The 255,759-nt window shown below is 38.9% G+C and overlaps 270 non-coding genes and 1 pseudogene across 270 annotated transcripts; all 271 read right to left on the reverse strand.

The window, feature by feature from the left end:
- Positions 1-35,658: 35,658 nt before the first annotated feature.
- On the reverse strand, positions 35,659-35,873 carry LOC140120173 (small nucleolar RNA U3). The gene has a single exon (XR_011853574.1). It is a non-coding gene; the product is annotated as a small nucleolar RNA U3 (small nucleolar RNA).
- Positions 35,874-36,279: 406 nt separating this feature from the next.
- LOC140120152 (small nucleolar RNA U3) lies at positions 36,280-36,494 on the reverse strand. The gene has a single exon (XR_011853556.1). It is a non-coding gene; the product is annotated as a small nucleolar RNA U3 (small nucleolar RNA).
- Positions 36,495-36,900: 406 nt separating this feature from the next.
- Positions 36,901-37,115, reverse strand: LOC140120296 (small nucleolar RNA U3). Its single transcript, XR_011853682.1, has one exon. It is a non-coding gene; the product is annotated as a small nucleolar RNA U3 (small nucleolar RNA).
- Positions 37,116-37,521: 406 nt separating this feature from the next.
- On the reverse strand, positions 37,522-37,736 carry LOC140120021 (small nucleolar RNA U3). Its single transcript, XR_011853453.1, has one exon. It is a non-coding gene; the product is annotated as a small nucleolar RNA U3 (small nucleolar RNA).
- Positions 37,737-38,142: 406 nt separating this feature from the next.
- Positions 38,143-38,357, reverse strand: LOC140120281 (small nucleolar RNA U3). Its single transcript, XR_011853668.1, has one exon. It is a non-coding gene; the product is annotated as a small nucleolar RNA U3 (small nucleolar RNA).
- Positions 38,358-38,763: 406 nt separating this feature from the next.
- Positions 38,764-38,978, reverse strand: LOC140120317 (small nucleolar RNA U3). The gene has a single exon (XR_011853703.1). It is a non-coding gene; the product is annotated as a small nucleolar RNA U3 (small nucleolar RNA).
- A 406-nt stretch (positions 38,979-39,384) lies between these two features.
- Positions 39,385-39,599, reverse strand: LOC140120010 (small nucleolar RNA U3). The gene has a single exon (XR_011853442.1). It is a non-coding gene; the product is annotated as a small nucleolar RNA U3 (small nucleolar RNA).
- Positions 39,600-40,011: 412 nt separating this feature from the next.
- Positions 40,012-40,226, reverse strand: LOC140120284 (small nucleolar RNA U3). Its single transcript, XR_011853670.1, has one exon. It is a non-coding gene; the product is annotated as a small nucleolar RNA U3 (small nucleolar RNA).
- Positions 40,227-40,632: 406 nt separating this feature from the next.
- On the reverse strand, positions 40,633-40,847 carry LOC140120031 (small nucleolar RNA U3). Its single transcript, XR_011853461.1, has one exon. It is a non-coding gene; the product is annotated as a small nucleolar RNA U3 (small nucleolar RNA).
- A 406-nt stretch (positions 40,848-41,253) lies between these two features.
- On the reverse strand, positions 41,254-41,468 carry LOC140120157 (small nucleolar RNA U3). The gene has a single exon (XR_011853560.1). It is a non-coding gene; the product is annotated as a small nucleolar RNA U3 (small nucleolar RNA).
- A 406-nt stretch (positions 41,469-41,874) lies between these two features.
- On the reverse strand, positions 41,875-42,089 carry LOC140120261 (small nucleolar RNA U3). Its single transcript, XR_011853650.1, has one exon. It is a non-coding gene; the product is annotated as a small nucleolar RNA U3 (small nucleolar RNA).
- Positions 42,090-42,501: 412 nt separating this feature from the next.
- Positions 42,502-42,716, reverse strand: LOC140120155 (small nucleolar RNA U3). Its single transcript, XR_011853558.1, has one exon. It is a non-coding gene; the product is annotated as a small nucleolar RNA U3 (small nucleolar RNA).
- Positions 42,717-43,122: 406 nt separating this feature from the next.
- LOC140120055 (small nucleolar RNA U3) lies at positions 43,123-43,337 on the reverse strand. The gene has a single exon (XR_011853484.1). It is a non-coding gene; the product is annotated as a small nucleolar RNA U3 (small nucleolar RNA).
- Positions 43,338-43,743: 406 nt separating this feature from the next.
- LOC140120159 (small nucleolar RNA U3) lies at positions 43,744-43,958 on the reverse strand. Its single transcript, XR_011853561.1, has one exon. It is a non-coding gene; the product is annotated as a small nucleolar RNA U3 (small nucleolar RNA).
- Positions 43,959-44,364: 406 nt separating this feature from the next.
- On the reverse strand, positions 44,365-44,579 carry LOC140120262 (small nucleolar RNA U3). The gene has a single exon (XR_011853651.1). It is a non-coding gene; the product is annotated as a small nucleolar RNA U3 (small nucleolar RNA).
- Positions 44,580-44,991: 412 nt separating this feature from the next.
- On the reverse strand, positions 44,992-45,206 carry LOC140120153 (small nucleolar RNA U3). Its single transcript, XR_011853557.1, has one exon. It is a non-coding gene; the product is annotated as a small nucleolar RNA U3 (small nucleolar RNA).
- Positions 45,207-45,612: 406 nt separating this feature from the next.
- LOC140120044 (small nucleolar RNA U3) lies at positions 45,613-45,827 on the reverse strand. Its single transcript, XR_011853474.1, has one exon. It is a non-coding gene; the product is annotated as a small nucleolar RNA U3 (small nucleolar RNA).
- Positions 45,828-46,239: 412 nt separating this feature from the next.
- On the reverse strand, positions 46,240-46,454 carry LOC140120045 (small nucleolar RNA U3). Its single transcript, XR_011853475.1, has one exon. It is a non-coding gene; the product is annotated as a small nucleolar RNA U3 (small nucleolar RNA).
- Positions 46,455-46,860: 406 nt separating this feature from the next.
- Positions 46,861-47,075, reverse strand: LOC140120032 (small nucleolar RNA U3). Its single transcript, XR_011853462.1, has one exon. It is a non-coding gene; the product is annotated as a small nucleolar RNA U3 (small nucleolar RNA).
- A 406-nt stretch (positions 47,076-47,481) lies between these two features.
- On the reverse strand, positions 47,482-47,696 carry LOC140120160 (small nucleolar RNA U3). The gene has a single exon (XR_011853562.1). It is a non-coding gene; the product is annotated as a small nucleolar RNA U3 (small nucleolar RNA).
- A 6,642-nt stretch (positions 47,697-54,338) lies between these two features.
- LOC140120174 (small nucleolar RNA U3) lies at positions 54,339-54,553 on the reverse strand. The gene has a single exon (XR_011853575.1). It is a non-coding gene; the product is annotated as a small nucleolar RNA U3 (small nucleolar RNA).
- A 412-nt stretch (positions 54,554-54,965) lies between these two features.
- On the reverse strand, positions 54,966-55,180 carry LOC140120263 (small nucleolar RNA U3). The gene has a single exon (XR_011853652.1). It is a non-coding gene; the product is annotated as a small nucleolar RNA U3 (small nucleolar RNA).
- Positions 55,181-55,586: 406 nt separating this feature from the next.
- LOC140120033 (small nucleolar RNA U3) lies at positions 55,587-55,801 on the reverse strand. The gene has a single exon (XR_011853463.1). It is a non-coding gene; the product is annotated as a small nucleolar RNA U3 (small nucleolar RNA).
- A 406-nt stretch (positions 55,802-56,207) lies between these two features.
- LOC140120175 (small nucleolar RNA U3) lies at positions 56,208-56,422 on the reverse strand. Its single transcript, XR_011853576.1, has one exon. It is a non-coding gene; the product is annotated as a small nucleolar RNA U3 (small nucleolar RNA).
- A 412-nt stretch (positions 56,423-56,834) lies between these two features.
- Positions 56,835-57,049, reverse strand: LOC140120265 (small nucleolar RNA U3). The gene has a single exon (XR_011853653.1). It is a non-coding gene; the product is annotated as a small nucleolar RNA U3 (small nucleolar RNA).
- A 412-nt stretch (positions 57,050-57,461) lies between these two features.
- Positions 57,462-57,676, reverse strand: LOC140120176 (small nucleolar RNA U3). Its single transcript, XR_011853577.1, has one exon. It is a non-coding gene; the product is annotated as a small nucleolar RNA U3 (small nucleolar RNA).
- Positions 57,677-58,088: 412 nt separating this feature from the next.
- On the reverse strand, positions 58,089-58,303 carry LOC140120034 (small nucleolar RNA U3). The gene has a single exon (XR_011853464.1). It is a non-coding gene; the product is annotated as a small nucleolar RNA U3 (small nucleolar RNA).
- Positions 58,304-58,709: 406 nt separating this feature from the next.
- On the reverse strand, positions 58,710-58,924 carry LOC140120337 (small nucleolar RNA U3). Its single transcript, XR_011853722.1, has one exon. It is a non-coding gene; the product is annotated as a small nucleolar RNA U3 (small nucleolar RNA).
- Positions 58,925-59,330: 406 nt separating this feature from the next.
- Positions 59,331-59,545, reverse strand: LOC140120151 (small nucleolar RNA U3). Its single transcript, XR_011853555.1, has one exon. It is a non-coding gene; the product is annotated as a small nucleolar RNA U3 (small nucleolar RNA).
- A 406-nt stretch (positions 59,546-59,951) lies between these two features.
- On the reverse strand, positions 59,952-60,166 carry LOC140120178 (small nucleolar RNA U3). The gene has a single exon (XR_011853578.1). It is a non-coding gene; the product is annotated as a small nucleolar RNA U3 (small nucleolar RNA).
- A 412-nt stretch (positions 60,167-60,578) lies between these two features.
- On the reverse strand, positions 60,579-60,793 carry LOC140120051 (small nucleolar RNA U3). The gene has a single exon (XR_011853481.1). It is a non-coding gene; the product is annotated as a small nucleolar RNA U3 (small nucleolar RNA).
- A 406-nt stretch (positions 60,794-61,199) lies between these two features.
- Positions 61,200-61,414, reverse strand: LOC140120370 (small nucleolar RNA U3). Its single transcript, XR_011853755.1, has one exon. It is a non-coding gene; the product is annotated as a small nucleolar RNA U3 (small nucleolar RNA).
- Positions 61,415-61,826: 412 nt separating this feature from the next.
- Positions 61,827-62,041, reverse strand: LOC140120179 (small nucleolar RNA U3). Its single transcript, XR_011853579.1, has one exon. It is a non-coding gene; the product is annotated as a small nucleolar RNA U3 (small nucleolar RNA).
- A 412-nt stretch (positions 62,042-62,453) lies between these two features.
- LOC140120180 (small nucleolar RNA U3) lies at positions 62,454-62,668 on the reverse strand. Its single transcript, XR_011853580.1, has one exon. It is a non-coding gene; the product is annotated as a small nucleolar RNA U3 (small nucleolar RNA).
- A 406-nt stretch (positions 62,669-63,074) lies between these two features.
- LOC140120358 (small nucleolar RNA U3) lies at positions 63,075-63,289 on the reverse strand. The gene has a single exon (XR_011853743.1). It is a non-coding gene; the product is annotated as a small nucleolar RNA U3 (small nucleolar RNA).
- Positions 63,290-63,701: 412 nt separating this feature from the next.
- On the reverse strand, positions 63,702-63,916 carry LOC140120041 (small nucleolar RNA U3). The gene has a single exon (XR_011853471.1). It is a non-coding gene; the product is annotated as a small nucleolar RNA U3 (small nucleolar RNA).
- A 406-nt stretch (positions 63,917-64,322) lies between these two features.
- Positions 64,323-64,537, reverse strand: LOC140120181 (small nucleolar RNA U3). Its single transcript, XR_011853581.1, has one exon. It is a non-coding gene; the product is annotated as a small nucleolar RNA U3 (small nucleolar RNA).
- Positions 64,538-64,943: 406 nt separating this feature from the next.
- Positions 64,944-65,158, reverse strand: LOC140120161 (small nucleolar RNA U3). Its single transcript, XR_011853563.1, has one exon. It is a non-coding gene; the product is annotated as a small nucleolar RNA U3 (small nucleolar RNA).
- A 406-nt stretch (positions 65,159-65,564) lies between these two features.
- LOC140120304 (small nucleolar RNA U3) lies at positions 65,565-65,779 on the reverse strand. Its single transcript, XR_011853690.1, has one exon. It is a non-coding gene; the product is annotated as a small nucleolar RNA U3 (small nucleolar RNA).
- A 412-nt stretch (positions 65,780-66,191) lies between these two features.
- LOC140120182 (small nucleolar RNA U3) lies at positions 66,192-66,406 on the reverse strand. Its single transcript, XR_011853582.1, has one exon. It is a non-coding gene; the product is annotated as a small nucleolar RNA U3 (small nucleolar RNA).
- Positions 66,407-66,812: 406 nt separating this feature from the next.
- Positions 66,813-67,027, reverse strand: LOC140120321 (small nucleolar RNA U3). Its single transcript, XR_011853707.1, has one exon. It is a non-coding gene; the product is annotated as a small nucleolar RNA U3 (small nucleolar RNA).
- A 406-nt stretch (positions 67,028-67,433) lies between these two features.
- On the reverse strand, positions 67,434-67,648 carry LOC140120266 (small nucleolar RNA U3). Its single transcript, XR_011853654.1, has one exon. It is a non-coding gene; the product is annotated as a small nucleolar RNA U3 (small nucleolar RNA).
- A 412-nt stretch (positions 67,649-68,060) lies between these two features.
- On the reverse strand, positions 68,061-68,275 carry LOC140120183 (small nucleolar RNA U3). The gene has a single exon (XR_011853583.1). It is a non-coding gene; the product is annotated as a small nucleolar RNA U3 (small nucleolar RNA).
- A 412-nt stretch (positions 68,276-68,687) lies between these two features.
- LOC140120185 (small nucleolar RNA U3) lies at positions 68,688-68,902 on the reverse strand. The gene has a single exon (XR_011853584.1). It is a non-coding gene; the product is annotated as a small nucleolar RNA U3 (small nucleolar RNA).
- Positions 68,903-69,308: 406 nt separating this feature from the next.
- On the reverse strand, positions 69,309-69,523 carry LOC140120267 (small nucleolar RNA U3). The gene has a single exon (XR_011853655.1). It is a non-coding gene; the product is annotated as a small nucleolar RNA U3 (small nucleolar RNA).
- A 412-nt stretch (positions 69,524-69,935) lies between these two features.
- Positions 69,936-70,150, reverse strand: LOC140120014 (small nucleolar RNA U3). Its single transcript, XR_011853446.1, has one exon. It is a non-coding gene; the product is annotated as a small nucleolar RNA U3 (small nucleolar RNA).
- Positions 70,151-70,562: 412 nt separating this feature from the next.
- Positions 70,563-70,777, reverse strand: LOC140120035 (small nucleolar RNA U3). Its single transcript, XR_011853465.1, has one exon. It is a non-coding gene; the product is annotated as a small nucleolar RNA U3 (small nucleolar RNA).
- Positions 70,778-71,183: 406 nt separating this feature from the next.
- Positions 71,184-71,398, reverse strand: LOC140120012 (small nucleolar RNA U3). The gene has a single exon (XR_011853444.1). It is a non-coding gene; the product is annotated as a small nucleolar RNA U3 (small nucleolar RNA).
- Positions 71,399-71,804: 406 nt separating this feature from the next.
- LOC140120186 (small nucleolar RNA U3) lies at positions 71,805-72,019 on the reverse strand. Its single transcript, XR_011853585.1, has one exon. It is a non-coding gene; the product is annotated as a small nucleolar RNA U3 (small nucleolar RNA).
- Positions 72,020-72,426: 407 nt separating this feature from the next.
- Positions 72,427-72,641, reverse strand: LOC140120331 (small nucleolar RNA U3). The gene has a single exon (XR_011853716.1). It is a non-coding gene; the product is annotated as a small nucleolar RNA U3 (small nucleolar RNA).
- A 406-nt stretch (positions 72,642-73,047) lies between these two features.
- LOC140120268 (small nucleolar RNA U3) lies at positions 73,048-73,262 on the reverse strand. Its single transcript, XR_011853656.1, has one exon. It is a non-coding gene; the product is annotated as a small nucleolar RNA U3 (small nucleolar RNA).
- Positions 73,263-73,674: 412 nt separating this feature from the next.
- LOC140120322 (small nucleolar RNA U3) lies at positions 73,675-73,889 on the reverse strand. Its single transcript, XR_011853708.1, has one exon. It is a non-coding gene; the product is annotated as a small nucleolar RNA U3 (small nucleolar RNA).
- Positions 73,890-74,295: 406 nt separating this feature from the next.
- Positions 74,296-74,510, reverse strand: LOC140120269 (small nucleolar RNA U3). Its single transcript, XR_011853657.1, has one exon. It is a non-coding gene; the product is annotated as a small nucleolar RNA U3 (small nucleolar RNA).
- A 412-nt stretch (positions 74,511-74,922) lies between these two features.
- On the reverse strand, positions 74,923-75,137 carry LOC140120015 (small nucleolar RNA U3). Its single transcript, XR_011853447.1, has one exon. It is a non-coding gene; the product is annotated as a small nucleolar RNA U3 (small nucleolar RNA).
- Positions 75,138-75,543: 406 nt separating this feature from the next.
- On the reverse strand, positions 75,544-75,758 carry LOC140120013 (small nucleolar RNA U3). Its single transcript, XR_011853445.1, has one exon. It is a non-coding gene; the product is annotated as a small nucleolar RNA U3 (small nucleolar RNA).
- Positions 75,759-76,164: 406 nt separating this feature from the next.
- Positions 76,165-76,379, reverse strand: LOC140120332 (small nucleolar RNA U3). The gene has a single exon (XR_011853717.1). It is a non-coding gene; the product is annotated as a small nucleolar RNA U3 (small nucleolar RNA).
- A 412-nt stretch (positions 76,380-76,791) lies between these two features.
- LOC140120323 (small nucleolar RNA U3) lies at positions 76,792-77,006 on the reverse strand. The gene has a single exon (XR_011853709.1). It is a non-coding gene; the product is annotated as a small nucleolar RNA U3 (small nucleolar RNA).
- A 406-nt stretch (positions 77,007-77,412) lies between these two features.
- Positions 77,413-77,627, reverse strand: LOC140120270 (small nucleolar RNA U3). Its single transcript, XR_011853658.1, has one exon. It is a non-coding gene; the product is annotated as a small nucleolar RNA U3 (small nucleolar RNA).
- Positions 77,628-78,039: 412 nt separating this feature from the next.
- LOC140120187 (small nucleolar RNA U3) lies at positions 78,040-78,254 on the reverse strand. Its single transcript, XR_011853586.1, has one exon. It is a non-coding gene; the product is annotated as a small nucleolar RNA U3 (small nucleolar RNA).
- A 412-nt stretch (positions 78,255-78,666) lies between these two features.
- On the reverse strand, positions 78,667-78,881 carry LOC140120188 (small nucleolar RNA U3). Its single transcript, XR_011853587.1, has one exon. It is a non-coding gene; the product is annotated as a small nucleolar RNA U3 (small nucleolar RNA).
- Positions 78,882-79,293: 412 nt separating this feature from the next.
- LOC140120333 (small nucleolar RNA U3) lies at positions 79,294-79,508 on the reverse strand. Its single transcript, XR_011853718.1, has one exon. It is a non-coding gene; the product is annotated as a small nucleolar RNA U3 (small nucleolar RNA).
- Positions 79,509-79,914: 406 nt separating this feature from the next.
- On the reverse strand, positions 79,915-80,129 carry LOC140120271 (small nucleolar RNA U3). The gene has a single exon (XR_011853659.1). It is a non-coding gene; the product is annotated as a small nucleolar RNA U3 (small nucleolar RNA).
- A 412-nt stretch (positions 80,130-80,541) lies between these two features.
- On the reverse strand, positions 80,542-80,756 carry LOC140120190 (small nucleolar RNA U3). Its single transcript, XR_011853588.1, has one exon. It is a non-coding gene; the product is annotated as a small nucleolar RNA U3 (small nucleolar RNA).
- A 406-nt stretch (positions 80,757-81,162) lies between these two features.
- LOC140120334 (small nucleolar RNA U3) lies at positions 81,163-81,377 on the reverse strand. Its single transcript, XR_011853719.1, has one exon. It is a non-coding gene; the product is annotated as a small nucleolar RNA U3 (small nucleolar RNA).
- Positions 81,378-81,783: 406 nt separating this feature from the next.
- Positions 81,784-81,998, reverse strand: LOC140120273 (small nucleolar RNA U3). Its single transcript, XR_011853660.1, has one exon. It is a non-coding gene; the product is annotated as a small nucleolar RNA U3 (small nucleolar RNA).
- Positions 81,999-82,410: 412 nt separating this feature from the next.
- On the reverse strand, positions 82,411-82,625 carry LOC140120147 (small nucleolar RNA U3). The gene has a single exon (XR_011853551.1). It is a non-coding gene; the product is annotated as a small nucleolar RNA U3 (small nucleolar RNA).
- Positions 82,626-83,037: 412 nt separating this feature from the next.
- Positions 83,038-83,252, reverse strand: LOC140120191 (small nucleolar RNA U3). Its single transcript, XR_011853589.1, has one exon. It is a non-coding gene; the product is annotated as a small nucleolar RNA U3 (small nucleolar RNA).
- A 412-nt stretch (positions 83,253-83,664) lies between these two features.
- On the reverse strand, positions 83,665-83,879 carry LOC140120036 (small nucleolar RNA U3). The gene has a single exon (XR_011853466.1). It is a non-coding gene; the product is annotated as a small nucleolar RNA U3 (small nucleolar RNA).
- A 406-nt stretch (positions 83,880-84,285) lies between these two features.
- Positions 84,286-84,500, reverse strand: LOC140120162 (small nucleolar RNA U3). Its single transcript, XR_011853564.1, has one exon. It is a non-coding gene; the product is annotated as a small nucleolar RNA U3 (small nucleolar RNA).
- A 406-nt stretch (positions 84,501-84,906) lies between these two features.
- Positions 84,907-85,121, reverse strand: LOC140120192 (small nucleolar RNA U3). The gene has a single exon (XR_011853590.1). It is a non-coding gene; the product is annotated as a small nucleolar RNA U3 (small nucleolar RNA).
- An 8,584-nt stretch (positions 85,122-93,705) lies between these two features.
- On the reverse strand, positions 93,706-93,920 carry LOC140120004 (small nucleolar RNA U3). The gene has a single exon (XR_011853436.1). It is a non-coding gene; the product is annotated as a small nucleolar RNA U3 (small nucleolar RNA).
- Positions 93,921-94,326: 406 nt separating this feature from the next.
- On the reverse strand, positions 94,327-94,541 carry LOC140120259 (small nucleolar RNA U3). The gene has a single exon (XR_011853649.1). It is a non-coding gene; the product is annotated as a small nucleolar RNA U3 (small nucleolar RNA).
- Positions 94,542-94,947: 406 nt separating this feature from the next.
- On the reverse strand, positions 94,948-95,162 carry LOC140120297 (small nucleolar RNA U3). The gene has a single exon (XR_011853683.1). It is a non-coding gene; the product is annotated as a small nucleolar RNA U3 (small nucleolar RNA).
- Positions 95,163-95,568: 406 nt separating this feature from the next.
- On the reverse strand, positions 95,569-95,783 carry LOC140120022 (small nucleolar RNA U3). Its single transcript, XR_011853454.1, has one exon. It is a non-coding gene; the product is annotated as a small nucleolar RNA U3 (small nucleolar RNA).
- Positions 95,784-96,189: 406 nt separating this feature from the next.
- On the reverse strand, positions 96,190-96,404 carry LOC140120193 (small nucleolar RNA U3). The gene has a single exon (XR_011853591.1). It is a non-coding gene; the product is annotated as a small nucleolar RNA U3 (small nucleolar RNA).
- Positions 96,405-96,810: 406 nt separating this feature from the next.
- LOC140120194 (small nucleolar RNA U3) lies at positions 96,811-97,025 on the reverse strand. Its single transcript, XR_011853592.1, has one exon. It is a non-coding gene; the product is annotated as a small nucleolar RNA U3 (small nucleolar RNA).
- A 406-nt stretch (positions 97,026-97,431) lies between these two features.
- LOC140120195 (small nucleolar RNA U3) lies at positions 97,432-97,646 on the reverse strand. The gene has a single exon (XR_011853593.1). It is a non-coding gene; the product is annotated as a small nucleolar RNA U3 (small nucleolar RNA).
- A 406-nt stretch (positions 97,647-98,052) lies between these two features.
- LOC140120255 (small nucleolar RNA U3) lies at positions 98,053-98,267 on the reverse strand. The gene has a single exon (XR_011853644.1). It is a non-coding gene; the product is annotated as a small nucleolar RNA U3 (small nucleolar RNA).
- A 406-nt stretch (positions 98,268-98,673) lies between these two features.
- On the reverse strand, positions 98,674-98,888 carry LOC140120196 (small nucleolar RNA U3). Its single transcript, XR_011853594.1, has one exon. It is a non-coding gene; the product is annotated as a small nucleolar RNA U3 (small nucleolar RNA).
- Positions 98,889-99,294: 406 nt separating this feature from the next.
- Positions 99,295-99,509, reverse strand: LOC140120298 (small nucleolar RNA U3). The gene has a single exon (XR_011853684.1). It is a non-coding gene; the product is annotated as a small nucleolar RNA U3 (small nucleolar RNA).
- A 406-nt stretch (positions 99,510-99,915) lies between these two features.
- Positions 99,916-100,130, reverse strand: LOC140120282 (small nucleolar RNA U3). Its single transcript, XR_011853669.1, has one exon. It is a non-coding gene; the product is annotated as a small nucleolar RNA U3 (small nucleolar RNA).
- A 406-nt stretch (positions 100,131-100,536) lies between these two features.
- LOC140120197 (small nucleolar RNA U3) lies at positions 100,537-100,751 on the reverse strand. Its single transcript, XR_011853595.1, has one exon. It is a non-coding gene; the product is annotated as a small nucleolar RNA U3 (small nucleolar RNA).
- A 406-nt stretch (positions 100,752-101,157) lies between these two features.
- LOC140120198 (small nucleolar RNA U3) lies at positions 101,158-101,372 on the reverse strand. Its single transcript, XR_011853596.1, has one exon. It is a non-coding gene; the product is annotated as a small nucleolar RNA U3 (small nucleolar RNA).
- A 406-nt stretch (positions 101,373-101,778) lies between these two features.
- LOC140120199 (small nucleolar RNA U3) lies at positions 101,779-101,993 on the reverse strand. The gene has a single exon (XR_011853597.1). It is a non-coding gene; the product is annotated as a small nucleolar RNA U3 (small nucleolar RNA).
- Positions 101,994-102,399: 406 nt separating this feature from the next.
- Positions 102,400-102,614, reverse strand: LOC140120256 (small nucleolar RNA U3). Its single transcript, XR_011853645.1, has one exon. It is a non-coding gene; the product is annotated as a small nucleolar RNA U3 (small nucleolar RNA).
- Positions 102,615-103,020: 406 nt separating this feature from the next.
- LOC140120202 (small nucleolar RNA U3) lies at positions 103,021-103,235 on the reverse strand. Its single transcript, XR_011853598.1, has one exon. It is a non-coding gene; the product is annotated as a small nucleolar RNA U3 (small nucleolar RNA).
- A 406-nt stretch (positions 103,236-103,641) lies between these two features.
- On the reverse strand, positions 103,642-103,856 carry LOC140120299 (small nucleolar RNA U3). Its single transcript, XR_011853685.1, has one exon. It is a non-coding gene; the product is annotated as a small nucleolar RNA U3 (small nucleolar RNA).
- A 406-nt stretch (positions 103,857-104,262) lies between these two features.
- On the reverse strand, positions 104,263-104,477 carry LOC140120023 (small nucleolar RNA U3). Its single transcript, XR_011853455.1, has one exon. It is a non-coding gene; the product is annotated as a small nucleolar RNA U3 (small nucleolar RNA).
- A 406-nt stretch (positions 104,478-104,883) lies between these two features.
- On the reverse strand, positions 104,884-105,098 carry LOC140120203 (small nucleolar RNA U3). The gene has a single exon (XR_011853599.1). It is a non-coding gene; the product is annotated as a small nucleolar RNA U3 (small nucleolar RNA).
- A 406-nt stretch (positions 105,099-105,504) lies between these two features.
- Positions 105,505-105,719, reverse strand: LOC140120257 (small nucleolar RNA U3). The gene has a single exon (XR_011853646.1). It is a non-coding gene; the product is annotated as a small nucleolar RNA U3 (small nucleolar RNA).
- A 406-nt stretch (positions 105,720-106,125) lies between these two features.
- LOC140120292 (small nucleolar RNA U3) lies at positions 106,126-106,340 on the reverse strand. The gene has a single exon (XR_011853678.1). It is a non-coding gene; the product is annotated as a small nucleolar RNA U3 (small nucleolar RNA).
- Positions 106,341-106,746: 406 nt separating this feature from the next.
- LOC140120005 (small nucleolar RNA U3) lies at positions 106,747-106,961 on the reverse strand. Its single transcript, XR_011853437.1, has one exon. It is a non-coding gene; the product is annotated as a small nucleolar RNA U3 (small nucleolar RNA).
- A 406-nt stretch (positions 106,962-107,367) lies between these two features.
- LOC140120290 (small nucleolar RNA U3) lies at positions 107,368-107,582 on the reverse strand. The gene has a single exon (XR_011853676.1). It is a non-coding gene; the product is annotated as a small nucleolar RNA U3 (small nucleolar RNA).
- A 406-nt stretch (positions 107,583-107,988) lies between these two features.
- On the reverse strand, positions 107,989-108,203 carry LOC140120053 (small nucleolar RNA U3). The gene has a single exon (XR_011853483.1). It is a non-coding gene; the product is annotated as a small nucleolar RNA U3 (small nucleolar RNA).
- Positions 108,204-108,609: 406 nt separating this feature from the next.
- On the reverse strand, positions 108,610-108,824 carry LOC140120148 (small nucleolar RNA U3). Its single transcript, XR_011853552.1, has one exon. It is a non-coding gene; the product is annotated as a small nucleolar RNA U3 (small nucleolar RNA).
- Positions 108,825-109,230: 406 nt separating this feature from the next.
- LOC140120019 (small nucleolar RNA U3) lies at positions 109,231-109,445 on the reverse strand. Its single transcript, XR_011853451.1, has one exon. It is a non-coding gene; the product is annotated as a small nucleolar RNA U3 (small nucleolar RNA).
- A 406-nt stretch (positions 109,446-109,851) lies between these two features.
- On the reverse strand, positions 109,852-110,066 carry LOC140120144 (small nucleolar RNA U3). Its single transcript, XR_011853548.1, has one exon. It is a non-coding gene; the product is annotated as a small nucleolar RNA U3 (small nucleolar RNA).
- A 406-nt stretch (positions 110,067-110,472) lies between these two features.
- Positions 110,473-110,687, reverse strand: LOC140120295 (small nucleolar RNA U3). The gene has a single exon (XR_011853681.1). It is a non-coding gene; the product is annotated as a small nucleolar RNA U3 (small nucleolar RNA).
- A 406-nt stretch (positions 110,688-111,093) lies between these two features.
- LOC140120204 (small nucleolar RNA U3) lies at positions 111,094-111,308 on the reverse strand. Its single transcript, XR_011853600.1, has one exon. It is a non-coding gene; the product is annotated as a small nucleolar RNA U3 (small nucleolar RNA).
- Positions 111,309-111,714: 406 nt separating this feature from the next.
- On the reverse strand, positions 111,715-111,929 carry LOC140120360 (small nucleolar RNA U3). Its single transcript, XR_011853745.1, has one exon. It is a non-coding gene; the product is annotated as a small nucleolar RNA U3 (small nucleolar RNA).
- A 406-nt stretch (positions 111,930-112,335) lies between these two features.
- On the reverse strand, positions 112,336-112,550 carry LOC140120029 (small nucleolar RNA U3). The gene has a single exon (XR_011853460.1). It is a non-coding gene; the product is annotated as a small nucleolar RNA U3 (small nucleolar RNA).
- A 412-nt stretch (positions 112,551-112,962) lies between these two features.
- Positions 112,963-113,177, reverse strand: LOC140120375 (small nucleolar RNA U3). Its single transcript, XR_011853760.1, has one exon. It is a non-coding gene; the product is annotated as a small nucleolar RNA U3 (small nucleolar RNA).
- Positions 113,178-113,589: 412 nt separating this feature from the next.
- LOC140120042 (small nucleolar RNA U3) lies at positions 113,590-113,804 on the reverse strand. The gene has a single exon (XR_011853472.1). It is a non-coding gene; the product is annotated as a small nucleolar RNA U3 (small nucleolar RNA).
- A 406-nt stretch (positions 113,805-114,210) lies between these two features.
- Positions 114,211-114,425, reverse strand: LOC140120371 (small nucleolar RNA U3). The gene has a single exon (XR_011853756.1). It is a non-coding gene; the product is annotated as a small nucleolar RNA U3 (small nucleolar RNA).
- A 412-nt stretch (positions 114,426-114,837) lies between these two features.
- Positions 114,838-115,052, reverse strand: LOC140120205 (small nucleolar RNA U3). Its single transcript, XR_011853601.1, has one exon. It is a non-coding gene; the product is annotated as a small nucleolar RNA U3 (small nucleolar RNA).
- A 406-nt stretch (positions 115,053-115,458) lies between these two features.
- Positions 115,459-115,673, reverse strand: LOC140120163 (small nucleolar RNA U3). Its single transcript, XR_011853565.1, has one exon. It is a non-coding gene; the product is annotated as a small nucleolar RNA U3 (small nucleolar RNA).
- Positions 115,674-116,079: 406 nt separating this feature from the next.
- Positions 116,080-116,294, reverse strand: LOC140120037 (small nucleolar RNA U3). The gene has a single exon (XR_011853467.1). It is a non-coding gene; the product is annotated as a small nucleolar RNA U3 (small nucleolar RNA).
- A 406-nt stretch (positions 116,295-116,700) lies between these two features.
- On the reverse strand, positions 116,701-116,915 carry LOC140120164 (small nucleolar RNA U3). The gene has a single exon (XR_011853566.1). It is a non-coding gene; the product is annotated as a small nucleolar RNA U3 (small nucleolar RNA).
- Positions 116,916-117,321: 406 nt separating this feature from the next.
- On the reverse strand, positions 117,322-117,536 carry LOC140120274 (small nucleolar RNA U3). The gene has a single exon (XR_011853661.1). It is a non-coding gene; the product is annotated as a small nucleolar RNA U3 (small nucleolar RNA).
- Positions 117,537-117,942: 406 nt separating this feature from the next.
- LOC140120165 (small nucleolar RNA U3) lies at positions 117,943-118,157 on the reverse strand. The gene has a single exon (XR_011853567.1). It is a non-coding gene; the product is annotated as a small nucleolar RNA U3 (small nucleolar RNA).
- A 406-nt stretch (positions 118,158-118,563) lies between these two features.
- Positions 118,564-118,778, reverse strand: LOC140120016 (small nucleolar RNA U3). The gene has a single exon (XR_011853448.1). It is a non-coding gene; the product is annotated as a small nucleolar RNA U3 (small nucleolar RNA).
- A 412-nt stretch (positions 118,779-119,190) lies between these two features.
- On the reverse strand, positions 119,191-119,405 carry LOC140120046 (small nucleolar RNA U3). The gene has a single exon (XR_011853476.1). It is a non-coding gene; the product is annotated as a small nucleolar RNA U3 (small nucleolar RNA).
- A 406-nt stretch (positions 119,406-119,811) lies between these two features.
- LOC140120038 (small nucleolar RNA U3) lies at positions 119,812-120,026 on the reverse strand. Its single transcript, XR_011853468.1, has one exon. It is a non-coding gene; the product is annotated as a small nucleolar RNA U3 (small nucleolar RNA).
- A 6,642-nt stretch (positions 120,027-126,668) lies between these two features.
- LOC140120206 (small nucleolar RNA U3) lies at positions 126,669-126,883 on the reverse strand. The gene has a single exon (XR_011853602.1). It is a non-coding gene; the product is annotated as a small nucleolar RNA U3 (small nucleolar RNA).
- Positions 126,884-127,289: 406 nt separating this feature from the next.
- LOC140120207 (small nucleolar RNA U3) lies at positions 127,290-127,504 on the reverse strand. The gene has a single exon (XR_011853603.1). It is a non-coding gene; the product is annotated as a small nucleolar RNA U3 (small nucleolar RNA).
- A 412-nt stretch (positions 127,505-127,916) lies between these two features.
- On the reverse strand, positions 127,917-128,131 carry LOC140120275 (small nucleolar RNA U3). The gene has a single exon (XR_011853662.1). It is a non-coding gene; the product is annotated as a small nucleolar RNA U3 (small nucleolar RNA).
- A 406-nt stretch (positions 128,132-128,537) lies between these two features.
- On the reverse strand, positions 128,538-128,752 carry LOC140120039 (small nucleolar RNA U3). The gene has a single exon (XR_011853469.1). It is a non-coding gene; the product is annotated as a small nucleolar RNA U3 (small nucleolar RNA).
- Positions 128,753-129,164: 412 nt separating this feature from the next.
- Positions 129,165-129,379, reverse strand: LOC140120058 (small nucleolar RNA U3). The gene has a single exon (XR_011853487.1). It is a non-coding gene; the product is annotated as a small nucleolar RNA U3 (small nucleolar RNA).
- A 406-nt stretch (positions 129,380-129,785) lies between these two features.
- On the reverse strand, positions 129,786-130,000 carry LOC140120167 (small nucleolar RNA U3). The gene has a single exon (XR_011853568.1). It is a non-coding gene; the product is annotated as a small nucleolar RNA U3 (small nucleolar RNA).
- A 406-nt stretch (positions 130,001-130,406) lies between these two features.
- On the reverse strand, positions 130,407-130,621 carry LOC140120208 (small nucleolar RNA U3). Its single transcript, XR_011853604.1, has one exon. It is a non-coding gene; the product is annotated as a small nucleolar RNA U3 (small nucleolar RNA).
- A 412-nt stretch (positions 130,622-131,033) lies between these two features.
- LOC140120168 (small nucleolar RNA U3) lies at positions 131,034-131,248 on the reverse strand. Its single transcript, XR_011853569.1, has one exon. It is a non-coding gene; the product is annotated as a small nucleolar RNA U3 (small nucleolar RNA).
- A 406-nt stretch (positions 131,249-131,654) lies between these two features.
- On the reverse strand, positions 131,655-131,869 carry LOC140120338 (small nucleolar RNA U3). The gene has a single exon (XR_011853723.1). It is a non-coding gene; the product is annotated as a small nucleolar RNA U3 (small nucleolar RNA).
- Positions 131,870-132,275: 406 nt separating this feature from the next.
- Positions 132,276-132,490, reverse strand: LOC140120149 (small nucleolar RNA U3). The gene has a single exon (XR_011853553.1). It is a non-coding gene; the product is annotated as a small nucleolar RNA U3 (small nucleolar RNA).
- A 406-nt stretch (positions 132,491-132,896) lies between these two features.
- LOC140120301 (small nucleolar RNA U3) lies at positions 132,897-133,111 on the reverse strand. The gene has a single exon (XR_011853687.1). It is a non-coding gene; the product is annotated as a small nucleolar RNA U3 (small nucleolar RNA).
- A 412-nt stretch (positions 133,112-133,523) lies between these two features.
- On the reverse strand, positions 133,524-133,738 carry LOC140120043 (small nucleolar RNA U3). Its single transcript, XR_011853473.1, has one exon. It is a non-coding gene; the product is annotated as a small nucleolar RNA U3 (small nucleolar RNA).
- A 412-nt stretch (positions 133,739-134,150) lies between these two features.
- On the reverse strand, positions 134,151-134,365 carry LOC140120052 (small nucleolar RNA U3). Its single transcript, XR_011853482.1, has one exon. It is a non-coding gene; the product is annotated as a small nucleolar RNA U3 (small nucleolar RNA).
- A 406-nt stretch (positions 134,366-134,771) lies between these two features.
- Positions 134,772-134,986, reverse strand: LOC140120372 (small nucleolar RNA U3). Its single transcript, XR_011853757.1, has one exon. It is a non-coding gene; the product is annotated as a small nucleolar RNA U3 (small nucleolar RNA).
- A 412-nt stretch (positions 134,987-135,398) lies between these two features.
- Positions 135,399-135,613, reverse strand: LOC140120339 (small nucleolar RNA U3). The gene has a single exon (XR_011853724.1). It is a non-coding gene; the product is annotated as a small nucleolar RNA U3 (small nucleolar RNA).
- Positions 135,614-136,019: 406 nt separating this feature from the next.
- On the reverse strand, positions 136,020-136,234 carry LOC140120373 (small nucleolar RNA U3). The gene has a single exon (XR_011853758.1). It is a non-coding gene; the product is annotated as a small nucleolar RNA U3 (small nucleolar RNA).
- A 406-nt stretch (positions 136,235-136,640) lies between these two features.
- LOC140120026 (small nucleolar RNA U3) lies at positions 136,641-136,855 on the reverse strand. Its single transcript, XR_011853458.1, has one exon. It is a non-coding gene; the product is annotated as a small nucleolar RNA U3 (small nucleolar RNA).
- A 406-nt stretch (positions 136,856-137,261) lies between these two features.
- LOC140120209 (small nucleolar RNA U3) lies at positions 137,262-137,476 on the reverse strand. The gene has a single exon (XR_011853605.1). It is a non-coding gene; the product is annotated as a small nucleolar RNA U3 (small nucleolar RNA).
- Positions 137,477-137,882: 406 nt separating this feature from the next.
- Positions 137,883-138,097, reverse strand: LOC140120169 (small nucleolar RNA U3). Its single transcript, XR_011853570.1, has one exon. It is a non-coding gene; the product is annotated as a small nucleolar RNA U3 (small nucleolar RNA).
- A 406-nt stretch (positions 138,098-138,503) lies between these two features.
- LOC140120359 (small nucleolar RNA U3) lies at positions 138,504-138,718 on the reverse strand. Its single transcript, XR_011853744.1, has one exon. It is a non-coding gene; the product is annotated as a small nucleolar RNA U3 (small nucleolar RNA).
- Positions 138,719-139,130: 412 nt separating this feature from the next.
- LOC140120210 (small nucleolar RNA U3) lies at positions 139,131-139,345 on the reverse strand. The gene has a single exon (XR_011853606.1). It is a non-coding gene; the product is annotated as a small nucleolar RNA U3 (small nucleolar RNA).
- A 406-nt stretch (positions 139,346-139,751) lies between these two features.
- On the reverse strand, positions 139,752-139,966 carry LOC140120276 (small nucleolar RNA U3). Its single transcript, XR_011853663.1, has one exon. It is a non-coding gene; the product is annotated as a small nucleolar RNA U3 (small nucleolar RNA).
- Positions 139,967-140,378: 412 nt separating this feature from the next.
- Positions 140,379-140,593, reverse strand: LOC140120361 (small nucleolar RNA U3). The gene has a single exon (XR_011853746.1). It is a non-coding gene; the product is annotated as a small nucleolar RNA U3 (small nucleolar RNA).
- Positions 140,594-141,005: 412 nt separating this feature from the next.
- On the reverse strand, positions 141,006-141,220 carry LOC140120324 (small nucleolar RNA U3). Its single transcript, XR_011853710.1, has one exon. It is a non-coding gene; the product is annotated as a small nucleolar RNA U3 (small nucleolar RNA).
- Positions 141,221-141,626: 406 nt separating this feature from the next.
- Positions 141,627-141,841, reverse strand: LOC140120253 (small nucleolar RNA U3). Its single transcript, XR_011853642.1, has one exon. It is a non-coding gene; the product is annotated as a small nucleolar RNA U3 (small nucleolar RNA).
- A 412-nt stretch (positions 141,842-142,253) lies between these two features.
- On the reverse strand, positions 142,254-142,468 carry LOC140120335 (small nucleolar RNA U3). Its single transcript, XR_011853720.1, has one exon. It is a non-coding gene; the product is annotated as a small nucleolar RNA U3 (small nucleolar RNA).
- Positions 142,469-142,874: 406 nt separating this feature from the next.
- On the reverse strand, positions 142,875-143,089 carry LOC140120277 (small nucleolar RNA U3). Its single transcript, XR_011853664.1, has one exon. It is a non-coding gene; the product is annotated as a small nucleolar RNA U3 (small nucleolar RNA).
- A 406-nt stretch (positions 143,090-143,495) lies between these two features.
- LOC140120336 (small nucleolar RNA U3) lies at positions 143,496-143,710 on the reverse strand. Its single transcript, XR_011853721.1, has one exon. It is a non-coding gene; the product is annotated as a small nucleolar RNA U3 (small nucleolar RNA).
- A 406-nt stretch (positions 143,711-144,116) lies between these two features.
- On the reverse strand, positions 144,117-144,331 carry LOC140120278 (small nucleolar RNA U3). The gene has a single exon (XR_011853665.1). It is a non-coding gene; the product is annotated as a small nucleolar RNA U3 (small nucleolar RNA).
- Positions 144,332-144,743: 412 nt separating this feature from the next.
- Positions 144,744-144,958, reverse strand: LOC140120362 (small nucleolar RNA U3). The gene has a single exon (XR_011853747.1). It is a non-coding gene; the product is annotated as a small nucleolar RNA U3 (small nucleolar RNA).
- A 412-nt stretch (positions 144,959-145,370) lies between these two features.
- LOC140120325 (small nucleolar RNA U3) lies at positions 145,371-145,585 on the reverse strand. Its single transcript, XR_011853711.1, has one exon. It is a non-coding gene; the product is annotated as a small nucleolar RNA U3 (small nucleolar RNA).
- Positions 145,586-145,991: 406 nt separating this feature from the next.
- On the reverse strand, positions 145,992-146,206 carry LOC140120211 (small nucleolar RNA U3). Its single transcript, XR_011853607.1, has one exon. It is a non-coding gene; the product is annotated as a small nucleolar RNA U3 (small nucleolar RNA).
- A 412-nt stretch (positions 146,207-146,618) lies between these two features.
- Positions 146,619-146,833, reverse strand: LOC140120285 (small nucleolar RNA U3). The gene has a single exon (XR_011853671.1). It is a non-coding gene; the product is annotated as a small nucleolar RNA U3 (small nucleolar RNA).
- A 406-nt stretch (positions 146,834-147,239) lies between these two features.
- LOC140120017 (small nucleolar RNA U3) lies at positions 147,240-147,454 on the reverse strand. Its single transcript, XR_011853449.1, has one exon. It is a non-coding gene; the product is annotated as a small nucleolar RNA U3 (small nucleolar RNA).
- A 412-nt stretch (positions 147,455-147,866) lies between these two features.
- LOC140120040 (small nucleolar RNA U3) lies at positions 147,867-148,081 on the reverse strand. Its single transcript, XR_011853470.1, has one exon. It is a non-coding gene; the product is annotated as a small nucleolar RNA U3 (small nucleolar RNA).
- Positions 148,082-148,487: 406 nt separating this feature from the next.
- LOC140120018 (small nucleolar RNA U3) lies at positions 148,488-148,702 on the reverse strand. The gene has a single exon (XR_011853450.1). It is a non-coding gene; the product is annotated as a small nucleolar RNA U3 (small nucleolar RNA).
- Positions 148,703-149,114: 412 nt separating this feature from the next.
- Positions 149,115-149,329, reverse strand: LOC140120050 (small nucleolar RNA U3). Its single transcript, XR_011853480.1, has one exon. It is a non-coding gene; the product is annotated as a small nucleolar RNA U3 (small nucleolar RNA).
- A 406-nt stretch (positions 149,330-149,735) lies between these two features.
- Positions 149,736-149,950, reverse strand: LOC140120213 (small nucleolar RNA U3). Its single transcript, XR_011853608.1, has one exon. It is a non-coding gene; the product is annotated as a small nucleolar RNA U3 (small nucleolar RNA).
- Positions 149,951-150,362: 412 nt separating this feature from the next.
- LOC140120060 (small nucleolar RNA U3) lies at positions 150,363-150,570 on the reverse strand. The gene has a single exon (XR_011853489.1). It is a non-coding gene; the product is annotated as a small nucleolar RNA U3 (small nucleolar RNA).
- Positions 150,571-150,976: 406 nt separating this feature from the next.
- Positions 150,977-151,191, reverse strand: LOC140120020 (small nucleolar RNA U3). The gene has a single exon (XR_011853452.1). It is a non-coding gene; the product is annotated as a small nucleolar RNA U3 (small nucleolar RNA).
- A 412-nt stretch (positions 151,192-151,603) lies between these two features.
- On the reverse strand, positions 151,604-151,818 carry LOC140120007 (small nucleolar RNA U3). Its single transcript, XR_011853439.1, has one exon. It is a non-coding gene; the product is annotated as a small nucleolar RNA U3 (small nucleolar RNA).
- Positions 151,819-152,224: 406 nt separating this feature from the next.
- LOC140120170 (small nucleolar RNA U3) lies at positions 152,225-152,439 on the reverse strand. The gene has a single exon (XR_011853571.1). It is a non-coding gene; the product is annotated as a small nucleolar RNA U3 (small nucleolar RNA).
- Positions 152,440-152,851: 412 nt separating this feature from the next.
- Positions 152,852-153,066, reverse strand: LOC140120340 (small nucleolar RNA U3). Its single transcript, XR_011853725.1, has one exon. It is a non-coding gene; the product is annotated as a small nucleolar RNA U3 (small nucleolar RNA).
- Positions 153,067-153,472: 406 nt separating this feature from the next.
- LOC140120214 (small nucleolar RNA U3) lies at positions 153,473-153,687 on the reverse strand. The gene has a single exon (XR_011853609.1). It is a non-coding gene; the product is annotated as a small nucleolar RNA U3 (small nucleolar RNA).
- Positions 153,688-154,093: 406 nt separating this feature from the next.
- On the reverse strand, positions 154,094-154,308 carry LOC140120341 (small nucleolar RNA U3). Its single transcript, XR_011853726.1, has one exon. It is a non-coding gene; the product is annotated as a small nucleolar RNA U3 (small nucleolar RNA).
- A 406-nt stretch (positions 154,309-154,714) lies between these two features.
- LOC140120279 (small nucleolar RNA U3) lies at positions 154,715-154,929 on the reverse strand. Its single transcript, XR_011853666.1, has one exon. It is a non-coding gene; the product is annotated as a small nucleolar RNA U3 (small nucleolar RNA).
- A 406-nt stretch (positions 154,930-155,335) lies between these two features.
- Positions 155,336-155,550, reverse strand: LOC140120006 (small nucleolar RNA U3). The gene has a single exon (XR_011853438.1). It is a non-coding gene; the product is annotated as a small nucleolar RNA U3 (small nucleolar RNA).
- A 406-nt stretch (positions 155,551-155,956) lies between these two features.
- On the reverse strand, positions 155,957-156,171 carry LOC140120326 (small nucleolar RNA U3). Its single transcript, XR_011853712.1, has one exon. It is a non-coding gene; the product is annotated as a small nucleolar RNA U3 (small nucleolar RNA).
- Positions 156,172-156,577: 406 nt separating this feature from the next.
- LOC140120342 (small nucleolar RNA U3) lies at positions 156,578-156,792 on the reverse strand. Its single transcript, XR_011853727.1, has one exon. It is a non-coding gene; the product is annotated as a small nucleolar RNA U3 (small nucleolar RNA).
- A 412-nt stretch (positions 156,793-157,204) lies between these two features.
- LOC140120171 (small nucleolar RNA U3) lies at positions 157,205-157,419 on the reverse strand. Its single transcript, XR_011853572.1, has one exon. It is a non-coding gene; the product is annotated as a small nucleolar RNA U3 (small nucleolar RNA).
- A 406-nt stretch (positions 157,420-157,825) lies between these two features.
- On the reverse strand, positions 157,826-158,040 carry LOC140120318 (small nucleolar RNA U3). The gene has a single exon (XR_011853704.1). It is a non-coding gene; the product is annotated as a small nucleolar RNA U3 (small nucleolar RNA).
- Positions 158,041-158,452: 412 nt separating this feature from the next.
- Positions 158,453-158,667, reverse strand: LOC140120258 (small nucleolar RNA U3). The gene has a single exon (XR_011853648.1). It is a non-coding gene; the product is annotated as a small nucleolar RNA U3 (small nucleolar RNA).
- A 406-nt stretch (positions 158,668-159,073) lies between these two features.
- Positions 159,074-159,288, reverse strand: LOC140120215 (small nucleolar RNA U3). Its single transcript, XR_011853610.1, has one exon. It is a non-coding gene; the product is annotated as a small nucleolar RNA U3 (small nucleolar RNA).
- A 412-nt stretch (positions 159,289-159,700) lies between these two features.
- LOC140120343 (small nucleolar RNA U3) lies at positions 159,701-159,915 on the reverse strand. The gene has a single exon (XR_011853728.1). It is a non-coding gene; the product is annotated as a small nucleolar RNA U3 (small nucleolar RNA).
- A 406-nt stretch (positions 159,916-160,321) lies between these two features.
- On the reverse strand, positions 160,322-160,536 carry LOC140120280 (small nucleolar RNA U3). Its single transcript, XR_011853667.1, has one exon. It is a non-coding gene; the product is annotated as a small nucleolar RNA U3 (small nucleolar RNA).
- Positions 160,537-160,948: 412 nt separating this feature from the next.
- LOC140120216 (small nucleolar RNA U3) lies at positions 160,949-161,163 on the reverse strand. Its single transcript, XR_011853611.1, has one exon. It is a non-coding gene; the product is annotated as a small nucleolar RNA U3 (small nucleolar RNA).
- A 412-nt stretch (positions 161,164-161,575) lies between these two features.
- On the reverse strand, positions 161,576-161,790 carry LOC140120217 (small nucleolar RNA U3). Its single transcript, XR_011853612.1, has one exon. It is a non-coding gene; the product is annotated as a small nucleolar RNA U3 (small nucleolar RNA).
- Positions 161,791-162,196: 406 nt separating this feature from the next.
- LOC140120047 (small nucleolar RNA U3) lies at positions 162,197-162,411 on the reverse strand. The gene has a single exon (XR_011853477.1). It is a non-coding gene; the product is annotated as a small nucleolar RNA U3 (small nucleolar RNA).
- Positions 162,412-162,823: 412 nt separating this feature from the next.
- Positions 162,824-163,038, reverse strand: LOC140120008 (small nucleolar RNA U3). The gene has a single exon (XR_011853440.1). It is a non-coding gene; the product is annotated as a small nucleolar RNA U3 (small nucleolar RNA).
- Positions 163,039-163,444: 406 nt separating this feature from the next.
- LOC140120327 (small nucleolar RNA U3) lies at positions 163,445-163,659 on the reverse strand. The gene has a single exon (XR_011853713.1). It is a non-coding gene; the product is annotated as a small nucleolar RNA U3 (small nucleolar RNA).
- Positions 163,660-164,065: 406 nt separating this feature from the next.
- On the reverse strand, positions 164,066-164,280 carry LOC140120344 (small nucleolar RNA U3). The gene has a single exon (XR_011853729.1). It is a non-coding gene; the product is annotated as a small nucleolar RNA U3 (small nucleolar RNA).
- Positions 164,281-164,692: 412 nt separating this feature from the next.
- On the reverse strand, positions 164,693-164,907 carry LOC140120172 (small nucleolar RNA U3). Its single transcript, XR_011853573.1, has one exon. It is a non-coding gene; the product is annotated as a small nucleolar RNA U3 (small nucleolar RNA).
- A 406-nt stretch (positions 164,908-165,313) lies between these two features.
- LOC140120319 (small nucleolar RNA U3) lies at positions 165,314-165,528 on the reverse strand. The gene has a single exon (XR_011853705.1). It is a non-coding gene; the product is annotated as a small nucleolar RNA U3 (small nucleolar RNA).
- A 412-nt stretch (positions 165,529-165,940) lies between these two features.
- Positions 165,941-166,155, reverse strand: LOC140120308 (small nucleolar RNA U3). Its single transcript, XR_011853694.1, has one exon. It is a non-coding gene; the product is annotated as a small nucleolar RNA U3 (small nucleolar RNA).
- A 412-nt stretch (positions 166,156-166,567) lies between these two features.
- On the reverse strand, positions 166,568-166,782 carry LOC140120345 (small nucleolar RNA U3). The gene has a single exon (XR_011853730.1). It is a non-coding gene; the product is annotated as a small nucleolar RNA U3 (small nucleolar RNA).
- A 406-nt stretch (positions 166,783-167,188) lies between these two features.
- On the reverse strand, positions 167,189-167,403 carry LOC140120219 (small nucleolar RNA U3). The gene has a single exon (XR_011853613.1). It is a non-coding gene; the product is annotated as a small nucleolar RNA U3 (small nucleolar RNA).
- A 406-nt stretch (positions 167,404-167,809) lies between these two features.
- Positions 167,810-168,024, reverse strand: LOC140120011 (small nucleolar RNA U3). Its single transcript, XR_011853443.1, has one exon. It is a non-coding gene; the product is annotated as a small nucleolar RNA U3 (small nucleolar RNA).
- A 412-nt stretch (positions 168,025-168,436) lies between these two features.
- LOC140120220 (small nucleolar RNA U3) lies at positions 168,437-168,651 on the reverse strand. The gene has a single exon (XR_011853614.1). It is a non-coding gene; the product is annotated as a small nucleolar RNA U3 (small nucleolar RNA).
- Positions 168,652-169,063: 412 nt separating this feature from the next.
- Positions 169,064-169,278, reverse strand: LOC140120056 (small nucleolar RNA U3). The gene has a single exon (XR_011853485.1). It is a non-coding gene; the product is annotated as a small nucleolar RNA U3 (small nucleolar RNA).
- A 406-nt stretch (positions 169,279-169,684) lies between these two features.
- On the reverse strand, positions 169,685-169,899 carry LOC140120223 (small nucleolar RNA U3). Its single transcript, XR_011853615.1, has one exon. It is a non-coding gene; the product is annotated as a small nucleolar RNA U3 (small nucleolar RNA).
- A 406-nt stretch (positions 169,900-170,305) lies between these two features.
- LOC140120224 (small nucleolar RNA U3) lies at positions 170,306-170,520 on the reverse strand. Its single transcript, XR_011853616.1, has one exon. It is a non-coding gene; the product is annotated as a small nucleolar RNA U3 (small nucleolar RNA).
- Positions 170,521-170,926: 406 nt separating this feature from the next.
- Positions 170,927-171,141, reverse strand: LOC140120225 (small nucleolar RNA U3). Its single transcript, XR_011853617.1, has one exon. It is a non-coding gene; the product is annotated as a small nucleolar RNA U3 (small nucleolar RNA).
- Positions 171,142-171,547: 406 nt separating this feature from the next.
- LOC140120227 (small nucleolar RNA U3) lies at positions 171,548-171,762 on the reverse strand. The gene has a single exon (XR_011853618.1). It is a non-coding gene; the product is annotated as a small nucleolar RNA U3 (small nucleolar RNA).
- Positions 171,763-172,168: 406 nt separating this feature from the next.
- LOC140120254 (small nucleolar RNA U3) lies at positions 172,169-172,384 on the reverse strand. Its single transcript, XR_011853643.1, has one exon. It is a non-coding gene; the product is annotated as a small nucleolar RNA U3 (small nucleolar RNA).
- Positions 172,385-172,796: 412 nt separating this feature from the next.
- Positions 172,797-173,011, reverse strand: LOC140120309 (small nucleolar RNA U3). Its single transcript, XR_011853695.1, has one exon. It is a non-coding gene; the product is annotated as a small nucleolar RNA U3 (small nucleolar RNA).
- A 406-nt stretch (positions 173,012-173,417) lies between these two features.
- Positions 173,418-173,632, reverse strand: LOC140120228 (small nucleolar RNA U3). Its single transcript, XR_011853619.1, has one exon. It is a non-coding gene; the product is annotated as a small nucleolar RNA U3 (small nucleolar RNA).
- Positions 173,633-174,038: 406 nt separating this feature from the next.
- Positions 174,039-174,253, reverse strand: LOC140120346 (small nucleolar RNA U3). The gene has a single exon (XR_011853731.1). It is a non-coding gene; the product is annotated as a small nucleolar RNA U3 (small nucleolar RNA).
- A 406-nt stretch (positions 174,254-174,659) lies between these two features.
- Positions 174,660-174,874, reverse strand: LOC140120229 (small nucleolar RNA U3). Its single transcript, XR_011853620.1, has one exon. It is a non-coding gene; the product is annotated as a small nucleolar RNA U3 (small nucleolar RNA).
- A 406-nt stretch (positions 174,875-175,280) lies between these two features.
- LOC140120347 (small nucleolar RNA U3) lies at positions 175,281-175,495 on the reverse strand. The gene has a single exon (XR_011853732.1). It is a non-coding gene; the product is annotated as a small nucleolar RNA U3 (small nucleolar RNA).
- Positions 175,496-175,901: 406 nt separating this feature from the next.
- On the reverse strand, positions 175,902-176,116 carry LOC140120348 (small nucleolar RNA U3). The gene has a single exon (XR_011853733.1). It is a non-coding gene; the product is annotated as a small nucleolar RNA U3 (small nucleolar RNA).
- Positions 176,117-176,522: 406 nt separating this feature from the next.
- LOC140120230 (small nucleolar RNA U3) lies at positions 176,523-176,737 on the reverse strand. Its single transcript, XR_011853621.1, has one exon. It is a non-coding gene; the product is annotated as a small nucleolar RNA U3 (small nucleolar RNA).
- Positions 176,738-177,143: 406 nt separating this feature from the next.
- On the reverse strand, positions 177,144-177,358 carry LOC140120231 (small nucleolar RNA U3). The gene has a single exon (XR_011853622.1). It is a non-coding gene; the product is annotated as a small nucleolar RNA U3 (small nucleolar RNA).
- A 412-nt stretch (positions 177,359-177,770) lies between these two features.
- Positions 177,771-177,985, reverse strand: LOC140120048 (small nucleolar RNA U3). The gene has a single exon (XR_011853478.1). It is a non-coding gene; the product is annotated as a small nucleolar RNA U3 (small nucleolar RNA).
- Positions 177,986-178,391: 406 nt separating this feature from the next.
- Positions 178,392-178,606, reverse strand: LOC140120293 (small nucleolar RNA U3). The gene has a single exon (XR_011853679.1). It is a non-coding gene; the product is annotated as a small nucleolar RNA U3 (small nucleolar RNA).
- A 412-nt stretch (positions 178,607-179,018) lies between these two features.
- Positions 179,019-179,233, reverse strand: LOC140120232 (small nucleolar RNA U3). The gene has a single exon (XR_011853623.1). It is a non-coding gene; the product is annotated as a small nucleolar RNA U3 (small nucleolar RNA).
- Positions 179,234-179,639: 406 nt separating this feature from the next.
- On the reverse strand, positions 179,640-179,854 carry LOC140120145 (small nucleolar RNA U3). The gene has a single exon (XR_011853549.1). It is a non-coding gene; the product is annotated as a small nucleolar RNA U3 (small nucleolar RNA).
- Positions 179,855-180,266: 412 nt separating this feature from the next.
- Positions 180,267-180,481, reverse strand: LOC140120349 (small nucleolar RNA U3). The gene has a single exon (XR_011853734.1). It is a non-coding gene; the product is annotated as a small nucleolar RNA U3 (small nucleolar RNA).
- A 406-nt stretch (positions 180,482-180,887) lies between these two features.
- On the reverse strand, positions 180,888-181,102 carry LOC140120233 (small nucleolar RNA U3). Its single transcript, XR_011853624.1, has one exon. It is a non-coding gene; the product is annotated as a small nucleolar RNA U3 (small nucleolar RNA).
- Positions 181,103-181,508: 406 nt separating this feature from the next.
- LOC140120234 (small nucleolar RNA U3) lies at positions 181,509-181,723 on the reverse strand. The gene has a single exon (XR_011853625.1). It is a non-coding gene; the product is annotated as a small nucleolar RNA U3 (small nucleolar RNA).
- Positions 181,724-182,129: 406 nt separating this feature from the next.
- LOC140120350 (small nucleolar RNA U3) lies at positions 182,130-182,344 on the reverse strand. Its single transcript, XR_011853735.1, has one exon. It is a non-coding gene; the product is annotated as a small nucleolar RNA U3 (small nucleolar RNA).
- Positions 182,345-182,750: 406 nt separating this feature from the next.
- Positions 182,751-182,965, reverse strand: LOC140120235 (small nucleolar RNA U3). Its single transcript, XR_011853626.1, has one exon. It is a non-coding gene; the product is annotated as a small nucleolar RNA U3 (small nucleolar RNA).
- Positions 182,966-183,371: 406 nt separating this feature from the next.
- On the reverse strand, positions 183,372-183,586 carry LOC140120351 (small nucleolar RNA U3). Its single transcript, XR_011853736.1, has one exon. It is a non-coding gene; the product is annotated as a small nucleolar RNA U3 (small nucleolar RNA).
- Positions 183,587-183,992: 406 nt separating this feature from the next.
- Positions 183,993-184,207, reverse strand: LOC140120352 (small nucleolar RNA U3). Its single transcript, XR_011853737.1, has one exon. It is a non-coding gene; the product is annotated as a small nucleolar RNA U3 (small nucleolar RNA).
- Positions 184,208-184,613: 406 nt separating this feature from the next.
- Positions 184,614-184,828, reverse strand: LOC140120236 (small nucleolar RNA U3). Its single transcript, XR_011853627.1, has one exon. It is a non-coding gene; the product is annotated as a small nucleolar RNA U3 (small nucleolar RNA).
- Positions 184,829-185,234: 406 nt separating this feature from the next.
- On the reverse strand, positions 185,235-185,449 carry LOC140120238 (small nucleolar RNA U3). The gene has a single exon (XR_011853628.1). It is a non-coding gene; the product is annotated as a small nucleolar RNA U3 (small nucleolar RNA).
- Positions 185,450-185,861: 412 nt separating this feature from the next.
- LOC140120049 (small nucleolar RNA U3) lies at positions 185,862-186,076 on the reverse strand. The gene has a single exon (XR_011853479.1). It is a non-coding gene; the product is annotated as a small nucleolar RNA U3 (small nucleolar RNA).
- A 406-nt stretch (positions 186,077-186,482) lies between these two features.
- On the reverse strand, positions 186,483-186,697 carry LOC140120294 (small nucleolar RNA U3). The gene has a single exon (XR_011853680.1). It is a non-coding gene; the product is annotated as a small nucleolar RNA U3 (small nucleolar RNA).
- Positions 186,698-187,109: 412 nt separating this feature from the next.
- On the reverse strand, positions 187,110-187,324 carry LOC140120239 (small nucleolar RNA U3). Its single transcript, XR_011853629.1, has one exon. It is a non-coding gene; the product is annotated as a small nucleolar RNA U3 (small nucleolar RNA).
- Positions 187,325-187,730: 406 nt separating this feature from the next.
- On the reverse strand, positions 187,731-187,945 carry LOC140120146 (small nucleolar RNA U3). The gene has a single exon (XR_011853550.1). It is a non-coding gene; the product is annotated as a small nucleolar RNA U3 (small nucleolar RNA).
- A 412-nt stretch (positions 187,946-188,357) lies between these two features.
- LOC140120353 (small nucleolar RNA U3) lies at positions 188,358-188,572 on the reverse strand. Its single transcript, XR_011853738.1, has one exon. It is a non-coding gene; the product is annotated as a small nucleolar RNA U3 (small nucleolar RNA).
- Positions 188,573-188,978: 406 nt separating this feature from the next.
- On the reverse strand, positions 188,979-189,193 carry LOC140120240 (small nucleolar RNA U3). Its single transcript, XR_011853630.1, has one exon. It is a non-coding gene; the product is annotated as a small nucleolar RNA U3 (small nucleolar RNA).
- A 406-nt stretch (positions 189,194-189,599) lies between these two features.
- Positions 189,600-189,814, reverse strand: LOC140120354 (small nucleolar RNA U3). The gene has a single exon (XR_011853739.1). It is a non-coding gene; the product is annotated as a small nucleolar RNA U3 (small nucleolar RNA).
- Positions 189,815-190,220: 406 nt separating this feature from the next.
- On the reverse strand, positions 190,221-190,435 carry LOC140120355 (small nucleolar RNA U3). The gene has a single exon (XR_011853740.1). It is a non-coding gene; the product is annotated as a small nucleolar RNA U3 (small nucleolar RNA).
- A 406-nt stretch (positions 190,436-190,841) lies between these two features.
- LOC140120241 (small nucleolar RNA U3) lies at positions 190,842-191,056 on the reverse strand. Its single transcript, XR_011853631.1, has one exon. It is a non-coding gene; the product is annotated as a small nucleolar RNA U3 (small nucleolar RNA).
- A 406-nt stretch (positions 191,057-191,462) lies between these two features.
- LOC140120356 (small nucleolar RNA U3) lies at positions 191,463-191,677 on the reverse strand. The gene has a single exon (XR_011853741.1). It is a non-coding gene; the product is annotated as a small nucleolar RNA U3 (small nucleolar RNA).
- Positions 191,678-192,083: 406 nt separating this feature from the next.
- On the reverse strand, positions 192,084-192,298 carry LOC140120357 (small nucleolar RNA U3). The gene has a single exon (XR_011853742.1). It is a non-coding gene; the product is annotated as a small nucleolar RNA U3 (small nucleolar RNA).
- Positions 192,299-192,704: 406 nt separating this feature from the next.
- Positions 192,705-192,919, reverse strand: LOC140120242 (small nucleolar RNA U3). The gene has a single exon (XR_011853632.1). It is a non-coding gene; the product is annotated as a small nucleolar RNA U3 (small nucleolar RNA).
- Positions 192,920-193,325: 406 nt separating this feature from the next.
- Positions 193,326-193,540, reverse strand: LOC140120243 (small nucleolar RNA U3). The gene has a single exon (XR_011853633.1). It is a non-coding gene; the product is annotated as a small nucleolar RNA U3 (small nucleolar RNA).
- A 412-nt stretch (positions 193,541-193,952) lies between these two features.
- Positions 193,953-194,168, reverse strand: LOC140120305 (small nucleolar RNA U3). Its single transcript, XR_011853691.1, has one exon. It is a non-coding gene; the product is annotated as a small nucleolar RNA U3 (small nucleolar RNA).
- A 412-nt stretch (positions 194,169-194,580) lies between these two features.
- On the reverse strand, positions 194,581-194,796 carry LOC140120306 (small nucleolar RNA U3). The gene has a single exon (XR_011853692.1). It is a non-coding gene; the product is annotated as a small nucleolar RNA U3 (small nucleolar RNA).
- A 405-nt stretch (positions 194,797-195,201) lies between these two features.
- LOC140120244 (small nucleolar RNA U3) lies at positions 195,202-195,416 on the reverse strand. The gene has a single exon (XR_011853634.1). It is a non-coding gene; the product is annotated as a small nucleolar RNA U3 (small nucleolar RNA).
- A 412-nt stretch (positions 195,417-195,828) lies between these two features.
- On the reverse strand, positions 195,829-196,043 carry LOC140120245 (small nucleolar RNA U3). The gene has a single exon (XR_011853635.1). It is a non-coding gene; the product is annotated as a small nucleolar RNA U3 (small nucleolar RNA).
- A 406-nt stretch (positions 196,044-196,449) lies between these two features.
- Positions 196,450-196,665, reverse strand: LOC140120307 (small nucleolar RNA U3). Its single transcript, XR_011853693.1, has one exon. It is a non-coding gene; the product is annotated as a small nucleolar RNA U3 (small nucleolar RNA).
- A 406-nt stretch (positions 196,666-197,071) lies between these two features.
- LOC140120300 (small nucleolar RNA U3) lies at positions 197,072-197,286 on the reverse strand. Its single transcript, XR_011853686.1, has one exon. It is a non-coding gene; the product is annotated as a small nucleolar RNA U3 (small nucleolar RNA).
- A 412-nt stretch (positions 197,287-197,698) lies between these two features.
- LOC140120246 (small nucleolar RNA U3) lies at positions 197,699-197,913 on the reverse strand. Its single transcript, XR_011853636.1, has one exon. It is a non-coding gene; the product is annotated as a small nucleolar RNA U3 (small nucleolar RNA).
- A 405-nt stretch (positions 197,914-198,318) lies between these two features.
- Positions 198,319-198,533, reverse strand: LOC140120247 (small nucleolar RNA U3). The gene has a single exon (XR_011853637.1). It is a non-coding gene; the product is annotated as a small nucleolar RNA U3 (small nucleolar RNA).
- A 412-nt stretch (positions 198,534-198,945) lies between these two features.
- LOC140120250 (small nucleolar RNA U3) lies at positions 198,946-199,160 on the reverse strand. The gene has a single exon (XR_011853638.1). It is a non-coding gene; the product is annotated as a small nucleolar RNA U3 (small nucleolar RNA).
- A 406-nt stretch (positions 199,161-199,566) lies between these two features.
- LOC140120379 (small nucleolar RNA U3) lies at positions 199,567-199,781 on the reverse strand. Its single transcript, XR_011853764.1, has one exon. It is a non-coding gene; the product is annotated as a small nucleolar RNA U3 (small nucleolar RNA).
- A 406-nt stretch (positions 199,782-200,187) lies between these two features.
- On the reverse strand, positions 200,188-200,402 carry LOC140120251 (small nucleolar RNA U3). Its single transcript, XR_011853639.1, has one exon. It is a non-coding gene; the product is annotated as a small nucleolar RNA U3 (small nucleolar RNA).
- Positions 200,403-200,814: 412 nt separating this feature from the next.
- Positions 200,815-201,015, reverse strand: LOC140120061 (small nucleolar RNA U3; annotated as a pseudogene).
- A 406-nt stretch (positions 201,016-201,421) lies between these two features.
- LOC140120003 (small nucleolar RNA U3) lies at positions 201,422-201,636 on the reverse strand. The gene has a single exon (XR_011853435.1). It is a non-coding gene; the product is annotated as a small nucleolar RNA U3 (small nucleolar RNA).
- Positions 201,637-202,048: 412 nt separating this feature from the next.
- Positions 202,049-202,262, reverse strand: LOC140120367 (small nucleolar RNA U3). The gene has a single exon (XR_011853752.1). It is a non-coding gene; the product is annotated as a small nucleolar RNA U3 (small nucleolar RNA).
- Positions 202,263-202,668: 406 nt separating this feature from the next.
- LOC140120286 (small nucleolar RNA U3) lies at positions 202,669-202,883 on the reverse strand. The gene has a single exon (XR_011853672.1). It is a non-coding gene; the product is annotated as a small nucleolar RNA U3 (small nucleolar RNA).
- Positions 202,884-203,295: 412 nt separating this feature from the next.
- LOC140120024 (small nucleolar RNA U3) lies at positions 203,296-203,510 on the reverse strand. Its single transcript, XR_011853456.1, has one exon. It is a non-coding gene; the product is annotated as a small nucleolar RNA U3 (small nucleolar RNA).
- Positions 203,511-203,916: 406 nt separating this feature from the next.
- On the reverse strand, positions 203,917-204,131 carry LOC140120025 (small nucleolar RNA U3). Its single transcript, XR_011853457.1, has one exon. It is a non-coding gene; the product is annotated as a small nucleolar RNA U3 (small nucleolar RNA).
- A 406-nt stretch (positions 204,132-204,537) lies between these two features.
- LOC140120377 (small nucleolar RNA U3) lies at positions 204,538-204,752 on the reverse strand. The gene has a single exon (XR_011853762.1). It is a non-coding gene; the product is annotated as a small nucleolar RNA U3 (small nucleolar RNA).
- Positions 204,753-205,157: 405 nt separating this feature from the next.
- LOC140120376 (small nucleolar RNA U3) lies at positions 205,158-205,372 on the reverse strand. Its single transcript, XR_011853761.1, has one exon. It is a non-coding gene; the product is annotated as a small nucleolar RNA U3 (small nucleolar RNA).
- Positions 205,373-207,219: 1,847 nt separating this feature from the next.
- LOC140120310 (small nucleolar RNA U3) lies at positions 207,220-207,434 on the reverse strand. The gene has a single exon (XR_011853696.1). It is a non-coding gene; the product is annotated as a small nucleolar RNA U3 (small nucleolar RNA).
- Positions 207,435-207,840: 406 nt separating this feature from the next.
- LOC140120287 (small nucleolar RNA U3) lies at positions 207,841-208,055 on the reverse strand. Its single transcript, XR_011853673.1, has one exon. It is a non-coding gene; the product is annotated as a small nucleolar RNA U3 (small nucleolar RNA).
- A 406-nt stretch (positions 208,056-208,461) lies between these two features.
- Positions 208,462-208,676, reverse strand: LOC140120311 (small nucleolar RNA U3). Its single transcript, XR_011853697.1, has one exon. It is a non-coding gene; the product is annotated as a small nucleolar RNA U3 (small nucleolar RNA).
- Positions 208,677-209,088: 412 nt separating this feature from the next.
- LOC140120150 (small nucleolar RNA U3) lies at positions 209,089-209,303 on the reverse strand. Its single transcript, XR_011853554.1, has one exon. It is a non-coding gene; the product is annotated as a small nucleolar RNA U3 (small nucleolar RNA).
- A 406-nt stretch (positions 209,304-209,709) lies between these two features.
- LOC140120314 (small nucleolar RNA U3) lies at positions 209,710-209,924 on the reverse strand. Its single transcript, XR_011853700.1, has one exon. It is a non-coding gene; the product is annotated as a small nucleolar RNA U3 (small nucleolar RNA).
- Positions 209,925-210,329: 405 nt separating this feature from the next.
- On the reverse strand, positions 210,330-210,544 carry LOC140120364 (small nucleolar RNA U3). The gene has a single exon (XR_011853749.1). It is a non-coding gene; the product is annotated as a small nucleolar RNA U3 (small nucleolar RNA).
- A 406-nt stretch (positions 210,545-210,950) lies between these two features.
- Positions 210,951-211,165, reverse strand: LOC140120302 (small nucleolar RNA U3). Its single transcript, XR_011853688.1, has one exon. It is a non-coding gene; the product is annotated as a small nucleolar RNA U3 (small nucleolar RNA).
- Positions 211,166-211,571: 406 nt separating this feature from the next.
- On the reverse strand, positions 211,572-211,786 carry LOC140120291 (small nucleolar RNA U3). Its single transcript, XR_011853677.1, has one exon. It is a non-coding gene; the product is annotated as a small nucleolar RNA U3 (small nucleolar RNA).
- A 406-nt stretch (positions 211,787-212,192) lies between these two features.
- On the reverse strand, positions 212,193-212,407 carry LOC140120288 (small nucleolar RNA U3). Its single transcript, XR_011853674.1, has one exon. It is a non-coding gene; the product is annotated as a small nucleolar RNA U3 (small nucleolar RNA).
- Positions 212,408-212,813: 406 nt separating this feature from the next.
- LOC140120312 (small nucleolar RNA U3) lies at positions 212,814-213,028 on the reverse strand. The gene has a single exon (XR_011853698.1). It is a non-coding gene; the product is annotated as a small nucleolar RNA U3 (small nucleolar RNA).
- A 412-nt stretch (positions 213,029-213,440) lies between these two features.
- Positions 213,441-213,655, reverse strand: LOC140120315 (small nucleolar RNA U3). The gene has a single exon (XR_011853701.1). It is a non-coding gene; the product is annotated as a small nucleolar RNA U3 (small nucleolar RNA).
- Positions 213,656-214,060: 405 nt separating this feature from the next.
- On the reverse strand, positions 214,061-214,275 carry LOC140120365 (small nucleolar RNA U3). The gene has a single exon (XR_011853750.1). It is a non-coding gene; the product is annotated as a small nucleolar RNA U3 (small nucleolar RNA).
- A 406-nt stretch (positions 214,276-214,681) lies between these two features.
- Positions 214,682-214,896, reverse strand: LOC140120303 (small nucleolar RNA U3). Its single transcript, XR_011853689.1, has one exon. It is a non-coding gene; the product is annotated as a small nucleolar RNA U3 (small nucleolar RNA).
- A 406-nt stretch (positions 214,897-215,302) lies between these two features.
- Positions 215,303-215,518, reverse strand: LOC140120156 (small nucleolar RNA U3). Its single transcript, XR_011853559.1, has one exon. It is a non-coding gene; the product is annotated as a small nucleolar RNA U3 (small nucleolar RNA).
- Positions 215,519-215,924: 406 nt separating this feature from the next.
- LOC140120289 (small nucleolar RNA U3) lies at positions 215,925-216,139 on the reverse strand. The gene has a single exon (XR_011853675.1). It is a non-coding gene; the product is annotated as a small nucleolar RNA U3 (small nucleolar RNA).
- Positions 216,140-216,545: 406 nt separating this feature from the next.
- Positions 216,546-216,760, reverse strand: LOC140120313 (small nucleolar RNA U3). Its single transcript, XR_011853699.1, has one exon. It is a non-coding gene; the product is annotated as a small nucleolar RNA U3 (small nucleolar RNA).
- Positions 216,761-217,172: 412 nt separating this feature from the next.
- On the reverse strand, positions 217,173-217,387 carry LOC140120316 (small nucleolar RNA U3). Its single transcript, XR_011853702.1, has one exon. It is a non-coding gene; the product is annotated as a small nucleolar RNA U3 (small nucleolar RNA).
- Positions 217,388-217,792: 405 nt separating this feature from the next.
- Positions 217,793-218,007, reverse strand: LOC140120366 (small nucleolar RNA U3). Its single transcript, XR_011853751.1, has one exon. It is a non-coding gene; the product is annotated as a small nucleolar RNA U3 (small nucleolar RNA).
- A 406-nt stretch (positions 218,008-218,413) lies between these two features.
- Positions 218,414-218,628, reverse strand: LOC140120328 (small nucleolar RNA U3). The gene has a single exon (XR_011853714.1). It is a non-coding gene; the product is annotated as a small nucleolar RNA U3 (small nucleolar RNA).
- Positions 218,629-219,034: 406 nt separating this feature from the next.
- On the reverse strand, positions 219,035-219,248 carry LOC140120057 (small nucleolar RNA U3). The gene has a single exon (XR_011853486.1). It is a non-coding gene; the product is annotated as a small nucleolar RNA U3 (small nucleolar RNA).
- A 412-nt stretch (positions 219,249-219,660) lies between these two features.
- On the reverse strand, positions 219,661-219,875 carry LOC140120369 (small nucleolar RNA U3). The gene has a single exon (XR_011853754.1). It is a non-coding gene; the product is annotated as a small nucleolar RNA U3 (small nucleolar RNA).
- Positions 219,876-220,281: 406 nt separating this feature from the next.
- On the reverse strand, positions 220,282-220,496 carry LOC140120363 (small nucleolar RNA U3). The gene has a single exon (XR_011853748.1). It is a non-coding gene; the product is annotated as a small nucleolar RNA U3 (small nucleolar RNA).
- A 406-nt stretch (positions 220,497-220,902) lies between these two features.
- On the reverse strand, positions 220,903-221,117 carry LOC140120378 (small nucleolar RNA U3). The gene has a single exon (XR_011853763.1). It is a non-coding gene; the product is annotated as a small nucleolar RNA U3 (small nucleolar RNA).
- Positions 221,118-221,529: 412 nt separating this feature from the next.
- On the reverse strand, positions 221,530-221,744 carry LOC140120027 (small nucleolar RNA U3). The gene has a single exon (XR_011853459.1). It is a non-coding gene; the product is annotated as a small nucleolar RNA U3 (small nucleolar RNA).
- Positions 221,745-222,156: 412 nt separating this feature from the next.
- LOC140120320 (small nucleolar RNA U3) lies at positions 222,157-222,371 on the reverse strand. The gene has a single exon (XR_011853706.1). It is a non-coding gene; the product is annotated as a small nucleolar RNA U3 (small nucleolar RNA).
- A 412-nt stretch (positions 222,372-222,783) lies between these two features.
- LOC140120330 (small nucleolar RNA U3) lies at positions 222,784-222,998 on the reverse strand. Its single transcript, XR_011853715.1, has one exon. It is a non-coding gene; the product is annotated as a small nucleolar RNA U3 (small nucleolar RNA).
- Positions 222,999-223,404: 406 nt separating this feature from the next.
- On the reverse strand, positions 223,405-223,619 carry LOC140120368 (small nucleolar RNA U3). The gene has a single exon (XR_011853753.1). It is a non-coding gene; the product is annotated as a small nucleolar RNA U3 (small nucleolar RNA).
- Positions 223,620-224,025: 406 nt separating this feature from the next.
- On the reverse strand, positions 224,026-224,240 carry LOC140120059 (small nucleolar RNA U3). Its single transcript, XR_011853488.1, has one exon. It is a non-coding gene; the product is annotated as a small nucleolar RNA U3 (small nucleolar RNA).
- A 412-nt stretch (positions 224,241-224,652) lies between these two features.
- LOC140120252 (small nucleolar RNA U3) lies at positions 224,653-224,867 on the reverse strand. The gene has a single exon (XR_011853640.1). It is a non-coding gene; the product is annotated as a small nucleolar RNA U3 (small nucleolar RNA).
- Positions 224,868-225,273: 406 nt separating this feature from the next.
- Positions 225,274-225,488, reverse strand: LOC140120374 (small nucleolar RNA U3). Its single transcript, XR_011853759.1, has one exon. It is a non-coding gene; the product is annotated as a small nucleolar RNA U3 (small nucleolar RNA).
- A 412-nt stretch (positions 225,489-225,900) lies between these two features.
- Positions 225,901-226,115, reverse strand: LOC140120009 (small nucleolar RNA U3). The gene has a single exon (XR_011853441.1). It is a non-coding gene; the product is annotated as a small nucleolar RNA U3 (small nucleolar RNA).
- Positions 226,116-255,759: the final 29,644 nt, after the last annotated feature.

Here is a 255,759-nt window from a genome sequence, read left to right on the forward strand (position 1 = left end):
TATTTTATGCAATAGTGAAACACAAAACTATCAAGAAGTGTAAAGAAAAGTAAACTATATATGCTTTTGCAAATTTTTGCTAATTAAAAAAACTTAAAAGTGTCATATATATGTATGTTCAGCCCCCTGAGCTAACACTTTGCAGTACTAGAGGCTGGAATGTTTGCCCAATCTTCTTTGCAAACCAGCTCTAGTTTAGTTGTTTTGGTTGGAGAATGCTTGTGAATTTTCAAGTGAAGCTGCAGCAATGAAGGTCTGGACTTTGACTGGGTCATTATAACACATAAATATGCTTTGAATTAAATCAATTCATTGTAACTTTTGCCAGACCTTTTAACATTTTGTCTCACCCGACCAGAGCACCTTCTTCTATATAACCAAAATGAATCATACCCTAGATTAAATCATCTAGTACACCTTTTAAGCAACAACAACCAAAGTACCAACAAAGAAAAGATCTGTAAACTTAATCAATAAAATATTAACTTTATTATAATTCCAATACACAAAAATTCATAATTGTGTATCACATAGATGGGATAATCTGGACAAGGAACAAAATAGCCCCAGATGGAATAGAGCAATCACAAAATACATAAACCACCCCTAGTAGGCCCAACAACCAAAAATATGCCTTTTTAATAAAGAATAACAATATTTTAAAACGAAAGTAATATACAAAAGGTGAAGAATTTCCTATTTGGAAAACCCATACATCTATAATCGCATTGTGGGGATCATTGACTCAATGTATCTCCAAACTGGTAAGTATTATTCAGGGCACTGAGCTATAGCACTTCAAATGAACTCAAAATCAACATTTTTATTGATTTCCCTATTTAGTTTTGGTCATTTTAATATATAATATAAATAGTCTCGGGCAAAAGGGACGACTATGGCGATGCTTTTTGTAGTGTACAAGAAAGATTTTTTTTTTATTATATGGAGAAATGTAATTGTATTTTTATGAATATTTAGCAACCCAGGATATGGGTCGCAAGAGCACCCGTGACAGCTTCCAATTGGTTTGTAGGTGTCTTTTTTCCCAAGAGTAGACACTGGTGTTGTTTTCTAAACCTCTTTCTTCTCCCTCGATAACATGATATTAGAAAGTCAAACCTAATGAAGTATTTGTTATGCGAAAGGTATTGTATTTCATCATATTGTAACTTGTTTTGACAATACAGATTCTTTATTGATAAACATTGGCCTTCATTTTTAAATTAGTTAAATACGGATGTACTGCATAACTTTTTCTCTAGGGATTCCACTGAGAAGACTCTTTTGGATACAATCTATACCCTCTGGACATACAGCACTTACTTTATAAACATACTGGAGAATTAAGAGTTTTTGGAGACCTACTACATTCAGATATAGCACAACTGGCTGAACTCCTTTATTCGCTAACCAGACATCTGTAATAAAAGACAATACAATAGAGTCCATGAACATGTAATTTGTGTTGATTTACTGGTAATCAATATTGGCAATATCCTTTGGGAAAGGAAAGCATTCTAGTAAGCATTCTGTTTGAGAGAGTAGACCTTCGGTGCCAAAAGTGGAACATGTTTAGTTGGAAACCCCTGTCACAGAAAGGAAAATGGCTGTAAGTGTTATGTTCAAAACTTAACTTTTATTAATTATAGATACAGATGAATAGAGGAACCCATCCCAGATGTTCCAAACCTGCGTAAAGTCACTACACTGATATAAGGCTAGAGTACAAGCTATTAGACCAAAAAGACACAAAATATGTACAGCTTATAGGATAAATAAAAACGTAACTTTTACTCAATATACATTAAAAAAAACAGTAGTGAACTGTACTAATGGTTAATCTTACCCAAGATGAGGAGTGGCAGGTCACAAAGGTACGGAGTGCAGGATCAAATCTCCCACTAAAGGGAAGCAATCAGTTGATGGTACACTGGAATATAAAACCCTAATTTACTTTATACTGCAAAGTTTAACCCTATTTGGGGCCCATAGACTTCCACCCTTACAGGGGCAGTACCAGATACTTTTCCTGTCATGGCAACGGGTATGCCCAATAATTATCCATAAGTTACATCCTATCAATTTTTGAGTATTATTTTGACTGAATGATGATTACCTATGAGTGAGTATTGCAATTACCATAGTCACGGCTCCTGGATCTATGATAAGTGTGCTTAATTTTGATGGCAGATTTCCTATAAATCCACTACAGCAGCACATGCATGGAGTACACTAGATTGGCTTCCAGCAGCATATGACTTCACATGTCCTCCACTGACTAGTTGGCAGTACTGGCAGGGGACAGGGGCCCAGCTAAAAAGAGGCACCACACTCTATCTAAATGGGATAAAACCAGTGTGGGTATTTTCACAGTTTTAAAAATTAACACCATTGTATCCCTCTCTCTCCCTTTTCCCACATGATTCCAGTGATGCTTGTATGGATACAAACAAACACACTGTATACATACATACGAAGACTGATTCTGCAGGCTACTGTCTGTTTGTAACCATATGTCTGTTGACATGCCGTCAGTGCTTAGTCTCTGTTTACAGGGTGACCAAATGACCTCAGATGCTTTGATCAAACTCGTGTTACAGCATTAATGGCGCATGTGCAAGACATACTGAGAAGTAGGATGAGACAGAGGTGTAATCATAGTTGTACCTCATAACGATTGGGGTGTTCTGAAGCTGAGAGCTTGACTTAAGCATGTAGCTGTGACTTTAGCAGCTTATTTGTGTTACACATGTGTTTTGAAAAGCTGCACATTTTTTTTTTCTTTTATAATTTTTTTTATTTTTATATACAAACGTAAATACAAAGGCAATCTGAGAGTAGTATTGGAAAATCAGCACCTTAGTACATAGCATTTCCTGTGAGAACCTTGTACTGGGGCAAAAGCTGAGACAATCTCAAACACCATTCTAAAGGATGCATTTTAGTTGGCTATCAAAATACATTAAGTTCTCAGACACATAAAAACATAGGACATGAATGAACTAAAAAGAATTGTGAAATAAAGTGCCAGTGCACTGATAATCTATTCAGGTTGTCTACCACAATATACCAAAATGTAATGTAGTGCTGGTATTCGATAGATCAGCTCATCGCGTCCCCTTAATATAGCCATTTTTTTTCCATAGTTTGTAAATACTTTGCATACCCTTAGTATCTTATAATGCCCTAGGTACATCTATAGACATAATAACATAATATACTGTTGCTCCTCTATCGTGTGACCCTCCCTTTGCCTCTCTCAAAAACAATGAGATGCAGGGCGATAGATATCTTTGTCGCCCCTCCCACCTCATGTGTGTCCCACCCACCCCCGCCCCAAGACCCAATCTTCCCCTCCCTCTGCCTGGGAAGAAGGAAAAAAAAGAAGAAAAAAAAAAAAAAAAAGCTGCACATTAAGAAGTAGTTTAATTGAAAGCTGCTAAGATGCAGTAAGGGTTTACATGTAAGCGTTTACTTAGCAGACATATTTATAGTACATTTTATATTTTTTAACCATCATGAATCAGTTTATGTATTTAAATGAATAACATAATATATATAATGTTACAAATCTGTCATGAATAATTAATATTGTTTATGCACAAATGTCACACGTTATGGTTTAATCATCAAATAAACCCTTTTGATCTGCAAAGGGAAATGCTTTAAATTCAAGCAAAATCTATACAGAGTTTTCTTCACATTGTGATTTTCTCTTAGGGAGATGGGACTAGCATACTGTGCTGCATGTACTATTTATATGTTAGAAGCTCCATTTTCAACAATATTTTTTGTTCCCTACAGAGTTTTGCCTGATGCATAATGTAATTTTATTGTCACTCTAGAATCTATTTTATCCCTACATTTTTGTAATCTCACAAAAAGAAAAAAAACAACAAAAATTACTAATTGTTGTTATATATCTTGTTTTTTTTAATCATTATCGGAGCGTAAGACCTGTAATTAACCTCCTGCTGTGCGAGAATCTTACTCCCTTTGTGTCAATAACAACATCAGATCTCTTGTTGTATTTGTCTCATGACTAAAAATGTCAACTAATACTGAGGTAACAGAAATATGGAATAATATTTAGTTGACAAATTTGCATCAGTGGGAAATGAGTGTGATTTAGGGGCTCTTTCATATTGACGTTGTTTTTCACATCCGTGGTTCAGTGATTTCCATGCCTCCAAAAGCCATTGTTTTCAATGGGTATTTTCACATTGGCTTATTTCTTCACTGATCCATTATCCGTGTAAAAAAATTGATACCTGTTTTTTTCACTGATGTGGATCACGGAAGGCCATAGAAATTTGTGGGTCCACAAAAAATCAGGTGAAACGTCATCAGATTCACTAATTAGGCTGTGCTATATTTTCAAAGCAATGTGACAGGGCTACCATATGCCGGTTACTGTTATTTTTATTCTAAATAAATAATATACTATCTATACACAGTATCTATCTATACTATGACTATGGTGATAACGCATTTATAGAGGTTTTTTCCTTATTTGCCCAATTTTATTGAATCAAAATTTTATTTGACTAAATCTTATTTGTTTTAGTATTGTCATTAGAGATGGGCGAATCGATTCGAAAAAAGTGGAATTTGTTTCGAATTTCAGGAAAACTTCGATTCAGCACGAATCCGAAGTTTACAGTGATTCGTGGGAACAATTTTGTTCCCCCTTTATTAACAAAATGGCTCAGAGCACAATGGGGCAGATTTATCAAGCTGTCTGAAAGTCAGAATTTTACCAGTGCTCATGAATATTTTAAAGGGGAGCTGTGATTGGTTGCTATGGGCAACTAGAAATATTCTGACTTTCAGACAGCTTGATAAATCTGCCCCAATGTGTTACATGGGGCATAGAACTCTTGGAAGAAGAAAGGAACACCCTGGATCACACGTGCAGACATGTAAGACAGTCAACGACCGACAGATGTCACAGCCCTGTAAAAACAGATGGCCAATCCTGTCGTTTTACACTGCATGTGCTGTCTCTAGCATCTAACTGCTTTGCTCAAAGTCCAGGGTATCGGTTTTGGGGGATCTGTATACCCCAAATTCCAATTCTTTGTTGTTCCTGAAGTTGATATCAAGAAATCCATGTCAAATCCACATAGTTGGTGGAATGATTTTTTCTCAAATCCAGGGTGTCGGTTTTTGGGTTTCTGTATTCCCCAAATTTCAATTCTTTGTTGTTCCTGAAGTTGATATCGAGAAATCCGTGTCAAATCCACATAGTTGGTGGAGTGATTTTTTCTCAAAGTCCAGGGTGTCAGTTTTTGGGTTTCTATATTCCCCAAATTTCAATCCTTTTTGTTGCTAAAGTTGATAGCAAGTAATCTGTGTCAAATCAGCATAGTTGATTAACCAATATTTCAGACAGAGAGGTGGCAGCTGGAGCAGGCACAGTAAGGGGATGTCGCAGCAGGGGTGACTATGTGAGGCCAGAACTGCTGGTGTCATCTAGCGGCAGTGTGTTGACAAAAAACCCAAAGGTACTCGATTAGTTGACAAGGTCATCCACTTCCTCCCAAATGACATCTGACTACCCCAGCCAAGAGTCCATGGGTACGTCAGATACAACCCTTAGTTGGCATGGCACAAGAGCAGGTCAGCGGCCCTCCCCTGTCCTCAACCAGCCTCTGTCCTGTTCATTTCCCTCAGCCAGAGATATACTAACTAGGTGGTCTGTGCTCAGCGCCACCATACAGCAAGGACGAACTCTTTGAGGACAGTCAGCAGCTGCTTGGCAGTGATGAGGTGGGGCAGACATATGCTGCTTCGTGCAGGAGGCGGGAAAATAGAGATGTGAAGAGTGGCACGGGAGGTTATGTTGCACGTGCAAGTCAGGCTATGCAGTATAGCAGTGACAGGGAAACACAAATCGATGATTCCTCGTGGGAGCTGGGTAAAGCAAGGGCTTCATCATCATCATCATCAGGAGAAGAGGGTGTCAGCTTGCACGTCAGTCAGCGAAGCAGACACCAAGTCACTACTGTGGCTGTGAGTCAGCAGGGTGGCAGCAGTGCAAGGACTAAAGCCAAATGGCTTTGAGGTACATAACCCGCTTCACATTTCCAGGTAAGCAGTGGCACAGGGGCTCAACGAGGCAGCGGCATTAGTAGTCACTCAGTGAAGAGTGTTGGCGGTAAAATCACCCACTCAGCGGTGTGACAGTTTTGTGTTAAGAAACCAGAGGGGCCGAGCGTGTGTATATGTAGAATCTGCAGGCAGAAAGTAAAGCATGGGCAGGAAGCTAAAATTGGCACCACAGCCCTGCGTCAACACATGCAGCATCACCATCCAATGGCCTGGCAGAAAAGTGTCTCAGATGTGGTGGTTCATCCTGCCGCTGCAGCAACAGCAGCGGCACCTAGTGGCACACATGCCGTTTCAGCCAGTCAAGGCTCCAGCACCTCTGTTGAAGGGAGCTGTTTGTCTTTGACATTATCTCCTGGTCCAGATGCTCCTGCTCCCCGCTACGCATGGCACCAGCAGTCGATGAAGGAGGCGATTACAAAGAGACAACTCTATGCGTCCAGCCATCCTAAGGTGCAGAAGCTGACTGTACTCCTGTCCAAGTTGTTTTTACTGCAGTCCCTCCCTTTCCAAGTTGTGGACTGCACCCTGATGGCTTGTGCCGAACCGAGGTGGAGAGTTCCAAGCCGAAATTTCTTTTCCAAAAAGTCAGTACCAGCCCTTCACAAATAGGTGGGTCAGTCCTTGAGCTTATTGTTTTTTTCCAAGGTGCACGGCAGCGCGGACATGTGCAGCTGTAACTATGGTCATGGCCAGGACATGTTGCCGCTTACTCGTCCACGTTGTCAAATGCTGCTTCTGCTCCAATGTCCACCTCATCTTCCACCAACTCAGCCTCCACAAGTCTAAGTGCTGCTCCATCATACCACACATGCAGGGCACATAGGTGTCACATAGTTCTACACTTGGTGCTCCTGGGTGCACGGAGAACTAGTTACCGCTGAATAGTCAACATCCTGCATAGGGGTGACTTTTGGCTCTCCACCCTCTTGGACCCTCGCTACCGGTCCAAAATGGGTGCCTTTTTTCCAGCTGCTGAGAGGGAGGAACAACTAGCGTACTATAGAGAAATACTGTGCAGACAGTTGGCCGCTGCCAATTTGTGCCATTGTCCATCCTCTGTCAGTTCTGACCAGGGGATTCCTGGCAGTCATCGCTCACGTACTACTGCCACGGCTGCTGTGGGGAGATGGGGGTGGGGTAGGAGCAGTAGCAGCTCCATCAGTAGCAGCTTAAGTCTGAAGTCCTTAAAAAGCAACTTCCTTCACCCACCTAGTGAGTAGGTTAGCCACCAGCAGCAGCAGGACATGGAGCAGTCCCTGCACCAGCAGGTGGTGACCTACTTGGACAGCACTGTACCACCCCAGGTAGAGGATCCCCTGGACTACTGGGCAGCCAAACTTGATGTGTGGCCCCAACATGTGGAGTTTGCAGTAGAGAAGCTGTCCTACCTGCCCAGTAGTGTGGCGTCAGAGTGGGTGGTAAGTGCGGCGGGTGCCATTATTACCCCAAGGAGAACCTGCTTGTCCACCCGTAATGTGGAGAGACTGACCTTTGTCAAGATAATTTAGGCGTGGATCGGCCAAGATTTCAACACACCAATGACTTATGCATCACATTAGATCATTCATGACACCTCCCCGAAATGTTGAGAAATGAGTCTAGATTCTAACTAGCTGCCTCAGCCTCTATTCTGATGCTGCCACCTGCCTTATGCCACACATCTGCTGCCAGTTGCTCCATCTCCCTCCCACCATCTTTACCAGGGACTGGAATTGTCACCCAACTCCACACTCCACTTTCTGACCCCCTGCTGCTGCTGCTATCGGAACCTCCACACTCTGTCTTTGTGCCACACTGTGGCCTACCATTTTGCTGCCACCACCAGAATTTGTCAGTGTGCCACTCTCTGGCCTCATGCTGCTGTTACTGCTGCCACCGACCTACACACACTGTGATTGTGCCTCTCTCTGATTGTGCCTCTCTGCTGCTGCCACCTCCCCACTTTGTCATTGTGCCACTCTGTGGCCTACCATGTTGCTGCCAGCTCTAGAATTTGTCATTGTGCCACTTTGCGGCCTACTCATGCTGCTACCAACTGACCACTATCTCCCTGGAACACCCTGTGATTTCCATAATGCTGTTTTCACCCACCACCACTCTATGACATTGCCACTACGTTTGGTTTTCCCCTTCATTTCATCAGAAGGAATGAAAAGATTCAGGATTGATAACCAAAAGCAGGAGTGGATACAGAATACAGAGGACATGCAAATATCCCTTTTACTGGTCATCTCTGTTTTGGATCAACTCCTGTTTGTTATTGGCTTTAGCAATACTGATGGATTATTGACTGATTGAAAGCGGACACTGACGGATGAAAAGAAGTGCAAAATGATCAGTGATGTCAATGCTAAATTACTGCCAACACCCTCTCCACTCTTTTGGGGGGTTTGTATCAGAACAGGTTATGTAATTATCTATGGAATTATCTGATGTCAGTGTAAAAAGAGTGCACTCTTTGATGTTATAATAGGATCTTGGCCCTCAGTTCAGTCCTTTTGAGCTGGCACAGACGTTACTTTGTCAGGCTGCGTTCCCGCTTCACTTTTTTAGTCAAGTTGATCCCAGTAAGTGCCCATGGAATTGAAGAGTGAAGCGATTCTAAGAGTGGTGGCTGTCATGTGCATGCCATACTAAAACACAGCATTGTTTGAAAACCAAATCACGCTCCCTTTGCATATTTGAGCATGGGACAACGTTTTACAACACCCTACAGGCTCTCTGGAGCCAGGAAATACCTGTTTTTTTCCCAACATAACGTGATTCGTCATGATTTGATTCGGGTCATACTTCTGTGTTTTTTGAGTCACAGAGCTGGTTAGGGCTTTTTTTGCATGTTATTTATTGGTAGAAATGTGGGGCATACATCTTTTTTAATAATTTTTCAGAACATTTTAAAGGATTTAATGATAAAACACAATTCTTGTCACTGACTCAACTAATATTGGATTCTGCATATAAATTAACAATAGATCACTGGTATACGGAAAATAGATTAAAACTTAACTTAATGGCGTATTATTAAAAAAATGGTAGACACTAATTTAGAGAAAAGTAATGCACTGTATACAATAGCCAGTGCATCGTTGTTTTCATTCCACACTGTAGGGATTCGAACAGGGATATCATTTCTAGCATATGATAGGCTAGCTGCTATCTGTATAGCCTTTATGAAATATAGTCCTATGCTCCCCCTACTGACCAACCCGTAACATTACATCACTAAAAGTGTCTTCAGTGTGAGGTTGAAATAGATACATCATTGATGCACTTTTGATGTGAAGATTTGTAAGACATATGATATGAGAGTGCATATAGGAGGGTGTTGTGGACATATTGGGCTACATTTACTATCAACAGTGCAAACTGCACTAAATTCATCTTGCCTGTGTAGTCTGTAGGGAGTGCCATATTCAGAAGGTCTGATTCGAGCAGGTACATTTCGCTTACATGCCATGGTAATTCTTCATTGTGGAGTGTAATCTGAATTATCCTAGATTGTTGGTGATAGAGTAATATACAGCTGACACCCGCAGCTTCTGTCACTGGCTCCACTTCTGAGCCAGTGCCAGGAGCATGACCTAATAGTACTGCAAGGGTTGGGAAGTCCCCTCCTCCTATGCAGTACTATTACATCCACTTTGGGAAAGGGGGTCAATAATATTTTACACTGTAGACACATTATAAATGAAATACAATAAAAATAGATGAGAACTTTGGCTGTTTTTTCATGCTTCATTGACATCTGTTTATGGAATACTGATGGTATTAAGCTACTCATAAAATAATATGGACAGCTGAGTGAATATATACAGCTTAAAGAAGAATGTTTTCAAACACTAATGTTTTCTTTGTATTTATATTTCTACCACTGATAATGATATTTACATTTTTTTTAAATAGTTGTTCCTCTAATGAGATACATTGCTTGGTCACTCAAAAAATAATTGTGAATTGGCAGGTCAGTTTGACATTAATATGATTTGACTGGATGCCAGACCAAGTAAGATTGTGTCTCATTTAATGTTTCCCATGTTAAATATTTAGGACACATTTAAGGCATATGCCATAGATATTAGAATGAGATAAATGAGATATGTAATAATAAATTGATGTAACATTATACATTGACGTCTAACAATATGCCCATGCTGGGGTTGAAAGTAAACAAATAAAATATGCACAGGTTTACAATGATTGTGAATAACTACATATAAATAGTTAAAGAAGGAAAGAAAAAGAAAGTTTATTCAGCTCACCCACTTCTTACAGCCTCATGTTGGATGCCGGTGCACGAACAAACTGAGCCGGATCAGTGCATAGTTGAATGAGGGAAACGGTGAATTCAGCAACCAGGCATAAAGAGAAATGGTGATAGTAAAAACTTGACTTTATTTCATCCTTTAACCCCTTACCGACATGTGACGTAGTATTACGTCACATGCCGGGTCTCGGTACATGGAGACTGCTCGCGGGCCGAGCCCTCTCTATGGGTGGTAAGTCTTTGCTGCATACTGCGAAGACCCGAGGATACTTTGTTTTAACTCATTCATTACAATGTGCTATCAGCACATTGTAATGTATGAGGAGTAAAATCCCCATATACTGCCATACTTTAGTATGGCAGTATATGATAGGATCTTACAGACAACCTAGGGTTAAAGTACCCTAGGGAGTCTGAAAAATAGTAAAAATAAATAAACGGTAAAAATCATAAACACACTAGGTACCGCCGCGTCCAAGAATGCCCGATCTATAAAAATATGATAACAGTTTTTCACTGCGTTTTAACCCCGTAACGGAAAATCGTGCCCAAAGTCAAAAATGGCAATAAAAAGTGATCAAAAGGTCACACAGGCCTAAAAATTATATCATTGTAAACGTCATCAAAATCCACAAAAAACGGCACCACCCACAGCTCCATACACCAAAGTATAAAAAAGTTATTAGCCCCAGATAATGGCAAAATCCCCCCAAAAAGTTTTGTAGAGGAGGTTTTAATTTTTTTAAATGTATGAAAACATTATAAAACCTATATAAATTTGTTATCCCCGTAATCGTACCGACCCAAAGAATAAAGTAGACATGTCATTTGGGGCTTACAGTGAAATCCGCAAAAAATCCAAGCCCACAAGAATACGGCACAAATGCGTTTTTTACCAATTTCACTGCATTTGGCATTTTTTTCCCGCTGCCCAGTACACGGCATGGAATATTAAATACCAACATTTTGAAGTGTAATTTGTTACGCAGAAAATAAGCTGTGACATAGCTCTGTACATGGAAAAATAAAAAAGTTACAGATTTTTGAATGTGGGGAGTGAAAAATGAAAACGCAAAAACGAAAAAGGGCTGCGGCGTTAAGGGGTTAAAAGTAGTTAAAAGAGGTACTATTGTGGAAAAACGGATGTGTTTCGAACTACGTATAGTTCTTAATCATAGTCTAAACATCACACTGCATGAATTGATTATATGTGAAAAGGAGCGGAAATGGGCAGCACACGGGTCACTGATTACATCAAAAGGTAATGGGCGGAAATAAAGATACATTACAACTAAAGGAAAAACACGCAAACAGACAAATTAGTATACATATATTAGATCATATCTTGACTTGAGACCATGAGGAACTCTGGTTTTCGTGGTCATGATCCAAAAAGCCTCTCTATTATGGAAGGCTTTGACCCAGTCCCCGCCTCTTTTGGGGCGAGTGACTCGTTCGATAGGTACAACACTAAGCTGTGAAGTTTCTCCCTTATGTATGTCCTTACAGTGCTTAGAAACAGCTGAAATATTCCACATACATGTATTGTGGGATGAACAAGAAGAATCCAATCGTGCCCTAGCTATGTGTTCTGCAATTCTTTGTTTCAAGGTGCGTTTAGTGCTTCCTATGTATTGAAGGAAGCAGGTAGTACAAGTAATGGAATACACTACATATGTGGTGTTACAATTTATAAATGAGGGAATATTGTCATTTGTATTATTTCGTATAGATGAGGCAAATTTTGTTTTTAAGCGCACTGAGGTTGGACACATTTGTAACTGCCTTTACTAGCAAGCCACAATTGTTTTGCACAAGTGGAGGTAAATAAGTTTGAAGATAATAAATCTCCTAAAGTGGCAGAATTTCCAGCTGAAAAACGACATCCTTGTTTAAGTATTTTGTATAAGATAGGATCTTGAAACAAAATAGGTATGTGTCTTTTAACCCCTTAAGGACCAGGCCCTTTTTCGTTTTTGCGTCTTTATTTTTCATTCCCCACCTTAAAAAATCTATAACTTTTTAATTTTTCGACGTAAAGAGCTGTGTATGGGCTTGTTTTCCGGTAACAAATTGCACTTCATAGTGGTAGTATTCAATATTCTATACCGTATATTGGGAAGCGGGAAAAAAATTCTAAATGCAGTGAAAATGATGAAAAAAGACATTTGCGCCATCTCTTGTGGGCTTGGTTTTTACAGCTTTCACTGTGCGCCCCAAATGACATGTCTACTTCATGCATGTCTACTTCAATATGATCACGGAGATACCAAATTTGTATAGGTTTTATAATGTTACATACATTTACAAAATTAAAACCTCCTGTACAAAAAAAAAAATTCTTCATTTTGCCCTCTTCTGGCGCTCATAACTTTTTCATAATTTGGTATACATAGCTGTGGGTAGTGTCATTTTTTGTGACTTTTGATGACTTTTTCAAAGCTTCTATTTTTAGGTCTATACGACCTTGTGATCACTTTTTATAGATTTTTTTCTGTTTTTCAAAATGGCAAAATTTGCGACATTTTGCGACTTTGGGCGCTATTTTCCATTACGAGGTTAAACGCAGTGAAAAAACGTTATTATATTTTGATATTTTGGGCATTTTTGGATGAGGTGATACCTAATGTGTTTATGATTTTTACCGTTTATTTATATTTATAGGACTTCTAGGAAAAGGTCTGTGTTTTGAAGTTTTATGTTTTTATAATATAATTTTTTTAAAACTTTTTTTTATTTATTTTTTTTTACTATTTTTCAGACTCCCCAGGGTACTTTAACCCTAGGTTGTCTGATTGATCCTACCATAAGGGTACGTCTTATTGCGCTATGGGGTTAATTATTTGTATTATCTGATTATATTGGAATGTAAAATCTGTAGAAAAAGTAATCTTTTTATTTTGTGAAGATCGATCAGAATATAATAGTTGGGACCTGGATTTACTTTGTAAAGTTTCTTTGGTTCATTTAATGAGTGTTTTGTTGTATCCTCTAAATGCTTGGTTATATGAGTGGAGGTTTGTAAGTAATGTTACTCTTGTGTGCATATGCGCTTGGCCCTAATGAATTCTCCTTTGGGCAAATTCTTGACTACATGGGGTGGATGTCAGCTACTAGCATGTAAAAGGGTGTTTCCTGCAGTAGGTTTTCAATACAAATTACATTAAACTTTTTGACTTTCAGCAACACCCATTAAACATAAATCCAAAAAGGATATTGTAGTAGGAGATAAAGAGGATGTGAATTGAATATTATAATTATTGCTGTTAAGATATGTGATGTAGGAAGCAATAATTGCTCCCCCCCACTATTTATGAAGGCCAGGCAACTGCATCCTCCAAGTGCAAGTCATATAACGGGCAGGCACTGGAACCACAAGCATTGGCAACAACTGTACGTGGTGGTGCACTCCGAAGTGTTGTATCCAGATAGAACCAAATCATCCAAAGGAAAAAGGAAGAAAAATGGGTCACTCACCAATAATGTGGATTTTATGAGAGACGGAGAGATGTCGGTTACGCCACAAATGATGGACCGTTTAGCGCTAGAAGCTTTTTCTCAGGTCTGTGAATACAGAAAATTGGACCAGCACTGCACAAAATGAAGTCAGGTAAAACGTCTAAGGGTCAAAGCAAAAGCAAAAAACCCTTTTTTGTAACTTTTTTGCAATCTGCTTGCATTATATATTGGTACCGCATTCTCCCTAGCCCACAACAATCCCTTATATTGTTGTATCTCTTTTTGTGTTACAGAAGGCTTTAGTCTCCAGGGAGTGGGGGGAGGCTGGTGCTCCCAGGATCACTAACACTATCACATGTTTGGTTTGCCTGTGGTAGATTATTTTGTGACTCTGTTCACATTTTTTAATGGTTTTTATTCTCTTTTTTTGTGTTGTGGTGTTTTTTGATATATGAGTAAAGAATGTATTGTCTTGGTCACTTGGCATGTATCCTTTCTTTTTCTTGTGTGCGTGTTCTGGCTTTGTTACCATACAAGATGTACAAAACCTTCACCACACGTTTAAAAACAAAGTAACACAGCAAATCATTACAAGCACCTATTTACCTTAACCCCTTAGCAATCTGCGCTGTACTTGCTCCCGTGATTAGCGCTCTGACCGGCATCGGGGTTAGCGGGTTGTCAGCAGTAATCTACCGCTGACATCCTGGGGTAACACCCGCGGTCAGAGTGGGCTCCGATCGCGGGTGTTTAACTCGTTAAATGCCCCACGATCGGCACCCCGAGCCGTTTTCGGGGGGGGGGGGGCGGTAATCGTTGCTATGGTAGCCATGCGGTCCGATCAGTACCCCAGGGCTGCCTGCTGGCACTGCCTGAAAAATGGCGTCTTTGAGGTATAGCATAGGCTGACACTGCTAATACCCTGCAATACATCAGTATTGCAGAGTATTATCATGAACAAGCAATCAGATGATGTCATCATGATGTCCCATGGTGGAAATATTAAAAAAGTAAAAAAAACTATGTTTTTCAATAAAAAATAAAGTAATAAATCAATAAAAATGTCCATAAGCCCCATAACATCTAAAAAGACATATAACGCTAAAAAAAGTCTAAATCATAACACAAACCCCGCATATATAGTATCACTGCCTCCATAACAACCCGGAGAATGAAATTAAATCATTATTGAACCCGTACAATGAACGTCTGAAAAAAAAACTTTTAAAAAACCCCAAAATTATGATTTTTATCTATTTAATCCAACAAAAATGTAATATAAAGTGATCAACAAAACTTATGTACTCCAGAATGATACGTTTGCAAAGCACAACATGTCCGGCAAAAAACAAGCCATCAACCAGCTTTGTAGCTAAAAAAGTAAAAAATGTTATACCACTTGAAAGAGGCGATGCAAAAATGATAGATTTTTCCCCACATTAGGGTTCTATTTGGCAAATTTAGTAGAACATAAGAAAAAAATATTCTCGTATCCCCGTAATTGTATCTACCCATGGAATAAAGATAACATGATTATTAGGCTATACAGTAAGCAGCAAAAAAAAGGAAAAGATCCAGTACAGAATTGATGCTTTTCTACTCCTGACCTCAAACGAAAGTTCATAAATTTTCAACAACAGGGGATACCAACCCCAAAATAGTAACACTGGAAAGAGAATCTCCGCCACATAACAACAAGCAACGGCCACATAACAAATTTTAAGATGAGTTTTATCTTTTGGAAATGTGTACATTTAGGGCTAAATGAAGGTATAACCGACAAAATTTGACCATTCTAAATTTAAACTCCATTTTGATTCATTTACTATAAAGATCTCAAAGGGTTAAGAATCTTTCTAAAAGCTGTTCATTGATAGTTTGAGGGGTGCAGATTTGAAAATGGGTTTATTATGTAGGGTGGTTTAAATGCTAAATATTTAAAATTTCATTCAAATCCATAATTATCCCCAAAATAGTAAATTCTGAAAAAACAGAAAATCAATATTCTTTTTGTAAGCCACGTGACATCAAAATAAATTATCCAGACATTTAAGAAATTATGAAAATGTAAAGTAGACATATGGTAAATGTTATTCAGCAACTTATTTAGGTGGTAAATATATCTGCCTGAAAACGTGATGAAAACGTTATTTTTGTAAATAAATGCTAAACTTATCAGCCAACATTTACCAATAAAATGCTCAGCTCCAATCACAGCTCCCCTATAAAATATTCTTGTACACTGTTAAATTTAAAGCTGAGCTGTGATTGGTTGCCATGGGCAACTAGAAATATTCTGACAGCATGACCAATCACTGCCACAGTGTTTAATACAATCCCAGGTCAACAAAATTTAATCATTAAAGCACACACCATGATCGTCATGCCATGAACTACAACATCATCTACGAACTTGGTAGGCCACAAAGTTTTTTAAAAAGACACTCCACAGGCAATGAAAAAAAGGCATTTATTCTTCATCATTAGTGTTTTATTTAAATAATTTTTTGCAAGTTTTTGAAAATATTAAACACACTATAAAAAATGTTACACACCTGCCTTACAAAATGTTCCAAAAATGTTTAAGTAAATTTTAATAACAAAAAAGGGCTCAAAGATGAAAATGCATTTCATCGGGGTATAATAAATTTTGTCACAAACACCAAATACTTCACAAGCTTCATTTTCTTATAGTACTAAATGGCATAGTGTGGAAAAAAAATGACACAGTGTGTGCCTTCCAAAGATTGAGCTACAGCAATGTTTGGAACAATTGGTCATATGTGCCTTTGGTGTGGTTGCCATAGTGTTTCGTCTACACCAAAAAATTGGACCACGGGGCAAGGTAAGCTACAGTAATGCAGGCGGACTATGTTTAGTTTGTCAGAATTAACATGAATGTAGTATAAATTATTTTAAGTAAGATAAAACAAAGTACATTTAGCATAAATTTATTAGCATAATTTAATTAAAAAAAAACATTATTCCAACAGATCACAAGGCAATCTGTCACAGAGACAAACATTAGCTACAGCTTTCTCTGAAGCTCAAGCTGAAAGCCCGCAAAATCCATCTTCTGAGGAAGAGGAGGAGGTTCTGAATATTCAAGAGGAAAACCAGCCGGAAGTTGAACCAGAGTTTTCACCAGAAAGACCAGCTGCGCCACCACCACTACCAACTCATGGAAGGCATGCTTTAAGACGACAAACCACACGTTGTCTCAATCAGCAGTCTCTTGCTTTGGAAGGTGAAGCAGTTAAACTATTGCGACAAGTCAGTAACGAAGACATGTGTGATAGATTTGCAACTTTAGTAGCCAGACAATGTTGTGAACTGCCTGTGGAGAAAAGAAGCAATTACATAATTTTAGTATTAAATGTAATAGAAATGTATAAACACATGAGCTTGACATGGATATGTTGACAAGTAAGATGGGACAGGTTTTTCAACAACATACAGTGTTGCTTATGATCTACTGGACCAAAATAAAGAGAGGCAGACACAGCACACAATGGTACCTCTGCAAACTGAATTTAGTAAACAGCCTCAAGCCTCTACCACTAGTCAGCCTGCAAATTATTATATGTCAATGCTGAACCATAGTGAACCAACAACCTGGCAGCCAGTGACTTGAACATCTTCGGCATTAGAAACCGTTGCACCATTGCCAGAGTCAGATTTTGAGACGACTCCAATGTTGGTGCGTGAATACTCACTCAATGTACTCCCTAAAGAATAACACAGTTGGATATATATATATATATATATATATATTCCAGTTATGGAGGAAATTTCCATTTCTTTTAGTCCGTGAGTCAGCACACATATGGGATTTATCCCCTAGGTACAACTCAGAAGAGAACAGGTTAACAAGCAGTAGTAGACAATTAAACAATTAGTGTCTTGGCTGACTCCGCCTATATAAGGCCGGAGCACACACACAACCCTTGTATGGTATATAGCAATAATGTTTCATCATTTAAGGGCGGGAAAGTTGTGCTGCCTCATGGACTAAAAGAAATGGAAATTTCGGTCAGCAAATTTCCTCCTTCTTTTTCGTCCGTTCCGCAGCACACATATGGGACGTACCAAGCAGTACTTATGGGGAGGGATCTTAGTCGCCTGCTGAAGCACCACCTTGTGTAAGGCTGAAACCTTCGGAGGCAGAGAAGTCCATCCTGCAGAGATTAATAGACGAGGATGGAGAGGACCACGTGGCTGCTCTGTAGAACTGATAGACATGACAGAGCTCAGCTAAAGAAGCTGATGTAGAGTTGGCTCTCAGCTGGTCTGGAGCTTCATGACCAGAGAGCATCTCATGGAGTCAATGATCCATGTGGACAATTTGCCCCCTTATAAAAATTATTTGAAAATGTATTGTTTAAAAGAATTGTTCTGAAGACTGTAGAAATCGTTGGATGAAGGCTGAGCAGGAAAGTAACATGATGCTTTTTGGCAGAATCTTAAGGTAGGAATCCTTGAAGGACATTGCTTGGAGTTCTGCAGTCCTCCTGGATGATGTCGTGGCCATCAAGCATGAACATGATAGGCTGCTTTTGAGGATTCTTCTGGCATTAGGCTTTTAGTGCAGCCAGAAGATATATCCTTTGTGAGTAGGCGCCCTGGACCTCCACTCAGCGCCAGCCCGGATGTGTTATGTGATGTCACATGTCTTCATTAGAGATGAGCAAGCACTAAAATGCTCGGGTACTCGTTATTTGAGACGAACTTTTCCCGATGCTCGAGTGCTCGTCTCGAATAACAAGCCCCATTGAACGAGAGCATTTTTCAAGGGGACCAAGGGTCTGCACAGGGAAGCTTGGCCAAACACCTGGGAACCTCAGAAAAGGATGGAAACACCATGGAAATGGACAGGAAACAGCAGGGGCAGCATGCATGGATGCCTCTGAGGCTGCTTAATCGCACCATTATGCCAAAATTATGGGCAACAGCATGACCATGACAGAGTGACCGAATGAGGCTAGATAGCATCTAAAACATCCAATAATTGACCCTGACACTATAAGGGACGGCATGCAGAGGCAGCGGCAGCAGTGGCAGGCTAGAGAGTGTCATGGCGACATACCCTAAATGAACTCAGGTTTCACCAAAGGACGTGAAATGATTTCCTATGTGAACAAAAGGTTGACGGTATATTTAGTCGATAACACAGCATGGTGGCGACATAGTGACCAAGTTCCATAACGTATCTGGTGAAACACCCGAAAAAATGAGCCTGACACAGCTCTTTTGATAAGGGGACGACATGTGGAGGCAGCCATGGAGACGACTTCCATGATTAAGAGCGACAGTATGGGGCATTCATATTGCGCTGCTATGATTGCAACTTCAGGTCTCCAGCATGGCGGCGACAGATGGGCCGAGTTCCACTATGTATCTGGTGAAACACCTGAAAATTCTGCCTGACACAGGTCGTTTGATAAGGGGATGATGTGCTGCATATCCTCTCGTGCTCCAGCGTCTGGGGTATAGAGAGTTGAAATGAGACATTGGTGGACGCTGTGGAGGATCGTGGAGGCAAAATGGACAGGAAACAGCAGAGGCAGCATGCATGGATGCCTCTGAGGCTGCCTAATCTTGGGATGGAGCTGGCGGTCCACTGCCAGGCGAGATTTCGCCTGTCCAATCCCCTGTCTCTCGGCTCCTCCCCACCCAAAATGGGCCTGGGGGCCAGAAGCGTTTACTTTGAAAAAATTATAATTTTCAAAGCAGGCCGGGTCGTTTGAATATTTCACCTAGGAATAATGAAATAGCATAGTGGTTCTATTTTTAATTGTTTTTACGGAAATGGTTCCATGATTAAGAGCGACAGTTTGGGGCATCCATATTGCGCTGCTATGATTGCAACTTCAGGTCTCCAGCATGGCGGCGATAGATGGGCCGAGTTCCACTATGTATCTGGTGAAACACCTGAAAATTCTGCCTGACACAGCTCGTTTGATAAGGGGACGATGTATGGAGGCAGTGAACTAGTAGTAGATTAAAGGTGCTGCAGTTAAAACTATGTTAGTTGGATCTTAAGATGGAGCTGGCGCTCCGCTGCCAGACGAGCTTTCGCCAATCCAAGCCCCTGTCTCTAGGCTACTCCCCAAACAGCACTTCTAAGAACCTTTTGTATAAGATCAAGTGTCGTAGCATTCTTATAAGTTTGGGATATGGCGGGTGAGGGGAATGTAAACAGATGCGCAAGAAGCGCTGAAATAATATCGGTAAATGATAAAAGTTTGCCAGTATATTTTGTGGATTACACAGCAGGGTGGCGACAAAGTTAACAAGTTTGATGTGGAAGCCATAAAAACAACCCAAAATTCTGCCTGACACAGCTCGGTTACTAAGGGGACCATGTATGGAGGCAGTGAACTAGTAGTAGATTAAAGGTGCTGCAGTTAAAACTATGTTAGTTGGATCTTGAGATGGAGCTGGCGCTCCGCTGCCAGGCGAGCTTTCGCCAATCCAAGCCCCTGTCTCTAGGCTACTCCCCAAACAGCACTTCAAAGAACCTTTTGTATAAGATCAAGTGTAGTAGCGTTCTTATAAGTTTAGGATATGGCGGGTGAGGGGAATGTAAACAGATGTGCAAGAAGCGCTGAAATAATATTGGTAAATGATAAAAGTTTGCCAGTATATTTTGTGGATTACACAGCTGGGTGGCGACAAAGTTAACAAGTTTGATGTGGAAGCCATGAAAACAACCCAAAATTCTGCCTGACACAGCTCGTTTGATAAGGGGACCATGTATGGAGGCAGTGAACTAGTAGTAGATTAAAGGTGCTGCAGTTAAAACTATGTTAGTTGGATCTTGAGATGGAGCTGGCGCTCCGCTGCCAGGCGACCTTTCGCCAATCCAAGCCCCTGTCTCTAGGCTACTCCCCAAACAGCACTTTTAAGAACCTTTTGTATAAGATCAAGTGTAGTAGCGTTCTTATAAGTTTAGGATATGGCGGGTGAGGGGAATGTAAACAGATGCGCAAGAAGCGCTGAAATAATATCGGTAAATGATAAAAGTTTGCCAGTATATTCTGTGGATTACACAGCAGGGTGGCGACAAAGTTAACAAGTTTGATGTGGAAGCCATGAAAACAACCCAAAATTCTGCCCGACACAGTTCGTTTGATAAGGAGACCATGTATGGAGGCAGCTATATGGACGACTTTTGAAGGCAGCTATGGCGATGACGTGTGGAGGTAGCAATGGAGACAACGTGTGGAGCCAGCTAAAAAGACGACATGTGGAGGCTGCTATGGAGACAATTTAATTTGGATAGTGCCTGTATGTGGCAGTCCAAAAAAGTTTTCAAACCAGAGGTGCAGGTAGGTGGTCCTCCAGAAAAATAAATAAATTGAGTGCCTGTATGTGGCAGTCCAAAAAAGTTTTCAAACCAGAGGAGCAGGTAGGTGGTCCTCCAGAAAAATTAAATAGATTGAGTGCCTGTATGTGGCAGTCCAAAAAAGTTTTCAAACCAGAGGAGCAGGTAGGTGGTCCTCCAGAAAAATTAAATAGATTGAGTGCCTGTACGTGACACTCCCAAAAATTGCTTAAAACAGAGGACCGGGTAGGTGGCCCTCCAGAAAAATTAAATACATAGAGTACTATAGCTAGAGCCAGTTGGCCCTGGCAAAAAATAGCCAGTTTCCTATGCTTTAGTGTACAAAGAGGAGGAGAAGGAGGACAATGAGGAGGAGGAGTGCATACATTATTCAGGTTGAGCTTCTTTCACCTGGTGGAGAATGAAAATCCGGAGAAATCCAGGCTTTATTCATCTTGATAAGCGTCAGCCTGTCAGCGCTGTCAGTCGACAGGCGTGTACGCTTATCGGTGATGATGCCACCAGCTGCACTGAAAACCCGCTCGGACAAGACGCTAGCGGCAGGGCAGGCAAGAACCTCCAAGGCGTACAGCGCCAGTTCGTGCCACATGTCCAGCTTTGAAACCCAGTAGTTGTAGGGAGCTGTGTGATCATTTAGGACGATGGTATGGTCAGCTACGTACTCCCTCACCATCTTTCTGTAAAGATCAGCCCTACTCTGCCGAGACTGGGGACAGGTGACAGTGTCTTGCTGGGGTGACATAAAACTGGCAAAGGCCTTGTAAAGCGTACCCCTGCCAGTGCTGGAAAAGCTGCCTGCTCGCCTACTCTCCCTCGCTACTTGTCCCGCAGAAGTACCGTGGGTCCAGGAGAGTGAATACCCAGTAATCGGTGCTGGAATAAATTCTTTGAACGCGAGGGTCACGGGATAGGCAGCCTAGCATGAAATCTGCCATATGCGCCAGAGTCCCAACGCGCAAGAATTCACTCCCCTCACTGGCCTGACTGCCCATTTCCTCCTCCTCCAACTCTTCTTCTTCTGCCCATACACGCTGAACAGTGAAGGACTGAATAATGGTCCCCTCTTCTGTCTCGCCACCATGCACTGAGAAACAGACCTAAGGGTGCTTTGGCTATCAACAAGGGAATCTTCTTCCCCCGTCTCTTGTGACGAGCGCAAAGCTTCCGACTTCATGCTGACCAGAGAGTTTTTCAACAGGCCAAGCAGCGGGATGGTGAGGCTGATGATGGCGGCATCGCCACTGACCATCTGTGTTGACTCCTCAAAGTTACTCAGCACCTGACAGATATCAGACATCCACGTCCACTCCTCATTGTAGACTTGAGGAAGCTGACAGACCTGACTACCAGTTCTGGTGGAAGTTGACATCTGGCAGTCTACAATCGCTCTGCGCTGCTGGTAAACTCTGGATAACATGGTTAATGTTGAATTCCACCTCGTGGGCACGTCGCACAACAGTCGGTGAGCGGGCAGTTGGAGGCAGCGCTGCGCTGCCCTGAGAGTGGCAGCATCTGTGCTGGACTTCCTGAAATGCGCACAGATGCGACGCACCTTCGTGAGCAAATCAGACGGATTGGGGTATGTCTTGAGGAAACGCTAAACTATGAGATTTAACACATGGGCCAGGCATGGCACATGTGTCAGTCTGCCGAGTTGCAGAGCCGCCACCAGGTTACGGCCGTTGTCACACACAACCATGCCTGGCTTTAGGTTCAGCGGTGCCAGCCACAGATCAGTCTGCGCCGTGATGCCCTGTAATAGCTCTTGGGCGGTGTGCCTTTTATCGCCTAGGCTCTGCAGTTTGAGCACCGCCTGCTGTCGCTTAGCGATGGCACTGCTGCTGTGCCTAGAGCTACCGACTGATGGCGCCATGCCCACGGATGGTAATTCGGAGGAGGAGGTGGAGGAGGGGTGGGAGGAGGAGGAGGCATAGTAGGCCTTTGAGACCTGGACCGAGGTAGGCCCCGCAATCCTTGGCGTCGGCAGTATATGACCAGCCCCAGGGTCAGACTCGGTCCCAGCCTCCACCAAGTTAACCCAATGTGCCGTCAGCGATATATAGTGGCCCTGCCCGGGAGCACTCGTCCACGTGTCCGTGATCAGGTGGACCTTGTCAGAAACGGCGTTGGTCAGGGCATGGATGATGTTCTCTAACACGTGCTTGTGCAGGGCTGGGACGGCACATCGGGAAAAGTAGTGGCGGCTGGGGACCGAATACCGAGGGGTGGCCGCCGCCATGAGGTTTCGAAAGGCCTCGGTCTCTACCAGCCTATAAGGCAGCATCTCCAGGCTAAGCAACTTGGAGATGTGGACGTTGAGGGCTTGGGCGTGTGGGTGGGTTGCGCTATACCTCCTTTTGCGCTCCAGCGTCTGGGGTATGGAGAGCTGAACGCTGGTGGATGCTGTGGAGGATCGTGGAGGCGAAGATGGGGTTTTCGCACGGGAGATGTTTGGGCCGTGGTCCTGGGCATGGGGCTGACTAGCAGATGACACAGGGGAAGGAGCAGTGGTGTGCCCGGCCGGAGGTGAACGGGCTTGGTGCCATTGAGTGGGGTGTTTAGCATTCATATGCCTGCGCATACTGGTGGTAGTTAAGCTAGTAGTGGTGGAACCCCTGCTGATCCTGGTTTGGCAAAGGTTGCACACCACAGTCCGTCGGTCATCCGGTGTTTCTTTAAAGAACTTCCAGACTTCTGAAAATCTAGCCTTCGCCACGGGAGCTTGACTACGGGCAACATTTGGCGCTGATGCACCAGCTCTGGCCCTGCCTCTCCGTCTGACCCCACCACTGCCTCTTCCAACCTGTTCTGGTATAGGACTCGCCTCCGTCTCAGAAGCACTGTGTTCACCCGGCCTATCAACCCAGCTTGGGTCTGTCACCTCATCATCCTCCGATCCCTCAGTCTGCTCCCCCCTCGGACTTCCTGCCCTGACAACAACTTCACCACTGTCTGACAACCGTGTCTTCTCATCGTCCGACACCTCTTTACACACTTCTTCCACTACGTCAATAATGTCATCATCACCCACAGACTGCGACCGGTGGAAAACCTGGGCATCGGAAAATTGCTCAGTAGCAACCGGACAAGTGGTTTGTGACTGTGGGAAGGGTCCAGAAAACAGTTCCTCAGAGTATGCCGGTTCAAATGCCAAATTTTGCTGGGAGGGGGCAGACTGGGGGGAAGGAGGCTGAGGTGGAGGAGCTGGAGGAGTGCTGATTTCGGTGACATGGGTGGACTGCGTGGAAGACTGACTGGTGGACAAATGGCTAGAAGCATTGTCCGCAATCCACAACATCACCTCTTCGCACTGTTCCTGCCTCAACAGTGCTCTACCACGAGTCCCAGTAACTTGAGACATGATAAACCTAGGGAGTGTAGCTCTGCGTCGTTCCCCTGCTCCCTCATCAGCAGGTGGTGTCTCACCCTGCCCAGGACCACGGCCTCTGACCCCTGCAGTAGTTGGACGCCCACGTCCACGCCCTCGTCCTCTACCCCTAGCCCTCGGGTTAAACATTTTCCAAATTAAAGTGTAAACTTAAAATTTTTTTTTTTTGTGTTTTTTATTTATTTTTTTTTAAACAAAACGATGCTATCCTATTGCTATGGCTAGTTTCTAACCTACACTGACAGCACACAACTGGATTTTGTGCTGTGCCTGATGACTTTGAGCTATAAAAAGAAATAAAGGTAAAAAAAAATAAATCAGCAGACTCTGCCTAATTCTAATCAAACCCCTAATAAATTGTCCCACTTCGGTGTTTAAGGTGGATATGTGTGTCACTAAGAGCTAAACACAACGGCAGCAAGTCTCCCTGCAAATTCCTCACAATATGGTACTAGCTGCACTACTAATGCCAGCAAGCCCAGCCACAAGCAAACAAAAGAAAGGAAAATATAACGCTATTGTAGGCCTAAGTAAGCCGTTGGGGTTCTCCTATGGCTATTTTCTAGCCTACAGTGAAAGCACACTGCTTTGCAATATGACTTTGAGCTATAAAAAGAAATAAAGGTAAAAAAAAATAAATCAGCAGACTCTGCCTAATTCTAATCAAACCCCTAATAAATTGTCCCACTTCGGTGTTTAAGGTGGATATGTGTGTCACTAAGAGCTAAACACAACGGTAGCAAGTCTCCCTGCAAATTCCTCACAATATGGTACTAGCTGCACTACTAATGCCAACAAGCCCAGCCACAAGCAAACAAAAAAAAGTAAAATAAAACGTTATTGTAGCCCTAAGAAGGGCTGTTGGGTTCTTGTAGAATCACTCCTGCCTAACACTATTCTAATAGAACAGCCTAACGCTTTCCCTGACCAGCAGCAACTCTCTCCCTAGCGGCATCCAGCGAGAGAATGATCCAAGCAGCGCGGGCAGGGGCTAGTCTATTCCACCTGATCTGGCCAGCCAACCACTGCTATCGACGTGTAAGGGTACCACGTCATGCTGGGTGGAGTGCAGAGTCTCCTGGCTTGTGATTGGCTCTGTTTCTGGCCGCCAAAAAGCAAAACGGCGGGAGATGCCAGTTTCTCGAGCTGGCGAAATACTCGTCCGAGCTTGATGCTCGTTCGATCATTAACGTACTCGAAACTGCTCGTTGCTCGGACGAGTATTTCGCCAGCTCGAGAAAATGGCATGTTTGCTCATCTCTAGTCTTCATGTAGGAAGAAGATAGGACGGCCCACTGCCTGGACACACAGGTGGAGCCAGGTGCAACAGGCTTAGGGACAGGCAGCCCTCTCAGCATTGCGGCTGCAGCAGCTATGGTCAATGGGGCCAAGCCCGCCTAGGTACACGACGTGCATAAATTATGATTCGTCAATGGGTCTTGGGCTGGCCATTAGCATCACTGCTATGGTTGCTACGGCGATAGTAACGCCACTGATAGCGAGTATTCTGGATATCAGAAATATGACTGATATCAAATGTCAACAGTTGAAGATTTGCCTCTGCTTAGGGCAGGGTTTTGCATTCTCTTGTAAGTTGGAGACTTCAGGAACCTTTTTATAGTAAATGACTTATGTAGGCAGCAGCACATTGTGATTGCTGCAAACGAGATAGACGTGTTAGAATAATAACATAGAAGTATTGTAACGCTGGTCTGATTGGCTCACAGCTCCCGATGAATAGAGGACAATATCTTCTTGAGTGTTCCATGACTTATAATCCTCATCATCTCCTACATGGGACCCCAGCCTCAGAAAGACGTATCCCTCTGGCTAATGTGCGAGGATGAAGAATCCAGCCTTTTTTTTGCCATAAATTATTGTGACTGGTTCCTTCACTTCAGATATGGGCTTTGCTCATTGCACTACATCTATGGTAACAGGCATTTGGCCAGTGCTCTTGTCACTCACTAACTTTTGTTAGCTGATATCAGGGGAAATATTTCAAAAAATACATTTCTAGACTTTCATTACTCTTCTTCAAATTTGAAGTTTAAGATTCAGAATGTCCATGGAAATAACCAAGTCCTCCAGGTATGGAACCTTTAAGGACATGACTGGCAATACAGTGGCCTGGAGTCTGAAGCGCTATCCCGATGTTCTCCTGATGTGGAGGCAGGATGGGAATATGAAGATCTGATAGGACAGTTGATGCAGCGCAGTGATACCTCTGAGGCAGAGATATACAACTAGCAGATTGCTGGTCAGGATCTGTCAGGTGGGAAGGTTACAGAGTGTATACTTGATGTATTGTAGAGGACACCAGGCGTCTGATAAAGACTTTGGCCAATCTGAAGAGAAGGACCTCCTTCTTATTGTTGAGATTCCACCAGACCAGATGCACTCCCACGGTTTTGAGTTAAGTGGCTTTTTACCTACTCATGGAAGGTATTGCCTGTGTCTGAACCGACCCTGTGAACCAAGTCGATGTGATGGAATGACAACTCATCCTGCTCTTCCTGGATTTTTGAGTCTTTAGATCTTGAAAATTCAAATAATACTTTTGGTGGAGCGTCCTTATTCCAGAGCTTTGTCCATACAGCTCTTCTTGCCACGACCAAAACAACCAGGACTTCAGAGGAATCCTTAATGCTGGTAATAGAAGCATTAGATAGCTATTGTGAAAGGTCACATGGCCAGTTGTGGCACAGAGTAGGATTTCATCCCTTGGTCACTGGACTTCTAATGCCGTTATCAGGTGTGGTCCATCCACGCTGAAGACAGACAGGACTGGGTGAGTAGGGAATACGTCATAAGTGACTGGAAAGTAGAATCATCCTTTCCCTGTTGTTTCCCTTCAGGATCTTTAGTGGATTCTACTGGTGGTTACATTCTCCTTCCTAAGAAGGAAGATCTGGTCTGGGTCATCAGATTTAATCTCTGAGATTTAATATTCCTATAAACAAGAATCTGCAATAGAGGATGATGTCTGGAGATCTAGAAGAAAATGAGATTATCCATGATAAGAAGGCTTGGGCCTGGGATCTGTGTGGATCTCTGGATCTGTATCCTGGGGTAACACAGGAGAATAGATATAAGACTCATTCTTAATAGGCAATGGGTGAGGACATAACCTCTGCCTACTTTTCCTCCTCTTTCCACCTCTCATAATGGTGTGTGACAGCCGCTCAGGAGAAGACGTCTAGTGAAAACACAAAGGACACATTAGTATGAGGTAAAAATGTGTACAGACAAGCCATATGCAGCCAACATCACTGTATGAGGAGTTCTGCTGCCGGGATATGAGACGATCACTCTCCAATGCCATTCATGTAGAGCAGACTATGGAGAACATACATAGAAGCAGAACTTAGAGATTCTGGTATCAGTCTGCTCTGTATCATTATTACACTATGTCCCTATCTATACAGATCATAGATACCTGCACATTTCACCAGACAGAGGTTGTGGGTACAGTGTATAACACACAGGCCATGCTCATTACTTACCGGAGGCCGAGTACACGCTCATCACATACCAGAGGCTCATTACATACCGGAGGTCTAGTCCAGAGAAAATGGTTAGTAAATTCAGTGTAAAGATCACAGATTATACACATAAAATACCAGTAGAATATGCAGGGCTCACAGACTCTGCATATAAACCCTGGAGTCAGGGCGCAGGAGTGACTTGAAATGCAATTAGCAAGGTAGACATTATACCTGAGCATTCAGTAGGTAGACATTATACCTGAGCATTCAGCAAGGATACATAGGAGACATTAGACCTAAGCATTCAGCAAGTAGATATTATACCAATGCATTTAGCAGGGATACATAGGAGACCTGAGCATTCAGCAGTAAGACATTATACCAATGCATTTAGCAGGGATACATAGGAGACCTGAGCATTCAGCAGTAAGACATTATACCAATGCATTTAGCAGGGATACATAGGAGACCTGAGCATTCAGCAGGTAGACATTATACCAATGCATTCAGCAGGGATACATAGGAGACCTGATTATTCAGCAGGTGGTCATTATACCATTGCATTCAGCAGCAATACTTAGGAGACCTGAGCATTCCTCTTACCTTGTCTTGCAGAGGGCAGAGGATATCTGGCAGCTGAGACCTTCTGTGAGGTTGCATGATATGACTGCAACGGGTGAATGCAAATTGAAAATGCACCAATACATAGCAATGGCTGACACATGTGCACAAGAAACACCAGAATGTCCAGGACAGGATGCAGGCCAACCAGGTGCTCACAGTCTATATCCCAGGAGCTGACATGTAATGCTCCCTGTACTGCAAGTGATAGCAGGACATGCAGAAATCTGTGTACAACATGTGGTAACCGTGTAAATACTGTACAATATGCAGAGATCTCCAGCAGGAGAAAACAGGTTAAAAAACCATATAACATATAACACAGGAGGATGAGAGACCAGCGGCCTGGTATACAGCCTGGATATACTCACTGATACAATGTGCTGCCTCCATCCAGATGAACAAATGGTTAATACCAGGAGCAGCGCTGGGCTGAGGCCTATGCAGGAGGCGATCTAAGCGTCCCATGGTGAGGCACGCAGGGTGATGAACCACAAGGCCCAGCAGGGAGGAGATGCAGGAGCGATCTCATGTGTCAGTGATGTGTAGTAGATACTCAGCACAGTCTGTATTATTACCCCTGTAAGGGCAGGATAGCTGTACGGGCTCTTACCTGGGCTGCGGCCTATGCAGGAGGCGATCCAGGCGTCTGATGGTGAGGCACGCAGGGTGATGAACCACAAGGCCCAGCAGGTGGGAGATGCAGGAGCGATCTCATGTATCAGTGATGTGTAGTAGATACTCAACACAGTCTGTATTATTACCCCTGTAAGGGCAGGATAGCTGTACGGGCTCTTACCTGGGCTGCGGCCTATGCAGGAGGCGATCCAGGCGTCTGATGGTGAGGCACGCAGGGTGATGAACCACAAGGCCCAGCAGGTGGGAGATGCAGGAGCGATCTCATGTGCCCGGTACATGGTGGCCAATATACACCACAGCCTCAGCTATTACCCCTGTAAGGACAGGATAGCTGTACAGGTTCCTCCAGGCCAGAGACCAGCAGTGGTGTGTTATATAGCCTGAGCTGCTGCCTATGCAGGAGGGGATCCAGGCGTCTGATAGTGAGGCACGCAGGGTGATGAACCACACGGCCCAGCAGGTAGGAGATGCAGGAGCGATCTCATGTGCCGGGTACATGGTGGCGGATACACATCACAGCCTCAGCTATTACCCCTGTAAAGACAGGATAGCTGTACAGGCTCCTCCGGGACGAGGGACCGGGTGCAAGCGTATACAGCCCGGGCCGGTCCATCCAAGTGTTCTGTGTAAAGACACAGAGGACCTAGAAAACTTATTATCTAGATAGTTGTTGGTTGGTTGGTTGGTTGGTTGGTTGGTTTTTTTTTTTTCCTGTGTAGACACACAGGACCTGAACTCTTCTCTCATTCCTAAGAGAAAAAGAAATACAAGGGTTGTGTGTGTGCTCTGGCCTTATATAGGTGGAGTCAGCCAAGACACTAATTGTTTAATTGTCTACTACTGCTTGTTAACCTGTTCTCTTCTGAGTTGTACCTAGGGGATAAATCCCATATGTGTGCTGCCGAACGGACGAAAAAGAAGAGGCCATTTCATGATTTTTCAACGGAGTGGATCCTTTTTATTTTACAAAAATTGGAGTTTGGTTGTTTTCTGAAAAAATTTGCTTATAAGATTCTAGTGCATTTGAATTATAATCCTTAACTAAGATATTTGTTCAAAACCAGAATACAAATAAATGGCCAGTGTTTTGTGAATTATTTAGATATGTTAAGTATTTAAATTTGGTGCAAAATGTTATCAACAATGTTGAAGGCAACAGTAATATGATTTGTTATTCTGCCTGGAGATGTGGAAAGCATACTGTGTGCGGAGAATGTAGATGCAGAGCAGCAACCCATAATAATTAAAATACAGCAACAATAATGTACCCATGTTAAAATATTGAGCTGGTATAATAATTTACCTATGTTTGTTGACATCGGTGTTTACATTTTCCAGCGATGGCCATTGTTATAAGTGTATGACGACTATTCATCTGTTTTACCACATATGTCTTCCCTTATGAGGTGTGCATTTGGCCTATAATGCATAGCTGATTTTCTTTGTTTTTTTTTAAAGGATAAGCCTCAAGTTGTTAGAGTTTATCCAACACAAAGCTTTAGAGTTTTGTAAAAAAAATATTTTATGTACAAAAAATGAAAATGGTTACATTCACCATTCAAACACTTGATCTTTTTTTATAAAGCACAGAAAAAAGTAACATTTAATCATAATGACCCTGTCAAACCTAATCATATTGCCAAGCCACTGCACATTCTGTAGAACTAAAATACTTTGCAACATAGTTCCTTAAACACCAGCCAGATGCTACATTGCATACACAAGAGTCTTGTGTACTCTGCTGTATACATGGTGGCTCAGCTGCAGAAATGGCATGGGACACAATGCCTTTCCATGCAAAATTGTGGAGTGCACAGCAAGCTTTTACCACAGCGTCCACATTATTTAGGGCCAAACAAATGGCTGTACCCAAAATGCACCATTATATGTCAACTATACGTCTAGCCCGAGACAAACGAATATTATATATTCGTTTGACTGGAGTTAGCCCGTGCTGACAATATGTCCTCAGCAAATGTGGGGATATGGCAAAAGCTTCAACTCCTACAAAAAAAAAAAGTAGGGGATGTGTAGTGGCAGGCAATGGTGCAGCGGCATGGAGGTTATGATGTTGCTCCAACAACATTTTGCCCATGTCTGACTTCTCTAAGATGGGTGAATCATTTGTGCTCCCAAACACACCCACATCAATAGCCACAAAATGGATTGGCTATCCACAATAGCCAAAAGAACAATGGAAAAATTTCTTATAATTATAAAATTGAGAACCGGAATGTGGTTGCTGGATGACCCGGACATGTTTGCCATCAATGGCAATTGGGAATTGTAATTGGGAAAATCTGCCTCTTTGTCAATGGCAGCAATCTCCAGCCACTGCCTTTGTGTGGGAACGGGCAAAACGAGAGGTTGCAGCACCATCCATAAATTTTTCGAGATATCTTGCACAATCTTACAGATGGTGCTTCCCCAAAAGAAAGTGAGGTGTAATGTTGAATACTTGTCACCTGAAGCAAGAAATCTAAAATGTAAAAAAAAATTTAAAAAAATTTAAAAACAACATAAATAATGTGTAAATAAATGAAAGCAACAAAATATTTTATTAAAAAAACCTATACAAATGAGCTGGATGAACTATTGGCTCAATAGTTGTTAATGGAGCATTGCGTCCCTCTGGATCTTATGCATACAGACCAACATATATTTTGCAAACCCTTCAAAACTCAAAAAAAAATTAATATAAATGCACAAAAATACTACAGTATTTGGACCAACACAATCTATGAAAACACAACAATTATGGTAAAAACAACCCAGACACCAACAAAAATCAACAAAAAAAGGGCAACAATAAGAAAATACCTTAAAGTAACAAGTAAGCGCTCTTCAGCCGAAACACTTTGCCGCATTATGGTACAAGTGTACATAATGTGTGGTTCCCCCAGCGAAAGCAAGTTATCAAACTGCTCTATGGATAGCCGAGAAAACTCCATGAATTTTGATGGATACCTTTAAGACACAAACAAACAAACCTAAATGAAACATGTAAAAATAATAGCAGACAACAAAAAACATAAAAAAATTACCGTCTGAGCTCCAAATAAAAAACAGTGAAATGGCCATGCACATCATGGTTTCGAATATGGGGATGAATCCACATTCTGCCTTGATTTGGCCGACATTTCTTAAGTATAAGAAGAAAGATCTGTTAGAACAACTATAAAAATATACAATCAAATGCAAAATTAAATAAATTATAAAATAAGATATACCTTGCATCACCTTGAGCGACGTCAGTAAGAAATAGAAAGCAAAATGGCAATTGAAGCTGCCAAAACAGATTTTGAAACAGGCATAGTTCGAACAAAAGTATTACACTCACCGGCCACTTTATTAGGTACACCATGCTAGTAACGGGTTGGATCCCCTTTTGCCTTCAGAACTGCCTCAATTCTTCGTGGCATAGATTCAACAAGGTGCTGGAAGCATTCCTCAGAGATTTTGGTCCATATTGACATGATGGCATCACACAGTTTCCGCAGATTTGTCGGCTGCACATCCATGATGCAAATCTCCCGTTCCACCTCATCCCAAAGATGCTCTATTGGATTGAGATCTGGTGACTGTGGAGGCCATTTGAGTACAGTGAACTCATTGTCATGTTCAAGAAACCAGTCTGAGATGATTCCAGCTTTATGACATGGCGCATTATCTTACTGAAAGTAGCCATCAGATGGAGGGTACATTGTAGTCATAAAGGGATGGACATGGTCAGCAACAATACTCAGGTAGGCTGTGGCATTGCAACGATGCTCAATTGGTACCAAGGGGCCCAAAGAGTGCCAAGAAAATATTCCCCACACCATGACACCACCACCACCATCCTGAACCGTTGATACAAGGCAGGATGGATCCATGCTTTCATGTTGTTGATGCCAAATTCTGACCCTACCATCCGAATGTTGCAGCAGAAATCGAGACTCATCAGACCAGGCAACGTTTTTCCAATCTTATACTGTCCAATTTCGATGAGCTTGTGCAAATTGTAGCCTCAGTTTCCTGTTCTTAGCTGAAAGGAGTGGCACCCGGTGTGGTCTTCTGCTGCTGTAGCCCATCTGCCTCAAAGTTCGACGTACTGTGCGTTCCGAGATGCTCTTCTGCCTACCTTTATTGTAACGGGTGGCGATTTGAGTCACTGGGTGGCAATTTGAGTCACTGTTGCCTTTCTCAACAAGGCATTTCCACCCACAGAACTGCCGCTCACTGGATGTTTTTTCTTTTTCGGACCATTCTCTGTAAACCCTAGAGATGGTTGTGCGTGAAAATCCCAGTAGATCAGCAGTTTTTGAAATACTCAGACCAGCCCTTCTGGCACCAACAACCATGCCACGTTCATAAGCACTTAAATCACCTTTTTTCCCCATACTGATGCTCGGTTTGAACTGCAGGAGATTGTCTTGACCATGTCTACATGCCTAAATGCACTGAGTTGCCGCCATGTGATTGGCTGATTAAGTGTTAAGAAATTAAGTGTTAACGAGCAGTTGGACAGGTGTACCTAATAAAGTGGCCGGTGATTGTATATAAATTTCAAAATTCCAAACTCGCCAAAAACACAGTAGATAATACAGTATGATGTTGCCCTATCTTTTTGGAACAAAGCCAAATTCTTTTATGATTTTTTTGGATTTGAAAAGCAATTGATTTCAGCTGATTGGGATTAGAAAACACATTTGAAAAATGGTCTTTGGATGCGTCCAAAACGCATGCGCTTTCAATGCGTAAAAAATGCAACGCACCGTGTGAATGCGCCCTCGGCGTTTTGCTGCATCTGAATGAAACTAGTGGTCTAGTTTCCACTGTGTTCTGTAACTAGGGATCCATCGCCAGTAGGAGCCAATTATGTTTGTTTAGGGACTCTACCCAAAAGTAATTGCAAACCTCTTTTCCTGCATGTCTTTATCCATTGGTGGTGTAATTATTCTATATCTATGTAACAAGTCAGATCGTTTCACTTTCATTACCTTAGAATGGGATTTTTTAATATGTGTAGAGGATAAACTCTAGCTCTCAAATAGGTCTCCAAATAGTCCGCTTGAGAGTGGAAGGTGTCCTCCTCACTATTTATTCTTCGCAATCGCAACATCTAACTGTAAGGAATACCATCTTTTGTGTGTGAAGGATGAAAGTTTTTATAATGTAAGATCGAGTTGGTAGCTGTCCGTTTTCTATATCCCTCAGTTGACAACCCTTCTTTCCCAATGACCACAATGACATCTGGAAATTCCAAGGATTCTTTACTAAATTTAGATGTAAATTTCATATTCATATTATTTCTTTTCAGGTATGTGACAAAGTTATAAAATTCTAGTTCTGAATCATCTCATACTAGGAAAACATCGCCCACATACCTAAAAAAAGATTTGATGGATCTAATGTATGGGTTGTCAACTGTAAATACATATCTCTTTTCAAAAAACGCTAAAAAGATATTAGCAAAGATTTCTTGCTATCAACTTTAGCAACAAAAAAGTATTGAAATTTGGGGTATACAGATTCCCCAAAACGGACACCCAGGACTTTGAGCAAAAATCACTCTACCAGCTATGTGGATTTGACACAGATTTCTTGCTATCAGCTTTAGCAGCAAAAAAGTATTGAAATATGGGGTATATAGATCCCCCAAAACAGAAACCCTGGACTCCATCGGCTTCTAAGTACAAGCAGCTAGACGCTAGAGACAGTGTCAAACGACTGAATTGGAAATCAAGTGTGTTCCTTTCCTCTTCCTGTTCTCTGCCCCATGTAACATGTTGTACTTGCAACCATTTGCTAATAAAGAGGGGAAAAAAACATTCAATACCACGAATCACCGCAAACTTTGGATTCACGCCAAATTTACGTTTTCTGGAAATTTGGCGAGCCCACTACAGGCCACCCATGCATGCCCCTTCATGCTTCTTCACACCTCACTGGCGTTAAGGTGGCGGATTAGGGCAAATAATCACAAGTTCTACCAATAAACTAGCATTTGCGATTATTTCAGAGCCTCTGAGCCGCTGACGTGGCGCAGAGGTACTGATAAATCTGCCCCCATATGTTTTGAAATTTATTTTAATGGAATTCTTAGTCTATGTAACTGAGAATGGCTAAAACCAGTTTCTCAGCGGTATAGAAATCCCAATTTGATTGTTGATTTTCAGTTCTGATTTCAAACATGCTTCTGTTATGTACACTAAGAATGGATCAAAAGTTTTTACATGAAAAACACATTTTAGGTTGTTACTGTTAGACAGACCAAGAAAGCTTCTGGGTGCATAAAGTCTAAAGTACCAATAACTATTTTTTTGTGCTTTAAACTGCTTTTCACATAGAAATGTCCACTCTGAATAAGCTTTCCTCCGCTGCTTCTTTTGGAAAAAGAAGAGCACAGTCATCAAAAGCAGGCAACCACTGCCTAAAACAGAGCTGCCAACTGCCTTCATGCTCAGAAGAAAGCCCAAAAACTCATCATCGTGGAAGGTGGGTTTGGACACTTTCAAGCACATTCATCTCTCAAACAACTGTAGAAATGATCCCTGAAAGTATAATCCTGAATGTTGAAATTTGCCGCTTTTGCCAACCGTTTCTTTCTCGGCTTTCAACTTATGGCTACCTCAGTCTCCAAGATTCACAGTTTCGACATAAAACGTATGAATCGGGAGCCAATGGAAACATTATGTTTTGACATTTATTTTAATAGATTTCGTAGTCTATGTAACTGAGAATGGCTAAAACTAGTTTCTCGGAGGTATAGAAATGCCAATTTAATTGTTGATTTTCAGTTCTGATTTCAAACATGCTTCTGTTATGTACACTAAGAATGGATCAAAAGTTTTTACATGAAAAACACATTTTAGGTTGTTACTGTTAGACAGACCAAGAAAGCTTCTGGGTGCATAAAGTCTAAAGTACCAATAGCTATTTTTTTGTGCTTTAAACTGCTTTTCACATAGAAATGTCCACTCTGAATAAGCTTTCCTCCGCTGCTTCTTTTGGAAAAAGAAGAGCACAGTCATCAAAAGCAGGCAACCACTGCCTAAAACAGAGCTGCCAACTGCCTTCATGCTCAGAAGAAAGCCCCAAAACTCATCATCGTGGAAGTTGGGTTTGGACACTTTCAAGCACATTCATCTCTCAAACAACTGTAGAAATGATCCCTGAAAGTATAATCCTGAATGTTGAAATTTGCCGCTTTTGCCAACCGTTTCTTTCTCGGCTTTCAACTTATGGCTACCTCAGTCTCCAAGATTCCCAGTTTCGACATAAAACGTATGAATCGGGAGCCAATGGAAACATTATGTTTTGACATTTATTTTAATAGATTTCGTAGTCTATGAAACTGAGAATGGCTAAAACTAGTTTCTCGGAGGTATAGAAATGCCAATTTAATTGTTGATTTTCAGTTCTGATTTCAAACATGCTTCTGTTATGTACACTAAGAATGGATCAAAAGTTTTTACATGAAAAACACATTTTAGGTTGTTACTGTTAGACAGACCAAGAAAGCTTCTGGGTGCATAAAGTCTAAAGTACCAATAACTATTTTTTTGTGCTTTAAACTGCTTTTCACATAGAAATGTCCACTCTGAATAAGCTTTCCTCCGCTGCTTCTATTGGAAATAGAAGAGCACAGTCATCAAAAGCAGGCAACCACTGCCTAAAACAGAGCTGCCAACTGCCTTCATGCTCAGAAGAAAGCCCAAAAACTCATCATCGTGGAAGGTGGGTTTAGACACTTTCAAGCACATTCATCTCTCAAACAACTGTAGAAATGATCCCTGAAAGTATAATCCTGAATGTTGAAATTTGCCGCTTTTGCCAACCGTTTCTTTCTCGGCTTTCAACTTATGGCTACCTCAGTCTCCAAGATTCCCAGTTTCGACATAAAACGTATGAATCGGGAGCCAATGGAAACATTATGTTTTGACATTTATTTTAATAGATTTCGTAGTCTATGTAACTGAGAATGGCTAAAACTAGTTTCTCGGAGGTATAGAAATGCCAATTTAATTGTTGATTTTCAGTTCTGATTTCAAACATGCTTCTGTTATGTACACTAAGAATGGATCAAAAGTTTTTACATGAAAAACACATTTTAGGTTGTTACTGTTAGACAGACCAAGAAAGCTTCTGGGTGCATAAAGTCTAAAGTACCAATAGCTATTTTTTTGTGCTTTAAACTGCTTTTCACATAGAAATGTCCACTCTGAATAAGCTTTCCTCCGCTGCTTCTTTTGGAAAAAGAAGAGCAAAGTCATCAAAAGCAGGCAACCACTGCCTAAAACAGAGCTGCCAACTGCCTTCATGCTCAGAAGAAAGCCCAAAAACTCATCATCGTGGAAGGTGGGTTTGGACACTTTCAAGCACATTCATCTCTCAAACAACTGTAGAAATGATCCCTGAAAGTATAATCCTGAATGTTGAAATTTGCCGCTTTTGCCAACCGTTTCTTTCTCGGCTTTCAACTTATGGCTACCTCAGTCTCCAAGATTCCCAGTTTCGACATAAAACGTATGAATCGGGAGCCAATGGAAACATTATGTTTTGACATTTATTTTAATAGATTTCGTAGTCTATGAAACTGAGAATGGCTAAAACTAGTTTCTCGGAGGTATAGAAATGCCAATTTAATTGTTGATTTTCAGTTCTGATTTCAAACATGCTTCTGTTATGTACACTAAGAATGGATCAAAAGTTTTTACATGAAAAACACATTTTAGGTTGTTACTGTTAGACAGACCAAGAAAGCTTCTGGGTGCATAAAGTCTAAAGTACCAATAGCTATTTTTTTGTGCTTTAAACTGCTTTTCACATAGAAATGTCCACTCTGAATAAGCTTTCCTCCGCTGCTTCTTTTGGAAAAAGAAGAGCACAGTCATCAAAAGCAGGCAACCACTGCCTAAAACAGAGCTGCCAACTGCCTTCATGCTCAGAAGAAAGCCCAAAAACTCATCATCGTGGAAGGTGGGTTTAGACACTTTCAAGCACATTCATCTCTCAAACAACTGTAGAAATGATCCCTGAAAGTATAATCCTGAATGTTGAAATTTGCCGCTTTTGCCAACCGTTTCTTTCTCGGCTTTCAACTTATGGCTACCTCAGTCTCCAAGATTCCCAGTTTCGACATAAAACGTATGAATCGGGAGCCAATGGAAACATTATGTTTTGACATTTATTTTAATAGATTTCGTAGTCTATGTAACTGAGAATGGCTAAAACTAGTTTCTCGGAGGTATAGAAATGCCAATTTAATTGTTGATTTTCAGTTCTGATTTCAAACATGCTTCTGTTATGTACACTAAGAATGGATCAAAAGTTTTTACATGAAAAACACATTTTAGGTTGTTACTGTTAGACAGACCAAGAAAGCTTCTGGGTGCATAAAGTCTAAAGTACCAATAGCTATTTTTTTGTGCTTTAAACTGCTTTTCACATAGAAATGTCCACTCTGAATAAGCTTTCCTCCGCTGCTTCTTTTGGAAAAAGAAGAGCACAGTCATCAAAAGCAGGCAACCACTGCCTAAAACAGAGCTGCCAACTGCCTTCATGCTCAGAAGAGAGCCCAAAAACTCATCATCGTGGAAGGTGGGTTTGGACACTTTCAAGCACATTCATCTCTCAAACAACTGTAGAAATGATCCCTGAAAGTATAATCCTGAATGTTGAAATTTGCCGCTTTTACCAACCGTTTCTTTCTCGGCTTTCAACTTATGGCTACCTCAGTCTCCAAGATTCCCAGTTTCGACATAAAACGTATGAATCGGGAGCCAATGGAAACATTATGTTTTGACATTTATTTTAATAGATTTCGTAGTCTATGTAACTGAGAATGGCTAAAACTAGTTTCTCGGAGGTATAGAAATGCCAATTTAATTGTTGATTTTCAGTTCTGATTTCAAACATGCTTCTGTTATGTACACTAAGAATGGATCAAAAGTTTTTACATGAAAAACACATTTTAGGTTGTTACTGTTAGACAGACCAAGAAAGCTTCTGGGTGCATAAAGTCTAAAGTACCAATAACTATTTTCTTGTGCTTTAAACTGCTTTTCACATAGAAATGTCCACTCTGAATAAGCTTTCCTCCGCTGCTTCTTTTGGAAAAAGAAAAGCACAGTCATCAAAAGCAGGCAACCACTGCCTAAAACAGAGCTGCCAACTGCCTTCATGCTCAGACGAAAGCCCAAAGACTCATCATCGTGGAAGGTGGGTTTGGACACTTTCAAGCACATTCATCTCTCAAACAACTGTAGAAATGATCCCTGAAAGTATAATCCTGAATGTTGAAATTTGCCGCTTTTGCCAACCGTTTCTTTCTCGGCTTTCAACTTATGGCTACCTCAGTCTCCAAGATTCCCAGTTTAAGTTTCGACATAAAACTTATGAATCGGGAGCCAATGGAAACATTATGTTTTGACATTTATTTTAATAGATTTCGTAGTCTATGTAACTGAGAATGGCTAAAACTAGTTTCTCGTAGGTATAGAAATGCCAATTTAATTGTTGATTTTCAGTTCTGATTTCAAACATGCTTCTGTTATGTACACTAAGAATGGATCAAAAGTTTTTACATGAAAAACACATTTTAGGTTGTTACTGTTAGACAGACCAAGAAAGCTTCTGGGTGCATAAAGTCTAAAGTACCAATAGCTATTTTTTTGTGCTTTAAACTGCTTTTCACATAGAAATGTCCACTCTGAATAAGCTTTCCTCCGCTGCTTCTTTTGGAAAAAGAAGAGCACAGTCATCAAAAGCAGGCAACCACTGCCTAAAACAGAGCTGCCAACTGCCTTCATGCTCAGAAGAAAGCCCAAAAACTCATCATCGTGGAAGGTAAGTTTGGACACTTTCAAGCACATTCATCTCTCAAACAACTGTAGAAATGATCCCTGAAAGTATAATCCTGAATGTTGAAATTTGCCGCTTTTGCCAACCGTTTCTTTCTCGGCTTTCAACTTATGGCTACCTCAGTCTCCAAGATTCCCAGTTTCGACATAAAACGTATGAATCGAGAGCCAATGGAAACATTATGTTTTGACATTTATTTTAATAGATTTCGTAGTCTATGTAACTGAGAATGGCTAAAACTAGTTTCTCGGAGGTATAGAAATGCCAATTTAATTGTTGATTTTCAGTTCTGATTTCAAACATGCTTCTGTTATGTACACTAAGAATGGATCAAAAGTTTTTACATGAAAAACACATTTTAGGTTGTTACTGTTAGACAGACCAAGAAAGCTTCTGGGTGCATAAAGTCTAAAGTACCAATAGCTACTTTTTTGTGCTTTAAACTGCTTTTCACATAGAAATGTCCACTCTGAATAAGCATTCCTCCGCTGCTTCTTTTGGAAAAAGAAGAGCACAGTCATCAAAAGCAGGCAACCACTGCCTAAAACAGAGCTGCCAACTGCCTTCATGCTCAGACGAAAGCCCAAAAACTTATCATCGTGGAAGGTGGGTTTGGACACTTTCAAGCACATTCATCTCTCAAACAACTGTAGAAATGATCCCTGAAAGTATAATCCTGAATGTTGAAATTTGCCGCTTTTGCCAACCGTTTCTTTCTCGGCTTTCAACTTATGGCTACCTCAGTCTCCAAGATTCCCAGTTTCGACATAAAACGTATGAATCGGGAGCCAATGGAAACATTTTGTTTTGACATTTATTTTAATAGATTTCGTAGTCTATGTAACTGAGAATGGCTAAAACTCGTTTCTCGGAGGTATAGAAATGCCAATTTAATTGTTGATTTTCAGTTCTGATTTCAAACATGCTTCTGTTATGTACACTAAGAATGGATCAAAAGTTTTTACATGAAAAACACATTTTAGGTTGTTACTGTTAGACAGACCAAGAAAGCTTCTGGGTGCATAAAGTCTAAAGTACCAATAGCTACTTTTTTGTGCTTTAAACTGCTTTTCACATAGAAATGTCCACTCTGAATAAGCTTTCCTCCACTGCTTCTTTTGGAAAAAGAAGAGCACAGTCATCAAAAGCAGGCAACCACTGCCTAAAACAGAGCTGCCAACTGCCTTCATGCTCAGAAGAAAGCCCAAAAACTCATCATCGTGGAAGGTGGGTTTGGACACTTTCAAGCACATTCATCTCTCAAACAACTGTAGAAATGATCCCTGAAAGTATAATCCTGAATGTTGAAATTTGCCGCTTTTGCCAACCGTTTCTTTCTCGGCTTTCAACTTATGGCTACCTCAGTCTCCAAGATTCCCAGTTTCGACATAAAACGTATGAATCGGGAGCCAATGGAAACATTATGTTTTGACATTTATTTTAATAGATTTCGTAGTCTATGTAACTGAGAATGGCTAAAACTAGTTTCTCTGAGGTATAGAAATGCCAATTTAATTGTTGATTTTCAGTTCTGATTTCAAACATGCTTCTGTTATGTACACTAAGAATGGATCAAAAGTTTTTACATGAAAAACACATTTTAGGTTGTTACTGTTAGACAGACCAAGAAAGCTTCTGGGTGCATAAAGTCTAAAGTACCAATAGCTACTTTTTTGTGCTTTAAACTGCTTTTCACATAGAAATGTCCACTCTGAATAAGCTTTCCTCCGCTGCTTCTTTTGGAAAAAGAAGAGCACAGTCATCAAAAGCAGGCAACCACTGCCTAAAACAGAACTGCCAACTGCCTTCATGCTCAGAAGAAAGCCCAAAAACTCATCATCGTGGAAGGTGGGTTTGGACACTTTCAAGCACATTCATCTCTCAAACAACTGTAGAAATGATCCCTGAAAGTATAATCCTGAATGTTGAAATTTGCCGCTTTTGCCAACCGTTTCTTTCTCGGCTTTCAACTTATGGCTATCTCAGTCTCCAAGATTCCCAGTTTAAGTTTCGACATAAAACTTATGAATCGGGAGCCAATGGAAACATTATGTTTTGACATTTATTTTAATAGATTTCGTAGTCTATGTAACTGAGAATGGCTAAAACTAGTTTCTCGTAGGTATAGAAATGCCAATTTAATTGTTGATTTTCAGTTCTGATTTCAAACATGCTTCTGTTATGTACACTAAGAATGGATCAAAAGTTTTTACATGAAAAACACATTTTAGGTTGTTACTGTTAGACAGACCAAGAAAGCTTCTGGGTGCATAAAGTCTAAAGTACCAATAGCTACTTTTTTGTGCTTTAAACTGCTTTTCACAAAGAAATGTCCACTCTGAATAAGCTTTCCTCCGCTGCTTCTCTTGGAAAAAGAAGAGCACAGTCATCAAAAGCAGGCAACCACTGCCTAAAACAGAGCTGCCAACTGCCTTCATGCTCAGAAGAAAGCTCAAAAACTCATCATCGTGGAAGGTGGGTTTGGACACTTTCAAGCACATTCATCTCTCAAACAACTGTAGAAATGATCCCTGAAAGTATAATCCTGAATGTTGAAATTTGCCGCTTTTGCCAACCGTTTCTTTCTCGGCTTTCAACTTATGGCAACCTCAGTCTCCAAGATTCCCAGTTTCGACATAAAACGTATGAATCGGGAGCCAATGGAAACATTATGTTTTGACATTTATTTTAATAGATTTCGTAGTCTATGTAACTGAGAATGGCTAAAACTAGTTTCTCGTAGGTATAGAAATGCCAATTTAATTGTTGATTTTCAGTTCTGATTTCAAACATGCTTCTGTTATGTACACTAAGAATGGATCAAAAGTTTTTACATGAAAAACACATTTTAGGTTGTTACTGTTAGACAGATTAAGAAAGCTTCTGGGTGCATAAAGTCTAAAGTACCAATAGCTATTTTTTTGTGCTTTAAACTGCTTTTCACATAGAAATGTCCACTCTGAATAAGCATTCCTCCGCTGCTTATTTTGGAAAAAGAAGAGCACAGTCATCAAAAGCAGGCAACCACTGCCTAAAACAGAGCTGCCAACTGCCTTCATGCTCAGACGAAAGCCCAAAAACTTATCATCGTGGAAGGTGGGTTTGGACACTTTCAAGCACATTCATCTCTCAAACAACTGTAGAAATGATCCCTGAAAGTATAATCCTGAATGTTGAAATTTGCCGCTTTTGCCAACCGTTTCTTTCTCGGCTTTCAACTTATGGCTACCTCAGTCTCCAAGATTCCCAGTTTCGACATAAAACGTATGAATCGGGAGCCAATGGAAACATTTTGTTTTGACATTTATTTTAATAGATTTCGTAGTCTATGTAACTGAGAATGGCTAAAACTCGTTTCTCGGAGGTATAGAAATGCCAATTTAATTGTTGATTTTCAGTTCTGATTTCAAACATGCTTCTGTTATGTACACTAAGAATGGATCAAAAGTTTTTACATGAAAAACACATTTTAGGTTGTTACTGTTAGACAGACCAAGAAAGCTTCTGGGTGCATAAAGTCTAAAGTACCAATAGCTACTTTTTTGTGCTTTAAACTGCTTTTCACATAGAAATGTCCACTCTGAATAAGCTTTCCTCCACTGCTTCTTTTGGAAAAAGAAGAGCACAGTCATCAAAAGCAGGCAACCACTGCCTAAAACAGAGCTGCCAACTGCCTTCATGCTCAGAAGAAAGCCCAAAAACTCATCATCGTGGAAGGTGGGTTTGGACACTTTCAAGCACATTCATCTCTCAAACAACTGTAGAAATGATCCCTGAAAGTATAATCCTGAATGTTGAAATTTGCCGCTTTTGCCAACCGTTTCTTTCTCGGCTTTCAACTTATGGCTACCTCAGTCTCCAAGATTCCCAGTTTCGACATAAAACGTATGAATCGGGAGCCAATGGAAACATTATGTTTTGACATTTATTTTAATAGATTTCGTAGTCTATGAAACTGAGAATGGCTAAAACTCGTTTCTCGGAGGTATAGAAATGCCAATTTAATTGTTGATTTTCAGTTCTGATTTCAAACATGCTTCTGTTATGTACACTAAGAATGGATCAAAAGTTTTTACATGAAAAACACATTTTAGGTTGTTACTGTTAGACAGACCAAGAAAGCTTCTGGGTGCATAAAGTCTAAAGTACCAATAGCTATTTTTTTGTGCTTTAAACTGCTTTTCACATAGAAATGTCCACTCTGAATAAGCTTTCCTCCGCTGCTTCTTTTGGAAAAAGAAGAGCACAGTCATCAAAAGCAGGCAACCACTGCCTAAAACAGAACTGCCAACTGCCTTCATGCTCAGAAGAAAGCCCAAAAACTCATCATCGTGGAAGGTGGGTTTGGACACTTTCAAGCACATTCATCTCTCAAACAACTGTAGAAATGATCCCTGAAAGTATAATCCTGAATGTTGAAATTTGCCGCTTTTGCCAACCGTTTCTTTCTCGGCTTTCTACTTATGGCTACCTCAGTCTCCAAGATTCCCAGTTTCAGTTTCGACATAAAACTTATGAATCGGGAGCCAATGGAAACATTATGTTTTGACCTTTATTTTAATAGATTTCGTAGTCTATGTAACTGAGAATGGCTAAAACTAGTTTCTCGTAGGTATAGAAATGCCAATTTAATTGTTGATTTTCAGTTCTGATTTCAAACATGCTTCTGTTATGTACACTAAGAATGGATCAAAAGTTTTTACATGAAAAACACATTTTAGGTTGTTACTGTTAGACAGACCAAGAAAGCTTCTGGGTGCATAAAGTCTAAAGTACCAATAGCTATTTTTTTGTGCTTTAAACTGCTTTTCACATAGAAATGTCCACTCTGAATAAGCTTTCCTCCGCTGCTTCTTTTGGAAAAAGAAGAGCACAGTCATCAAAAGCAGGCAACCACTGCCTAAAACAGAGCTGCTAACTGCCTTCATGCTCAGAAGAAAGCCCAAAAACTCATCATCGTGGAAGGTGGGTTTGGACACTTTCAAGCACATTCATCTCTCAAACAACTGTAGAAATGATCCCTGAAAGTATAATCCTGAATGTTGAAATTTGCCGCTTTTGCCAACCGTTTCTTTCTCGGCTTTCAACTTATGGCTACCTCAGTCTCCAAGATTCCCAGTTTCGACATAAAACGTATGAATCGGGAGCCAATGGAAACATTTTGTTTTGACATTTATTTTAATAGATTTCGTAGTCTATGTAACTGAGAATGGCTAAAACTAGTTTCTCGGAGGTATAGAAATGCCAATTTAATTGTTGATTTTCAGTTCTGATTTCAAACATGCTTCTGTTATGTACACTAAGAATGGATCAAAAGTTTTTACATGAAAAACACATTTTAGGTTGTTACTGTTAGACAGACCAAGAAAGCTTCTGGGTGCATAAAGTCTAAAGTACCAATAGCTACTTTTTTGTGCTTTAAACTGCTTTTCACATAGAAATGTCCACTCTGAATAAGCATTCCTCCGCTGCTTCTTTTGGAAAAAGAAGAGCACAGTCATCAAAAGCAGGCAACCACTGCCTAAAACAGAGCTGCCAACTGCCTTCATGCTCAGACGAAAGCCCAAAAACTTATCATCGTGGAAGGTGGGTTTGGACGCTTTCAAGCACATTCATCTCTCAAACAACTGTAGAAATGATCCCTGAAAGTATAATCCTGAATGTTGAAATTTGCCGCTTTTGCCAACCGTTTCTTTCTCGGCTTTCTACTTATGGCTACCTCAGTCTCCAAGATTCCCAGTTTCAGTTTCGACATAAAACTTATGAATCGGGAGCCAATGGAAACATTATGTTTTGACATTTATTTTAATAGATTTCGTAGTCTATGTAACTGAGAATGGCTAAAACTAGTTTCTCGGAGGTATAGAAATGCCAATTTAATTGTTGATTTTCAGTTCTGATTTCAAACATGCTTCTGTTATGTACACTAAGAATGGATCAAAAGTTTTTACATGAAAAACACATTTTAGGTTGTTACTGTTAGACAGACCAAGAAAGCTTCTGGGTGCATAAAGTCTAAAGTACCAATAGCTACTTTTTTGTGCTTTAAACTGCTTTTCACATAGAAATGTCCACTCTGAATAAGCATTCCTCCGCTGCTTCTTTTGGAAAAAGAAGAGCACAGTCATCAAAAGCAGGCAACCACTGCCTAAAACAGAGCTGCCAACTGCCTTCATGCTCAGACGAAAACCCAAAAACTTATCATCGTGGAAGGTGGGTTTGGACACTTTCAAGCACATTCATCTCTCAAACAACTGTAGAAATGATCCCTGAAAGTATAATCCTGAATGTTGAAATTTGCCGCTTTTGCCAACCGTTTCTTTCTCGGCTTTCAACTTATGGCTACCTCAGTCTCCAAGATTCCCAGTTTCGACATAAAACGTATGAATCGGGAGCCAATGGAAACATTATGTTTTGACATTTATTTTAATAGATTTCGTAGTCTATGTAACTGAGAATGGCTAAAACTAGTTTCTTGGAGGTATAGAAATGCCAATTTAATTGTTGATTTTCAGTTCTGATTTCAAACATGCTTCTGTTATGTACACTAAGAATGGATCAAAAGTTTTTACATGGAAAACACATTTTAGGTTGTTACTGTTAGACAGACCAAGAAAGCTTCTGGGTGCATAAAGTCTAAAGTACCAATAGCTACTTTTTTGTGCTTTAAACTGCTTTTCACATAGAAATGTCCACTCTGAATAAGCATTCCTCCGCTGCTTCTTTTGGAAAAAGAAGAGCACAGTCATCAAAAGCAGGCAACCACTGCCTAAAACAGAGCTGCCAACTGCCTTCATGCTCAGACGAAAGCCCAAAAACTTATCATCGTGGAAGGTGGGTTTGGACACTTTCAAGCACATTCATCTCTCAAACAACTGTAGAAATGATCCCTGAAAGTATAATCCTGAATGTTGAAATTTGCCGCTTTTGCCAACCGTTTCTTTCTCGGCTTTCAACTTATGGCTACCTCAGTCTCCAAGATTCCCAGTTTCGACATAAAACGTATGAATCGGGAGCCAATGGAAACATTTTGTTTTGACATTTATTTTAATAGATTTTGTAGTCTATGTAACTGAGAATGGCTAAAACTCGTTTCTCGGAGGTATAGAAATGCCAATTTAATTGTTGATTTTCAGTTCTGATTTCAAACATGCTTCTGTTATGTACACTAAGAATGGATCAAAAGTTTTTACATGAAAAACACATTTTAGGTTGTTACTGTTAGACAGACCAAGAAAGCTTCTGGGTGCATAAAGTCTAAAGTACCAATAGCTACTTTTTTGTGCTTTAAACTGCTTTTCACATAGAAATGTCCACTCTGAATAAGCTTTCCTCCACTGCTTCTTTTGGAAAAAGAAGAGCACAGTCATCAAAAGCAGGCAACCACTGCCTAAAACAGAGCTGCCAACTGCCTTCATGCTCAGAAGAAAGCCCAAAAACTCATCATCGTGGAAGGTGGGTTTGGACACTTTCAAGCACATTCATCTCTCAAACAACTGTAGAAATGATCCCTGAAAGTATAATCCTGAATGTTGAAATTTGCCGCTTTTGCCAACCGTTTCTTTCTCGGCTTTCTACTTATGGCTACTGATAGGGATGGATCCTATATCCCCTTATGCTCCCCCTTATTCAGAACATATTTATGTTATATCTCTCAGGTCATTCTTAGGAGAATTGAGCTGAATAAATATGGTTGCATAAAGAGTATAAAAATAAAGCCTCACAAGGTACAGTCAATGCAGGTGACCAGAAAGAACCTTGGCCGGTTATTAATACTCTTAATTACAGGACTTCTGATTAGTATCAAGGAATAATAACCATTAAGGTAGCTTGTGCCAGCTCGCACCTGGCACTTAATGGGAAAATCAATAATGGACTTTATTCACCCTGATATGCCCTGCAAACTAGAACATATGTTAATTATTAAATATAGTTAAATGAAAACTGACCAATTGTTATAATATTTCCTAATGGTTCAATGAAACTATCCAATAATTGTAAGACAGCTTAACATGTAAACGCCCTTCTTTTGGGTATATAAGACGATGTCATGCACCAATAAAGCAGAGTTTTATTCAGAGAACCAGGGTGTGTTCTTGTCTGAAATTCTCGGCGAGCTCGTCATCATCCTGAATTTGGCTCCTCTCCAATATACTGAATTGTCCCCATTGAGGACTACCCTAACAGTAAATGGCGCTTCCAATCGCGGGGCAGTTGGAAACAGATTGACTTCAGTACTGCAGACCCGGCAACACAACAGGCTCTTTGGCAGCGGACACACAGACAACCCCGGGGATGGTAAGAACCTTATTCTTACACAAACTTCTCTGTGTCTCCTCTATCTCAAAGTCTGCCGCCGGATTTACGGTACGTTATAGATAAGTCTTTCTTCTTACTGCTCAATATTTATTGACAAAGAACCGTAGAATATCCCTGAGATAATTATAAGAGTATATTGGAGAAGGTTTATGTTTGTGCCGCTATTATATGTTGTTTGTTTATGTTGTTGTATGAATGGTGTATGACTGATATGAGTCCACCTCGAAGGCAACTCCTGGCCAGAAAGACTAACCTCTTCCCGTAATACTGGCTTGTCCGGTTTGCGTGTGAACAAGACGCCCCTGCTGGCTGGTTTAAGTTGCAGATTATTGTCACTTCTCGGAGACTGTTAGCTGAAGTCAGAAGAATTGTTTAAACCCGCACTAGAACCAACTTTCATCATAGTAAGCTGTAAAAGCTTAGTTAATCTTACACTCTGGCTGATGTATAAGAGATATGTATACGCTAAATTTACTTTGAGTTTCTTCCGTGCTTACCCAAGGAGCCTAGGGGATTTAGTGACGTGACTCCAGTGTAGTCACTTGGCCAAGTCACAAATCATATTAAAGGGCCTGCACACCAACACACTGAAATATGCTCGTTGAGCTCAGTTATAAATAAGTGGGTACCGCAAGTTGCAGGACAATAGAGTAAAGGCAACCTAGGTAGTTGTGGGCTTCATAGCCATAATACGGAAAAGGGCGTTTTAGAGGCAGCCAGAGAAAAAGATAGACCTAAAGACAGCAAATGTATTTCACACCAACGGGTACTTCTGACTAATATTTCCGGGATATAGCAGGTGGAATAAGGGATAACATTTATTTTGACAAGAAAAGACCTTATAAGCAGCTTTAGGAAGTAATAAGCAAAGGTATAAAAATTAAAAAAAAAAAAAATAAGAAAAATAAAGAAATTAAAAATTAAAAATGAGTACACGTGCTCAACAGTTGGTTAATACTGTATGGGAAGCACTATCAAAAGAAGCTAAAAAAACACTTCTTAGCAGAACTGATGGATTGGTGTCAAGAAAGGATAATAGAGACACTTCTGGATGACGAAGATCCAAATAGTACTGAAGAACAAATCTGGGACCAGGTTGTACAGGCAGCAGAAACAGCTGAGCTAGGTCAAGTAAAATATTTCCCAAGGAAATGTTCCCAACAGAGATTCAAGTGTCCCACTTGTAGGAAACTATGGGACCTTTTAGGAGAAGTTATAAACGTTCAAACCCCTCCCATAGGAACACCAGTACAATTACCACCCAGTGTCCCCATTCTTTCAGGGTCTCAGAAAATGGTTACACTCCATTTTCCAGATGGTAGAACAATTCACTTGTTAGTAGAACCTAATGTATCTGAAACAGTTACCTACCAGACACATGTGAACCCATCTCACTCTTCTGTTGGCACCTTGTATACACAAGGAGCTGAAGGGATTGAAGAATGCAGAATATGCCCAGTACCCTATCATTCCCCATGACTAAAATATCACGATAATTCTACAGATGGGTTTCCCCTGGGTCCAAAAATTTTGGCTGCATTTACTTTTAGGAAACAATGATATATTTGGTTGATGTCACCACTAGGAGTCCGAAAATTTTAATGGTTGGTTTTCTAAATTTCATTTCAGGAAAATGTTCTTTCTGACACATGAAGGTAATCGAGTCACTAAGTAACACATGGGAGTTTAGCTATGTACTACTTTGAGTAGAGTATTGTATTAGAAGTCTTGGATCTGCTATGTCTGCACCCTCATGCAACAATTGTATAAATGATTAGACACATAGCTTTTCCAACTTTCCACAGAAGCCTAGAAGCCTTCGTTTATTTCCACTCCTTTTAGCTGCAGCATCAGGTAGCTGACTCAACTAAATCCTATTACATGTAGGCGTTTTATTATATTGTATTGAATTAAGTCAAAAATATTATAAGAATTTAAGTTCAGAGACTGCTTCTGAAATTATACCCCATTATGTAGTAACTACTTCACCATTTCCATTTTGCATAATTTACAGAACTTTTTGAATATAATGCAGCAAACTTTCTCTTCCTGTTTAGAAACTTACATTGCAAATTGCAGCACTCATGGCAACAAGATTTTAAGTGCTTGACATTGAATCCAGATACCTTAGTTCCCATTAATGTGATTGATGCAATGTCAACAGGGGGGGAAGGTAGATAGAAAGTATAATATAGGAAACCTTGCTCAACAAGGTATCTTTGTTTAACAATACTTTTTGGCATTATGTTTTACCGTTGTTTTACCATTTTAAACATTTTTATTTTATGAAATACCTTCTTTTTATGATACAGTCATCTAATGAGTAAACAAAGGGGTTTTCGGAAAGTCATCCGATGTCTTGCAATCACCACTATAGCTGTTTGGTACCATTTCAGTCTCATTTTGCAAGTAGTCAGAGGGTATAGGATATCATACGTATAAATTTGTGCTGCATCATTCTGGTATTTATATTTAAGAAACTTCTTTTTATTGTATTTGTGATATTGTTTCAAGTTTAATAATTAAAGAAGAGCTTACTGAATAAGATGATATATGAGCAAATAAGACCTGTAACCATACACTGTGCTGTCACTAGACTTTATACCACTGCATTCTTGAGTCAGGCATGAAAAATTATTTTTATCATTCCTCTTATTTTTAAATCATAGCACAGGAAACTTAAGGATAATAATCAGATTTCAAGTTTTTGTAGACGGATAAAGCCAGCATCGGAGAGGACGGACGGTTCCACAGTGGGTATGAAGTGGTCACACAACATGGTGTAGTAAAAGCAGAACCACTCCTTCCTCACATGTCTGCACAGGAGGAGGAGCTGAAGGCCCTCATTGGAGCGCATAGAGTAATGTCTCAGGTAAATACATACAATATTGTAGGGAGAAAGACAGGGACTTCCTCACCTCCATAGGTAGACTAGTAGAACATGAGAACATAATCAAATAACTGATGGAACATTGTATATTACACAAGAAGTTGACATAGTAAAGGTAAAAGGCACATACAAAACTGGCCACTAATGAGGCACAAGGCAACCACAGGGTGAATAAAGCGGAAAAGGTGACAACCAGGAGGACAAGAGCGGCAGAGGTCCCAGAAACCTCACAGATCAAGGTAAGCACTGAGCCTAACCATGCATTTGACTTCAGTATTTTACAGTCTCTGACCTGGCAAACCACCGGGGAAGAGAGGAAGATCTGGTCGAAGGCTGGCACTCGGGAAGAGTCTGATCTGTGGAAGCTGGGGAGAGAATATGCCTACCAAGATCTATGTACCCTATGATGGCTGAAGCTGCTCAAGGTCCAACTCACCTGTTTAAAGAAGCTATGTGCTCTCTAGTGGACATACAACGCTCCACACCTGGGGTTATTACTACCACAGCCAGGTTTACAAAAGCATATCTCACATGTGCATAACTACGATAATATAGGAAAAATCACACACCTAGACACCTCTATCTGTTCCAATGACTGCTAATTGACCTCATGCAACTAACCAAGGTTGGTAGTATGCTCTTGTGTATGTTGATCTGTTCTCAGGGTGGCCGGAAGCTCTCCTGATGCGTGAAGGAAACTTCTACAGAAGAATTAAAATTAGTGAAATTTCTGTAGATTTGGCATAACAGAGGTAATTAAAATTCAGCAAGATATGCAAAGGATAGACAATCTATACCTAATTTAAATAACCAACACAATAGAGTGAAGTAAAGAATTGACTAAAGGGAATAGGGCCTATTAGTCTTCTCCAAAAGACAAAGGTCTCTATTGCTTGAAATATATATATATATACCAGAAGGGAGGGCCCCAACAAAGTATTTCCATGCTAAAAGCTATCCCAATATAGGAAAATGAGATCACAGAGAGGCATCACAGAACAAAAATACTAGAGGATAAATAATGACAAGATAATTATAAGTAAATCCAATTGTATAGCATTTGCCACTGCCAGTTCTAACGAATACATCATTTAAACTTTCTGATGACCCAAAAAGACTCACAACATACTGTGTATTTTAGCTATGTGAAGGGCTTCGTATGAGCCCATTTATTATCTATGTATTGTTTTTTTAAGTTGCGCCCACCAGTCATAACATACTGGGTAACCCCATGAGTAGGAGAACAATCCGTGTTTCCAGGAAACTGGTAAGGTGAAACATGAAGCTCAAACTTAGATTGCTAAGTAAACTGGGCCGAGGAGTAAGCTAAATGTAGCTCATTGGTGTAAAGAGAAGACTGCTCCCTAGATCCAAGAATGTATATAGATGATATTCGAATTCCAAGAGATATCTCTGATAAGTTTAAAGCAGGAAACTTAATAACTGCAGAGCTGGAATTAGTTCTCGATTGGTCAACATATTGACTATTGATATTTTGACTTAAAGATTAAATAAATATAGATATGTCCTTAGTATAAAAAGGAGGGGTTAAGAATTTGGATTTTATCATTGTTTTTTTTATTTCCATAATATAGTCAAATGTTGGAACATTAGCACCATGATCCGAAGAACTTGCAGGAAACTCCAGCATTGATGATATTTTTACCCACCGGTTGGAGTTTTGGCTGAGAAAATGGAGCAGTATGGTCTGGTCTCTTCATCTCGTCAGCCGTCATGACAGCATCACAAGTCACCTTTTGTTACTGTATTGCTAACTTACTGTAATAAGGACTTACATAACGACTGATTGAAACATCCATCACTAAGACCGTGTATCCACTAGGGAGATGATGATGAAGGAGAGAGAGTGTTGTGAGAATAAAATATGAGGTTCTCTCACTCTGGGGAATTCAGTGAAGAAACATAATTTGAAGTCTGACAGTGGTCTTTTACCATTGAAGTACGTAGGGTGAGGAGAGGCTCATATTTGTTCTCAAAAGGAGGGATTGATAGGGATGGATCCTATATCCCCTTATGCTCCCCCTTATTCAGAACATATTTATGTTATATCTCTCAGGTCATTCTTAGGAGAATTGAGCTGAATAAATATGGTTGCATAAAGAGTATAAAAATAAAGCCTCACAAGGTACAGTCAATGCAGGTGACCAGAAAGAACCTTGGCCGGTTATTAATACTCTTAATTACAGGACTTCTGATTAGTATCAAGGAATAATAACCATTAAGGTAGCTTGTGCCAGCTCGCACCTGGCACTTAATGGGAAAATCAATAATGGACTTTATTCACCCTGATATGCCCTGCAAACTAGAACATATGTTAATTATTAAATATAGTTAAATGAAAACTGACCAATTGTTATAATATTTCCTAATGGTTCAATGAAACTATCCAATAATTGTAAGACAGCTTAACATGTAAACGCCCTTCTTTTGGGTATATAAGACGATGTCATGCACCAATAAAGCAGAGTTTTATTCAGAGAACCAGGGTGTGTTCTTGTCTGAAATTCTCGGCGAGCTCGTCATCATCCTGAATTTGGCTCCTCTCCAATATACTGAATTGTCCCCATTGAGGACTACCCTAACACTACCTCAGTCTCCAAGATTCCCAGTTTCAGTTTCGACATAAAACGTATGAATCGGGAGCCAATGGAAACATTATGTTTTGACATTTATTTTAATAGATTTCGTAGTCTATGAAACTGAGAATGGCTAAAACTCGTTTCTCGGAGGTATAGAAATGCCAATTTAATTGTTGATTTTCAGTTCTGATTTCAAACATGCTTCTGTTATGTACACTAAGAATGGATCAAAAGTTTTTACATGAAAAACACATTTTAGGTTGTTACTGTTAGACAGACCAAGAAAGCTTCTGGGTGCATAAAGTCTAAAGTACCAATAGCTATTTTTTTGTGCTTTAAACTGCTTTTCACATAGAAATGTCCACTCTGAATAAGCTTTCCTCCGCTGCTTCTTTTGGAAAAAGAAGAGCACAGTCATCAAAAGCAGGCAACCACTGCCTAAAACAGAGCTGCCAACTGCCTTCATGCTCAGAAGAAAGCCCAAAAACTCATCATCGTGGAAGGTGGGTTTGGACACTTTCAAGCACATTCATCTCTCAAACAACTGTAGAAATGATCCCTGAAAGTATAATCCTGAATGTTGAAATTTGCCGCTTTTGCCAACCGTTTCTTTCTCGGCTTTCAACTTATGGCTACCTCAGTCTCCAAGATTCCCAGTTTAAGTTTCGACATAAAACTTATGAATCGGGAGCCAATGGAAACATTATGTTTTGACATTTATTTTAATAGATTTCGTAGTCTATGAAACTGAGAATGGCTAAAACTCGTTTCTCGGAGGTATAGAAATGCCAATTTAATTGTTGATTTTCAGTTCTGATTTCAAACATGCTTCTGTTATGTACACTAAGAATGGATCAAAAGTTTTTACATGAAAAACACATTTTAGGTTGTTACTGTTAGACAGACCAAGAAAGCTTCTGGGTGCATAAAGTCTAAAGTACCAATAGCTATTTTTTTGTGCTTTAAACTGCTTTTCACATAGAAATGTCCACTCTGAATAAGCTTTCCTCCGCTGCTTCTTTTGGAAAAAGAAGAGCACAGTCATCAAAAGCAGGCAACCACTGCCTAAAACAGAACTGCCAACTGCCTTCATGCTCAGAAGAAAGCCCAAAAACTCATCATCGTGGAAGGTGGGTTTGGACACTTTCAAGCACATTCATCTCTCAAACAACTGTAGAAATGATCCCTGAAAGTATAATCCTGAATGTTGATATTTGCCGCTTTTGCCAACCGTTTCTTTCTCGGCTTTCTACTTATGGCTACCTCAGTCTCCAAGATTCCCAGTTTCGACATAAAACGTATGAATCGGGAGCCAATGGAAACATTTTGTTTTGACATTTATTTTAATAGATTTCGTAGTCTATGTAACTGAGAATGGCTAAAACTAGTTTCTCGGAGGTATAGAAATGCCAATTTAATTGTTGATTTTCAGTTCTGATTTCAAACATGCTTCTGTTATGTACACTAAGAATGGATCAAAAGTTTTTACATGAAAAACACATTTTAGGTTGTTACTGTTAGACAGACCAAGAAAGCTTCTGGGTGCATAAAGTCTAAAGTACCAATAGCTACTTTTTTGTGCTTTAAACTGCTTTTCACATAGAAATGTCCACTCTGAATAAGCATTCCTCCGCTGCTTCTTTTGGAAAAAGAAGAGCACAGTCATCAAAAGCAGGCAACCACTGCCTAAAACAGAGCTGCCAACTGCCTTCATGCTCAGACGAAAGCCCAAAAACTTATCATCGTGGAAGGTGGGTTTGGACACTTTCAAGCACATTCATCTCTCAAACAACTGTAGAAATGATCCCTGAAAGTATAATCCTGAATGTTGAAATTTGCCGCTTTTGCCAACCGTTTCTTTCTCGGCTTTCAACTTATGGCTACCTCAGTCTCCAAGATTCCCAGTTTCGACATAAAACGTATGAATCGGGAGCCAATGGAAACATTTTGTTTTGACATTTATTTTAATAGATTTTGTAGTCTATGTAACTGAGAATGGCTAAAACTAGTTTCTCGTAGGTATAGAAATGCCAATTTAATTGTTGATTTTCAGTTCTGATTTCAAACATGCTTCTGTTATGTACACTAAGAATGGATCAAAAGTTTTTACATGAAAAACACATTTTAGGTTGTTACTGTTAGACAGACCAAGAAAGCTTCTGGGTGCATAAAGTCTAAAGTACCAATAGCTATTTTTTTGTGCTTTAAACTGCTTTTCACATAGAAATGTCCACTCTGAATAAGCTTTCCTCCGCTGCTTCTTTTGGAAAAAGAAGAGCACAGTCATCAAAAGCAGGCAACCACTGCCTAAAACAGAGCTGCCAACTGCCTTCATGCTCAGAAGAAAGCCCAAAAACTCATCATCGTGGAAGGTGGGTTTGGACACTTTCAAGCACATTCATCTCTCAAACAACTGTAGAAATGATCCCTGAAAGTATAATCCTGAATGTTGAAATTTGCCGCTTTTGCCAACCGTTTCTTTCTCGGCTTTCAACTTATGGCTACCTCAGTCTCCAAGATTCCCAGTTTAAGTTTCGACATAAAACTTATGAATCGGGAGCCAATGGAAACATTATGTTTTGACATTTATTTTAATAGATTTCGTAGTCTATGAAACTGAGAATGGCTAAAACTCGTTTCTCGGAGGTATAGAAATGCCAATTTAATTGTTGATTTTCAGTTCTGATTTCAAACATGCTTCTGTTATGTACACTAAGAATGGATCAAAAGTTTTTACATGAAAAACACATTTTAGGTTGTTACTGTTAGACAGACCAAGAAAGCTTCTGGGTGCATAAAGTCTAAAGCACCAATAGCTATTTTTTTGTGCTTTAAACTGCTTTTCACATAGAAATGTCCACTCTGAATAAGCTTTCCTCCGCTGCTTCTTTTGGAAAAAGAAGAGCACAGTCATCAAAAGCAGGCAACCACTGCCTAAAACAGAACTGCCAACTGCCTTCATGCTCAGAAGAAAGCCCAAAAACTCATCATCGTGGAAGGTGGGTTTGGACACTTTCAAGCACATTCATCTCTCAAACAACTGTAGAAATGATCCCTGAAAGTATAATCCTGAATGTTGAAATTTGCCGCTTTTGCCAACCGTTTCTTTCTCGGCTTTCTACTTATGGCTACCTCAGTCTCCAAGATTCCCAGTTTCAGTTTCGACATAAAACTTATGAATCGGGAGCCAATGGAAACATTATGTTTTGACCTTTATTTTAATAGATTTCGTAGTCTATGTAACTGAGAATGGCTAAAACTAGTTTCTCGTAGGTATAGAAATGCCAAATTAATTGTTGATTTTCAGTTCTGATTTCAAACATGCTTCTGTTATGTACACTAAGAATGGATCAAAAGTTTTTACATGAAAAACACATTTTAGGTTGTTACTGTTAGACAGACCAAGAAAGCTTCTGGGTGCATAAAGTCTAAAGTACCAATAGCTATTTTTTTGTGCTTTAAACTGCTTTTCACATAGAAATGTCCACTCTGAATAAGCTTTCCTCCGCTGCTTCTTTTGGAAAAAGAAGAGCACAGTCATCAAAAGCAGGCAACCACTGCCTAAAACAGAGCTGCCAACTGCCTTCATGCTCAGAAGAAAGCCCAAAAACTCATCATCGTGGAAGGTGGGTTTGGACACTTTCAAGCACATTCATCTCTCAAACAACTGTAGAAATGATCCCTGAAAGTATAATCCTGAATGTTGAAATTTGCCGCTTTTGCCAACCGTTTCTTTCTCGGCTTTCTACTTATGGCTACCTCAGTCTCCAAGATTCCCAGTTTCAGTTTCGACATAAAACTTATGAATCGGGAGCCAATGGAAACATTATGTTTTGACATTTATTTTAATAGATTTCGTAGTCTATGAAACTGAGAATGGCTAAAACTCGTTTCTCGGAGGTATAGAAATGCCAATTTAATTGTTGATTTTCAGTTCTGATTTCAAACATGCTTCTGTTATGTACACTAAGAATGGATCAAAAGTTTTTACATGAAAAACACATTTTAGGTTGTTACTGTTAGACAGACCAAGAAAGCTTCTGGGTGCATAAAGTCTAAAGTACCAATAGCTACTTTTTTGTGCTTTAAACTGCTTTTCACATAGAAATGTCCACTCTGAATAAGCATTCCTCCGCTGCTTCTTTTGGAAAAAGAAGAGCACAGTCATCAAAAGCAGGCAACCACTGCCTAAAACAGAGCTGCCAACTGCCTTCATGCTCAGACGAAAGCCCAAAAACTTATCATCGTGGAAGGTGGGTTTGGACACTTTCAAGCACATTCATCTCTCAAACAACTGTAGAAATGATCCCTGAAAGTATAATCCTGAATGTTGAAATTTGCCGCTTTTGCCAACCGTTTCTTTCTCGGCTTTCAACTTATGGCTACCTCAGTCTCCAAGATTCCCAGTTTCGACATAAAACGTATGAATCGGGAGCCAATGGAAACATTATGTTTTGACATTTATTTTAATAGATTTCGTAGTCTATGTAACTGAGAATGGCTAAAACTAGTTTCTCGGAGGTATAGAAATGCCAATTTAATTGTTGATTTTCAGTTCTGATTTCAAACATGCTTCTGTTATGTACACTAAGAATGGATCAAAAGTTTTTACATGAAAAACACATTTTAGGTTGTTACTGTTAGACAGACCAAGAAAGCTTCTGGGTGCATAAAGTCTAAAGTACCAATAGCTACTTTTTTGTGCTTTAAACTGCTTTTCACATAGAAATGTCCACTCTGAATAAGCTTTCCTCCGCTGCTTCTTTTGGAAAAAGAAGAGCACAGTCATCAAAAGCAGGCAACCACTGCCTAAAACAGAGCTGCCAACTGCCTTCATGCTCAGACGAAAGCCCAAAAACTCATCATCGTGGAAGGTGGGTTTGGACACTTTCAAGCACATTCATCTCTCAAACAACTGTAGAAATGATCCCTGAAAGTATAATCCTGAATGTTGAAATTTGCCGCTTTTGCCAACCGTTTCTTTCTCGGCTTTCAACTTATGGCTACCTCAGTCTCCAAGATTCACAGTTTCGACATAAAACGTATGAATCGGGAGCCAATGGAAACATTATGTTTTGACATTTATTTTAATAGATTTCGTAGTCTATGTAACTGAGAATGGCTAAAACTAGTTTCTCGGAGGTATAGAAATGCCAATTTAATTGTTGATTTTCAGTTCTGATTTCAAACATGCTTCTGTTATGTACACTAAGAATGGATCAAAAGTTTTTACATGAAAAACACATTTTAGGTTGTAACTGTTAGACAGACCAAGAAAGCTTCTGGGTGCATAAAGTCTAAAGTACCAATAGCTACTTTTTTGTGCTTTAAACTGCTTTTCACATAGAAATGTCCACTCTGAATAAGCTTTCCTCCGCTGCTTCTTTTGGAAAAAGAAGAGCACAGTCATCAAAAGCAGGCAACCACTGCCTAAAACAGAGCTGCCAACTGCCTTCATGCTCAGAAGAAAGCTCAAAAACTCATCATCGTGGAAGGTGGGTTTGGACACTTTCAAGCACATTCAGCTCTCAAACAACTGTAGAAATGATCCCTGAAAGTATAATCCTGAATGTTGAAATTTGCCGCTTTTGCCAACCGTTTCTTTCTCGGCTTTCAACTTATGGCTACCTCAGTCTCCAAGATTCCTAGTTTCGACATAAAACGTATGAATCGGGAGCCAATGGAAACATTATGTTTTGACATTTATTTTAATAGATTTCGTAGTCTATGAAACTGAGAATGGCTAAAACTCGTTTCTCGGAGGTATAGAAATGCCAATTTAATTGTTGATTTTCAGTTCTGATTTCAAACATGCTTCTGTTATGTACACTAAGAATGGATCAAAAGTTTTTACATGAAAAACACATTTTAGGTTGTTACTGTTAGACAGACCAAGAAAGCTTCTGGGTGCATAAAGTCTAAAGTACCAATAACAATTTTTTTGTGCTTAAAACTGCTTTTCACATAGAAATGTCCACTCTGAATAAGCTTTCCTCCGCTGCTTCTTTTGGAAAAAGAAGAGCACAGTCATCAAAAGCAGGCAACCACTGCCTAAAACAGAGCTGCCAACTGCCTTCATGCTCAGAAGAAAGCCCAAAAACTCATCATCGTGGAAGGTGGGTTTGGACACTTTCAAGCACATTCATCTCTCAAACAACTGTAGAAATGATCCCTGAAAGTATAATCCTGAATGTTGAAATTTGCCGCTTTTGCCAACCGTTTCTTTCTCGGCTTTCAACTTATGGCTACCTCAGTCTCCAAGATTCCCAGTTTCAGTTTCGACATAAAACTTATGAATCGGGAGCCAATGGAAACATTATGTTTTGACATTTATTTTAATAGATTTCGTAGTCTATGTAACTGAGAATGGCTAAAACTAGTTTTTCGAAGGTATAGAAATGCCAATTTAATTGTTGATTTTCAGTTCTGATTTCAAACTTGCTTCTGTTATGTACACTAAGAATGGATCAAAAGTTTTTACATGAAAAACACATTTTAGGTTGTTACTGCTAGACAGACCAAGAAAGCTTCTGGGTGCATAAAGTCTAAAGTACCAATAGCTACTTTTTTATGCTTTAAACTGCTTTTCACATAGAAATGTCCACTCTGAATAAGCATTCCTCCGCTGCTTCTTTTGGAAAAAGAAGAGCACAGTCATCAAAAGCAGGCAACCACTGCCTAAAACAGAGCTGCCAACTGCCTTCTTGCTCAGACAAAAGCCCAAAAACTCATCATCGTGGAAGGTGGGTTTGGACACTTTCAAGCACATTCATCTCTCAAACAACTGTAGAAATGATCCCTGAAAGTATAATCCTGAATGTTGAAATTTGCCGCTTTTTCCAACCGTTTCTTTCTCGGCTTTCAACTTATGGCTACCTCAGTCTCCAAGATTCCCAGTTTCGACATAAAACGTATGAATCGGGAGCCAATGGAAACATTATGTTTTGACATTTATTTTAATAGATTTCGTAGTCTATGTAACTGAGAATGGCTAAAACTAGTTTCTCGGAGGTATAGAAATGCCAATTTAATTGTTGATTTTCAGTTCTGATTTCAAACATGCTTCTGTTATGTACACTAAGAATGGATCAAAAGTTTTTACATGAAAAACACATTTTAGGTTGTTACTGTTAGACAGACCAAGAAAGCTTCTGGGTGCATAAAGTCTAAAGTACCAATAACTATTTTCTTGTGCTTTAAACTGCTTTTCACATAGAAATGTCCACTCTGAATAAGCTTTCCTCCGCTGCTTCTTTTGGAAAAAGAAGAGCACAGTCATCAAAAGCAGGCAACCACTGCCTAAAACAGAGCTGCCAACTGCCTTCATGCTCAGACGAAAGCCCAAAGACTCATCATCGTGGAAGGTGGGTTTGGACACTTTCAAGCACATTCATCTCTCAAACAACTGTAGAAATGATCCCTGAAAGTATAATCCTGAATGTTGAAATTTGCCGCTTTTGCCAACCGTTTCTTTCTCGGCTTTCAACTTATGGCTACCTTAGTCTCCAAGATTCCCAGTTTAAGTTTCGACATAAAACTTATGAATCGGGAGCCAATGGAAACATTATGTTTTGACATTTATTTTAATAGATTTCGTAGTCTATGTAACTGAGAATGGCTAAAACTAGTTTCTCGTAGGTATAGAAATGCCAATTTAATTGTTGATTTTCAGTTCTGATTTCAAACATGCTTCTGTTATGTACACTAAGAATGGATCAAAAGTTTTTACATGAAAAACACATTTTAGGTTGTTACTGTTAGACAGACCAAGAAAGCTTCTGGGTGCATAAAGTCTAAAGTACCAATAGCTATTTTTTTGTGCTTTAAACTGCTTTTCACATAGAAATGTCCACTCTGAATAAGCTTTCCTCCGCTGCTTCTTTTGGAAAAAGAAGAGCACAGTCATCAAAAGCAGGCAACCACTGCCTAAAACAGAGCTGCCAACTGCCTTCATGCTCAGAAGAAAGCCCAAAAACTCATCATCGTGGAAGGTGGGTTTGGACACTTTCAAGCACATTCATCTCTCAAACAACTGTAGAAATGATCCCTGAAAGTATAATCCTGAATGTTGAAATTTGCCGCTTTTGCCAACCGTTTCTTTCTCGGCTTTCAACTTATGGCTACCTCAGTCTCCAAGATTCCCAGTTTCAGTTTCGACATAAAACTTATGAATCGGGAGCCAATGGAAACATTATGTTTTGACACTTATTTTAATAGATTTCGTAGTCTATGTAACTGAGAATGGCTAAAATTCGTTTCTCGGAGGTATAGAAATGCCAATTTAATTGTTGATTTTCAGTTCTGATTTCAAACATGCTTCTGTTATGTACACTAAGAATGGATCAAAAGTTTTTACATGAAAAACACATTTTAGGTTGTTACTGTTAGACAGACCAAGAAAGCTTCTGGGTGCATAAAGTCTAAAGTACCAATAGCTATTTTTTTGTGCTTTAAACTGCTTTTCACATAGAAATGTCCACTCTGAATAAGCTTTCCTCCGCTGCTTCTTTTGGAAAAAGAAGAGCACAGTCATCAAAAGCAGGCAACCACTGCCTAAAACAGAGCTGCCAACTGCCTTCATGCTCAGAAGAAAGCCCAAAAACTCATCATCGTGGAAGGTGGGTTTGGACACTTTCAAGCACATTCATCTCTCAAACAACTGTAGAAATGATCCCTGAAAGTATAATCCTGAATGTTGAAATTTGCCGCTTTTGCCAACCGTTTCTTTCTCGGCTTTCAACTTATGGCTACCTCAGTCTCCAAGATTCCCAGTTTCGACATAAAACGTATGAATCGGGAGCCAATGGAAACATTTTGTTTTGACATTTATTTTAATAGATTTCGTAGTCTATGTAACTGAGAATGGCTAAAACTAGTTTCTCGGAGGTATAGAAATGCCAATTTAATTGTTGATTTTCAGTTCTGATTTCAAACATGCTTCTGCTATGTACACTAAGAATGGATCAAAAGTTTTTACATGAAAAACACATTTTAGGTTGTTACTGTTAGACAGACCAAGAAAGCTTCTGGGTGCATAAAGTCTAAAGTACCAATAGCTACTTTTTTGTGCTTTAAACTGCTTTTCACATAGAAATGTCCACTCTGAATAAGCTTTCCTCCACTGCTTATTTTGGAAAAAGAAGAGCACAGTCATCAAAAGCAGGCAACCACTGCCTAAAACAGAGCTGCCAACTGCCTTCATGCTCAGAAGAAAGCCCAAAAACTCATCATCGTGGAAGGTGGGTTTGGACACTTTCAAGCACATTCATCTCTCAAACAACTGTAGAAATGATCCCTGAAAGTATAATCCTGAATGTTGAAATTTGCCGCTTTTGCCAACCGTTTCTTTCTCGGCTTTCAACTTATGGCTACCTCAGTCTCCAAGATTCCCAGTTTCAGTTTCGACATAAAACTTATGAATCGGGAGCCAATGGAAACATTATGTTTTGACACTTATTTTAATAGATTTCGTAGTCTATGTAACTGAGAATGGCTAAAATTCGTTTCTCGGAGGTATAGAAATGCCAATTTAATTGTTGATTTTCAGTTCTGATTTCAAACATGCTTCTGTTATGTACACTAAGAATGGATCAAAAGTTTTTACATGAAAAACACATTTTAGGTTGTTACTGTTAGACAGACCAAGAAAGCTTCTGGGTGCATAAAGTCTAAAGTACCAATAGCTACTTTTTTGTGCTTTAAACTGCTTTTCACATAGAAATGTCCACTCTGAATAAGCTTTCCACCGCTGCTTCTTTTGGAAAAAGAAGAGCACAGTCATCAAAAGCAGGCAACCACTGCCTAAAACAGAGCTGCCAACTGCCTTCATGCTCAGACGAAAGCCCAAAAACTTATCATCGTGGAAGGTGGGTTTGGACACTTTCAAGCACATTCATCTCTCAAACAACTGTAGAAATGATCCCTGAAAGTATAATCCTGAATGTTGAAATTTGCCGCTTTTGCCAACCGTTTCTTTCTCGGCTTTCTACTTATGGCTACCTCAGTCTCCAAGATTCCCAGTTTCGACATAAAACGTATGAATCGGGAGCCAATGGAAACATTATGTTTTGACATTTATTTTAATAGATTTCGTAGTCTATGAAACTGAGAATGGCTAAAACTCGTTTCTCGGAGGTATAGAAATGCCAATTTAATTGTTGATTTTCAGTTCTGATTTCAAACATGCTTCTGTTATGTACACTAAGAATGGATCAAAAGTTTTTACATGAAAAACACATTTTAGGTTGTTACTGTTAGACAGACCAAGAAAGCTTCTGGGTGCATAAAGTCTAAAGTACCAATAGCTATTTTTTTGTGCTTTAAACTGCTTTTCACATAGAAATGTCCACTCTGAATAAGCTTTCCTCCGCTGCTTCTTTTGGAAAAAGAAGAGCACAGTCATCAAAAGCAGGCAACCACTGCCTAAAACAGAGCTGCCAACTGCCTTCATGCTCAGAAGAAAGCCCAAAAACTCATCATCGTGGAAGGTGGGTTTGGACACTTTCAAGCACATTCATCTCTCAAACAACTGTAGAAATGATCCCTGAAAGTATAATCCTGAATGTTGAAATTTGCCGCTTTTGCCAACCGTTTCTTTCTCGGCTTTCAACTTATGGCAACCTCAGTCTCCAAGATTCCCAGTTTCGACATAAAACGTATGAATCGGGAGCCAATGGAAACATTATGTTTTGACATTTATTTTAATAGATTTCGTAGTCTATGTAACTGAGAATGGCTAAAACTAGTTTCTCGTAGGTATAGAAATGCCAATTTAATTGTTGATTTTCAGTTCTGATTTCAAACATGCTTCTGTTATGTACACTAAGAATGGATCAAAAGTTTTTACATGAAAAACACATTTTAGGTTGTTACTGTTAGACAGACCAAGAAAGCTTCTGGGTGCATAAAGTCTAAAGTACCAATAGCTACTTTTTTGTGCTTTAAACTGCTTTTCACATAGAAATGTCCACTCTGAATAAGCTTTCCTCCACTGCTTCTTTTGGAAAAAGAAGAGCACAGTCATCAAAAGCAGGCAACCACTGCCTAAAACAGAGCTGCCAACTGCCTTCATGCTCAGAAGAAAGCCCAAAAACTCATCATCGTGGAAGGTGGGTTTGGACACTTTCAAGCACATTCATCTCTCAAACAACTGTAGAAATGATCCCTGAAAGTATAATCCTGAATGTTGAAATTTGCCGCTTTTGCCAACCGTTTCTTTCTCGGCTTTCAACTTATGGCTACCTCAGTCTCCAAGATTCCCAGTTTCGACATAAAACGTATGAATCGGGAGCCAATGGAAACATTATGTTTTGACATTTATTTTAATAGATTTCGTAGTCTATGTAACTGAGAATGGCTAAAACTAGTTTCTCTGAGGTATAGAAATGCCAATTTAATTGTTGATTTTCAGTTCTGATTTCAAACATGCTTCTGTTATGTACACTAAGAATGGATCAAAAGTTTTTACATGAAAAACACATTTTAGGTTGTTACTGTTAGACAGACCAAGAAAGCTTCTGGGTGCATAAAGTCTAAAGTACCAATAGCTATTTTTTTGTGCTTTAAACTGCTTTTCACATAGAAATGTCCACTCTGAATAAGCTTTCCTCCGCTGCTTCTTTTGGAAAAAGAAGAGCACAGTCATCAAAAGCAGGCAACCACTGCCTAAAACAGAACTGCCAACTGCCTTCATGCTCAGAAGAAAGCCCAAAAACTCATCATCGTGGAAGGTGGGTTTGGACACTTTCAAGCACATTCATCTCTCAAACAACTGTAGAAATGATCCCTGTAAGTATAATCCTGAATGTTGAAATTTGCCGCTTTTGCCAACCGTTTCTTTCTCGGCTTTCTACTTATGGCTACCTCAGTCTCCAAGATTCCCAGTTTCAGTTTCGACATAAAACTTATGAATCGGGAGCCAATGGAAACATTATGTTTTGACCTTTATTTTAATAGATTTCGTAGTCTATGTAACTGAGAATGGCTAAAACTAGTTTCTCGTAGGTATAGAAATGCCAATTTAATTGTTGATTTTCAGTTCTGATTTCAAACATGCTTCTGTTATGTACACTAAGAATGGATCAAAAGTTTTTACATGAAAAACACATTTTAGGTTGTTACTGTTAGACAGACCAAGAAAGCTTCTGGGTGCATAAAGTCTAAAGTACCAATAGCTATTTTTTTGTGCTTTAAACTGCTTTTCACATAGAAATGTCCACTCTGAATAAGCTTTCCTCCGCTGCTTCTTTTGGAAAAAGAAGAGCACAGTCATCAAAAGCAGGCAACCACTGCCTAAAACAGAGCTGCCAACTGCCTTCATGCTCAGAAGAAAGCCCAAAAACTCATCATCGTGGAAGGTGGGTTTGGACACTTTCAAGCACATTCATCTCTCAAACAACTGTAGAAATGATCCCTGAAAGTATAATCCTGAATGTTGAAATTTGCCGCTTTTGCCAACCGTTTCTTTCTCGGCTTTCAACTTATGGCTACCTCAGTCTCCAAGATTCCCAGTTTCGACATAAAACGTATGAATCGGGAGCCAATGGAAACATTATGTTTTGACATTTATTTTAATAGATTTCGTAGTCTATGTAACTGAGAATGGCTAAAACTAGTTTCTCTGAGGTATAGAAATGCCAATTTAATTGTTGATTTTCAGTTCTGATTTCAAACATGCTTCTGTTATGTACACTAAGAATGGATCAAAAGTTTTTACATGAAAAACACATTTTAGGTTGTTACTGTTAGACAGACCAAGAAAGCTTCTGGGTGCATAAAGTCTAAAGTACCAATAGCTACTTTATTGTGCTTTAAACTGCTTTTCACATAGAAATGTCCACTCTGAATAAGCATTCCTCCGCTGCTTCTTTTGGAAAAAGAAGAGCACAGTCATCAAAAGCAGGCAACCACTGCCTAAAACAGAGCTGCCAACTGCCTTCATGCTCAGAAGAAAGCCCAAAAACTCATCATCGTGGAAGGTGGGTTTGGACACTTTCAAGCACATTCATCTCTCAAACAACTGTAGAAATGATCCCTGAAAGTATAATCCTGAATGTTGAAATTTGCCGCTTTTGCCAACCGTTTCTTTCTCGGCTTTCAACTTATGGCTACCTCAGTCTCCAAGATTCCCAGTTTCGACATAAAACGTATGAATCGGGAGCCAATGGAAACATTATGTTTTGACATTTATTTTAATAGATTTCGTAGTCTATGTAACTGAGAATGGCTAAAACTAGTTTCTCGTAGGTATAGAAATGCCAATTTAATTGTTGATTTTCAGTTCTGATTTCAAACATGCTTCTGTTATGTACACTAAGAATGGATCAAAAGTTTTTACATGAAAAACACATTTTAGGTTGTTACTGTTAGACAGACCAAGAAAGCTTCTGGGTGCATAAAGTCTAAAGTACCAATAGCTATTTTTTTGTGCTTTAAACTGCTTTTCACATAGAAATGTCCACTCTGAATAAGCTTTCCTCCGCTGCTTCTTTTGGAAAAAGAAGAGCACAGTCATCAAAAGCAGGCAACCACTGCCTAAAACAGAACTGCCAACTGCCTTCATGCTCAGAAGAAAGCCCAAAAACTCATCATCGTGGAAGGTGGGTTTGGACACTTTCAAGCACATTCATCTCTCAAACAACTGTAGAAATGATCCCTGAAAGTATAATCCTGAATGTTGAAATTTGCCGCTTTTGCCAACCGTTTCTTTCTCGGCTTTCTACTTATGGCTACCTCAGTCTCCAAGATTCCCAGTTTCAGTTTCGACATAAAACTTATGAATCGGGAGCCAATGGAAACATTATGTTTTGACCTTTATTTTAATAGATTTCGTAGTCTATGTAACTGAGAATGGCTAAAACTAGTTTCTCGTAGGTATAGAAATGCCAATTTAATTGTTGATTTTCAGTTCTGATTTCAAACATGCTTCTGTTATGTACACTAAGAATGGATCAAAAGTTTTTACATGAAAAACACATTTTAGGTTTTTACTGTTAGACAGACCAAGAAAGCTTCTGGGTGCATAAAGTCTAAAGTACCAATAGCTATTTTTTTGTGCTTTAAACTGCTTTTCACATAGAAATGTCCACTCTGAATAAGCTTTCCTCCGCTGCTTCTTTTGGAAAAAGAAGAGCACAGTCATCAAAAGCAGGCAACCACTGCCTAAAACAGAGCTGCCAACTGCCTTCATGCTCAGAAGAAAGCCCAAAAACTCATCATCGTGGAAGGTGGGTTTGGACACTTTCAAGCACATTCATCTCTCAAACAACTGTAGAAATGATCCCTGAAAGTATAATCCTGAATGTTGAAATTTGCCGCTTTTGCCAACCGTTTCTTTCTCGGCTTTCTACTTATGGCTACCTCAGTCTCCAAGATTCCCAGTTTCAGTTTCGACATAAAACTTATGAATCGGGAGCCAATGGAAACATTATGTTTTGACCTTTATTTTAATAGATTTCGTAGTCTATGTAACTGAGAATGGCTAAAACTAGTTTCTCGTAGGTATAGAAATGCCAATTTAATTGTTGATTTTCAGTTCTGATTTCAAACATGCTTCTGTTATGTACACTAAGAATGGATCAAAAGTTTTTACATGAAAAACACATTTTAGGTTGTTACTGTTAGACAGACCAAGAAAGCTTCTGGGTGCATAAAGTCTAAAGTACCAATAGCTATTTTTTTGTGCTTTAAACTGCTTTTCACATAGAAATGTCCACTCTGAATAAGCTTTCCTCCGCTGCTTCTTTTGGAAAAAGAAGAGCACAGTCATCAAAAGCAGGCAACCACTGCCTAAAACAGAGCTGCCAACTGCCTTCATGCTCAGAAGAAAGCCCAAAAACTCATCATCGTGGAAGGTGGGTTTGGACACTTTCAAGCACATTCATCTCTCAAACAACTGTAGAAATGATCCCTGAAAGTATAATCCTGAATGTTGAAATTTGCCGCTTTTGCCAACCGTTTCTTTCTCGGCTTTCTACTTATGGCTACCTCAGTCTCCAAGATTCCCAGTTTCGACATAAAACGTATGAATCGGGAGCCAATGGAAACATTATGTTTTGACATTTATTTTAATAGATTTCGTAGTCTATGTAACTGAGAATGGCTAAAACTAGTTTCTCGTAGGTATAGAAATGCCAATTTAATTGTTGATTTTCAGTTCTGATTTCAAACATGCTTCTGTTATGTACACTAAGAATGGATCAAAAGTTTTTACATGAAAAACACATTTTAGGTTGTTACTGTTAGACAGACCAAGAAAGCTTCTGGGTGCATAAAGTCTAAAGTACCAATAGCTATTTTTTTGTGCTTTAAACTGCTTTTCACATAGAAATGTCCACTCTGAATAAGCTTTCCTCCGCTGCTTCTTTTGGAAAAAGAAGAGCACAGTCATCAAAAGCAGGCAACCACTGCCTAAAACAGAACTGCCAACTGCCTTCATGCTCAGAAGAAAGCCCAAAAACTCATCATCGTGGAAGGTGGGTTTGGACACTTTCAAGCACATTCATCTCTCAAACAACTGTAGAAATGATCCCTGAAAGTATAATCCTGAATGTTGAAATTTGCCGCTTTTGCCAACCGTTTCTTTCTCGGCTTTCTACTTATGGCTACCTCAGTCTCCAAGATTCCCAGTTTCAGTTTCGACATAAAACTTATGAATCGGGAGCCAATGGAAACATTATGTTTTGACCTTTATTTTAATAGATTTCGTAGTCTATGTAACTGAGAATGGCTAAAACTAGTTTCTCGTAGGTATAGAAATGCCAATTTAATTGTTGATTTTCAGTTCTGATTTCAAACATGCTTCTGTTATGTACACTAAGAATGGATCAAAAGTTTTTACATGAAAAACACATTTTAGGTTGTTACTGTTAGACAGACCAAGAAAGCTTCTGGGTGCATAAAGTCTAAAGTACCAATAGCTATTTTTTTGTGCTTTAAACTGCTTTTCACATAGAAATGTCCACTCTGAATAAGCTTTCCTCCGCTGCTTCTTTTGGAAAAAGAAGAGCACAGTCATCAAAAGCAGGCAACCACTGCCTAAAACAGAGCTGCCAACTGCCTTCATGCTCAGACGAAAGCCCAAAAACTTATCATCGTGGAAGGTGGGTTTGGACACTTTCAAGCACATTCATCTCTCAAACAACTGTAGAAATGATCCCTGAAAGTATAATCCTGAATGTTGAAATTTGCCGCTTTTGCCAACCGTTTCTTTCTCGGCTTTCTACTTATGGCTACCTCAGTCTCCAAGATTCCCAGTTTCAGTTTCGACATAAAACTTATGAATCGGGAGCCAATGGAAACATTATGTTTTGACATTTATTTTAATAGATTTCGTAGTCTATGTAACTGAGAATGGCTAAAACTAGTTTCTCGGAGGTATAGAAATGCCGATTTAATTGTTGATTTTCAGTTCTGATTTCAAACATGCTTCTGTTATGTACACTAAGAATGGATCAAAAGTTTTTACATGAAAAACACATTTTAGGTTGTTACTGTTAGACAGACCAAGAAAGCTTCTGGGTGCATAAAGTCTAAAGTACCAATAGCTACTTTTTTGTGCTTTAAACTGCTTTTCACATAGAAATGTCCACTCTGAATAAGCATTCCTCCGCTGCTTCTTTTGGAAAAAGAAGAGCACAGTCATCAAAAGCAGGCAACCACTGCCTAAAACAGAGCTGCCAACTGCCTTCATGCTCAGACGAAAGCCCAAAAACTTATCATCGTGGAAGGTGGGTTTGGACACTTTCAAGCACATTCATCTCTCAAACAACTGTAGAAATGATCCCTGAAAGTATAATCCTGAATGTTGAAATTTGCCGCTTTTGCCAACCGTTTCTTTCTCGGCTTTCAACTTATGGCTACCTCAGTCTCCAAGATTCCCATTTTCGACATAAAACGTATGAATCGGGAGCCAATGGAAACATTATGTTTTGACATTTATTTTAATAGATTTCGTAGTCTATGTAACTGAGAATGGCTAAAACTAGTTTCTCGGAGGTATAGAAATGCCAATTTAATTGTTGATTTTCAGTTCTGATTTCAAACATGCTTCTGTTATGTACACTAAGAATGGATCAAAAGTTTTTACATGAAAAACACATTTTAGGTTGTTACTGTTAGACAGACCAAGAAAGCTTCTGGGTGCATAAAGTCTAAAGTACCAATAGCTACTTTTTTGTGCTTTAAACTGCTTTTCACATAGAAATGTCCACTCTGAATAAGCTTTCCTCCACTGCTTCTTTTGGAAAAAGAAGAGCACAGTCATCAAAAGCAGGCAACCACTGCCTAAAACAGAGCTGCCAACTGCCTTCATGCTCAGACGAAAGCCCAAAAACTTATCATCGTGGAAGGTGGGTTTGGACACTTTCAAGCACATTCATCTCTCAAACAACTGTAGAAATGATCCCTGAAAGTATAATCCTGAATGTTGAAATTTGCCGCTTTTGCCAACCGTTTCTTTCTCGGCTTTCAACTTATGGCTACCTCAGTCTCCAAGATTCCCAGTTTCGACATAAAACGTATGAATCGGGAGCCAATGGAAACATTATGTTTTGACATTTATTTTAATAGATTTCGTAGTCTATGTAACTGAGAATGGCTAAAACTAGTTTCTCTGAGGTATAGAAATGCCAATTTAATTGTTGATTTTCAGTTCTGATTTCAAACATGCTTCTGTTATGTACACTAAGAATGGATCAAAAGTTTTTACATGAAAAACACATTTTAGGTTGTTACTGTTAGACAGACCAAGAAAGCTTCTGGGTGCATAAAGTCTAAAGTACCAATAGCTATTTTTTTGTGCTTTAAACTGCTTTTCACATAGAAATGTCCACTCTGAATAAGCTTTCCTCCGCTGCTTCTTTTGGAAAAAGAAGAGCACAGTCATCAAAAGCAGGCAACCACTGCCTAAAACAGAGCTGCCAACTGCCTTCATGCTCAGAAGAAAGCCCAAAAACTCATCATCGTGGAAGGTGGGTTTGGACACTTTCAAGCACATTCATCTCTCAAACAACTGTAGAAATGATCCCTGAAAGTATAATCCTGAATGTTGAAATTTGCCGCTTTTGCCAACCGTTTCTTTTGTCGGCTTTCAACTTATGGCTACCTCAGTCTCCAAGATTCCCAGTTTCGACATAAAACGTATGAATCGGGAGCCAATGGAAACATTTTGTTTTGACATTTATTTTAATAGATTTCGTAGTCTATGTAACTGAGAATGGCTAAAACTCGTTTCTCGGAGGTATAGAAATGCCAATTTAATTGTTGATTTTCAGTTCTGATTTCAAACATGCTTCTGCTATGTACACTAAGAATGGATCAAAAGTTTTTACATGAAAAACACATTTTAGGTTGTTACTGTTAGACAGACCAAGAAAGCTTCTGGGTGCATAAAGTCTAAAGTACCAATAGCTACTTTTTTGTGCTTTAAACTGCTTTTCACATAGAAATGTCCACTCTGAATAAGCTTTCCTCCACTGCTTATTTTGGAAAAAGAAGAGCACAGTCATCAAAAGCAGGCAACCACTGCCTAAAACAGAGCTGCTAACTGCCTTCATGCTCAGAAGAAAGCCCAAAAACTCATCATCGTGGAAGGTGGGTTTGGACACTTTCAAGCACATTCATCTCTCAAACAACTGTAGAAATGATCCCTGAAAGTATAATCCTGAATGTTGAAATTTGCCGCTTTTGCCAACCGTTTCTTTCTCGGCTTTCAACTTATGGCTACCTCAGTCTCCAAGATTCCCAGTTTCGACATAAAACGTATGAATCGGGAGCCAATGGAAACATTATGTTTTGACATTTATTTTAATAGATTTCGTAGTCTATGTAACTGAGAATGGCTAAAACTAGTTTCTCTGAGGTATAGAAATGCCAATTTAATTGTTGATTTTCAGTTCTGATTTCAAACATGCTTCTGTTATGTACACTAAGAATGGATCAAAAGTTTTTACATGAAAAACACATTTTAGGTTGTTACTGTTAGACAGACCAAGAAAGCTTCTGGGTGCATAAAGTCTAAAGTACCAATAGCTATTTTTTTGTGCTTTAAACTGCTTTTCACATAGAAATGTCCACTCTGAATAAGCTTTCCTCCGCTGCTTCTTTTGGAAAAAGAAGAGCACAGTCATCAAAAGCAGGCAACCACTGCCTAAAACAGAACTGCCAACTGCCTTCATGCTCAGAAGAAAGCCCAAAAACTCATCATCGTGGAAGGTGGGTTTGGACACTTTCAAGCACATTCATCTCTCAAACAACTGTAGAAATGATCCCTGAAAGTATAATCCTGAATGTTGAAATTTGCCGCTTTTGCCAACCGTTTCTTTCTCGGCTTTCTACTTATGGCTACCTCAGTCTCCAAGATTCCCAGTTTCAGTTTCGACATAAAACTTATGAATCGGGAGCCAATGGAAACATTATGTTTTGACATTTATTTTAATAGATTTCGTAGTCTATGTAACTGAGAATGGCTAAAACTAGTTTCTCGTAGGTATAGAAATGCCAATTTAATTGTTGATTTTCAGTTCTGATTTCAAACATGCTTCTGTTATGTACACTAAGAATGGATCAAAAGTTTTTACATGAAAAACACATTTTAGGTTGTTACTGTTAGACAGACCAAGAAAGCTTCTGGGTGCATAAAGTCTAAAGTACCAATAGCTACTTTATTGTGCTTTAAACTGCTTTTCACATAGAAATGTCCACTCTGAATAAGCATTCCTCCGCTGCTTCTTTTGGAAAAAGAAGAGCACAGTCATCAAAAGCAGGCAACCACTGCCTAAAACAGAGCTGCCAACTGCCTTCATGCTCAGAAGAAAGCCCAAAAACTCATCATCGTGGAAGGTGGGTTTGGACACTTTCAAGCACATTCATCTCTCAAACAACTGTAGAAATGATCCCTGAAAGTATAATCCTGAATGTTGAAATTTGCCGCTTTTGCCAACCGTTTCTTTCTCGGCTTTCAACTTATGGCTACCTCAGTCTCCAAGATTCCCAGTTTCGACATAAAACGTATGAATCGGGAGCCAATGGAAACATTATGTTTTGACATTTATTTTAATAGATTTCGTAGTCTATGTAACTGAGAATGGCTAAAACTAGTTTCTCGTAGGTATAGAAATGCCAATTTAATTGTTGATTTTCAGTTCTGATTTCAAACATGCTTCTGTTATGTACACTAAGAATGGATCAAAAGTTTTTACATGAAAAACACATTTTAGGTTGTTACTGTTAGACAGACCAAGAAAGCTTCTGGGTGCATAAAGTCTAAAGTACCAATAGCTATTTTTTTGTGCTTTAAACTGCTTTTCACATAGAAATGTCCACTCTGAATAAGCTTTCCTCCGCTGCTTCTTTTGGAAAAAGAAGAGCACAGTCATCAAAAGCAGGCAACCACTGCCTAAAACAGAACTGCCAACTGCCTTCATGCTCAGAAGAAAGCCCAAAAACTCATCATCGTGGAAGGTGGGTTTGGACACTTTCAAGCACATTCATCTCTCAAACAACTGTAGAAATGATCCCTGAAAGTATAATCCTGAATGTTGAAATTTGCCGCTTTTGCCAACCGTTTCTTTCTCGGCTTTCTACTTATGGCTACCTCAGTCTCCAAGATTCCCAGTTTCAGTTTCGACATAAAACTTATGAATCGGGAGCCAATGGAAACATTATGTTTTGACCTTTATTTTAATAGATTTCGTAGTCTATGTAACTGAGAATGGCTAAAACTAGTTTCTCGTAGGTATAGAAATGCCAATTTAATTGTTGATTTTCAGTTCTGATTTCAAACATGCTTCTGTTATGTACACTAAGAATGGATCAAAAGTTTTTACATGAAAAACACATTTTAGGTTGTTACTGTTAGACAGACCAAGAAAGCTTCTGGGTGCATAAAGTCTAAAGTACCAATAGCTATTTTTTTGTGCTTTAAACTGCTTTTCACATAGAAATGTCCACTCTGAATAAGCTTTCCTCCGCTGCTTCTTTTGGAAAAAGAAGAGCACAGTCATCAAAAGCAGGCAACCACTGCCTAAAACAGAGCTGCCAACTGCCTTCATGCTCAGACGAAAGCCCAAAAACTTATCATCGTGGAAGGTGGGTTTGGACACTTTCAAGCACATTCATCTCTCAAACAACTGTAGAAATGATCCCTGAAAGTATAATCCTGAATGTTGAAATTTGCCGCTTTTGCCAACCGTTTCTTTCTCGGCTTTCTACTTATGGCTACCTCAGTCTCCAAGATTCCCATTTTCGACATAAAACGTATGAATCGGGAGCCAATGGAAACATTATGTTTTGACATTTATTTTAATAGATTTCGTAGTCTATGTAACTGAGAATGGCTAAAACTAGTTTCTCGGAGGTATAGAAATGCCAATTTAATTGTTGATTTTCAGTTCTGATTTCAAACATGCTTCTGTTATGTACACTAAGAATGGATCAAAAGTTTTTACATGAAAAACACATTTTAGGTTGTTACTGTTAGACAGACCAAGAAAGCTTCTGGGTGCATAAAGTCTAAAGTACCAATAGCTACTTTTTTGTGCTTTAAACTGCTTTTCACATAGAAATGTCCACTCTGAATAAGCTTTCCTCCACTGCTTCTTTTGGAAAAAGAAGAGCACAGTCATCAAAAGCAGGCAACCACTGCCTAAAACAGAGCTGCCAACTGCCTTCATGCTCAGACGAAAGCCCAAAAACTTATCATCGTGGAAGGTGGGTTTGGACACTTTCAAGCACATTCATCTCTCAAACAACTGTAGAAATGATCCCTGAAAGTATAATCCTGAATGTTGAAATTTGCCGCTTTTGCCAACCGTTTCTTTCTCGGCTTTCAACTTATGGCTACCTCAGTCTCCAAGATTCCCAGTTTCGACATAAAACGTATGAATCGGGAGCCAATGGAAACATTTTGTTTTGACATTTATTTTAATAGATTTCGTAGTCTATGTAACTGAGAATGGCTAAAACTCGTTTCTCGGAGGTATAGAAATGCCAATTTAATTGTTGATTTTCAGTTCTGATTTCAAACATGCTTCTGCTATGTACACTAAGAATGGATCAAAAGTTTTTACATGAAAAACACATTTTAGGTTGTTACTGTTAGACAGACCAAGAAAGCTTCTGGGTGCATAAAGTCTAAAGTACCAATAGCTACTTTTTTGTGCTTTAAACTGCTTTTCACATAGAAATGTCCACTCTGAATAAGCTTTCCTCCACTGCTTATTTTGGAAAAAGAAGAGCACAGTCATCAAAAGCAGGCAACCACTGCCTAAAACAGAGCTGCTAACTGCCTTCATGCTCAGAAGAAAGCCCAAAAACTCATCATCGTGGAAGGTGGGTTTGGACACTTTCAAGCACATTCATCTCTCAAACAACTGTAGAAATGATCCCTGAAAGTATAATCCTGAATGTTGAAATTTGCCGCTTTTGCCAACCGTTTCTTTCTCGGCTTTCTACTTATGGCTACCTCAGTCTCCAAGATTCCCAGTTTCAGTTTCGACATAAAACTTATGAATCGGGAGCCAATGGAAACATTATGTTTTGACATTTATTTTAATAGATTTCGTAGTCTATGTAACTGAGAATGGCTAAAACTAGTTTCTCGTAGGTATAGAAATGCCAATTTAATTGTTGATTTTCAGTTCTGATTTCAAACATGCTTCTGTTATGTACACTAAGAATGGATCAAAAGTTTTTACATGAAAAACACATTTTAGGTTGTTACTGTTAGACAGACCAAGAAAGCTTCTGGGTGCATAAAGTCTAAAGTACCAATAGCTACTTTATTGTGCTTTAAACTGCTTTTCACATAGAAATGTCCACTCTGAATAAGCATTCCTCCGCTGCTTCTTTTGGAAAAAGAAGAGCACAGTCATCAAAAGCAGGCAACCACTGCCTAAAACAGAGCTGCCAACTGCCTTCATGCTCAGAAGAAAGCCCAAAAACTCATCATCGTGGAAGGTGGGTTTGGACACTTTCAAGCACATTCATCTCTCAAACAACTGTAGAAATGATCCCTGAAAGTATAATCCTGAATGTTGAAATTTGCCGCTTTTGCCAACCGTTTCTTTCTCGGCTTTCAACTTATGGCTACCTCAGTCTCCAAGATTCCCAGTTTCGACATAAAACGTATGAATCGGGAGCCAATGGAAACATTATGTTTTGACATTTATTTTAATAGATTTCGTAGTCTATGTAACTGAGAATGGCTAAAACTAGTTTCTCGTAGGTATAGAAATGCCAATTTAATTGTTGATTTTCAGTTCTGATTTCAAACATGCTTCTGTTATGTACACTAAGAATGGATCAAAAGTTTTTACATGAAAAACACATTTTAGGTTGTTACTGTTAGACAGACCAAGAAAGCTTCTGGGTGCATAAAGTCTAAAGTACCAATAGCTATTTTTTTGTGCTTTAAACTGCTTTTCACATAGAAATGTCCACTCTGAATAAGCTTTCCTCCGCTGCTTCTTTTGGAAAAAGAAGAGCACAGTCATCAAAAGCAGGCAACCACTGCCTAAAACAGAACTGCCAACTGCCTTCATGCTCAGAAGAAAGCCCAAAAACTCATCATCGTGGAAGGTGGGTTTGGACACTTTCAAGCACATTCATCTCTCAAACAACTGTAGAAATGATCCCTGAAAGTATAATCCTGAATGTTGAAATTTGCCGCTTTTGCCAACCGTTTCTTTCTCGGCTTTCTACTTATGGCTACCTCAGTCTCCAAGATTCCCAGTTTCAGTTTCGACATAAAACTTATGAATCGGGAGCCAATGGAAACATTATGTTTTGACCTTTATTTTAATAGATTTCGTAGTCTATGTAACTGAGAATGGCTAAAACTAGTTTCTCGTAGGTATAGAAATGCCAATTTAATTGTTGATTTTCAGTTCTGATTTCAAACATGCTTCTGTTATGTACACTAAGAATGGATCAAAAGTTTTTACATGAAAAACACATTTTAGGTTTTTACTGTTAGACAGACCAAGAAAGCTTCTGGGTGCATAAAGTCTAAAGTACCAATAGCTATTTTTTTGTGCTTTAAACTGCTTTTCACATAGAAATGTCCACTCTGAATAAGCTTTCCTCCGCTGCTTCTTTTGGAAAAAGAAGAGCACAGTCATCAAAAGCAGGCAACCACTGCCTAAAACAGAGCTGCCAACTGCCTTCATGCTCAGAAGAAAGCCCAAAAACTCATCATCGTGGAAGGTGGGTTTGGACACTTTCAAGCACATTCATCTCTCAAACAACTGTAGAAATGATCCCTGAAAGTATAATCCTGAATGTTGAAATTTGCCGCTTTTGCCAACCGTTTCTTTCTCGGCTTTCTACTTATGGCTACCTCAGTCTCCAAGATTCCCAGTTTCAGTTTCGACATAAAACTTATGAATCGGGAGCCAATGGAAACATTATGTTTTGACCTTTATTTTAATAGATTTCGTAGTCTATGTAACTGAGAATGGCTAAAACTAGTTTCTCGTAGGTATAGAAATGCCAATTTAATTGTCTATTTTCAGTTCTGATTTCAAACATGCTTCTGTTATGTACACTAAGAATGGATCAAAAGTTTTTACATGAAAAACACATTTTAGGTTGTTACTGTTAGACAGACCAAGAAAGCTTCTGGGTGCATAAAGTCTAAAGTACCAATAGCTATTTTTTTGTGCTTTAAACTGCTTTTCACATAGAAATGTCCACTCTGAATAAGCTTTCCTCCGCTGCTTCTTTTGGAAAAAGAAGAGCACAGTCATCAAAAGCAGGCAACCACTGCCTAAAACAGAGCTGCCAACTGCCTTCATGCTCAGAAGAAAGCCCAAAAACTCATCATCGTGGAAGGTGGGTTTGGACACTTTCAAGCACATTCATCTCTCAAACAACTGTAGAAATGATCCCTGAAAGTATAATCCTGAATGTTGAAATTTGCCGCTTTTGCCAACCGTTTCTTTCTCGGCTTTCTACTTATGGCTACCTCAGTCTCCAAGATTCCCAGTTTCAGTTTCGACATAAAACTTATGAATCGGGAGCCAATGGAAACATTATGTTTTGACATTTATTTTAATAGATTTCGTAGTCTATGTAACTGAGAATGGCTAAAACTAGTTTCTCGTAGGTATAGAAATGCCAATTTAATTGTTGATTTTCAGTTCTGATTTCAAACATGCTTCTGTTATGTACACTAAGAATGGATCAAAAGTTTTTACATGAAAAACACATTTTAGGTTGTTACTGTTAGACAGACCAAGAAAGCTTCTGGGTGCATAAAGTCTAAAGTACCAATAGCTACTTTATTGTGCTTTAAACTGCTTTTCACATAGAAATGTCCACTCTGAATAAGCATTCCTCCGCTGCTTCTTTTGGAAAAAGAAGAGCACAGTCATCAAAAGCAGGCAACCACTGCCTAAAACAGAACTGCCAACTGCCTTCATGCTCAGAAGAAAGCCCAAAAACTCATCATCGTGGAAGGTGGGTTTGGACACTTTCAAGCACATTCATCTCTCAAACAACTGTAGAAATGATCCCTGAAAGTATAATCCTGAATGTTGAAATTTGCCGCTTTTGCCAACCGTTTCTTTCTCGGCTTTCAACTTATGGCTACCTCAGTCTCCAAGATTCCCAGTTTCGACATAAAACGTATGAATCGGGAGCCAATGGAAACATTATGTTTTGACATTTATTTTAATAGATTTCGTAGTCTATGTAACTGAGAATGGCTAAAACTAGTTTCTCGTAGGTATAGAAATGCCAATTTAATTGTTGATTTTCAGTTCTGATTTCAAACATGCTTCTGTTATGTACACTAAGAATGGATCAAAAGTTTTTACATGAAAAACACATTTTAGGTTGTTACTGTTAGACAGACCAAGAAAGCTTCTGGGTGCATAAAGTCTAAAGTACCAATAGCTATTTTTTTGTGCTTTAAACTGCTTTTCACATAGAAATGTCCACTCTGAATAAGCTTTCCTCCGCTGCTTCTTTTGGAAAAAGAAGAGCACAGTCATCAAAAGCAGGCAACCACTGCCTAAAACAGAACTGCCAACTGCCTTCATGCTCAGAAGAAAGCCCAAAAACTCATCATCGTGGAAGGTGGGTTTGGACACTTTCAAGCACATTCATCTCTCAAACAACTGTAGAAATGATCCCTGAAAGTATAATCCTGAATGTTGAAATTTGCCGCTTTTGCCAACCGTTTCTTTCTCGGCTTTCTACTTATGGCTACCTCAGTCTCCAAGATTCCCAGTTTCAGTTTCGACATAAAACGTATGAATCGGGAGCCAATGGAAACATTATGTTTTGACCTTTATTTTAATAGATTTCGTAGTCTATGTAACTGAGAATGGCTAAAACTAGTTTCTCGTAGGTATAGAAATGCCAATTTAATTGTTGATTTTCAGTTCTGATTTCAAACATGCTTCTGTTATGTACACTAAGAATGGATCAAAAGTTTTTACATGAAAAACACATATTAGGTTGTTACTGTTAGACAGACCAAGAAAGCTTCTGGGTGCATAAAGTCTAAAGTACCAATAGCTACTTTTTTGTGCTTTAAACTGCTTTTCACATAGAAATGTCCACTCTGAATAAGCTTTCCTCCGCTGCTTCTTTTGGAAAAAGAAGAGCACAGTCATCAAAAGCAGGCAACCACTGCCTAAAACAGAGCTGCCAACTGCCTTCATGCTCAGAAGAAAGCCCAAAAACTCATCATCGTGGAAGGTGGGTTTGGACACTTTCAAGCACATTCATCTCTCAAACAACTGTAGAAATGATCCCTGAAAGTATAATCCTGAATGTTGAAATTTGCCACTTTTGCCAACCGTTTCTTTCTCGGCTTTCTACTTATGGCTACCTCAGTCTCCAAGATTCCCAGTTTCGACATAAAACTTATGAATCGGGAGCCAATGGAAACATTATGTTTTGACATTTATTTTAATAGATTTCGTAGTCTATGTAACTGAGAATGGCTAAAACTAGTTTCTCGGAGGTATAGAAATGCCAATTTAATTGTTGATTTTCAGTTCTGATTTCAAACATGCTTCTGTTATGTACACTAAGAATGGATCAAAAGTTTTTACATGAAAAACACATTTTAGGTTGTTACTGTTAGACAGACCAAGAAAGCTTCTGGGTGCATAAAGTCTAAAGTACCAATAGCTACTTTATTGTGCTTTAAACTGCTTTTCACATAGAAATGTCCACTCTGAATAAGCATTCCTCCGCTGCTTCTTTTGGAAAAAGAAGAGCACAGTCATCAAAAGCAGGCAACCACTGCCTAAAACAGAACTGCCAACTGCCTTCATGCTCAGAAGAAAGCCCAAAAACTCATCATCGTGGAAGGTGGGTTTGGACACTTTCAAGCACATTCATCTCTCAAACAACTGTAGAAATGATCCCTGAAAGTATAATCCTGAATGTTGAAATTTGCCGCTTTTGCCAACCGTTTCTTTCTCGGCTTTCAACTTATGGCTACCTCAGTCTCCAAGATTCCCAGTTTCGACATAAAACGTATGAATCGGGAGCCAATGGAAACATTATGTTTTGACATTTATTTTAATAGATTTTGTAGTCTATGTAACTGAGAATGGCTAAAACTAGTTTCTCGTAGGTATAGAAATGCCAATTTAATTGTTGATTTTCAGTTCTGATTTCAAACATGCTTCTGTTATGTACACTAAGAATGGATCAAAAGTTTTTACATGAAAAACACATTTTAGGTTGTTACTGTTAGACAGACCAAGAAAGCTTCTGGGTGCATAAAGTCTAAAGTACCAATAGCTATTTTTTTGTGCTTTAAACTGCTTTTCACATAGAAATGTCCACTCTGAATAAGCTTTCCTCCGCTGCTTCTTTTGGAAAAAGAAGAGCACAGTCATCAAAAGCAGGCAACCACTGCCTAAAACAGAACTGCCAACTGCCTTCATGCTCAGAAGAAAGCCCAAAAACTCATCATCGTGGAAGGTGGGTTTGGACACTTTCAAGCACATTCATCTCTCAAACAACTGTAGAAATGATCCCTGAAAGTATAATCCTGAATGTTGAAATTTGCCGCTTTTGCCAACCGTTTCTTTCTCGGCTTTCTACTTATGGCTACCTCAGTCTCCAAGATTCCCAGTTTCAGTTTCGACATAAAACGTATGAATCGGGAGCCAATGGAAACATTATGTTTTGACCTTTATTTTAATAGATTTCGTAGTCTATGTAACTGAGAATGGCTAAAACTAGTTTCTCGTAGGTATAGAAATGCCAATTTAATTGTTGATTTTCAGTTCTGATTTCAAACATGCTTCTGTTATGTACACTAAGAATGGATCAAAAGTTTTTACATGAAAAACACATTTTAGGTTGTTACTGTTAGACAGACCAAGAAAGCTTCTGGGTGCATAAAGTCTAAAGTACCAATAGCTATTTTTTTGTGCTTTAAACTGCTTTTCACATAGAAATGTCCACTCTGAATAAGCTTTCCTCCGCTGCTTCTTTTAGAAAAAGAAGAGCACAGTCATCAAAAGCAGGCAACCACTGCCTAAAACAGAGCTGCCAACTGCCTTCATGCTCAGAAGAAAGCCCAAAAACTCATCATCGTGGAAGGTGGGTTTGGACACTTTCAAGCACATTCATCTCTCAAACAACTGTAGAAATGATCCCTGAAAGTATAATCCTGAATGTTGAAATTTGCCGCTTTTGCCAACCGTTTCTTTCTCGGCTTTCAACTTATGGCTACCTCAGTCTCCAAGATTCCCAGTTTAAGTTTCGACATAAAACTTATGAATCGGGAGCCAATGGAAACATTATGTTTTGACATTTATTTTAATAGATTTCGTAGTCTATGTAACTGAGAATGGCTAAAACTAGTTTCTCGTAGGTATAGAAATGCCAATTTAATTGTTGATTTTCAGTTCTGATTTCAAACATGCTTCTGTTATGTACACTAAGAATGGATCAAAAGTTTTTACATGAAAAACACATATTAGGTTGTTACTGTTAGACAGACCAAGAAAGCTTCTGGGTGCATAAAGTCTAAAGTACCAATAGCTACTTTTTTGTGCTTTAAACTGCTTTTCACATAGAAATGTCCACTCTGAATAAGCTTTCCTCCGCTGCTTCTTTTGGAAAAAGAAGAGCACAGTCATCAAAAGCAGGCAACCACTGCCTAAAACAGAGCTGCCAACTGCCTTCATGCTCAGAAGAAAGCCCAAAAACTCATCATCGTGGAAGGTGGGTTTGGACACTTTCAAGCACATTCATCTCTCAAACAACTGTAGAAATGATCCCTGAAAGTATAATCCTGAATGTTGAAATTTGCCACTTTTGCCAACCGTTTCTTTCTCGGCTTTCTACTTATGGCTACCTCAGTCTCCAAGATTCCCAGTTTCAGTTTCGACATAAAACTTATGAATCGGGAGCCAATGGAAACATTATGTTTTGACATTTATTTTAATAGATTTCGTAGTCTATGTAACTGAGAATGGCTAAAACTAGTTTCTCGGAGGTATAGAAATGCCAATTTAATTGTTGATTTTCAGTTCTGATTTCAAACATGCTTCTGTTATGTACACTAAGAATGGATCAAAAGTTTTTACATGAAAAACACATTTTAGGTTGTTACTGTTAGACAGACCAAGAAAGCTTCTGGGTGCATAAAGTCTACAGTACCAATAGCTACTTTTTTGTGCTTTAAACTGCTTTTCACATAGAAATGTCCACTCTGAATAAGCATTCCTCCGCTGCTTCTTTTGGAAAAAGAAGAGCACAGTCATCAAAAGCAGGCAACCACTGCCTAAAACAGAGCTGCCAACTGCCTTCATGCTCAGACGAAAGCCCAAAAACTTATCATCGTGGAAGGTGGGTTTGGACACTTTCAAGCACATTCATCTCTCAAACAACTGTAGAAATGATCCCTGAAAGTATAATCCTGAATGTTGAAATTTGCCGCTTTTGCCAACCGTTTCTTTCTCGGCTTTCAACTTATGGCTACCTCAGTCTCCAAGATTCCCAGTTTCGACATAAAACGTATGAATCGGGAGCCAATGGAAACATTATGTTTTGACATTTATTTTAATAGATTTCGTAGTCTATGTAACTGAGAATGGCTAAAACTAGTTTCTCGGAGGTATAGAAATGCCAATTTAATTGTTGATTTTCAGTTCTGATTTCAAACATGCTTCTGTTATGTACACTAAGAATGGATCAAAAGTTTTTACATGAAAAACACATTTTAGGTTGTTACTGTTAGACAGACCAAGAAAGCTTCTGGGTGCATAAAGTCTAAAGTACCAATAGCTACTTTTTTGTGCTTTAAACTGCTTTTCACATAGAAATGTCCACTCTGAATAAGCTTTCCTCCACTGCTTCTTTTGGAAAAAGAAGAGCACAGTCATCAAAAGCAGGCAACCACTGCCTAAAACAGAGCTGCCAACTGCCTTCATGCTCAGAAGAAAGCCCAAAAACTCATCATCGTGGAAGGTGGGTTTGGACACTTTCAAGCACATTCATCTCTCAAACAACTGTAGAAATGATCCCTGAAAGTATAATCCTGAATGTTGAAATTTGCCGCTTTTGCCAACCGTTTCTTTCTCGGCTTTCAACTTATGGCTACCTCAGTCTCCAAGATTCCCAGTTTCGACATAAAACGTATGAATCGGGAGCCAATGGAAACATTATGTTTTGACATTTATTTTAATAGATTTCGTAGTCTATGTAACTGAGAATGGCTAAAACTAGTTTCTCGGAGGTATAGAAATGCCAATTTAATTGTTGATTTTCAGTTCTGATTTCAAACATGCTTCTGTTATGTACACTAAGAATGGATCAAAAGTTTTTACATGAAAAACACATTTTAGGTTGTTACTGTTAGACAGACCAAGAAAGCTTCTGGGTGCATAAAGTCTAAAGTACCAATAGCTATTTTTTTGTGCTTTAAACTGCTTTTCACATAGAAATGTCCACTCTGAATAAGCTTTCCTCCGCTGCTTCTTTTGGAAAAAGAAGAGCACAGTCATCAAAAGCAGGCAACCACTGCCTAAAACAGAGCTGCCAACTGCCTTCATGCTCAGAAGAAAGCCCAAAAACTCATCATCGTGGAAGGTGGGTTTGGACACTTTCAAGCACATTCATCTCTCAAACAACTGTAGAAATGATCCCTGAAAGTATAATCCTGAATGTTGAAATTTGCCGCTTTTGCCAACCGTTTGCCAAGTCGATGTGATGGAATGACAACTCATCCTGCTCTTCCTGGATTTTTGAGTCTTTAGATCTTGAAAATTCAAATAATACTTTTGGTGGAGCGTCCTTATTCCAGAGCTTTGTCCATACAGCTCTTCTTGCCACGACCAAAACAACCAGGACTTCAGAGGAATCCTTAATGCTGGTAATAGAAGCATTAGATAGCTATTGTGAAAGGTCACATGGCCAGTTGTGGCACAGAGTAGGATTTCATCCCTTGGTCACTGGACTTCTAATGCCGTTATCAGGTGTGGTCCATCCACGCTGAAGACAGACAGGACTGGGTGAGTAGGGAATACGTCATAAGTGACTGGAAAGTAGAATCATCCTTTCCCTGTTGTTTCCCTTCAGGATCTTTAGTGGATTCTACTGGTGGTTACATTCTCCTTCCTAAGAAGGAAGATCTGGTCTGGGTCATCAGATTTAATCTCTGAGATTTAATATTCCTATAAACAAGAATCTGCAATAGAGGATGATGTCTGGAGATCTAGAAGAAAATGAGATTATCCATGATAAGAAGGCTTGGGCCTGGGATCTGTGTGGATCTCTGGATCTGTATCCTGGGGTAACACAGGAGAATAGATATAAGACTCATTCTTAATAGGCAATGGGTGAGGACATAACCTCTGCCTACTTTTCCTCCTCTTTCCACCTCTCATAATGGTGTGTGACAGCCGCTCAGGAGAAGACGTCTAGTGAAAACACAAAGGACACATTAGTATGAGGTAAAAATGTGTACAGACAAGCCATATGCAGCCAACATCACTGTATGAGGAGTTCTGCTGCCGGGATATGAGACGATCACTCTCCAATGCCATTCATCTGGAGAGCAGACTATGGAGAACATACATAGAAGCAGAACTTAGAGATTCTGGTATCAGTCTGCTCTGTATCATTATTACACTATGTCCCTATCTATACAGATCATAGATACCTGCACATTTCACCAGACAGAGGTTGTGGGTACAGTGTATAACACACAGGCCATGCTCATTACTTACCGGAGGCCGAGTACACGCTCATCACATACCAGAGGCTCATTACATACCGGAGGTCTAGTCCAGAGAAAATGGTTAGTAAATTCAGTGTAAAGATCACAGATTATACACATAAAATACCAGTAGAATATGCAGGGCTCACAGACTCTGCATATAAACCCTGGAGTCAGGGCGCAGGAGTGACTTGAAATGCAATTAGCAAGGTAGACATTATACCTGAGCATTCAGTAGGTAGACATTATACCTGAGCATTCAGCAAGGATACATAGGAGACATTAGACCTAAGCATTCAGCAAGTAGATATTATACCAATGCATTTAGCAGGGATACATAGGAGACCTGAGCATTCAGCAGTAAGACATTATACCAATGCATTTAGCAGGGATACATAGGAGACCTGAGCATTCAGCAGTAAGACATTATACCAATGCATTTAGCAGGGATACATAGGAGACCTGAGCATTCAGCAGGTAGACATTATACCAATGCATTCAGCAGGGATACATAGGAGACCTGATTATTCAGCAGGTGGTCATTATACCATTGCATTCAGCAGCAATACTTAGGAGACCTGAGCATTCCTCTTACCTTGTCTTGCAGAGGGCAGAGGATATCGGGCAGAGGATATCTGGCAGCTGAGACCTTCTGTGAGGTTGCATGATATGACTGCAACGGGTGAATGCAAATTGAAAATGCACCAATACATAGCAATGGCTGACACATGTGCACAAGAAACACCAGAATGTCCAGGACAGGATGCAGGCCAACCAGGTGCTCACAGTCTATATCCCAGGAGCTGACATGTAATGCTCCCTGTACTGCAAGTGATAGCAGGACATGCAGAAATCTGTGTACAACATGTGGTAACCGTGTAAATACTGTACAATATGCAGAGATCTCCAGCAGGAGAAAACAGGTTAAAAAACCATATAACATATAACACAGGAGGATGAGAGACCAGCGGCCTGGTATACAGCCTGGATATACTCACTGATACAATGTGCTGCCTCCATCCAGATGAACAAATGGTTAATACCAGGAGCAGCGCTGGGCTGAGGCCTATGCAGGAGGCGATCTAAGCGTCCCATGGTGAGGCACGCAGGGTGATGAACCACAAGGCCCAGCAGGGAGGAGATGCAGGAGCGATCTCATGTGTCAGTGATGTGTAGTAGATACTCAGCACAGTCTGTATTATTACCCCTGTAAGGGCAGGATAGCTGTACGGGCTCTTACCTGGGCTGCGGCCTATGCAGGAGGCGATCCAGGCGTCTGATGGTGAGGCACGCAGGGTGATGAACCACAAGGCCCAGCAGGTGGGAGATGCAGGAGCGATCTCATGTATCAGTGATGTGTAGTAGATACTCAACACAGTCTGTATTATTACCCCTGTAAGGGCAGGATAGCTGTACGGGCTCTTACCTGGGCTGCGGCCTATGCAGGAGGCGATCCAGGCGTCTGATGGTGAGGCACGCAGGGTGATGAACCACAAGGCCCAGCAGGTGGGAGATGCAGGAGCGATCTCATGTGCCCGGTACATGGTGGCCAATATACACCACAGCCTCAGCTATTACCCCTGTAAGGACAGGATAGCTGTACAGGTTCCTCCAGGCCAGAGACCAGCAGTGGTGTGTTATATAGCCTGAGCTGCTGCCTATGCAGGAGGGGATCCAGGCGTCTGATAGTGAGGCACGCAGGGTGATGAACCACACGGCCCAGCAGGTAGGAGATGCAGGAGCGATCTCATGTGCCGGGTACATGGTGGCGGATACACATCACAGCCTCAGCTATTACCCCTGTAAAGACAGGATAGCTGTACAGGCTCCTCCGGGACGAGGGACCGGGTGCAAGCGTATACAGCCCGGGCCGGTCCATCCAAGTGTTCTGTGTAAAGACACAGAGGACCTAGAAAACTTATTATCTAGATAGTTGTTGGTTGGTTGGTTGGTTGGTTGGTTTTTTTTTTTTCCTGTGTAGACACACAGGACCTGAACTCTTCTCTCATTCCTAAGAGAAAAAGAAATACAAGGGTTGTGTGTGTGCTCTGGCCTTATATAGGTGGAGTCAGCCAAGACACTAATTGTTTAATTGTCTACTACTGCTTGTTAACCTGTTCTCTTCTGAGTTGTACCTAGGGGATAAATCCCATATGTGTGCTGCCGAACGGACGAAAAAGAAGAGGCCATTTCATGATTTTTCAACGGAGTGGATCCTTTTTATTTTACAAAAATTGGAGTTTGGTTGTTTTCTGAAAAAATTTGCTTATAAGATTCTAGTGCATTTGAATTATAATCCTTAACTAAGATATTTGTTCAAAACCAGAATACAAATAAATGGCCAGTGTTTTGTGAATTATTTAGATATGTTAAGTATTTAAATTTGGTGCAAAATGTTATCAACAATGTTGAAGGCAACAGTAATATGATTTGTTATTCTGCCTGGAGATGTGGAAAGCATACTGTGTGCGGAGAATGTAGATGCAGAGCAGCAACCCATAATAATTAAAATACAGCAACAATAATGTACCCATGTTAAAATATTGAGCTGGTATAATAATTTACCTATGTTTGTTGACATCGGTGTTTACATTTTCCAGCGATGGCCATTGTTATAAGTGTATGACGACTATTCATCTGTTTTACCACATATGTCTTCCCTTATGAGGTGTGCATTTGGCCTATAATGCATAGCTGATTTTCTTTGTTTTTTTTTAAAGGATAAGCCTCAAGTTGTTAGAGTTTATCCAACACAAAGCTTTAGAGTTTTGTAAAAAAAATATTTTATGTACAAAAAATGAAAATGGTTACATTCACCATTCAAACACTTGATCTTTTTTTATAAAGCACAGAAAAAAGTAACATTTAATCATAATGACCCTGTCAAACCTAATCATATTGCCAAGCCACTGCACATTCTGTAGAACTAAAATACTTTGCAACATAGTTCCTTAAACACCAGCCAGATGCTACATTGCATACACAAGAGTCTTGTGTACTCTGCTGTATACATGGTGGCTCAGCTGCCGAAATGGCATGGGACACAATGCCTTTCCATGCAAAATTGTGGAGTGCACAGCAAGCTTTTACCACAGCGTCCACATTATTTAGGGCCAAACAAATGGCTGTACCCAAAATGCACCATTATATGTCAACTATACGTCTAGCCCGAGACAAACGAATATTATATATTCGTTTGACTGGAGTTAGCCCGTGCTGACAATATGTCCTCAGCAAATGTGGGGATATGGCAAAAGCTTCAACTCCTACAAAAAAAAAAAGTAGGGGATGTGTAGTGGCAGGCAATGGTGCAGCGGCATGGAGGTTATGATGTTGCTCCAACAACATTTTGCCCATGTCTGACTTCTCTAAGATGGGTGAATCATTTGTGCTCCCAAACACACCCACATCAATAGCCACAAAATGGATTGGCTATCCACAATAGCCAAAAGAACAATGGAAAAATTTCTTATAATTATAAAATTGAGAACCGGAATGTGGTTGCTGGATGACCCGGACATGTTTGCCATCAATGGCAATTGGGAATTGTAATTGGGAAAATCTGCCTCTTTGTCAATGGCAGCAATCTCCAGCCACTGCCTTTGTGTGGGAACGGGCAAAACGAGAGGTTGCAGCACCATCCATAAATTTTTCGAGATATCTTGCACAATCTTACAGATGGTGCTTCCCCAAAAGAAAGTGAGGTGTAATGTTGAATACTTGTCACCTGAAGCAAGAAATCTAAAATGTAAAAAAAATTTTAAAAAAATTTAAAAACAACATAAATAATGTGTAAATAAATGAAAGCAACAAAATATTTTATTAAAAAAACCTATACAAATGAGCTGGATGAACTATTGGCTCAATAGTTGTTAATGGAGCATTGCGTCCCTCTGGATCTTATGCATACAGACCAACATATATTTTGCAAACCCTTCAAAACTCAAAAAAAAATTAATATAAATGCACAAAAATACTACAGTATTTGGACCAACACAATCTATGAAAACACAACAATTATGGTAAAAACAACCCAGACACCAACAAAAATCAACAAAAAAAGGGCAACAATAAGAAAATACCTTAAAGTAACAAGTAAGCGCTCTTCAGCCGAAACACTTTGCCGCATTATGGTACAAGTGTACATAATGTGTGGTTCCCCCAGCGAAAGCAAGTTATCAAACTGCTCTATGGATAGCCGAGAAAACTCCATGAATTTTGATGGATACCTTTAAGACACAAACAAACAAACCTAAATGAAACATGTAAAAATAATAGCAGACAACAAAAAACATAAAAAAATTACCGTCTGAGCTCCAAATAAAAAACAGTGAAATGGCCATGCACATCATGGTTTCGAATATGGGGATGAATCCACATTCTGCCTTGATTTGGCCGACATTTCTTAAGTATAAGAAGAAAGATCTCTGTTAGAACAACTATAAAAATATACAATCAAATGCAAAATTAAATAAATTATAAAATAAGATATACCTTGCATCACCTTGAGCGACGTCAGTAAGAAATAGAAAGCAAAATGGCAATTGAAGCTGCCAAAACAGATTTTGAAACAGGCATAGTTCGAACAAAAGTATTACACTCACCGGCCACTTTATTAGGTACACCATGCTAGTAACGGGTTGGATCCCCTTTTGCCTTCAGAACTGCCTCAATTCTTCGTGGCATAGATTCAACAAATCAGAGATTTTGGTCCATATTGACATGATGGCATCACACAGTTTCCGCAGATTTGTCGGCTGCACATCCATGATGCAAATCTCCCGTTCCACCTCATCCCAAAGATGCTCTATTGGATTGAGATCTGGTGACTGTGGAGGCCATTTGAGTACAGTGAACTCATTGTCATGTTCAAGAAACCAGTCTGAGATGATTCCAGCTTTATGACATGGCGCATTATCTTACTGAAAGTAGCCATCAGATGGAGGGTACATTGTAGTCATAAAGGGATGGACATGGTCAGCAACAATACTCAGGTAGGCTGTGGCATTGCAACGATGCTCAATTGGTACCAAGGGGCCCAAAGAGTGCCAAGAAAATATTCCCCACACCATGACACCACCACCACCATCCTGAACCGTTGATACAAGGCAGGATGGATCCATGCTTTCATGTTGTTGATGCCAACGTTTTTCCAATCTTATACTGTCCAATTTCGATGAGCTTGTGCAAATTGTAGCCTCAGTTTCCTGTTCTTAGCTGAAAGGAGTGGCACCCGGTGTGGTCTTCTGCTGCTGTAGCCCATCTGCCTCAAAGTTCGACGTACTGTGCGTTCCGAGATGCTCTTCTGCCTACCTTTATTGTAACGGGTGGCGATTTGAGTCACTGGGTGGCAATTTGAGTCACTGTTGCCTTTCTCAACAAGGCATTTCCACCCACAGAACTGCCGCTCACTGGATGTTTTTTCTTTTTCGGACCATTCTCTGTAAACCCTAGAGATGGTTGTGCGTGAAAATCCCAGTAGATCAGCAGTTTTTGAAATACTCAGACCAGCCCTTCTGGCACCAACAACCATGCCACGTTCATAAGCACTTAAATCACCTTTTTTCCCCATACTGATGCTCGGTTTGAACTGCAGGAGATTGTCTTGACCATGTCTACATGCCTAAATGCACTGAGTTGCCGCCATGTGATTGGCTGATTAAGTGTTAAGAAATTAAGTGTTAACGAGCAGTTGGACAGGTGTACCTAATAAAGTGGCCGGTGATTGTATATAAATTTCAAAATTCCAAACTCGCCAAAAACACAGTAGATAATACAGTATGATGTTGCCCTATCTTTTTGGAACAAAGCCAAATTCTTTTATGATTTTTTTGGATTTGAAAAGCAATTGATTTCAGCTGATTGGGATTAGAAAACACATTTGAAAAATGGTCTTTGGATGCGTCCAAAACGCATGCGCTTTCAATGCGTAAAAAATGCAACGCACCGTGTGAATGCGCCCTCGGCGTTTTGCTGCATCTGAATGAAACTAGTGGTCTAGTTTCCACTGTGTTCTGTAACTAGGGATCCATCGCCAGTAGGAGCCAATTATGTTTGTTTAGGGACTCTACCCAAAAGTAATTGCAAACCTCTTTTCCTGCATGTCTTTATCCATTGGTGGTGTAATTATTCTATATCTATGTAACAAGTCAGATCGTTTCACTTTCATTACCTTAGAATGGGATTTTTTAATATGTGTAGAGGATAAACTCTAGCTCTCAAATAGGTCTCCAAATAGTCCGCTTGAGAGTGGAAGGTGTCCTCCTCACTATTTATTCTTCGCAATCGCAACATCTAACTGTAAGGAATACCATCTTTTGTGTGTGAAGGATGAAAGTTTTTATAATGTAAGATCGAGTTGGTAGCTGTCCGTTTTCTATATCCCTCAGTTGACAACCCTTCTTTCCCAATGACCACAATGACATCTGGAAATTCCAAGGATTCTTTACTAAATTTAGATGTAAATTTCATATTCATATTATTTCTTTTCAGGTATGTGACAAAGTTATAAAATTCTAGTTCTGAATCATCTCATACTAGGAAAACATCGCCCACATACCTAAAAAAAGATTTGATGGATCTAATGTATGGGTTGTCAACTGTAAATACATATCTCTTTTCAAAAAACGCTAAAAAGATATTAGCAAAGATTTCTTGCTATCAACTTTAGCAACAAAAAAGTATTGAAATTTGGGGTATACAGATTCCCCAAAACGGACACCCAGGACTTTGAGCAAAAATCACTCTACCAGCTATGTGGATTTGACACAGATTTCTTGCTATCAGCTTTAGCAGCAAAAAAGTATTGAAATATGGGGTATATAGATCCCCCAAAACAGAAACCCTGGACTCCATCGGCTTCTAAGTACAAGCAGCTAGACGCTAGAGACAGTGTCAAACGACTGAATTGGAAATCAAGTGTGTTCCTTTCCTCTTCCTGTTCTCTGCCCCATGTAACATGTTGTACTTGCAACCATTTGCTAATAAAGAGGGGAAAAAAACATTCAATACCACGAATCACCGCAAACTTTGGATTCACGCCAAATTTACGTTTTCTGGAAATTTGGCGAGCCCACTACAGGCCACCCATGCATGCCCCTTCATGCTTCTTCACACCTCACTGGCGTTAAGGTGGCGGATTAGGGCAAATAATCACAAGTTCTACCAATAAACTAGCATTTGCGATTATTTCAGAGCCTCTGAGCCGCTGACGTGGCGCAGAGGTACTGATAAATCTGCCCCCATATGTTTTGAAATTTATTTTAATGGAATTCTTAGTCTATGTAACTGAGAATGGCTAAAACCAGTTTCTCAGCGGTATAGAAATCCCAATTTGATTGTTGATTTTCAGTTCTGATTTCAAACATGCTTCTGTTATGTACACTAAGAATGGATCAAAAGTTTTTACATGGAAAACACATTTTAGGTTGTTACTGTTTGACAGACCAAGAAAGCTTCTGGGTGCATAAAGTCTAAAGTACCAATAACTATTTTTTTGTGCTTTAAACTGCTTTTCACATAGAAATGTCCACTCTGAATAAGCTTTCCTCCGCTGCTTCTTTTGGAAAAAGTAGAGCACAGTCATCAAAAGCAGGCAACCACTGCCTAAAACAGAGCTGCCAACTGCCTTCATGCTCAGAAGAAAGCCCAAAAACTCATCATCATGGAAGGTGGGTTTGGACACTTTCAAGCACATTCATCTCTCAAACAACTGTAGAAATGATCCCTGAAAGTATAATCCTGAATGTTGAAATTTGCCGCTTTTGCCAACCGTTTCTTTCTCGGCTTTCAACTTATGGCTACCTCAGTCTCCAAGATTCACAGTTTCGACATAAAACGTATGAATCGGGAGCCAATGGAAACATTATGTTTTGACATTTATTTTAATAGATTTCGTAGTCTATGTAACTGAGAATGGCTAAAACTAGTTTCTCGGAGGTATAGAAATGCCAATTTAATTGTTGATTTTCAGTTCTGATTTCAAACATGCTTCTGTTATGTACACTAAGAATGGATCAAAAGTTTTTACATGAAAAACACATTTTAGGTTGTTACTGTTAGACAGACCAAGAAAGCTTCTGGGTGCATAAAGTCTAAAGTACCAATAGCTATTTTTTTGTGCTTTAAACTGCTTTTCACATAGAAATGTCCACTCTGAATAAGCTTTCCTCCGCTGCTTCTTTTGGAAAAAGAAGAGCACAGTCATCAAAAGCAGGCAACCACTGCCTAAAACAGAGCTGCCAACTGCCTTCATGCTCAGAAGAAAGCCCAAAAACTCATCATCGTGGAAAGTGGGTTTGGACACTTTCAAGCACATTCATCTCTCAAACAACTGTAGAAATGATCCCTGAAAGTATAATCCTGAATGTTGAAATTTGCCGCTTTTGCCAACCGTTTCTTTCTCGGCTTTCAACTTATGGCTACCTCAGTCTCCAAGATTCCCAGTTTCGACATAAAACGTATGAATCGGGAGCCAATGGAAACATTATGTTTTGACATTTATTTTAATAGATTTCGTAGTCTATGAAACTGAGAATGGCTAAAACTAGTTTCTCGGAGGTATAGAAATGCCAATTTAATTGTTGATTTTCAGTTCTGATTTCAAACATGCTTCTGTTATGTACACTAAGAATGGATCAAAAGTTTTTACATGAAAAACACATTTTAGGTTGTTACTGTTAGACAGACCAAGAAAGCTTCTGGGTGCATAAAGTCTAAAGTACCAATAACTATTTTTTTGTGCTTTAAACTGCTTTTCACATAGAAATGTCCACTCTGAATAAGCTTTCCTCCGCTGCTTCTATTGGAAATAGAAGAGCACAGTCATCAAAAGCAGGCAACCACTGCCTAAAACAGAGCTGCCAACTGCCTTCATGCTCAGAAGAAAGCCCAAAAACTCATCATCGTGGAAGGTGGGTTTAGACACTTTCAAGCACATTCATCTCTCAAACAACTGTAGAAATGATCCCTGAAAGTATAATCCTGAATGTTGAAATTTGCCGCTTTTGCCAACCGTTTCTTTCTCGGCTTTCAACTTATGGCTACCTCAGTCTCCAAGATTCCCAGTTTCGACATAAAACGTATGAATCGGGAGCCAATGGAAACATTATGTTTTGACATTTATTTTAATAGATTTCGTAGTCTATGTAACTGAGAATGGCTAAAACTAGTTTCTCGGAGGTATAGAAATGCCAATTTAATTGTTGATTTTCAGTTCTGATTTCAAACATGCTTCTGTTATGTACACTAAGAATGGATCAAAAGTTTTTACATGAAAAACACATTTTAGGTTGTTACTGTTAGACAGACCAAGAAAGCTTCTGGGTGCATAAAGTCTAAAGTACCAATAGCTATTTTTTTGTGCTTTAAACTGCTTTTCACATAGAAATGTCCACTCTGAATAAGCTTTCCTCCGCTGCTTCTTTTGGAAAAAGAAGAGCAAAGTCATCAAAAGCAGGCAACCACTGCCTAAAACAGAGCTGCCAACTGCCTTCATGCTCAGAAGAAAGCCCAAAAACTCATCATCGTGGAAGGTGGGTTTGGACACTTTCAAGCACATTCATCTCTCAAACAACTGTAGAAATGATCCCTGAAAGTATAATCCTGAATGTTGAAATTTGCCGCTTTTGCCAACCGTTTCTTTCTCGGCTTTCAACTTATGGCTACCTCAGTCTCCAAGATTCCCAGTTTCGACATAAAACGTATGAATCGGGAGCCAATGGAAACATTATGTTTTGACATTTATTTTAATAGATTTCGTAGTCTATGAAACTGAGAATGGCTAAAACTAGTTTCTCGGAGGTATAGAAATGCCAATTTAATTGTTGATTTTCAGTTCTGATTTCAAACATGCTTCTGTTATGTACACTAAGAATGGATCAAAAGTTTTTACATGAAAAACACATTTTAGGTTGTTACTGTTAGACAGACCAAGAAAGCTTCTGGGTGCATAAAGTCTAAAGTACCAATAGCTATTTTTTTGTGCTTTAAACTGCTTTTCACATAGAAATGTCCACTCTGAATAAGCTTTCCTCCGCTGCTTCTTTTGGAAAAAGAAGAGCACAGTCATCAAAAGCAGGCAACCACTGCCTAAAACAGAGCTGCCAACTGCCTTCATGCTCAGAAGAAAGCCCAAAAACTCATCATCGTGGAAGGTGGGTTTGGACACTTTCAAGCACATTCATCTCTCAAACAACTGTAGAAATGATCCCTGAAAGTATAATCCTGAATGTTGAAATTTGCCGCTTTTGCCAACCGTTTCTTTCTCGGCTTTCAACTTATGGCTACCTCAGTCTCCAAGATTCACAGTTTCGACATAAAACGTATGAATCGGGAGCCAATGGAAACATTATGTTTTGACATTTATTTTAATAGATTTCGTAGTCTATGTAACTGAGAATGGCTAAAACTAGTTTCTCGGAGGTATAGAAATGCCAATTTAATTGTTGATTTTCAGTTCTGATTTCAAACATGCTTCTGTTATGTACACTAAGAATGGATCAAAAGTTTTTACATGAAAAACACATTTTAGGTTGTTACTGTTAGACAGACCAAGAAAGCTTCTGGGTGCATAAAGTCTAAAGTACCAATAGCTATTTTTTTGTGCTTTAAACTGCTTTTCACATAGAAATGTCCACTCTGAATAAGCTTTCCTCCGCTGCTTCTTTTGGAAAAAGAAGAGCACAGTCATCAAAAGCAGGCAACCACTGCCTAAAACAGAGCTGCCAACTGCCTTCATGCTCAGAAGAAAGCCCAAAAACTCATCATCGTGGAAGGTGGGTTTGGACACTTTCAAGCACATTCATCTCTCAAACAACTGTAGAAATGATCCCTGAAAGTATAATCCTGAATGTTGAAATTTGCCGCTTTTGCCAACCGTTTCTTTCTCGGCTTTCAACTTATGGCTACCTCAGTCTCCAAGATTCCCAGTTTCGACATAAAACGTATGAATCGGGAGCCAATGGAAACATTATGTTTTGACATTTATTTTAATAGATTTCGTAGTCTATGAAACTGAGAATGGCTAAAACTAGTTTCTCGGAGGTATAGAAATGCCAATTTAATTGTTGATTTTCAGTTCTGATTTCAAACATGCTTCTGTTATGTACACTAAGAATGGATCAAAAGTTTTTACATGAAAAACACATTTTAGGTTGTTACTGTTAGACAGACCAAGAAAGCTTCTGGGTGCATAAAGTCTAAAGTACCAATAGCTATTTTTTTGTGCTTTAAACTGCTTTTCACATAGAAATGTCCACTCTGAATAAGCTTTCCTCCGCTGCTTCTTTTGGAAAAAGAAGAGCACAGTCATCAAAAGCAGGCAACCACTGCCTAAAACAGAGCTGCCAACTGCCTTCATGCTCAGAAGAAAGCCCAAAAACTCATCATCGTGGAAGGTGGGTTTGGACACTTTCAAGCACATTCATCTCTCAAACAACTGTAGAAATGATCCCTGAAAGTATAATCCTGAATGTTGAAATTTGCCGCTTTTGCCAACCGTTTCTTTCTCGGCTTTCAACTTATGGCTACCTCAGTCTCCAAGATTCCCAGTTTCGACATAAAACTTATGAATCGGGAGCCAATGGAAACATTATGTTTTGACATTTATTTTAATAGATTTCGTAGTCTATGTAACTGAGAATGGCTAAAACTAGTTTCTCGTAGGTATAGAAATGCCAATTTAATTGTTGATTTTCAGTTCTGATTTCAAACATGCTTCTGTTATGTACACTAAGAATGGATCAAAAGTTTTTACATGAAACACACATTTTAGGTTGTTACTGTTAGACAGACCAAGAAAGCTTCTGGGTGCATAAAGTCTAAAGTACCAATAACTATTTTTTTGTGCTTTAAACTGCTTTTCACATAGAAATGTCCACTCTGAATAAGCTTTCCTCTGCTGCTTCTTTTGGAAAAAGAAGAGCACAGTCATCAAAAGCAGGCAACCACTGCCTAAAACAGAGCTGCCAACTGCCTTCATGCTCAGAAGAAAGCCCAAAAACTCATCATCGTGGAAGGTGGGTTTGGACACTTTCAAGCACATTCATCTCTCAAACAACTGTAGAAATGATCCCTGAAAGTATAATCCTGAATGTTGAAATTTGCCGCTTTTGCCAACCGTTTCTTTCTCGGCTTTCAACTTATGGCTACCTCAGTCTCCAAGATTCACAGTTTCGACATAAAACGTATGAATCGGGAGCCAATGGAAACATTATGTTTTGACATTTATTTTAATAGATTTCGTAGTCTATGTAACTGAGAATGGCTAAAACTAGTTTCTCGGAGGTATAGAAATGCCAATTTAATTGTTGATTTTCAGTTCTGATTTCAAACATGCTTCTGTTATGTACACTAAGAATGGATCAAAAGTTTTTACATGAAAAACACATATTAGGTTGTTACTGTTAGACAGACCAAGAAAGCTTCTGGGTGCATAAAGTCTAAAGTACCAATAGCTATTTTTTTGTGCTTTAAACTGCTTTTCACATAGAAATGTCCACTCTGAATAAGCTTTCCTCCGCTGCTTCTTTTGGAAAAAGAAGAGCACAGTCATCAAAAGCAGGCAACCACTGCCTAAAACAGAGCTGCCAACTGCCTTCATGCTCAGAAGAAAGCCCAAAAACTCATCATCGTGGAAGGTGGGTTTGGACACTTTCAAGCACATTCATCTCTCAAACAACTGTAGAAATGATCCCTGAAAGTATAATCCTGAATGTTGAAATTTGCCGCTTTTGCCAACCGTTTCTTTCTCGGCTTTCAACTTATGGCTACCTCAGTCTCCAAGATTCCCAGTTTCGACATAAAACGTATGAATCGGGAGCCAATGGAAACATTATGTTTTGACATTTATTTTAATAGATTTCGTAGTCTATGAAACTGAGAATGGCTAAAACTAGTTTCTCGGAGGTATAGAAATGCCAATTTAATTGTTGATTTTCAGTTCTGATTTCAAACATGCTTCTGTTATGTACACTAAGAATGGATCAAAAGTTTTTACATGAAAAACACATTTTAGGTTGTTACTGTTAGACAGACCAAGAAAGCTTCTGGGTGCATAAAGTCTAAAGTACCAATAACTATTTTTTTGTGCTTTAAACTGCTTTTCACATAGAAATGTCCACTCTGAATAAGCTTTCCTCCGCTGCTTCTATTGGAAATAGAAGAGCACAGTCATCAAAAGCAGGCAACCACTGCCTAAAACAGAGCTGCCAACTGCCTTCATGCTCAGAAGAAAGCCCAAAAACTCATCATCGTGGAAGGTGGGTTTAGACACTTTCAAGCACATTCATCTCTCAAACAACTGTAGAAATGATCCCTGAAAGTATAATCCTGAATGTTGAAATTTGCCGCTTTTGCCAACCGTTTCTTTCTCGGCTTTCAACTTATGGCTACCTCAGTCTCCAAGATTCCCAGTTTCGACATAAAACGTATGAATCGGGAGCCAATGGAAACATTATGTTTTGACATTTATTTTAATAGATTTCGTAGTCTATGTAACTGAGAATGGCTAAAACTAGTTTCTCGGAGGTATAGAAATGCCAATTTAATTGTTGATTTTCAGTTCTGATTTCAAACATGCTTCTGTTATGTACACTAAGAATGGATCAAAAGTTTTTACATGAAAAACACATTTTAGGTTGTTACTGTTAGACAGACCAAGAAAGCTTCTGGGTGCATAAAGTCTAAAGTACCAATAGCTATTTTTTTGTGCTTTAAACTGCTTTTCACATAGAAATGTCCACTCTGAATAAGCTTTCCTCCGCTGCTTCTTTTGGAAAAAGAAGAGCACAGTCATCAAAAGCAGGCAACCACTGCCTAAAACAGAGCTGCCAACTGCCTTCATGCTCAGAAGAAAGCCCAAAAACTCATCATCGTGGAAGGTGGGTTTAGACACTTTCAAGCACATTCATCTCTCAAACAACTGTAGAAATGATCCCTGAAAGTATAATCCTGAATGTTGAAATTTGCCGCTTTTGCCAACCGTTTCTTTCTCGGCTTTCAACTTATGGCTACCTCAGTCTCCAAGATTCCCAGTTTCGACATAAAACGTATGAATCGGGAGCCAATGGAAACATTATGTTTTGACATTTATTTTAATAGATTTCGTAGTCTATGTAACTGAGAATGGCTAAAACTAGTTTCTCGGAGGTATAGAAATGCCAATTTAATTGTTGATTTTCAGTTCTGATTTCAAACATGCTTCTGTTATGTACACTAAGAATGGATCAAAAGTTTTTACATGAAAAACACATTTTAGGTTGTTACTGTTAGACAGACCAAGAAAGCTTCTGGGTGCATAAAGTCTAAAGTACCAATAGCTATTTTTTTGTGCTTTAAACTGCTTTTCACATAGAAATGTCCACTCTGAATAAGCTTTCCTCCGCTGCTTCTTTTGGAAAAAGAAGAGCACAGTCATCAAAAGCAGGCAACCACTGCCTAAAACAGAGCTGCCAACTGCCTTCATGCTCAGAAGAAAGCCCAAAAACTCATCATCGTGGAAGGTGGGTTTGGACACTTTCAAGCACATTCATCTCTCAAACAACTGTAGAAATGATCCCTGAAAGTATAATCCTGAATGTTGAAATTTGCCGCTTTTGCCAACCGTTTCTTTCTCGGCTTTCAACTTATGGCTACCTCAGTCTCCAAGATTCACAGTTTCGACATAAAACGTATGAATCGGGAGCCAATGGAAACATTATGTTTTGACATTTATTTTAATAGATTTCGTAGTCTATGTAACTGAGAATGGCTAAAACTAGTTTCTCGGAGGTATAGAAATGCCAATTTAATTGTTGATTTTCAGTTCTGATTTCAAACATGCTTCTGTTATGTACACTAAGAATGGATCAAAAGTTTTTACATGAAAAACACATTTTAGGTTGTTACTGTTAGACAGACCAAGAAAGCTTCTGGGTGCATAAAGTCTAAAGTACCAATAGCTATTTTTTTGTGCTTTAAACTGCTTTTCACATAGAAATGTCCACTCTGAATAAGCTTTCCTCCGCTGCTTCTTTTGGAAAAAGAAGAGCACAGTCATCAAAAGCAGGCAACCACTGCCTAAAACAGAGCTGCCAACTGCCTTCATGCTCAGAAGAAAGCCCAAAAACTCATCATCGTGGAAGGTGGGTTTGGACACTTTCAAGCACATTCATCTCTCAAACAACTGTAGAAATGATCCCTGAAAGTATAATCCTGAATGTTGAAATTTGCCGCTTTTGCCAACCGTTTCTTTCTCGGCTTTCAACTTATGGCTACCTCAGTCTCCAAGATTCCCAGTTTCGACATAAAACGTATGAATCGGGAGCCAATGGAAACATTATGTTTTGACATTTATTTTAATAGATTTCGTAGTCTATGAAACTGAGAATGGCTAAAACTAGTTTCTCGGAGGTATAGAAATGCCAATTTAATTGTTGATTTTCAGTTCTGATTTCAAACATGCTTCTGTTATGTACACTAAGAATGGATCAAAAGTTTTTACATGAAAAACACATTTTAGGTTGTTACTGTTAGACAGACCAAGAAAGCTTCTGGGTGCATAAAGTCTAAAGTACCAATAGCTATTTTTTTGTGCTTTAAACTGCTTTTCACATAGAAATGTCCACTCTGAATAAGCTTTCCTCCGCTGCTTCTTTTGGAAAAAGAAGAGCACAGTCATCAAAAGCAGGCAACCACTGCCTAAAACAGAGCTGCCAACTGCCTTCATGCTCAGAAGAAAGCCCAAAAACTCATCATCGTGGAAGGTGGGTTTGGACACTTTCAAGCACATTCATCTCTCAAACAACTGTAGAAATGATCCCTGAAAGTATAATCCTGAATGTTGAAATTTGCCGCTTTTGCCAACCGTTTCTTTCTCGGCTTTCAACTTATGGCTACCTCAGTCTCCAAGATTCCCAGTTTCGACATAAAACTTATGAATCGGGAGCCAATGGAAACATTATGTTTTGACATTTATTTTAATAGATTTCGTAGTCTATGTAACTGAGAATGGCTAAAACTAGTTTCTCGTAGGTATAGAAATGCCAATTTAATTGTTGATTTTCAGTTCTGATTTCAAACATGCTTCTGTTATGTACACTAAGAATGGATCAAAAGTTTTTACATGAAAAACACATTTTAGGTTGTTACTGTTAGACAGACCAAGAAAGCTTCTGGGTGCATAAAGTCTAAAGTACCAATAACTATTTTTTTGTGCTTTAAACTGCTTTTCACATAGAAATGTCCACTCTGAATAAGCTTTCCTCTGCTGCTTCTTTTGGAAAAAGAAGAGCACAGTCATCAAAAGCAGGCAACCACTGCCTAAAACAGAGCTGCCAACTGCCTTCATGCTCAGAAGAAAGCCCAAAAACTCATCATCGTGGAAGGTGGGTTTGGACACTTTCAAGCACATTCATCTCTCAAACAACTGTAGAAATGATCCCTGAAAGTATAATCCTGAATGTTGAAATTTGCCGCTTTTGCCAACCGTTTCTTTCTCGGCTTTCAACTTATGGCTACCTCAGTCTCCAAGATTCACAGTTTCGACATAAAACGTATGAATCGGGAGCCAATGGAAACATTATGTTTTGACATTTATTTTAATAGATTTCGTAGTCTATGTAACTGAGAATGGCTAAAACTAGTTTCTCGGAGGTATAGAAATGCCAATTTAATTGTTGATTTTCAGTTCTGATTTCAAACATGCTTCTGTTATGTACACTAAGAATGGATCAAAAGTTTTTACATGAAAAACACATTTTAGGTTGTTACTGTTAGACAGACCAAGAAAGCTTCTGGGTGCATAAAGTCTAAAGTACCAATAGCTATTTTTTTGTGCTTTAAACTGCTTTTCACATAGAAATGTCCACTCTGAATAAGCTTTCCTCCGCTGCTTCTTTTGGAAAAAGAAGAGCACAGTCATCAAAAGCAGGCAACCACTGCCTAAAACAGAGCTGCCAACTGCCTTCATGCTCAGAAGAAAGCCCAAAAACTCATCATCGTGGAAGGTGGGTTTGGACACTTTCAAGCACATTCATCTCTCAAACAACTGTAGAAATGATCCCTGAAAGTATAATCCTGAATGTTGAAATTTGCCGCTTTTGCCAACCGTTTCTTTCTCGGCTTTCAACTTATGGCTACCTCAGTCTCCAAGATTCCCAGTTTCGACATAAAACGTATGAATCGGGAGCCAATGGAAACATTATGTTTTGACATTTATTTTAATAGATTTCGTAGTCTATGAAACTGAGAATGGCTAAAACTAGTTTCTCGGAGGTATAGAAATGCCAATTTAATTGTTGATTTTCAGTTCTGATTTCAAACATGCTTCTGTTATGTACACTAAGAATGGATCAAAAGTTTTTACATGAAAAACACATTTTAGGTTGTTACTGTTAGACAGACCAAGAAAGCTTCTGGGTGCATAAAGTCTAAAGTACCAATAACTATTTTTTTGTGCTTTAAACTGCTTTTCACATAGAAATGTCCACTCTGAATAAGCTTTCCTCCGCTGCTTCTATTGGAAATAGAAGAGCACAGTCATCAAAAGCAGGCAACCACTGCCTAAAACAGAGCTGCCAACTGCCTTCATGCTCAGAAGAAAGCCCAAAAACTCATCATCGTGGAAGGTGGGTTTAGACACTTTCAAGCACATTCATCTCTCAAACAACTGTAGAAATGATCCCTGAAAGTATAATCCTGAATGTTGAAATTTGCCGCTTTTGCCAACCGTTTCTTTCTCGGCTTTCAACTTATGGCTACCTCAGTCTCCAAGATTCCCAGTTTCGACATAAAACGTATGAATCGGGAGCCAATGGAAACATTATGTTTTGACATTTATTTTAATAGATTTCGTAGTCTATGTAACTGAGAATGGCTAAAACTAGTTTCTCGGAGGTATAGAAATGCCAATTTAATTGTTGATTTTCAGTTCTGATTTCAAACATGCTTCTGTTATGTACACTAAGAATGGATCAAAAGTTTTTACATGAAAAACACATTTTAGGTTGTTACTGTTAGACAGACCAAGAAAGCTTCTGGGTGCATAAAGTCTAAAGTACCAATAGCTATTTTTTTGTGCTTTAAACTGCTTTTCACATAGAAATGTCCACTCTGAATAAGCTTTCCTCCGCTGCTTCTTTTGGAAAAAGAAGAGCAAAGTCATCAAAAGCAGGCAACCACTGCCTAAAACAGAGCTGCCAACTGCCTTCATGCTCAGAAGAAAGCCCAAAAACTCATCATCGTGGAAGGTGGGTTTGGACACTTTCAAGCACATTCATCTCTCAAACAACTGTAGAAATGATCCCTGAAAGTATAATCCTGAATGTTGAAATTTGCCGCTTTTGCCAACCGTTTCTTTCTCGGCTTTCAACTTATGGCTACCTCAGTCTCCAAGATTCCCAGTTTCGACATAAAACTTATGAATCGGGAGCCAATGGAAACATTATGTTTTGACATTTATTTTAATAGATTTCGTAGTCTATGAAACTGAGAATGGCTAAAACTAGTTTCTCGGAGGTATAGAAATGCCAATTTAATTGTTGATTTTCAGTTCTGATTTCAAACATGCTTCTGTTATGTACACTAAGAATGGATCAAAAGTTTTTACATGAAAAACACATTTTAGGTTGTTACTGTTAGACAGACCAAGAAAGCTTCTGGGTGCATAAAGTCTAAAGTACCAATAGCTATTTTTTTGTGCTTTAAACTGCTTTTCACATAGAAATGTCCACTCTGAATAAGCTTTCCTCCGCTGCTTCTTTTGGAAAAAGAAGAGCACAGTCATCAAAAGCAGGCAACCACTGCCTAAAACAGAGCTGCCAACTGCCTTCATGCTCAGAAGAAAGCCCAAAAACTCATCATCGTGGAAGGTGGGTTTGGACACTTTCAAGCACATTCATCTCTCAAACAACTGTAGAAATGATCCCTGAAAGTATAATCCTGAATGTTGAAATTTGCCGCTTTTGCCAACCGTTTCTTTCTCGGCTTTCAACTTATGGCTACCTCAGTCTCCAAGATTCCCAGTTTCGACATAAAACTTATGAATCGGGAGCCAATGGAAACATTATGTTTTGACATTTATTTTAATAGATTTCGTAGTCTATGTAACTGAGAATGGCTAAAACTAGTTTCTCGTAGGTATAGAAATGCCAATTTAATTGTTGATTTTCAGTTCTGATTTCAAACATGCTTCTGTTATGTACACTAAGAATGGATCAAAAGTTTTTACATGAAAAACACATTTTAGGTTGTTACTGTTAGACAGACCAAGAAAGCTTCTGGGTGCATAAAGTCTAAAGTACCAATAACTATTTTTTTGTGCTTTAAACTGCTTTTCACATAGAAATGTCCACTCTGAATAAGCTTTCCTCTGCTGCTTCTTTTGGAAAAAGAAGAGCACAGTCATCAAAAGCAGGCAACCACTGCCTAAAACAGAGCTGCCAACTGCCTTCATGCTCAGAAGAAAGCCCAAAAACTCATCATCGTGGAAGGTGGGTTTGGACACTTTCAAGCACATTCATCTCTCAAACAACTGTAGAAATGATCCCTGAAAGTATAATCCTGAATGTTGAAATTTGCCGCTTTTGCCAACCGTTTCTTTCTCGGCTTTCAACTTATGGCTACCTCAGTCTCCAAGATTCACAGTTTCGACATGAAACGTATGAATCGGGAGCCAATGGAAACATTATGTTTTGACATTTATTTTAATAGATTTAGTAGTCTATGAAACTGAGAATGGCTAAAACTAGTTTCTCGGAGGTATAGAAATGCCAATTTAATTGTTGATTTTCAGTTCTGATTTCAAACATGCTTCTGTTATGTACACTAAGAATGGATCAAAAGTTTTTAAATGAAAAACACATTTTAGGTTGTTACTGTTAGACAGACCAAGAAAGCTTCTGGGTGCATAAAGTCTAAAGTACCAATAGCTATTTTTTTGTGCTTTAAACTGCTTTTCACATAGAAATGTCCACTCTGAATAAGCTTTCCTCCGCTGCTTCTTTTGGAAAAAGAAGAGCACAATCATCAAAAGCAGGCAACCGCTCCCTAAAACAGAGCTGCCAACTGCCTTCATGCTCAGAAGAAAGCCCAAAAACTCATCATCGTGGAAGGTGGGTTTGGACACTTTCAAGCACATTCATCTCTCAAACAACTGTAGAAATGATCCCTGAAAGTATAATCCTGAATGTTGAAATTTGCCGCTTTTGCCAACCGTTTCTTTCTCGGCTTTCAACTTATGGCTACCTCAGTCTCCAAGATTCCCAGTTTCGACATAAAACTTATGAATCGGGAGCCAATGGAAACATTATGTTTTGACATTTATTTTAATAGATTTCGTAGTCTATGTAACTGAGAATGGCTAAAACTAGTTTCTCGGAGGTATAGAAATGCCAATTTAATTGTTGATTTTCAGTTCTGATTTCAAACATGCTTCTGTTATGTACACTAAGAATGGATCAAAAGTTTTTACATGAAAAACACATTTTAGGTTGTTACTGTTAAACAGACCAAGAAAGCTTCTGGGTGCATAAAGTCTAAAGTACCAATAGCTACTTTTTTGTGCTTTAAACTGCTTTTCACATAGAAATGTCCACTCTGAATAAGCTTTCCACCGCTGCTTCTTTTGGAAAAAGAAGCGCACAGTCATCAAAAGCAGGCAACCACTGCCTAAAACAAAGCTGCCAACTGCCTTCATGCTCAGAAGAAAGCCCAAAAACTCATCATCGTGGAAGGTGGGTTTGGACACTTTCAAGCACATTCATCTCTCAAACAACTGTAGAAATGATCCTTGAAAGTATAATCCTGAATGTTGAAATTTGCCGCTTTTGCCAACCGTTTCTTTCTCGGCCTTAAACTTATGGCTACCTCAGTCTCCAAGATTCCCAGTTTCGACATAAAACGTATGAATCGGGAGCCAATGGAAACATTATGTTTTGACATTTATTTTAATAGATTTCGTAGTCTATGTAACTGAGAATGGCTAAAACTAGTTCCTCGGAGGTATAGAAATGCCAATTTAATTGTTGATTTTCAGTTCTGATTTCAAACATGCTTCTGTTATGTACACTAAGAATGGATCAAAAGTTTTTACATGAAAAACACATTTTAGGTTGTTACTGTTAGACAGACCAAGAAAGCTTCTGGGTGCATAAATTCTAAAGTACCAATAGCTATTTTTTTGTGTTTTAAACTGCTTTTCACATAGATATGTCCACTCTGAATAAGCTTTCCTCCGCTGCTTCTTTTGAAAAAAGAAGAGCACAGTCATCAAAAGCAGGCAACCACTGCCTAAAACAGAGCTGCCAACTGGCTTCATGCTCAGACGAAAGCCCAAAAACTCATCATCGTGGAAGGTGGGTTTGGACACTTTCAAGCACATTCATCTCTCAAACAACTGTAGAAATGATCCCTGAAAGTATAATCCTGAATGTTGAAATTTGCCGCTTTTGCCAACCGTTTCTTTCTCGGCTTTCAACTTATGGCTACCTCAGTCTCCAAGATTCCCAGTTTCGACATAAAACGTATGAATCGGGAGCCAATGGAAACATTATGTTTTGACATTTATTTTAATAGATTTCGTAGTCTATGTAACTGAGAATGGCTAAAACTAGTTTCTCGGAGGTATAGAAATGCCAATTTAATTGTTGATTTTCAGTTCTGATTTCAAACATGCTTCTGTTATGTACACTAAGAATGGATCAAAAGTTTTTACATGAAAAACACATTTTAGGTTGTTACTGTTAGACAGACCAAGAAAGCTTCTGGGTGCATAAAGTCTAAAGTACCAATAACTATTTTTTTGTGCTTTAAACTGCTTTTCACATAGAAATGTCCACTCTGAATAAGCTTTCCTCCGCTGCTTCTTTTGGAAATAGAAGAGCACAGTCATCAAAAGCAAGCAACCACTGCCTAAAACAGAGCTTCCAACTGCCTTCATGCTCAGAAGAAAGCCCAAAAACTCATCATCGTGGAAGGTGGGTTTGGACACTTTCAAGCACATTCATCTCTCAAACAACTGTAGAAATGATCCCTGAAAATATAATCCTGAATGTTGAAATTTGCCGCTTTTGCCAACCGTTTCTTTCTCGGCTTTCAACTTATGGCTACCTCAGTCTCCAAGATTCCCAGTTTCGACATAAAACGTATGAATCGGGAGCCAATGGAAACATTATGTTTTGACATTTATTTTAATAGATTTCGTAGTCTATGTAACTGAGAATGGCTAAAACTAGTTTCTCGGAGGTATAGAAATGCCAATTTAATTGTTGATTTTCAGTTCTGATTTCAAACATGCTTCTGTTATGTACACTAAGAATGGATCAAAAGTTTTTACATGAAAAACACATTTTAGGTTGTAACTGTTAGACAGACCAAGAAAGCTTCTGGGTGCATAAAGTCTAAAGTACCAATAGCTATTTTTTTGTGCTTTAAACTGCTTTTCACATAGAAATGTCCACTCTGAATAAGCTTTCCTCCGCTGCTTCTTTTGGAAAAAGAAGAGCACAATCATCAAAAGCAGGCAACCACTGCCTAAAACAGAGCTGCCAACTGCCTTCATGCTCAGAAGAAAGCCCAAAAACTCATCATCGTGGAAGGTGGGTTTGGACACTTTCAAGCACATTCATCTCTCAAACAACTGTAGAAATGATCCCTGAAAGTATAATCCTGAATGTTGAAATTTGCCGCTTTTGCCAACCGTTTCTTTCTCGGCTTTCAACTTATGGCTACCTCAGTCTCCAAGATTCCCAGTTTCGACATAAAACGTATGAATCGGGAGCCAATGGAAACATTATGTTTTGACATTTATTTTAATAGATTTCGTAGTCTATGTAACTGAGAATGGCTAAAACTAGTTTCTCGGAGGTATAGAAATGCCAATTTAATTGTTGATTTTCAGTTCTGATTTCAAACATGCTTCTGTTATGTACACTAAGAATGGATCAAAAGTTTTTACATGAAAAACACATTTTAGGTTGTTACTGTTAGACAGACCAAGAAAGCTTCTGGGTGCATAAAGTCTAAAGTACCAATAACTATTTTTTTGTGCTTTAAACTGCTTTTCACATAGAAATGTCCACTCTGAATAAGCTTTCCTCCGCTGCTTCTTTTGGAAATAGAAGAGCACAGTCATCAAAAGCAAGCAACCACTGCCTAAAACAGAGCTTCCAACTGCCTTCATGCTCAGAAGAAAGCCCAAAAACTCATCATCGTGGAAGGTGGGTTTGGACACTTTCAAGCACATTCATCTCTCAAACAACTGTAGAAATGATCCCTGAAAGTATAATCCTGAATGTTGAAATTTGCCGCTTTTGCCAACCGTTTCTTTCTCGGCTTTCAACTTATGGCTACCTCAGTCTCCAAGATTCCCAGTTTCGACATAAAACGTATGAATCGGGAGCCAATGGAAACATTATGTTTTGACATTTATTTTAATAGATTTCGTAGTCTATGTAACTGAGAATGGCTAAAACTAATTTCTCGGAGGTATAGAAATGCCAATTTAATTGTTGATTTTCAGTTCTGATTTCAAACATGCTTCTGTTATGTACACTAAGAATGGATCAAAAGTTTTTAAATGAAAAACACATTTTAGGTTGTTACTGTTAGACAGACCAAGAAAGCTTCTGGGTGCATAAAGTCTAAAGTACCAATAGCTATTTTTTTGTGCTTTAAACTGCTTTTCACATAGAAATGTCCACTCTGAATAAGCTTTCCTCCGCTGCTTCTTTTGGAAAAAGAAGAGCACAATCATCAAAAGCAGGCAACCACTGCCTAAAACAGAGCTGCCAACTGCCTTCATGCTCAGAAGAAAGCCCAAAAACTCATCATCGTGGAAGGTGGGTTTGGACACTTTCAAGCACATTCTTCTCTCAAACAACTGTAGAAATGATCCCTGAAAGTATAATCCTGAATGTTGAAATTTGCCGCTTTTGCCAACCGTTTCTTTCTCGGCTTTCAACTTATGGCTACCTCAGTCTCCAAGATTCACAGTTTCGACATAAAACGTATGAATCGGGAGCCAATGGAAACATTATGTTTTGACATTTATTTTAATAGATTTCGTAGTCTATGTAACTGAGAATGGCTAAAACTAGTTTCTCGGAGGTATAGAAATGCCAATTTAATTGTTGATTTTCAGTTCTGATTTCAAACATGCTTCTGTTATGTACACTAAGAATGGATCAAAAGTTTTTACATGAAAAACACATTTTAGGTTGTTACTGTTAGACAGACCAAGAAAGCTTCTGGATGCATAAAGTCTAAAGTACCAATAACTATTTTTTTGTGCTTTAAACTGCTTTTCACATAGAAATGTCCACTCTGAATAAGCTTTCCTCTGCTGCTTCTTTTGGATAAAGAAGAGCACAGTCATCAAAAGCAGGCAACCACTGCCTAAAACAGAGCTGCCAACTGCCTTCATGCTCAGAAGAAAGCCCAAAAACTCATCATCGTGGAAGGTGGGTTTGGACACTTTCAAGCACATTCATCTCTCAAACAACTGTAGAAATGATCCCTGAAAGTATAATCCTGAATGTTGAAATTTGCCGCTTTTGCCAACCGTTTCTTTCTCGGCTTTCAACTTATGGCTACCTCAGTCTCCAAGATTCCCAGTTTCGACATAAAACGTATGAATCGGGAGCCAATGGAAACATTATGTTTTGACATTTATTTTAATAGATTTCGTAGTCTATGTAACTGAGAATGGCTAAAACTAGTTTCTCGGAGGTATAGAAATGCCAATTTAATTGTTGATTTTCAGTTCTGATTTCAAACATGCTTCTGTTATGTACACTAAGAATGGATCAAAAGTTTTTACATGAAAAACACATTTTAGGTTGTAACTGTTAGACAGACCAAGAAAGCTTCTGGGTGCATAAAGTCTAAAGTACCAATAGCTACTTTTTTGTGCTTTAAACTGCTTTTCACATAGAAATGTCCACTCTGAATAAGCTTTCCTCCGCTGCTTCTTTTGGAAAAAGAAGAGCACAGTCATCAAAAGCAGGCAACCACTGCCTAAAACAGAGCTGCCAACTGCCTTCATGCTCAGAAGAAAGCCCAAAAACTCATCATCGTGGAAGGTGGGTTTGGACACTTTCAAGCACATTCATCTCTCAAACAACTGTAGAAATGATCCCTGAAAGTATAATCCTGAATGTTGAAATTTGCCGCTTTTGCCAACCGTTTCTTTCTCGGCTTTCAACTTATGGCTACCTCAGTCTCCAAGATTCCTAGTTTCGACATAAAACGTATGAATCGGGAGCCAATGGAAACATTATGTTTTGACATTTATTTTAATAGATTTCGTAGTCTATGTAACTGAGAATGGCTAAAACTAGTTTCTCGGAGGTATAGAAATGCCAATTTAATTGTTGATTTTCAGTTCTGATTTCAAACATGCTTCTGTTATGTACACTAAGAATGGATCAAAAGTTTTTACATGAAAAACACATTTTAGGTTGTAACTGTTAGACAGACCAAGAAAGCTTCTGGATGCATAAAGTCTAAAGTACCAATAGCTACTTTTTTGTGCTTTAAACTGCTTTTCACATAGAAATGTCCACTCTGAATAAGCTTTCCTCCGCTGCTTCTTTTGGAAAAAGAAGAGCACAGTCATCAAAAGCAGGCAACCACTGCCTAAAACAGAGCTGCCAACTGCCTTCATGCTCAGACGAAAGCCCAAAAACTCATCATCGTGGAAGGTGGGTTTGGACACTTTCAAGCACATTCAGCTCTCAAACAACTGTAGAAATGATCCCTGAAAGTATAATCCTGAATGTTGAAATTTGCCGCTTTTGCCAACCGTTTCTTTCTCGGCTTTCAACTTATGGCTACCTCAGTCTCCAAGATTCCTAGTTTCGACATAAAACGTATGAATCGGGAGCCAATGGAAACATTATGTTTTGACATTTATTTTAATAGATTTCGTAGTCTATGTAACTGAGAATGGCTAAAACTAGTTTCTCAGAGGTATAGAAATGCCAATTTAATTGTTGATTTTCAGTTCTGATTTCAAACATGCTTCTGTTATGTACACTAAGAATGGATCAAAAGTTTTTACATGAAAAACACATTTTAGGTTGTAACTGTTAGACAGACCAAGAAAGCTTCTGGATGCATAAAGTCTAAAGTACCAATAGCTACTTTTTTGTGCTTTAAACTGCTTTTCACATAGAAATGTCCACTCTGAATAAGCACTCCTCCGCTGCTTCTTTTGGAAAAAGAAGAGCACAGTCATCAAAAGCAGGCAACCACTGCCTAAAACAGAGCTGCCAACTGCCTTCATGCTCAGAAGAAAGCCCAAAAACTCATCATTGTGGAAGGTGGGTTTGGACACTTTCAAACACATTCATCTCTCAAACAACTGTAGAAATGATCCCTGAAAGTATAATCCTGAATGTTGAAATTTGCCGCTTTTGCCAACCGTTTCTTTCTCGGCTTTCAACTTATGGCTACCTCAGTCTCCAAGATTCCCAGTTTCAGTTTCGACATAAAACGTATGAATCGGGAGCCAATGGAAACATTATGTTTTGACATTTATTTTAATAGATTTCGTAGTCTATGTAACTGAGAATGGCTAAAACTAGTTTCTCGTAGGTATAGAAATGCCAATTTAATTGTTGATTTTCAGTTCTGATTTCAAACATGCTTCTGTTATGTACACTAAGAATGGATCAAAAGTTTTTACATGAAAAACACATTTTAGGTTGTTACTGTTGGACAGACCAAGAAAGCTTCTGGGTGCATAAAGTCTAAAGTACCAATAGCTACTTTTTTGTGCTTTAAACTGCTTTTCACATAGAAATGTCCACTCTGAATAAGCTTTCCTCCGCTGCTTCTTTTGGAAAAAGAAGAGCACAGTCATCAAAAGCAGGCAACCACTGCCTAAAACAGAGCTGCCAACTGCCTTCAAGCTCAGAAGAAAGCCCAAAAACTCATCATCGTGGAAGGTGGGTTTGGACACTTTCAAGCACATTCATCCCTCAAACAACTGTAGAAATGATCCCTGAAAGTATAATCCTGAATGTTGAAAATTGCCGCTTTTGCCAACCGTTTCTTTCTCGGCTTTCAACTTATGGCTACCTCAGTCTCCAAAATTCCCAGTTTCAGTTTCGACATAAAACGTATGAATCGGGAGCCAATGGAAACATTATGTTTTGACATTTATTTTAATAGATTTCGTAGTCTATGTAACTGAGAATGGCTAAAACTAGTTTCTCGGAGGTATAGAAATGCCAATTTAATTGTTGATTTTCAGTTCTGATTTCAAACATGCTTCTGTTATGTACACTAAGAATGGATCAAAAGTTTTTACATGAAAAACACATTTTAGGTTGTTACTGTTAGACAGACCAAGAAAGCTTCTGGGTGCATAAAGTCTAAAGTACCAATAGCTACTTTTTTAAGCTTTAATCTGCTTTTCACATAGAAATGTCCACTCTGAATAAGCATTCCTCCGCTGCTTCTTTTGGAAAAAGAAGAGCACAGTCATCAAAAGCAGGCAACCAGTGCCTAAAACAGAGCTGCCAACTGCCTTCATGCTCTGAAGAAAGCCCAAAAACTCATCATCGTGGAAGGTGGGTTTGGACACTTTCAAGCACATTCATCTCTCAAACAACTGTAGAAATGATCCCTGAAAGTATAATCCTGAATGTTGAAATTTGCCGCTTTTACCAACCGTTTCTTTCTCGGCTTTCAACTTATGGCTACCTCAGTCTCCAAGATTCCCAGTTTCGACATAAAACGTATGAATCGGGAGCCAATGGAAACATTATGTTTTGACATTTATTTTAATAGATTTCGTAGTCTATGTAACTGAGAATGGCTAAAACTAGTTTCTCGGAGGTATAGAAATGCCAATTTAATTGTTGATTTTCAGTTCTGATTTCAAACATGCTTCTGTTATGTACACTAAGAATGGATCAAAAGTTTTTACATGAAAAACACATTTTAGGTTGTTACTGTTAGACAGACCAAGAAAGCTTCTGGGTGCATAAAGTCTAAAGTACCAATAACTATTTTCTTGTGCTTTAAACTGCTTTTCACATAGAAATGTCCACTCTGAATAAGCTTTCCTCCGCTGCTTCTTTTGGAAAAAGAAGAGCACAGTCATCAAAAGCAGGCAACCACTGCCTAAAACAGAGCTGCCAACTGCCTTCATGCTCAGACGAAAGCCCAAAGACTCATCATCGTGGAAGGTGGGTTTGGACACTTTCAAGCACATTCATCTCTCAAACAACTGTAGAAATGATCCCTGAAAGTATAATCCTGAATGTTGAAATTTGCCGCTTTTGCCAACCGTTTCTTTCTCGGCTTTCAACTTATGGCTACCTCAGTCTCCAAGATTCCCAGTTTAAGTTTCGACATAAAACTTATGAATCGGGAGCCAATGGAAACATTATGTTTTGACATTTATTTTAATAGATTTCGTAGTCTATGTAACTGAAAATGGCTAAAACTAGTTTCTCGTAGGTATAGAAATGCCAATTTAATTGTTGATTTTCAGTTCTGATTTCAAACATGCTTCTGTTATGTACACTAAGAATGGATCAAAAGTTTTTACATGAAAAACACATTTTAGGTTGTTACTGTTAGACAGACCAAGAAAGCTTCTGGGTGCATAAAGTCTAAAGTACCAATAGCTATTTTTTTGTGCTTTAAACTGCTTTTCACATAGAAATGTCCACTCTGAATAAGCTTTCCTCCGCTGCTTCTTTTGGAAAAAGAAGAGCACAGTCATCAAAAGCAGGCAACCACTGCCTAAAACAGAGCTGCCAACTGCCTTCATGCTCAGAAGAAAGCCCAAAAACTCATCATCGTGGAAGGTGGGTTTGGACACTTTCAAGCACATTCATCTCTCAAACAACTGTAGAAATGATCCCTGAAAGTATAATCCTGAATGTTGAAATTTGCCGCTTTTGCCAACCGTTTCTTTCTCGGCTTTCAACTTATGGCTACCTCAGTCTCCAAGATTCCCAGTTTCGACATAAAACGTATGAATCGGGAGCCAATGGAAACATTTTGTTTTGACATTTATTTTAATAGATTTCGTAGTCTATGTAACTGAGAATGGCTAAAACTAGTTTCTCGGAGGTATAGAAATGCCAATTTAATTGTTGATTTTCAGTTCTGATTTCAAACATGCTTCTGCTATGTACACTAAGAATGGATCAAAAGTTTTTACATGAAAAACACATTTTAGGTTGTTACTGTTAGACAGACCAAGAAAGCTTCTGGGTGCATAAAGTCTAAAGTACCAATAGCTACTTTTTTGTGCTTTAAACTGCTTTTCACATAGAAATGTCCACTCTGAATAAGCTTTCCTCCACTGCTTCTTTTGGAAAAAGAAGAGCACAGTCATCAAAAGCAGGCAACCACTGCCTAAAACAGAGCTGCCAACTGCCTTCATGCTCAGAAGAAAGCCCAAAAACTCATCATCGTGGAAGGTGGGTTTGGACACTTTCAAGCACATTCATCTCTCAAACAACTGTAGAAATGATCCCTGAAAGTATAATCCTGAATGTTGAAATTTGCCGCTTTTGCCAACCGTTTCTTTCTCGGCTTTCAACTTATGGCTACCTCAGTCTCCAAGATTCCCAGTTTCGACATAAAACGTATGAATCGGGAGCCAATGGAAACATTATGTTTTGACATTTATTTTAATAGATTTCGTAGTCTATGTAACTGAGAATGGCTAAAACTAGTTTCTCGGAGGTATAGAAATGCCAATTTAATTGTTGATTTTCAGTTCTGATTTCAAACATGCTTCTGTTATGTACACTAAGAATGGATCAAAAGTTTTTACATGAAAAACACATTTTAGGTTGTTACTGTTAGACAGACCAAGAAAGCTTCTGGGTGCATAAAGTCTAAAGTACCAATAGCTACTTTTTTGTGCTTTAAACTGCTTTTCACATAGAAATGTCCACTCTGAATAAGCATTCCTCCGCTGCTTCTTTTGGAAAAAGAAGAGCACAGTCATCAAAAGCAGGCAACCACTGCCTAAAACAGAGCTGCCAACTGCCTTCATGCTCAGACGAAAGCCCAAAAACTTATCATCGTGGAAGGTGGGTTTGGACACTTTCAAGCACATTCATCTCTCAAACAACTGTAGAAATGATCCCTGAAAGTATAATCCTGAATGTTGAAATTTGCCGCTTTTGCCAACCGTTTCTTTCTCGGCTTTCAACTTATGGCTACCTCAGTCTCCAAGATTCCCAGTTTCGACATAAAACGTATGAATCGGGAGCCAATGGAAACATTTTGTTTTGACATTTATTTTAATAGATTTCGTAGTCTATGTAACTGAGAATGGCTAAAACTCGTTTCTCGGAGGTATAGAAATGCCAATTTAATTGTTGATTTTCAGTTCTGATTTCAAACATGCTTCTGTTATGTACACTAAGAATGGATCAAAAGTTTTTACATGAAAAACACATTTTAGGTTGTTACTGTTAGACAGACCAAGAAAGCTTCTGGGTGCATAAAGTCTAAAGTACCAATAGCTACTTTTTTGTGCTTTAAACTGCTTTTCACATAGAAATGTCCACTCTGAATAAGCTTTCCTCCACTGCTTCTTTTGGAAAAAGAAGAGCACAGTCATCAAAAGCAGGCAACCACTGCCTAAAACAGAGCTGCCAACTGCCTTCATGCTCAGAAGAAAGCCCAAAAACTCATCATCGTGGAAGGTGGGTTTGGACACTTTCAAGCACATTCATCTCTCAAACAACTGTAGAAATGATCCCTGAAAGTATAATCCTGAATGTTGAAATTTGCCGCTTTTGCCAACCGTTTCTTTCTCGGCTTTCAACTTATGGCTACCTCAGTCTCCAAGATTCCCAGTTTCGACATAAAACGTATGAATCGGGAGCCAATGGAAACATTATGTTTTGACATTTATTTTAATAGATTTCGTAGTCTATGTAACTGAGAATGGCTAAAACTAGTTTCTCTGAGGTATAGAAATGCCAATTTAATTGTTGATTTTCAGTTCTGATTTCAAACATGCTTCTGTTATGTACACTAAGAATGGATCAAAAGTTTTTACATGAAAAACACATTTTAGGTTGTTACTGTTAGACAGACCAAGAAAGCTTCTGGGTGCATAAAGTCTAAAGTACCAATAGCTACTTTTTTGTGCTTTAAACTGCTTTTCACATAGAAATGTCCACTCTGAATAAGCTTTCCTCCGCTGCTTCTTTTGGAAAAAGAAGAGCACAGTCATCAAAAGCAGGCAACCACTGCCTAAAACAGAACTGCCAACTGCCTTCATGCTCAGAAGAAAGCCCAAAAACTCATCATCGTGGAAGGTGGGTTTGGACACTTTCAAGCACATTCATCTCTCAAACAACTGTAGAAATGATCCCTGAAAGTATAATCCTGAATGTTGAAATTTGCCGCTTTTGCCAACCGTTTCTTTCTCGGCTTTCAACTTATGGCTACCTCAGTCTCCAAGATTCCCAGTTTCGACATAAAACGTATGAATCGGGAGCCAATGGAAACATTTTGTTTTGACATTTATTTTAATAGATTTCGTAGTCTATGTAACTGAGAATGGCTAAAACTCGTTTCTCGGAGGTATAGAAATGCCAATTTAATTGTTGATTTTCAGTTCTGATTTCAAACATGCTTCTGTTATGTACACTAAGAATGGATCAAAAGTTTTTACATGAAAAACACATTTTAGGTTGTTACTGTTAGACAGACCAAGAAAGCTTCTGGGTGCATAAAGTCTAAAGTACCAATAGCTACTTTTTTGTGCTTTAAACTGCTTTTCACATAGAAATGTCCACTCTGAATAAGCTTTCCTCCACTGCTTCTTTTGGAAAAAGAAGAGCACAGTCATCAAAAGCAGGCAACCACTGCCTAAAACAGAGCTGCCAACTGCCTTCATGCTCAGAAGAAAGCCCAAAAACTCATCATCGTGGAAGGTGGGTTTGGACACTTTCAAGCACATTCATCTCTCAAACAACTGTAGAAATGATCCCTGAAAGTATAATCCTGAATGTTGAAATTTGCCGCTTTTGCCAACCGTTTCTTTCTCGGCTTTCAACTTATGGCTACCTCAGTCTCCAAGATTCCCAGTTTCGACATAAAACGTATGAATCGGGAGCCAATGGAAACATTATGTTTTGACATTTATTTTAATAGATTTCGTAGTCTATGAAACTGAGAATGGCTAAAACTCGTTTCTCGGAGGTATAGAAATGCCAATTTAATTGTTGATTTTCAGTTCTGATTTCAAACATGCTTCTGTTATGTACACTAAGAATGGATCAAAAGTTTTTACATGAAAAACACATTTTAGGTTGTTACTGTTAGACAGACCAAGAAAGCTTCTGGGTGCATAAAGTCTAAAGTACCAATAGCTATTTTTTTGTGCTTTAAACTGCTTTTCACATAGAAATGTCCACTCTGAATAAGCTTTCCTCCGCTGCTTCTTTTGGAAAAAGAAGAGCACAGTCATCAAAAGCAGGCAACCACTGCCTAAAACAGAGCTGCCAACTGCCTTCATGCTCAGACGAAAGCCCAAAAACTTATCATCGTGGAAGGTGGGTTTGGACACTTTCAAGCACATTCATCTCTCAAACAACTGTAGAAATGATCCCTGAAAGTATAATCCTGAATGTTGAAATTTGCCGCTTTTGCCAACCGTTTCTTTCTCGGCTTTCTACTTATGGCTACCTCAGTCTCCAAGATTCCCAGTTTCAGTTTCGACATAAAACTTATGAATCGGGAGCCAATGGAAACATTATGTTTTGACATTTATTTTAATAGATTTCGTAGTCTATGTAACTGAGAATGGCTAAAACTAGTTTCTCGGAGGTATAGAAATGCCAATTTAATTGTTGATTTTCAGTTCTGATTTTAAACATGCTTCTGTTATGTACACTAAGAATGGATCAAAAGTTTTTACATGAAAAACACATTTTAGGTTGTTACTGTTAGACAGACCAAGAAAGCTTCTGGGTGCATAAAGTCTAAAGTACCAATAGCTACTTTTTTGTGCTTTAAACTGCTTTTCACATAGAAATGTCCACTCTGAATAAGCATTCCTCCGCTGCTTCTTTTGGAAAAAGAAGAGCACAGTCATCAAAAGCAGGCAACCACTGCCTAAAACAGAGCTGCCAACTGCCTTCATGCTCAGACGAAAACCCAAAAACTTATCATCGTGGAAGGTGGGTTTGGACACTTTCAAGCACATTCATCTCTCAAACAACTGTAGAAATGATCCCTGAAAGTATAATCCTGAATGTTGAAATTTGCCGCTTTTGCCAACCGTTTCTTTCTCGGCTTTCAACTTATGGCTACCTCAGTCTCCAAGATTCCCAGTTTCGACATAAAACGTATGAATCGGGAGCCAATGGAAACATTATGTTTTGACATTTATTTTAATAGATTTCGTAGTCTATGTAACTGAGAATGGCTAAAACTAGTTTCTTGGAGGTATAGAAATGCCAATTTAATTGTTGATTTTCAGTTCTGATTTCAAACATGCTTCTGTTATGTACACTAAGAATGGATCAAAAGTTTTTACATGGAAAACACATTTTAGGTTGTTACTGTTAGACAGACCAAGAAAGCTTCTGGGTGCATAAAGTCTAAAGTACCAATAGCTACTTTTTTGTGCTTTAAACTGCTTTTCACATAGAAATGTCCACTCTGAATAAGCATTCCTCCGCTGCTTCTTTTGGAAAAAGAAGAGCACAGTCATCAAAAGCAGGCAACCACTGCCTAAAACAGAGCTGCCAACTGCCTTCATGCTCAGACGAAAGCCCAAAAACTTATCATCGTGGAAGGTGGGTTTGGACACTTTCAAGCACATTCATCTCTCAAACAACTGTAGAAATGATCCCTGAAAGTATAATCCTGAATGTTGAAATTTGCCGCTTTTGCCAACCGTTTCTTTCTCGGCTTTCTACTTATGGCTACTGATAGGGATGGATCCTATATCCCCTTATGCTCCCCCTTATTCAGAACATATTTATGTTATATCTCTCAGGTCATTCTTAGGAGAATTGAGCTGAATAAATATGGTTGCATAAAGAGTATAAAAATAAAGCCTCACAAGGTACAGTCAATGCAGGTGACCAGAAAGAACCTTGGCCGGTTATTAATACTCTTAATTACAGGACTTCTGATTAGTATCAAGGAATAATAACCATTAAGGTAGCTTGTGCCAGCTCGCACCTGGCACTTAATGGGAAAATCAATAATGGACTTTATTCACCCTGATATGCCCTGCAAACTAGAACATATGTTAATTATTAAATATAGTTAAATGAAAACTGACCAATTGTTATAATATTTCCTAATGGTTCAATGAAACTATCCAATAATTGTAAGACAGCTTAACATGTAAACGCCCTTCTTTTGGGTATATAAGACGATGTCATGCACCAATAAAGCAGAGTTTTATTCAGAGAACCAGGGTGTGTTCTTGTCTGAAATTCTCGGCGAGCTCGTCATCATCCTGAATTTGGCTCCTCTCCAATATACTGAATTGTCCCCATTGAGGACTACCCTAACAGTAAATGGCGCTTCCAATCGCGGGGCAGTTGGAAACAGATTGACTTCAGTACTGCAGACCCGGCAACACAACAGGCTCTTTGGCAGCGGACACACAGACAACCCCGGGGATGGTAAGAACCTTATTCTTACACAAACTTCTCTGTGTCTCCTCTATCTCAAAGTCTGCCGCCGGATTTACGGTACGTTATAGATAAGTCTTTCTTCTTACTGCTCAATATTTATTGACAAAGAACCGTAGAATATCCCTGAGATAATTATAAGAGTATATTGGAGAAGGTTTATGTTTGTGCCGCTATTATATGTTGTTTGTTTATGTTGTTGTATGAATGGTGTATGACTGATATGAGTCCACCTCGAAGGCAACTCCTGGCCAGAAAGACTAACCTCTTCCCGTAATACTGGCTTGTCCGGTTTGCGTGTGAACAAGACGCCCCTGCTGGCTGGTTTAAGTTGCAGATTATTGTCACTTCTCGGAGACTGTTAGCTGAAGTCAGAAGAATTGTTTAAACCCGCACTAGAACCAACTTTCATCATAGTAAGCTGTAAAAGCTTAGTTAATCTTACACTCTGGCTGATGTATAAGAGATATGTATACGCTAAATTTACTTTGAGTTTCTTCCGTGCTTACCCAAGGAGCCTAGGGGATTTAGTGACGTGACTCCAGTGTAGTCACTTGGCCAAGTCACAAATCATATTAAAGGGCCTGCACACCAACACACTGAAATATGCTCGTTGAGCTCAGTTATAAATAAGTGGGTACCGCAAGTTGCAGGACAATAGAGTAAAGGCAACCTAGGTAGTTGTGGGCTTCATAGCCATAATACGGAAAAGGGCGTTTTAGAGGCAGCCAGAGAAAAAGATAGACCTAAAGACAGCAAATGTATTTCACACCAACGGGTACTTCTGACTAATATTTCCGGGATATAGCAGGTGGAATAAGGGATAACATTTATTTTGACAAGAAAAGACCTTATAAGCAGCTTTAGGAAGTAATAAGCAAAGGTATAAAAATTAAAAAAAAAAAAAATAAGAAAAATAAAGAAATTAAAAATTAAAAATGAGTACACGTGCTCAACAGTTGGTTAATACTGTATGGGAAGCACTATCAAAAGAAGCTAAAAAAACACTTCTTAGCAGAACTGATGGATTGGTGTCAAGAAAGGATAATAGAGACACTTCTGGATGACGAAGATCCAAATAGTACTGAAGAACAAATCTGGGACCAGGTTGTACAGGCAGCAGAAACAGCTGAGCTAGGTCAAGTAAAATATTTCCCAAGGAAATGTTCCCAACAGAGATTCAAGTGTCCCACTTGTAGGAAACTATGGGACCTTTTAGGAGAAGTTATAAACGTTCAAACCCCTCCCATAGGAACACCAGTACAATTACCACCCAGTGTCCCCATTCTTTCAGGGTCTCAGAAAATGGTTACACTCCATTTTCCAGATGGTAGAACAATTCACTTGTTAGTAGAACCTAATGTATCTGAAACAGTTACCTACCAGACACATGTGAACCCATCTCACTCTTCTGTTGGCACCTTGTATACACAAGGAGCTGAAGGGATTGAAGAATGCAGAATATGCCCAGTACCCTATCATTCCCCATGACTAAAATATCACGATAATTCTACAGATGGGTTTCCCCTGGGTCCAAAAATTTTGGCTGCATTTACTTTTAGGAAACAATGATATATTTGGTTGATGTCACCACTAGGATTCCGAAAATTTTAATGGTTGGTTTTCTAAATTTCATTTCAGGAAAATGTTCTTTCTGACACATGAAGGTAATCGAGTCACTAAGTAACACATGGGAGTTTAGCTATGTACTACTTTGAGTAGAGTATTGTATTAGAAGTCTTGGATCTGCTATGTCTGCACCCTCATGCAACAATTGTATAAATGATTAGACACATAGCTTTTCCAACTTTCCACAGAAGCCTAGAAGCCTTCGTTTATTTCCACTCCTTTTAGCTGCAGCATCAGGTAGCTGACTCAACTAAATCCTATTACATGTAGGCGTTTTATTATATTGTATTGAATTAAGTCAAAAATATTATAAGAATTTAAGTTCAGAGACTGCTTCTGAAATTATACCCCATTATGTAGTAACTACTTCACCATTTCCATTTTGCATAATTTACAGAACTTTTTGAATATAATGCAGCAAACTTTCTCTTCCTGTTTAGAAACTTACATTGCAAATTGCAGCACTCATGGCAACAAGATTTTAAGTGCTTGACATTGAATCCAGATACCTTAGTTCCCATTAATGTGATTGATGCAATGTCAACAGGGGGGGAAGGTAGATAGAAAGTATAATATAGGAAACCTTGCTCAACAAGGTATCTTTGTTTAACAATACTTTTTGGCATTATGTTTTACCGTTGTTTTACCATTTTAAACATTTTTATTTTATGAAATACCTTCTTTTTATGATACAGTCATCTAATGAGTAAACAAAGGGGTTTTCGGAAAGTCATCCGATGTCTTGCAATCACCACTATAGCTGTTTGGTACCATTTCAGTCTCATTTTGCAAGTAGTCAGAGGGTATAGGATATCATACGTATAAATTTGTGCTGCATCATTCTGGTATTTATATTTAAGAAACTTCTTTTTATTGTATTTGTGATATTGTTTCAAGTTTAATAATTAAAGAAGAGCTTACTGAATAAGATGATATATGAGCAAATAAGACCTGTAACCATACACTGTGCTGTCACTAGACTTTATACCACTGCATTCTTGAGTCAGGCATGAAAAATTATTTTTATCATTCCTCTTATTTTTAAATCATAGCACAGGAAACTTAAGGATAATAATCAGATTTCAAGTTTTTGTAGACGGATAAAGCCAGCATCGGAGAGGACGGACGGTTCCACAGTGGGTATGAAGTGGTCACACAACATGGTGTAGTAAAAGCAGAACCACTCCTTCCTCACATGTCTGCACAGGAGGAGGAGCTGAAGGCCCTCATTGGAGCGCATAGAGTAATGTCTCAGGTAAATACATACAATATTGTAGGGAGAAAGACAGGGACTTCCTCACCTCCATAGGTAGACTAGTAGAACATGAGAACATAATCAAATAACTGATGGAACATTGTATATTACACAAGAAGTTGACATAGTAAAGGTAAAAGGCACATACAAAACTGGCCACTAATGAGGCACAAGGCAACCACAGGGTGAATAAAGCGGAAAAGGTGACAACCAGGAGGACAAGAGCGGCAGAGGTCCCAGAAACCTCACAGATCAAGGTAAGCACTGAGCCTAACCATGCATTTGACTTCAGTATTTTACAGTCTCTGACCTGGCAAACCACCGGGGAAGAGAGGAAGATCTGGTCGAAGGCTGGCACTCGGGAAGAGTCTGATCTGTGGAAGCTGGGGAGAGAATATGCCTACCAAGATCTATGTACCCTATGATGGCTGAAGCTGCTCAAGGTCCAACTCACCTGTTTAAAGAAGCTATGTGCTCTCTAGTGGACATACAACGCTCCACACCTGGGGTTATTACTACCACAGCCAGGTTTACAAAAGCATATCTCACATGTGCATAACTACGATAATATAGGAAAAATCACACACCTAGACACCTCTATCTGTTCCAATGACTGCTAATTGACCTCATGCAACTAACCAAGGTTGGTAGTATGCTCTTGTGTATGTTGATCTGTTCTCAGGGTGGCCGGAAGCTCTCCTGATGCGTGAAGGAAACTTCTACAGAAGAATTAAAATTAGTGAAATTTCTGTAGATTTGGCATAACAGAGGTAATTAAAATTCAGCAAGATATGCAAAGGATAGACAATCTATACCTAATTTAAATAACCAACACAATAGAGTGAAGTAAAGAATTGACTAAAGGGAATAGGGCCTATTAGTCTTCTCCAAAAGACAAAGGTCTCTATTGCTTGAAATATATATATATATACCAGAAGGGAGGGCCCCAACAAAGTATTTCCATGCTAAAAGCTATCCCAATATAGGAAAATGAGATCACAGAGAGGCATCACAGAACAAAAATACTAGAGGATAAATAATGACAAGATAATTATAAGTAAATCCAATTGTATAGCATTTGCCACTGCCAGTTCTAACGAATACATCATTTAAACTTTCTGATGACCCAAAAAGACTCACAACATACTGTGTATTTTAGCTATGTGAAGGGCTTCGTATGAGCCCATTTATTATCTATGTATTGTTTTTTTAAGTTGCGCCCACCAGTCATAACATACTGGGTAACCCCATGAGTAGGAGAACAATCCGTGTTTCCAGGAAACTGGTAAGGTGAAACATGAAGCTCAAACTTAGATTGCTAAGTAAACTGGGCCGAGGAGTAAGCTAAATGTAGCTCATTGGTGTAAAGAGAAGACTGCTCCCTAGATCCAAGAATGTATATAGATGATATTCGAATTCCAAGAGATATCTCTGATAAGTTTAAAGCAGGAAACTTAATAACTGCAGAGCTGGAATTAGTTCTCGATTGGTCAACACATTGACTATTGATATTTTGACTTAAAGATTAAATAAATATAGATATGTCCTTAGTATAAAAAGGAGGGGTTAAGAATTTGGATTTTATCATTGTTTTTTTTATTTCCATAATATAGTCAAATGTTGGAACATTAGCACCATGATCCGAAGAACTTGCAGGAAACTCCAGCATTGATGATATTTTTACCCACCGGTTGGAGTTTTGGCTGAGAAAATGGAGCAGTATGGTCTGGTCTCTTCATCTCGTCAGCCGTCATGACAGCATCACAAGTCACCTTTTGTTACTGTATTGCTAACTTACTGTAATAAGGACTTACATAACGACTGATTGAAACATCCATCACTAAGACCGTGTATCCACTAGGGAGATGATGATGAAGGAGAGAGAGTGTTGTGAGAATAAAATATGAGGTTCTCTCACTCTGGGGAATTCAGTGAAGAAACATAATTTGAAGTCTGACAGTGGTCTTTTACCATTGAAGTACGTAGGGTGAGGAGAGGCTCATATTTGTTCTCAAAAGGAGGGATTGATAGGGATGGATCCTATATCCCCTTATGCTCCCCCTTATTCAGAACATATTTATGTTATATCTCTCAGGTCATTCTTAGGAGAATTGAGCTGAATAAATATGGTTGCATAAAGAGTATAAAAATAAAGCCTCACAAGGTACAGTCAATGCAGGTGACCAGAAAGAACCTTGGCCGGTTATTAATACTCTTAATTACAGGACTTCTGATTAGTATCAAGGAATAATAACCATTAAGGTAGCTTGTGCCAGCTCGCACCTGGCACTTAATGGGAAAATCAATAATGGACTTTATTCACCCTGATATGCCCTGCAAACTAGAACATATGTTAATTATTAAATATAGTTAAATGAAAACTGACCAATTGTTATAATATTTCCTAATGGTTCAATGAAACTATCCAATAATTGTAAGACAGCTTAACATGTAAACGCCCTTCTTTTGGGTATATAAGACGATGTCATGCACCAATAAAGCAGAGTTTTATTCAGAGAACCAGGGTGTGTTCTTGTCTGAAATTCTCGGCGAGCTCGTCATCATCCTGAATTTGGCTCCTCTCCAATATACTGAATTGTCCCCATTGAGGACTACCCTAACACTACCTCAGTCTCCAAGATTCCCAGTTTCAGTTTCGACATAAAACGTATGAATCGGGAGCCAATGGAAACATTATGTTTTGACATTTATTTTAATAGATTTCGTAGTCTATGAAACTGAGAATGGCTAAAACTCGTTTCTCGGAGGTATAGAAATGCCAATTTAATTGTTGATTTTCAGTTCTGATTTCAAACATGCTTCTGTTATGTACACTAAGAATGGATCAAAAGTTTTTACATGAAAAACACATTTTAGGTTGTTACTGTTAGACAGACCAAGAAAGCTTCTGGGTGCATAAAGTCTAAAGTACCAATAGCTATTTTTTTGTGCTTTAAACTGCTTTTCACATAGAAATGTCCACTCTGAATAAGCTTTCCTCCGCTGCTTCTTTTGGAAAAAGAAGAGCACAGTCATCAAAAGCAGGCAACCACTGCCTAAAACAGAGCTGCCAACTGCCTTCATGCTCAGAAGAAAGCCCAAAAACTCATCATCGTGGAAGGTGGGTTTGGACACTTTCAAGCACATTCATCTCTCAAACAACTGTAGAAATGATCCCTGAAAGTATAATCCTGAATGTTGAAATTTGCCGCTTTTGCCAACCGTTTCTTTCTCGGCTTTCAACTTATGGCAACCTCAGTCTCCAAGATTCCCAGTTTCGACATAAAACGTATGAATCGGGAGCCAATGGAAACATTATGTTTTGACATTTATTTTAATAGATTTCGTAGTCTATGTAACTGAGAATGGCTAAAACTAGTTTCTCGTAGGTATAGAAATGCCAATTTAATTGTTGATTTTCAGTTCTGATTTCAAACATGCTTCTGTTATGTACACTAAGAATGGATCAAAAGTTTTTACATGAAAAACACATTTTAGGTTGTTACTGTTAGACAGACCAAGAAAGCTTCTGGGTGCATAAAGTCTAAAGTACCAATAGCTATTTTTTTGTGCTTTAAACTGCTTTTCACATAGAAATGTCCACTCTGAATAAGCTTTCCTCCGCTGCTTCTTTTGGAAAAAGAAGAGCACAGTCATCAAAAGCAGGCAACCACTGCCTAAAACAGAGCTGCCAACTGCCTTCATGCTCAGAAGAAAGCCCAAAAACTCATCATCGTGGAAGGTGGGTTTGGACACTTTCAAGCACATTCATCTCTCAAACAACTGTAGAAATGATCCCTGAAAGTATAATCCTGAATGTTGAAATTTGCCGCTTTTGCCAACCGTTTCTTTCTCGGCTTTCAACTTATGGCTACCTCAGTCTCCAAGATTCCCAGTTTAAGTTTCGACATAAAACTTATGAATCGGGAGCCAATGGAAACATTATGTTTTGACATTTATTTTAATAGATTTCGTAGTCTATGAAACTGAGAATGGCTAAAACTCGTTTCTCGGAGGTATAGAAATGCCAATTTAATTGTTGATTTTCAGTTCTGATTTCAAACATGCTTCTGTTATGTACACTAAGAATGGATCAAAAGTTTTTACATGAAAAACACATTTTAGGTTGTTACTGTTAGACAGACCAAGAAAGCTTCTGGGTGCATAAAGTCTAAAGTACCAATAGCTATTTTTTTGTGCTTTAAACTGCTTTTCACATAGAAATGTCCACTCTGAATAAGCTTTCCTCCGCTGCTTCTTTTGGAAAAAGAAGAGCACAGTCATCAAAAGCAGGCAACCACTGCCTAAAACAGAACTGCCAACTGCCTTCATGCTCAGAAGAAAGCCCAAAAACTCATCATCGTGGAAGGTGGGTTTGGACACTTTCAAGCACATTCATCTCTCAAACAACTGTAGAAATGATCCCTGAAAGTATAATCCTGAATGTTGAAATTTGCCGCTTTTGCCAACCGTTTCTTTCTCGGCTTTCTACTTATGGCTACCTCAGTCTCCAAGATTCCCAGTTTCGACATAAAACGTATGAATCGGGAGCCAATGGAAACATTTTGTTTTGACATTTATTTTAATAGATTTCGTAGTCTATGTAACTGAGAATGGCTAAAACTAGTTTCTCGGAGGTATAGAAATGCCAATTTAATTGTTGATTTTCAGTTCTGATTTCAAACATGCTTCTGTTATGTACACTAAGAATGGATCAAAAGTTTTTACATGAAAAACACATTTTAGGTTGTTACTGTTAGACAGACCAAGAAAGCTTCTGGGTGCATAAAGTCTAAAGTACCAATAGCTACTTTTTTGTGCTTTAAACTGCTTTTCACATAGAAATGTCCACTCTGAATAAGCATTCCTCCGCTGCTTCTTTTGGAAAAAGAAGAGCACAGTCATCAAAAGCAGGCAACCACTGCCTAAAACAGAGCTGCCAACTGCCTTCATGCTCAGACGAAAGCCCAAAAACTTATCATCGTGGAAGGTGGGTTTGGACACTTTCAAGCACATTCATCTCTCAAACAACTGTAGAAATGATCCCTGAAAGTATAATCCTGAATGTTGAAATTTGCCGCTTTTGCCAACCGTTTCTTTCTCGGCTTTCTACTTATGGCTACTTCAGTCTCCAAGATTCCCAGTTTCAGTTTCGACATAAAACGTATGAATCGGGAGCCAATGGAAACATTATGTTTTGACATTTATTTTAATAGATTTCGTAGTCTATGTAACTGAGAATGGCTAAAACTAGTTTCTTGGAGGTATAGAAATGCCAATTTAATTGTTGATTTTCAGTTCTGATTTCAAACATGCTTCTGTTATGTACACTAAGAATGGATCAAAAGTTTTTACATGGAAAACACATTTTAGGTTGTTACTGTTAGACAGACCAAGAAAGCTTCTGGGTGCATAAAGTCTAAAGTACCAATAGCTACTTTTTTGTGCTTTAAACTGCTTTTCACATAGAAATGTCCACTCTGAATAAGCATTCCTCCGCTGCTTCTTTTGGAAAAAGAAGAGCACAGTCATCAAAAGCAGGCAACCACTGCCTAAAACAGAGCTGCCAACTGCCTACATGCTCAGACGAAAGCCCAAAAACTTATCATCGTGGAAGGTGGGTTTGGACACTTTCAAGCACATTCATCTCTCAAACAACTGTAGAAATGATCCCTGAAAGTATAATCCTGAATGTTGTAATTTGCCGCTTTTGCCAACCGTTTCTTTCTCGGCTTTCAACTTATGGCTACCTCAGTCTCCAAGATTCCCAGTTTCGACATAAAACGTATGAATCGGGAGCCAATGGAAACATTTTGTTTTGACATTTATTTTAATAGATTTTGTAGTCTATGTAACTGAGAATGGCTAAAACTCGTTTCTCGGAGGTATAGAAATGCCAATTTAATTGTTGATTTTCAGTTCTGATTTCAAACATGCTTCTGTTATGTACACTAAGAATGGATCAAAAGTTTTTACATGAAAAACACATTTTAGGTTGTTACTGTTAGACAGACCAAGAAAGCTTCTGGGTGCATAAAGTCTAAAGTACCAATAGCTACTTTTTTGTGCTTTAAACTGCTTTTCACATAGAAATGTCCACTCTGAATAAGCTTTCCTCCACTGCTTCTTTTGGAAAAAGAAGAGCACAGTCATCAAAAGCAGGCAACCACTGCCTAAAACAGAGCTGCCAACTGCCTTCATGCTCAGAAGAAAGCCCAAAAACTCATCATCGTGGAAGGTGGGTTTGGACACTTTCAAGCACATTCATCTCTCAAACAACTGTAGAAATGATCCCTGAAAGTATAATCCTGAATGTTGAAATTTGCCGCTTTTGCCAACCGTTTCTTTCTCGGCTTTCAACTTATGGCAACCTCAGTCTCCAAGATTCCCAGTTTCGACATAAAACGTATGAATCGGGAGCCAATGGAAACATTATGTTTTGACATTTATTTTAATAGATTTCGTAGTCTATGTAACTGAGAATGGCTAAAACTAGTTTCTCGTAGGTATAGAAATGCCAATTTAATTGTTGATTTTCAGTTCTGATTTCAAACATGCTTCTGTTATGTACACTAAGAATGGATCAAAAGTTTTTACATGAAAAACACATTTTAGGTTGTTACTGTTAGACAGACCAAGAAAGCTTCTGGGTGCATAAAGTCTAAAGTACCAATAGCTATTTTTTTGTGCTTTAAACTGCTTTTCACATAGAAATGTCCACTCTGAATAAGCTTTCCTCCGCTGCTTCTTTTGGAAAAAGAAGAGCACAGTCATCAAAAGCAGGCAACCACTGCCTAAAACAGAGCTGCCAACTGCCTTCATGCTCAGAAGAAAGCCCAAAAACTCATCATCGTGGAAGGTGGGTTTGGACACTTTCAAGCACATTCATCTCTCAAACAACTGTAGAAATGATCCCTGAAAGTATAATCCTGAATGTTGAAATTTGCCGCTTTTGCCAACCGTTTCTTTCTCGGCTTTCAACTTATGGCTACCTCAGTCTCCAAGATTCCCAGTTTAAGTTTCGACATAAAACTTATGAATCGGGAGCCAATGGAAACATTATGTTTTGACATTTATTTTAATAGATTTCGTAGTCTATGAAACTGAGAATGGCTAAAACTCGTTTCTCGGAGGTATAGAAATGCCAATTTAATTGTTGATTTTCAGTTCTGATTTCAAACATGCTTCTGTTATGTACACTAAGAATGGATCAAAAGTTTTTACATGAAAAACACATTTTAGGTTGTTACTGTTAGACAGACCAAGAAAGCTTCTGGGTGCATAAAGTCTAAAGCACCAATAGCTACTTTTTTGTGCTTTAAACTGCTTTTCACATAGAAATGTCCACTCTGAATAAGCTTTCCTCCACTGCTTCTTTTGGAAAAAGAAGAGCACAGTCATCAAAAGCAGGCAACCACTGCCTAAAACAGAGCTGCCAACTGCCTTCATGCTCAGAAGAAAGCCCAAAAACTCATCATCGTGGAAGGTGGGTTTGGACACTTTCAAGCACATTCATCTCTCAAACAACTGTAGAAATGATCCCTGAAAGTATAATCCTGAATGTTGAAATTTGCCGCTTTTGCCAACCGTTTCTTTCTCGGCTTTCAACTTATGGCTACCTCAGTCTCCAAGATTCCCAGTTTCGACATAAAACGTATGAATCGGGAGCCAATGGAAACATTTTGTTTTGACATTTATTTTAATAGATTTCGTAGTCTATGTAACTGAGAATGGCTAAAACTAGTTTCTCGGAGGTATAGAAATGCCAATTTAATTGTTGATTTTCAGTTCTGATTTCAAACATGCTTCTGTTATGTACACTAAGAATGGATCAAAAGTTTTTACATGAAAAACACATTTTAGGTTGTTACTGTTAGACAGACCAAGAAAGCTTCTGGGTGCATAAAGTCTAAAGTACCAATAGCTACTTTTTTGTGCTTTAAACTGCTTTTCACATAGAAATGTCCACTCTGAATAAGCTTTCCTCCGCTGCTTCTTTTGGAAAAAGAAGAGCACAGTCATCAAAAGCAGGCAACCACTGCCTAAAACAGAGCTGCCAACTGCCTTCATGCTCAGACGAAAGCCCAAAAACTCATCATCGTGGAAGGTGGGTTTGGACACTTTCAAGCACATTCATCTCTCAAACAACTGTAGAAATGATCCCTGAAAGTATAATCCTGAATGTTGAAATTTGCCGCTTTTGCCAACCGTTTCTTTCTCGGCTTTCAACTTATGGCTACCTCAGTCTCCAAGATTCACAGTTTCGACATAAAACGTATGAATCAGGAGCCAATGGAAACATTATGTTTTGACATTTATTTTAATAGATTTCGTAGTCTATGTAACTGAGAATGGCTAAAACTAGTTTCTCGGAGGTATAGAAATGCCAATTTAATTGCTGATTTTCAGTTCTGATTTCAAACATGCTTCTGTTATGTACACTAAGAATGGATCAAAAGTTTTTAAATGAAAAACACATTTTAGGTTGTTACTGTTAGACAGACCAAGAAAGCTTCTGGGTGCATAAAGTCTAAAGTACCAATAGCTATTTTTTTGTGCTTTAAACTGCTTTTCACATAGAAATGTCCACTCTGAATAAGCTTTCCTCCGCTGCTTCTTTTGGAAAAAGAAGAGCACAATCATCAAAAGCAGGCAACCACTGCCTAAAACAGAGCTGCCAACTGCCTTCATGCTCAGAAGAAAGCCCAAAAACTCATCATCGTGGAAGGTGGGTTTGGACACTTTCAAGCACATTCATCTCTCAAACAACTGTAGAAATGATCCCTGAAAGTATAATCCTGAATGTTGAAATTTGCCGCTTTTGCCAACCGTTTCTTTCTCGGCTTTCAACTTATGGCTACCTCAGTCTCCAAGATTCCCAGTTTCGACATAAAACGTATGAATCGGGAGCCAATGGAAACATTATGTTTTGACATTTATTTTAATAGATTTCGTAGTCTATGTAACTGAGAATGGCTAAAACTAGTTTCTCGGAGGTATAGAAATGCCAATTTAATTGTTGATTTTCAGTTCTGATTTCAAACATGCTTCCGTTATGTACACTAAGAATGGATCAAAAGTTTTTACATGAAAAACACATTTTAGGTTGTTACTGTTAGACAGACCAAGAAAGCTTCTGGGTGCATAAAGTCTAAAGTACCAATAGCTACTTTTTTGTGCTTTAAACTGCTTTTCACATAGAAATGTCCACTCTGAATAAGCTTTCCTCCGCTGCTTCTTTTGGAAAAAGAAGAGCACAGTCATCAAAAGCAGGCAACCACTGCCTAAAACAGAGCTGCCAACTGCCTTCATGCTCAGAAGAAAGCCCAAAAACTCATCATCGTGGAAGGTGGGTTTGGACACTTTCAAGCACATTCATCCCTCAAACAACTGTAGAAATGATCCCTGAAAGTATAATCCTGAATGTTGAAAATTGCCGCTTTTGCCAACCGTTTCTTTCTCGGCTTTCAACTTATGGCTACCTCAGTCTCCAAGATTCCCAGTTTCAGTTTCGACATAAAACGTATGAATCGGGAGCCAATGGAAACATTATGTTTTGACATTTATTTTAATAGATTTCGTAGTCTATGTAACTGAGAATGGCTAAAACTAGTTTCTCGGAGGTATAGAAATGCCAATTTAATTGTTGATTTTCAGTTGTGATTTCAAACATGCTTCTGTTATGTACACTAAGAATGGATCAAAAGTTTTTACATGAAAAACACATTTTAGGTTGTTACTGTTAGACAGACCAAGAAAGCTTCTGGGTGCATAAAGTCTAAAGTACCAATAGCTACTTTTTTAAGCTTTAATCTGCTTTTCACATAGAAATGTCCACTCTGAATAAGCATTCCTCCGCTGCTTCTTTTGGAAAAAGAAGAGCACAGTCATCAAAAGCAGGCAACCAGTGCCTAAAACAGAGCTGCCAACTGCCTTCATGCTCTGAAGAAAGCCCAAAAACTCATCATCGTGGAAGGTGGGTTTGGACACTTTCAAGCACATTCATCTCTCAAACAACTGTAGAAATGATCCCTGAAAGTATAATCCTGAATGTTGAAATTTGCCGCTTTTACCAACCGTTTCTTTCTCGGCTTTCAACTTATGGCTACCTCAGTCTCCAAGATTCCCAGTTTAAGTTTCGTCATAAAACTTATGAATCGGGAGCCAATGGAAACATTATGTTTTGACATTTATTTTAATAGATTTCGTAGTCTATGTAACTGAGAATGGCTAAAACTAGTTTTTCGAAGGTATAGAAATGCCAATTTAATTGTTGATTTTCAGTTCTGATTTCAAACTTGCTTCTGTTATGTACACTAAGAATGGATCAAAAGTTTTTACATGAAAAACACATTTTAGGTTGTTACTGCTAGACAGACCAAGAAAGCTTCTGGGTGCATAAAGTCTAAAGTACCAATAGCTACTTTTTTATGCTTTAAACTGCTTTTCACATAGAAATGTCCACTCTGAATAAGCATTCCTCCGCTGCTTCTTTTGGAAAAAGAAGAGCACAGTCATCAAAAGCAGGCAACCACTGCCTAAAACAGAGCTGCCAACTGCCTTCTTGCTCAGACAAAAGCCCAAAAACTCATCATCGTGGAAGGTGGGTTTGGACACTTTCAAGCACATTCATCTCTCAAACAACTGTAGAAATGATCCCTGAAAGTATAATCCTGAATGTTGAAATTTGCCGCTTTTTCCAACCGTTTCTTTCTCGGCTTTCAACTTATGGCTACCTCAGTCTACAAGATTCCCAGTTTCGACATAAAACGTATGAATCGGGAGCCAATGGAAACATTATGTTTTGACATTTATTTTAATAGATTTCGTAGTCTATGTAACTGAGAATGGCTAAAACTAGTTTCTCGGAGGTATAGAAATGCCAATTTAATTGTTGATTTTCAGTTCTGATTTCAAACATGCTTCTGTTATGTACACTAAGAATGGATCAAAAGTTTTTACATGAAAAACACATTTTAGGTTGTTACTGTTAGACAGACCAAGAAAGCTTCTGGGTGCATAAAGTCTAAAGTACCAATAACTATTTTCTTGTGCTTTAAACTGCTTTTCACATAGAAATGTCCACTCTGAATAAGCTTTCCTCCGCTGCTTCTTTTGGAAAAAGAAGAGCACAGTCATCAAAAGCAGGCAACCACTGCCTAAAACAGAGCTGCCAACTGCCTTCATGCTCAGACGAAAGCCCAAAGACTCATCATCGTGGAAGGTGGGTTTGGACACTTTCAAGCACATTCATCTCTCAAACAACTGTAGAAATGATCCCTGAAAGTATAATCCTGAATGTTGAAATTTGCCGCTTTTGCCAACCGTTTCTTTCTCGGCTTTCAACTTATGGCTACCTCAGTCTCCAAGATTCCCAGTTTAAGTTTCGACATAAAACTTATGAATCGGGAGCCAATGGAAACATTATGTTTTGACATTTATTTTAATAGATTTCGTAGTCTATGTAACTGAGAATGGCTAAAACTAGTTTCTCGTAGGTATAGAAATGCCAATTTAATTGTTGATTTTCAGTTCTGATTTCAAACATGCTTCTGTTATGTACACTAAGAATGGATCAAAAGTTTTTACATGAAAAACACATTTTAGGTTGTTACTGTTAGACAGACCAAGAAAGCTTCTGGGTGCATAAAGTCTAAAGTACCAATAGCTATTTTTTTGTGCTTTAAACTGCTTTTCACATAGAAATGTCCACTCTGAATAAGCTTTCCTCCGCTGCTTCTTTTGGAAAAAGAAGAGCACAGTCATCAAAAGCAGGCAACCACTGCCTAAAACAGAGCTGCCAACTGCCTTCATGCTCAGACGAAAGCCCAAAAACTCATCATCGTGGAAGGTGGGTTTGGACACTTTCAAGCACATTCATCTCTCAAACAACTGTAGAAATGATCCCTGAAAGTATAATCCTGAATGTTGAAATTTGCCGCTTTTGCCAACCGTTTCTTTCTCGGCTTTCAACTTATGGCTACCTCAGTCTCCAAGATTCCCAGTTTCGACATAAAACGTATGAATCGGGAGCCAATGGAAACATTTTGTTTTGACATTTATTTTAATAGATTTCGTAGTCTATGTAACTGAGAATGGCTAAAACTAGTTTCTCGGAGGTATAGAAATGCCAATTTAATTGTTGATTTTCAGTTCTGATTTCAAACATGCTTCTGCTATGTACACTAAGAATGGATCAAAAGTTTTTACATGAAAAACACATTTTAGGTTGTTACTGTTAGACAGACCAAGAAAGCTTCTGGGTGCATAAAGTCTAAAGTACCAATAGCTACTTTTTTGTGCTTTAAACTGCTTTTCACATAGAAATGTCCACTCTGAATAAGCTTTCCTCCACTGCTTATTTTGGAAAAAGAAGAGCACAGTCATCAAAAGCAGGCAACCACTGCCTAAAACAGAGCTGCCAACTGCCTTCATGCTCAGAAGAAAGCCCAAAAACTCATCATCGTGGAAGGTGGGCTTGGACACTTTCAAGCACATTCATCTCTCAAACAACTGTAGAAATGATCCCTGAAAGTATAATCCTGAATGTTGAAATTTGCCGCTTTTTCCAACCGTTTCTTTCTCGGCTTTCAACTTATGGCTACCTCAGTCTCCAAGATTCCCAGTTTCGACATAAAACGTATGAATCGGGAGCCAATGGAAACATTATGTTTTGACATTTATTTTAATAGATTTCGTAGTCTATGTAACTGAGAATGGCTAAAATTCGTTTCTCGGAGGTATAGAAATGCCAATTTAATTGTTGATTTTCAGTTCTGATTTCAAACATGCTTCTGTTATGTACACTAAGAATGGATCAAAAGTTTTTACATGAAAAACACATTTTAGGTTGTTACTGTTAGACAGACCAAGAAAGCTTCTGGGTGCATAAAGTCTAAAGTACCAATAGCTACTTTTTTGTGCTTTAAACTGCTTTTCACATAGAAATGTCCACTCTGAATAAGCTTTCCACCGCTGCTTCTTTTGGAAAAAGAAGAGCACAGTCATCAAAAGCAGGCAACCACTGCCTAAAACAGAGCTGCCAACTGCCTTCATGCTCAGACGAAAGCCCAAAAACTCATCATCGTGGAAGGTGGGTTTGGACACTTTCAAGCACATTCATCTCTCAAACAACTGTAGAAATGATCCCTGAAAGTATAATCCTGAATGTTGAAATTTGCCGCTTTTGCCAACAGTTTCTTTCTCGGCTTTCAACTTATGGCAACCTCAGTCTCCAAGATTCCCAGTTTCGACATAAAACGTATGAATCGGGAGCCAATGGAAACATTATGTTTTGACATTTATTTTAATAGATTTCGTAGTCTATGAAACTGAGAATGGCTAAAACTCGTTTCTCGGAGGTATAGAAATGCCAATTTAATTGTTGATTTTCAGTTCTGATTTCAAACATGCTTCTGTTATGTACACTAAGAATGGATCAAAAGTTTTTACATGAAAAACACATTTTAGGTTGTTACTGTTAGACAGACCAAGAAAGCTTCTGGGTGCATAAAGTCTAAAGTACCAATAGCTATTTTTTTGTGCTTTAAACTGCTTTTCACATAGAAATGTCCACTCTGAATAAGCTTTCCTCCGCTGCTTCTTTTGGAAAAAGAAGAGCACAGTCATCAAAAGCAGGCAACCACTGCCTAAAACAGAGCTGCCAACTGCCTTCATGCTCAGAAGAAAGCCCAAAAACTCATCATCGTGGAAGGTGGGTTTGGACACTTTCAAGCACATTCATCTCTCAAACAACTGTAGAAATGATCCCTGAAAGTATAATCCTGAATGTTGAAATTTGCCGCTTTTGCCAACCGTTTCTTTCTCGGCTTTCAACTTATGGCAACCTCAGTCTCCAAGATTCCCAGTTTCGACATAAAACGTATGAATCGGGAGCCAATGGAAACATTATGTTTTGACATTTATTTTAATAGATTTCGTAGTCTATGTAACTGAGAATGGCTAAAACTAGTTTCTCGTAGGTATAGAAATGCCAATTTAATTGTTGATTTTCAGTTCTGATTTCAAACATGCTTCTGTTATGTACACTAAGAATGGATCAAAAGTTTTTACATGAAAAACACATTTTAGGTTGTTACTGTTAGACAGACCAAGAAAGCTTCTGGGTGCATAAAGTCTAAAGTACCAATAGCTACTTTTTTGTGCTTTAAACTGCTTTTCACATAGAAATGTCCACTCTGAATAAGCTTTCCTCCACTGCTTCTTTTGGAAAAAGAAGAGCACAGTCATCAAAAGCAGGCAACCACTGCCTAAAACAGAGCTGCCAACTGCCTTCATGCTCAGAAGAAAGCCCAAAAACTCATCATCGTGGAAGGTGGGTTTGGACACTTTCAAGCACATTCATCTCTCAAACAACTGTAGAAATGATCCCTGAAAGTATAATCCTGAATGTTGAAATTTGCCGCTTTTGCCAACCGTTTCTTTCTCGGCTTTCAACTTATGGCTACCTCAGTCTCCAAGATTCCCAGTTTCGACATAAAACGTATGAATCGGGAGCCAATGGAAACATTATGTTTTGACATTTATTTTAATAGATTTCGTAGTCTATGTAACTGAGAATGGCTAAAACTAGTTTCTCTGAGGTATAGAAATGCCAATTTAATTGTTGATTTTCAGTTCTGATTTCAAACATGCTTCTGTTATGTACACTAAGAATGGATCAAAAGTTTTTACATGAAAAACACATTTTAGGTTGTTACTGTTAGACAGACCAAGAAAGCTTCTGGGTGCATAAAGTCTAAAGTACCAATAGCTATTTTTTTGTGCTTTAAACTGCTTTTCACATAGAAATGTCCACTCTAAATAAGCTTTCCTCCGCTGCTTCTTTTGGAAAAAGAAGAGCACAGTCATCAAAAGCAGGCAACCACTGCCTAAAACAGAACTGCCAACTGCCTTCATGCTCAGAAGAAAGCCCAAAAACTCATCATCGTGGAAGGTGGGTTTGGACACTTTCAAGCACATTCATCTCTCAAACAACTGTAGAAATGATCCCTGAAAGTATAATCCTGAATGTTGAAATTTGCCGCTTTTGCCAACCGTTTCTTTCTCGGCTTTCTACTTATGGCTACCTCAGTCTCCAAGATTCCCAGTTTCAGTTTCGACATAAAACTTATGAATCGGGGGCCAATGGAAACATTATGTTTTGACCTTTATTTTAATAGATTTCGTAGTCTATGTAACTGAGAATGGCTAAAACTAGTTTCTCGTAGGTATAGAAATGCCAATTTAATTGTTGATTTTCAGTTCTGATTTCAAACATGCTTCTGTTATGTACACTAAGAATGGATCAAAAGTTTTTACATGAAAAACACATTTTAGGTTGTTACTGTTAGACAGACCAAGAAAGCTTCTGGGTGCATAAAGTCTAAAGTACCAATAGCTATTTTTTTGTGCTTTAAACTGCTTTTCACATAGAAATGTCCACTCTGAATAAGCTTTCCTCCGCTGCTTCTTTTGGAAAAAGAAGAGCACAGTCATCAAAAGCAGGCAACCACTGCCTAAAACAGAGCTGCCAACTGCCTTCATGCTCAGAAGAAAGCCCAAAAACTCATCATCGTGGAAGGTGGGTTTGGACACTTTCAAGCACATTCATCTCTCAAACAACTGTAGAAATGATCCCTGAAAGTATAATCCTGAATGTTGAAATTTGCCGCTTTTGCCAACCGTTTCTTTCTCGGCTTTCAACTTATGGCTACCTCAGTCTCCAAGATTCCCAGTTTCGACATAAAACGTATGAATCGGGAGCCAATGGAAACATTTTGTTTTGACATTTATTTTAATAGATTTCGTAGTCTATGTAACTGAGAATGGCTAAAACTCGTTTCTCGGAGGTATAGAAATGCCAATTTAATTGTTGATTTTCAGTTCTGATTTCAAACATGCTTCTGCTATGTACACTAAGAATGGATCAAAAGTTTTTACATGAAAAACACATTTTAGGTTGTTACTGTTAGACAGACCAAGAAAGCTTCTGGGTGCATAAAGTCTAAAGTACCAATAGCTACTTTTTTGTGCTTTAAACTGCTTTTCACATAGAAATGTCCACTCTGAATAAGCTTTCCTCCGCTGCTTCTTTTGGAAAAAGAAGAGCACAGTCATCAAAAGCAGGCAACCACTGCCTAAAACAGAACTGCCAACTGCCTTCATGCTCAGAAGAAAGCCCAAAAACTCATCATCGTGGAAGGTGGGTTTGGACACTTTCAAGCACATTCATCTCTCAAACAACTGTAGAAATGATCCCTGAAAGTATAATCCTGAATGTTGAAATTTGCCGCTTTTGCCAACCGTTTCTTTCTCGGCTTTCTACTTATGGCTACCTCAGTCTCCAAGATTCCCAGTTTCAGTTTCGACATAAAACTTATGAATCGGGAGCCAATGGAAACATTATGTTTTGACCTTTATTTTAATAGATTTCGTAGTCTATGTAACTGAGAATGGCTAAAACTAGTTTCTCGTAGGTATAGAAATGCCAATTTAATTGTTGATTTTCAGTTCTGATTTCAAACATGCTTCTGTTATGTACACTAAGAATGGATCAAAAGTTTTTACATGAAAAACACATTTTAGGTTGTTACTGTTAGACAGACCAAGAAAGCTTCTGGGTGCATAAAGTCTAAAGTACCAATAGCTATTTTTTTGTGCTTTAAACTGCTTTTCACATAGAAATGTCCACTCTGAATAAGCTTTCCTCCGCTGCTTCTTTTGGAAAAAGAAGAGCACAGTCATCAAAAGCAGGCAACCACTGCCTAAAACAGAGCTGCCAACTGCCTTCAGGCTCAGAAGAAAGCCCAAAAACTCATCATCGTGGAAGGTGGGTTTGGACACTTTCAAGCACATTCATCTCTCAAACAACTGTAGAAATGATCCCTGAAAGTATAATCCTGAATGTTGAAATTTGCCGCTTTTGCCAACCGTTTCTTTCTCGGCTTTCTACTTATGTCTACCTCAGTCTCCAAGATTCCCAGTTTCAGTTTCGACATAAAACTTATGAATCGGGAGCCAATGGAAACATTATGTTTTGACATTTATTTTAATAGATTTCGTAGTCTATGTAACTGAGAATGGCTAAAACTAGTTTCTCGTAGGTATAGAAATGCCAATTTAATTGTTGATTTTCAGTTCTGATTTCAAACATGCTTCTGTTATGTACACTAAGAATGGATCAAAAGTTTTTACATGAAAAACACATTTTAGGTTGTTACTGTTAGACAGACCAAGAAAGCTTCTGGGTGCATAAAGTCTAAAGTACCAATAGCTACTTTATTGTGCTTTAAACTGCTTTTCACATAGAAATGTCCACTCTGAATAAGCATTCCTCCGCTGCTTCTTTTGGAAAAAGAAGAGCACAGTCATCAAAAGCAGGCAACCACTGCCTAAAACAGAGCTGCCAACTGCCTTCATGCTCAGAAGAAAGCCCAAAAACTCATCATCGTGGAAGGTGGGTTTGGACACTTTCAAGCACATTCATCTCTCAAACAACTGTAGAAATGATCCCTGAAAGTATAATCCTGAATGTTGAAATTTGCCGCTTTTGCCAACCGTTTCTTTCTCGGCTTTCAACTTATGGCTACCTCAGTCTCCAAGATTCCCAGTTTCGACATAAAACGTATGAATCGGGAGCCAATGGAAACATTATGTTTTGACATTTATTTTAATAGATTTTGTAGTCTATGTAACTGAGAATGGCTAAAACTAGTTTCTCGTAGGTATAGAAATGCCAATTTAATTGTTGATTTTCAGTTCTGATTTCAAACATGCTTCTGTTATGTACACTAAGAATGGATCAAAAGTTTTTACATGAAAAACACATTTTAGGTTGTTACTGTTAGACAGACCAAGAAAGCTTCTGGGTGCATAAAGTCTAAAGTACCAATAGCTATTTTTTTGTGCTTTAAACTGCTTTTCACATAGAAATGTCCACTCTGAATAAGCTTTCCTCCGCTGCTTCTTTTGGAAAAAGAAGAGCACAGTCATCAAAAGCAGGCAACCACTGCCTAAAACAGAGCTGCCAACTGCCTTCATGCTCAGAAGAAAGCCCAAAAACTCATCATCGTGGAAGGTGGGTTTGGACACTTTCAAGCACATTCGTCTCTCAAACAACTGTAGAAATGATCCCTGAAAGTATAATCCTGAATGTTGAAATTTGCCGCTTTTGCCAACCGTTTCTTTCTCGGCTTTCTACTTATGGCTACCTCAGTCTCCAAGATTCCCAGTTTCAGTTTCGACATAAAACTTATGAATCGGGAGCCAATGGAAACATTATGTTTTGACATTTATTTTAATAGATTTCGTAGTCTATGTAACTGAGAATGGCTAAAACTAGTTTCTCGTAGGTATAGAAATGCCAATTTAATTGTTGATTTTCAGTTCTGATTTCAAACATGCTTCTGTTATGTACACTAAGAATGGATCAAAAGTTTTTACATGAAAAACACATTTTAGGTTGTTACTGTTAGACAGACCAAGAAAGCTTCTGGGTGCATAAAGTCTAAAGTACCAATAGCTACTTTATTGTGCTTTAAACTGCTTTTCACATAGAAATGTCCACTCTGAATAAGCATTCCTCCGCTGCTTCTTTTGGAAAAAGAAGAGCACAGTCATCAAAAGCAGGCAACCACTGCCTAAAACAGAACTGCCAACTGCCTTCATGCTCAGAAGAAAGCCCAAAAACTCATCATCGTGGAAGGTGGGTTTGGACACTTTCAAGCACATTCATCTCTCAAACAACTGTAGAAATGATCCCTGAAAGTATAATCCTGAATGTTGAAATTTGCCGCTTTTGCCAACCGTTTCTTTCTCGGCTTTCAACTTATGGCTACCTCAGTCTCCAAGATTCCCAGTTTCGACATAAAACGTATGAATCGGGAGCCAATGGAAACATTATGTTTTGACATTTATTTTAATAGATTTCGTAGTCTATGTAACTGAGAATGGCTAAAACTAGTTTCTCGTAGGTATAGAAATGCCAATTTAATTGTTGATTTTCAGTTCTGATTTCAAACATGCTTCTGTTATGTACACTAAGAATGGATCAAAAGTTTTTACATGAAAAACACATTTTAGGTTGTTACTGTTAGACAGACCAAGAAAGCTTCTGGGTGCATAAAGTCTAAAGTACCAATAGCTATTTTTTTGTGCTTTAAACTGCTTTTCACATAGAAATGTCCACTCTGAATAAGCTTTCCTCCGCTGCTTCTTTTGGAAAAAGAAGAGCACAGTCATCAAAAGCAGGCAACCACTGCCTAAAACAGAACTGCCAACTGCCTTCATGCTCAGAAGAAAGCCCAAAAACTCATCATCGTGGAAGGTGGGTTTGGACACTTTCAAGCACATTCATCTCTCAAACAACTGTAGAAATGATCCCTGAAAGTATAATCCTGAATGTTGAAATTTGCCGCTTTTGCCAACCGTTTCTTTCTCGGCTTTCAACTTATGGCTACCTCAGTCTCCAAGATTCCCAGTTTCGACATAAAACGTATGAATCGGGAGCCAATGGAAACATTTTGTTTTGACATTTATTTTAATAGATTTCGTAGTCTATGTAACTGAGAATGGCTAAAACTCGTTTCTCGGAGGTATAGAAATGCCAATTTAATTGTTGATTTTCAGTTCTGATTTCAAACATGCTTCTGCTATGTACACTAAGAATGGATCAAAAGTTTTTACATGAAAAACACATTTTAGGTTGTTACTGTTAGACAGACCAAGAAAGCTTCTGGGTGCATAAAGTCTAAAGTACCAATAGCTACTTTTTTGTGCTTTAAACTGCTTTTCACATAGAAATGTCCACTCTGAATAAGCTTTCCTCCACTGCTTATTTTGGAAAAAGAAGAGCACAGTCATCAAAAGCAGGCAACCACTGCCTAAAACAGAGCTGCCAACTGCCTTCATGCTCAGAAGAAAGCCCAAAAACTCATCATCGTGGAAGATGGGTTTGGACACTTTCAAGCACATTCATCTCTCAAACAACTGTAGAAATGATCCCTGAAAGTATAATCCTGAATGTTGAAATTTGCCGCTTTTGCCAACCGTTTCTTTCTCGGCTTTCAACTTATGGCTACCTCAGTCTCCAAGATTCCCAGTTTCGACATAAAACGTATGAATCGGGAGCCAATGGAAACATTATGTTTTGACATTTATTTTAATAGATTTCGTAGTCTATGTAACTGAGAATGGCTAAAACTAGTTTCTCTGAGGTATAGAAATGCCAATTTAATTGTTGATTTTCAGTTCTGATTTCAAACATGCTTCTGTTATGTACACTAAGAATGGATCAAAAGTTTTTACATGAAAAACACATTTTAGGTTGTTACTGTTAGACAGACCAAGAAAGCTTCTGGGTGCATAAAGTCTAAAGTACCAATAGCTATTTTTTTGTGCTTTAAACTGCTTTTCACATAGAAATGTCCACTCTGAATAAGCTTTCCTCCGCTGCTTCTTTTGGAAAAAGAAGAGCACAGTCATCAAAAGCAGGCAACCACTGCCTAAAACAGAACTGCCAACTGCCTTCATGCTCAGAAGAAAGCCCAAAAACTCATCATCGTGGAAGGTGGGTTTGGACACTTTCAAGCACATTCATCTCTCAAACAACTGTAGAAATGATCCCTGAAAGTATAATCCTGAATGTTGAAATTTGCCGCTTTTGCCAACCGTTTCTTTCTCGGCTTTCTACTTATGGCTACCTCAGTCTCCAAGATTCCCAGTTTCAGTTTCGACATAAAACTTATGAATCGGGAGCCAATGGAAACATTATGTTTTGACCTTTATTTTAATAGATTTCGTAGTCTATGTAACTGAGAATGGCTAAAACTAGTTTCTCGTAGGTATAGAAATGCCAATTTAATTGTTGATTTTCAGTTCTGATTTCAAACATGCTTCTGTTATGTACACTAAGAATGGATCAAAAGTTTTTACATGAAAAACACATTTTAGGTTGTTACTGTTAGACAGACCAAGAAAGCTTCTGGGTGCATAAAGTCTAAAGTACCAATAGCTATTTTTTTGTGCTTTAAACTGCTTTTCACATAGAAATGTCCACTCTGAATAAGCTTTCCTCCGCTGCTTCTTTTGGAAAAAGAAGAGCACAGTCATCAAAAGCAGGCAACCACTGCCTAAAACAGAGCTGCCAACTGCCTTCAGGCTCAGAAGAAAGCCCAAAAACTCATCATCGTGGAAGGTGGGTTTGGACACTTTCAAGCACATTCATCTCTCAAACAACTGTAGAAATGATCCCTGAAAGTATAATCCTGAATGTTGAAATTTGCCGCTTTTGCCAACCGTTTCTTTCTCGGCTTTCTACTTATGTCTACCTCAGTCTCCAAGATTCCCAGTTTCAGTTTCGACATAAAACTTATGAATCGGGAGCCAATGGAAACATTATGTTTTGACATTTATTTTAATAGATTTCGTAGTCTATGTAACTGAGAATGGCTAAAACTAGTTTCTCGTAGGTATAGAAATGCCAATTTAATTGTTGATTTTCAGTTCTGATTTCAAACATGCTTCTGTTATGTACACTAAGAATGGATCAAAAGTTTTTACATGAAAAACACATTTTAGGTTGTTACTGTTAGACAGACCAAGAAAGCTTCTGGGTGCATAAAGTCTAAAGTACCAATAGCTACTTTATTGTGCTTTAAACTGCTTTTCACATAGAAATGTCCACTCTGAATAAGCATTCCTCCGCTGCTTCTTTTGGAAAAAGAAGAGCACAGTCATCAAAAGCAGGCAACCACTGCCTAAAACAGAGCTGCCAACTGCCTTCATGCTCAGAAGAAAGCCCAAAAACTCATCATCGTGGAAGGTGGGTTTGGACACTTTCAAGCACATTCATCTCTCAAACAACTGTAGAAATGATCCCTGAAAGTATAATCCTGAATGTTGAAATTTGCCGCTTTTGCCAACCGTTTCTTTCTCGGCTTTCAACTTATGGCTACCTCAGTCTCCAAGATTCCCAGTTTCGACATAAAACGTATGAATCGGGAGCCAATGGAAACATTATGTTTTGACATTTATTTTAATAGATTTCGTAGTCTATGTAACTGAGAATGGCTAAAACTAGTTTCTCGTAGGTATAGAAATGCCAATTTAATTGTTGATTTTCAGTTCTGATTTCAAACATGCTTCTGTTATGTACACTAAGAATGGATCAAAAGTTTTTACATGAAAAACACATTTTAGGTTGTTACTGTTAGACAGACCAAGAAAGCTTCTGGGTGCATAAAGTCTAAAGTACCAATAGCTATTTTTTTGTGCTTTAAACTGCTTTTCACATAGAAATGTCCACTCTGAATAAGCTTTCCTCCGCTGCTTCTTTTGGAAAAAGAAGAGCACAGTCATCAAAAGCAGGCAACCACTGCCTAAAACAGAGCTGCCAACTGCCTTCATGCTCAGAAGAAAGCCCAAAAACTCATCATCGTGGAAGGTGGGTTTGGACACTTTCAAGCACATTCATCTCTCAAACAACTGTAGAAATGATCCCTGAAAGTATAATCCTGAATGTTGAAATTTGCCGCTTTTGCCAACCGTTTCTTTCTCGGCTTTCTACTTATGGCTACCTCAGTCTCCAAGATTCCCAGTTTCAGTTTCGACATAAAACTTATGAATCGGGAGCCAATGGAAACATTATGTTTTGACATTTATTTTAATAGATTTCGTAGTCTATGTAACTGAGAATGGCTAAAACTAGTTTCTCGTAGGTATAGAAATGCCAATTTAATTGTTGATTTTCAGTTCTGATTTCAAACATGCTTCTGTTATGTACACTAAGAATGGATCAAAAGTTTTTACATGAAAAACACATTTTAGGTTGTTACTGTTAGACAGACCAAGAAAGCTTCTGGGTGCATAAAGTCTAAAGTACCAATAGCTACTTTATTGTGCTTTAAACTGCTTTTCACATAGAAATGTCCACTCTGAATAAGCATTCCTCCGCTGCTTCTTTTGGAAAAAGAAGAGCACAGTCATCAAAAGCAGGCAACCACTGCCTAAAACAGAACTGCCAACTGCCTTCATGCTCAGAAGAAAGCCCAAAAACTCATCATCGTGGAAGGTGGGTTTGGACACTTTCAACCACATTCATCTCTCAAACAACTGTAGAAATGATCCCTGAAAGTATAATCCTGAATGTTGAAATTTGCCGCTTTTGCCAACCGTTTCTTTCTCGGCTTTCAACTTATGGCTACCTCAGTCTCCAAGATTCCCAGTTTCGACATAAAACGTATGAATCGGGAGCCAATGGAAACATTATGTTTTGACATTTATTTTAATAGATTTCGTAGTCTATGTAACTGAGAATGGCTAAAACTAGTTTCTCGTAGGTATAGAAATGCCAATTTAATTGTTGATTTTCAGTTCTGATTTCAAACATGCTTCTGTTATGTACACTAAGAATGGATCAAAAGTTTTTACATGAAAAACACATTTTAGGTTGTTACTGTTAGACAGACCAAGAAAGCTTCTGGGTGCATAAAGTCTAAAGTACCAATAGCTATTTTTTTGTGCTTTAAACTGCTTTTCACATAGAAATGTCCACTCTGAATAAGCTTTCCTCCGCTGCTTCTTTTGGAAAAAGAAGAGCACAGTCATCAAAAGCAGGCAACCACTGCCTAAAACAGAGCTGCCAACTGCCTTCATGCTCAGACGAAAGCCCAAAAACTTATCATCGTGGAAGGTGGGTTTGGACACTTTCAAGCACATTCATCTCTCAAACAACTGTAGAAATGATCCCTGAAAGTATAATCCTGAATGTTGAAATTTGCCGCTTTTGCCAACCGTTTCTTTCTCGGCTTTCTACCTATGGCTACCTCAGTATCCAAGATTCCCAGTTTCAGTTTCGACATAAAACTTATGAATCGGGAGCCAATGGAAACATTATGTTTTGACATTTATTTTAATAGATTTCGTAGTCTATGTAACTGAGAATGGCTAAAACTAGTTTCTCGGAGGTATAGAAATGCCAATTTAATTGTTGATTTTCAGTTCTGATTTCAAACATGCTTCTGTTATGTACACTAAGAATGGATCAAAAGTTTTTACATGAAAAACACATTTTAGGTTGTTACTGTTAGACAGACCAAGAAAGCTTCTGGGTGCATAAAGTCTAAAGTACCAATAGCTACTTTTTTGTGCTTTAAACTGCTTTTCACATAGAAATGTCCACTCTGAATAAGCATTCCTCCGCTGCTTCTTTTGGAAAAAGAAGAGCACAGTCATCAAAAGCAGGCAACCACTGCCTAAAACAGAGCTGCCAACTGCCTTCATGCTCAGACGAAAGCCCAAAAACTTATCATCGTGGAAGGTGGGTTTGGACACTTTCAAGCACATTCATCTCTCAAACAACTGTAGAAATGATCCCTGAAAGTATAATCCTGAATGTTGAAATTTGCCGCTTTTGCCAACCGTTTCTTTCTCGGCTTTCAACTTATGGCTACCTCAGTCTCCAAGATTCCCAGTTTCGACATAAAACGTATGAATCGGGAGCCAATGGAAACATTATGTTTTGACATTTATTTTAATAGATTTCGTAGTCTATGTAACTGAGAATGGCTAAAACTAGTTTCTCGTAGGTATAGAAATGCCAATTTAATTGTTGATTTTCAGTTCTGATTTCAAACATGCTTCTGTTATGTACACTAAGAATGGATCAAAAGTTTTTACATGAAAAACACATTTTAGGTTGTTACTGTTAGACAGACCAAGAAAGCTTCTGGGTGCATAAAGTCTAAAGTACCAAAAGCTATTTTTTTGTGCTTTAAACTGCTTTTCACATAGAAATGTCCACTCTGAATAAGCTTTCCTCCGCTGCTTCTTTTGGAAAAAGAAGAGCACAGTCATCAAAAGCAGGCAACCACTGCCTAAAACAGAGCTGCCAACTGCCTTCATGCTCAGACGAAAGCCCAAAAACTTATCATCGTGGAAGGTGGGTTTGGACACTTTCAAGCACATTCATCTCTCAAACAACTGTAGAAATGATCCCTGAAAGTATAATCCTGAATGTTGAAATTTGCCGCTTTTGCCAACCGTTTCTTTCTCGGCTTTCTACTTATGGCTACCTCAGTCTCCAAGATTCCCAGTTTCAGTTTCGACATAAAACTTATGAATCGGGAGCCAATGGAAACATTATGTTTTGACATTTATTTTAATAGATTTCGTAGTCTATGTAACTGAGAATGGCTAAAACTAGTTTCTCGGAGGTATAGAAATGCCAATTTAATTGTTGATTTTCAGTTCTGATTTCAAACATGCTTCTGTTATGTACACTAAGAATGGATCAAAAGTTTTTACATGAAAAACACATTTTAGGTTGTTACTGTTAGACAGACCAAGAAAGCTTCTGGGTGCATAAAGTCTAAAGTACCAATAGCTACTTTTTTGTGCTTTAAACTGCTTTTCACATAGAAATGTCCACTCTGAATAAGCATTCCTCCGCTGCTTCTTTTGGAAAAAGAAGAGCACAGTCATCAAAAGCAGGCAACCACTGCCTAAAACAGAGCTGCCAACTGCCTTCATGCTCAGACGAAAGCCCAAAAACTTATCAACGTGGAAGGTGGGTTTGGACACTTTCAAGCACATTCATCTCTCAAACAACTGTAGAAATGATCCCTGAAAGTATAATCCTGAATGTTGAAATTTGCCGCTTTTGCCAACCGTTTCTTTCTCGGCTTTCAACTTATGGCTACCTCAGTCTCCAAGATTCCCAGTTTCGACATAAAACGTATGAATCGGGAGCCAATGGAAACATTATGTTTTGACATTTATTTTAATAGATTTCGTAGTCTATGTAACTGAGAATGGCTAAAACTAGTTTCTCGGAGGTATAGAAATGCCAATTTAATTGTTGATTTTCAGTTCTGATTTCAAACATGCTTCTGTTATGTACACTAAGAATGGATCAAAAGTTTTTACATGAAAAACACATATTAGGTTGTTACTGTTAGACAGACCAAGAAAGCTTCTGGGTGCATAAAGTCTAAAGTACCAATAGCTACTTTTTTGTGCTTTAAACTGCTTTTCACATAGAAATGTCCACTCTGAATAAGCTTTCCTCCGCTGCTTCTTTTGGAAAAAGAAGAGCACAGTCATCAAAAGCAGGCAACCACTGCCTAAAACAGAGCTGCCAACTGCCTTCATGCTCAGAAGAAAGCCCAAAAACTCATCATCGTGGAAGGTGGGTTTGGACACTTTCAAGCACATTCATCTCTCAAACAACTGTAGAAATGATCCCTGAAAGTATAATCCTGAATGTTGAAATTTGCCGCTTTTGCCAACCGTTTCTTTCTCGGCTTTCAACTTATGGCTACCTCAGTCTCCAAGATTCCCAGTTTAAGTTTCGACATAAAACTTATGAATCGGGAGCCAATGGAAACATTATGTTTTGACATTTATTTTAATAGATTTCGTAGTCTATGAAACTGAGAATGGCTAAAACTCGTTTCTCGGAGGTATAGAAATGCCAATTTAATTGTTGATTTTCAGTTCTGATTTCAAACATGCTTCTGTTATGTACACTAAGAATGGATCAAAAGTTTTTACATGAAAAACACATTTTAGGTTGTTACTGTTAGACAGACCAAGAAAGCTTCTGGGTGCATAAAGTCTAAAGTACCAATAGCTATTTTTTTGTGCTTTAAACTGCTTTTCACATAGAAATGTCCACTCTGAATAAGCTTTCCTCCGCTGCTTCTTTTGGAAAAAGAAGAGCACAGTCATCAAAAGCAGGCAACCACTGCCTAAAACAGAGCTGCCAACATGCTCAGACGAAAGCCCAAAAACTTATCATCGTGGAAGGTGGGTTTGGACACTTTCAAGCACATTCATCTCTCAAACAACTGTAGAAATGATCCCTGAAAGTATAATCCTGAATGTTGAAATTTGCCGCTTTTGCCAACCGTTTCTTTCTCGGCTTTCAACTTATGGCTACCTCAGTCTCCAAGATTCCCAGTTTCGACATAAAACGTATGAATCGGGAGCCAATGGAAACATTTTGTTTTGACATTTATTTTAATAGATTTCGTAGTCTATGTAACTGAGAATGGCTAAAACTAGTTTCTCGGAGGTATAGAAATGCCAATTTAATTGTTGATTTTCAGTTCTGATTTCAAACATGCTTCTGTTATGTACACTAAGAATGGATCAAAAGTTTTTACATGAAAAACACATTTTAGGTTGTTACTGTTAGACAGACCAAGAAAGCTTCTGGGTGCATAAAGTCTAAAGTACCAATAGCTACTTTTTTGTGCTTTAAACTGCTTTTCACATAGAAATGTCCACTCTGAATAAGCATTCCTCCGCTGCTTCTTTTGGAAAAAGAAGAGCACAGTCATCAAAAGCAGGCAACCACTGCCTAAAACAGAGCTGCCAACTGCCTTCATGCTCAGACGAAAGCCCAAAAACTCATCATCGTGGAAGGTGGGTTTGGACACTTTCAAGCACATTCATCTCTCAAACAACTGTAGAAATGATCCCTGAAAGTATAATCCTGAATGTTGAAATTTGCCGCTTTTGCCAACCGTTTCTTTCTCGGCTTTCTACTTATGGCTACCTCAGTCTCCAAGATTCCCAGTTTCAGTTTCGACATAAAACTTATGAATCGGGAGCCAATGGAAACATTATGTTTTGACATTTATTTTAATAGATTTCGTAGTCTATGTAACTGAGAATGGCTAAAACTAGTTTCTCGTAGGTATAGAAATGCCAATTTAATTGTTGATTTTCAGTTCTGATTTCAAACATGCTTCTGTTATGTACACTAAGAATGGATCAAAAGTTTTTACATGAAAAACACATTTTAGGTTGTTACTGTTAGACAGACCAAGAAAGCTTCTGGGTGCATAAAGTCTAAAGTACCAATAGCTACTTTTTTGTGCTTTAAACTGCTTTTCACATAGAAATGTCCACTCTGAATAAGCTTTCCTCCGCTGCTTCTTTTGGAAAAAGAAGAGCACAGTCATCAAAAGCAGGCAACCACTGCCTAAAACAGAGCTGCCAACTGCCTTCATGCTCAGACAAAAGCCCAAAAACTCATCATCGTGGAAGGTGGGTTTGGACACTTTCAAGCACATTCATCTCTCAAACAACTGTAGAAATGATCCCTGAAAGTATAATCCTGAATGTTGAAATTTGCTGCTTTTGCCAACCGTTTCTTTCTCGGCTTTCAACTTATGGCAACCTCAGTCTCCAAGATTCCCAGTTTCGACATAAAACGTATGAATCGGGAGCCAATGGAAACATTATGTTTTGACATTTATTTTAATAGATTTCGTAGTCTATGAAACTGAGAATGGCTAAAACTCGTTTCTCGGAGGTATAGAAATGCCAATTTAATTGTTGATTTTCAGTTCTGATTTCAAACATGCTTCTGTTATGTACACTAAGAATGGATCAAAAGTTTTTACATGAAAAACACATTTTAGGTTGTTACTGTTAGACAGACCAAGAAAGCTTCTGGGTGCATAAAGTCTAAAGTACCAATAGCTATTTTTTTGTGCTTTAAACTGCTTTTCACATAGAAATGTCCACTCTGAATAAGCTTTCCTCCACTGCTTCTTTTGGAAAAAGAAGAGCACAGTCATCAAAAGCAGGCAACCACTGCCTAAAACAGAGCTGCCAACTGCCTTCATGCTCAGAAGAAAGCCCAAAAACTCATCATCGTGGAAGGTGGGTTTGGACACTTTCAAGCACATTCATCTCTCAAACAACTGTAGAAATGATCCCTGAAAGTATAATCCTGAATGTTGAAATTTGCCGCTTTTGCCAACCGTTTCTTTCTCGGCTTTCAACTTATGGCTACCTCAGTCTCCAAGATTCCCAGTTTAAGTTTCGACATAAAACTTATGAATCGGGAGCCAATGGAAACATTATGTTTTGACATTTATTTTAATAGATTTCGTAGTCTATGTAACTGAGAATGGCTAAAACTAGTTTCTCGTAGGTATAGAAATGCCAATTTAATTGTTGATTTTCAGTTCTGATTTTAAACATGCTTCTGTTATGTACACTAAGAATGGATCAAAAGTTTTTACATGAAAAACACATTTTAGGTTGTTACTGTTAGACAGACCAAGAAAGCTTCTGGGTGCATAAAGTCTAAAGTACCAATAGCTACTTTTTTGTGCTTTAAACTGCTTTTCACATAGAAATGTCCACTCTGAATAAGCTTTCCTCCGCTGCTTCTTTTGGAAAAAGAAGAGCACAGTCATCAAAAGCAGGCAACCACTGCCTAAAACAGAGCTGCCAACTGCCTTCATGCTCAGACGAAAGCCCAAAAACTCATCATCGTGGAAGGTGGGTTTGGACACTTTCAAGCACATTCATCTCTCAAACAACTGTAGAAATGATCCCTGAAAGTATAATCCTGAATGTTGAAATTTGCCGCTTTTGCCAACCGTTTCTTTCTCGGCTTTCAACTTATGGCAACCTCAGTCTCCAAGATTCCCAGTTTCGACATAAAACGTATGAATCAGGAGCCAATGGAAACATTATGTTTTGACATTTATTTTAATAGATTTCGTAGTCTATGAAACTGAGAATGGCTAAAACTTGTTTCTCGGAGGTATAGAAATGCCAATTTAATTGTTGATTTTCAGTTTTGATTTCAAACATGCTTCTGTTATGTACACTAAGAATGGATCAAAAGTTTTTACATGAAAAACACATTTTAGGTTGTTACTGTTAGACAGACCAAGAAAGCTTCTGGGTTCATAACGTCTAAAGTACCAATAGCTATTTTTTTGTGCTTTAAACTGCTTTTCACATAGAAATGTCCACTCTGAATAAGCTTTCCTCCGCTGCTTCTTTTGGAAAAAGAAGAGCACAGTCATCAAAAGCAGGCAACCACTGCCTAAAACAGAGCTGCCAACTGCCTTCATGCTCAGAAGAAAGCCCAAAAACTCATCATCGTGGAAGGTGGGTTTGGACACTTTCAAGCACATTCATCTCTCAAACAACTGTAGAAATGATCCCTGAAAGTATAATCCTGAATGTTGAAATTTGCCGCTTTTGCCAACCGTTTCTTTCTCGGCTTTCAACTTATGGCAACCTCAGTCTCCAAGATTCCCAGTTTCGACATAAAACGTATGAATCGGGAGCCAATGGAAACATTATGTTTTGACATTTATTTTAATAGATTTCGTAGTCTATGAAACTGAGAATGGCTAAAACTCGTTTCTCGTAGGTATAAAAATGCCAATTTAATTGTTGATTTTCAGTTCTGATTTCAAACATGCTTCTGTTATGTACACTAAGAATGGATCAAAAGTTTTTACATGAAAAACACATTTTAGGTTGTTACTGTTAGACAGACCAAGAAAGCTTCTGGGTGCATAAAGTCTAAAGTACCAATAGCTACTTTTTTGTGCTTTAAACTGCTTTTCACATAGAAATGTCCACTCTGAATAAGCTTTCCTCCGCTGCTTCTTTTGGAAAAAGAAGAGCACAGTCATCAAAAGCAGGCAACCACTGCCTAAAACAGAGCTGCCAACTGCCTTCATGCTCAGACGAAAGCCCAAAAACTCATCATCGTGGAAGGTGGGTTTGGACACTTTCAAGCACATTCATCTCTCAAACAACTGTAGAAATGATCCCTGAAAGTATAATCCTGAATGTTGAAATTTGCCGCTTTTGCCAACCGTTTCTTTCTCGGCTTTCAACTTATGGCAACCTCAGTCTCCAAGATTCCCAGTTTCGACATAAAACGTATGAATCAGGAGCCAATGGAAACATTATGTTTTGACATTTATTTTAATAGATTTCGTAGTCTATGAAACTGAGAATGGCTAAAACTCGTTTCTCGGAGGTATAGAAATGCCAATTTAATTGTTGATTTTCAGTTCTGATTTCAAACATGCTTCTGTTATGTACACTAAGAATGGATCAAAAGTTTTTACATGAAAAACACATTTTAGGTTGTTACTGTTAGACAGACCAAGAAAGCTTCTGGGTGCATAAAGTCTAAAGTACCAATAGCTATTTTTTTGTGCTTTAAACTGCTTTTCACATAGAAATGTCCACTCTGAATAAGCTTTCCTCCGCTGCTTCTTTTGGAAAAAGAAGAGCACAGTCATCAAAAGCAGGCAACCACTGCCTAAAACAGAACTGCCAACTGCCTTCATGCTCAGAAGAAAGCCCAAAAACTCATCATCGTGGAAGGTGGGTTTGGACACTTTCAAGCACATTCATCTCTCAAACAACTGTAGAAATGATCCCTGAAAGTATAATCCTGAATGTTGAAATTTGCCGCTTTTGCCAACCGTTTCTTTCTCGGCTTTCTACTTATGGCTACCTCAGTCTCCAAGATTCCCAGTTTCGACATAAAACGTATGAATCGGGAGCCAATGGAAACATTATGTTTTGACATTTATTTTAATAGATTTCGTAGTCTATGTAACTGAGAATGGCTAAAACTAGTTTCTCGGAGGTATAGAAATGCCAATTTAATTGTTGATTTTCAGTTCTGATTTCAAACATGCTTCTGTTATGTACACTAAGAATGGATCAAAAGTTTTTACATGAAAAACACATTTTAGGTTGTTACTGTTAGACAGACCAAGAAAGCTTCTGGGTGCATAAAGTCTAAAGTACCAATAGCTACTTTTTTGTGCTTTAAACTGCTTTTCACATAGAAATGTCCACTCTGAATAAGCTTTCCTCCACTGCTTCTTTTGGAAAAAGAAGAGCACAGTCATCAAAAGCAGGCAACCACTGCCTAAAACAGAGCTGCCAACTGCCTTCATGCTCAGACAAAAGCCCAAAAACTCATCATCGTGGAAGGTGGGTTTGGACACTTTCAAGCACATTCATCTCTCAAACAACTGTAGAAATGATCCCTGAAAGTATAATCCTGAATGTTGAAATTTGCCGCTTTTGCCAACCGTTTCTTTCTCGGCTTTCAACTTATGGCAACCTCAGTCTCCAAGATTCCCAGTTTCGACATAAAACGTATGAATCAGGAGCCAATGGAAACATTATGTTTTGACATTTATTTTAATAGATTTCGTAGTCTATGAAACTGAGAATGGCTAAAACTTGTTTCTCGGAGGTATAGAAATGCCAATTTAATTGTTGATTTTCAGTTCTGATTTCAAACATGCTTCTGTTATGTACACTAAGAATGGATCAAAAGTTTTTACATGAAAAACACATTTTAGGTTGTTACTGTTAGACAGACCAAGAAAGCTTCTGGGTGCATAAAGTCTAAAGTACCAATAGCTATTTTTTTGTGCTTTAAACTGCTTTTCACATAGAAATGTCCACTCTGAATAAGCATTCCTCCGCTGCTTCTTTTGGAAAAAGAAGAGCACAGTCATCAAAAGCAGGCAACCACTGCCTAAAACAGAGCTGCCAACTGCCTTCATGCTCAGAAGAAAGCCCAAAAACTCATCATCGTGGAAGGTGGGTTTGGACACTTTCAAGCACATTCATCTCTCAAACAACTGTAGAAATGATCCCTGAAAGTATAATCCTGAATGTTGAAATTTGCCGCTTTTGCCAACCGTTTCTTTCTCGGCTTTCAACTTATGGCAACCTCAGTCTCCAAGATTCCCAGTTTCGACATAAAACGTATGAATCGGGAGCCAATGGAAACATTATGTTTTGACATTTATTTTAATAGATTTCGTAGTCTATGAAACTGAGAATGGCTAAAACTCGTTTCTCGGAGGTATAGAAATGCCAATTTAATTGTTGATTTTCAGTTCTGATTTCAAACATGCTTCTGTTATGTACACTAAGAATGGATCAAAAGTTTTTACATGAAAAACACATTTTAGGTTGTTACTGTTAGACAGACCAAGAAAGCTTCTGGGTGCATAAAGTCTAAAGTACCAATAGCTATTTTTTTGTGCTTTAAACTGCTTTTCACATAGAAATGTCCACTCTGAATAAGCTTTCCTCCGCTGCTTCTTTTGGAAAAAGAAGAGCACAGTCATCAAAAGCAGGCAACCACTGCCTAAAACAGAGCTGCCAACTGCCTTCATGCTCAGACGAAAGCCCAAAAACTCATCATCGTGGAAGGTGGGTTTGGACACTTTCAAGCACATTCATCTCTCAAACAACTGTAGAAATGATCCCTGAAAGTATAATCCTGAATGTTGAAATTTGCCGCTTTTGCCAACCGTTTCTTTCTCGGCTTTCTACTTATGGCTACCTCAGTCTCCAAGATTCCCAGTTTCAGTTTCGACATAAAACTTATGAATCGGGAGCCAATGGAAACATTATGTTTTGACCTTTATTTTAATAGATTTCGTAGTCTATGTAACTGAGAATGGCTAAAACTAGTTTCTCGTAGGTATAGAAATGCCAATTTAATTGTTGATTTTCAGTTCTGATTTCAAACATGCTTCTGTTATGTACACTAAGAATGGATCAAAAGTTTTTACATGAAAAACACATTTTAGGTTGTTACTGTTAGACAGACCAAGAAAGCTTCTGGGTGCATAAAGTCTAAAGTACCAATAGCTACTTTTTTGTGCTTTAAACTGCTTTTCACATAGAAATGTCCACTCTGAATAAGCTTTCCTCCACTGCTTCTTTTGGAAAAAGAAGAGCACAGTCATCAAAAGCAGGCAACCACTGCCTAAAACAGAGCTGCCAACTGCCTTCATGCTCAGAAGAAAGCCCAAAAACTCATCATCGTGGAAGGTGGGTTTGGACACTTTCAAGCACATTCATCTCTCAAACAACTGTAGAAATGATCCCTGAAAGTATAATCCTGAATGTTGAAATTTGCCGCTTTTGCCAACCGTTTCTTTCTCGGCTTTCAACTTATGGCTACCTCAGTCTCCAAGATTCCCAGTTTCGACATAAAACGTATGAATCGGGAGCCAATGGAAACATTTTGTTTTGACATTTATTTTAATAGATTTCGTAGTCTATGTAACTGAGAATGGCTAAAACTAGTTTCTCGGAGGTATAGAAATGCCAATTTAATTGTTGATTTTCAGTTCTGATTTCAAACATGCTTCTGTTATGTACACTAAGAATGGATCAAAAGTTTTTACATGAAAAACACATTTTAGGTTGTTACTGTTAGACAGACCAAGAAAGCTTCTGGGTGCATAAAGTCTAAAGTACCAATAGCTATTTTTTTGTGCTTTAAACTGCTTTTCACATAGAAATGTCCACTCTGAATAAGCTTTCCTCCGTTGCTTCTTTTGGAAAAAGAAGAGCACAGTCATCAAAAGCAGGCAACCACTGCCTAAAACAGAGCTGCCAACTGCCTTCATGCTCAGAAGAAAGCCCAAAAACTCATCATCGTGGAAGGTGGGTTTGGACACTTTCAAGCACATTCATCTCTCAAACAACTGTAGAAATGATCCCTGAAAGTATAATCCTGAATGTTGAAATTTGCCGCTTTTGCCAACCGTTTCTTTCTCGGCTTTCTACTTATGGCTACCTCAGTCTCCAAGATTCCCAGTTTCAGTTTCGACATAAAACTTATGAATCGGGAGCCAATGGAAACATTATGTTTTGACATTTATTTTAATAGATTTCGTAGTCTATGTAACTGAGAATGGCTAAAACTAGTTTCTCGTAGGTATAGAAATGCCAATTTAATTGTTGATTTTCAGTTCTGATTTCAAACATGCTTCTGTTATGTACACTAAGAATGGATCAAAAGTTTTTACATGAAAAACACATTTTAGGTTGTTACTGTTAGACAGACCAAGAAAGCTTCTGGGTGCATAAAGTCTAAAGTACCAATAGCTACTTTTTTGTGCTTTAAACTGCTTTTCACATAGAAATGTCCACTCTGAATAAGCTTTCCTCCGCTGCTTCTTTTGGAAAAAGAAGAGCACAGTCATCAAAAGCAGGCAACCACTGCCTAAAACAGAGCTGCCAACTGCCTTCATGCTCAGAAGAAAGCCCAAAAACTCATCATCGTGGAAGGTGGGTTTGGACACTTTCAAGCACATTCATCACTCAAACAACTGTAGAAATGATCCCTGAAAGTATAATCCTGAATGTTGAAATTTGCCGCTTTTGCCAACAGTTTCTTTCTCGGCTTTCAACTTATGGCAACCTCAGTCTCCAAGATTCCCAGTTTCGACATAAAACGTATGAATCGGGAGCCAATGGAAACATTATGTTTTGACATTTATTTTAATAGATTTCGTAGTCTATGAAACTGAGAATGGCTAAAACTCGTTTCTCGGAGGTATAGAAATGCCAATTTAATTGTTGATTTTCAGTTCTGATTTCAAACATGCTTCTGTTATGTACACTAAGAATGGATCAAAAGTTTTTACATGAAAAACACATTTTAGGTTGTTACTGTTAGACAGACCAAGAAAGCTTCTGGGTGCATAAAGTCTAAAGTACCAATAGCTATTTTTTTGTGCTTTAAACTGCTTTTCACATAGAAATGTCCACTCTGAATAAGCTTTCCTCCGCTGCTTCTTTTGGAAAAAGAAGAGCACAGTCATCAAAAGCAGGCAACCACTGCCTAAAACAGAGCTGCCAACTGCCTTCATGCTCAGAAGAAAGCCCAAAAACTCATCATCGTGGAAGGTGGGTTTGGACACTTTCAAGCACATTCATCTCTCAAACAACTGTAGAAATGATCCCTGAAAGTATAATCCTGAATGTTGAAATTTGCCGCTTTTGCCAACCGTTTCTTTCTCGGCTTTCTACTTATGGCTACCTCAGTCTCCAAGATTCCCAGTTTCAGTTTCGACATAAAACTTATGAATCGGGAGCCAATGGAAACATTATGTTTTGACCTTTATTTTAATAGATTTCGTAGTCTATGTAACTGAGAATGGCTAAAACTAGTTTCTCGTAGGTATAGAAATGCCAATTTAATTGTTGATTTTCAGTTCTGATTTCAAACATGCTTCTGTTATGTACACTAAGAATGGATCAAAAGTTTTTACATGAAAAACACATTTTAGGTTGTTACTGTTAGACAGACCAAGAAAGCTTCTGGGTGCATAAAGTCTAAAGTACCAATAGCTACTTTTTTGTGCTTTAAACTGCTTTTCACATAGAAATGTCCACTCTGAATAAGCTTTCCTCCGCTGCTTCTTTTGGAAAAAGAAGAGCACAGTCATCAAAAGCAGGCAACCACTGCCTAAAACAGAGCTGCCAACTGCCTTCATGCTCAGACGAAAGCCCAAAAACTCATCATCGTGGAAGGTGGGTTTGGACACTTTCAAGCACATTCATCTCTCAAACAACTGTAGAAATGATCCCTGAAAGTATAATCCTGAATGTTGAAATTTGCCGCTTTTGCCAACCGTTTCTTTCTCGGCTTTCAACTTATGGCAACCTCAGTCTCCAAGATTCCCAGTTTCGACATAAAACGTATGAATCAGGAGCCAATGGAAACATTATGTTTTGACATTTATTTTAATAGATTTCGTAGTCTATGAAACTGAGAATGGCTAAAACTCGTTTCTCGGAGGTATAGAAATGCCAATTTAATTGTTGATTTTCAGTTCTGATTTCAAACATGCTTCTGTTATGTACACTAAGAATGGATCAAAAGTTTTTACATGAAAAACACATTTTAGGTTGTTACTGTTAGACAGACCAAGAAAGCTTCTGGGTGCATAAAGTCTAAAGTACCAATAGCTATTTTTTTGTGCTTTAAACTGCTTTTCACATAGAAATGTCCACTCTGAATAAGCTTTCCTCCGCTGCTTCTTTTGGAAAAAGAAGAGCACAGTCATCAAAAGCAGGCAACCACTGCCTAAAACAGAACTGCCAACTGCCTTCATGCTCAGAAGAAAGCCCAAAAACTCATCATCGTGGAAGGTGGGTTTGGACACTTTCAAGCACATTCATCTCTCAAACAACTGTAGAAATGATCCCTGAAAGTATAATCCTGAATGTTGAAATTTGCCGCTTTTGCCAACCGTTTCTTTCTCGGCTTTCTACTTATGGCTACCTCAGTCTCCAAGATTCCCAGTTTCAGTTTCGACATAAAACTTATGAATCGGGAGCCAATGGAAACATTATGTTTTGACCTTTATTTTAATAGATTTCGTAGTCTATGTAACTGAGAATGGCTAAAACTAGTTTCTCGTAGGTATAGAAATGCCAATTTAATTGTTGATTTTCAGTTCTGATTTCAAACATGCTTCTGTTATGTACACTAAGAATGGATCAAAAGTTTTTACATGAAAAACACATTTTAGGTTGTTACTGTTAGACAGACCAAGAAAGCTTCTGGGTGCATAAAGTCTAAAGTACCAATAGCTATTTTTTTGTGCTTTAAACTGCTTTTCACATAGAAATGTCCACTCTGAATAAGCTTTCCTCCGCTGCTTCTTTTGGAAAAAGAAGAGCACAGTCATCAAAAGCAGGCAACCACTGCCTAAAACAGAGCTGCCAACTGCCTTCATGCTCAGAAGAAAGCCCAAAAACTCATCATCGTGGAAGGTGGGTTTGGACACTTTCAAGCACATTCATCTCTCAAACAACTGTAGAAATGATCCCTGAAAGTATAATCCTGAATGTTGAAATTTGCCGCTTTTGCCAACCGTTTCTTTCTCGGCTTTCTACTTATGGCTACCTCAGTCTCCAAGATTCCCAGTTTCAGTTTCGACATAAAACTTATGAATCGGGAGCCAATGGAAACATTATGTTTTGACATTTATTTTAATAGATTTCGTAGTCTATGAAACTGAGAATGGCTAAAACTCGTTTCTCGTAGGTATAGAAATGCCAATTTAATTGTTGATTTTCAGTTCTGATTTCAAACATGCTTCTGTTATGTACACTAAGAATGGATCAAAAGTTTTTACATGAAAAACACATTTTAGGTTGTTACTGTTAGACAGACCAAGAAAGCTTCTGGGTGCATAAAGTCTAAAGTACCAATAGCTATTTTTTTGTGCTTTAAACTGCTTTTCACATAGAAATGTCCACTCTGAATAAGCTTTCCTCCGCTGCTTCTTTTGGAAAAAGAAGAGCACAGTCATCAAAAGCAGGCAACCACTGCCTAAAACAGAGCTGCCAACTGCCTTCATGCTCAGAAGAAAGCCCAAAAACTCATCATCGTGGAAGGTGGGTTTGGACACTTTCAAGCACATTCATCTCTCAAACAACTGTAGAAATGATCCCTGAAAGTATAATCCTGAATGTTGAAATTTGCCGCTTTTGCCAACCGTTTCTTTCTCGGCTTTCAACTTATGGCTACCTCAGTCTCCAAGATTCCCAGTTTCGACATAAAACGTATGAATCGGGAGCCAATGGAAACATTTTGTTTTGACATTTATTTTAATAGATTTCGTAGTCTATGTAACTGAGAATGGCTAAAACTAGTTTCTCGGAGGTATAGAAATGCCAATTTAATTGTTGATTTTCAGTTCTGATTTCAAACATGCTTCTGTTATGTACACTAAGAATGGATCAAAAGTTTTTACATGAAAAACACATTTTAGGTTGTTACTGTTAGACAGACCAAGAAAGCTTCTGGGTGCATAAAGTCTAAAGTACCAATAGCTACTTTTTTGTGCTTTAAACTGCTTTTCACATAGAAATGTCCACTCTGAATAAGCATTCCTCCGCTGCTTCTTTTGGAAAAAGAAGAGCACAGTCATCAAAAGCAGGCAACCACTGCCTAAAACAGAGCTGCCAACTGCCTTCATACTCAGACGAAAGCCCAAAAACTCATCATCGTGGAAGGTGGGTTTGGACACTTTCAAGCACATTCATCTCTCAAACAACTGTAGAAATGATCCCTGAAAGTATAATCCTGAATGTTGAAATTTGCCGCTTTTGCCAACCGTTTCTTTCTCGGCTTTCTACTTATGGCTACCTCAGTCTCCAAGATTCCCAGTTTCAGTTTCGACATAAAACTTATGAATCGGGAGCCAATGGAAACATTATGTTTTGACATTTATTTTAATAGATTTCGTAGTCTATGTAACTGAGAATGGCTAAAACTAGTTTCTCGTAGGTATAGAAATGCCAATTTAATTGTTGATTTTCAGTTCTGATTTCAAACATGCTTCTGTTATGTACACTAAGAATGGATCAAAAGTTTTTACATGAAAAACACATTTTAGGTTGTTACTGTTAGACAGACCAAGAAAGCTTCTGGGTGCATAAAGTCTAAAGTACCAATAGCTACTTTTTTGTGCTTTAAACTGCTTTTCACATAGAAATGTCCACTCTGAATAAGCTTTCCTCCGCTGCTTCTTTTGGAAAAAGAAGAGCACAGTCATCAAAAGCAGGCAACCACTGCCTAAAACAGAGCTGCCAACTGCCTTCATGCTCAGACAAAAGCCCAAAAACTCATCATCGTGGAAGGTGGGTTTGGACACTTTCAAGCACATTCATCTCTCAAACAACTGTAGAAATGATCCCTGAAAGTATAATCCTGAATGTTGAAATTTGCCGCTTTTGCCAACCGTTTCTTTCTCGGCTTTCAACTTATGGCAACCTCAGTCTCCAAGATTCCCAGTTTCGACATAAAACGTATGAATCAGGAGCCAATGGAAACATTATGTTTTGACATTTATTTTAATAGATTTCGTAGTCTATGAAACTGAGAATGGCTAAAACTTGTTTCTCGGAGGTATAGAAATGCCAATTTAATTGTTGATTTTCAGTTCTGATTTCAAACATGCTTCTGTTATGTACACTAAGAATGGATCAAAAGTTTTTACATGAAAAACACATTTTAGGTTGTTACTGTTAGACAGACCAAGAAAGCTTCTGGGTGCATAAAGTCTAAAGTACCAATAGCTATTTTTTTGTGCTTTAAACTGCTTTTCACATAGAAATGTCCACTCTGAATAAGCATTCCTCCGCTGCTTCTTTTGGAAAAAGAAGAGCACAGTCATCAAAAGCAGGCAACCACTGCCTAAAACAGAGCTGCCAACTGCCTTCATGCTCAGAAGAAAGCCCAAAAACTCATCATCGTGGAAGGTGGGTTTGGACACTTTCAAGCACATTCATCTCTCAAACAACTGTAGAAATGATCCCTGAAAGTATAATCCTGAATGTTGAAATTTGCCGCTTTTGCCAACCGTTTCTTTCTCGGCTTTCAACTTATGGCAACCTCAGTCTCCAAGATTCCCAGTTTCGACATAAAACGTATGAATCGGGAGCCAATGGAAACATTATGTTTTGACATTTATTTTAATAGATTTCGTAGTCTATGAAACTGAGAATGGCTAAAACTCGTTTCTCGGAGGTATAGAAATGCCAATTTAATTGTTGATTTTCAGTTCTGATTTCAAACATGCTTCTGTTATGTACACTAAGAATGGATCAAAAGTTTTTACATGAAAAACACATTTTAGGTTGTTACTGTTAGACAGACCAAGAAAGCTTCTGGGTGCATAAAGTCTAAAGTACCAATAGCTATTTTTTTGTGCTTTAAACTGCTTTTCACATAGAAATGTCCACTCTGAATAAGCTTTCCTCCGCTGCTTCTTTTGGAAAAAGAAGAGCACAGTCATCAAAAGCAGGCAACCACTGCCTAAAACAGAGCTGCCAACTGCCTTCATGCTCAGACGAAAGCCCAAAAACTCATCATCGTGGAAGGTGGGTTTGGACACTTTCAAGCACATTCATCTCTCAAACAACTGTAGAAATGATCCCTGAAAGTATAATCCTGAATGTTGAAATTTGCCGCTTTTGCCAACCGTTTCTTTCTCGGCTTTCTACTTATGGCTACCTCAGTCTCCAAGATTCCCAGTTTCAGTTTCGACATAAAACTTATGAATCGGGAGCCAATGGAAACATTATGTTTTGACCTTTATTTTAATAGATTTCGTAGTCTATGTAACTGAGAATGGCTAAAACTAGTTTCTCGTAGGTATAGAAATGCCAATTTAATTGTTGATTTTCAGTTCTGATTTCAAACATGCTTCTGTTATGTACACTAAGAATGGATCAAAAGTTTTTACATGAAAAACACATTTTAGGTTGTTACTGTTAGACAGACCAAGAAAGCTTCTGGGTGCATAAAGTCTAAAGTACCAATAGCTACTTTTTTGTGCTTTAAACTGCTTTTCACATAGAAATGTCCACTCTGAATAAGCTTTCCTCCACTGCTTCTTTTGGAAAAAGAAGAGCACAGTCATCAAAAGCAGGCAACCACTGCCTAAAACAGAGCTGCCAACTGCCTTCATGCTCAGAAGAAAGCCCAAAAACTCATCATCGTGGAAGGTGGGTTTGGACACTTTCAAGCACATTCATCTCTCAAACAACTGTAGAAATGATCCCTGAAAGTATAATCCTGAATGTTGAAATTTGCCGCTTTTGCCAACCGTTTCTTTCTCGGCTTTCAACTTATGGCTACCTCAGTCTCCAAGATTCCCAGTTTCGACATAAAACGTATGAATCGGGAGCCAATGGAAACATTTTGTTTTGACATTTATTTTAATAGATTTCGTAGTCTATGTAACTGAGAATGGCTAAAACTAGTTTCTCGGAGGTATAGAAATGCCAATTTAATTGTTGATTTTCAGTTCTGATTTCAAACATGCTTCTGTTATGTACACTAAGAATGGATCAAAAGTTTTTACATGAAAAACACATTTTAGGTTGTTACTGTTAGACAGACCAAGAAAGCTTCTGGGTGCATAAAGTCTAAAGTACCAATAGCTATTTTTTTGTGCTTTAAACTGCTTTTCACATAGAAATGTCCACTCTGAATAAGCTTTCCTCCGTTGCTTCTTTTGGAAAAAGAAGAGCACAGTCATCAAAAGCAGGCAACCACTGCCTAAAACAGAGCTGCCAACTGCCTTCATGCTCAGAAGAAAGCCCAAAAACTCATCATCGTGGAAGGTGGGTTTGGACACTTTCAAGCACATTCATCTCTCAAACAACTGTAGAAATGATCCCTGAAAGTATAATCCTGAATGTTGAAATTTGCCGCTTTTGCCAACCGTTTCTTTCTCGGCTTTCTACTTATGGCTACCTCAGTCTCCAAGATTCCCAGTTTCAGTTTCGACATAAAACTTATGAATCGGGAGCCAATGGAAACATTATGTTTTGACATTTATTTTAATAGATTTCGTAGTCTATGTAACTGAGAATGGCTAAAACTAGTTTCTCGTAGGTATAGAAATGCCAATTTAATTGTTGATTTTCAGTTCTGATTTCAAACATGCTTCTGTTATGTACACTAAGAATGGATCAAAAGTTTTTACATGAAAAACACATTTTAGGTTGTTACTGTTAGACAGACCAAGAAAGCTTCTGGGTGCATAAAGTCTAAAGTACCAATAGCTATTTTTTTGTGCTTTAAACTGCTTTTCACATAGAAATGTCCACTCTGAATAAGCTTTCCTCCACTGCTTCTTTTGGAAAAAGAAGAGCACAGTCATCAAAAGCAGGCAATCACTGACTAAAACAGAGCTGCCAACTGCCTTCATGCTCAGAAGAAAGCCCAAAAACTCATCATCGTGGAAGGTGGGTTTGGACACTTTCAAGCACATTCATCTCTCAAACAACTGTAGAAATGATCCCTGAAAGTATAATCCTGAATGTTGAAATTTGCCGCTTTTGCCAACCGTTTCTTTCTCGGCTTTCAACTTATGGCTACCTCAGTCTCCAAGATTCCCAGTTTAAGTTTCGACATAAAACTTATGAATCGGGAGGCAATGGAAACATTATGTTTTGACATTTATTTTAATAGATTTCGTAGTCTATGTAACTGAGAATGGCTAAAACTAGTTTCTCGTAGGTATAGAAATGCCAATTTAATTGTTGATTTTCAGTTCTGATTTTAAACATGCTTCTGTTATGTACACTAAGAATGGATCAAAAGTTTTTACATGAAAAACACATTTTAGGCTGTTACTGTTAGACAGACCAAGAAAGCTTCTGGGTGCATAAAGTCTAAAGTACCAATAGCTACTTTTTTGTGCTTTAAACTGCTTTTCACATAGAAATGTCCACTCTGAATAAGCTTTCCTCCGCTGCTTCTTTTGGAAAAAGAAGAGCACAGTCATCAAAAGCAGGCAACCACTGCCTAAAACAGAGCTGCCAACTGCCTTCATGCTCAGACGAAAGCCCAAAAACTCATCATCGTGGAAGGTGGGTTTGGACACTTTCAAGCACATTCATCTCTCAAACAACTGTAGAAATGATCCCTGAAAGTATAATCCTGAATGTTGAAATTTGCCGCTTTTGCCAACCGTTTCTTTCTCGGCTTTCAACTTATGGCAACCTCAGTCTCCAAGATTCCCAGTTTCGACATAAAACGTATGAATCAGGAGCCAATGGAAACATTATGTTTTGACATTTATTTTAATAGATTTCGTAGTCTATGAAACTGAGAATGGCTAAAACTTGTTTCTCGGAGGTATAGAAATGCCAATTTAATTGTTGATTTTCAGTTTTGATTTCAAACATGCTTCTGTTATGTACACTAAGAATGGATCAAAAGTTTTTACATGAAAAACACATTTTAGGTTGTTACTGTTAGACAGACCAAGAAAGCTTCTGGGTTCATAACGTCTAAAGTACCAATAGCTATTTTTTTGTGCTTTAAACTGCTTTTCACATAGAAATGTCCACTCTGAATAAGCTTTCCTCCGCTGCTTCTTTTGGAAAAAGAAGAGCACAGTCATCAAAAGCAGGCAACCACTGCCTAAAACAGAGCTGCCAACTGCCTTCATGCTCAGAAGAAAGCCCAAAAACTCATCATCGTGGAAGGTGGGTTTGGACACTTTCAAGCACATTCATCTCTCAAACAACTGTAGAAATGATCCCTGAAAGTATAATCCTGAATGTTGAAATTTGCCGCTTTTGCCAACCGTTTCTTTCTCGGCTTTCAACTTATGGCAACCTCAGTCTCCAAGATTCCCAGTTTCGACATAAAACGTATGAATCAGGAGCCAATGGAAACATTATGTTTTGACATTTATTTTAATAGATTTCGTAGTCTATGAAACTGAGAATGGCTAAAACTCGTTTCTCGGAGGTATAGAAATGCCAATTTAATTGTTGATTTTCAGTTCTGATTTCAAACATGCTTCTGTTATGTACACTAAGAATGGATCAAAAGTTTTTACATGAAAAACACATTTTAGGTTGTTACTGTTAGACAGACCAAGAAAGCTTCTGGGTGCATAAAGTCTAAAGTACCAATAGCTATTTTTTTGTGCTTTAAACTGCTTTTCACATAGAAATGTCCACTCTGAATAAGCTTTCCTCCGCTGCTTCTTTTGGAAAAAGAAGAGCACAGTCATCAAAAGCAGGCAACCACTGCCTTAAACAGAACTGCCAACTGCCTTCATGCTCAGAAGAAAGCCCAAAAACTCATCATCATGGAAGGTGGGTTTGGACACTTTCAAGCACATTCATCTCTCAAACAACTGTAGAAATGATCCCTGAAAGTATAACCCTGAATGTTGAAATTTGCCGCTTTTGCCAACCGTTTCTTTCTCGGCTTTCTACTTATGGCTACCTCAGTCTCCAAGATTCCCAGTTTCAGTTTCGACATAAAACTTATGAATCGGGAGCCAATGGAAACATTATGTTTTGACCTTTATTTTAATAGATTTCGTAGTCTATGTAACTGAGAATGGCTAAAACTAGTTTCTCGTAGGTATAGAAATGCCAATTTAATTGTTGATTTTCAGTTCTGATTTCAAACATGCTTCTGTTATGTACACTAAGAATGGATCAAAAGTTTTTACATGAAAAACACATTTTAGGTTGTTACTGTTAGACAGACCAAGAAAGCTTCTGGGTGCATAAAGTCTAAAGTACCAATAGCTATTTTTTTGTGCTTTAAACTGCTTTTCACATAGAAATGTCCACTCTGAATAAGCTTTCCTCCGCTGCTTCTTTTGGAAAAAGAAGAGCACAGTCATCAAAAGCAGGCAACCACTGCCTAAAACAGAGCTGCCAACTGCCTTCATGCTCAGAAGAAAGCCCAAAAACTCATCATCGTGGAAGGTGGGTTTGGACACTTTCAAGCACATTCATCTCTCAAACAACTGTAGAAATGATCCCTGAAAGTATAATCCTGAATGTTGAAATTTGCCGCTTTTGCCAACCGTTTCTTTCTCGGCTTTCTACTTATGGCTACCTCAGTCTCCAAGATTCCCAGTTTCAGTTTCGACATAAAACTTATGAATCGGGAGCCAATGGAAACATTATGTTTTGACATTTATTTTAATAGATTTCGTAGTCTATGTAACTGAGAATGGCTAAAACTAGTTTCTCGTAGGTATAGAAATGCCAATTTAATTGTTGATTTTCAGTTCTGATTTCAAACATGCTTCTGTTATGTACACTAAGAATGGATCAAAAGTTTTTACATGAAAAACACATTTTAGGTTGTTACTGTTAGACAGACCAAGAAAGCTTCTGGGTGCATAAAGTCTAAAGTACCAATAGCTACTTTATTGTGCTTTAAACTGCTTTTCACATAGAAATGTCCACTCTGAATAAGCATTCCTCCGCTGCTTCTTTTGGAAAAAGAAGAGCACAGTCATCAAAAGCAGGCAACCACTGCCTAAAACAGAGCTGCCAACTGCCTTCATGCTCAGACAAAAGCCCAAAAACTTATCATCATGGAAGGTGGGTTTGGACACTTTCAAGCACATTCATCTCTCAAACAACTGTAGAAATGATCCCTGAAAGTATAATCCTGAATGATGAAATTTGCCGCTTTTGCCAACCGTTTCTTTCTCGGCTTTCAACTTATGGCAACCTCAGTCTCCAAGATTCCCAGTTTCGACATAAAACGTATGAATCGGGAGCCAATGGAAACATTATGTTTTGACATTTATTTTAATAGATTTCGTAGTCTATGAAACTGAGAATGGCTAAAACTCGTTTCTCGTAGGTATAGAAATGCCAATTTAATTGTTGATTTTCAGTTCTGATTTCAAACATGCTTCTGTTATGTACACTAAGAATGGATCAAAAGTTTTTACATGAAAAACACATTTTAGGTTGTTACTGTTAGACAGACCAAGAAAGCTTCTGGGTGCATAAAGTCTAAAGTACCAATAGCTATTTTTTTGTGCTTTAAACTGCTTTTCACATAGAAATGTCCACTCTGAATAAGCTTTCCTCCGCTGCTTCTTTTGGAAAAAGAAGAGCACAGTCATCAAAAGCAGGCAACCACTGCCTAAAACAGAGCTGCCAACTGCCTTCATGCTCAGAAGAAAGCCCAAAAACTCATCATCGTGGAAGGTGGGTTTGGACACTTTCAAGCACATTCATCTCTCAAACAACTGTAGAAATGATCCCTGAAAGTATAATCCTGAATGATGAAATTTGCCGCTTTTGCCAACCGTTTCTTTCTCGGCTTTCAACTTATGGCAACCTCAGTCTCCAAGATTCCCAGTTTCGACATAAAACGTATGAATCGGGAGCCAATGGAAACATTATGTTTTGACATTTATTTTAATAGATTTCGTAGTCTATGAAACTGAGAATGGCTAAAACTCGTTTCTCGTAGGTATAGAAATGCCAATTTAATTGTTGATTTTCAGTTCTGATTTCAAACATGCTTCTGTTATGTACACTAAGAATGGATCAAAAGTTTTTACATGAAAAACACATTTTAGGTTGTTACTGTTAGACAGACCAAGAAAGCTTCTGGGTGCATAAAGTCTAAAGTACCAATAGCTATTTTTTTGTGCTTTAAACTGCTTTTCACATAGAAATGTCCACTCTGAATAAGCTTTCCTCCGCTGCTTCTTTTGGAAAAAGAAGAGCACAGTCATCAAAAGCAGGCAACCACTGCCTAAAACAGAGCTGCCAACTGCCTTCATGCTCAGAAGAAAGCCCAAAAACTCATCATCGTGGAAGGTGGGTTTGGACACTTTCAAGCACATTCATCTCTCAAACAACTGTAGAAATGATCCCTGAAAGTATAATCCTGAATGTTGAAATTTGCCGCTTTTGCCAACCGTTTCTTTCTCGGCTTTCAACTTATGGCAACCTCAGTCTCCAAGAATCCCAGTTTCGACATAAAACGTATGAATCAGGAGCCAATGGAAACATTATGTTTTGACATTTATTTTAATAGATTTTGTAGTCTATGAAACTGAGAATGGCTAAAACTTGTTTCTCGGAGGTATAGAAATGCCAATTTAATTGTTGATTTTCAGTTCTGATTTCAAACATGCTTCTGTTATGTACACTAAGAATGGATCAAAAGTTTTTACATGAAAAACACATTTTAGGTTGTTACTGTTAGACAGACCAAGAAAGCTTCTGGGTGCATAAAGTCTAAAGTACCAATAGCTATTTTTTTGTGCTTTAAACTGCTTTTCACATAGAAATGTCCACTCTGAATAAGCTTTCCTCCGCTGCTTCTTTTGGAAAAAGAAGAGCACAGTCATCAAAAGCAGGCAACCACTGCCTAAAACAGAGCTGCCAACTGCCTTCATGCTCAGAAGAAAGCCCAAAAACTCATCATCGTGGAAGGTGGGTTTGGACACTTTCAAGCACATTCATCTCTCAAACAACTGTAGAAATGATCCCTGAAAGTATAATCCTGAATGTTGAAATTTGCCGCTTTTGCCAACCGTTTCTTTCTCGGCTTTCAACTTATGGCAACCTCAGTCTCCAAGATTCCCAGTTTCGACATAAAACGTATGAATCAGGAGCCAATGGAAACATTATGTTTTGACATTTATTTTAATAGATTTCGTAGTCTATGAAACTGAGAATGGCTAAAACTCGTTTCTCGGAGGTATAGAAATGCCAATTTAATTGTTGATTTTCAGTTCTGATTTCAAACATGCTTCTGTTATGTACACTAAGAATGGATCAAAAGTTTTTACATGAAAAACACATTTTAGGTTGTTACTGTTAGACAGACCAAGAAAGCTTCTGGGTGCATAAAGTCTAAAGTACCAATAGCTATTTTTTTGTGCTTTAAACTGCTTTTCACATAGAAATGTCCACTCTGAATAAGCTTTCCTCCGCTGCTTCTTTTGGAAAAAGAAGAGCACAGTCATCAAAAGCAGGCAACCACTGCCTAAAACAGAGCTGCCAACTGCCTTCATGCTCAGAAGAAAGCCCAAAAACTCATCATCGTGGAAGGTGGGTTTGGACACTTTCAAGCACATTCATCTCTCAAACAACTGTAGAAATGATCCCTGAAAGTATAATCCTGAATGTTGAAATTTGCCGCTTTTGCCAACCGTTTCTTTCTCGGCTTTCAACTTATGGCTACCTCAGTCTCCAAGATTCCCAGTTTCGACATAAAACGTATGAATCGGGAGCCAATGGAAACATTATGTTTTGACATTTATTTTAATAGATTTCGTAGTCTGTGTAACTGAGAATGGCTAAAACTAGTTTCTCGGAGGTATAGAAATGCCAATTTAATTGTTGATTTTCAGTTCTGATTTCAAACATGCTTCTGTTATGTACACTAAGAATGGATCAAAAGTTTTTACATGAAAAACACATTTTAGGTTGTTTCTGTTAGACAGACCAAGAAAGCTTCTGGGTGCATAAAGTCTAAAGTACCAATAGCTATTTTTTTGTGCTTTAAACTGCTTTCCACATAGAAATGTCCACTCTGAATAAGCTTTCCTCCGCTGCTTCTTTTGGAAAAAAGAAGAGCACAGTCATCAAAAGCAGGCAACCACTGCCTAAAACAGAGCTGCCAACTGCCTTCATGTTCAGAAGAAAGCCCAAAAACTCATCATCGTGGAAGGTGGGTTTGGACACTTTCAAGCACATTCATCTCTCAAACAACTGTAGAAATGATCCCTGAAAGTATAATCCTGAATGTTGAAATTTGCCGCTTTTGCCAACCGTTTCTTTCTCGGCTTTCAACTTATGGCTACCTCAGTCTCCAAGATTCCCAGTTTAAGTTTCGACATAAAACTTATGAATCGGGAGCCAATGGAAACATTATGTTTTGACATTTATTTTAATAGATTTCGTAGTCTATGTAACTGAGAATGGCTAAAACTAGTTTCTCGTAGGTATAGAAATGCCAATTTAATTGTTGATTTTCAGTTCTGATTTCAAACATGCTTCTGTTATGTACACTAAGAATGGATCAAAAGTTTTTACATGAAAAACACATTTTAGGTTGTTACTGTTAGACAGACCAAGAAAGCTTCTGGGTGCATAAAGTCTAAAGTACCAATAGCTACTTTTTTGTGCTTTAAACTGCTTTTCACATAGAAATGTCCACTCTGAATAAGCTTTCCTCCGCTGCTTCTTTTGGAAAAAGAAGAGCACAGTCATCAAAAGCAGGCAACCACTGCCTAAAACAGAGCTGCCAACTGCCTTCATGCTCAGAAGAAAGCCCAAAAACTCATCATCATGGAAGGTGGGTTTGGACACTTTCAAGCACATTCATCTCTCAAACAACTGTAGAAATGATCCCTGAAAGTATAATCCTGAATGATGAAATTTGCCGCTTTTGCCAACCGTTTCTTTCTCGGCTTTCAACTTATGGCAACCTCAGTCTCCAAGATTCCCAGTTTCGACATAAAACGTATGAATCGGGAGCCAATGGAAACATTATGTTTTGACATTTATTTTAATAGATTTCGTAGTCTATGAAACTGAGAATGGCTAAAACTCGTTTCTCGTAGGTATAGAAATGCCAATTTAATTGTTGATTTTCAGTTCTGATTTCAAACATGCTTCTGTTATGTACACTAAGAATGGATCAAAAGTTTTTACATGAAAAACACATTTTAGGTTGTTACTGTTAGACAGACCAAGAAAGCTTCTGGGTGCATAAAGTCTAAAGTACCAATAGCTATTTTTTTGTGCTTTAAACTGCTTTTCACATAGAAATGTCCACTCTGAATAAGCTTTCCTCCGCTGCTTCTTTTGGAAAAAGAAGAGCACAGTCATCAAAAGCAGGCAACCACTGCCTAAAACAGAGCTGCCAACTGCCTTCATGCTCAGAAGAAAGCCCAAAAACTCATCATCGTGGAAGGTGGGTTTGGACACTTTCAAGCACATTCATCTCTCAAACAACTGTAGAAATGATCCCTGAAAGTATAATCCTGAATGTTGAAATTTGCCGCTTTTGCCAACCGTTTCTTTCTCGGCTTTCAACTTATGGCAACCTCAGTCTCCAAGAATCCCAGTTTCGACATAAAACGTATGAATCAGGAGCCAATGGAAACATTATGTTTTGACATTTATTTTAATAGATTTTGTAGTCTATGAAACTGAGAATGGCTAAAACTTGTTTCTCGGAGGTATAGAAATGCCAATTTAATTGTTGATTTTCAGTTCTGATTTCAAACATGCTTCTGTTATGTACACTAAGAATGGATCAAAAGTTTTTACATGAAAAACACATTTTAGGTTGTTACTGTTAGACAGACCAAGAAAGCTTCTGGGTGCATAAAGTCTAAAGTACCAATAGCTACTTTTTTGTGCTTTAAACTGCTTTTCACATAGAAATGTCCACTCTGAATAAGCTTTCCTCCGCTGCTTCTTTTGGAAAAAGAAGAGCACAGTCATCAAAAGCAGGCAACCACTGCCTAAAACAGAGCTGCCAACTGCCTTCATGCTCAGACGAAAGCCCAAAAACTCATCATCGTGGAAGGTGGGTTTGGACACTTTCAAGCACATTCATCTCTCAAACAACTGTAGAAATGATCCCTGAAAGTATAATCCTGAATGTTGAAATTTGCCGCTTTTGCCAACCGTTTCTTTCTCGGCTTTCAACTTATGGCAACCTCAGTCTCCAAGAATCCCAGTTTCGACATAAAACGTATGAATCAGGAGCCAATGGAAACATTATGTTTTGACATTTATTTTAATAGATTTCGTAGTCTATGAAACTGAGAATGGCTAAAACTCGTTTCTCGGAGGTATAGAAATGCCAATTTAATTGTTGATTTTCAGTTCTGATTTCAAACATGCTTCTGTTATGTACACTAAGAATGGATCAAAAGTTTTTACATGAAAAACACATTTTAGGTTGTTACTGTTAGACAGACCAAGAAAGCTTCTGGGTGCATAAAGTCTAAAGTACCAATAGCTATTTTTTTGTGCTTTAAACTGCTTTTCACATAGAAATGTCCACTCTGAATAAGCTTTCCTCCGCTGCTTCTTTTGGAAAAAGAAGAGCACAGTCATCAAAAGCAGGCAACCACTGCCTAAAACAGAGCTGCCAACTGCCTTCATGCTCAGAAGAAAGCCCAAAAACTCATCATCGTGGAAGGTGGGTTTGGACACTTTCAAGCACATTCATCTCTCAAACAACTGTAGAAATGATCCCTGAAAGTATAATCCTGAATGTTGAAATTTGCCGCTTTTGCCAACCGTTTCTTTCTCGGCTTTCAACTTATGGCAACCTCAGTCTCCAAGATTCCCAGTTTCGACATAAAACGTATGAATCAGGAGCCAATGGAAACATTATGTTTTGACATTTATTTTAATAGATTTCGTAGTCTATGTAACTGAGAATGGCTAAAACTAGTTTCTCGTAGGTATAGAAATGCCAATTTAATTGTTGATTTTCAGTTCTGATTTCAAACATGCTTCTGTTATGTACACTAAGAATGGATCAAAAGTTTTTACATGAAAAACACATTTTAGGTTGTTACTGTTAGACAGACCAAGAAAGCTTCTGGGTGCATAAAGTCTAAAGTACCAATAGCTACTTTTTTGTGCTTTAAACTGCTTTTCACATAGAAATGTCCACTCTGAATAAGCTTTCCTCCGCTGCTTCTTTTGGAAAAAGAAGAGCACAGTCATCAAAAGCAGGCAACCACTGCCTAAAACAGAGCTGCCAACTGCCTTCATGCTCAGACGAAAGCCCAAAAACTCATCATCGTGGAAGGTGGGTTTGGACACTTTCAAGCACATTCATCTCTCAAACAACTGTAGAAATGATCCCTGAAAGTATAATCCTGAATGTTGAAATTTGCCGCTTTTGCCAACCGTTTCTTTCTCGGCTTTCAACTTATGGCTACCTCAGTCTCCAAGATTGCCAGTTTCGACATAAAACGTATGAATCGGGAGCCAATGGAAACATTATGTTTTGACATTTATTTTAATAGATTTCGTAGTCTATGTAACTGAGAATGGCTAAAACTAGTTTCTCGGAGGTATAGAAATGCCAATTTAATTGTTGATTTTCAGTTCTGATTTCAAACATGCTTCTGTTATGTACACTAAGAATGGATCAAAAGTTTTTACATGAAAAACACATTTTAGGTTGTTACTGTTAGACAGACCAAGAAAGCTTCTGGGTGCATAAAGTCTAAAGTACCAATAGCTATTTTTTTGTGCTTTAAACTGCTTTTCACATAGAAATGTCCACTCTGAATAAGCTTTCCTCCGCTGCTTCTTTTGGAAAAAGAAGAGCACAGTCATCAAAAGCAGGCAACCACTGCCTAAAACAGAGCTGCCAACTGCCTTCATGCTCAGACGAAAGCCCAAAAACTCATCATCGTGGAAGGTGGGTTTGGACACTTTCAAGCACATTCATCTCTCAAACAACTGTAGAAATGATCCCTGAAAGTATAATCCTGAATGTTGAAATTTGCCGCTTTTGCCAACCGTTTCTTTCTCGGCTTTCAACTTATGGCTACCTCAGTCTCCAAGATTCCCAGTTTCGACATAAAACGTATGAATCGGGAGCCAATGGAAACATTATGTTTTGACATTTATTTTAATAGATTTCGTAGTCTATGTAACTGAGAATGGCTAAAACTAGTTTCTCGGAGGTATAGAAATGCCAATTTAATTGTTGATTTTCAGTTCTGATTTCAAACATGCTTCTGTTATGTACACTAAGAATGGATCAAAAGTTTTTACATGAAAAACACATTTTAGGTTGTTACTGTTAGACAGACCAAGAAAGCTTCTGGGTGCATAAAGTCTAAAGTACCAATAGCTATTTTTTTGTGCTTTAAACTGCTTTTCACATAGAAATGTCCACTCTGAATAAGCTTTCCTCCGCTGCTTCTTTTGGAAAAAGAAGAGCACAGTCATCAAAAGCAGGCAACCACTGCCTAAAACAGAGCTGCCAACTGCCTTCATGCTCAGAAGAAAGCCCAAAAACTCATCATCGTGGAAGGTGGGTTTGGACACTTTCAAGCACATTCATCTCTCAAACAACTGTAGAAATGATCCCTGAAAGTATAATCCTGAATGTTGAAATTTGCCGCTTTTGCCAACCGTTTCTTTCTCGGCTTTCAACTTATGGCAACCTCAGTCTCCAAGATTCCCAGTTTCGACATAAAACGTATGAATCAGGAGCCAATGGAAACATTATGTTTTGACATTTATTTTAATAGATTTCGTAGTCTATGAAACTGAGAATGGCTAAAACTCGTTTCTCGGAGGTATGGAAATGCCAATTTAATTGTTGATTTTCAGTTCTGATTTCAAACATGCTTCTGTTATGTACACTAAGAATGGATCAAAAGTTTTTACATGAAAAACACATTTTAGGTTGTTACTGTTAGACAGACCAAGAAAGCTTCTGGGTGCATAAAGTCTAAAGTACCAATAGCTATTTTTTTGTGCTTTAAACTGCTTTTCACATAGAAATGTCCACTCTGAATAAGCTTTCCTCCGCTGCTTCTTTTGGAAAAAGAAGAGCACAGTCATCAAAAGCAGGCAACCACTGCCTAAAACAGAGCTGCCAACTGCCTTCATGCTCAGAAGAAAGCCCAAAAACTCATCATCGTGGAAGGTGGGTTTGGACACTTTCAAGCACATTCATCTCTCAAACAACTGTAGAAATGATCCCTGAAAGTATAATCCTGAATGTTGAAATTTGCCGCTTTTGCCAACCGTTTCTTTCTCGGCTTTCTACTTATGGCTACCTCAGTCTCCAAGATTCCCAGTTTCAGTTTCGACATAAAACTTATGAATCGGGAGCCAATGGAAACATTATGTTTTGACATTTATTTTAATAGATTTCGTAGTCTATGTAACTGAGAATGGCTAAAACTAGTTTCTCGTAGGTATAGAAATGCCAATTTAATTGTTGATTTTCAGTTCTGATTTCAAACATGCTTCTGTTATGTACACTAAGAATGGATCAAAAGTTTTTACATGAAAAACACATTTTAGGTTGTTACTGTTAGACAGACCAAGAAAGCTTCTGGGTGCATAAAGTCTAAAGTACCAATAGCTACTTTTTTGTGCTTTAAACTGCTTTTCACATAGAAATGTCCACTCTGAATAAGCACTCCTCCGCTGCTTCTTTTGGAAAAAGAAGAGCACAGTCATCAAAAGCAGGCAACCACTGCCTAAAACAGAGCTGCCAACTGCCTTCATGCTCAGACGAAAGCCCAAAAACTTATCATCGTGGAAAGTGGGTTTGGACACTTTCAAGCACATTCATCTCTCAAACAACTGTAGAAATGATCCCTGAAAGTATAATCCTGAATGTTGAAATTTGCCGCTTTTGCCAACCGTTTCTTTCTCGGCTTTCAACTTATGGCAACCTCAGTCTCCAAGATTCCCAGTTTCGACATAAAACGTATGAATCGGGAGCCAATGGAAACATTATGTTTTGACATTTATTTTAATAGATTTCGTAGTCTATGAAACTGAGAATGGCTAAAACTCGTTTCTCGTAGGTATAGAAATGCCAATTTAATTGTTGATTTTCAGTTCTGATTTCAAACATGCTTCTGTTATGTACACTAAGAATGGATCAAAAGTTTTTACATGAAAAACACATTTTAGGTTGTTACTGTTAGACAGACCAAGAAAGCTTCTGGGTGCATAAAGTCTAAAGTACCAATAGCTATTTTTTTGTGCTTTAAACTGCTTTTCACATAGAAATGTCCACTCTGAATAAGCTTTCCTCCGCTGCTTCTTTTGGAAAAAGAAGAGCACAGTCATCAAAAGCAGGCAACCACTGCCTAAAACAGAGCTGCCAACTGCCTTCATGTTCAGAAGAAAGCCCAAAAACTCATCATCGTGGAAGGTGGGTTTGGACACTTTCAAGCACATTCATCTCTCAAACAACTGTAGAAATGATCCCTGAAAGTATAATCCTGAATGTTGAAATTTGCCGCTTTTGCCAACCGTTTCTTTCTCGGCTTTCAACTTATGGCTACCTCAGTCTCCAAGATTCCCAGTTTAAGTTTCGACATAAAACTTATGAATCGGGAGCCAATGGAAACATTATGTTTTGACATTTATTTTAATAGATTTCGTAGTCTATGTAACTGAGAATGGCTAAAACTAGTTTCTCGTAGGTATAGAAATGCCAATTTAATTGTTGATTTTCAGTTCTGATTTCAAACATGCTTCTGTTATGTACACTAAGAATGGATCAAAAGTTTTTACATGAAAAACACATTTTAGGTTGTTACTGTTAGACAGACCAAGAAAGCTTCTGGGTGCATAAAGTCTAAAGTACCAATAACTACTTTTTTGTGCTTTAAACTGCTTTTCACATAGAAATGTCCACTCTGAATAAGCTTTCCTCCGCTGCTTCTTTTGGAAAAAGAAGAGCACAGTCATCAAAAGCAGGCAACCACTGCCTAAAACAGAGCTGCCAACTGCCTTCATGCTCAGAAGAAAGCCCAAAAACTCATCATCGTGGAAGGTGGGTTTGGACACTTTCAAGCACATTCATCTCTCAAACAACTGTAGAAATGATCCCTGAAAGTATAATCCTGAATGTTGAAATTTGCCGCTTTTGCCAACCGTTTCTTTCTCGGCTTTCAACTTATGGCAACCTCAGTCTCCAAGATTCCCAGTTTCGACATAAAACGTATGAATCGGGAGCCAATGGAAACATTATGTTTTGACATTTATTTTAATAGATTTCGTAGTCTATGAAACTGAGAATGGCTAAAACTCGTTTCTCGTAGGTATAGAAATGCCAATTTAATTGTTGATTTTCAGTTCTGATTTCAAACATGCTTCTGTTATGTACACTAAGAATGGATCAAAAGTTTTTACATGAAAAACACATTTTAGGTTGTTACTGTTAGACAGACCAAGAAAGCTTCTGGCTGCATAAAGTCTAAAGTACCAATAGCTACTTTTTTGTGCTTTAAACTGCTTTTCACATAGAAATGTCCACTCTGAATAAGCTTTCCTCCACTGCTTCTTTTAGAAAAAGAAGAGCACAGTCATCAAAAGCAGGCAACCACTGCCTAAAACAGAGCTGCCAACTGCCTTCATGCTCAGAAGAAAGCCCAAAAACTCATCATCGTGGAAGGTGGGTTTGGACACTTTCAAGCACATTCATCTCTCAAACAACTGTAGAAATGATCCCTGAAAGTATAATCCTGAATGTTGAAATTTGCCGCTTTTGCCAACCGTTTCTTTCTCGGCTTTCAACTTATGGCTACCTCAGTCTCCAAGATTCCCAGTTTAAGTTTCGACATAAAACTTATGAATCGGGAGCCAATGGAAACATTATGTTTTGACATTTATTTTAATAGATTTCGTAGTCTATGTAACTGAGAATGGCTAAAACTAGTTTCTCGTAGGTATAGAAATGCCAATTTAATTGTTGATTTTCAGTTCTGATTTCAAACATGCTTCTGTTATGTACACTAAGAATGGATCAAAAGTTTTTACATGAAAAACACATTTTAGGTTGTTACTGTTAGACAGACCAAGAAAGCTTCTGGGTGCATAAAGTCTAAAGTACCAATAGCTACTTTTTTGTGCTTTAAACTGCTTTTCACATAGAAATGTCCACTCTGAATAAGCTTTCCTCCGCTGCTTCTTTTGGAAAAAGAAGAGCACAGTCATCAAAAGCAGGCAACCACTGCCTAAAACAGAGCTGCCAACTGCCTTCATGCTCAGACGAAAGCCCAAAAACTCATCATCGTGGAAGGTGGGTTTGGACACTTTCAAGCACATTCATCTCTCAAACAACTGTAGAAATGATCCCTGAAAGTATAATCCTGAATGTTGAAATTAGCCGCTTTTGCCAACCGTTTCTTTCTCGGCTTTCAACTTATGGCTACCTCAGTCTCCAAGATTGCCAGTTTCGACATAAAACGTATGAATCGGGAGCCAATGGAAACATTATGTTTTGACATTTATTTTAATAGATTTCGTAGTCTATGTAACTGAGAATGGCTAAAACTAGTTTCTCGGAGGTATAGAAATGCCAATTTAATTGTTGATTTTCAGTTCTGATTTCAAATATGCTTCTGTTATGTACACTAAGAATGGATCAAAAGTTTTTACATGAAAAACACATTTTAGGTTGTTACTGTTAGACAGACCAAGAAAGCTTCTGGGTGCATAAAGTCTAAAGTACCAATAGCTACTTTTTTGTGCTTTAAACTGCTTTTCACATAGAAATGTCCACTCTGAATAAGCTTTCCTCCGCTGCTTCTTTTGGAAAAAGAAGAGCACAGTCATCAAAAGCAGGCAACCACTGCCTAAAACAGAGCTGCCAACTGCCTTCATGCTCAGAAGAAAGCCCAAAAACTCATCATCGTGGAAGGTGGGTTTGGACACTTTCAAGCACATTCATCTCTCAAACAACTGTAGAAATGATCCCTGAAAGTATAATCCTGAATGATGAAATTTGCCGCTTTTGCCAACCGTTTCTTTCTCGGCTTTCAACTTATGGCAACCTCAGTCTCCAAGATTCCCAGTTTCGACATAAAACGTATGAATCGGGAGCCAATGGAAACATTATGTTTTGACATTTATTTTAATAGATTTCGTAGTCTATGAAACTGAGAATGGCTAAAACTCGTTTCTCGTAGGTATAGAAATGCCAATTTAATTGTTGATTTTCAGTTCTGATTTCAAACATGCTTCTGTTATGTACACTAAGAATGGATCAAAAGTTTTTACATGAAAAACACATTTTAGGTTGTTACTGTTAGACAGACCAAGAAAGCTTCTGGGTGCATAAAGTCTAAAGTACCAATAGCTATTTTTTTGTGCTTTAAACTGCTTTTCACATAGAAATGTCCACTCTGAATAAGCTTTCCTCCGCTGCTTCTTTTGGAAAAAGAAGAGCACAGTCATCAAAAGCAGGCAACCACTGCCTAAAACAGAGCTGCCAACTGCCTTCATGCTCAGAAGAAAGCCCAAAAACTCATCATCGTGGAAGGTGGGTTTGGACACTTTCAAGCACATTCATCTCTCAAACAACTGTAGAAATGATCCCTGAAAGTATAATCCTGAATGTTGAAATTTGCCGCTTTTGCCAACCGTTTCTTTCTCGGCTTTCAACTTATGGCAACCTCAGTCTCCAAGAATCCCAGTTTCGACATAAAACGTATGAATCAGGAGCCAATGGAAACATTATGTTTTGACATTTATTTTAATAGATTTTGTAGTCTATGAAACTGAGAATGGCTAAAACTTGTTTCTCGGAGGTATAGAAATGCCAATTTAATTGTTGATTTTCAGTTCTGATTTCAAACATGCTTCTGTTATGTACACTAAGAATGGATCAAAAGTTTTTACATGAAAAACACATTTTAGGTTGTTACTGTTAGACAGACCAAGAAAGCTTCTGGGTGCATAAAGTCTAAAGTACCAATAGCTACTTTTTTGTGCTTTAAACTGCTTTTCACATAGAAATGTCCACTCTGAATAAGCTTTCCTCCGCTGCTTCTTTTGGAAAAAGAAGAGCACAGTCATCAAAAGCAGGCAACCACTGCCTAAAACAGAGCTGCCAACTGCCTTCATGCTCAGACGAAAGCCCAAAAACTCATCATCGTGGAAGGTGGGTTTGGACACTTTCAAGCACATTCATCTCTCAAACAACTGTAGAAATGATCCCTGAAAGTATAATCCTGAATGTTGAAATTTGCCGCTTTTGCCAACCGTTTCTTTCTCGGCTTTCAACTTATGGCAACCTCAGTCTCCAAGAATCCCAGTTTCGACATAAAACGTATGAATCAGGAGCCAATGGAAACATTATGTTTTGACATTTATTTTAATAGATTTCGTAGTCTATGAAACTGAGAATGGCTAAAACTCGTTTCTCGGAGGTATAGAAATGCCAATTTAATTGTTGATTTTCAGTTCTGATTTCAAACATGCTTCTGTTATGTACACTAAGAATGGATCAAAAGTTTTTACATGAAAAACACATTTTAGGTTGTTACTGTTAGACAGACCAAGAAAGCTTCTGGGTGCATAAAGTCTAAAGTACCAATAGCTATTTTTTTGTGCTTTAAACTGCTTTTCACATAGAAATGTCCACTCTGAATAAGCTTTCCTCCGCTGCTTCTTTTGGAAAAAGAAGAGCACAGTCATCAAAAGCAGGCAACCACTGCCTAAAACAGAGCTGCCAACTGCCTTCATGCTCAGAAGAAAGCCCAAAAACTCATCATCGTGGAAGGTGGGTTTGGACACTTTCAAGCACATTCATCTCTCAAACAACTGTAGAAATGATCCCTGAAAGTATAATCCTGAATGTTGAAATTTGCCGCTTTTGCCAACCGTTTCTTTCTCGGCTTTCAACTTATGGCAACCTCAGTCTCCAAGATTCCCAGTTTCGACATAAAACGTATGAATCAGGAGCCAATGGAAACATTATGTTTTGACATTTATTTTAATAGATTTCGTAGTCTATGTAACTGAGAATGGCTAAAACTAGTTTCTCGTAGGTATAGAAATGCCAATTTAATTGTTGATTTTCAGTTCTGATTTCAAACATGCTTCTGTTATGTACACTAAGAATGGATCAAAAGTTTTTACATGAAAAACACATTTTAGGTTGTTACTGTTAGACAGACCAAGAAAGCTTCTGGGTGCATAAAGTCTAAAGTACCAATAGCTACTTTTTTGTGCTTTAAACTGCTTTTCACATAGAAATGTCCACTCTGAATAAGCTTTCCTCCGCTGCTTCTTTTGGAAAAAGAAGAGCACAGTCATCAAAAGCAGGCAACCACTGCCTAAAACAGAGCTGCCAACTGCCTTCATGCTCAGACGAAAGCCCAAAAACTCATCATCGTGGAAGGTGGGTTTGGACACTTTCAAGCACATTCATCTCTCAAACAACTGTAGAAATGATCCCTGAAAGTATAATCCTGAATGTTGAAATTTGCCGCTTTTGCCAACCGTTTCTTTCTCGGCTTTCAACTTATGGCTACCTCAGTCTCCAAGATTGCCAGTTTCGACATAAAACGTATGAATCGGGAGCCAATGGAAACATTATGTTTTGACATTTATTTTAATAGATTTCGTAGTCTATGTAACTGAGAATGGCTAAAACTAGTTTCTCGGAGGTATAGAAATGCCAATTTAATTGTTGATTTTCAGTTCTGATTTCAAACATGCTTCTGTTATGTACACTAAGAATGGATCAAAAGTTTTTACATGAAAAACACATTTTAGGTTGTTACTGTTAGACAGACCAAGAAAGCTTCTGGGTGCATAAAGTCTAAAGTACCAATAGCTATTTTTTTGTGCTTTAAACTGCTTTTCACATAGAAATGTCCACTCTGAATAAGCTTTCCTCCGCTGCTTCTTTTGGAAAAAGAAGAGCACAGTCATCAAAAGCAGGCAACCACTGCCTAAAACAGAGCTGCCAACTGCCTTCATGCTCAGACGAAAGCCCAAAAACTCATCATCGTGGAAGGTGGGTTTGGACACTTTCAAGCACATTCATCTCTCAAACAACTGTAGAAATGATCCCTGAAAGTATAATCCTGAATGTTGAAATTTGCCGCTTTTGCCAACCGTTTCTTTCTCGGCTTTCAACTTATGGCTACCTCAGTCTCCAAGATTCCCAGTTTCGACATAAAACGTATGAATCGGGAGCCAATGGAAACATTATGTTTTGACATTTATTTTAATAGATTTCGTAGTCTATGTAACTGAGAATGGCTAAAACTAGTTTCTCGGAGGTATAGAAATGCCAATTTAATTGTTGATTTTCAGTTCTGATTTCAAACATGCTTCTGTTATGTACACTAAGAATGGATCAAAAGTTTTTACATGAAAAACACATTTTAGGTTGTTACTGTTAGACAGACCAAGAAAGCTTCTGGGTGCATAAAGTCTAAAGTACCAATAGCTATTTTTTTGTGCTTTAAACTGCTTTTCACATAGAAATGTCCACTCTGAATAAGCTTTCCTCCGCTGCTTCTTTTGGAAAAAGAAGAGCACAGTCATCAAAAGCAGGCAACCACTGCCTAAAACAGAGCTGCCAACTGCCTTCATGCTCAGAAGAAAGCCCAAAAACTCATCATCGTGGAAGGTGGGTTTGGACACTTTCAAGCACATTCATCTCTCAAACAACTGTAGAAATGATCCCTGAAAGTATAATCCTGAATGTTGAAATTTGCCGCTTTTGCCAACCGTTTCTTTCTCGGCTTTCAACTTATGGCAACCTCAGTCTCCAAGATTCCCAGTTTCGACATAAAACGTATGAATCAGGAGCCAATGGAAACATTATGTTTTGACATTTATTTTAATAGATTTCGTAGTCTATGAAACTGAGAATGGCTAAAACTCGTTTCTCGGAGGTATGGAAATGCCAATTTAATTGTTGATTTTCAGTTCTGATTTCAAACATGCTTCTGTTATGTACACTAAGAATGGATCAAAAGTTTTTACATGAAAAACACATTTTAGGTTGTTACTGTTAGACAGACCAAGAAAGCTTCTGGGTGCATAAAGTCTAAAGTACCAATAGCTATTTTTTTGTGCTTTAAACTGCTTTTCACATAGAAATGTCCACTCTGAATAAGCTTTCCTCCGCTGCTTCTTTTGGAAAAAGAAGAGCACAGTCATCAAAAGCAGGCAACCACTGCCTAAAACAGAGCTGCCAACTGCCTTCATGCTCAGAAGAAAGCCCAAAAACTCATCATCGTGGAAGGTGGGTTTGGACACTTTCAAGCACATTCATCTCTCAAACAACTGTAGAAATGATCCCTGAAAGTATAATCCTGAATGTTGAAATTTGCCGCTTTTGCCAACCGTTTCTTTCTCGGCTTTCTACTTATGGCTACCTCAGTCTCCAAGATTCCCAGTTTCAGTTTCGACATAAAACTTATGAATCGGGAGCCAATGGAAACATTATGTTTTGACATTTATTTTAATAGATTTCGTAGTCTATGTAACTGAGAATGGCTAAAACTAGTTTCTCGTAGGTATAGAAATGCCAATTTAATTGTTGATTTTCAGTTCTGATTTCAAACATGCTTCTGTTATGTACACTAAGAATGGATCAAAAGTTTTTACATGAAAAACACATTTTAGGTTGTTACTGTTAGACAGACCAAGAAAGCTTCTGGGTGCATAAAGTCTAAAGTACCAATAGCTACTTTTTTGTGCTTTAAACTGCTTTTCACATAGAAATGTCCACTCTGAATAAGCACTCCTCCGCTGCTTCTTTTGGAAAAAGAAGAGCACAGTCATCAAAAGCAGGCAACCACTGCCTAAAACAGAGCTGCCAACTGCCTTCATGCTCAGACGAAAGCCCAAAAACTTATCATCGTGGAAAGTGGGTTTGGACACTTTCAAGCACATTCATCTCTCAAACAACTGTAGAAATGATCCCTGAAAGTATAATCCTGAATGTTGAAATTTGCCGCTTTTGCCAACCGTTTCTTTCTCGGCTTTCAACTTATGGCAACCTCAGTCTCCAAGATTCCCAGTTTCGACATAAAACGTATGAATCGGGAGCCAATGGAAACATTATGTTTTGACATTTATTTTAATAGATTTCGTAGTCTATGAAACTGAGAATGGCTAAAACTCGTTTCTCGTAGGTATAGAAATGCCAATTTAATTGTTGATTTTCAGTTCTGATTTCAAACATGCTTCTGTTATGTACACTAAGAATGGATCAAAAGTTTTTACATGAAAAACACATTTTAGGTTGTTACTGTTAGACAGACCAAGAAAGCTTCTGGGTGCATAAAGTCTAAAGTACCAATAGCTATTTTTTTGTGCTTTAAACTGCTTTTCACATAGAAATGTCCACTCTGAATAAGCTTTCCTCCGCTGCTTCTTTTGGAAAAAGAAGAGCACAGTCATCAAAAGCAGGCAACCACTGCCTAAAACAGAGCTGCCAACTGCCTTCATGTTCAGAAGAAAGCCCAAAAACTCATCATCGTGGAAGGTGGGTTTGGACACTTTCAAGCACATTCATCTCTCAAACAACTGTAGAAATGATCCCTGAAAGTATAATCCTGAATGTTGAAATTTGCCGCTTTTGCCAACCGTTTCTTTCTCGGCTTTCAACTTATGGCTACCTCAGTCTCCAAGATTCCCAGTTTAAGTTTCGACATAAAACTTATGAATCGGGAGCCAATGGAAACATTATGTTTTGACATTTATTTTAATAGATTTCGTAGTCTATGTAACTGAGAATGGCTAAAACTAGTTTCTCGTAGGTATAGAAATGCCAATTTAATTGTTGATTTTCAGTTCTGATTTCAAACATGCTTCTGTTATGTACACTAAGAATGGATCAAAAGTTTTTACATGAAAAACACATTTTAGGTTGTTACTGTTAGACAGACCAAGAAAGCTTCTGGGTGCATAAAGTCTAAAGTACCAATAACTACTTTTTTGTGCTTTAAACTGCTTTTCACATAGAAATGTCCACTCTGAATAAGCTTTCCTCCGCTGCTTCTTTTGGAAAAAGAAGAGCACAGTCATCAAAAGCAGGCAACCACTGCCTAAAACAGAGCTGCCAACTGCCTTCATGCTCAGAAGAAAGCCCAAAAACTCATCATCGTGGAAGGTGGGTTTGGACACTTTCAAGCACATTCATCTCTCAAACAACTGTAGAAATGATCCCTGAAAGTATAATCCTGAATGTTGAAATTTGCCGCTTTTGCCAACCGTTTCTTTCTCGGCTTTCAACTTATGGCAACCTCAGTCTCCAAGATTCCCAGTTTCGACATAAAACGTATGAATCGGGAGCCAATGGAAACATTATGTTTTGACATTTATTTTAATAGATTTCGTAGTCTATGAAACTGAGAATGGCTAAAACTCGTTTCTCGTAGGTATAGAAATGCCAATTTAATTGTTGATTTTCAGTTCTGATTTCAAACATGCTTCTGTTATGTACACTAAGAATGGATCAAAAGTTTTTACATGAAAAACACATTTTAGGTTGTTACTGTTAGACAGACCAAGAAAGCTTCTGGCTGCATAAAGTCTAAAGTACCAATAGCTACTTTTTTGTGCTTTAAACTGCTTTTCACATAGAAATGTCCACTCTGAATAAGCTTTCCTCCACTGCTTCTTTTAGAAAAAGAAGAGCACAGTCATCAAAAGCAGGCAACCACTGCCTAAAACAGAGCTGCCAACTGCCTTCATGCTCAGAAGAAAGCCCAAAAACTCATCATCGTGGAAGGTGGGTTTGGACACTTTCAAGCACATTCATCTCTCAAACAACTGTAGAAATGATCCCTGAAAGTATAATCCTGAATGTTGAAATTTGCCGCTTTTGCCAACCGTTTCTTTCTCGGCTTTCAACTTATGGCTACCTCAGTCTCCAAGATTCCCAGTTTAAGTTTCGACATAAAACTTATGAATCGGGAGCCAATGGAAACATTATGTTTTGACATTTATTTTAATAGATTTCGTAGTCTATGTAACTGAGAATGGCTAAAACTAGTTTCTCGTAGGTATAGAAATGCCAATTTAATTGTTGATTTTCAGTTCTGATTTCAAACATGCTTCTGTTATGTACACTAAGAATGGATCAAAAGTTTTTACATGAAAAACACATTTTAGGTTGTTACTGTTAGACAGACCAAGAAAGCTTCTGGGTGCATAAAGTCTAAAGTACCAATAGCTACTTTTTTGTGCTTTAAACTGCTTTTCACATAGAAATGTCCACTCTGAATAAGCTTTCCTCCGCTGCTTCTTTTGGAAAAAGAAGAGCACAGTCATCAAAAGCAGGCAACCACTGCCTAAAACAGAGCTGCCAACTGCCTTCATGCTCAGACGAAAGCCCAAAAACTCATCATCGTGGAAGGTGGGTTTGGACACTTTCAAGCACATTCATCTCTCAAACAACTGTAGAAATGATCCCTGAAAGTATAATCCTGAATGTTGAAATTAGCCGCTTTTGCCAACCGTTTCTTTCTCGGCTTTCAACTTATGGCTACCTCAGTCTCCAAGATTGCCAGTTTCGACATAAAACGTATGAATCGGGAGCCAATGGAAACATTATGTTTTGACATTTATTTTAATAGATTTCGTAGTCTATGTAACTGAGAATGGCTAAAACTAGTTTCTCGGAGGTATAGAAATGCCAATTTAATTGTTGATTTTCAGTTCTGATTTCAAATATGCTTCTGTTATGTACACTAAGAATGGATCAAAAGTTTTTACATGAAAAACACATTTTAGGTTGTTACTGTTAGACAGACCAAGAAAGCTTCTGGGTGCATAAAGTCTAAAGTACCAATAGCTATTTTTTTGTGCTTTAAACTGCTTTTCACATAGAAATGTCCACTCTGAATAAGCTTTCCTCCGCTGCTTCTTTTGGAAAAAGAAGAGCACAGTCATCAAAAGCAGGCAACCACTGCCTAAAACAGAGCTGCCAACTGCCTTCATGCTCAGAAGAAAGCCCAAAAACTCATCATCGTGGAAGGTGGGTTTGGACACTTTCAAGCACATTCATCTCTCAAACAACTGTAGAAATGATCCCTGAAAGTATAATCCTGAATGTTGAAATTTGCCGCTTTTGCCAACCGTTTCTTTCTCGGCTTTCAACTTATGGCAACCTCAGTCTCCAAGATTCCCAGTTTCGACATAAAACGTATGAATCAGGAGCCAATGGAAACATTATGTTTTGACATTTATTTTAATAGATTTCGTAGTCTATGAAACTGAGAATGGCTAAAACTCGTTTCTCGGAGGTATGGAAATGCCAATTTAATTGTTGATTTTCAGTTCTGATTTCAAACATGCTTCTGTTATGTACACTAAGAATGGATCAAAAGTTTTTACATGAAAAACACATTTTAGGTTGTTACTGTTAGACAGACCAAGAAAGCTTCTGGGTGCATAAAGTCTAAAGTACCAATAGCTACTTTTTTGTGCTTTAAACTGCTTTTCACATAGAAATGTCCACTCTGAATAAGCTTTCCTCCGCTGCTTCTTTTGGAAAAAGAAGAGCACAGTCATCAAAAGCAGGCAACCACTGCCTAAAACAGAGCTGCCAACTGCCTTCATGCTCAGACGAAAGCCCAAAAACTCATCATCGTGGAAGGTGGGTTTGGACACTTTCAAGCACATTCATCTCTCAAACAACTGTAGAAATGATCCCTGAAAGTATAATCCTGAATGTTGAAATTTGCCGCTTTTGCCAACCGTTTCTTTCTCGGCTTTCAACTTATGGCTACCTCAGTCTCCAAGATTCCCAGTTTCGACATAAAACGTATGAATCGGGAGCCAATGGAAACATTATGTTTTGACATTTATTTTAATAGATTTCGTAGTCTTTGAAACTGAGAATGGCTAAAACTCGTTTCTCGGAGGTATAGAAATGCCAATTTAATTGTTGATTTTCAGTTCTGATTTCAAACATGCTTCTGTTATGTACACTAAGAATGGATCAAAAGTTTTTACATGAAAAACACATTTTAGGTTGTTACTGTTAGACAGACCAAGAAAGCTTCTGGGTGCATAAAGTCTAAAGTACCAATAGCTATTTTTTTGTGCTTTAAACTGCTTTTCACATAGAAATGTCCACTCTGAATAAGCTTTCCTCCGCTGCTTCTTTTGGAAAAAGAAGAGCACAGTCATCAAAAGCAGGCAACCACTGCCTAAAACAGAGCTGCCAACTGCCTTCATGCTCAGACGAAAGCCCAAAAACTCATCATCGTGGAAGGTGGGTTTGGACACTTTCAAGCACATTCATCTCTCAAACAACTGTAGAAATGATCCCTGAAAGTATAATCCTGAATGTTGAAATTTGCCGCTTTTGCCAACCGTTTCTTTCTCGGCTTTCAACTTATGGCTACCTCAGTCTCCAAGATTCCCAGTTTCGACATAAAACGTATGAATCGGGAGCCAATGGAAACATTATGTTTTGACATTTATTTTAATAGATTTCGTAGTCTATGTAACTGAGAATGGCTAAAACTAGTTTCTCGGAGGTATAGAAATGCCAATTTAATTGTTGATTTTCAGTTCTGATTTCAAACATGCTTCTGTTATGTACACTAAGAATGGATCAAAAGTTTTTACATGAAAAACACATTTTAGGTTGTTACTGTTAGACAGACCAAGAAAGCTTCTGGGTGCATAAAGTCTAAAGTACCAATAGCTATTTTTTTGTGCTTTAAACTGCTTTTCACATAGAAATGTCCACTCTGAATAAGCTTTCCTCCGCTGCTTCTTTTGGAAAAAGAAGAGCACAGTCATCAAAAGCAGGCAACCACTGCCTAAAACAGAGCTGCCAACTGCCTTCATGCTCAGAAGAAAGCCCAAAAACTCATCATCGTGGAAGGTGGGTTTGGACACTTTCAAGCACATTCATCTCTCAAACAACTGTAGAAATGATCCCTGAAAGTATAATCCTGAATGTTGAAATTTGCCGCTTTTGCCAACCGTTTCTTTCTCGGCTTTCAACTTATGGCTACCTCAGTCTCCAAGATTCCCAGTTTCGACATAAAACGTATGAATCGGGAGCCAATGGAAACATTATGTTTTGACATTTATTTTAATAGATTTCGTAGTCTATGTAACTGAGAATGGCTAAAACTAGTTTCTCGGAGGTATAGAAATGCCAATTTAATTGTTGATTTTCAGTTCTGATTTCAAACATGCTTCTGTTATGTACACTAAGAATGGATCAAAAGTTTTTACATGAAAAACACATTTTAGGTTGTTACTGTTAGACAGACCAAGAAAGCTTCTGGGTGCATAAAGTCTAAAGTACCAATAGCTACTTTTTTGTGCTTTAAACTGCTTTTCACATAGAAATGTCCACTCTGAATAAGCTTTCCTCCGCTGCTTCTTTTGGAAAAAGAAGAGCACAGTCATCAAAAGCAGGCAACCACTGCCTAAAACAGAGCTGCCAACTGCCTTCATGCTCAGACGAAAGCCCAAAAACTCATCATCGTGGAAGGTGGGTTTGGACACTTTCAAGCACATTCATCTCTCAAACAACTGTAGAAATGATCCCTGAAAGTATAATCCTGAATGTTGAAATTTGCCGCTTTTGCCAACCGTTTCTTTCTCGGCTTTCAACTTATGGCTACCTCAGTCTCCAAGATTCCCAGTTTCGACATAAAACGTATGAATCGGGAGCCAATGGAAACATTATGTTTTGACATTTATTTTAATAGATTTCGTAGTCTTTGAAACTGAGAATGGCTAAAACTCGTTTCTCGGAGGTATAGAAATGCCAATTTAATTGTTGATTTTCAGTTCTGATTTCAAACATGCTTCTGTTATGTACACTAAGAATGGATCAAAAGTTTTTACATGAAAAACACATTTTAGGTTGTTACTGTTAGACAGACCAAGAAAGCTTCTGGGTGCATAAAGTCTAAAGTACCAATAGCTATTTTTTTGTGCTTTAAACTGCTTTTCACATAGAAATGTCCACTCTGAATAAGCTTTCCTCCGCTGCTTCTTTTGGAAAAAGAAGAGCACAGTCATCAAAAGCAGGCAACCACTGCCTAAAACAGAGCTGCCAACTGCCTTCATGCTCAGACGAAAGCCCAAAAACTCATCATCGTGGAAGGTGGGTTTGGACACTTTCAAGCACATTCATCTCTCAAACAACTGTAGAAATGATCCCTGAAAGTATAATCCTGAATGTTGAAATTTGCCGCTTTTGCCAACCGTTTCTTTCTCGGCTTTCAACTTATGGCTACCTCAGTCTCCAAGATTCCCAGTTTCGACATAAAACGTATGAATCGGGAGCCAATGGAAACATTATGTTTTGACATTTATTTTAATAGATTTCGTAGTCTATGTAACTGAGAATGGCTAAAACTAGTTTCTCGGAGGTATAGAAATGCCAATTTAATTGTTGATTTTCAGTTCTGATTTCAAACATGCTTCTGTTATGTACACTAAGAATGGATCAAAAGTTTTTACATGAAAAACACATTTTAGGTTGTTACTGTTAGACAGACCAAGAAAGCTTCTGGGTGCATAAAGTCTAAAGTACCAATAGCTACTTTTTTGTGCTTTAAACTGCTTTTCACATAGAAATGTCCACTCTGAATAAGCTTTCCTCCGCTGCTTCTTTTGGAAAAAGAAGAGCACAGTCATCAAAAGCAGGCAACCACTGCCTAAAACAGAGCTGCCAACTGCCTTCATGCTCAGAAGAAAGCCCAAAAACTCATCATCGTGGAAGGTGGGTTTGGACACTTTCAAGCACATTCATCTCTCAAACAACTGTAGAAATGATCCCTGAAAGTATAATCCTGAATGTTGAAATTTGCCGCTTTTGCCAACCGTTTCTTTCTCGGCTTTCAACTTATGGCTACCTCAGTCTCCAAGATTCCCAGTTTCGACATAAAACGTATGAATCGGGAGCCAATGGAAACATTATGTTTTGACATTTATTTTAATAGATTTCGTAGTCTATGTAACTGAGAATGGCTAAAACTAGTTTCTCGGAGGTATAGAAATGCCAATTTAATTGTTGATTTTCAGTTCTGATTTCAAACATGCTTCTGTTATGTACACTAAGAATGGATCAAAAGTTTTTACATGAAAAACACATTTTAGGTTGTTACTGTTAGACAGACCAAGAAAGCTTCTGGGTGCATAAAGTCTAAAGTACCAACAGCTACTTTTTTGTGCTTTAAACTGCTTTTCACATAGAAATGTCCACTCTGAATAAGCTTTCCTCCGCTGCTTCTTTTGGAAAAAGAAGAGCACAGTCATCAAAAGCAGGCAACCACTGCCTAAAACAGAGCTGCCAACTGCCTTCATGCTCAGAAGAAAGCCCAAAAACTCATCATCGTGGAAGGTGGGTTTGGACACTTTCAAGCACATTCATCTCTCAAACAACTGTAGAAATGATCCCTGAAAGTATAATCCTGAATGTTGAAATTTGCCGCTTTTGCCAACCGTTTCTTTCTCGGCTTTCAACTTATGGCTACCTCAGTCTCCAAGATTCCCAGTTTCAGTTTCGACATAAAACTTATGAATCGGGAGCCAATGGAAACATTATGTTTTGACATTTATTTTAATAGATTTCGTAGTCTATGTAACTGAGAATGGCTAAAACTAGATTCTCGTAGGTATAGAAATGCCAATTTAATTGTTGATTTTCAGTTCTGATTTCAAACATGCTTCTGTTATGTACACTAAGAATGGATCAAAAGTTTTTACATGAAAAACACATTTTAGGTTGTTACTGTTAGACAGACCAAGAAAGCTTCTGGGTGCATAAAGTCTAAAGTACCAATAGCTACTTTTTTGTGCTTTAAACTGCTTTTCACATAGAAATGTCCACTCTGAATAAGCTTTCCTCCGCTGCTTCTTTTGGAAAAAGAAGAGCACAGTCATCAAAAGCAGGCAACCACTGCCTAAAACAGAGCTGCCAACTGCCTTCATGCTCAGAAGAAAGCCCAAAAACTCATCATCGTGGAAGGTGGGTTTGGACACTTTCAAGCACATTCATCTCTCAAACAACTGTAGAAATGATCCCTTAAAAGTATAATCCTGAATGTTGAAATTTGCCACTTTTGCCAACCGTTTCTTTCTCGGCTTTCAACTTATGGCTACCTCAGTCTCCAAGATTCCCAGTTTCAGTTTCGACATAAAACTTATGAATCGGGAGCCAATGGAAACATTATGTTTTGACATTTATTTTACTAGATTTCGTAGTCTATGTAACTGAGAATGGCTAAAACTAGTTTCTCGTAGGTATAGAAATGCCAATTTAATTGTTGATTTTCAGTTCTGATTTCAAACATGCTTCTGTTATGTACACTAAGAATGGATCAAAAGTTTTTACATGAAAAACACATTTTAGGTTGTTACTGTTAGACAGACCAAGAAAGCTTCTGGGTGCATAAAGTCTAAAGTACCAATAGCTATTTTTTTGTGCTTTAAACTGCTTTTCACATAGAAATGTCCACTCTGAATAAGCTTTCCTCCGCTGCTTCTTTTGGAAAAAGAAGAGCACAGTCATCAAAAGCAGGCAACCACTGCCTAAAACAGAGCTGCCAACTGCCTTCATGCTCAGAAGAAAGCCCAAAAACTCATCATCGTGGAAGGTGGGTTTGGACACTTTCAAGCACATTCATCTCTCAAACAACTGTAGAAATGATCCCTTAAAAGTATAATCCTGAATGTTGAAATTTGCCACTTTTGCCAACCGTTTCTTTCTCGGCTTTCAACTTAGGCTACCTCAGTCTCCAAGATTCCCAGTTTCGACATAAAACGTATGAATCGGGAGCCAATGGAAACATTTTGTTTTGACATTTATTTTAATAGATTTCGTAGTCTATGTAACTGAGAATGGCTAAAACTCGTTTCTCGGAGGTATAGAAATGCCAATTTAATTGTTGATTTTCAGTTCTGATTTCAAACATGCTTCTGTTATGTACACTAAGAATGGATCAAAAGTTTTTACATGAAAAACACATTTTAGGTTGTTACTGTTAGACAGACCAAGAAAGCTTCTGGGTGCATAAAGTCTAAAGTACCAATAGCTACTTTTTTGTGCTTTAAACTGCTTTTCACATAGAAATGTCCACTCTGAATAAGCTTTCCTCCGCTGCTTCTTTTGGAAAAAGAAGAGCACAGTCATCAAAAGCAGGCAACCACTGCCTAAAACAGAGCTGCCAACTGCCTTCATGCTCAGAAGAAAGCCCAAAAACTCATCATCGTGGAAGGTGGGTTTGGACACTTTCAAGCACATTCATCTCTCAAACAACTGTAGAAATGATCCCTGAAAGTATAATCCTGAATGTTGAAATTTGCCGCTTTTGCCAACCGTTTCTTTCTCGGCTTTCTACTTATGGCTACCTCAGTCTCCAAGATTCCCAGTTTCAGTTTCGACATAAAACTTATGAATCGGGAGCCAATGGAAACATTATGTTTTGACATTTATTTTAATAGATTTCGTAGTCTATGTAACTGAGAATGGCTAAAACTAGTTTCTCGTAGGTATAGAAATGCCAATTTAATTGTTGATTTTCAGTTCTGATTTCAAACATGCTTCTGTTATGTACACTAAGAATGGATCAAAAGTTTTTACATGAAAAACACATTTTAGGTTGTTACTGTTAGACAGACCAAGAAAGCTTCTGGGTGCATAAAGTCTAAAGTACCAATAGCTATTTTTTTGTGCTTTAAACTGCTTTTCACATAGAAATGTCCACTCTGAATAAGCTTTCCTCCGCTGCTTCTTTTGGAAAAAGAAGAGCACAGTCATCAAAAGCAGGCAACCACTGCCTAAAACAGAGCTGCCAACTGCCTTCATGCTCAGAAGAAAGCCCAAAAACTCATCATCGTGGAAGGTGGGTTTGGACACTTTCAAGCACATTCATCTCTCAAACAACTGTAGAAATGATCCCTGAAAGTATAATCCTGAATGTTGAAATTTGCCGCTTTTGCCAACCGTTTCTTTCTCGGCTTTCAACTTATGGCAACCTCAGTCTCCAAGATTCCCAGTTTCGACATAAAACGTATGAATCGGGAGCCAATGGAAACATTATGTTTTGACATTTATTTTAATAGATTTCGTAGTCTATGAAACTTAGAATGGCTAAAACTCGTTTCTCGGAGGTATAGAAATGCCAATTTAATTGTTGATTTTCAGTTCTGATTTCAAACATGCTTCTGTTATGTACACTAAGAATGGATCAAAAGTTTTTACATGAAAAACACATTTTAGGTTGTTACTGTTAGACAGACCAAGAAAGCTTCTGGGTGCATAAAGTCTAAAGTACCAATAGCTATTTTTTTGTGCTTTAAACTGCTTTTCACATAGAAATGTCCACTCTGAATAAGCTTTCCTCCGCTGCTTCTTTTGGAAAAAGAAGAGCACAGTCATCAAAAGCAGGCAACCACTGCCTAAAACAGAGCTGCCAACTGCCTTCATGCTCAGAAGAAAGCCCAAAAACTCATCATCGTGGAAGGTGGGTTTGGACACTTTCAAGCACATTCATCTCTCAAACAACTGTAGAAATGATCCCTTAAAAGTATAATCCTGAATGTTGAAATTTGCCACTTTTGCCAACCGTTTCTTTCTCGGCTTTCAACTTATGGCAACCTCAGTCTCCAAGATTCCCAGTTTCGACATAAAACAAATGAATCGGGAGCCAATGGAAACATTATGTTTTGACATTTATTTTAATAGATTTCGTAGTCTATGAAACTGAGAATGGCTAAAACTCGTTTCTCGGAGGTATAGAAATGCCAATTTAATTGTTGATTTTCAGTTCTGATTTCAAACATGCTTCTGTTATGTACACTAAGAATGGATCAAAAGTTTTTACATGATAAACACATTTTAGGTTGTTACTGTTAGACAGACCAAGAAAGCTTCTGGGTGCATAAAGTCTAAAGTACCAATAACTATTTTTTTGTGCTTTAAACTGCTTTTCACATAGAAATGTCCACTCTGAATAAGCTTTCCTCCGCTGCTTCTTTTGGAAAAAGAAGAGCACAGTCATCAAAAGCAGGCAACCACTGCCTAAAACAGAGCTGCCAACTGCCTTCATGCTCAGAAGAAAGCCCAAAAACTCATCATCGTGGAAGGTGGGTTTGGACACTTTCAAGCACATTAATCGCTCAAACAACTGTAGAAATGATCCCTGAAAGTATAATCCTGAATGTTGAAATTTGCCGCTTTTGCCAACCGTTTCTTTCTCGGCTTTCAACTTATGGCTACCTCAGTCTCCAAGATTCCCAGTTTCAGTTTCGACATAAAACTTATGAATCGGGAGCCAATGGAAACATTATGTTTTGACATTTATTTTACTAGATTTCGTAGTCTATGTAACTGAGAATGGCTAAAACTAGTTTCTCGTAGGTATAGAAATGCCAATTTAATTGTTGATTTTCAGTTCTGATTTCAAACATGCTTCTGTTATGTACACTAAGAATGGATCAAAAGTTTTTACATGAAAAACACATTTTAGGTTGTTACTGTTAGACAGACCAAGAAAGCTTCTGGGTGCATAAAGTCTAAAGTACCAATAGCTATTTTTTTGTGCTTTAAACTGCTTTTCACATAGAAATGTCCACTCTGAATAAGCTTTCCTCCGCTGCTTCTTTTGGAAAAAGAAGAGCACAGTCATCAAAAGCAGGCAACCACTGCCTAAAACAGAGCTGCCAACTGCCTTCATGCTCAGAAGAAAGCCCAAAAACTCATCATCGTGGAAGGTGGGTTTGGACACTTTCAAGCACATTCATCTCTCAAACAACTGTAGAAATGATCCCTGAAAGTATAATCCTGAATGTTGAAATTTGCCGCTTTTGCCAACCGTTTCTTTCTCGGCTTTCAACTTAGGCTACCTCAGTCTCCAAGATTCCCAGTTTCGACATAAAACGTATGAATCGGGAGCCAATGGAAACATTTTGTTTTGACATTTATTTTAATAGATTTCGTAGTCTATGTAACTGAGAATGGCTAAAACTCGTTTCTCGGAGGTATAGAAATGCCAATTTAATTGTTGATTTTCAGTTCTGATTTCAAACATGCTTCTGTTATGTACACTAAGAATGGATCAAAAGTTTTTACATGAAAAACACATTTTAGGTTGTTACTGTTAGACAGACCAAGAAAGCTTCTGGGTGCATAAAGTCTAAAGTACCAATAGCTACTTTTTTGTGCTTTAAACTGCTTTTCACATAGAAATGTCCACTCTGAATAAGCTTTCCTCCGCTGCTTCTTTTGGAAAAAGAAGAGCACAGTCATCAAAAGCAGGCAACCACTGCCTAAAACAGAGCTGCCAACTGCCTTCATGCTCAGAAGAAAGCCCAAAAACTCATCATCGTGGAAGGTGGGTTTGGACACTTTCAAGCACATTCATCTCTCAAACAACTGTAGAAATGATCCCTGAAAGTATAATCCTGAATGTTGAAATTTGCCGCTTTTGCCAACCGTTTCTTTCTCGGCTTTCTACTTATGGCTACCTCAGTCTCCAAGATTCCCAGTTTCAGTTTCGACATAAAACTTATGAATCGGGAGCCAATGGAAACATTATGTTTTGACATTTATTTTAATAGATTTCGTAGTCTATGTAACTGAGAATGGCTAAAACTAGTTTCTCGTAGGTATAGAAATGCCAATTTAATTGTTGATTTTCAGTTCTGATTTCAAACATGCTTCTGTTATGTACACTAAGAATGGATCAAAAGTTTTTACATGAAAAACACATTTTAGGTTGTTACTGTTAGACAGACCAAGAAAGCTTCTGGGTGCATAAAGTCTAAAGTACCAATAGCTATTTTTTTGTGCTTTAAACTGCTTTTCACATAGAAATGTCCACTCTGAATAAGCTTTCCTCCGCTGCTTCTTTTGGAAAAAGAAGAGCACAGTCATCAAAAGCAGGCAACCACTGCCTAAAACAGAGCTGCCAACTGCCTTCATGCTCAGAAGAAAGCCCAAAAACTCATCATCGTGGAAGGTGGGTTTGGACACTTTCAAGCACATTCATCTCTCAAACAACTGTAGAAATGATCCCTGAAAGTATAATCCTGAATGTTGAAATTTGCCGCTTTTGCCAACCGTTTCTTTCTCGGCTTTCAACTTATGGCTACCTCAGTCTCCAAGATTCCCAGTTTCGACATAAAACGTATGAATCGGGAGCCAATGGAAACATTATGTTTTGACATTTATTTTAATAGATTTCGTAGTCTATGAAACTGAGAATGGCTAAAACTCGTTTCTCGGAGGTATAGAAATGCCAATTTAATTGTTGATTTTCAGTTCTGATTTCAAACATGCTTCTGTTATGTACACAAAGAATGGATCAAAAGTTTTTACATGAAAAACACATTTTAGGTTGTTACTGTTAGACAGACCAAGAAAGCTTCTGGGTGCATAAAGTCTAAAGTACCAATAGCTATTTTTTTGTGCTTTAAACTGCTTTTCACATAGAAATGTCCACTCTGAATAAGCTTTCCTCCGCTGCTTCTTTTGGAAAAAGAAGAGCACAGTCATCAAAAGCAGGCAACCACTGCCTAAAACAGAGCTTCCAACTGCCTTCATGCTCAGAAGAAAGCCCAAAAACTCATCATCATGGAAGGTGGGTTTGGACACTTTCAAGCACATTCATCTCTCAAACAACTGTAGAAATGATCCCTGAAAGTATAATCCTGAATGTTGAAATTTGCCGCTTTTGCCAACCGTTTCTTTCTCGGCTTTCAACTTATGGCAACCTCAGTCTCCAAGATTCCCAGTTTCGACATAAAACGTATGAATCGGGAGCCATTGGAAACATTATGTTTTGTCATTTATTTTAATAGATTTCGTAGTCTATGAAACTGAGAATGGCTAAAACTCGTTTCTCGGAGGTATAGAAATGCCAATTTAATTGTTGATTTTCAGTTCTGATTTCAAACATGCTTCTGTTATGTACACTAAGAATGGATCAAAAGTTTTTACATGAAAAACACATTTTAGGTTGTTACTGTTAGACAGACCAAGAAAGCTTCTGGGTGCATAAAGTCTAAAGTACCAATAGCTATTTTTTTGTGCTTTAAACTGCTTTTCACATAGAAATGTCCACTCTGAATAAGCTTTCCTCCGCTGCTTCTTTTGGAAAAAGAAGAGCACAGTCATCAAAAGCAGGCAACCACTGCCTAAAACAGAGCTGCCAACTGCCTTCATGCTCAGAAGAAAGCCCAAAAACTCATCATCGTGGAAGGTGGGTTTGGACACTTTCAAGCACATTCATCTCTCAAACAACTGTAGAAATGATCCCTGAAAGTATAATCCTGAATGTTGAAATTTGCCGCTTTTGCCAACCGTTTCTTTCTCGGCTTTCAACTTATGGCTACCTCAGTCTCCAAGATTCCCAGTTTAAGTTTCGACATAAAACTTATGAATCGGGAGCCAATGGAAACATTATGTTTTGACATTTATTTTAATAGATTTCGTAGTCTATGTAACTGAGAATGGCTAAAACTAGTTTCTCGTAGGTATAGAAATGCCAATTTAATTGTTGATTTTCAGTTCTGATTTCAAACATGCTTCTGTTATGTACACTAAGAATGGATCAAAAGTTTTTACATGAAAAACACATTTTAGGTTGTTACTGTTAGACAGACCAAGAAAGCTTCTGGGTGCATAAAGTCTAAAGTACCAATAGCTACTTTTTTGTGCTTTAAACTGCTTTTCACATAGAAATGTCCACTCTGAATAAGCTTTCCTCCGCTGCTTCTTTTGGAAAAAGAAGAGCACAGTCATCCACTGTCTAAAACAGAGCTGCCAACTGCCTTCATGCTCAGACGAAAGCCCAAAACTCATCATCGTGGAAGGTGGGTTTGGACACTTTCAAGCACATTCATCTCTCAAACAACTGTAGAAATGATCCCTGAAAGTATAATCCTGAATGTTGAAATTTGCCGCTTTTGCCAACCGTTTCTTTCTCGGCTTTCAACTTATGGCTACCTCAGTCTCCAAGATTCCCAGTTTCGACATAAAACGTATGAATCGGGAGCCAATGGAAACATTATGTTTTGACATTTATTTTAATAGATTTCGTAGTCTATGAAACTGAGAATGGCTAAAACTCGTTTCTCGGAGGTATAGAAATGCCAATTTAATTGTTGATTTTCAGTTCTGATTTCAAACATGCTTCTGTTATGTACACAAAGAATGGATCAAAAGTTTTTACATGAAAAACACATTTTAGGTTGTTACTGTTAGACAGACCAAGAAAGCTTCTGGGTGCATAAAGTCTAAAGTACCAATAGCTATTTTTTTGTGCTTTAAACTGCTTTTCACATAGAAATGTCCACTCTGAATAAGCTTTCCTCCGCTGCTTCTTTTGGAAAAAGAAGAGCACAGTCATCAAAAGCAGGCAACCACTGCCTAAAACAGAGCTTCCAACTGCCTTCATGCTCAGAAGAAAGCCCAAAAACTCATCATCATGGAAGGTGGGTTTGGACACTTTCAAGCACATTCATCTCTCAAACAACTGTAGAAATGATCCCTGAAAGTATAATCCTGAATGTTGAAATTTGCCGCTTTTGCCAACCGTTTCTTTCTCGGCTTTCAACTTATGGCTACCTCAGTCTCCAAGATTCCCAGTTTAAGTTTCGACATAAAACTTATGAATCGGGAGCCAATGGAAACATTATGTTTTGACATTTATTTTAATAGATTTCGTAGTCTATGTAACTGAGAATGGCTAAAACTAGTTTCTCGTAGGTATAGAAATGCCAATTTAATTGTTGATTTTCAGTTCTGATTTCAAACATGCTTCTGTTATGTACACTAAGAATGGATCAAAAGTTTTTACATGAAAAACACATTTTAGGTTGTTACTGTTAGACAGACCAAGAAAGCTTCTGGGTGCATAAAGTCTAAAGTACCAATAGCTACTTTTTTGTGCTTTAAACTGCTTTTCACATAGAAATGTCCACTCTGAATAAGCTTTCCTCCGCTGCTTCTTTTGGAAAAAGAAGAGCACAGTCATCAAAAGCAGGCAACCACTGTCTAAAACAGAGCTGCCAACTGCCTTCATGCTCAGACGAAAGCCCAAAACTCATCATCGTGGAAGGTGGGTTTGGACACTTTCAAGCACATTCATCTCTCAAACAACTGTAGAAATGATCCCTGAAAGTATAATCCTGAATGTTGAAATTTGCCGCTTTTGCCAACCGTTTCTTTCTCGGCTTTCAACTTATGGCTACCTCAGTCTCCAAGATTCCCAGTTTCGACATAAAACGTATGAATCGGGAGCCAATGGAAACATTATGTTTTGACATTTATTTTAATAGATTTCGTAGTCTATGAAACTGAGAATGGCTAAAACTCGTTTCTCGGAGGTATAGAAATGCCAATTTAATTGTTGATTTTCAGTTCTGATTTCAAACATGCTTCTGTTATGTACACAAAGAATGGATCAAAAGTTTTTACATGAAAAACACATTTTAGGTTGTTACTGTTAGACAGACCAAGAAAGCTTCTGGGTGCATAAAGTCTAAAGTACCAATAGCTATTTTTTTGTGCTTTAAACTGCTTTTCACATAGAAATGTCCACTCTGAATAAGCTTTCCTCCGCTGCCTCTTTTGAAAAAAGAAGAGCACAGTCATCAAAAGCAGGCAACCACTGCCTAAAACAGAGCTGCCAACTGCCTTCATGCTCAGAAGAAAGCCCAAAAACTCATCATCGTGGAAGGTGGGTTTGGACACTTTCAAGCACATTCATCTCTCAAACAACTGTAGAAATGATCCCTGAAAGTATAATCCTGAATGTTGAAATTTGCCGCTTTTGCCAACCGTTTCTTTCTCGGCTTTCAACTTATGGCTACCTCAGTCTCCAAGATTCCCAGTTTAAGTTTCGACATAAAACTTATGAATCGGGAGCCAATGGAAACATTATGTTTTGACATTTATTTTAATAGATTTCGTAGTCTATGTAACTGAGAATGGCTAAAACTAGTTTCTCGTAGGTATAGAAATGCCAATTTAATTGTTGATTTTCAGTTCTGATTTCAAACATGCTTCTGTTATGTACACTAAGAATGGATCAAAAGTTTTTACATGAAAAACACATTTTAGGTTGTTACTGTTAGACAGACCAAGAAAGCTTCTGGGTGCATAAAGTCTAAAGTACCAATAGCTACTTTTTTGTGCTTTAAACTGCTTTTCACATAGAAATGTCCACTCTGAATAAGCTTTCCTCCGCTGCTTCTTTTGGAAAAAGAAGAGCACAGTCATCAAAAGCAGGCAACCACTGCCTAAAACAGAGCTGCCAACTGCCTTCATGCTCAGACGAAAGCCCAAAAACTCACCATCGTGGAAGGTGGGTTTGGACACTTTCAAGCACATTCATCTCTCAAACAACTGTAGAAATGATCCCTGAAAGTATAATCCTGAATGTTGAAATTTGCCGCTTTTGCCAACCGTTTCTTTCTCGGCTTTCAACTTATGGCAACCTCAGTCTCCAAGATTCCCAGTTTCGACATAAAACGTATGAATCGGGAGCCAATGGAAACATTATGTTTTGACATTTATTTTAATAGATTTCGTAGTCTATGTAACTGAGAATGGCTAAAACTAGTTTCTCGGAGGTATAGAAATGCCAATTTAATTGTTGATTTTCAGTTCTGATTTCAAACATGCTTCTGTTATGTACACTAAGAATGGATCAAAAGTTTTTACATGAAAAACACATTTTAGGTTGTTACTGTTAGACAGACCAAGAAAGCTTCTGGGTGCATAAAGTCTAAAGTACCAATAGCTACTTTTTTGTGCTTTAAACTGCTTTTCACATAGAAATGTCCACTCTGAATAAGCTTTCCTCCGCTGCTTCTTTTGGAAAAAGAAGAGCACAGTCATCAAAAGCAGGCAACCACTGCCTAAAACAGAGCTGCCAACTGCCTTCATGCTCAGACGAAAGCCCAAAAACTCACCATCGTGGAAGGTGGGTTTGGACACTTTCAAGCACATTCATCTCTCAAACAACTGTAGAAATGATCCCTGAAAGTATAATCCTGAATGTTGAAATTTGCCGCTTTTGCCAACCGTTTCTTTCTCGGCTTTCAACTTATGGCTACCTCAGTCTCCAAGATTCCCAGTTTCGACATAAAACGTATGAATCGGGAGCCAATGGAAACATTATGTTTTGACATTTATTTTAATAGATTTCGTAGTCTATGTAACTGAGAATGGCTAAAACTCGTTTCTCGGAGGTATAGAAATGCCAATTTAATTGTTGATTTTCAGTTCTGATTTCAAACATGCTTCTGTTATGTACACTAAGAATGGATCAAAAGTTTTTACATGAAAAACACATTTTAGGTTGTTACTGTTAGACAGACCAAGAAAGCTTCTGGGTGCATAAAGTCTAAAGTACCAATAGCTATTTTTTTGTGCTTTAAACTGCTTTTCACATAGAAATGTCCACTCTGAATAAGCTTTCCTCCGCTGCTTCTTTTGGAAAAAGAAGAGCACAGTCATCAAAAGCAGGCAACCACTGCCTAAAACAGAGCTGCCAACTGCCTTCATGCTCAGAAGAAAGCCCAAAAACTCATCATCGTGAAAGGTGGGTTTGGACACTTTCAAGCACATTCATCTCTCAAACAACTGTAGAAATGATCCCTGAAAGTATAATCCTGAATGTTGAAATTTGCCGCTTTTGCCAACCGTTTCTTTCTCGGCTTTCAACTTATGGCAACCTCAGTCTCCAAGATTCCCAGTTTCGACATAAAACGTATGAATCAGGAGCCAATGGAAACATTTTTTTTGACATTTATTTTAATAGATTTCGTAGTCTATGTAACTGAGAATGGCTAAAACTAGTTTCTCGGAGGTATAGAAATGCCAATTTAATTGTTGATTTTCAGTTCTGATTTCAAACATGCTTCTGTTATGTACACTAAGAATGGATCAAAAGTTTTTACATGAAAAACACATTTTAGGTTGTTACTGTTAGACAGACCAAGAAAGCTTCTGGGTGCATAAAGTCTAAAGTACCAATAGCTACTTTTTTATGCTTTAAACTGCTTTTCACATAGAAATGTCCTCTCTGAATAAGCTTTCCTCCGCTGCTTCTTTTGGAAAAAGAAGAGCACAGTCATCAAAAGCAGGCAACCACTGCCTAAAACAGAGCTGCCAACTGCCTTCATGCTCAGAAGAAAGCCCAAAAACTCATCATCGTGGAAGGTAGGTTTGGACACTTTCAAGCACATTCATCTCTCAAACAACTGTAGAAATGATCCCTGAAAGTATAATCCTGAATGTTGAAATTTGCCGCTTTTGCCAACCGTTTCTTTCTCGGCTTTCAACTTATGGCTACCTCAGTCTCCAAGATTCCCAGTTTCGACATAAAACGTATGAATCGGGAGCCAATGGAAACATTATGTTTTGACATTTATTTTAATAGATTTCGTAGTCTATGTAACTGAGAATGGCTAAAACTAGATTCTCGTAGGTATAGAAATGCCAATTTAATTGTTGATTTTCAGTTCTGATTTCAAACATGCTTCTGTTATGTACACTAAGAATGGATCAAAAGTTTTTACATGAAAAACACATTTTAGGTTGTTACTAGAGATGAGCGAGCACTAAAATGCTCGGGTGCTCGTTATTCGAGACGAACTTTTCCAGATGCTCGAGTGCTCGTCTCGAATAACGAGCCCCATTGAAGTCAATGGGAGACTCGAGCATTTTTCAAAGGGACCATGGTTCGGGAATAAAATGTGTTAATTAATTGAAAGAGAATGTCTTCTGATAAGTTAGCAGATGTATGCAAACATCTGCAATCTATTCTTCACTGTTCCGCGCGTATATTATCTCCCGACAAGTTAGCAGATGTGAAGAACAGTGAAGAATAGGATCATTTAAGTGAAAAACACAGTGAAGAATAGATTGCAGATGTTCGGCACATCTGCTTACTTGTCGGGAGATACGCTGTCTCCGTGCCCCGCTGTCTCCGTGTCCCGCTGTCTCCGTGCCCCGCTGTCTCTGTGCCCCGCTGTCTCTGTGCCCCGCTGTCTCCGTGCCCCGCTGTCTCCGTGCCCCGCTGTCTCCGTGCCCCGCTGTCTCCGTGCCCCGCTGTCTCTGTGCCCCGCTGTCTCCGTGCCCCGATGTCTCCGTTCCCCGATGTCTCCGTGCCACGCTGTCTCCGTTCCCCGATGTCTATGTGCCCCGATGTCTCCGTGCCCCGATGTCTATGTGCCCCGATGTCTCCGTGCCCCGATGTCTCCGTGCCGCTCCGTGCAACGATGTCTCCATGCCCCGCTGTCTCCGTGCCCCGCTGTCTCCGTGCCCCGCTGTCTCCGTGCCCCGCTGTCTCCGTGGCCCGATGTCTCCGTGCCCCGCTGTCTCCGTGCCCCGCTGTCTCCGTGCCCCGATGTCTCCGTGCCCCGCTGTCTCCGTGCCCTGATGTCTCCGTGCCCCGCTGTCTCCGTGCCCTGATGTCTCCATGCCGCTCCGTGCCGCTCCCCGATGTCTCCGTGCCCCGATGTCTCCATGCCGCTCCGTGCCGCTGCCTGATGTCTCCATGCTGCCGCTGCCCCATGTCTCCGTGCTGCCGCTGCCCCATGTCTTCATGCTGCCGCTGCCCCATGTCTCCGTGCTGCTCCCCGGTGTCTCTGTGCTGCTCCCCGGTGTCTCTGTGCTGCTCCTCGTTGTCTCTGTCCTGCTCACCGTGTTCTGCAATGTATTCTTCACACATATATATTGTTCTTCACATGCTATTTTGTTCGCACCGTTCCGCGCGTATCTCCCGACAAGTAAGCAGATGTGCCGAACATCTGTAATCTATTCTTCACTGTGTTTTTCACTGTGTTTTTCACTTAAATGATCCTGTGTTCACTGTGTTCACTGTTTTATTCTATTCTTCATTGTTCTTCACTGTGTTTTTTTAATTAAATGCTCGATCTCGAGCAGGGGAAATACTCGTCCGAGCAACTAGCAGTTTCGAGTACCTTAATACTCGAACGAGCATCAAGCTCGGACGAGTATACTCCCTCATCTCTAGTTGTTACTGTTAGACAGACCAAGAAAGCTTCTGGGTGCATAAAGTCTAAAGTACCAATAGCTACTTTTTTGTGCTTTAAACTGCTTTTCACATAGAAATGTCCACTCTGAATAAGCTTTCCTCCGCTGCTTCTTTTGGAAAAAGAAGAGCACAGTCATCAAAAGCAGGCAACCACTGCCTAAAACAGAGCTGCCAACTGCCTTCATGCTCAGAAGAAAGCCCAAAAACTCATCATCATGGAAGGTGGGTTTGGACACTTTCAAGCACATTCATCTCTCAAACAACTGTAGAAATGATCCCTGAAAGTATAATCCTGAATGTTGAAATTTGCCGCTTTTGCCAACCGTTTCTTTCTCGGCTTTCAACTTATGGCTACCTCAGTCTCCAAGATTCCCAGTTTCGACATAAAACTTATGTATCGGGAGCCAATGGAAACATTATGTTTTGACATTTATTTTAATAGATTTCGTAGTCTATGTAACTGAGAATGGCTAAAACTCGTTTCTCGGAGGTATAGAAATGCCAATTTAATTGTTGATTTTCAGTTCTGATTTCAAACATGCTTCTGTTATGTACACTAAGAATGGATCAAAAGTTTTTACATGAAAAACACATTTTAGGTTGTTACTGTTAGACAGACCAAGAAAGCTTCTGGGTGCATAAAGTCTAAAGTACCAATAGCTATTTTTTTGTGCTTTAAACTGCTTTTCACATAGAAATGTCCACTCTGAATAAGCTTTCCTCCGCTGCTTCTTTTTAAAAAAGAAGAGCACAGTCATCAAAAGCAGGCAACCACTGCCTAAAACAGAGCTGCCAACTGCCTTCATGCTCAGACGAAAGCCCAAAAACTCATCATCGTGGAAGGTGGGTTTGGACACTTTCAAGCAGATTCATCTCTCAAACAACTGCAGAAATGATCCCTGAAAGTATAATCCTGAATGTTGAAATTTGCCGCTTTTGCCAACCGTTTCTTTCTCGGCTTTCAACTTATGGCTACCTCAGTCTCCAAGATTCCCAGTTTCGACATAAAACGTATGAATCGGGAGCCAATGGAAACATTATGTTTTGACATTTATTTGAATAGATTTCGTAGTCTATGTAACTGAGAATGGCTAAAACTCGTTTCTCGGAGGTATAGAAATGCCAATTTAATTGTTGATTTTCAGTTCTGATTTCAAACATGCTTCTGTTATGTACACTAAGAATGGATCAAAAGTTTTTACATGAAAAACACATTTTAGGTTGTTACTGTTAGACAGACCAAGAAAGCTTCTGGGTGCATAAAGTCTAAAGTACCAATAGCTATTTTTTTGTGCTTTAAACTGCTTTTCACATAGAAATGTCCACTCTGAATAAGCTTTCCTCCGCTGCTTCTTTTTAAAAAAGAAGAGCACAGTCATCAAAAGCAGGCAACCACTGCCTAAAACAGAGCTGCCAACTGCCTTCATGCTCAGACGAAAGCCCAAAAACTCATCATCGTGGAAGGTGGGTTTGGACACTTTCAAGCACATTCATCTCTCAAACAACTGTAGAAATGATCCCTGAAAGTATAATCCTGAATGTTGAAATTTGCCGCTTTTGCCAACCGTTTCTTTCTCGGCTTTCAACTTATGGCTACCTCAGTCTCCAAGATTCCCAGTTTCAGTTTCGACATAAAACTTATGAATCGGGAGCCAATGGAAACATTATGTTTTGACATTTATTTTAATAGATTTCGTAGTCTATGAAACTGAGAATGGCTAAAACTAGTTTCTCGGAGGTATAGAAATGCCAATTTAATTGTTGATTTTCAGTTCTGATTTCAAACATGCTTCTGTTATGTACACTAAGAATGGATCAAAAGTTTTTACATGAAAAACACATTTTAGGTTGTTACTGTTAGACAGACCAAGAAAGCTTCTGGGTGCATAAAGTCTAAAGTACCAATAGCTACTTTTTTGTGCTTTAAACTGCTTTTCACATAGAAATGTCCACTCTGAATAAGCTTTCCTCCGCTGCTTCTTTTGGAAAAAGAAGAGCACAGTCATCAAAAGCAGGCAACCACTGCCTAAAACAGAGCTGCCAACTGCCTTCATGCTCAGAAGAAAGCCCAAAAACTCATCATCGTGGAAAGTGGGTTTGGACACTTTCAAGCACATTCATCTCTCAAACAACTGTAGAAATGATCCCTGAAAGTATAGTCCTGAATGTTGAAATTTGCCGCTTTTGCCAACTGTTTCTTTCTCGGCTTTCAACTTATGGCAACCTCAGTCTCCAAGATTCCCAGTTTCGACATAAAACGTATGAATCGGGAGCCAATGGAAACATTATGTTTTGACATTTATTTTAATAGATTTCGTAGTCTATGTAACTGAGAATGGCTAAAACTAGTTTCTCGGAGGTATAGAAATGCCAATTTAATTGTTGATTTTCAGTTCTGATTTCAAACATGCTTCTGTTATGTACACTAAGAATGGATCAAAAGTTTTTACATGAAAAACACATTTTAGGTTGTTACTGTTAGACAGACCAAGAAACCTTCTGGGTGCATAAAGTCTAAAGTACCAATAGCTATTTTTTTGTGCTTTAAACTGCTTTTCACATAGAAATGTCCACTCTGAATAAGCTTTCCACCGCTGCTTCTTTTGGAAAAAGAAGAGCACAGTCATCAAAAGCAGGCAACCACTGCCTAAAACAGAGCTGCCAACTGCCTTCATGCTCAAAAGAAAGCCTAAAAACTCATCATCGTGGAAGGTGGGTTTGGACACTTTCAAGCACGTTCATCTCTCAAAAAACTGTAGAAATGATCCCTGAAAGTATAATCCTGTATGTTGAAATTTGCCGCTTTTGCCAACCGTTTCTTTCTCGGCTTTCAACTTATGGCTACCTCAGTCTCCAAGATTCCCAGTTTCGACATAAAACTTATGAATCGGGAGCCAATGGAAACATTATGTTTTGACATTTATTTTAATAGATTTCGTAGTCTATGTAACTGAGAATGGCTAAAACTAGTTTCTCGGAGGTATAGAAATGCCAATTTAATTGTTGATTTTCAGTTCTGATTTCAAACATGCTTCTGTTATGTACACTAAGAATGGATCAAAAGCTTTTACATGAAAAACACATTTTAGGTTGTTACTGTTAGACAGACCATGAAAGCTTCTGGGTGCATAAATCTAAAGTACCAATAGCTATTTTTTTGTGCTTTAAACTGCTTTTCACATAGAAATGTCCACTCTGAATAAGCTTTCCTCCGCTGCTTCTTTTGGAAAAAGAAGAGCACAGTCATCAAAAGCAGGCAACCACTGCCTAAAACAGAGCTGCCAACTGCCTTCATGCTCAGAAGAAAGCCCAAAAACCCATCATCGTGGAAGGTGGGTTTGGACACTTTCAAGCACATTCATCTCTCAAACAACTGTAGAAATGATCTCTGAAAGTATAATCCTGAATGTTGAAAATTGCCGCTTTTGCCAACCGTTTCTTTCTCGGCTTTCAACTTATGGCTACCTCAGTCTCCAAGATTCCCAGTTTCGACATAAAACTTATGAATCGGGAGCCAATGGAAACATTATGTTTTGACATTTATTTTAATAGATTTCGTAGTCTATGTAACTGAGAATGGCTAAAACTAGTTTCTCGGAGGTATAGAAATGCCAATTTAATTGTTGATTTTCAGTTCTGATATCAAACATGCTTCTGTTATGTACACTAAGAATGGATCAAAAGTTTTTACATGAAAAACACATTTTAGGTTGTTACTGTTAGACAGACCATGAAAGCTTCTGGGTGCATAAAATCTAAAGTACCAATAGCTATTTTTTTGTGCTTTAAACTGCTTTTCACATAGAAATGTCCACTCTGAATAAGCTTTCCTCCGCTGCTTCTTTTGGAAAAAGAAGAGCACAGTCATCAAAAGCAGGCAACCACTGCCTAAAACAGAGCTGCCAACTGCCTTCATGCTCAGAAGAAAGCCCAAAAACTCATCATCGTGGAAGGTGGGTTTGGACACTTTCAAGCACATTCATCCCTCAAACAACTGTAGAAATGATCCCTGAAAGTATAATCCTGAATGTTGAAAATTGCCGCTTTTGCCAACCGTTTCTTTCTCGGCTTTCAACTTATGGCTACCTCAGTCTCCAAGATTCCCAGTTTCGACATAAAACGTATGAATCGGGAGCAAATGGAAACATTATGTTTTGACATTTATTTTAATAGATTTCGTAGTCTATGTAACTGAGAATGGCTAAAACTAGTTTCTCGGAGGTATAGAAATGCCAATTTAATTGTTGATTTTCAGTTCTGATTTCAAACATGCTTCTGTTATGTACACTAAGAATGGATCAAAAGTTTTTACATGAAAAACACATTTTAGGTTGTTACTGTTAGACAGACCAAGAAAGCTTCTGGGTGCATAAAGTCTAAAGTACCAACAGCTACTTTTTTGTGCTTTAAGCTGCTTTTCACATAGAAATGTCCACTCTGAATAAGCTTTCCTCCGCTGCTTCTTTTGTAAAAAGAAGAGCACAGTCATCAAAAGCAGGCAACCACTGCCTAAAACAGAGCTGCCAACTGCCTTCATGCTCAGAAGAAAGCTCAAAAACTCATCATCATGGAAGGTGGGTTTGGACACTTTCAAGCACATTCATCTCTCAAACAACTGTAGAAATGATCCCTGAAAGTATAATCCTGAATGTTGAAATTTGCCGCTTTTGCCAACCGTTTCTTTCTCGGCTTTCAACTTATGGCTACCTCAGTCTCCAAGATTCCCAGTTTCGACATAAAACTTATGTATCGGGAGCCAATGGAAACATTATGTTTTGACATTTATTTTAATAGATTTCGTAGTCTATGTAACTGAGAATGGCTAAAACTCGTTTCTCGGAGGTATAGAAATGCCAATTTAATTGTTGATTTTCAGTTCTGATTTCAAACATGCTTCTGTTATGTACACTAAGAATGGATCAAAAGTTTTTACATGAAAAACACATTTTAGGTTGTTACTGTTAGACAGACCAAGAAAGCTTCTGGGTGCATAAAGTCTAAAGTACCAATAGCTATTTTTTTGTGCTTTAAACTGCTTTTCACATAGAAATGTCCACTCTGAATAAGCTTTCCTCCGCTGCTTCTTTTTAAAAAAGAAGAGCACAGTCATCAAAAGCAGGCAACCACTGCCTAAAACAGAGCTGCCAACTGCCTTCATGCTCAGACGAAAGCCCAAAAACTCATCATCGTGGAAGGTGGGTTTGGACACTTTCAAGCAGATTCATCTCTCAAACAACTGCAGAAATGATCCCTGAAAGTATAATCCTGAATGTTGAAATTTGCCGCTTTTGCCAACCGTTTCTTTCTCGGCTTTCAACTTATGGCTACCTCAGTCTCCAAGATTCCCAGTTTCGACATAAAACGTATGAATCGGGAGCCAATGGAAACATTATGTTTTGACATTTATTTGAATAGATTTCGTAGTCTATGTAACTGAGAATGGCTAAAACTCGTTTCTCGGAGGTATAGAAATGCCAATTTAATTGTTGATTTTCAGTTCTGATTTCAAACATGCTTCTGTTATGTACACTAAGAATGGATCAAAAGTTTTTACATGAAAAACACATTTTAGGTTGTTACTGTTAGACAGACCAAGAAAGCTTCTGGGTGCATAAAGTCTAAAGTACCAATAGCTATTTTTTTGTGCTTTAAACTGCTTTTCACATAGAAATGTCCACTCTGAATAAGCTTTCCTCCGCTGCTTCTTTTTAAAAAAGAAGAGCACAGTCATCAAAAGCAGGCAACCACTGCCTAAAACAGAGCTGCCAACTGCCTTCATGCTCAGACGAAAGCCCAAAAACTCATCATCGTGGAAGGTGGGTTTGGACACTTTCAAGCACATTCATCTCTCAAACAACTGTAGAAATGATCCCTGAAAGTATAATCCTGAATGTTGAAATTTGCCGCTTTTGCCAACCGTTTCTTTCTCGGCTTTCAACTTATGGCTACCTCAGTCTCCAAGATTCCCAGTTTCAGTTTCGACATAAAACTTATGAATCGGGAGCCAATGGAAACATTATGTTTTGACATTTATTTTAATAGATTTCGTAGTCTATGAAACTGAGAATGGCTAAAACTAGTTTCTCGGAGGTATAGAAATGCCAATTTAATTGTTGATTTTCAGTTCTGATTTCAAACATGCTTCTGTTATGTACACTAAGAATGGATCAAAAGTTTTTACATGAAAAACACATTTTAGGTTGTTACTGTTAGACAGACCAAGAAACCTTCTGGGTGCATAAAGTCTAAAGTACCAATAGCTATTTTTTTGTGCTTTAAACTGCTTTTCACATAGAAATGTCCACTCTGAATAAGCTTTCCACCGCTGCTTCTTTTGGAAAAAGAAGAGCACAGTCATCAAAAGCAGGCAACCACTGCCTAAAACAGAGCTGCCAACTGCCTTCATGCTCAAAAGAAAGCCTAAAAACTCATCATCGTGGAAGGTGGGTTTGGACACTTTCAAGCACGTTCATCTCTCAAAAAACTGTAGAAATGATCCCTGAAAGTATAATCCTGTATGTTGAAATTTGCCGCTTTTGCCAACCGTTTCTTTCTCGGCTTTCAACTTATGGCTACCTCAGTCTCCAAGATTCCCAGTTTCGACATAAAACTTATGAATCGGGAGCCAATGGAAACATTATGTTTTGACATTTATTTTAATAGATTTCGTAGTCTATGTAACTGAGAATGGCTAAAACTAGTTTCTCGGAGGTATAGAAATGCCAATTTAATTGTTGATTTTCAGTTCTGATCTCAAACATGCTTCTGTTATGTACACTAAGAATGGATCAAAAGCTTTTACATGAAAAACACATTTTAGGTTGTTACTGTTAGACAGACCATGAAAGCTTCTGGGTGCATAAATCTAAAGTACCAATAGCTATTTTTTTGTGCTTTAAACTGCTTTTCACATAGAAATGTCCACTCTGAATAAGCTTTCCTCCGCTGCTTCTTTTGGAAAAAGAAGAGCACAGTCATCAAAAGCAGGCAACCACTGCCTAAAACAGAGCTGCCAACTGCCTTCATGCTCAGAAGAAAGCCCAAAAACCCATCATCGTGGAAGGTGGGTTTGGACACTTTCAAGCACATTCATCTCTCAAACAACTGTAGAAATGATCTCTGAAAGTATAATCCTGAATGTTGAAAATTGCCGCTTTTGCCAACCGTTTCTTTCTCGGCTTTCAACTTATGGCTACCTCAGTCTCCAAGATTCCCAGTTTCGACATAAAACTTATGAATCGGGAGCCAATGGAAACATTATGTTTTGACATTTATTTTAATAGATTTCGTAGTCTATGTAACTGAGAATGGCTAAAACTAGTTTCTCGGAGGTATAGAAATGCCAATTTAATTGTTGATTTTCAGTTCTGATATCAAACATGCTTCTGTTATGTACACTAAGAATGGATCAAAAGTTTTTACATGAAAAACACATTTTAGGTTGTTACTGTTAGACAGACCATGAAAGCTTCTGGGTGCATAAAATCTAAAGTACCAATAGCTATTTTTTTGTGCTTTAAACTGCTTTTCACATAGAAATGTCCACTCTGAATAAGCTTTCCTCCGCTGCTTCTTTTGGAAAAAGAAGAGCACAGTCATCAAAAGCAGGCAACCACTGCCTAAAACAGAGCTGCCAACTGCCTTCATGCTCAGAAGAAAGCCCAAAAACTCATCATCGTGGAAGGTGGGTTTGGACACTTTCAAGCACATTCATCCCTCAAACAACTGTAGAAATGATCCCTGAAAGTATAATCCTGAATGTTGAAAATTGCCGCTTTTGCCAACCGTTTCTTTCTCGGCTTTCAACTTATGGCTACCTCAGTCTCCAAGATTCCCAGTTTCGACATAAAACGTATGAATCGGGAGCAAATGGAAACATTATGTTTTGACATTTATTTTAATAGATTTCGTAGTCTATGTAACTGAGAATGGCTAAAACTAGTTTCTCGGAGGTATAGAAATGCCAATTTAATTGTTGATTTTCAGTTCTGATTTCAAACATGCTTCTGTTATGTACACTAAGAATGGATCAAAAGTTTTTACATGAAAAACACATTTTAGGTTGTTACTGTTAGACAGACCAAGAAAGCTTCTGGGTGCATAAAGTCTAAAGTACCAACAGCTACTTTTTTGTGCTTTAAGCTGCTTTTCACATAGAAATGTCCACTCTGAATAAGCTTTCCTCCGCTGCTTCTTTTGTAAAAAAGAAGAGCACAGTCATCAAAAGCAGGCAACCACTGCCTAAAACAGAGCTGCCAACTGCCTTCATGCTCAGAAGAAAGCTCAAAAACTCATCATCATGGAAGGTGGGTTTGGACACTTTCAAGCACATTCATCTCTCAAACAACTGTAGAAATGATCCCTGAAAGTATAATCCTGAATGTTGAAATTTGCCGCTTTTGCCAACCGTTTCTTTCTCGGCTTTCAACTTATGGCTACCTCAGTCTCCAAGATTCCCAGTTTCGACATAAAACTTATGTATCGGGAGCCAATGGAAACATTATGTTTTGACATTTATTTTAATAGATTTCGTAGTCTATGTAACTGAGAATGGCTAAAACTCGTTTCTCGGAGGTATAGAAATGCCAATTTAATTGTTGATTTTCAGTTCTGATTTCAAACATGCTTCTGTTATGTACACTAAGAATGGATCAAAAGTTTTTACATGAAAAACACATTTTAGGTTGTTACTGTTAGACAGACCAAGAAAGCTTCTGGGTGCATAAAGTCTAAAGTACCAATAGCTATTTTTTTGTGCTTTAAACTGCTTTTCACATAGAAATGTCCACTCTGAATAAGCTTTCCTCCGCTGCTTCTTTTTAAAAAAGAAGAGCACAGTCATCAAAAGCAGGCAACCACTGCCTAAAACAGAGCTGCCAACTGCCTTCATGCTCAGACGAAAGCCCAAAAACTCATCATCGTGGAAGGTGGGTTTGGACACTTTCAAGCAGATTCATCTCTCAAACAACTGCAGAAATGATCCCTGAAAGTATAATCCTAAATGTTGAAATTTGCCGCTTTTGCCAACCGTTTCTTTCTCGGCTTTCAACTTATGGCTACCTCAGTCTCCAAGATTCCCAGTTTCGACATAAAACGTATGAATCGGGAGCCAATGGAAACATTATGTTTTGACATTTATTTGAATAGATTTCGTAGTCTATGTAACTGAGAATGGCTAAAACTCGTTTCTCGGAGGTATAGAAATGCCAATTTAATTGTTGATTTTCAGTTCTGATTTCAAACATGCTTCTGTTATGTACACTAAGAATGGATCAAAAGTTTTTACATGAAAAACACATTTTAGGTTGTTACTGTTAGACAGACCAAGAAAGCTTCTGGGTGCATAAAGTCTAAAGTACCAATAGCTATTTTTTTGTGCTTTAAACTGCTTTTCACATAGAAATGTCCACTCTGAATAAGCTTTCCTCCGCTGCTTCTTTTTAAAAAAGAAGAGCACAGTCATCAAAAGCAGGCAACCACTGCCTAAAACAGAGCTGCCAACTGCCTTCATGCTCAGACGAAAGCCCAAAAACTCATCATCGTGGAAGGTGGGTTTGGACACTTTCAAGCACATTCATCTCTCAAACAACTGTAGAAATGATCCCTGAAAGTATAATCCTGAATGTTGAAATTTGCCGCTTTTGCCAACCGTTTCTTTCTCGGCTTTCAACTTATGGCTACCTCAGTCTCCAAGATTCCCAGTTTCAGTTTCGACATAAAACTTATGAATCGGGAGCCAATGGAAACATTATGTTTTGACATTTATTTTAATAGATTTCGTAGTCTATGAAACTGAGAATGGCTAAAACTAGTTTCTCGGAGGTATAGAAATGCCAATTTAATTGTTGATTTTCAGTTCTGATTTCAAACATGCTTCTGTTATGTACACTAAGAATGGATCAAAAGTTTTTACATGAAAAACACATTTTAGGTTGTTACTGTTAGACAGACCAAGAAACCTTCTGGGTGCATAAAGTCTAAAGTACCAATAGCTATTTTTTTGTGCTTTAAACTGCTTTTCACATAGAAATGTCCACTCTGAATAAGCTTTCCACCGCTGCTTCTTTTGGAAAAAGAAGAGCACAGTCATCAAAAGCAGGCAACCACTGCCTAAAACAGAGCTGCCAACTGCCTTCATGCTCAAAAGAAAGCCTAAAAACTCATCATCGTGGAAGGTGGGTTTGGACACTTTCAAGCACGTTCATCTCTCAAAAAACTGTAGAAATGATCCCTGAAAGTATAATCCTGTATGTTGAAATTTGCCGCTTTTGCCAACCGTTTCTTTCTCGGCTTTCAACTTATGGCTACCTCAGTCTCCAAGATTCCCAGTTTCGACATAAAACTTATGAATCGGGAGCCAATGGAAACATTATGTTTTGACATTTATTTTAATAGATTTCGTAGTCTATGTAACTGAGAATGGCTAAAACTAGTTTCTCGGAGGTATAGAAATGCCAATTTAATTGTTGATTTTCAGTTCTGATTTCAAACATGCTTCTGTTATGTACACTAAGAATGGATCAAAAGCTTTTACATGAAAAACACATTTTAGGTTGTTACTGTTAGACAGACCATGAAAGCTTCTGGGTGCATAAATCTAAAGTACCAATAGCTATTTTTTTGTGCTTTAAACTGCTTTTCACATAGAAATGTCCACTCTGAATAAGCTTTCCTCCGCTGCTTCTTTTGGAAAAAGAAGAGCACAGTCATCAAAAGCAGGCAACCACTGCCTAAAACAGAGCTGCCAACTGCCTTCATGCTCAGAAGAAAGCCCAAAAACCCATCATCGTGGAAGGTGGGTTTGGACACTTTCAAGCACATTCATCTCTCAAACAACTGTAGAAATGATCTCTGAAAGTATAATCCTGAATGTTGAAAATTTCCGCTTTTGCCAACCGTTTCTTTCTCGGCTTTCAACTTATGGCTACCTCAGTCTCCAAGATTCCCAGTTTCGACATAAAACTTATGAATCGGGAGCCAATGGAAACATTATGTTTTGACATTTATTTTAATAGATTTCGTAGTCTATGTAACTGAGAATGGCTAAAACTAGTTTCTCGGAGGTATAGAAATGCCAATTTAATTGTTGATTTTCAGTTCTGATTTCAAACATGCTTCTGTTATGTACACTAAGAATGGATCAAAAGTTTTTACATGAAAAACACATTTTAGGTTGTTACTGTTAGACAGACCAAGAAAGCTTCTGGGTGCATAAAGTCTAAAGTACCAACAGCTACTTTTTTGTGCTTTAAGCTGCTTTTCACATAGAAATGTCCACTCTGAATAAGCTTTCCTCCGCTGCTTCTTTTGTAAAAAGAAGAGCACAGTCATCAAAAGCAGGCAACCACTGCCTAAAACAGAGCTGCCAACTGCCTTCATGCTCAGAAGAAAGCTCAAAAACTCATCATCGTGGAAGGTGGGTTTGGACACTTTCAAGCACATTCATCTCTCAAACAACTGTAGAAATAATCCCTGAAAGTATAATCCTGAATGTTGAAAATTACCGCTTTTGACAACCGTTTCTTTCTCAGGTTTCAACTTATGGCTACCTCAGTCTCCAAGATTCCCAGTTTCGACATAAAACGTATGAATCGGGAGCAAATGGAAACATTATGTTTTGACATTTATTTTAATAGATTTCGTAGTCTATGTAACTGAGAATGGCTAAAACTAGTTTCTCGGAGGTATAGAAATGCCAATTTAATTGTTGATTTTCAGTTCTGATTTCAAACATGCTTCTGTTATGTACACTAAGAATGGATCAAAAGTTTTTACATGAAAAACACATTTTAGGTTGTTACTGTTAGACAGACCAAGAAAGCTTCTGGGTGCATAAAGTCTAAAGTACCAATAGCTATTTTTTTGTGCTTTAAACTGCTTTTCACATAGAAATGTCCACTCTGAATAAGCTTTCCTCCGCTGCTTCTTTTGGAAAAAGAAGAGCACAGTCATCAAAAGCAGGCAACCACTGCCTCAAACAGAGCTGCCAACTGCCTTCATGATCAGAAGAAAGCCCAAAAACTCATCATCGGGAAGGTGGGTTTAGACACTTTCAAGCACATTCATCTCTCAAACAACTGTAGAAATGATCCCTGAAAGTATAATCCTGAATGTTAAACTTTGCCGCTTTTGCCAACCGTTTCTTTCTCGGCTTTCAACTTATGGCTACCTCAGTCTCCAAGATTCCCAGTTTCAGTTTCGACATAAAACTTATGAATCGGGAGCCAATGGAAACATTATGTTTTGACATTTATTTTAATAGATTTCGTACTCTATGTAACTGAGAATGGCTAAAACTAGTTTCTCGGAGGTATAGAAATGCCAATTTAATTGTTGATTTTCAGTTCTGATTTCAAACATACTTCTGTTATGTACGCTAAGAATGGATTAAAAGTTTTTACATGAAAAACACATTTTAGGTTGTTACTGTTAGACAGACCAAGAAAGCTTCTGGGTGCATAAAGTCTAGAGTACCAATAGCTATTTTTTTGTGCTTTAAACTGCTTTTCACATAGAAATGTCCACTCTGAATAAGCTTTCCTCCGCTGCTTCTTTTGGAAAAAGAAGAGCACAGTCATCAAAAGCAGGCAACCACTGCCTAAAACAGAGCTGCCAACTGCCTTCATGCTCAGAAGAAAGCCCAAAAACTCATCATTGTGGAAGGTGGGTTTGGACACTTTCAAGCACATTCAGCTCTCAAACAACTGTAGAAATGATCCCTGAAAGTATAATCCTGAATGTTGAAATTTGCCGCTTTTGCCAACCGTTTCTTTCTCGGCTTTCAACTTATGGCTACTTCAGTCTCCAAGATTCCCAGTTTCGACATAAAACTTATGAATCGGGACCCAATGGAAACCTTATGTTTTGACATTTATTTTAATAGATTTCGTAGTCTATGTAACTGAGAATTGCTAAAACTAGTTTCGCGGAGGTATAGAAATGCCAATTTAATTGTTGATTTTCAGTTCTGATTTCAAACATGCTTCTGTTACGTACACTAAGAATGGATCAAAAGTTTTTACATGAAAAACACATTTTAGGTTGTTACTGTTAGACAGACCAAGAAAGCTTCTGGGTGCATAAAGTCTAAAGTACCAATAGCTATTTTTTTGTGCTTTAAACTGCTTTTCACATAGAAATATCCACTCTGAATAAGCTTTCCTCCGCTGCTTCTTTTGAAAAATGAAGAGCACAGTCATCAAAAGCAGGCAACCACTGCCTAAAACAGAGCTGCCAACTGCCTTCATGCTCAGAAGAAAGCCCAAAAACTCATCATCGCGGAAGGTGGGTTTGGACACTTTCAAGCACATTCATCTCTCAAACAACTGTAGAAATGATCCCTGAAAGTATAATCCTGAATGTTGAAATTTGCCGCTTTTGCCAACCGTTTCTTTCTCGGCTTTCAACTTATGGCTACCTCAGTCTCCAAGATTCCCAGTTTCGACATAAAACTTATGAATCGGGAGCCAATGGAAACATTATGTTTTGACATTTATTTTAATAGATTTCGTAGTCTATGTAACTGAAAATGGCTAAAACTAGTTTCTCGGAGGTATAGAAATGCCAATTTAATTGTTGATTTTCAGTTCTGATTTCAAACATGCTTCTGTTATGTACACTAAGAATGGATCAAAAGTTTTTACATGAAAAACACATTTTAGGTTGTTACTGTTAGACAGACCAAGAAAGCTTCTGGGTGCATAAAGTCTAAAGTACCAATAGCTATTTTTTTGTGCTTTAAACTGCTTTTCACATAGAAATGTCCACTCTGAATAAGCTTTCCTCCGCTGCTTCTTTTGGAAAATGAAGAGCACAGTCATCAAAAGCAGGCAACCACTGCCTAAAACAGAGCTGCCAACTGCCTTCATGCTCAGAAGAAAGCCCAAAAACTCATCATCGTGGAAGGTGGGTTTGGACACTTTCAAGCACATTCATCTCTCAAACAACTGTAGAAATGATCCCTGAAAGTATAACCCTGAATGTTGAAATTTGCCGCTTTTGCCAACCGTTTCTTTCTCGGCTTTCAACTTATGGCTACCTCAGTCTCCAAGATTCCCAGTTTCAGTTTCGACATAAAACTTATGAATCGGGAGCCAATGGAAACATTATGTTTTGACATTTATTTTAATAGATTTCGTAGTCTATGTAACTGAGAATGGCTAAAACTAGTTTCTCGGAGGTATAGAAATGCCAATTTAATTGTTAATTTTCAGTTCTGATTTCAAACATGCTTCTGTTATGTACACTAAGAATGGATCAAAAGTTTTTACATGAAAAACACATTTTAGGTTGTTACTGTTAGACAGACCAAGAAAGCTTCTGGGTGCATAAAGTCTAAAGTACCAATAGCTATTTTTTTGTGCTTTAAACTGCTTTTCACATAGAAATGCCCACTCTGAATAAGCTTTCCTCCGCTGCTTCTTTTGGAAAAAGAAGAGCACAGTCATCAAAAGCAGGCAACCACTGCCTAAAACAGAGCTGCCAACTGCCTTCATGCTCAGAAGAAAGCCCAAAAACTCATCATTGTGGAAGGTGGGTTTGGACACTTTCAAGCACATTCAGCTCTCAAACAACTGTAGAAATGATCCCTGAAAGTATAATACTGAATGTTGAAATTTGCCGCTTTTGCCAACCGTTTCTTTCTCGGCTTTCAACTTATGGCTACCTCAGTCTCCAAGATTCCCAGTTTCAGTTTCGACATAAAACTTATGAATCGGGAGCCAATGGAAACATTATGTTTTGACATTTATTTTAATAGATTTCGTAGTCTATGTAACTGAGAATGGCTAAAACTCGTTTCTCGGAGGTATAGAAATGCCAATTTAATTGTTGATTTTCAGTTCTGATTTCAAACATGCTTCTGTTATGTACACTAAGAATGGATCAAAAGTTTTTACATGAAAAACACATTTTAGGTTGTTACTGTTAGACAGACCAAGAAAGCTTCTGGGTGCATAAAGTCTAAAGTACCAATAGCTATTTTTTTGTGCTTTAAACTGCTTTTCACATAGAAATATCCACTCTGAATAAGCTTTCCTCCGCTGCTTCTTTTGAAAAATGAAGAGCACAGTCATCAAAAGCAGGCAACCACTGCCTAAAACAGAGCTGCCAACTGCCTTCATGCTCAGAAGAAAGCCCAAAAACTCATCATCGCGGAAGGTGGGTTTGGACACTTTCAAGCACATTCATCTCTCAAACAACTGCAGAAATGATCCCTGAAAGTATAATCCTGAATGTTGAAATTTGCCGCTTTTGCCAACCGTTTCCTTCTCGGCTTTCAACTTATGGCTACCTCAGTCTCCAAGATTCCCAGTTTCAGTTTCGACATAAAATTTATGAATCGGGAGCCAATGGAAACATTATGTTTTGACATTTATTTTAATAGATTTCGTAGTCTATGTAACTGAGAATGGCTTAAACTAGTTTCTCGGAGGTATAGAAATGCCAATTTAATTGTTGATTTTCAGTTCTGATTTCAAACATGCTTCTGTTATGTACACTAAGAATGGATCAAAAGTTTTTACATGAAAAACACATTTTAGGTTGTTACTGTTAGACAGACCAAGAAAGCTTCTGGGTGCATAAATTCTAAAGTACCAATAGCTATTTTTTTGTGCTTTAAACTGCTTTTCACATAGAAATGTCCACTCTGAATAAGCTTTCCTCCGCTGCTTCTTTTGGAAAATGAAGAGCACAGTCATCAAAAGCAGGCAACCACTGCCTAAAACAGAGCTGCCAACTGCCTTCATGCTCAGAAGAAAGCCCAAAAACTCATCATCGTGGAAGGTGGGTTTGGACACTTTCAAGCACATTCATCTCTCAAACAACTGTAGAAATGATCCCTGAAAGTATAATCCTGAATGTTGAAATTTGCCGCTTTTGCCAACCGTTTCTTTCTCGGCTTTCAACTTATGGCTGCCTCAGTCTCCAAGATTCCAAGTTTCGACATAAAACGTATGAATCGGGAGCCAATGGAAACATTATGTTTTGACATTTATTTTAATAGATTTCGTAGTCTATGAAACTGAGAATGGCTAAAACTAGTTTCTCGGAGGTATAGAAATGCCAATTTAATTGTTGATTTTCAGTTCTGATTTCAAACATGCTTCTGTTATGTACACTAAGAATGGATCAAAAGTTTTTACATGAAAAACACATTTTAGGTTGTTACTGTTAGACAGACCAAGAAAGCTTCTGGGTGCATAAAGTCTAAAGTACCAATAGCTATTTTTTTGTGCTTTAAACTGCTTTTCACATAGAAACGTCCACTTTGAATAAGCTTTCCTCCGCTGCTTCTTTTGGAAAAAGAAGAGCACAGTCATCAAAAGCAGGCAACCACTGCCTAAAACAGAGCTGCCAACTGCCTTCATGCTCAGAAGAAAGCCCAAAAACTCATCATCGTGGAAGGTGGGTTTGGACACTTTCAAGCACATTCATCTCTCAAACAACTGTAGAAATGATCCCTGAAAGTATAATCCTGAATGTTGAAATTTGCCGCTTTTGCCAACCGTTTCTTTCTCGGCTTTCAACTTATGGCTACCTCAGTCTCCAAGATTCCCAGTTTCGACATAAAACGTATGAATCGGGAGCCAATGGAAACATTATGTTTTGACATTTATTTTAATAGATTTCGTAGTCTATGTAACTGAGAATGGCTAAAACTAGTTTCTCGGAGGTATAGAAATGCCAATTTAATTGTTGATTTTCAGTTCTGATTTCAAACATGCTTCTATTATGTACACTAAGAATGGATCAAAAGTTTTTATATGAAAAACACATTTTAGCTTGTTACTGTTAGACAGACCAAGAAAGCTTCTGGGTGCATAAAGTCTAAAGTACCAATAGCTATTTTTTTGTGCTTTAAACTGCTTTTCACATAGAAATGCCCACTCTGAATAAGCTTTCCTCCGCTGCTTCTTTTGGAAAAAGAAGAGCACAGTCATCAAAAGCAGGCAACCACTGCCTGAAACAGAGCTGCCAACTGCCTTCATGCTCAGAAGTAAGCCCAAAAACTCATCATCCTGGAAGGTGGATTTGGACACTTTCAAGCACATTCAGCTCTCAAAAACCTGTAGAAATAATCCCTGAAAGTATAATCTTGAATGTTGAACTTTGCCGCTTTTGCCAACCGTTTCTTTCTCGGCTTTCAACTTATGGCTACCTCAGTCTCCAAGATTCCCAGTTTCAGTTTCGACATAAAACGTATGAATCGGGAGCCAATGGAAACATTATGTTTTGACATTTATTTTAATAGATTTCGTAGTCTATGAAACTGAGAATGGCTAGAACTAGTTTCTCGGAGGTATAGAAATGCCAATTTAATTGTTGATTTTCAGTTCTGATTTCAAACATGCTTCTGTTATGTACACTAAGAATGGATCAAAAGTTTTTACATGAAAAACACATTTTAGGTTGTTACTGTTAGACAGACCAAGAAAGCTTCTGGGTGCATAAAGTCTAAAGTACCAATAGCTATTTTTTTGTGCTTTAAACTGCTTTTCACATAGAAATGTCCACTCTGAATAAGCTTTCCTCCGCTGCTTCTTTTGGAAAAAGAAGAGCACAGTCATCAAAAGCAGGCAACCACTGCCTAAAACAGAGCTGCCAACTGCCTTCATGCTCAGAAGAAAGCCCAAAAACTCATCATCGTGGAAGGTGGGTTTGGACACTTTCAAGCACATTCATCTCTCAAACAACTGTAGAAATGATCCCTGAAAGTATAATCCTGAATGTTGAAATTTGCCGCTTTTGCCAACCGTTTCTTTCTCGGCTTTCAACTTATGGCAACCTCAGTCTCCAAGAATCCCAATTTCGACATAAAACGTATGAATCAGGAGCCAATGGAAACATTATGTTTTGACATTTATTTTAATAAATTTCGTAGTCTATGTAAATGAGAATGGCTAAAACTAGTTTCTCGGAGGTATAGAAATGCCAATTTAATTGTTGATTTTCAGTTCTGATTTCAAACATGCTTCTGTTATGTACACTAAGAATGGATCAAAAGTTTTTACATGAAAAACACATTTTAGGTTGTTACTGTTAGACAGACCAAGAAAGCTTCTGGGTGCATAAAGTCTAGAGTACCAATAGCTATTTTTTTGTGCTTTAAACTGCTTTTCACATAGAAATGTCCACTCTGAATAAGCTTTCCTCCGCTGCTTCTTTTGGAAAAAGAAGAGCACAGTCATCAAAAGCAGGCAACCACTGCCTGAAACAGAGCTGCCAACTGCCTTCATGCCCAGAAGAAAGCCCAAAATCTCATCATCGTGGAAGTTGGGCTTGGACACTTTCAAGCACATTCATCTCTCAAACAACTGTAGAAATGATCCCTGAAAGTATAATCCTGAATGTTGAAATTTGCCGCTTTTGCCAACCGTTTCTTTCTCGGCTTTCAACTTATGGCTGCCTCAGTCTCCAAGATTCCCAGTTTCAGTTTCGACATAAAACTTATGAATCGGGAGCCAATGGAAACATTATGTTTTGACATTTATTTTAATAGATTTCGTAGTCTATGTAACTGAGAATGGCTAAAACTAGTTTCTCGGAGGTATAGAAATGCCAATTTAATTGTTGATTTTCAGTTCTGATTTCAAACATGCTTCTGTTATGTACACTAAGAATGGATCAAAAGTTTTTACATGAAAAACACATTTTAGGTTGTTACTGTTAGACAGACCAAGAAAGCTTCTGGGTGCATAAATTCTAAAGTACCAATAGCTATTTTTTTGTGCTTTAAACTGCTTTTCACATAGAAATGTCCACTCTGAATAAGCTTTCCTCCGCTGCTTCTTTTGGAAAAAGAAGAGCACAGTCATCAAAAGCAGGCAACCACTGCCTAAAACAGAGCTGTCAACTGCCTTCATGCTCAGAAGAAAGCCCAAAAACTCATCATTATGGAAGGTGGGTTTGGACACTTTCAAGCACATTCATCTCTCAAACAACTGTAGAAATGATCCCTGAAAGTATAATCCTGAATGTTGAAATTTGCCGCTTTTGCCAACCGTTTCTTTCTCGGCTTTCTACTTATGGCTACCTCAGTCTCCAAGGTTCTTAGTTTTAGTTTAAACATAAAACTTATGAATCGGGAGCCAATGGAAACATTGAGAGGATTTCTTTCTTAGCTTGATATATGACAAGTTGGTATATAGGACTGGTTAATATAGGACTAGGAGAGTAGTTGGGAAGAAGGCCTTCAATGCATGTTTTAGATTGTAAGGGCTTTCAAAAATTGCTTCAGTTCTTTGCATGACCATAATGGGGGTCATTTATTAAGGGCCCGATTCGCGTTTTCCCGACGTGTTACCCGAATATTTCCGTTTTGCGCCGCTTGTACTTAAATTGCCCCGGGATTTTGGCGCACGCGATCGGATTGTGGCGCATCGGCGCTGGCATGCGCGCGACGGAAATCGGGGGGCGTGGCCGAACGAAAACCCGACGTATTCGGAAAAACCGCCGCATTTAAAAACCGAAAATGTGTCGCATAAGGACCGCTTACCTTCACCTGGTCCAGCTCGGTGCATTCCGGCGCGATGAGTTTACTTTCAGCGCAGCAGCGCCACCTGGTGGACGGCGGAAGAACTACCTTATTAAATCCCGGCCGGACCCGAATCCAGAGCGGAGAAGCCGCCGCTGGAACGCGAATGGACCGGGTAAGTAAATTTGCCCCAATGTGCTTATAAAGTCAGGGCCACTATCTGCACACCTACGACAGTTGAAGTTATCCCTTATACCAAATTGGAACAACATAGCAGATGTCTTATATACCTTATATATTAAATACATCTGGGAAAGCGAGACGGAGTGTCTCCAGTAGGTCCTTTTACTCCTCACCCTCGATGGTGCCAACTTCAGTTTTCCAATGTAGTCAAATCCTGTATTCTAGTCTACAAATTGTTAATTAAAGGCACAGTTGACAATATTGGAAGAGAGTATTATGTGGCAGTACATCCTCAGCTATCAGCTGTTCCCATGTAGTAAATCCCTGCAGTCTGTGAAGGGTATCCAGGGACTGAACTGATTCATATGCTTGAACGTTTACAACACCGTAGATGCAAGAAATAGTGTAGGGAGTAGTTTCCCTTATACAAGTGCTTTGACCTCCAGTGCCATTATTGGGAATGGGTATTGTGACCAATGGAAGACCAATTTACATGATGGGCGTATCAGTTCTGAGTTACCCAGGCTCATAAGGTGCTGAAGCTGTATTGATAGGAACTAAATCCAGGGTTCTGGTAGCGGAAGGTTCCTTTCCTCTCTGTAAACACTCAAATTTAAAGGAAATCAACCACTTAAAAAAACAAAAAACAGCTAAAGATATTCACCCCCGCTTTTCTTCATCTTGAATTCAGCACTGTCCTTTGCTAAGCTTGACATGCCAGGATTACCAAGAAAAGAAAGTTATAATTAGATGTCCAGTGCTCCAGGTGGCTAACTAGATGTCGATCTATAGATGACGATCCACAGATGTCGATCAACAGAAGTCGATCTACAGATGTCGATCCACAGATGTCAATCCACAGATGCCGATCCACAGATGTCGATCTACAGATTGGTAGATCACTGGGTTAATGTAAGAAAAATGGGGGTAAAGGATGGATCTGAAAAAAAAGAAAGGCGAATGTCACTAAAAAAAGCAGATATAAATGAGAATATCATCCTCATGCACATAGGTATCCTGATAGAAGAGATTAAGGGAACAGGCAATTCAGGAATAGATTGACAAGAAGTGAAGAATATACCACTCCAGAAGATCTGTATACAAGGTAGATTGGCGTCATTTTCGATTCTGAAAGTGAAGAGAAAATATGTTACAAAGCTGTTGGTAACAAACTGCATGTAACCATCATGAATAAAAATGTTATACTTTAAACAAGGTTGTGAAGTTCATATTCTCTATTGAGTCCCCTGGTATTTGAGTTGAGATACAGAATGGTGTGCCTCTGCAAAGTAATGTGCTGAGGTAACAATAAACGACCACATTTAATATCCGATTTGTGTTTAGATATTCTTTCTTTTACGTGCTGCATGGTCTCCCCCACATATAATAGACCACATGGACATTTTATAATGTAGAGGAACCGCATGTAAAAAAGTATTTGATGTTAAAAGTGCGTGGATGTCGGAATTTATAAGCTTTTAATACGTTGCTGCATTGGGCGCATGAAAGGCATTGTGTTGAGAAAGGTTTGTTTGTGCATGGGGTTGGACAGGCCTTGACTAGTTTGTCCCTAAGATTAGGGCTTTGTTTGAAGCAGGGCATAAAGGAATGCGAGAATGCAGTTATATTGAGGTGACTCCTCTGTAGTAGATGCCAATGGGATTTAATAGTTCGGTGAAGTTTGAAAACCGTTGGATGGAAACGGTGGACAAAGGTGATTCAATCACCTTCCTTGGTTCTAGTTTTTGTCTGTTTATGTGTAGCAGTTTCCAGGATGTCGGGATATCCCTGTGTACGGAATTTTTTCTGAATTCAGGTGTCCAGAATTTCCTGATCAGAGACTATCCTCTTCACTCTTTCTACCTGAGACCTAGGTAGGGCTTTTTTTACAAGAAGGGGGGTGTGCACTGGTGTAAGAGACCATTCCTGTCTGTTGGTTTGGTAAAGAGGTCCATAGAGAGAGGTCCTGTCAGGGATTTGATAATAGTGGTGTCTAGAAAGTTGATTCTATTCTGGTCATAATGGATGGGGAATTTTATTTCCGCCCAGACACTATTGATGTAGTCATGGAATTCAAGGACTGATTCAACGGGGCCATCCCACATACACACAACATTGTCTATGTATCTACCATGCTATGGCATGTGTCTTGAGTAATGAATTGGAATAGACAAATTGTTTTTCAAAGAAAACCATATGTGTTGGCATAAGAAGGGGCCACATTTGAACCCATAGCCGTACCCCTAATTTGTTGGTAGAATGTGTGGAACAAAAACTAATTTTCTTTAAGAATCAAAGTTAAGAGATACTGAACTGGTTAGCTGCTTGTTTGGTTTTGAGTAATTCTGATATGGCAAAAATCCCTTTTTCATGTTCAATTGCTGTGTATAAACTAGTTAACAACAGAGTAGTGGGTGGGATAGGACTGATGGATTTAATCAGGGATAAGAAGTCATTGGTATCTAAGAGAAATTCTTGTGTCTGTTGTACCAGAGGGGTAAGAGTTTTCTCTAGAAATATTGTCAACAGGGACAACAGGGAATCAGTAGAGGCTACAATGGACCTGCCTGGGGGCTTTTCAAGTCTCTTGTGAATTTTGAGTAATGTGTATAAAACTGGAATTGTCAGATTACATTTATAGAGAAAGTTATCAGATCAATGACTTTAGTTTTCAGATCAATGACTTTACTGACAAGATATTCAGTAAGAGTATTTTTGATCTTATTAGCTAGAGTCATGGTAGGGTTACTAGATAACGTCCTATATACCTGGGTATCAGACAGTTGACCTAATATTTCTTCTATGTAGTCAGTCTTGTCCATTACCACAATGGCATCTCCTTTGTCTGGCAGTTGTTTAATAATTTGGTTGCAGACACTAAAGCATCCAAGCAGGCATAGAAGAGGAAAAAGAAATGGGACTCACCACCTTCTTAGACATTTATTGGTACATACCCACAAAAACTGGCATGGTGCCTTTCGACATTGGGAGGAAGAGGACAACAAAGTGCAGGACATCACAAAAAACTAAAACGACGGCCATTTCACGCTGGCGTGCACTTCATATGGTGCATTTGTGTGTTTTACTGCGTTCACATTGTACTTACTTTCAAAAGAAATAGAGCACCACAGAAATCCTAAGAATACAGAGATCGATACGACTTCCATCTGTCTCAATATATGTACACACTCTGAGACGTATTAGAAGACCCCTAGGGGTCAGTAGCCAATTCATACAAGCCTTTTTCTTTTCTGTATTAAAGCATCCAAGGCCTGTTTGTCAAGGCCCGATATGTTGTGTAGATAAGATAGTGAATTATGTTCAAGACTTCTCCTGTAGGAGTTAAAGTCTCTAGATACAAGATTAACAAAGCTCGCAATTGCTGGATCCTTTTTAGGAGGCATATATGTGCTCTTGGATTTCAAGCCATAATCACTGGCTCTGATTAGAGTTTCAGTAGATTGAGGGTGAGTCCATCTGTCTAAGGTGTCTGTATTAGAAAACACCTTTAAACGTATGGCTCTGAAGAAATTCTGTAAATCCATCTCCAGTTTGAAAGTATCATTTGGCCACAATGGGATATTCATCTGGGCCGGACTAAGGGAAACAGAGGAGATATTATCTACAAGGGGATTGTCATTACCTGAGATCTTGTCGTCATCGCATGTATGGGAGTTCCTGTGACATATTTAAGTAAGTGGTGCAATGGCCAAGTTTTCACAGGATGAGCTGACCCTGGAAGTTGGCATAACAGGGCTGCTAAGAGGGACTTTCAGTCCCCTGTTCTACCATGATCAGAATTTTATCCCTGTTTTATCCTCTGCAGCAGTACAAAGGATCGGGAATAAATAACCTTCATATGAAATGTAAAAGGACCAGTAACTTCTTCCCACTATTTTTTTGTTTTTGTGTTTGATTTTCTTCTCCCCTCTTTTAAAAGTCCATAACTTTATTTTTCCATGTACACAGCTTTTGAGAGCTTGATTACTACATACCAAATTGTACTTCATAATGGAAGTATTTAACACTCTATAGCATGTACTGGGAAGCGGAAAAAATTGTAACCCTAGCCAAATTTTTTTTGGCCTCTGTGACAATTGGATTTTAAAAATGTTGGATTGTCATAAAATCCAGGATTAATAATAAAGCTTCATTACAGACACCCGTGATAACTGTTATAGCTGATTATTGTAGCCTAGGACTAAAGCACAATAAATTACCAATATCCAGAGGTCCGTTTGTAACTAAGGGTCGTATGTAAGTCGAGTGTTCTTAAGTAGGGGACCGTCTGTATATAGAAAACAGAAATGCTTTTCAAAGGGCTCAGAAAGTTGATAGAATACTGAAATACTGTAGGCTAGCTTAAACATACTTTGAGAACATCCCCTTAGGCTACATTTCAAAAAATAATATTGATAAACTCTTTGTATTGTTTCTTCTCGAAAAGCGTCTTATTATTAAATATACTGTGAATGCCCCTCCACTAGTCAAAAAATGACCTTCAGGCAGAGGACAAGGAAAATAGCAGCAAGGACAAATACTATATCTAAACAGATTACAGATGGTCTCTGAATCATGAGATGGCTGACACAGAACAAGATGGCGCCTGGGTGAACTAGATGGCGTCTAGAGAGAAATATGATATAATATATCTCTCACATGCACCCAAAAAAATTGGTAGAGGTGCAGTGCAGAGGGGGCCAGATCAATGAAGACTGTACACTACTTTTGATTAATCTGGTGCACTCTGCACCCTCCACAGGAAAACTGCACTAGTGCAGTTTGTCTCAAAATACCTTTTGTATTTCTTTTCTACAGTGTATAGTGAGCAATACACGGAAATAGTATAGATCGTCAAAAAACGACTCCCAATTCGCCACAGTGATGATACCTTATTACAGATATTTACTGAACAATTTTGTTTCAGTAAAGTCTAGAGCAGACTCATTTCCCCCAGCTTTTTATTTCGGAAATGCATACCAGATCAAACTGGCTTAGTATAAAAGGCATAACGTGAACATATTGAGCCACAAAAGAAGTGCAATCTCTACTATGTGCAGCGTGTGACATATTAATCAAAACTGGAGCAGGGACTTTATTAATATGGAGCAATCTGCACCGCTCTGGAAGTGTGTTTTGGTGAACCTTTAACATAGAACATGTGACACAATTTTGTTTACTTGCAGTAATGAATCTGGTCCAACTTAGCACCACAATGCCCTTTATGTGCAGAATTTTGTGGCCGGATATATTTATCCAAGAGAGAGGATTTTATACATCAGATTTATTACATGCTATAATTGCTCATACTCACCAAGTGCTGTATCCTCTGAGTTTTCATGCTTGTTTGTATTTGATATAACTTAGTTCATAAGTTTTTAATACACCTGTTTATTTGTTTTTTCTGATCACCATGATCATCATGTGGCCCAGTATGTGTGTTTAAAATAACGCTGTCATGTGATCGATGAGTGAGCGATGATTAAGGAATTTTTCCGAAAAGCATAGGCCTATTATTAATGATGTAAAGGTTGGAATTCACTTCTTAGTGACCCAGCCTTTAGCAAATTTTAGTTTGCACTGGTTTAAGGACCATAACTTTTTTTTTGCATGCTACCTTAAATGTTTTTGCTGTGTTTTTTGCAGGACACATAGAGAAACGGAAATAAAACAGTGATAATTTTTCCAGAGAGCAGTTCGAATGCTATCCGATGTAGAATTGCTAATACTTAATGAATTATCATGATTCACTGTACCAAAAATACTTTTCCATGAAAAAAATGATAGGGGAATGTCCAGGACTCAGTATCTGTTTAAGAATAACAAAAAATATTTGAATAGTATGATGCATAGAATAGCTGAAGCCAGAAACCCTTTTGAGACCAAGGCCTATTGTTTTGTATATATCGTTAAATACAGCCATGAGTAATGTCCCTTCTTAACTTTTAACATACACTCACCGGCCACTTTATTAGGTACACCATGCTAGTAACGGGTTGGACCCACTTTTGCCTTCAGAACTGCCTCAATTCAACAAGGTGCTGGAAGCATTCCTCCGAGATTTTGGTCCATATTGACATGATGGCATCACACAGTTGCCGCAGATTTGTCGGCTGCACATCCATGATGCGAATCTCCAGTTCCACCACATCCCAAAGATGCTCTATTGGATTGAGATCTGGTGACTGTGGAGGCCACTTGAGTACAGTGAACTCATTGTCATGTTCAAGAAACCAGTCTGAGATGATTCCAGCTTTATGACATGGTGCATTATCCTGCTGAAAGTAGCCATCAGAGGTTGGGTACATTGTGGTCATAAAGGGATGGACAATGTCAGCAACAATGCTCAGGTAGGCTGTGGCGTTGCAACGATGCTCAATTGGTACCATGGGGCCCAAAGAGTGCCAAGAAAATATTCCCCACACCATGACACCACAACCACTAGCCTGAACCGTTGATACAAGGCAGGATGGATCCATGCTTTCATGTTGTTGATGCCAAATTCTGACCCTACTATCCAAATGTTGTAGCAGAAATCGAGACTCATCAGACCAGGCAACGTTTTTCCAATCTTCTACTATCCAATTTCGATGAGCTTGTGCAAATTGTAGCCTCAGTTTCCTGTTCTTAGCTGAAAGGAGTGGCACCCGGTGTGGTCTTCTGCTGCTGTAGCCCATCTGCCTCAAAGTTCGACGTACTGTGCATTCAGAGATGCTCTTCTGCCTACCTTGGTTGTAACGGGTGGCGATTTGAGTCACTGTTGCCTTTCTATCAGCTCAAACCAGTCTGCCCATTCTCCTCTGACCTCTGGCATCAATAAGGCATTTCCGCCACAGAACTGCCGCTCACTGGATGTTTTTTCTTTTTCGGACCATTCTCTGTAAACCCTAGAGATGGTTGTGCGTGAAAATCCCAGTAGATCAGCAGTTTCTGAAATACTCAGACCAGCCCTTCTGGCACCAACAACCATGCCACGTTCAAACACACTCAAATCACCTTTCTTCCCCATACTGATGCTCGTTTTGAACTGCAGGAGATTGTCTTGACCATGTCTACATGCCTAAATGCACTGAGTTGCCGCCATGTGATTGGCTGATTAGAAATTAAGTGTTAACGAGCAGTTGGACAGGTTTACCTAATAAAGTGGCCGGTGAGTGTATGTATTTCCTTGAATTCTAGCTCAAGCTCTGAAAGCTATAACTTACTAATTGTCCCTACAAGATTGCACATGATTTAAAAATATATTATATAATGAATATTATCTCAAACTGCGGAATAAAATGGTGTTGTAAAATTTAGCTAATCACTGAAGAAGAGTACTTACATTATGATTTGTAGCAAGCTGAAATATCTTGATTATTTCAATTAAGCATACAAAATAGAAAATGTATTACAACCATGCACTATAAAAATTAATGAAGGTTAAACATTGCTTAGAAAATGAAGTTGGATAAATTGCATTCTTTCCACTGTCAAGTTGGTGCACATAATTATCTGTATTTCCTGTAAATGAAACATATGTCAATTTATGCTTGCAGTATCTATATGAGATGTCCACTGGTTTCTATGTATTTATTTATTTTGTAGACTCACATGAATTATGTGAATTAACATTGGTTCAAATTATTTGCTATATTTTATGTAAATGTAGACTATTAGCATTTTTAACATGTTTACAGTAGACTTTTCCACTGATAAATTGTATTTAAACATGCACTATAGAAAGCTTCTATATTTACTAAAAGTGGACATAAATCTGACCATCGTCACACAGGTGCATGGCTTGTTATAACACCCAGCTCTGATTACTCACTGTGTTATAACGAACCGTGCACCTGTGTGACCATAGTCTGATTTATGTCCACTGGAAATAAATGTAGAAGCTTTCTATAGAATGGCCGCAAGCAGAGATCTAAAAATATGTGAGGAATTAATACAGAAAGTATACTGGAAAATTGTATAACTGTTTATAAAACAAACAATAACATTAATTTGCTGAACTGGGAATACCACTTTAAAGGGGTTGGTTGAATATTAGGATGTTTATCAATATGTACTGCTTTATTGAAAAGTGAAGCCCCTGGTTCAGAAATGTCTTTTGTTTCATCCACAAAGGCCTCATCTACCATCAGACGGCAGATTGTCAACCCCTGAGAAGGGCGCACATTGTCAGTTGTAAGAGCTTTCAAGTCCTTACTACTAGAAAAACTACTAGAAAGATCTACAACATTTGTGCCTTTAATACACAGGTGAATTTGACAGACAGAGAGATGCGACGGAGATTCTTCCATCTGCATGACACAGGTCAGCATAACGTCATCACATTCTGCAGCCAGGAGAAGAGACCATGGTGGCTGGGGAGCGCTGGAGGTAAGTATTAGTTTACCTATAGAAGGCTTCCTGTATATAGTATCCATGGGATCCTGCCTGTATATTCTACCTTGGGGGAGGGGGGAGGGGTCCTGTCTGTATTTAGTACATATGGGTTGGCTGCCTGTATATATTATCTATGGTAGTGTCTTGCCTGCATATACTATCTATTGGGTGTCTTTCCTGTATATACTATGTAATGGGGGGTCTACCTCTATATAATATCTAAGCAGTGTCTGCCTGTATATATTCTGTATATATTATATATGGGGGTGATCTTGCATGTATAAAATATCTATTAAGGGGGTGCCTGCTTGTATAAACGATCTATTTTAAGGTTTTGGCCGTAAAATACTTTCTGTAAATTAATTATGGGGGGGGGGGGCTGGTAAATATAGTAAATTGTGGATATTTTATTTGCTTACATTTATTTGGTGGATTATATATAGGATAGATTTTATTTGTGTAGTCAGTTGGGTTTTTAGGGGTATAAACTATTTAGAAGCACTGTTATAACTGTAATATTATACGAGCATAGCAAATGACTGTGGCATTTTTAAGTGCACATTGTACGGATTTGCTGCCTGGAACTGACGACATCTGACAGTGAATTTAGCTGTGATAAGTCAAGACAAGGATAAACCATAGTGAAGTTCTCTTCCTTGTAGAGCAAATTCTCGCCTGTAAGGCACTAGATCCAACTAATGTTTTTGTCACTGACTCCTAGTGTGTGAGACAGCATCAGCATGTGTAGTGTCAGTCACAAGGTGTCAGTGATGCGGTGATGATATGTGGGGATGTTCTTAATTGATAATAATGTTGTCAGCATTTTCTGGTTGTCGATACTTTTTGGATTTGCATTCAATCTAAGTGAGCTGAATATAACAGGAAATCAGGTGTAGGCTGCTTAAAGGGGTTCTCCAGAGGTTGAAAAACATGGCCGCTTTCTTCCAAACACAGCGCCCCTCCTGACCATGGGGAGTGTGTAGTATTGCAACTAAGCTCCATTCATTTCTATACAGCTGAGCTGCAATACCTGCACACACCATGTCATTTAACTTTTCACATCAAGTAGCATAAAGGCCTGCAATTGCCATGTTCATCCACAGTCATTTCTGTCCATGACCAATCTACCTTGCATGACCTTATTATAGTATTTATGAATACAAGCTTAAGGTCCTGGAAGGTAAATTGGTCATGAACAGTTAGGATCAAGTACCCCTCTATCTGTGGCTATTTTATAGACATGAATGGCGACGGATGAGTTAAAAGATTAATCTAAATGAGTAGCAGAGGTCGCATGGCTGAGGATTTTTTAGATAACAAAAGATGTAAAATTGCAGTCTGATTGAATGAAGAATGCAAGGAAAGAACCATGTGATGTTGAAGATGATGCTGATACACACACTTGCATTCAGGTCCAACTGCAGCTGAAGAAAACATTTCCCAAACCATGTCTCTTCCTCCACCACCTTTCACTGACTTTTTTGCACACTTGGGTTCAGTCTTTTCCCAATTTGTCAACAAACATAATGTTTCTATCCAGGGCCGGATCATAGGGGGGGCTCCCGGGGCTCGAGCCCCGGGGCCCCCACCATCTTGTCCCCCCAGGGGGCCCCCACCAGCTGAGCATTGTCTGACACTGACTGGGAGCGATGTCCAGCGGTGTTGCTGCAGAGCATCGCTCCCAGACAGGCAGGAAAAGACAGCACGCACAGAGCTCGCTCTGCAACCCTGCCCGAACTCTGCTGTGAGCTGACAGCCTCTGGATGGAGCGATGTGCTGCAACGCGGCTGCAGAGCATCGCTCCCAACTAGAGGCAGCTCTCAGTGACCACACAAGCCCTCCCCCGATTGAGCCCCCAGTCCTTAGATCGGCAACCATACTCTACCGACGCCCCCCCCCCCCCCCCCGCGATCGCCCCATCCCCCCCCCCGCGCGATCGCGCCCCCCGCAACCCCCCCCCCCCCGCATTGCCACCCCCCTCCCTCCATACCTGTGGGATACTGTGATGTCAGGAGAACAGACGGAGCCTCCAATCAGAGCAGGAAGTGGAGGAGCTGTGCTGTGACAACAAACTACACGTGGAGAAGAGACAACTTACAGGGTAAGTGGCTGTATTCATGGGTCTGTATGGCTGTGTGCATGTATACATGGGTCTGTATGGCTGTGTGCATGTATACATGGGTCTGTGTGGCTGTATGCATGTATACATGGGTCTGTATGGCTGTGTGCATGTATACATGGGTCTGTATGGCTGTATGCATGTATACATGGGTCTGTATGGCTGTATGCATGTATACATGGGTCTGTATGGCTGTATGCATGTATACATGGGTCTGTATGGCTGTATGCATGTATACATGGGTCTGTATGGCTGTATGCATGTATACATGGGTCTGTATGGCTGTATGCATGTATACATGGGTCTGTATGGCTGTATGCATGTATACATGGGTCTGTATGTCTGTGTGCATGTATACATGGGTCTGTATGGCTGTGTGCATGTATACATGGGTCTGTATGGCTGTATGCATGTATACATGGGTCTGTATGGCTGTATGCATGTATACATGGGTCTGTATGGCTGCATGCATGTATACATGGGTCTGTATGGCTGTATGCATGTATACATGGGTCTGTATGGCTGTGTGCATGTATACATGGGTCTGTATGGCTGTGTGCATGTATACATGGGTCTGTATGTCTGTGTGCATGTATACATGGGTCTGTATGTCTGTGTGCATGTATACATGGCTGGGTCTGTATGGCTGTATGCATGTATACATAGGTCTGTATGGCTGTATGCATGTATACATGGGTCTGTATGGCTGTATGCATGTATACATGGGTCTGTATGTCTGTGTGCATGTATACATGGGTCTGTATGGCTGTGTGCATGTATACATGGATCTGTATGGCTGTATGCATGTATACATGGGTCTGTATGTCTGTGTGCATGTTTACATGGGTCTGTATGGCTATGTGCATGTATACATGGGTCTGTATGGCTGTGTGCATGTATACATGGGTCTGTATGGCTGTGTGCATGTATACATGGGTCTGTATGGCTGTATGCATGTATACATGGGTCTGTATGGCTGTGTGCATGTATACATGGGTCTGTATGGCTGTATGCATGTATACATGGGTCTGTATGGCTGTATGCATGTATACATGGGTCTGTATGTCTGTGTGCATGTATACATGGGTCCGTATGGCTGTGTGCATGTATACATGGGTCTGTATGGCTGCATGCATGTATACATGGGTCTGTATGTCTGTGTGCATGTATACATGGGTCTGTATGGCTGTGTGCATGTATACATGGGTCTGTATGGCGGTGTGCATGTATACATGGGTCTGTATGGCTGTGTGCATGTATACATGGGTCTGTATGGCTGTGTGCATGTATACATGGGTCTGTATGGCTGTATGCATGTATACATGGGTCTGTATGGCTGTATGCATGTATACATGGGTCTGTATGGCTGTATGCATGTATACATGGGTCTGTATGGCTGTATGCATGTATACATGGGTCTGTATGGGGGGCTGGTGTGGCTATATACAGTACATGGGTCTGTGTGGCTGTATACATGGGTCTGTATGGCTGGTGTGGCTGTATGCATGAGTCTGTATGGCTGTATACATGGCTATGTATGGGTGGCTGAGTTGTATGTTACATGAGACTGTATGGCTGGTGTGGCTGTATACATGGGACTGCATGGCTGTGTGGGCTGAGGAGTATGTCACATGGGACTTCATGGCTGGTGCAGGGTGAGGTGTATGTTACCTGGGACTGCGTGTCTGGTAGGGGTGAGGGTAGATATATAGATGTATTACTTGGGGGGGGGTGATTCTTTCTGCAAATGAGAGTTTTGGTCACTGCAGAGTGGGTTTTCAGCCCAAATGCTATTAAATTTCAATACATTTCATGACAAGACAGATCCTTACTAAGTTCAATGCTGAACCAGAGAGCAATTCCAGCTGCAGTCTATTCAAGGAGATTCTCCACATTATCCTGTCCTCTCTTGCATTTGTTTTTCGAGGGTGACCAGCGGGCTGCTTGAATGAGTTTGAGATGTTGTAAAGAGGCAATATTTTAGAAATCACATACTTGGTACAGCCAGCTTCTTTAGTTATGCCTGCAGTAGCATAACGATGGTAGAGGTGGGCCCGTGGCTGTGCAGTGCACTGCTCTTACGTGCTGCACCCACGAGCAGTGCAGAGAGCACATTGCGGGTGAGCTGTGGCAGCCGTGGGCCCCTCTGTCACACTCAGAGCACCTCTTACTGCTGAACAGGAAGCTCTTTACTCTGCTAATAACAGAGGCTCCACCCGTGGCCTCTGCACCTGTCAGTGGCCTGTAGGTCCATGCAGTTCCTGGCATCCATGGACACCAAAGAAAGTATTCCTTGTGTGTAATGTCTACTGGGATGACAGCAGCCAGCAGTGTGTCGGCTGGAGAGGTAGGTGACTGTATCTGTATCTGTGTGTGTCATGTATGTGTGCAGCATGTGTGATATGTACATATATACCATGAGTGTTTGTGTGAAGATGTTCAGTAATGTATGTATATACAGCATGCATGTTCAGTAATGTCTACTTTATTATGGAGTAGTAGTAATAGTGGTGGTAGCAGTTATGGTGGAGCGGGGCCCTGTTAGGAATTTTGCTCCGGGGCCCAGCAGTGAACTCTAGTTACACCACTAAATGCCTGATATGGTCACTCATTTGGCCTTCATCTGGACAACCTGCTGCAGTCACTTTGGAATGGCACACAATTTTTGCAAGGACAGTAAAAACTGAAAAGTTATGCTGCCAGCTAAATAGGGTTTGTCATATTAATTAAGTAAATTAGCACCCAGTGCGAGATAAACACCAATAACAGGTATCTGAAGGTGTTCTCTTATTTTGATCAGTGTCTTTTGCAATTATTTCATTTACATTTTTATTCTGTGCTTTAGAATATATGCAATTTATGAAATAAGCTTAAAAGACTGCTATTTTATCCCCACTAGGATATATTCACATAGGACTGAACAATGACCTAGACATCCTAGACATTAGAGAAATTCTATGTTGCTCTCTCTATATATATGTGTGTGTATATATATATATATATATATATATATATATATATATATATATTAGAAGTTCATTTATTGCTCTAGTAGTTTATATATATATATATATATATAAATATATATATATATATATATCATATAGATATGCAGTAGAGATTAAAATTAGAGAACAACATAGAATTTCTCAAATATATATAATAGAAGTTCATTTATTGCTCTAGTAGTATATTGACAGCTAGCAGTACTAATCCATCTGATCTGCCGAGTTACCGAGTACATATACATATAGTAATATTGTAACTGGGAAAGTGCTCAGTTTCAACTATTTTAATAGTAGGCCTTTGCTATAAATATTCACTTTAGAAACAGATTTCCTAATTTTTAACGCTTCATGTAAATTTCTGATTATATTGAACACAGTTGATACAGGTATTGTCACCTGTAATGATATGTTAGTGAATTGTCATGCATGAAATAAAACCTACAATAATATCTTGAGAGTAAAGAAGCTGTAACTTTTCAATTTGGCAAAAATGCTAATGCTATGCATAAGTTAGAAAAGTTAAACTGAATTTTTAAAGGTTCATTGGAAAGATTCTGCCTACAATATAATAAAAGGAACTGTAACTAATGATGCCAGAAGATTTTCATTCTATAATCCTTGGTTGCTGCATACATATTAATCATTGGGGTTTTCTTGCACAATAAGAAACAGATAGTTCTTTTGCCTGCAGTCCTTGGCTATTTTTAGTATGTAAAATGTTAAAAGCCAACGTAAGCCAACATACCATATACAAGAGGAAGCTCGAATTTTTAAATGCAGTGAGGTGACACATTATTTGGTTGTTCAGGGAAAGGCATAAGACATTGAAATAGACATTGTCAAGCCATTGTGTCACCTCTGATTATTGTAAATCTATGCAACACTTGTCATAACATGAAGTATTCTACTACAGTAAATAAGAAATGAACTGCAGCCGTATAAGAACCCTGGTACTATTCACTATATTACTATCATATTTGACTTCCATTGCAAAAACATCAGACAATAATTTCAGTTTCCAGGTTCTTGCCATCAAGAGATAATACACACAGGCTTGCCCATTGGTTAACAGTTAGATCGACTTGGGGGCCTCTGAGCTTGACTCTACACGGCAAACAATGTACCTTCATTTTATTTTATTCAAATATTCAGCATACATCATTTCAACTACGCTATTTACCATCTAAATTCTTATATATTGTAGATGCACTGGATGGCTAAGATAACTTTCCTCCCACAGCTACACCTTTTTACGGTCATGCTGTGGAAACACAGGCACTTGAGTTTACATTGTGTTAATATTGTGTTTTGTAAACACAAATGCTAACACAATGTAATTAGGCAAATCTGCTCTCCACTGATGTAGTGAGTTTTAAAATGCAATGTAAATGCTACATGTGAATGCAGCCTCAGGCCTGCTGTTAATTTTTTTTATAAAGTCCAAACAAGTAAAGTAGAAACAGGATGGCACTCACCAATCTTCAGTTTTTTCAAGCTTTATTGAGAAATAATACTTTCATCAGTACACAGACATAAGGGGGAATAGGACTGACAGGCAGCCTTTCTGCTGCTATGCTTTCATTCACTGAAGATGAAACAAATAATATTGTGTGCCAGATAACGGCTTTGACAGAGTTTTTAGTCATCCCTCAGAGTGAGTAGAACTGGAGGGATTGGGAAAGAGAACAAAGGAAATTAGTAGCCTATGAATTACATGATGTCACCTTGGCTGAATATTACAAAGTTGGTTGTATCCCAAGAGGTTACAACCTTCTATGTTTTCTGATGACAGTGAATTTTGAGATTATTTTGAAAAAATTATTAATAAATGTTCTGTGGACATTATTCTGACTATTGCAAGAATCAATAAGGAAATTGATGGTTTGAAGAAAAGAACTGAATCTATAAAACAACAACTGAAAGTCTGTATGAATTTGAGAAAATTCATGAATCTTAAAGAAACGGTCCACATATACATTAATAAATACCGTACAAAGACAAAGGAAATTAAGAAAAATATCTTCGGGACTCAAAAAAACTACAGACTTAACCCCTTCCTGCCGAGGCCCTTTTTCTTTTTGTGTTTTCATTTTTCACTCCCCACCTACAAAAATCTATAACTTTTTTATTACAGAGCTGTGTGATGGCTTTTTTTCTGTGTAACAAATTGCACTTCATAGTGATGGTATTAAATATTCCATGGCATGTATTGGGAAGCGGGAAAAAAATTCCAAATGCAGTAAAAATTGGGGTTCTGGGGTTGGATTTTACAAATTTCACTGTGCACCCCAAATGACAAGAATTGAAACCTGTACAAATTTTTTTTAATTTTATTTGCCATCTTCGAGCTGTGGATAGTGTAATTTTTTCCAGTATATGGGGATTTTCCTCCTCATTCATTACAATGTGCTAATCGCGCATTGTAACCAATGGGTTGAAATGAGACAGCCTTGGGTTTTCGGAAGACCCGAGGCTGTCATGGCGACCGATGATGTCATGGGGAGCTACGATCTTCCCCAAGATGGCGGCGCCCATGCAACGCCATTTTTTTAAAACTGCCATCATGCAGCAAAGACTTACTGGCTATGGAGAGGGCTCAGCCCTCAAAAAAGACCAAGACAGGGAACCCCCAGGAAAACAAGGCAAGGCGGTCACCACCAGCTGCTCCGGATCTAATGCAGATGAGAGCCCAGGTAGTTACCAATCTCTAGTTATAAACATTTCTTCTAAAACATTATATCCAGTACAATGGGTTTGTTACAAAAGGGGCTAGCAATCAGATGCAAAAAATAAATAAGCGGTCAATATATCTATTTCATGTTAAAATAGCGAACAAATTAGCCCCCCGACATGTTTCGCCAGTGACCTGGATTCATCAGGGGTCGGGCTAATACCCTGATGAAGCCAGGTCACTGGCGAAACATGTGCAGAGCTATCTCTAAAATTCTATAGTAGCGACTTATTTCTTTATATAATTGGGATCGATCACGATCTCATGATACAGGATTATATGCATGGGTTTAGATGATAATAATCCATTGCATAATATATTGATGAACTATCACTATTAGCTCTGTATCTGCAACAGCCCAACCCCTTGATGAAGCCAGGTCACTGGCGAATCATGTCGGGGGGCTAATTTGTTTGCTATTTTAACATGCAGTGCATTTAGGCTCTAGATGCTATACCTTTATCTAACTGTACATACTCTTAGGGTTAGTAAATTGCGGTTGGAATGGCTGGCGTCAACCCAGTGTGATGTAGTGAGCGTAGGGTACCTCTGGGGATCACTCTGGTAGTGCAGAGCTATATCTACAATTCTACAGTAGCAACTTATTTCTGTATATAATTGGGATCGATCACGATCTCATGATACAAGATTATACAGTATGCATGAGTTTAGATGCTAATAATCCATTGCATAATATATTGATGAACTATCACTATTAGCTCTGTATGTGAGGATTGACACCGATATTCTGCACTCCTGCTCCATATGACAGTGATTGTCTCCACTTAATGATGGAGATTGCTGCCTTATAATCGCTTTCCTACAGCCTCTAGGTCTTTATACCTCGTACTCTAGTGGTCGTACATTTTTGGTCAGTGATTGTACTTATTATGCAAGGGTATTTATGGTCCTATAAGCATTGGGACTTTACACTTTGCAGCCCATACCGCATATTTACCATCTGGGTGGGGTTTACATGCTTTAACCCTTGCCATTAGAATCTTGTTTCAAACTTTTTATTAGTGAGCCTTGGGCATTTGTGCTTTTAAACATTTCTCAACCAAGCACTCAGTAGTAAGGCTACTACCATTTTTTAATTTTGAATAAAAATAAAAGTGACGTTTTAAATTGTCCAGATATGGGTTACTTCTTTGTTTTGTGTTAAATTCAGTTGCAATTCCCTGCTGTGACATGTGGTCCAATTTTTTGAAAAATGTATAACAGTGCATGCAACAGTGCATGATAGTAATTGTACAAATTTTTCCATAACTGCTATAGAAAAAGTGAACAAACCAGTAAGAGGTGGTGATCATAGGAGTAAGTTGCTTAATAGAGAGAGTTTATGGATATTTTCTCTTCACACAAGATTATAGTGTGGTCTGAATAAGAGACTGGACATGATATATCAAACTTAATATATATTAATTAATATCCAGGATTCTCTTTATGACAATATACATTTGCCTGATCACAACCCTTTCTTCCATAGTCTTGTCCCATTTTATGTATAAAATTGTTTTGTCAGTACTAGATTTTAAACATGTGTGTGCTCTAATGAGTGAGGTCATGTGATTGCAAGCACAGGTGATTTAACTACACCTGCACACATACCACAGCAGGTCATGAATAAGGATTTTTTCCAAAATGTGTAGACGGTGAGCTGTGGCTGTGCCATTCCCTCTGTTTTTGCATATACCTTGTATTTTTTTCAATGTACCAAGAGGTAAGCTGCACAGAACAGCTACTAGGCCAGTAAATAGGAGATACATTTGACTCACTGAATACATCTGATAATACCCTCACTGAGGTCTCAATGAAGGGAATGCATGGACCCTTTCAAAAGGACATTGCACAATTACTAATCCCTATACATGGCTCAATTCAGTCTCTGGGCGACAGAATCGAAAACCAAATGAGAGAATTTGTGATGTCTCATAACGACCTTATTGATGCCTACTATGAGCTAGAAAATGAAGTACAGCAGCTAAGAGCCTAAATGGCGGACCTAGAAAACAGGTCACACTGTAATAATTTTAAAATCCGGGGGATCCCTGAAATAGGGCTGCAGGCAGATCTATTCAACTACGTACAGGCACGTATTAAAGCCATCCTGCCAGATTCTTAAGAGCATGATCTAACTATCAACAGGGCACACAGGGACTCCAGACTGAAACATCTTGGTGAGGCTGGCCCAAGAGATGTACTTGTGGACATAAATGTAAAGAGCGGCTGCTTGAAACTGCAATGACTTTAGAAGGCAACTTGCCCCTATTACCACCATTTTGATAGAAAACAAAATTTTTTATAAATGGGACTTCTCTGTACACCACCTGCTCACTAAAAATTGTGTAACCCACGCTATGCGGTCAGTAGAAGAAGGATATATACTACTTAATCGTTGGAACATTCCCACTTCAGGTATCCCAATGTCTCCAAAGAAACACCTCTGGATAGAATAGAAAAAGAAAGGCAAACTGTCGACCATCGTAACGCCCACCATAAACAGCGGTTAGGACCATTGCTAATGTCGGATGCAGTCCTTGGCTCACATTGCCGCTCAAACGATAACTCCTTGACTTTCCCCAACATAGGCTCTAACAGACTATCTTCCAACTATGGCTCAAACCAGAAGTACGGACACTACCAGGTTGCACAAAAGTAACTATTTGTTCAAGTTTTGTTCAAGCTGCATAAAGTTGCATTATTGTGATTTGTAATCTAAACAATATTTTATACACCATATGCTGTGTTTATGCCCTGAATCGCAGGCAGATACACTTTTTTCATAAAATAATGAGGATAATTAATTACCATAAACAGGGTAATGTACTTACAGGAGGTGACTTTAAACTCATTCCTGACTCAAAAATTGATTCTACTAATACCGCAAGGCTCCAGAACTCAGGTCTAAATATAGAATTTTGAAAATACGACCTATTTGACTCATGGAGAGTTATGTCTGGAACCGAAATAAACTACTCATTTAATTTGCAGGTTCATAATTCATATTATCACATTGATCTCATACTGGTAGATAGAGGCCTGCTTCCTTGGATGGCTGAGGCTAAGATTGGCATGATTACGTGGTCTGACCATGCCCGGGTCTCGCTTCGGATATCGGAGGACTGGACTTCTGTTCCCGCCCACCTCTGGAGATGCAATCCTTACATTCTGTCTCACACATCTTATCGCCCTCACATTGAAAATAGCCTTAGATAATTCTTCCACTACAATAGTGACTCAGCTGCTGATGTAGCCACTGTTTGTAATACTCATAAGATCTTAATGAGGGGTATCTTTAGAAAACATGGCTTTATTGCTGTCAAAAAGAGGAATGCCCAGATACAAGAAATGACTACAAAACTTTGCAGAGCCTAAGAGATAAATAAATCAAACCCCTTTCCCCAGGGATTGAAGCAAATTCAAACACTTAGAACTCAACTTCAACATCATCTTGTTCATTCATATGATAAACAACTTAGAAAAATTAAGGCAACTTACTGCTCCCAAGGTAATAAAGCAGAGAAAATACTTGCATCTCAGATCAAATAAAAACATTAGTCTACTAATCTACTAATAGTAGTCTAGTCCCTTCCTTTATAACCCCTCAGACAGTAGTAAGAGTTATGCTCCAGAGGCTATATCCAATAGATTCAAATCCTTTTACAAGAGTTTGTATAACCTATATAAGGTTTCATTCACTACCCAGCCTAATTTCACGGGCATCAATTAATTTCTAAGTCATTCCAATATTCCCTCCTTGCAGAACAGGTAGAAATGCTAATTACTCCCTTTAACATGGCAGAAGTAACTAAAGCCATCACATCACTGGCTAAACAAAAATCCCCAGGACCAGATGGTCTTACCTCTGAATATTATAAAGCTTCTCAAATTTTTTAATGAAGCAACTGTAGCAAGCAAATTCCCTTCCGAGAACCAACAGGATCTAATAATCAATTTCCCCAAACCTAACAAATCATCAGAACTCCCTCAAAATTAAAGCCCTATATACCTTCTCAATGCAAACGTTAAAATGTATGCATCCATAATAGCTTCTAGGTTAATGACTTTTATGCCACAGATAGTAAATGAAGATCAAGTAGGATTCATTAGGGGCCATCAAGCCTCGGATAACACTAGAAGGGCGATAGGTATAGTACATTATCTTCATTCCTCCAAGACCCCTTCGGTTCTGGTCACCTTAGATGCCAGAAGGTGTTTGACTGCATTAATTGGTTGTACGCCTTCTCGGCTCTCCAAGCTATGGACTTGCAGGTAGGATTTTTGGCAACTACAGGCATATTGGGTGTTCAAATAGGGGGGGGGAACACATACCACATCCGGATTACATTATTCTTACATAAGAAAAACCCCAAACTTCTTTAGAAGCTGCAATGCCGGTTATTGAAAGATTTAGCCACATCTTATATTATAAACGTAATATTCTGAAATCTCAAGCTCTTTCCATGCACATACCTCATGAATCCCTATACTAGCTACGTCAAAAATTCCAACTCCCCAAACACCTTATATAATAAAACAACTGTGTCCCTCTTCTAAACTCACTAATGACTGTAGCTCCTTGCAAAAGATAGAAATATTGTGGCTAGGCCATATTGCAGCTTTTAAAATGAGCCTTCTGCCACAGCTTCTCTGTCTTTTTAGGACCTTACCGAAAACTCTTCCCAAATGTTACCTCTACAAAATTCAATCTAGTTGGATGGGGAAAAAATCTTGTATTGCAAAAAACATTATGGTTAAACACAAAACTGAAGGAGGGTTGGGACTTCCTTATATTACGGCATATTACTATGCAACTCTTTTATCACAGGCAGCTAAATGACACAATGCTTCGGTTTATAATCCATGAATGCAAATAGAAAGTTTTTTCACTAAGGGAATAAATATTTGTCAATTAATTTTAGCTAAAATAGGGCGTCTCTAGACGCTTTTATTGAAGATAAAGATTTTCAGGAGGGTGTCGTAGCAGGATGTAAGGGAAACTATTTTGGCTAAATGGAGGGTGTTAGTTAATAGGGATCTATGGGAACCTGACACTAGCTGTATTTGTTAAAATGTGGAGACTGGTTCCCTTTAAATATATAATCTCATGCAAAGAGTTAAGTGAATCACTGAACAGCTAAAAACCCAGATCAATCGAAACTACTTAATATGTAAAAGTATCAAAATAAGCTGTTTTCTACATTTAAGAAAGAGGTCAAAGAAGGTTTTATGTATAGCAGTTGCACATTTTACTCAGAAAGACATTATTCTGACAACTGATAAATATTGTGACCTGAAAATATATGACTTCTGAAATATACAGTGTTTTTTTCAGGAAATACAGAGCCTGAGGAAAATGTTGACATATCTAATGGCATTTAGGACATTAAAACCGCTTTTAAATTTGAGACATAAAAGAGTTTTTATTGGAAATTAAGTAATATGTGTGAAATTAAAGGCAGTCATCTGTGAGCGAAAGAGAAATAGCAAGAAAGACAGAGACAGAAGCATAAAAAAGGGAAATTTCAGATAATAGATGGCAAGCTGTACATTCCATGTTCAAATTCACCTTGATTTTGATAAGTATTACTTTGAGACATATAATTTCGGATTGCAGCTTCTGCCATAGACAGTAACAACTGAATAGTGAAACTAGTGTTAGAGAAGGAATGTTAATTCCTAGTTGATAAAGATTAATTACTCATTATGTTTATATGTAGATTTATTTTACCAAATTATAATGTATTGGGTTAAATATTAATATAATTAAAGGGGTTTTCTCATGGAAGAAAATTCTCAAATTTACCAAATGAACTCAGTGTCTGTATATCACAGCAGGAAGTCAGTGTGGGCTCTGTTCTGAAATGGGAGGGACTAGAGTGCAGGGAGCAGAGAGAGAGGGACATAAATATCAGCTCCACAGCATCAAAAATGGCTTCACGACCCTAAGTCAGAAGTTACAGGGTCGTGTCTAGGGGGCAACTTAAATTGTGTACACCAGAACTGATAGAGACAGGTTGGACTTATATCTGGGGAATGCTGTATTTTTGTTCATAACAGTGAATTAGAGAATGTGTTAATTTGTTATCCTATACATATAACAAACTTAACCCTTTGAATAGAGAGAAGTAGGGAGAAAAATAAGACATCCACTACCCACTAAATATATATGTTCATCGTTTTAAAACCATCGCTATTCGACACAACCAAGCAAGATGGTTGAAAAAAGGAACAATTACACTTTATCAGGCAGTGGCTCAGGTATACTAACATACAGCGCTATGGCACCTGTACTGTCTGCTGACGTGCACTTCTCGAGATATGAACCAGGAGGTGGGAGACCGAGTATGTGTAGTCAATATTGGGCCTTTTTTGAGAGTTTTTTTTGTAACTATGCAGGGATGGTTGTAGTCTGTGTTAAATAGGTGCCTGCTGACCAGGGTCACTGCACTGGGGTGATTTTTTACAATTATTTTTCAAAATATTTAAAAAATACCTCTCACAGCATTTCTGAGGAGTATTTGAGGATTACTCACTAGGTCATTTTTTGCAGATCCTTATTCATAGTGGACATTTTCTAATGCCGGATCACGAACTGCCATAAAATAGCAAGTATTTTATAGTGGATTGGATGAGTACCTAGCAGGAGCTTATATTCTCTTTATGGTTCAACATCAAACTTTATTGATTGTTGCATAGCATGACAACATATGATAGGTCATTATTCCTTTTGCAACATTCATATTTGCGTATACACTTTACAATATCGGCATATGTGTACATATGAATTGGTATACCTCACAATTAGAATGAGAAGTAGGTTTTATAACAGTAACAAGTAACAAGTAACAAAATGACAGTGTGACCTGTCAACAGCATCTAAAGGAACTTGAAGGTGGGTCACAGACATGAGACAATACAAAACACAGAGGGGGTAGTGGGGTTCAGGAAGAAGAGGGGACGGGTTGGGTGGTATGGGGAATGGGGGAGTGGTCAGCGTGAGTGTTCGTTATTTCACAATTACACTCGCGATTCATGTCGGCCGCCGACTGCGGTCAGCCAATCATGTAGAGCGGGTGTATTTCGGTAATCAATCCAAACAGACCATATCTTATTAAATTGTTCATATTTGCCTTCGTCACTTGCCTTTAATTCCTCCATACGCCTGATTGAGTCTAGCGCCTCTATCCATTGTAGTCTGGTGGGTGTTTCTGTCGACCTCCAGAGTCTTGGAATTATCTGCCACGTAGCCATGAGAAAGTGGCGCAGCAAATTTTTTTTGTATTTGGTGATGGGTCCAGGAGCCATGAATAGAAGCACCAGCTCAGGGGTTGGAACTACTTTTCTCTTGCAAACACTGTTATAGAGGTCAAAGACGGCTTGCCAGAGATCTTGTATTGGCTTGCATTGCCTCCATATGTGGAGCATGGAGCCCACCCCACCACCACAGCGCCAGCAGGTGTCTGGGACAGATGTGAACATTTTGTGCAATTTCACTGGAGTCCTGTACCATTGAGTTAGAATTTTATAATTTAACTCCTGCATGCGGCAGGAAATTGACGACTTGTGCGTCAGGATCAGCGCCTTTTGCCATTGCGCAGGAGTGAATGACTTGTTAAGGTCCCCCTCCCAGGCACCTGCGCAGTCCGGGCGGGTGTCCGCCAAATCTACCCGTGTCAATATAGAATAGATCAAGGAGATCGCGTGTGGAGGCGTAGAAGTAGAGAGGCAAAGATCTTCAAATGAAGAATTAGTTAATAAACGTCCCACCTCCACTATGAGGAGACATAGTCACGAACCTGAAAATATAGGAGCCATCTGGTTGAGGGGACACCGAGTATTGATGTCACCTCGATTTGAGGTTTAATTCCCGTATCCGTGACGATGTCCCTCAGTCTGGGAAGATGTGAGGGGTTTGCCTATGGCAGTGAATGGAGTGGGCCCGGAATTTTTATTAAACCCGAAGTGCGTGCAAATTTTCGCCATGAGGTTAGAAGAAGTGTTAAAAGAGGTGATAGATTTGCATTAGGTGGTAATGAGGGCCACCAAAATGCTCCCAGCACCTGTATGGGGTTATGATCTCGCTCTATCTCCACCCAAAGTTTTGAGGAGCGTTTGTGAAAGATATCCAGTACATAAGTGGCAATTGTTGCTTTATAAAAAGCAAAAAAGTCAGGGAGCCCTGTCCCTCCATCAAGTTTGTGTAATGCAAGGATAGCATGCCTGATGCGGGGTTGTGTGCCCCGCCATACAACATTTTGGGTCATTCGTCAAAGTTTATTGAAACTTATTTATTGAAGTACGACCTGGCAAGGGGGATCGGTATTGTTTGGAAGAGATATAAGAGACGGGGAAGCATGTCCATTTTGAGGACATTGATCCTACCAAACCACGACAAAGGGAGTTGTGCCCATTTCTCTAGGTCTTTTTCAATTGTCCGAAGCATGGGTTTGTAGTTAAGGTATAAAAGTGAGGTAGTGTCTGCGGAGATATGTGTACCCAAATAATGTATGGATTCAGTCGCCCACTTGAAGGGAAAGTTTGCTTGTAGCCACGCTTGCTCAATGGCAGGGAGAGAAACATTGAGAAGTTCCAATTTATGAGCATTGATTTTAAAATTACTCACCCCTCCATAGGAGTCAAACTCCTTTAATATTGCGGGTAATGTCGTGTTTGGGGATGTGATATACAGCAGTAGATCATCCGCGAACAGTGATAATTTGCAGTGTTTTTCACCCACTTGGAGGCCATGTATGTTGGGGTTTGATCTTAATGCGTTCGCTAAGGGTTCCATCGCTAAGAGGTATAGGAATGGGGACAGGGGGCAACCCTGTCGCGTCCCATTGGTAATACGGAGTGGGTTGGAAAGTGTGCCATTGACTCGGACTAGTGCTGTTGGGTCACGATAGAGTGCCAGGATGGCTTGTAGGAATTTAGGGTCCAGGCCGAGCCTCCTAAGTACTGCAATAGAAAGGGGATTTGTCCCTGGTTAGGAAAATAAATGTTAGCAAATGTATACACTTTGTTGGCATATGAGCTTTAGGAAAACATATCTACCATTAGGATCTGTGAGCAATGCTAGTACTGTATGTTGCAGGGATTTGTGGATGCCTATTGAGGCACCTCCAGCCTTGCGGTCAGGATGAGGACTGTTGAACCAAGATGAGAATCTGGCCTCTCTTATTCGGGGCATTGAGACCTCGTACGTTGAACGTGCAAAAGGAAAGCTGGTGTGGTCTGTTGGTGTGAAAGGGAACAGAAAAGGGGAGGGGGACTTAAAGGAAGGAGATACTAAGGGAAGTACAATTTGTTGGGGGAAAGGTATACGCAGGACACAACAAACTGGGGGTTCTAAGATATGTAGGCTATTGACAACCAAATACTAGCGTAAGGTCCAAATTGACCTACAACAACTCGTCTGAGATTACTTTGTGTAGCCTCAAGAGCTACTGTCCCTATGTGGAGGAAAGGGAAGTTGTGACCTGTGGAGTCTCCCAGGTCTCCCCATACCTGCTAGAGTGGTCCCTGTTAAAGGGGTTAGTTATGAATAGGCAGCAAGAAGAAAAAACATAAAGCATATGCAAATATTAAATGTTAAACAAACATTTTGTGTCATTCCTGTGCATGACCTGTGAGAGCTTTTCTCTGCTTTTTCAGCTCCCTCCTCGGCTTTGGTTGCACTTTCTGCCAGGCCATATTTGGTGGAGCAGGAGGTAAGCTGGGAATAGTGGGCCAGTCCGGCAGGTTAACCATAGGGAGTTCTAATGTCCCCAGGAATTGTGGAAGGTCTCCTAGTGAAAGGAAGGTTGCAGATTTCCCACCACGACGGGCAGTTAATTGGAATGGGTATCCCCATCTGTACGTGATGTCTTTCTCGCGAAGAAGGATCAGTAGTGGTTTAAGGGCTCTCCGCAGTTGTAGTGTGCGTCTTGCCAAATCAGGTAGTATTATTGACGGGCGGCCTTTGTAAGATAACGGCTCTGCAGCCCTGGCTGCTCGTAGGATTGCTTCTTTATCCTTAAAAAAATGGATGCGACAAATGATATCTCGGTGCCTTGAGCCATCTGTAGGTTTGGGGCCCAATGCCCTATGTATGCGGTCAATTTCAACAGGACGTTCCATAGTATCAGGTAGAATAGATGCAAAAAAGCCTTGCGCCCATTTTTCCAACTGAGGGGCCTCCACCTCTTCCCTCAAGCCCCTTTTGCGAATATTATTTCACCTATGGCGATTTTCAATGTCGTCAATATGTGTCATGATTTCAGAGAGTTGGTTGGAGTGGGCCTGTATTACTTGATGGTGGTCCGCTATAAGTTTAAGCATGTGTTCCTGAGACTCCTCTACCTCCACCACTCTAATGCCAACATGGTGTATATCTTGCCGCAGAATATCCATATCCCGCTTATGCGAGGTCTCAAGTTAGGCTAAAAGAGTCTCCAAATCACCTTTGGTTGGAATAGAGCGAAGGTGAGCTGGCCAGTCCCATGCAGGGTCTTGTGGTAAAAGTTTTGGTGTTGCCACTGGCATATATGGCGGTGATGGTGAGGCCGCGGCCCATGCCGGCGATGAGCCCTGAGATCCCTCTGGGCTGAAGGTAAGGCGAAGTGTGCCGCTAAGGTGGGGGGAAGTCGGGTGGCCCCCTTGGGGGGTGTTCATGTTGCGGCCTGATTCGGGCCATGGCTTGGGGTAATGGCCCCCTTGCACAGATGGGGCTTTGGGGTGTTGCGCCGCCGTTGTGGACATTGCTCCCTTTTCATGTGGGGTTGGGGCCTGCAGGTAATCCTCGTCCCCCAGGTTCATGTGGGCTGGGGATAGGTCATGGGGTGTTGGGGAGCATACCTCCATGTTATTCTGCCCCTCTCCGGTGGAGCCCGTATCAGAAGCCGGCTTCTCCGGTGTGTTGGAGCGAGTTGGGAGCGCTGGGTGGTCCGGCGCCATCTTGGGAGTGTGCACGGCAGTTCCGGGTTCCTGAGAGGTGTCCAGGAACAGGACAATAGATCCGCGGACCGCGTCCCAGAGGGTTGAGCGACGGTTCCCTGGTTTCCAAGGACCCATGGTTGCCTGCTGGGGGTCGTGTGCTGCCTGTCAGACGTTGTTTTGCAGGTATGGGTGCCGGAGCTCTCCTGAGACGCGTCCTCACTCAGCCATCAGCAAGCCCCGCCTCGCTTATATTCTCTTTATTATAAATCTTGAAAGTTCATTTAAAAATTCCATTATTAATACTCCACCATCTTCTTCTGCAGAATAAGAGACGAGTGTACAATCATTGGGGGGTACAACATATCAGACCCAAGCAAACTGTCGGTGAGTAGACCACAAGTTTGCCAGACCTACACCATACCAGAGGGGTTTACAGGATGGCCAAAGTCCAGTCCTGGACATACTCTGCTGCTATGGATTTGGCCAAGGGACTTGTGGTTGCCTGTTTTACAGATTGCTAGGGCTCACAGCTTACATTTATCTCCTGTGCATGCATATTTACATAATCCATATTTATATAGGTGTATTAAAATACAATGCATGCAGACACATAAACCATTCATATGTGCATACAGTGCACACAAACATACTGTACATTTGTGCATACTGCACATTACACATGTACATAGAGCAAACACACACCATAAATATGCACTTACAAGGCACACATAAGCACATCACACAATATACAGAAATATTCCACTGGATTCTTGCATGTTTATCATGTTTTACAGAGCTGCAAGAGACTGCATTAGCTGGAGACACTCTGTAGAGACAGACACATTGGGGCTAATTTACGAAGGGTCGCGCTACTCACTTTTGTCAGATCGCTTGCCTTTTTCGGGGATTACAGGGCTTGGACAGGTATTTCACAGGTGTCTGCTCTGGGATTTTGGCACATGCTATCCTTTTTTGGTGCAGCTGCGCTGGCTTCCATGCGACACAAATCGGGAGAGGGGGCCGTGAGATAAGACGGTCCGACTGATTCAGACTGAATGTGGGATTTAACTTTCAAATTGTGTCGCAAGCCCTAGTACTTAATTGCACCACTAAATAGAAGGTGAACTCTGTCAGACCTGAGCATGGCCACACCTGTAGCATAGGCATAAGCAACCCAGCAGACAGCATTAGAGGTCATGTTAGAGGCTTTCAGTTGCAATGATTTTAACGCCAATACCCTCTTTAGATATAAAAATTGGCAATTATTAATGTCTAAAATGGCAGCATTTTAAGTGATAGAGTAAATATTTAAAAGTAATTTGTAATCTTTTTGCTATTTGCAATTTACCCAATGCCCATTCTAAGAATTCTGTCTTCAAATAAAGAAACTACATATTGTTAATAAGATTCCTGTTGGGTTTATTATATGGTTAAAAAACGTAAAAAAAAGTAATAATATAAACTGAGCACAAAAATACTGTAGCTGCTGGATAATTATTTATATCATATCAATCTTCATTATTATTATTATTACCATCTTCATTGTTTTCATCAACATTAAGTTAACCCCTTCCCGACATTTGACGTAATAATACTGCATGGCGGGAGGTGCGTTCCCGCAAAATGCAGTATTATTACGTCATGCTTCTGGCGCCGGCTCCTGAACGGAGCCGGCGCCAGAAGCTGCGGGTGTCGGCTATATATTATAGCCGACACCTGCCTCTAACACCCGCGATCGGAGATTTCTCCGATCGCGGGTGTTAACCCCTAACACGCCGCGGTCGCGCTGACCGCGGCGTGTC

This window comes from Engystomops pustulosus, chromosome 2 (assembly GCF_040894005.1).
Source record: "Engystomops pustulosus chromosome 2, aEngPut4.maternal, whole genome shotgun sequence".
In the NCBI taxonomy this organism is placed as follows: Eukaryota; Metazoa; Chordata; class Amphibia; order Anura; family Leptodactylidae; genus Engystomops; species Engystomops pustulosus.